The sequence below is a fragment of the Chiloscyllium punctatum genome, chromosome 35 (genome assembly GCF_047496795.1).
Source record: "Chiloscyllium punctatum isolate Juve2018m chromosome 35, sChiPun1.3, whole genome shotgun sequence".
NCBI classification, from domain to species: Eukaryota; Metazoa; Chordata; class Chondrichthyes; order Orectolobiformes; family Hemiscylliidae; genus Chiloscyllium; species Chiloscyllium punctatum.
This window is the reverse complement of record NC_092773.1, coordinates 18126876-18337854: the sequence shown is the minus strand read 5'-3', so window position 1 is coordinate 18337854 and position 210979 is coordinate 18126876. Positions and strand designations below refer to the sequence as shown.

The following is a 210979-nucleotide window of genomic DNA, read 5'->3' as shown; positions in this document are numbered from 1 at the left end:
CTTTCACTGGGCTGTCAGCCTAGATTCTGTGCTGACATTTGTGAAGAGGGACTTGAAATCCAGTACCTTTCAACTTTGAGGCAAGAGTAAGACACACACAACCATAGCTGTTACCTTTTTAAAAGCCTGTGCCAATCATCATTTTGAATGGAATAAGATTCCTTCAAAGTTTATTTTCTCATTCTTTATTATTGTTTATTCAGCTTTTGTTATTTTTAAAACTCTCCCAATCTTCTGGCTTACCATTAATCTCACATTGTACGTTTTGTCATTTAATTTGATGTTATCTTTAGCTTCACTGATGAATCATGGTTGGCTTATCCCCTTCCTAGAATCCCTCTTTCTGACTGGGAAAGATTAGATTAGATTACTTACAGTGTGGAAACAGGCCCTTCGGCCCAACAAGTCCACACCGCCCCGCCGAAGCGTAACCCACCCATACCCCTACATCTATATCTACATCTACCCCTTACCTAACACTACGGGCAATTTAGCATGGCCAATTCACCTGACCTGCACATCTTTGGACTGTGGGAGGAAACCGGAGCACCCGGAGGAAACCCACGCAGACACGGGGAGAATGTGCAAACTCCACACAGTCAGTCGCCTGAGGCGGGAATTGAACCCGGGTCTCTGGCGCTGCGAGGCAGCAGTGCTAACCACTGTGCCACCGTGCCGCCCACAAGATCTTTGTTGTGAGCCATTAACTATTTTCTTAAATATCTGCCTTTGTTCCTCAACCATCTTTGCTGCTAACTTCCTTTCCAAGCTCTATATTCACTAATTTGCAATTGCTCTGATATAAATGGAGCTCAGTTTTTTTTCTGACCCTGTACTTCCTTTCGAACTGAATGGTAAATTCTGCCACATTATGGTCACTATTTTCATGGGGATCATTTACTCAGAAATGCTGAAAATGCCTCATTACATAACACCATATCCAAAATAACCTGATTCCTAGATGGATCCACAACATATTGCTCTGCGAAATTGTCCTGAATAAACTCTGTTAACTCTTCCTCATGGATACATCTGCCAATCTGCCTATCCCAATCTACAGTCACCCATAATTAATACTCTGCTCTTTTTCCATGCTGTCCTTATGTCCTGATTTACTCCCTGTTCTACTGTTATTGCTATTGTTGATGAGCCTGTAGATTACTCACACCTTTCCTTTTTTTTCCTTTTTATTACTTATCTCCACCAATATGGATTCTACATCTTATGATCCAAAATCATTTTTTGCTATCATATGTGCTGTATTCCATCCTGGGTCAACAGTGCTATACCACTACCCTTTCCTTCGTGCCTGTCTTTTCAAAAATTCACATACCCCTGAATATTAAGTTCCCTGTTTTGACTGCCTCATAACCATATCTCTGTAATGTCTACAATATCATAACCTTTTCCATCTGTTTGAGCCACTAATTCATTTATTTTGTTCTGAATGCTATGTGTATTCAAGTAAAGAGCCATTAATTTTGCCTTCTAACAATTTCCTCCCCCTTTGACCTTACTTGCTGCTTTTTTTCCACACTCTGCATTTCCCCTATTCCTGGTAATTAGTTTAAAGCCCTCTCTACAGCCTGAGTTCTTTGATTCATGAAAACACCCGTTCCAGCAGGGTTCAAGTGAAGTCCTTCTTACTGGAGCAGTTGCCTTACTCCAAATAACTCATTCCACTCGAATCAACGGTGGTCCTTACTTTATATGCTGTAAAATAAGATTTATTTTACATGTTTTTTGTAGCATAAAGCTAGGTCTGATTTGTCCTCAAGAATCGTATGCTAGATCCATTCATATTCTCCTTCCCCACTTCCAGCTCTTGCACCACTAACCAACCACGATTCATGACCCATCACTCCCTCAGCCCCCTTCCACCATCTCCCATACATGACACCTATGCTTGTATATTAAGAACCAGACAAAATAACTTTGTTGAGAAATGTAGAAAATGGGAGTGGGCCATTCATTATGATTAAGGCTGATAGTCCAACTTGTTCCCAGTTTTGCTGCATACCCTTCAATCTTTTTCTCCCCGAGAACTACATCGAACTCCGTGGTATAGAATTCTGCAGTCTCACCTCTTTCTGGGTATAGTAATTCTCCTCAATTCAGTCCTAAAATGGCCTCATTTCCTGAGACAACAAATCCTGGCTCTGGGCTCCCCAGTCATTGGAAATACCCTTCCTCTTTTTCCTATCTAGTCTTGTTAGAATTGTACAGGTTTCTGTGAGATTCCCCTCTCATTCTTCAACTTCAGTGAAAATAGTCCTCACCGATTCAGTCTCTTCAGTCCTGCCACTCCAGGAATGAGTCCAATAAATCCTCCCAATTTTCCCACAAACCCAGGAGTAAAAATGGTTGGAGGGAGGCAGAGATGAAATCACGATGGCAGCAATTTAGTTCAAACCCAGATACAATTTCTAAACCCCGAAGTAACATCATTGATACATGGGTCAGGTTTAAAATTGGGACTGTATCTTTCTGGGGTGGTTGTCCTGGAATGGATGCAGTGTCTCCTCAATGAAAGTAGCCACAAGATGGCGACAGAGCGCTGCAATCCCCGATACACTGAGCTTCTGTTTGAAACTTCCACCAGCATTTTCACCAGAGTGCTGACAGGGTGGCATAATAGTGAAGTCATTAAATCATTCTTAATACTTCTTCACTGAACAAGTACCCACATCATAGTGATGAGCACATTCAGTTCAGTTTAGCTTTGACAATGGAGATATAAAAGTGATAGATGAAAAGAGATTGAAATTCTAGAGAGATTCAGAGAATTGGGATCCAAGTTAGATCTTTTTCATACCATGCATAGAACTTAAGCTCAAGATGTCAGAATTACAATGACAACAAAATGAAAATTGAGACTCCTTTTTGCCAGCAACAGGGTTGTGTGTTATTAGAAACACTCAGCACTGCGGGAAGATGGATATAACATCTGTTGAAAATGGCAGACCTGTCACTGTGAACTCTTGCTAGATCATCTGAACATATTGCTAGGTCACTGTGACACCTTGCTCTGTTACCATCAACTATCATGATGCTACTGTGAATTCTTGTTTTGTTGCTCGGAACTTCTGCTATTTTACTGTGCATACTTGTTTTTTGAAATGATAACACTGTCTTTCTCTCTCTGTGATGTTGCTGGACCTGCTGAGTATTTCCAACATTCTCTGTTTTTATCTCTGACGTAAATGCAGGGCAAATTTCCAGGATCAAGATTTCATAAAAACTACATTTGCCATCCACAAAAAGATCAAATGATTGGAAAAGATGGATAAAGAGATAAATAGAGAGGGGGGGGGGGGGAGAGAGAGAGAGAGAGAGACTAAATGTTGCAATGATAGCAAAGTGGGAAGTAAAACAGAATCCAGCGTTTGGTATTATTGTATTTGATATTTACAGTTTGAGCACTAAATGAAGCTGTCTCAATACATTCTCCACAAGATGTCAGTGCTGTCAATATTATGTCACATTGTCATTAAACAGATTTGTGCCATTGAACAAATCTATTAGACCCTGATTGAGAGAAATGACTTTGCTCAATAGACTTTTTTGCATCATTTCCTGTGATGAAAATTTTAATGTATCGCTGAGGTTTATCTCTTACGTTTGCTGTTTATTTAATTATTTCATTCTCACCTTCTCAAGAGCCAATAGGCTCATTAGGATCAGCTTGATATTCATCCCATTTCACCATTTATCAATGTCCCAAACCAATCCAGCTTTCATCTGTTGTGAAGCATTTTCATTGGACAAATTTCCAACTTTTTTCTGTTCTTCCATCTTCAAGTTATTCTGTAGTCCTTGAGTTCATTTTTCATCATCAGGCACCTGCTCCTGTAATTTAATTCTCTCAAATCTTCTGACATTTGGAATTCCACCTCCACCTTCTCAATTGCTTCTTCCATATCATACTTAGACCAAGTTGGTCCCCATTTGTTGACACACTCCTCAGCAGGCAATATGGCCTGAATCTGCATAAATCCAGTAAAGTGAAGCCTACAAAACATTGGGCTCATGGCCATGTTTAAAATGATAACAAACCATCATGACCTGCCTATTATGTTACATCTGTACCTCTGATATCCAAACATCTTCATGGACCTAATTTCCCCTTGATCCCTAGTGCATTTAAAATGGATTTAATTTTTTTTCCTTTTATTGTAAATTTCCTTGCTCCTTCCCATCTTTACTTCACTTCTACAGATCATCTTCACCAACCTCTTTAATCTAAATAATTCATTAATTCATTAAATTGATGTGAAGTCAGCTTCTTAGTTTCTTTGGAATTTTCTTTTTAAAAGCCCTCTTCGATGATCACTTATTTGATCCAGGTTTTGGTTATCTCTCCAAATAAATCTTTCTTTGACTTGGCATCCAATTTCCCCTTATTTTGATTCTTTATACAGAAGGTCACTTAACATTAAAGGAGATATATAAATACAAGTTGTTGCTTCATATGTACTTATGTATATTTATATGAGTGTGTGAGTTGTGTTGTGCATGATTTTACATGGACACAGAGAACATCACAGTGTCTTTGAATCAGCTGCTTCACCTGTTGCTCATAGAAAGTTTACGCTTCTGAAGCTCGAGTCTTCGGTAAAGATCCTTGGTCATCTTCTCCAGCAGAATAAAAGGCTTAGCTTGTTTCCACCTGTTCACAAATCTCCCACCTTGCTGCAACTCACTGACTAGCTCCTGCAGCATTGAGACAAGACTGTCAAAAGGCTCAGTTCCTGCCCACTCAGTCAGCAGAACTGGAGAAAGTTTTTAAACAAAATTTAAGAAAATGAAAATTGTTATTATTACTGAATAAAGAATATTGCATTTCTAATGAGGGATCATGAGCTGAGATATAAACTCTATTTCTCTCCTCACAGATGCTAGCCGACCTGCTGCCTTCTGTCCTTTATTTTCTGTTCTTTTTTCCAATTTCTAGCATTCACTGTGCTGCTTTGGTCAAACACAGACATTTTTGAAGCAAGTGTTGAGATTCTGAAATGCATGCACCGGGATTTACTCAGCCTTCAAAATCTGGGTGCTCGGCTGAAGCCCAGAATATTCAGACTGAAAGGAGACTAGCAAAACATCAACTTGTACAGCCTTCTCTAAAATGTGTGAACTCTAGTTAACTAGGTGGATGCCTTTGTATTCTTTGAACATACTGTTTTAGCAAGTCATCTAACTGTGATGTGTAAGACAATTAAAGGATTTAAGAAGGTATGTAGAGAGAAGCTATTTACTCTGGTATGGCAAATCAAGGACAAGGGAATGCGAAATTCAAATTTAGCCATTCAGAGGTGATGTCAGGAACAATTCTTCACACAAAGGGTCTTGAAACAATTGAGACTGAAGGATATTTTAAAACTTCAAAACAATTTTAATGAAAGGCTTTACAACCAAGGTGAACAGAGTCACTCTCTCTGGCCCAGCCAGCAATGCCCATATCTCCATGAATGAATTTTTAAAAAACGTTATGATACAGATCGGCCATGATTAAGTTGAATGATGGGATATTGAGGGGCTGAGTGGTTTCTCTGGTTCTCATGTTTTTGCATCTACAGGAGTCCAGTGAAAACACAGGACTTCGTTGTAGAATTTTTACTCTAGCGTTCGTGAGGAATTCATGTCAAGAACGTAAGAACCTGCAGGGGGATTATGAGGACATGATGAATCACTGTTCAGCACAAGCACAAAATGGACATGTCACAGCTAAAATGGGATGAGAAGTTCATGGTAAATATTGTTGCTGCAATCATTCAGACCTAGAAACACTGGTCAAACACACTGAAGACTGACATTTTGATCTGTGTCAGCAAGCTGATAGCTACCTCCTGCTTCTAAGACACAGAGTAATTGTTCTCCATTTGCTGTTCATCCTAGTTTCCCACACTCCTGTGTCACTTTCTATTGTGACTATAAGGTAGCTGGTACTGACAGCACGGCCGATTCTGAAGAAGAGTCAAACTGGACTTGAAAAGTTATCTCTGTTTCTCTCTCCACTGAAACTGCCGAGGTTCTCCAGCACTTACTGTTTTTATTTCAGATCTCCAGCGTCTGCAGTAATTTTGCTTTCATCTGAGAATTTACCAGTCAGCCTGACTCCATACATTAATGTTCACCAATTATTACTTATAATAACTCAATCTCAACAGAGCCAGCACAGGCACTGTGGCCTGAATGGCCTCCTTCTGAGCTGTGCCATTCTATGGATGTCCACCCCTGCCTAGTGTTGGAGGGACATGGAGGGACGGTATGCGATCTGTGTCTGAGAATGGATGTTCAAGCCCAATTACAGGGAACCTTTGGTTCTGGGTTTGCATCAATTTGAAATATTGCCAGCAAGAGATTTACGCACTTCACACGAGCCTGGATTAAATTGAAATCTGGAACTCTCACTCTCAAAAGGCTCTGGGGGGTGTGGGGAGGGGTGGGTCAAGTTACATATTCAAGACAGAAATCAACATAATATTTTTCAGCAATGGATACAGAACAAAGGCTGGTAAATCATTTAAGTTTGGCTCATTTAAAATCTGACTGAATAATAGAACAGTCTCAGGGGGATGAATGGCTTCCTTCAACTGGAACAGTTGAAAAACTGCTTTTTTTGCCCTTGACCGCTCTTGCAAACAGTCTGTCTGTGAGTCTTGTCCAGGTGGAAACACATTAATTCTACTTGTACCATATATTCCATTCTTTACATCCTTGAGGCATAAACATTCTGTAAGCACCTCAGTTATATAAAAGGTTTCCATCAATTTGTCAAACAGAATCTGAATAGTTCTATATTTACAATAGAACTGCACAGCTTGTCATAATGGTTACTGGTCCTGCAGAACGTGCTTTGGGTCATTGTGATTTCTTCCAGTCTAATCCCTCCAATTAATTTCAGGAAGAAGTTATGGAGCCAACACAGTTCTCCCAACTCTCCATATGTCCCTCTCTGAAATAATTGTGCACCATTTAATATCCCCTGGGGGGAGTGGATTTTCTTTACAGGACAGTGCTTAAAATATCATTTCAAAGGTGTTGTACCCAGAACTGCTTGTTATATTCCACTTGTGGTCTCAACCATATACTCAAGCATGACTTTAACCCCCTTGTGATCTAGCCCTTTGGATTAAAGATAAGCATTCCTTGAGCCTTTAGTCTGAACCCACAACCATACAAGACATCCATAACATCAGTTCCCAAACCAAGCAGATGAAAAACATATTTAAAAAACCTTGAGGATCTTTGCCCAGCAATGGGGCTTTCTCAAAAGGTTAAACATGATTCTTGAGAGCTCAAATTATTAATGGATGGATGGTTGCCAAATCAATTTGATCATTCTTGAGCCTGTCATTATTGTGGGATGGCAGCCATGCCTCAGGGTACCAGTGACATTCTGGCTCACTCAGAGACAATGGTAACCTTCTTAATGTCATGCATTTACATTTTGTCCCAATAGTGCTGCTATCATGAACTAAACAACATTGAGAGAGGACTTCCAGTGGTGAACTTAATTTAAAGTTTATTTGACATGCAGAAGCATGAACAGAAGGGATGTATAATGAGAAATGAACACAAAATATGCAATATGGACAAAGAAAATAAGGAGATCCTTTCTAAACCTTAAATCCTTTTGCAGCGAGGCCAGTTCTAGCTGAATTACAAATAAAACTATTTTCAGATTTTATCTGATTGCTGAAGAATTGTGACCAGTGATTTATGCAATGGAGTGAGGTCACTTTGTGGAGTTTTGTCAGTTTTGCATCTTTATGACAAGATTTCACAAAGCTAACCTGTAATTTACTGTTGCACCATTCATTCAATGAGAGATCACTTCATCAATTTCCTTAATTAAATCTTAAATGTAGCTTATGTTTGTAAAACATCAATCATTGTGAGCAAAAATGCATCTCAGAATGAGCTGGAAAACAAAAGTTTAAATTAAACAATGTCAAACTATTAATGTTATTCTGCAAATCGAAATTCAATGCTGGGTAATTGCTTATTAAATGGCATGCAAAAATAAACAATGCAATAAAGGTCACAAGGTGATCCAGGAGCCAAACCCTTGTATTCTAGTCAAAGGAATGTGCTCCAGCTGTTTTCTAGATCCAGTATAATGCCACTGCATATTCTATATGCAAGTAGTACGTCAAATTGGCAAGGCTCTTTACTTCAAATATTTTCCCAGTTTTACCTTAGCAACTTCCTCTTCACTCTGTGCTAAGCATTCCATGGGCAAAACCTCTTTGTCAAGATTGCCAATGTTATTAATCCTAGTGACTCGCCGAACAAGGGAAGCAATCTTGCCTGATTCCATTCAAATCTTTATTGTTTTAAAAACACTGAATTAGATCTCTCATAAAATTAACAAGTGCTGGAGAAACTCTTCAGGTCTGACAGAATCCATAGAGACAGAGAGAGAAAGAGAGTTCACATTTCAAATCCAATATGAGTTTTCTTTGGATCTCTGCTCAGACTGCTTTGCTTCACAATGTCAATTCACATGTCATGTTTCTTATCTGAATGAATTAATGTAGTCCATAGTTTAAATGAATCCACTGAAACACCATATTGTACGCTAGCTGTGGCCTAATCACTGGCTTGTTCACAGCGCTCCCTCTAATATTCCAGTGGGATACATGAAACCCAGGCCCTTGCATGGCAGCAATATCTGGAACTGGAAGTCAATGCCACGATTGGCATGCCAATGCCAATCACAGTGTGACATTGGAACATTGCCTGTACAAACATTATCTTTTTATCTTGTAATCTATGGCCCAAGTTATAAAGCTTAACTTATGAATATACTTTGGCTCATATCAAAATGTTTAAGAGGATATTTATTTTCAGCTCTTTCGTTAGAATCCGCTGAATGTGAACGCTCTTTGCTCACAAAGTGCATTACCTCACAGTTCTCCGCACTGAGTTGCGTCTGCTTACTCTATTCATTAACCTGTTTTATATCTTCTTGAAGTCTTTGAGACTCCACCTTATTGTTACCCAACACACTCCATTTACACTCATCGTGTATCAACAGATTGTGGAAAACTATCATTCAATATAAGAAAAAAAAGATGATTTGAAAACTGTACATAGCAAAAATAAGTGGAAGCAGTATAGTGTAGCTGATGTGTCTGCCATTTCAACATTCATCCTTGTTGACATGCATCAGAAAGTGATTTATTTATTTGGATTTTTCAATTTGAATTTTCTTTATGTCATCGACAATACATCCATTAAAATAATATAAAAATCCAGATGATTCAGTCATGGTACATCAGCAATCCAGGTCATAAGTGAAGATAATGCATTGTCAAAGCTGTTGTCATTAAATTATAGAATGATGAGACCAATCAGCTCATTGTCTTTCTTCAAAAGTTATTCAACCAGTCTCACTCTCTTGTCCTTTCCCCTTCAATTCTAATTCTGTACCTAACTTTATTTTGTTTTATTGAATCGTCGTCCACCACCTTTTCAAGAAGGATATTCCAAATCATAATAACTCACGGCATTCAAAATTCTCATCTCACCTCTCCTTTTAATCAAATACATCAATTTGTGTTCTCTGGTGACTGAGCTTCTGGCACTGGAAACAGTTTTTCTTTATTGACTGTATAGAAAACCTTCAGAACTTTGAACCACTTTTTTGAATTCCCCTTTGACCTCTTCTGTTCGGAGGAGAACAATCCTAGTTTCTCTCATCTCTTCATGTCACTCAAGCAAAGATGGAAATGTTTAGCAAGCTCCATAAAGAAGCCAACAGCCTTTTCAATGCTGCGATGAGTTATATATATTTCGAGCAGCATTGTGGAAACTTGCTTCTTTTGGTGACCAGGGTTTGTACCTCACCTGGGAGTTGATGCCAACTTGGAAAACTTCAAGTAGAAAAGTGATCTGCTCCTAATATCAGTATTGCTCACCTTGACAAGCAGAAAACACTACAAACTTAAAGACATGGAGGATTATATTCTTCTATGTATGGAGTCTACAATCAAAAAGTTCACCTTCACTTGAAGTAAGTGGCTCTTAACATTGTTCAGCATGAAGCACCATTTCCACCATTGCACCACACAGCGACTGATCCCAGACTCCTCTCACAAAGACAGTCTCCTAATTCATGATTCAGATTTCTGAATACCATCCCTTCTAATACCCGAAAAACTCCAGGGGATGGCATCTCAATCTCATGAAGGCTACTGAAAATTACTTTTCAAATCTGTGTCGATTTCTAGGCTGAAGAGCACATAATAGCAGGTGTTAAAGCTTTAAGATGAGCTTCCCTGTTGTGAAGGAGTCTGTGGATGAAAGCATTGTTGAGAGTGGAGTAGATAGTTGCTCTCAGGAGGGTGTTCTGCTGACGTTCTTTCACATGGCTAACAGCCCTTGAAACTTGCTGTGGAAAAAACTGCAGTATCATAAGGTTTAGTTCCTGGCACCTGTGTGTTGCCTTGATGAATGACAGCTTCAAAAGATAAGAGAGTTCTGAACTCAGCAGCACTGAACTGGCAGGGAGAAAAACCTGCTGTGAACTTAGTGAAGCTGCCAGGCTACAGAGTGAGCTGCTGCAGAAAAGGGTGATTAAGTCATAAAGTGAGGACTCTGTTAGTAATGCCATTAGCACAAGGGACATCAAATGCCAGCTAGCCAGCTGACCAATAGCTTTTTACCCAGTGAATGATAAGATTGTGGAATACACGACTACATGGTGTGGTTGAAACGAAGAGGGTTGATGGGGATGGAGAAGGGGAAACTACTTTAGCAGCATATGTTGGTGGCGAAATGAAAAGGGTTCAGGAGGTTTATGTGGAGCAGAAGACTGATTGATACTAGTTGGACTGAAAAACCTGTTGTGTGGATTCTTGGAAACTGACACTATGTAATATTTTGCGGTAAACCGTAATTAGATGATGAATGATTAACGTTGAAAATAATGAGTGTGATATTGGGAGGATGATTTAAATTGAATATCTGCTTGCCGTCTCGGGAAACAGGGGGAAATGGACCTTCTTGTTTTGTAGTAAGAGGGAGCTAGGTCATGGTGTCATGATGATAGCCTGAGGCCATCACAGATGTTCCAGGATATGGGTGCGACACTCACTATGCCAGATGGTGAAATCTGAATTCTATAAACCTCTGAAATAAACACCGAATCAAATACTAGCCACATACCAACTGTTGATTGTCATAGAGGTTAACAGTATGGAAAGAGGCCCTTTGGCCCTTCAGAACTGCACTGGTCATCAAGCACCTATCCCATTACTTTCATACATCTTTTCGGTATTTGGCTTGTAGCTTTGGTTGCTATGGCATTTCAAATGATCATCTAAATGCTTTGTAAAGGTTAAAATGGTTCCTGCAGGTACAATTTTTTCAGGTGCTGCATTCGAGATGCCGAACACTCACAAGGTGAAAGAAGTTCTTCCTTAAATCCCCCTTGAGTCATCTAGCCTTTTATCTTAAATCTGTATCATGTGGCTGTTGATTCTACAACTGGGAGCCTTTGCCTCTCAAAATTTTGTCCACTCCATTAAGTGCGCTCCCCACCCCCACCCCCACCCCCCACCCCTGACCCCGCCAGTGTTCTCTGTTCTAGAAAAGCAACCCCAGCCTATCAGGTGTCTCTTCACATCGTAACCATTCCAGTCCACCAGGCACCATCCTGGTGAATCTCTAGTGCAGTCCGGTTGTGTGTTGACCAGAACTGCACACAGTACATCAGTTGGGGCCGAACTAATGTCTTATACAGCTCTATCACAACCTCTCTGCTTTTGAATTAAATGCATCACTAATAAAGTATCTTTCCTAACCACTTTATTCATCTGTCCTGTTGCCTTCAAGGATTGTCAATAAAACGTATCTGGTTCACTAATGTCCTTTAGGGAAGGAAATCTGCCATCCTCAACTGGTCTGGCCTACACAGGGTAGGGAACATCCGACTGGCATGATCACGAGACTGTTAATCCAGAGACCCAGGTAATGGTCTGGGCATTTGGGTTTGAATCCTGCCAAGGCAGATGGTGGAACTTGAATTCAATAAAAATCTGGAATTAAGAATCTAATGACGACCATGAATCTATTGTTGATTGTTAGGAAAAACCCATCTGGCTCACGATGCCCTTTAGGAAAGGAACTGCCATCCTGACCTACAGCAATTTTGGTTGACTCTTAACTGCCCTCTGGGCAATAAATGCTGGCCGAGCCAGTGATACGCTCATCTGGTGAATGATTTTATTTTTAAAAAGTGACTCTCGACCCACAAAAATGTGGTTCACTCTGTAGTGCCCTCTTAACAATTAGGGATTGCAATAAATGCTGGCCTAGCCAGTGATACCCTCCTTCCATGAACAAGTTAAAAGAAAGAATCAGCATCTATGTGAATGAAGCCTTTCACTGGTTGCACACAGACTGGCAGAGTGAGGTGGGGGGGGGGCCTTGGTCTGCATAGAATGAAACAGGGTAAAAGCAGGAAGATGAAACCATTGCTTTGCTGTTTGATGCACGGTCAGGATTTAGCTGTAATTTTTGATGAAGGCTTGCTTGAGTGACGCTTGTACAGCCATGAGCAGCTGATAATAATCTTGAAATCTGAAATAAGATGGAATTGGTTGCAGTGAACAGGTTTTCTTGTTTATTATGAATTAACAATCAACCAGACGGTATTACTTTTTATTTCTTGAACTGGGATTAAAGGTCAACTCTTGGAACAATAATAACAATTCCACTATCACATGAACTCTCTGTTCCTTTTCAGCCCTCAAAATAATGTCAGACTATTGCCCCGAAAGTAAATAGGTTCAAATTGGATTCCTGCAGTCATGTAAATGTCCAATCTCACTTCAACTGCTAAAGTAAACATATTGCATGGATGAGCCATGGATTCTGCAAGTTTTAAAAGAATAAATACAACACTTGTTGCCCCATGTTTGATTCCATACTCGACCACATTGTGATTTGCCTACTGGAGCTTAACCAGATTAAGGCAATCAAATCTCACATCCATCAAGTTCTGTCACGTACGTCAATAAATAATAAAGGATTTAGTCCCTGACAGTATCAGTCACAAACAGCATGAAAGACCAGAATCTAGACTGCCCTGGGCTCTGTTGAATTGGATGACCTCAGCCAGGATGACAGTCTAGTTGGTCAGACAACCCTGGGAAGAATGAGAGAATAAATCAGATTTTACTGTCCTAGCTGTTACATTTTTAGTGCATGGTGTGGTCAGGATTGGGCTCAGCTGTGATACAAATAGCCTCCCAAAACTCACATGTGAAGAACAATTCAGGAGAGGTGATAGCCTGGGGCTATTATTGCTGCACTGTTAATCCAGAGACCCAGCTAATGTTGTGAGGAAATGGGTTCAAATGCTGCCATGGCAGATGATGGAACTTAAATTCAATAAAAATCTGAAATTAATAATCCATTGAATCCATTGCCGATTGTCAGGAAAACCCATCTGGCTCACAATGTCCTTTAGGAATGGAAGCTGCCATCCTTACTTGGTTTGCCCTACATGTGACTCCAGCCTGACAGCAATGTGGTTGAATCTCAACTGTCCACTGAAATGGGCAACACAGCATATGCTGGCCTAGCCAGTGATGCTCTCATCCTGTGAATGACCAAAGAAAATTTCCAAGAATTCAACAAAGTTGATGCAGGGTGATGGATCAAGAATAGGGAGTTGGGATTAGTTTTGGGTTGCAGTAACCAGCTCAGATATGACAGCTGACAAATTTCTGTGATCCACTGGGAAATGACATAGTGAAAATGTAACCAGTATTTATATGCTGTTCTGCCAAGAGAATGAACAGATAATTAACATTTCAATTGGTTACTGCTTCAAGAAACCAAACGTTGCCCACATTGGTTTCCTAACAAAATAAGTGTTGTCATCAGATTTCACTTAGAGAGTGAGCAGAAGTTATTTCAGGCCTGTTTATCAGCATTCACTTTTGCAATTTGCTTCACAGTCATTAAGCTCATCCTGACATCCCTCTACATTATAGGCAAGTAATTTGCTTTCCCCCCAAGAACAATCAATACAGTTTAATTTCTAAAACAAATCCATCTTCATTAAACATCTTAAAACTCAACATTGACTTTTTGAACCCAACACTGGACCCAGAAATCTGAAAGAATGACAGAAGAGCCATTAAATCACCAGAAAATCTTCATCAGCAAAATACAAGCATATTCTTATCTTAAACTTCAACGTACAATTTCAGTTTTTCATTTGTAAAAACAATGATATCTCAACATAACAAGATTCACATTTCCATTCTGATTTTGGAAGAAAATCAAGCATTTTGTTAGTGCATCTCCTTTGCACTACCCTCTAGTGCAAGAATAATTTTAACATATTTTCCAAGCACGTCTATTTTCCCAGAAAAGCCTTGGTCACGTTTAGATCCATCACTGCTGCTCAAAAGGACTGACACATTGCCTAGAAGTGGGCACAGAAGATATTCACAGTGAGCTCCAAAGCTGTAAGTTTGAATCAAACACAATGAAGCCATCTAGCCCCTGCATTTCAAGTTGATCAAGCCTAAAACCAAATTCGAAAAAGGATTGCAGGCATTTCCAAACGTTTATCAGAATGGAGAGGGCCATGAATCCACTAAAATTTGATAACCACACTCTTCTATATCTCATATTCTTCAGTCACTCAACTAGTCAATTGTTGATTCAGTTCCTTCTTAAATTTCATGGCACGCGCCAATTTTAAATTGCTGTAAGATTGATTAAATTTGTCGGAGAGGGGGAGGTGACTGAAAGAGTTCCTCTCTGTGCATATGAAGTCTTTACTTCTTCATCAATCTTTATCTTTTCCATCACTCAAATGAATTCTCTGTGAAAACAATCTCCTGAGTGCTTTCCACTTGCTTTCTTTCTTTAAATGGTATAATCACACACAAGGGAATCCAACCAAGAGTGAGCACCAATGAAAACACCTTGATTTATTTAATTTGCTAAGGTTGGTCGTAAACAAAGAGAAGAAAAATTGATTACAATCCCAGACATCACATTATTATCAACCTTCACCCTTCCTTATTAAAAAGCTACAATCTCATGGATTGAGCATACTGCAACCAAATTATACTCTTTCTCGTACTGGTTAACAATTTCTATCACCCTGGATTATTTTTAGAATCTGTTATTAACAGTAAATTTTGGTAACAATTCTGTTATTCCTGCTCCTACCTCTTCCTAAGACATGTCTCTTATTTCCTCATTCAGCCCATTCTCACTTCTCTCTGTCTTGCTACATTATTCCTCTATCATTTATCTCTCCCATCTTCCATTCTATTAAAGACACACTGCTTTGTGATCCACCTTCTTTGAAGGTGAATTTGGGTGCTCATTAAGAATAAGGAGTGCCAGTTTCAAGCACGCAGATGTCAGAATAAATGACCATTCCCCAATACCATTCATTGGTTGGCTGGCTTGTTGGTTTATAATGTAGAATAATGCCAATATCATTGGTTCGAGTTCTGCACTGGCTGAGATTACCATGAACGCCCTGCCTTCTCAACCTTGTCCCATGTCTGAGACACACTGATCTTCAGCTCAAATACCTCACTGGTCATCTCTCTCTCTAGTGGGGGAGTGATCCTCTGTGAATATGGCGACTTCACTGAACCTACTCCACTGCCCATTAGAATTAAGTTAAAAATCATACAACACCAGATTATAGAACATATAACATTACAGCGCAGTACAGGCCCTTTGGCCCTCGATGTTGCGCCACCCTGTGGAACCAATCTGAAGCCCATTCTCATCCATATGCCTATCCAATGACCGTTTAAATGTGCTTAAAGTTGGCAAGTTGATTACTGTTGCACGCAGTGCGTTTCATTTCCCTAATACTCTCTCAGTAAAGAAACTACCTCTGACATCTAACCTATACCTATCACCCTATATCTAACCTATATTTATCAATTTAAAGCTATGTTTCCTCAGGCTTGCCATTGCCATCCAAGGAAGAAGGCTCTCACTGTCCAACCTATCTAACCATGGCACGTAATTGAGAGAGCTTGTGTATGAGAGAGGGTCTGCATGAGTGTGTGTGTGTGTGTGTGAGAGAGAGAGAGAGAGAGAGAGAGAGAGAGAGTGTATAGTGTAGTGGGGGTCACCTGTAGTCTGACATAAACCCAAAGTCCCGGTTGAGGCCATTCTTATGGATACTGAACTTTGCTATCAGCCTCAGCTTGACCACTTTGTGTTGTTGCATATCCCGAAGTCCACCTTGAAGGATGGTCACCTGAAGTTCTGAGGCCAAATGTCCCTGACTGTTGAAGTGTTCCCTCCCTGTCTGTTTAGCCTGAAGTCAATTCGTATTATGTCCTGGCAGATGGGAAGGGATGGAGGTAGAATTGCTACACCTGGGCTGGATTCAAATTCAACTCTGTGAGGAGAAAGGACAGTGACCTGAAAATTGTACATTGCTCATCTGGGTCCTTTTTGAAAGAACTAACAAACTGAGACTGAAATGATCTGGAGCTGTGTAATGAATAGAGGTATTAAGTGCAATGCTGAATGTCTGCAGGCCACCAACTGAATCAATGTTCAGTTTCCATACAGCTTGTTTCCACCCTCCGGTTTCTCAATGAACACAGCCTCAAATAGTTTAGATGCTGGAAACTTCAAATGTACACAGAACATGCTTGAGATACTCAGCAAGTATGGAGAAAGAAACAGAGTTCACAGTTCAAATCAATGATCTTATATCAATGTTGACTTTTATTAGTCAGAGGCTGCCTAACCTACTGAGTATTTTCAAGATATTTCCCTTTTATTGAAAAGGAAATTTGGCAATTTCTCACCAATCCAGTGTTAATGAATGCTGAAAATTATGACACAAGATAAAGCCGAGCATTGTGATGTGGTACTGTGTTATTTGGTGATGAATCAGTGGAAGACCATGGTGTAAAGTTCAGGATATATCATGGTATTACTGTGGTATAAAATTGCAAGTGAAATGGCAAGGTAGTCAACAGACAATGAAATCTGAGCAATTGTATGCTGTAGCTGCCATTACCAAAGATATTAGACTACCACACACAGGCCACAGTCATATTATCGTTATCTCATGACAAGGCGAAAATAGAGATCTTGCTGCTACTAGAATTCGAGCTGAATCAATTATAGCACTGAAGATATGTTCATTCTCCACTGACATTAAAATGATGGAAGGTAACATTTACAGAAGTTGCATTGTTCTGACTGTAATTTTAAAGTTACTGGTACCAGCCAAGCTGAAACACTGTGCGGCTAATGACTGAGGGTGACCTGGCTTGCAAATATTTAGTTGCTCTGACTTTCCACCTATAGAAAGTAGCACAATGAGAATATAAAACCATTTGTAATATAAAATGTACACTGGCTAATCCAGAATGGAAAACACACAAAGTTACATGGCACTGGGAACTTTGGGTTGCAGCATTTAAATAAATGGATGAAACGAGGAATCTAAAAAAATAGTGGTTGCATTCGCTGATCTCAAATCAAATGTCCCTGCTCCCTGCTCAGCAACTCTTCCAGTGGTTATAGCAAGATCAACAACTGAGATTGCAGGCCTGCAAAGTGCTCGTGCACAAGTACTGTATATATGTATTTCCAGCTGGTGTTACTTCTCCATCAGGTTCAGTTGTGTAATTTACAGATGATCACTTTCCTTTCTTAAAAACAGTCACTTATTTTCCAATGTATGAGGCTGTGTGAGACGCAGAATTGCCCATGGGATTGGGTGGGGGTGGGAGAGCTGAGCGAGTTGCACAGGATTGACAGCATCTTCTCCAAATATAGCAAGTCTGAGCTCGTTTCCAGTTGTAATTTGGTTTTTGCTATCACGGTGACTGAATACTGTTACCAAGAAGTGCACAAATTGTCTCCTGCACCTGGACAACTTTAACAAAAACCATTACTTTTGGAGAATGTCAAAGCTGCTGCATATCTGTTCAGTGTCACTGAACTGGCAGGTGTCAGACTTTGACACTAGTTGACACTTGGGATCTCCTGTCTGTTCACTTCTCCTTGATCTGTGCTGATCAGCTGCATTTCTTGGGCTGAATCCAGTGCATCCGGGAAGTCAGCATTGCTGTCAGCTCTTTGTAATTGTTGGTAGCCACCCTCTCTCGGTAGACACAGACACCATCCAGCGCCTGAAAGATCCAACAGCTCATAAGGAACGACCATTCTGAACCCATCCAGTTCATCCATGTGTTGTGAAAGTATCTTCAGATACATACAGCTCAGCACAATCCCAGCAAACTGCAACAAAGAACAGTTTACTCATTATTATACAGCTTCTGACAGCAAAGATATTTATCAAACATGAATGCTTCACAAAAATTAAACTTAATCTGACCCACATTTTGTACGTTTCTCAGCTGTATTTTTCTCTCTACGAATCATATTTTTTGTTCGCACTGCTTTTCATGCAAAAGCAACAGGACTTTAATCTCTGGTAATTTTGGATTTGTTTTTCATACACAGGCGTGGAGACAAGACTTTACCTAGCATATAATTTGTTGCTTCATTACATCTTGTTTTCGTTCAAAGCTATTCTCTCAATTCAAGAGGCATACCTTTGCAAAATGTTGAAAAAAAAAGGCCTGATATAAATGTTTCTTTCTTCTTCTCAAGCCAAGCAAGAAATTAAATCATCTGTTTTCAGCTTGCAGGCTGTGCTGCTCCCACAAAGCAAGCTGGACAACACAATACATCCACCCACCATTGGCACAACAGTTAGGGGAGGCATCTGCATGAGGAGAAAGCCTAACCTTCTGAGAAGTCATAGTTCAAACATACTCTACTCACTATCCCAGCCCAATAACTGAACAAATTTTAAAGTTTGTAACTACATGTATTTAGAAATAACGTAACACAAGAAAAAGTCCTAATTCATCATCCATCAGACAATAATCCAAATGACATATAGCGAGGAAATAATCATGACTTGGTAATATTGCTGAATCACTTTTATAGATAAAATTTGAAAGGGGGTAAGGTGTAAAGTGTAATATGAGAGAAAGTGAGGTCTGCAGGTGCTGGTGATCAGAGTCGAAAAGTGTGACGCTGGGAAAGCACAGTAGGTTAGGCAGCATCCGAGAAGCAGGAGAGACGATGTTTCAGGCATAAACTCTTCATCAGGGATATCCCAAAACCAATCTTACAAACATTCATGACCTTGTCTTAATAAGTCATCCCTGACGAAAATCAACCTTTCCTGTGACATTTTCCATCTTCGTGTAATTACATCTGAATTCCCTTTCTCTTCTGTTAAAACATTGCAAAACTTTTCAATTCCACTGAGATATATTTATAAGCAATGATGTGGTGATCACACAAATAATTCAGTATGACATTTTTTAATTGAATACCAATGAAAAAGTATCAGCATTGATTTCATTAAATGCATGCAGAGGCTTAGCTTACCAAGGTATATGGAATAGTACAAAGAAAGGAAAATAAAGCATTACTCAAAGCTTTTAACTTTAGTCATCTCATCATGCTCATTACTGATATTTTTAATTGAAACATTGGTAAACAATAGCGAGATAAACCTGGAGGAGTTCTCATGTAGCTACAGGAGATTACATCCTGAGACTTAAGATCTGCACTTGACACAGCTAATTGAAAGTTAAGACAACAATGAATTACAAAGTGGTATGATCTACAGAAATGTAGAAACTTACAAATGCGGGAGACTTTTTGCCCGATTGTGCCTGTTTAATTCCCTGAATGATTCTTAGACATTTTTCCCACATCCCCTTCTGGTTTTTAACTCTGTAAGCTTTTTAACCTCAAGTTGCTGTCTAACTCACGTTTTAAAATAAGTCAGTAGTCAGCTTCTGTTCTGAAATGTCCAACAGCCAGAGAAATCAGGCCTGACAGAAAAGTGGCCAAACTAAACAGCAGTAAGCAGCAATTGGCTACACAGAACAGTGGAAACCAAGGTCAAAGGGGTTACTAAGATTCAAGGTGAACCAGTTACACCAGCCCAAGGTTTTGTATTGGATAAATGTCGATCAGACGTTCTTACATCTTGACTGCCCACATATGTGCACTTGACACCTCCCAGCATGCCAACAGCGAAGAGTGAAGTTGCAACCCCATTGGATGATTTGAATTCAGCTCATGTCCCCATTGGCTGAAAGCCACTGAACATTCTGGAACAGATAAGAACAGACATCTGGATGCCAACCCCTCAGTGAAGACTCAGAAAAGACTCATATGGAAGACGTGCAGCAAAATGTGTGGTGAAAGACCATGTGGCGCTCCAAGGAGACCTGGGGAAATCTGCCTTGACCTCTGTGAGACCCCTTTGTGAAAGAGAGCAAGCCCTGTCTCAAAGAGGAACAAGATTCCAATGGTCCAGCTCATACAAGTCGATTATTGTGGTTAATATCCTTTCCCAGAACGATAGAACTTCGTCGAGAATAAATACTGTGGGAATTTGGGAAGTGCTCACAGAGTGTTCAAGTGAGGAATATTTTGTGAAGGAAATTGAGCTGAACTGCAAACCAAATTCTATGCCCCTGTGTCTGCCTCACTGACAAGACCACTTGGGTAAAGTGTTTTTAATATATAAACTGGTCGAAGTGTCCAAAGCACAGACAACATTATAGATTCTGACAAAGTGGAAAACTGACTTGAGTGAAAATATTTCTTACCTTGCCACTACAAGTCTAGCTTATGTTCCTATATTTTTAAATTCATGACTTCTCATTAATGCCCCACTCGTCAGAGAAGAAAGCTTTTCTCGACTAGATTATCTAAACTACACCTTGGGAACATCCTACCCTTCATTCCAGCCAACCTTCATGACCATAACTATTCATCATTGAAATTCCTCATCCCTGGAAAAATCTTGGTAAATGCCCTCTGCACTCTTTCTGAAGGGTTTTTATCTTTCCGCAGGAGTAATGTCCAGAAATGTCTACAATATTCCAGCTGGTGTTCTACCAGTAAGTTTTGTAAATCTAACATTATCTTTTTGTAATTATGTTCTATTTGTCTCTTTATGAAACTCAGAACCACCTCATCAACCTATGCTACCACTTTCAAGAATTTTCTTAAGATGATAATTTTCTGCATATTTACACTTCAAAATCACTCTATCTGTGATATACTGTCTTTGTCAACCAAAGTCAATCACTTCAAACTTCACTGCATTGAACTCAATTCACCATACTTTTGCATGTTTCATCCAGATTATGTTTTCTTGAAGTCTCCAACAGTCTGCTAATTTGCCAATCTTTATTCTAAATAAAAATTTTGTAATGCTCTTTCACACACCCCTGTCTAAATCATTTGTAAAACGGAAGCGATCAATAGAACCAAGGAGCCAAACTGACCTTTGTCTTTGTTTGTAAGGTACAATTTTGCATCGATGCCACTACTTTCTCTTTAGTTCCTTAGGATTTCACTTTCTGAAAAAGCCTCCTGTGTGACACTTTGTAGAATGCCTCTGAAAATCTACACACACATCCACAGCAATACCTTGGTGAAGTATGTCCATTATCTCATTAAAGAACTCAATCAAACCAGTCTGACATTAACCTTTAACAAATCCTTGCCAGCTCTCAGACATACAGACTGTGAGCCTGCTCTGCCAATCAATACGATCAAGACTGATCTGTTTGTGTTTCGAATTCCATTATCCCAACTACCTCCAATAACAAGGAGCAGGTGTAGGCTGTCTCAAGCTGTTTTGCCATTTATTAAGATCATGAGCTGATTATAACCTCAAAAGCACATTTCTGTCTATCCCTAATAACTGTTCACCTTATTGCTTAACTCGAATATCTCTGCCTCCACTTTAAAATTACTCAGGGACTCTGCTTCACCACCTTTTGAGGAAGAGAGTTCCAAAGACCCACTACCATCTAGAGATCCCTTTTCTCATTTCTGTTTAAAAGGACCACTCTGATTTTTAAACTCTGACCCTGAGTTCCTGATTCTCCCATATCCATCACTTGTCAGGACTCTTCAGGATCTTGTATCTTTCAATCAAGTCACCTTTGACTCTTATAAACTCTGGACAACATAAGCTTAGCCTCTCCAACCTTTGTTCACAAAACAACCCTTCCATTTCAGATAGTAGTAAGATAGACCTTCTCAAAACAACTTCCAATGCATTCCATTTTTTCTTACTTAAAGTGAATAACATTGTACACAGTATTCCAGATGAGGTCTTATCAGTGCACCATATGACTGAAACCTACTTCTGTATTAAAAATGATAACAGTATATTGAACTTCCTATTTATGTGTTGTGCCTGCATGCTAAGCTTTTCTGGTTTACGCACTCGGAAATCCAGATCACATTGCACCTCAGAGTTCTGTAAACACCCATGTCACAAAGCTAGTCCCTTTTTCTTTCTAAAAGCTGTTCCTTGCTCAAGAATACACTGTTCTTGATGTTTTTCAGAGGAGTAATAAATCAGGCCAGGCTCCCATCAGTCTGGGTTGGTACAGAGATTGAAAGGATTTTGAGAGACCTTTTATTTGTATGTAAACAGATGAGACTTCAGGCCAAAGCGATCATGTTTCAGAAGTGACCTGTATAATGAAAGGAGAATGGTCAGCTTTCTAGATCGAGCTGAGCAGTTTTAGTTCAGTCTTGAACTGGTTGGAAGTTCAACAGTGAGCTGTGTGAAAACTCTCTCTCTCTTTTCCTGCCTATTAACTTCAACCTGTAAACATGCGTTCCATTTATACTGGTTTTTAATGGGAGTTTGCTTATTCGGACTGTTGTGTATATTTGGAACACCATAATTAAGTCTAGTTGGATAGGTTGAGTTCTATAGGGGTTCTTTATTCTGTTTTTGTGTTTCATTGTGTAATTTTGTGAATTAATTTTTGTCTGTTGTAAAATCTAGTAGTCAACCTAGCTATCTTACTCCAGGTAATTTTCACTGTACACTTACCAAAACAAATTGCAAAGTTATAGTCTGAGCTGCCTGCTTTAGAATGTTTTGAGTGGTCTGGCCTAGTCCATAACACTCATCATTTTGAATACTTTTAAAAAATTCTTCCTGCCAAATTCAACAATTGCACAATTTCTCATTTTCGGTGGCATTTGCCAGTTTATTGCACACTCAGATAACATATGTATAATATCTTTTTGTAGCAAACATGTGTCCTCTTTACAGCTTATTTTCTTGCCTATCCTCTGCACATTTGGCAATCAGGCCTTCAGTCTCAACATCCAAATCATTTATCTAAATTGTAAACAGTTGCGTTTTCAGCACTGATCACTGTGGCTGTGACTTATTACATCTTGCCAACCTGAAAAAGACTTGTTTATTCCTACACTCTATTTCTTGTGAGCCAGCCAATCCTCTTTCCATTCCAATGTGCTACCCGCTACAACCCAAGGTTTTGTTTTTCACGCAACCCTTTGAGGTGGCGCTTTGTCAAATGCCTTCTGGAAACTTTTGATCCCAACAAACTATGTCCACATTAAAAATATTCAATATCCGCATCTCAACCACCTTCTGAGGCAAAATGTACTAACATCCCACATCCTTCTGAGGGAAAAACCTTCTCTTTATTGCTTTCAAGAAGGCAGCCCCTAATTTTATAACAATGTCTCTTGGTTCAGGACTCATCTACAAGGTGACACATCCACCTTGTCAAGACTGTTCAGGATCTTATCCATTTCAATCAAGTCTCCCTTCATTCTTTTAAACTCCAGTACAAACAAGCTCAGTCTGTCCAACCTTTCCTGATAAAGACAACCTGCTCATTCCAGGTATCAATCAAGTAAACCTCTCCTGAACTGCCTCCAATGCATTTACACGCTTCCTTAAATAAGGAGATCAAAACTGTGCAAAGCCTTTGAGATGTTGTCTCACCAATGCCCTATATAACTGAAACATAACATTCTTATCTTTCTGTTTAATTCCTGTCATAATAAAGCATAACATTCCACCTGTCTTATTTGTCATTTGCTGTGCCTACACACTAAGTCCTTAATTAAGCATGTTTTCCAAATGAAAAATTCATTTGGTCTCTGATAATGATTTTCAACAACTTCCCCACAACCAGTGTTTGGTTGAGGGCCTGTAGTCTCCCTTGTCTTGATGAATGGCATGACATTTACAATCCTCCAGCCAACTCGCACTATGCCTGTAACCAATGGGCGGCACGGTGGCACAGTGGTTAGCACTGCTGCCTCACAGCGCCAGAGACCCGGGTTCAATTCCCGCCTCAGGCAACTGACTGTGTGGAGTTTGCACATTCTCCCCGTGTCTGCGTGGGTTTCCTCCGGGTGCTCCGGTTTCCTCCCACAGTCCAAAGATGTGCAGGTCAGGTGAATTGGCTATGCTAAATTGCCCGTAGTGTTAGGTAAGGGGTAGATGTAGGGGTATGGGTGGGTTGCGCTTCGGCGGGGCAGTGTGGACTTGTGGGCCGAAGGGCCTGTTTCCACACTGTAAGTAATCTAATCAATGCAGATTCAAAGATTGTGATCACTGACTTTGCTATTTCTATCTTTGCTTCTTTCCACCATCTTGACTGCATTCCATCTGAACATGGTGACATCAATTTTCACCATTGCGAATATCTTAACTTCCTGATAGCCTGTCCATCACCTCATGCTTCTTTTGTCTTGTAACCTCCACACCATTATCAATTGCTGGGGACCAGATGCCAACGTAGACCAGCAAGCACAGGGACACTGGGTAATTGGCATTTAGTGGACAGAAATACACATAGAGTCATGGGTTATACAGCATTGAAACAGACTTTATGGCCTAACTCATCTGCTCCAACCAGACATCTTAAATTAATCTAGTCCCATTTGCTAGCACTTGGCATATATCCCTCTCAACCATTTGTAATCATAGAGTCATAGAGATGTACAGCATGGAAACAGACCCTTCGGTCCAACCCGTCCATACCGACCAGATATCACAACCCAATCTAGTCCTACCTGCCAGCGCCCAGCCCATATCCCTCCAAACCTTTCCTATTCATATACCCATCCATATATCTTTCCCCTCTCACCCTAAACCTATGCCCTCTAGTTCTGGACTCCCCAACCCCAGGGAAAAGACTTTGCCTATTTATCCTATCCATGCCACTCATAATTTTGTAAACCTCTATAAGGTCACTCCTCAACCTCCGACGCTCCAGGGAAAACAGCCCCAGCCTGTTCAGCCTCTCCCTGTAGCTCAGATCCTCCAACCCTGGCAACATCCTTGTAAATCTTATGTGAACCCTTTCAAGTTTCACAACATCTTTCCGATAGGAAGGAGACCAGAATTGCACGCAATTTTCCAACAGTGGCCTAATCAATGTCCTGTACAGCCGCAACACAACCTCCCAACTCCTGTTCTCAATACTCTGACCAATAAAGGAAAGCATACCAAACACCTTCTTCACTATCCTATCTACCTGCGACTCCACTTTCAAGGAGCTAAGAACCTGCACTCCAAGGTCCCTTTGTTCAACAACAATCTCTAGGACCTTACCATTAAGTGTATAAGTCCTGCTAAGATTTGCTTTCCCAAAATGCAGCACCTCGCATTTATCTGAATTAAACTCCATCTGCCACTTCTCAGCCCATTGGCTCACCTGGTCCAGATCCTGTTGTAATCTGAGGTAACCCTCTTCACTGTCCAATACACCTCCAATTTTGGTGTCATCTGCAAACTTACTAACTGTACCTCTTAAGCTCGCATCCAAATCATTTATGTAAATGACAAAAAGTAGCGGACCCAGCACCGATCCTTGTGGGCACTCCACTGGTCACAGGCCTCCAGTCTGAAAAATAACCCTCCATCACCACCCTCTGTCTTCTACCTTTGAGCCAGTTCTGTATCCAAATGGCTAGTTCTCCCTGTATTCCATGAGATCTAACCTTGCTAATCAGTCTCACATGGGGAACCTTGTCGAACACCTTACTGAAGTCCATATAGACCATATCTACTGCTCTGCCCTCATCAATCTTCTTTGTTACTTCATCAAAAAATTCAATCAAGTTTGTGAGACAGGATTTCCCATGCACAAAGCCATGTTGACTGTCCCGAATCAGTCCGTGCCTTTCCAAATATATGTACATCCTGTCCCTCAGGATTCCCTCCAACAACTTGTCCACCACTGAGGTCAGGCTCACTGGTCTATAGTTCCCTGGCTTGTCCTTAGCACCCTTCTTAAACAGTGGCACCACATTTGCCAACCTCCAGTCTTCCGGCACTTCACCTCTGACTATCGATGATACAAATATCTCAGCAGGAGGCCCAGCAATCACTTCTCGAGCTTCCCACAGAGTTCTCGGATCAGGTCCTGGGGATTTATCCACCTTTAACCCGTTTCAAGACATCCTGCACTTCCTCCTCTGTAATCTGGACATTTTGCAAGATGTCACCATATCCAGCCAGATGCCTTTTAGATGTTATCATTGTACCAGCCTCCACCACCTCCTGTGGCAGCTTGTTCCGTACACATACCACCCTCTACATGTTTGAATAAAGTGCTTATCGATAAGGCAGTTTTTAATAGCCTCTGTACATCAGAACCAGTGAAGTACTATCACTGTTCTCAGGTAGTTTGGAGGGCTCAATGTCGCAAGCAGGGCTGGATAATGGTAAGAAGTAGGGTTCGCATGAGAAGCTAAAAACCTGGGGGATTATGTTGAAATGTAAGGGACAAGGACAAGCAATATCAGGTTTTCAATATCAATACACTTCCCTCATCTGTTGAGAAACAGAATCATTTACTGACTTATTTTGCAGCAAAATGTGCTTAGAGCCACAGACATTGGCTGGGAACTGGGAGCAACTTGCTGGTCTGCTTTTGTGGACAGCCTGTAACAACAGCTTGACTACAAAACTAAAGGACATAAAGATAATTAAAATGCTTCTGAAGAATTCCTTATAACAACTCAATAATTCAGCAGATTTCATTAACTTCAGATTCCATCCACCCATAAACACATTTCAGATTTATGCGGTTATAGCTCGCACTGCCATTATGTTTGAACCATCATTTTTTAATTAGCTTTACTTTTCTGCCAAAGACCAAATTCATTTTGTCAATTCTAAATATTTAGTGTTCTTTTAACTGCACACAGAGAGTTGAGAGTCTAATTAACACTTCTGTTCTTCTGGGAATTATTGATTTCAGGGCGTACTGATACAATGTCAGCTTAACTTTCACCATGTATATTTGTGGCCATCCATTTATTCACTACCAGTAACCCCCAAACCTGACCAAGTACCTGACAAAAATGCCGAGTCATGAGAGGTGAACCTTGGCAGTGAGTACCAGTCTGTTACTAGCCAGCAGAGGGCATCACAGTTAGGATTGCCAGAAAACAGGTGTTATGGGACAAGAATAGGAAGCAGAACCAAGGAAGGCCACAGCTTCAAAGGTCCAATGCAATGTCTCAATGTAATGACTGAAATCAGGGTTTAGACCCTAGTTTAGGGTTAAAGAATGGACATTACTGGTGTGCACTGCATACCACTACACCTCCAAGCCCATTCTATCCCATTTACAAAGACTGAAATCATACACACGACTAAAGAACTCTGTTCTGATCTGTTGAATTCCTAGATAGCCTAATGAAGACAAATAAGCTATTGTCACAGAAGATATCTTGATGACTTCAACTTAAGTCTTCTTGCTATATGCAACTCAGAATCTAGTTGAAACAGATACAGCAAGGGAGCTTTGTGCGAGGGCAGAAAGGTGTCTGAAAATGACAATGCACTCTAGGAGACTCTGGGCCTCGGGTGTCCTCAGCATAAACTCTGGATTACATGAAATCCCATGGCATCAGTTCACAAATGGGCTAGGAAACTTCCTGCTAATTATCACTGATCATCCTCACCCGACCCCATGCCCACTCACGAATCAGCACTGTTTTATATTGAGTGTTATTTGGAAGAAGGACTGATGGGAATAAGAGAATAGAATGTGTGGGCACTTTATCAAGAGTGGTTCAGCGTCATCATACCGACTGAAGAGCCAAGTCTAGGCTGAGACGGACAGACTCACAAGTTCTATCCGAGTCACATTACCCCAACTTGAAACAATATCATTGTTCCTTCACCGTCACTTGGTCAAAACCCTGGAGTTTCATTCAGGACAGGAGAGTTAACTTCACCATACAGATTGTAGTGGTTCGAAATATGACTCACCATCATATTGTCATGGGCTTTTAAGGATTGAATAGGTAATATTAATGAGCATAGTTAAATAAATAGGAATTAGGGTTAATGTTTGAGGCTTGCTCTGTCTAAATGATTCCACTGTTTCAGACACAGTGATCAAATTCTGAATTTGTGTCTTATGTTTTTAGATTCTCTGACATGAGATCTGGTACACAAATTGATTGAAAAATGACATTACACTAACATATTACTTAAAAACTGAAAATGTGTTGCTGGAAAAGCGCAGCAGGTCAGGCAGCATCCAAGGAGCAGGAGAATCGACGTTTCAGGCATGAGCCCTTCTTCAGGAATGAGGAAAGTGTGTCCAGCAGGCTAAGATAAAAGGTAAGGAGGAGGGACTCGGGGGAGGGGCGTTGGAAATGCAATAGGTGGAAGGAGGTCAAGGTGAGGGTGATAGGCCGGAGTGGGGGTGGGGGCGGAGAGGTCAGGAAGAAGATTGCAGGTTAGGAAAGTGGTGCTGAGTTCGAGGGTTGGGACTGAAACAAGGTGGGGGGAGGGGAAATGAGGAAACTGGAGAAATCCGAGTTCATCCCTTGTGGTTGGAGGGTTCCTAGGCGGAAGATGAGGCGCTCTTCCTCCAGCCGTCGTGTTGCTATGGTCTGGCGATGGAGGAGTCCAAGGACCTGCATGTCCTTGGTGGAGTGGGAGGAGGAGTTGAAGTGTTGAGCCACGGGGTGGTTGGGTTGGTTGGTCCGGGTGTCCCAGATATTCTCTGAAACGTTCCCCAAGTAAGCGGCCTGTCTCCCCAATATAGAGGAGTGCACATCGGGTGCAGCGGATGCAATCAATGATGTGTGTGGAGGTGCAGGTGAATTTGTGGTGGATATGGAAGGATCCCTTGGGGCCTTGGAGGGAAGTAAGGGGGGGAGGCGTGGGCGCAAATTTTGCATTTCTTGCGGTTGCAGGGGAAGGTGCCGGGAATGGAGGTTGGGTTGGTGGGGGTGTGGACCTGACAAGGGAGTCACGGAGGGAGTGGTCTTTTCGGAACGCTGATAGGGGAGGGGAGGGAAATATATCCCTGGTGGTGGGTCCGTTTGGAGGTGGCGGAAATGACGATGGATGATAAGATGTATATGGAGGTTGGTGGGGTGGTAGGTGAGGACTAGTGGGGTTCTGTCCTGGTGGCGATTGAAGGGGCAGGGTTCAAGGGCAGAGGAGCAGGAAGTGGAGGAGATGCAGTGGAGGGCATCGTCGATCACGTCTGGGGGGAAATTGTGGTCTTTGAAGAAGGAGGCCATCTGGGTTGTACGGTATTGGAACTGGTCCTTCTGGGAGCAGATGCAGAGGAGACGAAGGAATTAGGAATATGGGATGGTGTTTTTACAGGGGACAGGGTGGGAGGAGGTGTAGTGTAGGTTGCTGTGGGAGTCGGTCGGTTTATAGTAAATGTCCGTGTTGATTCGGTCGCCTGAGATAGAAATGGAAAGGTCTAGGAAGAGGAGGGAGGAGTCTGAGACGGTCCAGGTAAATTTGAGGTCGGGGTGGAAGGTGTTGGTAAAGTGGATGAACTGTTCAACCTCCTCGTAGGAGCACGAGGCAGCGCTGATACAGTCATCGATGTAGCAGAGGAAAAGGTGGGGGGTGGTGCCAGTGTAGCTGCGGAAGACGAACCCAACCTCCACTCCCGGCATCTTCCCCTGCAACCACAAGAAATGCAAAACTTGCACCGACACCTCCCCCCTTACTTCCCTCCAAGGCCCCAAGGGATCCTTCCATATCTGCCACAAATTCACCTGCACCTCCACACACACCATTTACTGTATCCACTGCACCTGATGTGGCCTCCTCTGTATTGGGGAGACAGGCCACCTACCTGCGGAACGTTTCAGAGAACACCTCTGGGACACCCGGACCAACCAACCCAACCACCTCGTGGCTCAATACTTCAACTCCCCCTCCCACTCCAACAAGGACATGCAGGTCCTTGGACTCCTCCATCGCCAGACCATAGCAACACGACGGTTGGAGAAAGAGAGCCTCATCTTCCGCCTAGGAACCCTCCAACCACAAGGGATGAACTCGGATTTCTCCAGTTTCCTCATTTCCCCTCCCCCCACCTTGTCTCAGTCAAATCCCTCGAACTCAGCACCGCCTTCCTAACCTGCAATCCTCTTCCTGACCTCTCCGCCCCCACCCCACTCCAGCCTATCACCCTCACCTTGACCTCCTTCCACTTATCGCATTTCCAACACCCCTCCCCCAAGTCCCTCCTCCCCACCTTTTATCTTAGCCTGCTGGACACACTTTCCTTATTCCTGAAGAAGGGCTCGTGCCCGAAACGTCGATTCTCCTGCTCCTTGGATGCTGCCTGACCTGCTGCGCTTTTCCAGCAACACATTTTCAGCTCTGATCTCCAGCATCTGCAGTCCTCACTTTCTCCTCGAAGATATTACTTAAAAACTCTTGTTGACATGAGCTACAAACTAAGCAGTGGTTTGGCAATCCAATAATTAAGTTGGAATCACAGAGATTCACAACACTATTTTGGAATCCAAAACAGAAAATGCTGGAAAAAACACAGCAGGTCTGGCAGCATCAGTGGAGAGAAACTGAGTTAATGTTTCGGATCTCGTGACCCTTCTTCAGAACTGATAGTTGCTGAGAAAGGGTTGGTCTATATGCAAAAGGCGGTGCACAGGAAGGGGACAGGAGCCAAGAATAGGAGGTGTTGGAGTCTCGAGAGACAGAGAAAAACAGTTGGGTGGACAAAGTCATTTGGTAAAAGTTAGCCTGGGAGAATGAATGGCTGCTGATGGCTGACAATGGGTTGTTTGTTTGAATAGCCCACGTGATATGGGGGTTGGGATAAAGATGTTGGAGGAGGTGCATCAAGCCCTAAAATTATTGAACACTATATTGAGTCTAGAAGCCTGTTGAGTTTCCAGGTAGAAAATGAGGTGATGTACTTCCAGCTTTCACTGATCTTTGCTGGAACACTGCAGCAAGCCTGATACAGAGATGCCGGCTAGGAAACATGGTGGTGTGTTGAAATGGCAGGTAACCTGAAGCTCAGGGTCATTTCTACAGGCAGAACATTGGGGTTGTGTAAAGGGGCCGCCCAGTCTACATTTCGTTTCCTCAATGTAGAGATGATCACACTGTGACTAGATCGAGTGAGGTGCAGGTAAAGTGCCGTTTCACCGAGAAGGTGTGTCTTGGGCTTTGAGGACGGAGGAAGTAAACTTGCAGATGTGACACCTTCTACAATTCCACGGGAAGGTGTCTTGGGGCTGTGGGGAGATGTTGGGAGTCGAGGATGGACCATGGTGTCCTGGAGGGAATAGTCCCTGCGGAAGGCTGACAAGGGAGAGGAGGGGAATATGTGTCTGGTGGTGGCATCCTGATGGAAGTAACGGAAGTGGCAGCTCAGGATCTTTTACCTGTGGATGCTGGTGGGATGATAGGTGAGGACAGATCGCTGTTGTGGGAGGAAAGAGAGGGGGTGAGGGCTGAAGTGCGGAAGCTGGGTCAGACCCGGTTAAGGGCCCTGTCAACTATAGTGGTGGAAAATCCTCATTTGAGGAAGAAGATGGACATTTTGGAGGTCCCGTGTGTTGAAGCTGGCATCGTTGGAACAGATGCAATGGACTTAAGAGGAACTGGGAGGATGGAATTAAGGAGGTCAGGATCTAGATGTATTATTGCTAGACTATTAATGCAAGAGACCCTCGTATTATTCTAGGATCTTGGGTTCGAATCCTATCATAGCAGATGGTGAAATTCGAATTCAAGAAATATCTGGAAATAGGAGTTTAATGATGATTATGAAACTATTGTTGATTGTCAGGAAACCCATCTGGTTCACTAATGTTCTTTAGGGAAGGAAACTGCTGTCCTTGTCTGGTCTGGCCGACATGTGACTCCTGACCCACAGCAATGGGTCTTAACTGCCTTCTGGGGCAATTAGGGATGGGTAAGAAATGCTGGCCTATCCAGTGACACCCAATTCCCACGAATGAACGTGTATATATATTTAAAAAAATACACTTTACAGGAAGCAGATGTGAGGATGTGTAGTCAAGGTAACCAGTCAGAGACAGGTTCAAGACCAGGTTTGAGAGAGGGTGTTGGTTCAGTGGTAGTGGGGGAGTAGCTAGTATAGAGAGCAGTCAGGGAGTTAGCAGGAGGGGTTAGAATAGAGAGGCATGTGACTAGGTAGGATAGAGTGGAGGAGTCCTGCTTGTGTGCAAGAGTGAAACTGAGTGGCAGCTGAGTACAGGCAGGGCTCCAAGGGGCAAAGGAGCAAGGTTATTCAGTAGCTGGTGGGATCATGACTCAGTTTAGCCCCTTTATAATTGAACACCTAATATTAATTAGGGACTACAAAATCAGTTCTTTACTTGGTGGCTCTTAACTTTACTTCGATTCCAGCCTGCATGGAGTTTGCACATTTTCCCCACGTCTGTCTGCGATTCCTCCCATAATCCAAAAATGTGCAAGTTAGGGTGGATTAGTCATACTAAATTGCCCATTGCTTTCAGGGATGTGTAGGTTAGCTGCATTAGTCAGAGTAATAGGGTAATACATGTAGAGTAATAGGGTAGGGGAATGGGTTTGGGTGGGATACTCTTCAGAGCGTCGGTGTGGACTTGTTGGGCTGAACGGCCTGTTTCCACACTGTAGGAATTCTACGTAATTGTGGGAGTCAGTGAGTTTGTAGCAGATATCAGTGGCCAACTATCCCCAGAAATGAGAACAGAAATGTTGAGGAAAGGGAGGAGTCAGAGATAGACCAGGTGAAAGTGAGTGTAAGGTGGAAAGTCGAAACAAAATTGATAACCTTTTCCAATTCAGGACAAGAAACAGAAGCAGCACAGATGATGTCATCGATGTACTAGCTAAAGAATTGTGAGAGGGTACCCGAGTAGGATTAAAACAAGGAATGTTCCATGTACCCCACAAAGAGACGGGCAGAATGGGGCTGATGCAGGTATCCTTGGCCACAGCTTTGATCTGAAGAAAGTAGAAGGATGAAAGAGAAATTGTTCAAACTGAGGACAAGCTCAGTGAGGTAGAGGAGGGTGGTGGTGGATGGGGACAATTCAGGCCTATTTTTTCCAGGAAGAAGCGGAATGTTACTTTACATTTATGATGGGAATGGACTGAGTGGACAAAGTTAAAAATCACACGACACCAGGTTATAGTCCAATAGGTTTATTTGAAAGGACTAGCTTTCAGAGCATTGCTCCTTCATCAGGTAACTGGTGGGGCAGGATTTGTGTCTTCTGATCCTACCCCACTAGTTACCTGATGGAGCAGTGCTCCAAAAGCTAGCACTTCCAAATAAACCTGCAGCACTATACCCTATGTGATTTTTAACTTTAGGTTTGGCTTTTGGGAAACTGAAGACTTTTTCGCCCAGGCTGATAATGGTTAACAATATTAAAACAAATAGCCTGCATAAGAATTTAATTCACCATATGTGTAAAAATGTGCTAGTTTCCCAACTTGTTTTAAATAATGCTCACAGTTGAAGAAAAATTGCTTCATTGATCAGGTAAGAATCGAAAAATCAAAAGTTTTCTGTTCAGGCTTCAGAAACAACTTCCAGGCACCCAGTCCTACACTGGACTGGCCAATGGGATGGTCAGCATTATCTCATGGTAACATTTTCATCACTGAGTCTAAAGCATAAGAGTTGAAGACCTAGTTCAGGAACCTGGGCACAAAGTGTAGGCTGACGATCCAGGAAAGCACTGAAGGAGTGCTGCATGCGCCATCTGTTGGATGAGGCTGAGTTGCTTTCAGATCTCAGCTCGTGCTGCTGTGCAATCTCTTGGGAACAACAGTAACAACCATCCAGCACCTTTAAAATCACACGCTGTCTCAAGGTAATGCATGGCAACACTGTCAAACAAAATCTGGTATTAATTCACAAAAGGCTGTATGACAGTAGATAGGCTTGGGCTTCATGAGCATTTTCAAGGAGCAGGCGGAAATAGAGATGCTTCTGGAGGGAATTGCAGAAACCTCATTCAATAACGGCACAACGTTACTGCATTCAACCTGGCTGCTAGATTTCTTTACTTGCATCCATGACAACTGAAATAACTTTACAGAGGCTGGTATCCCATCACCAAGTCGCCCTTTATTTCCACCCTCTATGACCAGCGTCCTCAACACTGATCCAGCTCCCTCAGAGTGGGATCTCAGAGTGTCAGAACGCCTGACACGTCTTTTATTATCTGTCAGCCAGGACTCCCTGATGAGACCAGATTAACAGTCCCAATCTGGGAACCCACATTCTATGAGCTCCATCTGGCTGACCTTGTTACAATCACTATAATTGCATTTCAAAAATATATCATTCATTGTAACTTTAGGATATCTGAAAGTGATGAAAGGTGCTTTAGAACTGCAATTCTTCCATTTCTTATGAATCAGATCAGATTGAGTTAATGTAGGCAAAGCCCATGAAATGTATTCCAAGATATGAAGTCGCAGACTGTTTTTATTCCATTTGTTTTAATGGATAAATGACAAGCAAACAGATGGTGATTTAATATCTGCTGACAGGAGAACTGCACAACAATGCTCTCAAAATGATATTCAAATGAGCAGTTGGCTAATTGTTAACTATTTACTGAAACCATACAATCATTACTATGATTGGCCATGATTTGTGATCTGTAACTGTCCCACTTAATTGCATCAGAGAGCTCATTATGCAGTATGACTATCGCCAATTATAACTCCTTTTGTTGTGGGTTTCAGCTCAAAACCAGCATAAGAATCTCATTCAATGGGGCCCATCTGCAGAAATGTTGACCTTTTAGATTAGATTAGATTACTTACAGTGTGGAAACAGGCCCTTCAGCCCAACAAGTCCACACCGACCCGCCGAAGCGCAACCCACCCATACCCCTACATTTACCCCTTACCTAACACTGCAGGCAATTTAGCATGGCCAATTCACCTGCCCTGCACATCTTTGGACTGTGGGAGGAAACCGGAGCACCCGGAGGAAACCCATGCAGACACGGGGAGAATGTGCAAACTCCACACAGTCAGTCGCCTGAGGCGGGAATTGAACCCAGGTCTCTGGCGCTGTGAGGCAGTAGTGCTAACCACTGTGCCACCTGCATTATGTTTTGGGCTACAGGTGGTGAGCCAATACCAGACTCAGTGCCCCCACAGCGACTGGACACTTAACAACTGACAAAACTGAAACTAATATGGTGTGGTTAAGATTTCAATTCTTCCTTCCCACTTGACATCCTTACATTTGCTATCAGTTTCCATCCCCTGCTTCCTCGGCTAAAAGCTGTGACTAAGTCCCTGCACACAGTTTGGCTGGCACCTCTGATATTTCACTGCCATGTGAATGCCAACAGTCTTAGCAAGCGGGGAATTACAGTTTTACCTGATCCTCTTTTTAGCCTGCCTCCAGCCATACAGGTCCTCTGCTTATATATGCGTTTCGTTCATGCAAATTCACTGGAAAGCGATTGACGAATTGGGAACACTGTTACTAAAACACAAACTTTTAAAGCATGTATTGGTTACAACATAATTCTGGCCCCGTTATTTTAAATGGTGCTGCTATTATGTGATCTACTTATAACACGGGATTGCGTGAGAACAGAATTACCACGTTACAGCAGAACCGACAGTACTTCATTCCAATATGGTCAGTCTATAGCTCCTTTGTGATCAGGAAGGCCAGATCCCCACCCTATATCTCTTATTCTCTGAATGCTTCTACCACTGTGCTCTTTGTAGTCAGTGAGTAACAACAATTGTCATGAATCAAAGAATTATTGGATTAAAACACGAGTGAAATGTCCTGCCAACCAACTGGAATGGAAGTCACTGATGGTTACTTTTGCCCTGTTATTTCATGGTCATAATCTTCCTAAAACCTGTTATATTTTTATGGGTATAAATTTGCCAGTTTGTGTAACCTTCAACTGAATCCACAAACCTCAACAAGTAACCTGAGGAACACACCTCCCAAATTAATACCTTCAGCCAAGCCTTCACGTGTCTCTTCATCCCAACTCTACAGTGTGAGGTTCCTGAGTTCATACCTGTACTGTTCCTGAACTGATCAACAACGCGTTGGTGTGCAAATGTATTGCAGTTTCACTTTTGATGTAACCTTTTGGTAAAAGCCTTGAACTGACTGTAAAGAATGCAATGCTTTCCATCTCTATATGGACAAGGTTGAAGATTCAAACTGTCCTATTTCATCAAATGGTGTGCAACAGAGACAACACTCATGTGCAGTCATGAGGCTTATCTCAACCACAGAGGCAACAGGGGAAAATACATGTCTTGGATTACAACAGCATTCACGGTATAAAGTGCTTCTTCGGTTGGAAAAACTTTGAACTATCCCAATACTGTAAAGAATTCTCTAGAAATGCACATTTTTCTCTTTTCAATCTGGACAGGAAGAATCACAGATGATCAGCGTGAGGTTTGGGCAATAAATACTGATCTTGCCAACAATCTCCACATCCCTTGAATGAGCTTTGCATTTTAGAAAAACCATACAATAACTTTCAGACAGGATGTTTATGCTCTGGATATTGGGTAAGGGTGGGGGTTGGGTTGTGATGCCTCATCAGAGGGATAGCCTGCTTACTGTGAGCAAACGTGGGCCAGGTTCTGCGATGGCGCTGACATCATGTCTCTCTGTGGGGAAGGAGAGGTTAACCTAAAAAGACAGAAGTCAGCCTCTGGGAGTGGTGGTGGTGGGTGGGGGAACACAAACAGGCTCAAGCCAACTTGCGGGAGACGTTTTGAACATTTCAGACAGCGACAAACTGAATGTCAATGCCAGATGAGTTTGACATTTAAGAGGAAAGAAAGTGATAGATGAGAAGCAGGATATTTTAAGCGAGCAGTTTGTTACACACAACAGAGTTACTTTCTGGTCTTTGAACAAAAAAAAAATGATGACTTCAGGTTTAATTAACCCTGGAAAAGACAACACAATCTCTTTAAAAATATCTTGTTGGGAATGAGGAAAAATCTTTATCATGTAAAGAGTATATGACCAAGGTAAGATGATTAATGATTAGAGTCACAGAGATGTACAGCACGGAAACATACTCTTCGGTCCAACTCATCCATGTTGACCAGATATCCTAACCTAATCTAGTCCCATTTGCCAGCAGTTGGCCCATATCACTCTAAACCCTTCCTATTCATGTACCCATCCAGATTACTTTTAAATGCTGTAATTGTACCAGCCTCCGCCACTTTCTCTGGCAGCTCATTCCATACATGCACCACCCTCTGTGTAAAAACGTTGCCCCTTAGGTCCCTTTTATATCATTCCCCTCTCACCCTAAACCTATGCTCTCTAGTTCTGGACTCCCCCAGCCCAGGGAAAAGATCTTGTCTATTTATCCTATCCATGAACCTCACAATTTTATAAACATCGATAAGGTCACCCCTCAGCCTCCAACACTCCAGGGAAAACAGCCCCAGTCTATTCAGCCTCCCCCTATAGCTCAAATCCTCCAACCATGGCAACATCCTTGTAAATCCTTTCTGAAGGTTTTCAAGTTTCACAACTTCCTTCTGATAGGAAGGAGACCAGAATTCCACACAATATTCCAAAAGTGCCCTAACCAATGTCCTGTACAACATGACCTCCCCTACTTCCTATAGGAGAAAGTGAGGACTGCAGATGCTGGAGATCAGAACCGAAAATGTGTTGCTGGAAAAGCGCAGCAGAATCCCTGAAGAAGGGCTCATGCCCGAAACGTTGATTCTCCTGCTCCTTGGATGCTCCCTGACCTGCTGCACTTTTCCAGCAACACATTTTTCGGCTCCTACCTCCTTTACTCAATTCTCTGGCCAATAAAGGAAAGCATACCAAACAACTTCTTCGTTATCCTATCTACCTGCGATACTGCTTTCAAAGAACTATGAACCTGCCGTCCAAGGTCTGTCTGTTCAGCAACACTCCCTAGGACCTTACCATTAATTGTATAAGTTCTGCTCTGATTTGCTTTTCCAAAATGCAGAACCTTACATTTATCTAAATTAAATTCCATCTGCCACACCTCAGCCCATTGGCCCATCTGATCAAGGTCCCATTGTACTCTGATGTAACCTTCTTCGCTGTCCACTACACCTCCAATTTTGGTGTCTTCTGCAAACTTACTAACTATGCCTCCTATGTTCACATCCAAATCATTTATATAAATGACAAAAAGCAGTAGACCCAGCACCAATCCTTATGGCACACCATGGTCACAGGCCTCCAGTCTGAAAAGCAACCCTCCACCACCACCACCCTCTGTCTTCAACAATCAAGCCAGTTCTGTATCCAAATGGCTAGTTCTCCTGTGTTTCATGTGATCTAACCTTGCTAACTAGTTTCCAATGAGGAACCTTGTTGAATGCCTTACTGAAGTCCATATAGGTCACATCTACTGCCCAGCCCTCATCAATCCTGAATGTTACTTCTTCAAAAAACTAGCATCTACTTTTATTTCAGAATTAACGATTTTCACAGAAGAACAAAAACCTAACAACTGAACAGTCTGTCTTAGCTTTTTTCACATGAGAGGCCAAGTATACCTTATGGATGCTGTTAACAAGGAGAACCAAAGAATTGCTTTCTAGAAGACTTTTGCAGCTGAAGTTTAGGAACAGAACCAGTCTCAACTTTTTTTTATTTGTTCATGGGATGAGGAAATCACTGGCTCAGTCAGCAATTCTTGCCCACACCATATTTCCCTTGCTTCTGCCCAGCTCTGTAGCCACAGTATTTACATGGTTGGTCCAGTTCAGTTTCCTTTTATTAGTTACTCATGGGACATGGATATTGCTGGCTATTGCTCATCCCCAGTTGTCCTTGCGAAGGTGGTAGTGAGACGCCTTCTTGGACTGCTACAGTCCATGTAATGTACAGTAATCCACAATGTCCCTGGGGAGGTAATTCCAGGACTTTGATTTTGCCACAGCAAAGGAATGGTAATATATTTCCAAGTCAGCATGGTGAGTGGCTCGGAGGGGAACTTGCAGGGGGTGGTGTTTTCATGTATCTCCTGTCCTTGTCCTCCTTGGTGGAAGTGGTCATGGGTTTGGAAGGTGTTGTGAAAGGATCTTTGGTGAATTTCTGCAGTACATCTTGTAGATTGTACATTCTGCTGCTACTGAGCGTCAGTGGTTGAGGGAATGGATGCTTGTGGATGCAGTGCCAATCAAGCGGGCTGTTTTGTCCTGGATGGCACTGAGATTCTTGAATGTTGTTGGAGTTATACCCATCCAGGCAAGTGGGGAGTATTCCATCACACTCCTGGCTTGTGCCTTGTAGATGGTGGACAGCTTTTGGGGAGTAAAGAGGTGAATTAATCGCTGCAGGATTCCTAGCCTCTGGCCCGCTCGTGTAGCCACTGTGTTAATGCAGTGAATCCAGATGAATTTCTGGTCAATGGTAAGCTCCCAGCTGTGGACAATGGGGAATTCAAAGATGGCAGTAGCATTGAACATTAAGGGGTAAAGGATAAATTCTTTCTTGATGAATATGGTCATATTTTGGAACCTTTATGCTCCAAATGTTACTTTCCACTTATCAACCTGATACTAGATATTGTCCTGGGCTTGTTGCATTTGAACCTGGACTGCTTCAGAATGTCAGGAGTTGCGGATGGTGCTGAATGTTTTGCAATCATCGGTGAACATCCCCACTTCTGACCTTATGATGGTGGGAAGGTCATTGATGAAGCAGCTGAAGGTGGTTGAGCCTAGGACCCAACCCGAGGGAACTCCTACGGAGATGGCCTAGAGCTGAGATGATTGACCTCCAACAACCACAGCCATCTACCTTTATGCTAACTCTGCCAGCGCCGAGTTTTCTCCTGATACCCATTGACTCCTGTTTTGTCTGGTCTCCTTGCTGCCACACTGGGACAAATGCCTTGATGTCAATGGCACTCACTCTCAGCTGCCTTCTGGAATTTAGCTCTAGCGCTCTGTGTCTCTCTCTTATGTTGGAATGCAGTATTAGAAAGCCTCCAGACAGCTCAATTGTCTTCTACTCACCTTTCTCTGCAAATCCCCAAAACATCTTCATAGACAATAAACAAACAAATTCTCATTTGAGATTCTCAAGGGAGCATTGGTGTGCAATGACTACAGATGGGAGGTGGAAGGCCTAGAAAAATGGTGCACTGAGAACAACCTAGCTCTCAATGCCAGCAAAACCAAGGAACTCATTATTGACTTTCGGCGGGATGTTACTCATGCCCCCCCCCCTACACATTAACAGTGCAGAGATGGAATGAGTGGAGAGTGTCAAGCTCTTGGGAGTGGTCATCCACAACAAGCTTTCTTGGACTCTTCATGTGGACACACTGGTTACAAAGGCCCAACGTCTCTTCTTCCTCAGGCAGCTAAGGAAATTTGGCATGAAGACAAGTACCCTTGCCAATAGGTGCGCCATCAAAAGCATTCTATCTGAATGTATCACTACCTGATACGGCAACTGTACCATTCAAGATCGAAGATGGTTACAGAGAGTGGTGAAATCGGCCCAGACAATCACAAAGGCCAACCTCCCATCTACAGAATCCATCTACCAGGCCCACTGTCAAGGAAAGGCCACCAGCATTCTTAAGGATCCATCCCACCCTGGCAAAGTTTTTCTACAACCTCTACCATCGGGGAGAAGGTACAGAAGCCTGAACACACGCATCAGCTGGTTTCATAACAGTTTCTACCCGACTGTTGTTAGAATACTGAATGGACTCACAAACTCTTAACATTCGCCTGTACCTGTGTTTTTGTTTTTGCCGCTGTTTACCTATCATTTACTTATCTATGCTACTTAACTCTGTGATCGGCCTGTATTACTCACAAGACAAAGCACTTCACTGTGCCTCAGTACACATGACAATAAATTCAATTCGATTTAGTTCAGAAGTGAAAAGAATTGAAAGGAAGATAACCAGAACTCAACGAATTCTTTGGTCCAGACAAGTGCTATTGTACTGTTCGGTAAATTCCTTTTTCTTTTTGCACCCTTCACACCCACATCTTTTCTGCCTTTGAATATCTGGCTATGAGTGAAAGGATGAAATTTAAGAGGTAGAGTTTACATTATAGCATTATAAATTCATAATTAATATTTCCTAATTGCCTTTGGTTAAAGACAATTTGTTTTTAATAAACAGTTATTTTCTTGTTAATTGCAGAAATCTGGAGAGTGCTGCCTTTTAACCTGAATAATGGACATTGAAGTCTTCCACCCAGCATCAGTGTTACCTCCAAGTGACATTTAACATGAAACTTGACATTAGTTGGGTTTGGGGTCGGGTGGGAGTTCCCTACCTTTGTTTGACCTAATGCCACTAAACTTCATAGGGCCTGGAGTCAATGTTGAGGACTCCAAGGGTGACTCCGTTCCAACTTTACTCCACTGCATCATCACATCTGGTGGGTCAAACTGCTGGCAAGACATGATATCCCAAGGGATAGTGATGGTGGTGTTTTGGACAAGGTCGGTCAGATACAATTCTGTAAAGAGAACTATGTCAGACTCTTGCTTGCCCAGACTGTGGATAGCTCTTTCAATTTTGTACAAACATCCAGATGTTGGGAAGGGGGACTTTATAAGGTCAACACGGTTATGTGATGCCGTTGCCATTTCCACTGCTCAGCTTGATGCTGGGTGGTCCTTTCAGTTTGATTCTGTTGGTGAAGCTTTGCAACGGTGATTAAACAACTGAAAGTGTCTTGCTAAGTATATAAGAGTCAACCACACCGCTGTGGGTCTCAGGTCACATGATGGCAAATTTCCTTCTGCAAAAGCGATGGTGGACCAAATGTGTGCTTACATGGTCGCTGTGAGCTAGCTTTTAAATTCCAATGATTTTTTTATATATTAAATTCAAATATCACTATGATAGGAGTTGAATCCATGTCCCTAAAACATTAGCTTGGGATTCTCCATTTTTGGCCAAGTTCAATGACACTACCCCACTATGTAACTCCTAGTTGGTCAGCCAGGAGCCTGCTATGATCAGATCTTCTGTGGAATGGACAGTGTGGAATATGAATTGCAAAGCAAGTTTCTTTTTTCTTTAAAGGGAAAGGGCTGAGAGTGGGAATAATTAGCTAGCTCTATTAAGGAGACAGCACAGGCTACTGGATGGATGGCTGTGTCATTCTATGAAAAATCCAAAGATGTCTGTCAGAGAGAAAGGGAGAAAAATCTAAAATTGTGATGATGGTCCCTCCACGCCAAAAGGCATTTGAAAACTTGGTGAATTACATCATTTATAGAGTACATTTCTAACTAATGAAATTGAAGGATTTGAATGATTAATTGAAATTCGCAGTGGCAGCTTGGACAATTGATTATTGGTTTTCATTAAACTGTGACAGAATGACATGTCTGCAGAGCATAACTCAGATAACTTCCTGTTCAATGTTCAGATTATATCTAAATGCATGAAATTCTGGAATTGAGCTGCTTCCACATGATCTTTTGATATTCTTCAGTAGTTGATACCAACTTATGTGTTTATGGGGATGTCACTCACAATAAAGTGATAAGTCTGCTCATGTTCCTACCCTTTGTTTTCGATATTGTTAAAACTCCAGTGAATACGGAGGTGTATTAAACCCAGTGATGGGGCACAATCAATTTCTCCAGAACTGCAAAAGTTAAAATAAACCTTGCTTTTATATCCATCATATTTTCAGCCAAACTAGTTAATTAACCAAATCCAATTAATTACCTTAGAAACGTACTCACTTCTAATTGTGTATTTACATTGTGTCTTTGAGGTTGCAAACATCCCTCACAGTTCAGAGGAGCAAACAACCAGCAAAATGAGCAATTATGAACTAAAGTGGGCAACTTAGCTTCTTGAGAAGTGAGTACGTTTCTAAGGTAATTAATTGGATTTGGTTAATTAACTAGTTTGGCTGAAAATATGATGGATATAAAAGCAAGGTTTATTTTAACTTTTGCAGTTCTGGAGAAATTGATTGTGCCCCATCACTGGGTTTAATACACCTCCGTATTCACTGGAGTTTTAACAGTATCGAAAACAAAGGGTAGGAACATGAGCAGACTTATCACTTTATTGTGAGTGACATCCCCATAAACACATAAGTTGGTATCAACTACTGAAGAATATCAAAAGATCATGTGGAAGCAGCTCAATTCCAGAATTTCATGCATTTAGATATAATCTGAACATTGAATAGGAAGTTATCTGAGTTATGCTCTGCAGACATGTCATTCTGTCACAGTTTAATGAAAACCAATAATCAATTGTCCAAGCTGCCACTGCGAATTTCAATTAATCATTCAAATCCTTCAATTTCATTAGTTAGAAATGTACTCTATAAATGATGTAATTCACCAAGTTTTCAAATGCCTTTTGGCGTGGAGGGACCATCATCACAATTTTAGATTTTTCTCCCTTTCTCTCTGACAGACATCTTTGGATTTTTCATAGAATGACACAGCCATCCATCCAGTAGCCTGTGCTGTCTCCTTAATAGAGCTAGCTAATTATTCCCACTCTCAGCCCTTTCCCTTTAAAGAAAAAAGAAACTTGCTTTGCAATTCATATTCCACACTGTCCATTCCACAGAAGATCTGATCATAGCAGGCTCCTGGCTGACCAACTAGGAGTTACATAGTGGGGTAGTGTCATTGAACTTGGCCAAAAATAGAGAATCCCAAGCTAATGTTTTAGGGACACGGATTCAACTCCCATCATAGTGATATTACATCTGGGTTTACACCTTTATCAATTGATAAATAGCAGGCTCAAACAGATATTCTTTTACATGACTATACTTGGCCCAAGGCAAGCACCATTTTGAAGTAGGTATCAGTGAGAAATAGCAGCTGAAGTCTGGAATACAAGTACTACTGTGAGCTGAATAACTATCAGAGTAAATGAGATATTGTTTAAACAGGAAAAACTGTAATAAAACCACTGAAGCCATCAACAATCACACATCATTCTGTTTGATGCACTGCAGTGAATTCTGCAATTCTGTAGACATTTACCCATTCAATGTCAGATGCAGTCCTAAACAGTCCTTCAGCAGCCATTTGTTCTTTTGCTTTTCCTTCAAAGTAATTAATATAATCAGTCTGGCCTGTGGAAGCATAGTAAAATCTCCACACACAATTATATTCCAAAGATATTGGAAATTCTGCCCATTTTGCTGCAGGCTTTTTGTTTTAAACAGTTTTTATAAAAGTGCTGTAAAATATAATAGTGGACTGCAAGGATTCCTTGACAGATTGTTCTGACTGGAAATGACACCAATTGGATCCAAATGTTATCAGATATTAGGTGTCTGTGAAGAATAAAAATTGAAAATGCTCTCCACTTACAAGCTCCATAAATTGCTTTGCAGAAGTGCCACAGGATGAAGTTGACTAAAAGGATGGCATAAACAATTTTAAACTAAAATTTTAAAAAGGTATTCGATGAGTGTTTGAATGGGAAGGATTTGCCGGTCTGTGGGGAAAGAATAAGTGAGTGGAACAAATTGGTTAGCTCTTTCAAACATCTGGCACAGGTACATGCAAGTAACAAACTACTGGAATATTTATTGACCAGGAGTTCCAGATCAGAACCAGCTCAAATCCTTTTTGACCTCAAGGGTCTGAACTCACATTCTAAATATAATAATTGCTGGAATGCCCCAAGTGGATAAGACTAAAAGAAAATGACATTGAATAATCATTGCTAATTCACAAGATAGAGGAAATGAAGCACCATGCATAAAACTGAACTGTTGCTGTAGGTTAATGGAATACACTAATTGTAATACAGTAATTATACATTTGCATATTACTGTGAGGAAAGAAGGCATTTGAGAAATGGCTCAAGACAGCTCATCCTAATTGACAGGTTCCAACAGTCCTGTGCTGACAAAAAGAGACAGTTCTTTTGTTTCAAACTGCTGATGAGTTCCTTAAGCCATTTGAGTCTATGCAATCCCAGGCCTGGCAAACCATTACTCCATTGGTGTGAGGCCCATTTATTTTGCTCAGATATGTAATCCATTTTGATGCAAGCCACTTATATAATCCAACTTGACATCAGCCTTAAATGGACTGGAAGACTCTGTGACTCTCCTTTGGCACATGTCGCTACCAGCACTTTATTGTTGTCGATGGCCCAGTAAACCGAGCAGCCAATTAAGTGGTCAGCTTATGTCATTGTTATTCAGCCTCTAACATCCAGATCAAGTAGAATATTGGGCACTGGGCAGTTTCATTTGAGTTTCCCCTTGTTTGCTGCAGATGACCTACTAAAGGAGAGATGTATTTCTATCTGCTCTACCTCTGTGTATCAGTTCCAAGATTATCATGTAAATGAAGACAAACTTTGACAAAGATGAAATTAATAAAGCGAAAAATCCACTTTAGCTGATGAGCTGCCTCGGGTTTAATGTTGGCAAGCTCCAGTCACATCACTACTCAAGGAATATTGGAAAATCTGTGATGATAACTGAGCTCCCTATATGCAGATAGACATATTGTAACTATTTGTAGGTAGTCTGAGTCACAAAGTTATGGTAAGTCATTGCAAATACGTTCAGTTTTGCTGAGTAAAGTCATAAATCCAGGTACTTCACTTAGATGTAATGGAAATAAGACATTAATACAAAATGGCTAATGGAACTTGTGTCAAACCTGTTCCTACGTCAGATAAGAAAGGTTTATATTGCAAAAGTTCAAAGGCAGGGTCACCGACTGAATGAAAACCAAGAGAAAATAGCACAGGCTTTAAATAGCTTGGACATAGGAAATGTGCCAGAAGACAGAAACATGGCTAATGTTATTCCGCTGTTCAAGAACAGGGAGAGGGATAATTCAAGAAATGACAGGCCAGGCAGATTAACGTCATTGGTGAGGAAGTGATTGGATCAGATAAATTTCCGTTTGGGAAGGAATCAAGGAAAGCCAGCAAGAATTTTGTGAAAGATAAATCTTGCCTAAGTTTTTTGATGAGGCAAAGGATGATTGGGGTTGCATAGGAGATACTGCATATATAGGCTTTGAAACCTATTGGATAAAGTGCCATGCAAGGAGCTTGTCAGGAGGATGAAGTCCATGGAATTAGAAGGGAGTGATACAGCCAAAATTGTCTCATTGACAGGAAGCAAAGCGTCATGTTAGAATAATACTATTCAAGCTGGGAAATAGTTTACCTCCAGAGGCAGATCTACAACCATTTCAGGTGAAAGGGGCAAAGTCACGTGGAACCTGATTTAAATGCAGTGAAGTGCAATGATGATTCACTTTGGCAGAAGAGGCAGAGAAAGACAGCAAGATGACAAGGTGGTTCTTTTTGAGACTGAAGTCAGAACTTTGATAATGTTCTGTCTAAGCTGTTTCTGAACTTTCTGTAAAGCACATGTTCCAATCTTGGAAAAGTTTCAAGCTGTTCAACCAGAAAGAGCTCAACATTCAGTCAGTTAGTAAAATACCAATGCACTTGCTATGCTGCCCCTGAAAGGGCAGTCAGAACTGCAAGGCTGGATGTCATGTACCGTATAAAATAGGTGCATTAGAAATTATACTCTCCGTAGCTTGAGGCAACTCAAAATCATTTTGTTTTAGCTGAAGTAATTACTGGAATGTTTATGTCGGTAAAGTATGTGCAATTTTAGACATTACTTTTGAGAAACATGCATTTGTCTGGCTCTTTTGAACCATAATTCTGCAATAGTGTTAACATTCAGAAGGGGCAGGCCAGAATTATTCCAGTTTATAAATGTTAGAAATTACAAATATAGTTTGGAACTGGCAAGTATATTTTGTAAAATTGTAAAGGCATACTAAAATAGCATATTTAATATCTTACAGCATTCAATAAACAGCTATTTTCAAGCTGCGCATGCATGCCACACATTCAATTACTGCCACTTCCTACTGGGAACTTTTGGGTTTATCACCTCTTAAAAATATTAAGGCCACAAAACCAGCTTTCAAACATGCTGCTTGTTCAGTTACTTAAACAAGAGCAACAATTCAGATTGGATACTGTGCACCCCTAATGCACAGCACATCAGTGGTCTGCTTGACACATCAGATTAATTGATGTTACCGTACAGTAGACTGAGCCTGAGAATAACACATTAGGAGTGTGATGGTCTTTGCTGGAACGGGCAGTGCGGCAATTAACTGCAGGTCAGTTGCAAATTGATGGTATAACTTTCTGATTGTGTGCCTGGTGATTTGATTCCTGCGAAGACAGTTTACTGGCAAATATGCCTGGCCATATCAATGTGTTAGGTTAGGGGTAACGATTTCCAGTGTAATGGAAGCTGCTTTGCATTCATTTACAAGCTCAAACGTCGAGAGGAATTCCCACTAAATTTCCATCTCATCCAAGATGATACATGGAACACAATAATGGAGATCTACTCATAGGTCTCCATTTCCCACCCTCCATTCAGTCATTTCACACTGGCCCAAACTAAATGGACAATCTATCAATAACAATACCTTCAACATTTCCTTCATTTAAATATTATTGCTCAGTGAAACCTTCAAGAGCTAAACAGCATGAGCGAAATCCAGAGGTTCTATGGAAACTTTCTAAGTTAAGAAAATGCAGATACTAGGGCCGAATGAAACACATTTGGAATAAGTTAAACATTCCTAGGTTAAGCATCAATAAATTTGGCACCGGAAAAGCACAAAAGGTTAGGCAGCATCCAAGGAGCAGGAAAGTTGATGTTTTGGCTATAAGATCTTCATCAGGAAGGGCTCCTGCCTGAAACATCGATTATCCTGCTCCTTGGATGCGGCCTGACCTGCTGTGCTTTTCCAGCGCCACATTTTTTGATTCTGATCACCAGCATCTGCAGTCCTCACTTTCTCCATTTCTATACTAAGCCAGCTGAGTTTCTAACCAAATTAGATTTCAGTTGTTTCCCACCACTTAACCCTTTTTAAGTGGCACCAGTTGCAAGGAGCTTTCTCCAGTTTCAAAATCAAAAGTTTACATGTCCAGGAAAGATCGTGTCAGACATATTCTCATTTTCACCAGGACAGACTTCCATTCTGAAACATGTTTCCAAATCAGTCTTCAGGAATGGTTAACTGAGTTGACGTGGTGAGCAACTGGAGGAAGATCTGGGATTGACGTCTCTACAAATGCACAAATTATGGAGACTTGAAGAGAATTTCCCCAGGGTATGGACTCAAGGTTCTACACTAAGGGTGAACAAGTCCAGTTTATTACAAGGCATGTAAGCTTTCTGAGACCAAAGTGAAGGCAGAGCAGAGAAATCAGGACCATTGTAATTTCATTTTCAAACAATCAATCTCCTGACTCAATTGCACATAAAGCACAAAACACTCAATTTTCAAAACATTCTCAAGAAGCTAGGTTGGTAGTCTTCTGAGACCTTGTGGCTAACAGCAGTCAGGTCAAGTCCAGAGGCTTAAATCCCTTGTACTCAATTTAAGAAACAGCTTCAATGAAGAAATTGTTGAACGTGATGAGAAAGAAGAAGAGTTCCACAGCAAAATCAAATCAGAAGCTCAAAAGTAAACTAAACTAGCAAATCACTCCAAATGAAATGCTTTTTTTAAACTCTAGGCAGATGGCACTAACCAACCCACCTCCAAAATTTTAATTCTTGAACCACATCATGACCCCATGCCTAGTGGACAAGAGTTGTTCAGGTATCATTGAGAGGTCGTTATTCCCAGAAAGAAATATTCCTTCTGACTCAGTAACCCTTCGGGAAACAAGAAAGACACTTTGACTGCGTGTTTGATTAGATGCAATAATACATGACAGAACTACCCATCCATTATTATAAATATACAACAAACCTTACAATACAGCATCTTTGATCCAATTAATGGGCATTTAAGCTATCATTTTTGTCAGTTCAAACTTTCAGTACCATAACATCCATGTAATGTACGGATTTTCTTCAATGAGAACTTTCTATCACTTTAGCTTTTACTCAGATTCAACACTGATTCATTCAGTTCACATTGTTTGGTTGTGATTAGAGTTCGAGGGCACATGAAATAAAAAATATCACACAAATTGAACATTCAACCTCAATAAATATTGCATCAAATTTCATCAAGTTAGTTTGCAATTTGTTCTTGTTTAAAAATCAAAAGTTTCACTCACTCACTCATTTCATTCAGCTGTGCACAACAGCAAAATGGTTTTTATTGCTGTTATCATTTTTTATATGTTTTGGGACGTAGCCCCACAGGTTCTATACAGAGGGCGATAAGCACATTTGTTCAGAATGCTGCTTGCAGTACATTGAGGAGCAGTAGATTGGAAAGTGGCTGAAGATGCTGTACTGCATAAGAACAGTTTTGAAATTCCTTTGTGTGCTTCAGCTGGGTACTTTTGAAGACATAGTTCTGACAGTTATAATTAAAGTTTACATTTGGAAATCCATAATCCCACACAAGTTGCAGAAGATCCCATAACATACATATCAAGGAATGCCATGCCCTTTGTAAAACAGCAAAATCTAATCATATGCTTCAAAATGTAGTTTGCTAATAAACCCCAGTTCACTCTTGCCAAATTCCTGAGAGTTGCACCAAAATTTAGAAGCCAACACCACCAGATGCTTGGAGCTGACTGGAACTCTAGTGAAGAAGGGCAGATTCATCAATTCAAATAGATGTAGCAGGATCACATGCTGAAACTCTGATATGACAAATGTAAGATTTACATAGCACAGAAGAGTCATAGAAAGGACATAGAAAGGGAACAAAGAGAAAAAATATGAATAGATTAGTGGCTAATATGAACTAACCTAGAATCTTTTATAAAAAACATACAAAACAAAACAGCAATTGATGCTAGCTCAGTTGCTGATGTTAAATTTGAAACTGAAAGGGATGTGGGGCAAAGATTGGTTTATGTAGTTGCTGATCAGCCCTGGTCTCTTTGAATGGTAGAATGAGTGAAATGGCTCCCCTCTCTGGCTAGCTTCTCCTTTAAATACCTGTCCACAACTGATTCAGATGAATGTGGAAATGTGTTCAAAATTAAGATCATTGCTCGTGAACCTCAATGATGCAGCATTTTGTGCAAATTCACCTACATTCTCACACTTCCAAAAACGCTATTACTGATATTGTAGTCATTCTTTTGTTCTTAAGCCTCAGTGTAGCAAGAGGATCAACAGTATGGCAAGATCAATCAAGAGACTACCTGTGGCAGGAGCAGGGCAGCAAGAATTCCCGCTGTGATGCCAATGTTATCCATGAACCACAGATTGACCGCATCGACACAGCCTCGGGCGTAGATGATGCCATCAACCTCAGAACGCTGTAGGTCAAATCACAAGAAAACCAAATCAGCAGTGTGTACAGTGACTTCTCCTTCACATATACATTTCTGAACCTGACCTAAACCCACCTACTTTGGGGCTTAAAGTTCGATCCTGCACATTTCACAGAAAGGATTCTGCAAGCTTGAAAGTTTCCACACCCACTCACATGATGGGTGTGCTGTAACTGTTGCCTGACTGGAAATAAATTTGAGTATGTCTATGCTTTAAAGTCTGTGAAAACATTGTGGGCTGCTGTCAGCAAGATAAGGCAAGTGCATTTCCTTTGTCGCTGACAGCAAAATCCATTATCCATTTGACTTACTGGTAACCCTGCTGCACTCCGTCATATTCAGCTAATTCACCTTTTGTAAAGGGCACAGGTAATTATGACTGTTGCATAGAGGATGGAAATTCAGTGACTACCTAAAGATCAGTCTGCCACAAAATGAGAACAAAATTTGAAGAAATTTAGACAAAGCTTTTCTATTTGCTGCCACTCAAATCAAAGCAAAAAAAAAGCTGTGTAATAATTTGGCACAGCCACATGCAGCATGCAAACACACCTACATAGATAAGATACAGGCATGCACAAATACACACAGGTACATCCCCATACGGATAAACAGACAGACACAGGCATGCATATACACACACACATTAACAGACACACACACACACACATGCAAACAAACACACATGGTCATAGTCACTGGGGACTCCATAGTTAGGGGGACAGATAGGAGGTTCTGTGGGAAAGAGAGAAACTCATGGTTGGTGTGTTGCCTCCCAGGTGCCAGGTTTTGTGATGTCTCTGATCATGTTTCCGGCATCCTTGAGGGGCAGGGGGAACAGCTCCAAGTCGTAGTCCAATGACATAGGTAGGGAGATGGGGATTTAAAGCAGAAATTCAGGGGGCTAGGTGGAAGCTTAGAGTTAGAACAACAGAGTTGTTATCTCTGGTTTGTTGCCTGTGCCATGTGCTAGCGAAGCAAGGAATAGGGAGAGACAGGAATTGAATATGTGGCTACTGGGATGATGCAGGAGGATGGTTTTGGATTCCTGGATAACTGGGGGTCTTTCTGGGGTAGGGAGGACCTTTACAAACAGGATGGTCTTCACCTGAACCAGAGGGGTACCAATATTCTGGGGGAATATTTGCTAATGCTCTTCGGGTGTATTTAAACTAATTCAGCAGGGGGATGGGAACCAACATTGTAGTTCAAATATATGGGAGGATGAGGGTAATGAAGTCAGAACTAAGATTTCAAGATTGCAAGAAGGCACTGGCAGGCAAGAAGTTGGTTTGAAGTGTGCCTACTTCAATGCCAGGAGCATCCGGAATAAGGTGGGTGAACTTGCAGCATGGGTTGGTACCTGAGATTTCAATGTTGTGGCCATTTCAGAGACATGAGTAGAACAGGGACAGGAATAGTTATTGCAGGTTCTGGGATTTGGATGTTTCAGTAAGAACAGAGAAAATGGTAAAGGATGGAGTGGTGCAGCACTGTTAGTCAAGGACAGTATTACAATTGCTGAAAGGACTTTTGAGGACTTGTCTACTGAGGTAGTATGGGCTGTGATTAGAAAGAGGAAAGGAGAGGTTACCCTGTCAGGAGTTTTCTATAGGCATCCAAATAGTTCCAGAGATGTAGAGGATAGGATAGCAAAGATGATCCTCAATAGGAGCGAGAGTGACAGAGTAACTGTCATGGGGGAACTTTAACTTTCCAAATATTGACTGGGAATACTACAATTCCAGCACACTAGATGGGTCAGTGCAGGAGGGTTTCCTTACACAGCATGTAGACAGGCCAACAAGGGGTGAGGCCACATTAGATTTTGTACTGGGTAATGAACCCTGCCAGTGTTAGATTTGGAGGTAGGTAAGCACTTTGGTGATAGTGACCACAATTTGGTTATGTTTACTTTAGTGATGGAAAGGGATAAGTATATATTGCAGGGAAAGAGTTATAGCTGGGGGAATGGCAATTACAATGCAATCAGGCAAGATTTAGGGTGCATAGGATGGGGAAGGAAACTGCAGGGGATGGACAAAATTGAAATATGGAGCTTCTTCAAGGACCAGCTACTGCGGGTCCTTGATAAGTTTTTATCGGTCGGGCAGGGAAGAAGTTGTCGAGTGCAGGAGCTGTGCTTTACTAAGGAAGTTGAATCTCTCTTCAAGAAGAAGAAGGCTTATGTTAGGATGAGATGTGAAGGCTCAGTTAGAGCGATTGAGAGTTACAGGTTAGCCAGGGAAGTCCTAAAGAGAGAGCTAAGAAGAGCTAGGAGGGGACATGAGAAGTTGTTGGCGGATAGGATCAAGGCTTTCTATAAATATATCAGGAATAAAAGAATGACTAGAGTAAGATTAGGGCCAATCAAACAAAGTAGTGGGAAGTTGTGCTTGGAGTCAGAGGAGATTGGGAAGCATTAAATTAATACTTTTTGTCAGTATTCACACTGGAAAAAGAAAATGTAGTCGAGGAGAATATTGAGATATAGGCTATTAGACTAGATAGGATTGAGGTGCATTGGGGGAGATGTTAGCAATTCCTGGGAAGCCAGGGAAGAGATTGGCGAGCCTTCGGCTTTGATCCTTATGTCGTCATTGTCTACAGGAATTGTGCCAGAAGACTGGAGGACAGCAAATGTTGTTCCCTTGTTCAAAAAGGGGAGTAGAGACAACCCTGGAAATGGTAGACCTGTGAGCCTTATTTTGGTTGTGGGTAAAGTGTTGGAAAGGGTTATAAGAGATAGGATTTACAATCATCTGGAGAGGAACAGGTTGATTAGGGATAGTCAACATGGTTTTGTGAAGGGTAAGTCGCACCTCACAAACCTTAGTGAGTTATTTGAAAAGGTAACCAAACAGGTCGATGAGGGTAACATGGTTGATGTGGTGTATATGGATTTCTGTAAGGCATCTGATAAGGTTCCCCATGGTAGGCTATTGCACAAAATACGGAGGCATGGGATTAAGGGTGATTTAGTGGTTTTGGATCAGAAATTGGCTAGCTGAAAGAAGACAGAGGGTGGTGGTTGATGGGAAATATTCATCCAGGATTTCAGTTACTAGCGGGATACTGCAAGGATTTATTTTGAGTCCACTGTTGTTTGTCACTTTTATAAATGACCTGGATGAGAGCCTAGAAGGATGAGTTAGTAAATTTGCGGATGACATGTAAGTCGGTAGAGTTGTGAATAATGACGAAGGATGTTGTAGGTTACAGAGACATAGATAAGCTGCAGATCTGGGCTGAGAGGTGACAAATGGAGTTTAATGCTGGAAACTGTGAGGTGATTCACTTTGGAAGGATTAACACGATTGCAGAGTACTGGGCTAATGGTAAAATTCTTGGTAGTAGATGATCAGAGTGATCTCGGTGTCCAGGTACATAGATCCTTGAAAGTTGCCACCCAAGTTGATAAGGTTAAGAAGACATACAATGTGTTAGTTTTTATTGGTAGAGGGATTGAGTTTCGGAACCATGAGGTGATGCCGCAGCTGTGCAAAACTCTAGTGCGGCCACATTTGGAGTATTGCATACAGTTCTGGTCACCACATTCTAGGAAGGATTTGGAAAGTTTGGAAAAGATTCAGAGGAGATTTGCTAGGATGCTGCCTGCTTTGGAGGGAAGGTCTTACGAAGAAAGGGTGAGGGATTTGAGGCTGTTTTTGTTAGAGAGAAGAAGGTTAAAAGGTGACTTAATTGAGTTTTTTTAATTTCAAAAATATACTTTATTCATAAAATGATTTGATGGTCTGTACATTTGGTCATGCCATACATATGTCCACATTTACAAACACAGATTCGAATTTATCCTTGTCATATACAGGTCTGTGCATTTTTCAATCTTATACATATATTTGGCTGAGGCATCAGCAGAGCCCAAAAAAAGTCCGCATGGGCCCCCTGTTCTTCTTTAGGCAGGCCGATCTTACACGGTGGTCTTTCCCCACCGCGCCTTGGCGGCAGCTGCCCCAAGCTTCAGCGCGTCCCTCAACACGTAGTCTTGGACTTTGGAATGTGCCAGTCTGCAACACTCGGTCGGGGTCAACTCCTTCAGCTGGAAGATCAACAGGTTTCGGACCGCCCAGAGAGCGTCCTTCACCGAGTTGATGATCCTCCAGGCGCAGTTAATGTTCGTCTCGGTGTGAGTCCCGGGGAACAGGCCGTAGAGCACGGAGTCCCGCGTCACGGCGCTGCTCGGGACGAACCTCGACAAGCACCACTGCATTCCTCTCCAGACTTCCTCTGCATAGGCACATTCCAGAAGGAGGTGTGTGACAGTCTCGTCCCCCCCGCAGCCACTTCGAGGGCAGCGTGCGGTGCGGCACAGAGTCCGGGCGTGCATGAAGGATCTCACAGGCAGAGCCCTTCTCACCACCAGCCAAGCCACGTTTTGGTGCTTGTTGGAAAGTTCTGGCGATGAGGCATTCTGCCAAATGGCTTTGACAGTCTGCTCAGGGAACCGCTCGACAGGATCCGCCCTCTCCTTTTCCCGAAGGGTCTCAAGGACGCTACGTGCTGACCACTTCCTGATGGACTTGTGGTCAAAGGTGTTTTTCCTCATAAATTTCTCCACGAAGGACAGGTGATACGAACGGTCCAACTACTTGGAGCGTTCCGCGGCAGCGAGGCCAAGCCCATCCTTCGCAACACCGGGGACAGGTAGAACCTCAGTACGTAGTGACACTTGGTGTTTGCGTATCGGGGATCCACGCACAGCTTGATGCAGCCACATACAAAGGTGGCCATCAGGGTGAGGGTGGCATTGGGCGTGTTTTTTCCCCCATTGCACCGGTCTTTGTACATTGTGTCTCTTCGGACCCGGTCCATCTTTGATCTCCAAATGAATTGGAAGATGGCCCGGGTGACTGCGGCGGCACAGGTCCTGGGGATAGGCCAGACCTGTGCCACATATAGCAATACTGAGAGTACCTCACACCTGATGTTAATTGAGATATCTAAGATAATCAGAGGTTAAATAGGTTGGAGAGTGAGAGATTTTTTCCTCGGATGGCAATGCATAGCATAAGGGGACATAGCTTTAAATTGAGGGTGATAGATATAGGTCAGAGGTAGGTTCTTTACTCAGAGAGTAGTAGAGGCATTGAATGCACTGCCTGCAATAGTAATAGACTTTAAGGCCAACTTTAAGGGCATTTAAATAGTCATTGGATAGGCATATGGACGAGAATGAAATAGTGCAGGTTCGATGAGATTCAGATTGGTTCCACAGATTGGCGCAACATCGAGGGCCACAGGGACTGTACTGTACTGTAATGTTCTATGTCCTACATGCGCGCACACAGTTAACACACATGCAAATAGATGGACAGTCACACACACACCCACATACAAACAGATAGACATACCCACACTCACAGTTGGATTGACATGCATGCAAACAGACAGATAAAGCCATACACATGACACATACGTAAGAGCCAAATGTAATCTGGAGTTTTCCAACTGTGTAGCCAGTTGAGCTTTGAATCTGTGAAATTTAACACAGGTCCACGTTTCCAAAAACAAGTGATTGGTAATTGCTCTGAGCAGTTAGAGTGATGGTCAAAGCTGACCACCAGGTTTGTGTGGAAACACTGATTGTGTTTGCTTCTTATGAAGGCCAATCCGACTGTTTTCAGCTGCTTGAAGCCGAAACCTATCCATCTCTTTCAGCAGGGACTTCCCATATGAAACTCAGACCACTTCTCATCTCAATTCTAGCAACTAGCAGGCTGCAGGAGCTGGAGATTACTGTGACCTTGTCTCTGAAGCCTCAGTTGTGTGAAACCTCAATTTGAGATCTGTCACTTTGATCCAGGAATCAATTTCACCAATAATGTGGCTTGCAGAAAACATACTGCTCAATCCTTTGGTTTCATTTTCTCTCCCGTTATCTTATTCCCTGCTCAGTCCTGCTACTCTTTATAAAAATAACTCATTTAAATTCTCACTCCCTGGAGCTTGAAGGCTCCTGAAATTGTCTCGCCTAGCCATGGTGCAGAATGTAGCCCTTTGTCTCCTGCTCCCCTTCAGCAACATCTTCAATGGGAATGTTTTAAAATCCATCTGAGAAGACAAAGAGGATCGACTGTGCCTATGGTAAAAGGTACCTCCAAAAGAGGAGCATCCGTACCACTCTGGAGGTCAGGCTCTGATTACCTTTATCAGGTTCTGTTTTGGGGGCTTGACCCTATGATATTCTGTTTCAGTGACAAAAGTGCTATCTATCGAGCCTAACATGATACCTCAGGGTTCATATACTTCTGCTCTCACGTTAACGCATGTAACTAATAAGCAAGACTACAAAACAAATAAAAATTCCTATTGGGCAGCAAATCCAACCAGTTTATGGTGCAGAGACAGAATTTAAGGAACTTGTCGATGAACTTCTTTAGAAAGTCACTATGACTGCGTTTGTGTCCTGTAAAGAATGTGGAATCTGTGCACCAGAGAGCATGCAGCTCTGTTACTTAACAACATATACAGAATATGAATAAACATTTTTTAACAGCAACCTTGAAATCTGGCCTGAGACCTATCATGAAGACTCATAGGACTCATTAGAACCCGAACAAGTAGAATGTGGTAGCTCCGAAAGCAGTCAGATAGCTCCACAACTATCACATGAAATATAAATTAGTTGGCAGCCCCAATATCACATGGGATGTGTGCTCTATGGTGCTGATAGCTGGGAGAAAAGAATCCAGCAGGAATTTTGTGGTTTGAAACTGAATGTTGCCTCTAAACAGGACTCTCCCTCAGTAATATTGTTCCTGCCAAACCTGAGCAACGTAGCGATCAGAAAAACAACACAACCCTGAAGAAATGCAATGGGATCTTCAAAACATAGTTTACTCCTTTTCAAAACAGCTGGAACTTCTAGGGTCTAGGAAACAAATTAATTAAAAGAAACATGACAATGCTGCTCTCATCTCATACAAACTTGAAAAATAACATTTGGAACATCAGTGGACATCAGGCGACAGGCTTTTGCTCTCAAATACAGTTAGACAAGAAATTCTGATGTCAATGTTGTATTCAAAAACAAGAAACCATCAAACTGCAGTCCACTGTGTGCATTCTTTTTCCATTTCATTGGGGCACTTGGTATGTTGGTCTCTGGAGTTCGCATTCGGACATTGCTACAATTCACTCGAATAAGTGAAGTATTTCTAACCCAATTAAGGACTGAGGAGTGATAAAAGGTGCTGTAAAACCAATATACAATGAAACTGCTGCACACCACTGATGGGTTGTACTGTTACAAAGGCTTCACTTTTATTTTTCCTGAGGTCTTCAACTTGAAGAATTCTGGACAATGGAAACTGTGGATACCTGGACTTTATTTTCAAAGGCCAATATAAGGACACATTGGAATTTATTTCCAAAAGATGCTTCTGAAAAATCACATGATTTCAGCAAACTGCTTAAACTGATTTCTGAGAAATTCCCTCCCTGGGTTTCATTGCTACTATGATTGGATATTGTTTTGGACATCAGTTGAGAAAAGTCTGCTGAGGAAAAGACAGCCTGGTTCATCTCTCGATATTTCTCAAACCTGATTGTCCTCGTAAGGAGTTTCTGAAAGACTTCTCAGTTTTCTGAGCAAATTGCATCTGCCAAGACCTCAGAGATAGCAGCACATGTCTGGTAGCCATCTGAACATCCTACACATTCTCTTTTCTCCCTTCAAGAGCCAAAAGTGTTTCTTTTTCTCATATTGAAAGTCTGCAGAAAGAAATCCATTTTTCCCTTTGTCTGTATGTGTGTGTTTTGAATTATTTAAAGATGTAAACATTTTTACTTTGATAATGTAAATAAGTGTGTTAACCAGATTTGCATCTTCATTTGAGTAAGTAATATTATATGAACTTCAGAATTTATCAATAATTTTGCATTTATTTGAGAAGCTGGTTCTTTTTATTAAGTCTACATTCTAAGTCTAAACCAAATTAAGCATATAATAGGTCACGTAGGGAACTGAGGAAAACAATTATATTTCTGTTGTGACCTGTGGAGTAGTGAGACCAGAGTCATAGAGTCATAGAGATGTACAGTGTGGAAACAGACCCTTCGGTTCAACTCGCCCATGCTGACCAGATATCCCAACCTAATCTAGTCCTACTTGCCAGCACCCGGCCCATATTCCTCCAAATCCTTCCTGTTCATATACCCATCCAAATGCCTCTTAAATGTTGCAATCATTCTAGCCTCCACCATTTCCTCTAGCAGCTCATTCCATACACACACCACCCTTTGCGTTAAAAAGCTGCCCCTTGGGTCCCTTTTATATCTTTCCCCTCTCACCCTAAACCTATGCCCTCTAGTTCTGGACTCCCCCACCTCAGGGAAGAGACTTTGCCTATTTATCCTGTCCATGCCCCTCATGATTTTATAAACCTCTAAAAGGTCACCCCACAGCCCCCGACGCTCTAGGGAAAACAACCCTAGCTTATTAACCTTTCCCTACAGCTCAAATCCTCCAACCCTGGCAACATCTTTGTTAACTGTTTTCTAAACTCTTTCAAGTTTCACAACATAGTTCAGAGAGAGATAGAGAGAGAGAGAGAGAGAGAATTCCTCCCAGCTCGGTTTAGCAGCATGAAGTGACAAAATAATCCACAGCTATTAGAGAATAAGACAACACAAAGTGAAGCCATACATCCCATCATATGTGTGAGAACTCTTTGAAATAACTGTTAAATCAGTTCCATTTCTTCTTGCCCTTTCCTCACAGTCTAGCAGGATTTCCAATCCATTTTCAAACAGAGATTTAATTTATTTTTGAAAGTTACTGCTGAATTGTCTTCCATTTCAGACTCTGAATTGTTCTTGATCTGGAATGCACTATTTTTAAAAAAAATCATCTCTTTACCTCCTCAATTGATTCTTTACCAATGACCACAAACCTGAGTGACTCTTCTAACATTGCTGACTGACTCTTCTAACTCTTCTAACTGACTCTCCTCATTGACTGAAAACATGCAGGATTTTTTTTTAAAATCCTCTCCCAGTTTCTCCTTAATTTTTTCTGCTTCAAGGAAACAAACTCCAGTTTCACCAGTCTCTCCACGCAACCAAAGTCTCTTTTGTCATTCCAGGCAAAAACTTCCACTACAGTAAATCTCTTCTGCATTATCTCTGAGCCTTGATGTCTTTCCTAAAATATAGTAGGCAGAACTGAACACATTGTTCTAAATAAACCTAATCAGGGTTACAGAAATGTTTAGCTTCCTTGACTTTTCTATAACTTGGGGACAGATGCAGGCAATATCTATTAGGTGAGTTGTCTGCCTGAGTACTTGCACCATCTTGGCATCTTCACAGTCAGCCATATCAATACTGGGACGTGGCAATATAATCGCTCACACAACATCAAGTGGCTCAGTTCTTTAGATCCTCATGGGAAGACTGCTGAATTGTTAGATCAATGAACTGGTTCCCCAGTGGTGATCTTTAAAATGTACTGATTAAGAATGGTGCATGTTTAATTCTGGGGCTGCCTTGAACCAGATGTATCAGTAAAGAAGCTGACAGGACTTACCCTGCTATTGGTCATCCAATGTCCTCACAGAAGGTGTCTGCGGACTAGATTGCATATGGCTGTATTGCTTCTGTAGCTGAACAGCCCTCTGATTGACAGGGACTATGAAAAAGAGCAACTGCTATCCAGAAGCCCAACCTTGTAAGATTGAGACAGGAGAAAATACTGGCAAGCAAAGTTACTGAGCACAGTAGCTGCCAGAACTTAATTCCCATAAAAAGGACAGAAATTTGAAATACAAATCAATACAAAATTGGTCCATTGGCACCTGGATATCAAAAAGACAAATTTGGATTTAAGGCATTGCTCACCTCTAGATGCAGTGTCTGGTATCCACACTGAGTGTTGATGACATCTCCCTAAACGGAAAGAAGCAGCAGATTATTAATTGGCAGCTATCACTTAATGTCAGACATCAACCATTCATCTCCCTGGAATGAAATGGAAAAATGGAAGAAGACTTTAATCATAATTAATCAATCAGTAGAGAACAACAACAACAGGACTTATGTTTAAAAAGCTTTAACGCAAGAACACATCCCATCAGCTTTATTGCAATATTAGAAAATAAAATATGAAACCAGGCAAGAGAAGGTGTGAGGTCAAGCAACCAAAGGTCTGTTCAGAGGAAGGTGAGTGTTTGTAAGGAGAGAAATAAGGAAGAGAGATGGAGTTGTGGAGGGAGAGTACTCCAGAGCTTAGAGTCTGGGCAGCTGAGGTCACAGTCACCAATGGGGTAACAATTCAAATCAGGAATGTCCCGAAGACAGCAGTAGAGGAATCCAGAGATCTCAGAGGAGTCTCTGGTTGGGGGAGATTCTAAAAATGGGGAAGGAGTGAGGTCACAGAAGGATTTGAGCACAAGGATAGAATTTGTAAAATAGAGGCTTTGCTTAACTTTGAGCTAATGTGGGTCACGAGCATAGCAGTGATGAATGAACAGGACTTGGTGCAAGGAAAAAACATGGGCAGCACAGTTTTCGATGGCCTCACATTATTGCAGATAGAAGGTAGGAGTGCAGTCACAAGTGCACTGGAACAGCTGGGTCTGTAGCTAACAAAGGGGTGGATAAGCCGCACAAACTCTATCAGAAACGTTGTGAGCTTTGGTCATTCCTGGTGGGCCACACTTGAGCTGTGAGCTAAAACTATGCGATTTTAAATTGGAATAAAATCCCTTTCAGCCTTCAATCAAATTCAGTGAATGGCTGTTGATGTGCAAGTATTCAGATCCCCAACAGCACTGGTTGCTTATTGCACTATATTGCTTCCTGCCTGCTGCCTATTCCTTTGTAGGCTTTATCTGCCTTGCCTCATCAGAGGGAGTGGGAGCAGAAGACAACAGGAAGGTGGAATGTCACTTTTACTCGCCAGCTATGGTCAGAAGTGCTCATTCAATGGTTACATTACTCCACAATTGATGAACCAGCCTTGACACGGCTGTAAACTTGCAGTGCAGTGTTCTGAAAGACCTGAATAAATCTAAAAATGTCAAAACATTGAGCAGGCAGTCACTTTAATGTCAGCCAAAGCTGAGAGGTGAACTCTGCGCTCCCTGCAATTGTTACTCAGTCTATCCCTTGGGCTTCCTCCGTCAGAAACTATTTAGCTACATGGGCCTACTACCAGCAATAAATTACAAAAGATTCTTCTGTCTATCAAGCCCTGGTAATAGGTTGCCAAGCAGACTACAAAACATCATGGAATTATCCCATAGATTGGTTCAACAATTTCACTTTTAGAGTCCTTTATTAAAAGGTTGGAGAAATTGGTTTTCCTTAATCCTCTCACCATGTTATTTTGTGAACAGTGGATGTATTTCTTTTGTTCAGATATCAGAAAATAACAGTAAATAATAGAACCCTTTAATGGTCCATGGGATTGAAAAACAACATTTTCCTTCACTTACATTCTTTTACCTTCACTTCTAATCCAAACGAACATGATCAAGTCAGATATTTCACTTCCTTCTGAAACTGTTACTCTGTCCCAACTTCGGCACAGGATAATGTCGTCACTGAGGTTCCTTGCATATATCACCTGATCAAAGTTCTCTACAATCATTCTGCTATTGTTGGCTATTCTATGTCTTCAACTGACTTGGTGCGAAATTCCCTCCATAAATATCCCAACTTTTCTTTCCTCCTTGAAGATGCTGTAAACCAAGTCTCACCGAGGCCAGAGGGGTATTGACTGAGAGTCATGGTGCAGAGAACAGACAGTTAAACAATATCCTCATGACCACAGAATTAGGTCAATTTGCAATGGTTTCAATTTTCCTTTATTGTGGAGCAGATGATTCATTTGATATGTCGTGTGAATGAAGAACAGGCATTCCCTGTCTATTCAACCATCAACAATCAATGTTGCTTTACCAAGCTGATTCTAATATCTTTTCATTTAGATTGGTGCTTATGTTTATGTATTTACATCCCTTTGAGAGAATTACCGCAAAGAAAGGGCATTCAGCACATCCAGTCTGTACTGGTTCCTTTAAAGAGCAATATAATTAGTTCCACTTAACTGACTCTTTCTCACTTCCATGATTTTCTTGTCCCTTTCAAATTTATCCAATTCTTTTTTGAGCTGAGCATTGAATCTGTGTCCACCACCCTTTTAGGGACTATGTTGCAAATCTTAACCACTCATTGCATAGAAAAGTGCTTGATCCGGGTCTTTTTATTTACTATATCTCAACTCTTCATGATTTTAAACACCTCTATGAAATCCCCACTCAACCTTCATGGCTCTGTTGAGAACAAGGTCTGCTTCTTTTACCTGTGTGGGCTATAGGAAGCAAGCATTCCCAAAGGCAATGTGATTACCTGCAACCGAAAACCTTAAACCCACTGGCTGCATTCCTGGCTCCAAGCAGTAGCTCATAAACATCAGCCTAGAGACTTTAGCAGAAGGACTGTGCTGTCACTTCTATGTAATTGGGAAGAAGTGCTACACTGCACTTATGTTGTGTAATTTTTGGTTTGGATATGAAAACAAAGCTTCTCAGTTGGTCTTCAGTAATCACAGGATTACAGCTCTTGGAAGGGCTGCCGAGTTTTTTCCAGGGTTCCTTCGTTAACATGGCTAAGGAAACAACCAATCTGTGCATTATTATAATGTTATTTGTGAGAGCTTGCTGAGTGCAAAGTGGTTGCTGCATTTCCTACATTTGAACATTGGCTGCAGTCCAACTGTACTTCACACAAACAGAAGGTCAATGAAATGGTGTTACCTGCCCCGGCAGCCTCAGATCCACCTATCCCCTCAGTCACCGCTGCAGATGTCAGATTAGCCTTTTTGAGAGTGAACCAATGGGAAGCGACAGGCCCAGATGGAGTCCCTGGTCGTGCACTCAGATCCTGCCTGTACCAGTTGGCGGGAGTATTCGCGAACATCTTTAACCTCTCCTTACTATGATCTGAAGTCCCCACCTCCTACAAGTAACCACCATCATCCCAGTACGAAAGAAAACTCATGCCTGGTGGCACTGATCTCCATAATGATTAAATACTTCGAGAGATTAGTCATGGCGCACATCAGCCCCAGCATCCCAGTCTGCCTTGATCCCTTGCAATTCGCCCACTGTCACAATAGGTCTATGGTAGATGCCATCTCCCTGGTCCAAGACTCATTCCTGGAATATCTGGATAATAAGGATACCTATATTATACTTTTTGACTATAGCTCCGCCTTCAACACTGTAATTTCAGCCAAACTCCGATACCAAGGTCTCTCCTCCACCTACAACTGGATTCTCAACTTCCTGACCCACAGACCATAATCAGTGAGATTAGGTAACAACATCTCTTCCACGATAAACCTCAACACCAGTGTCCCGCAAGACTATGCACTCAGCCACTTACCATACTCTCCGTACACTCAACTCTCTGGCCAAATTTCATCCTAACTCCATTTACAAGTTCGCTGATGACACCACTGTTGCAGGCTAGATCTCCGGCAATAATGAGACAGAGTACAGCAAAGAGATGCATGCTTGGTGGCATGGTGTAAAGATAACAATCTCTCCCTCAACACCAGCAAAACAAAACAGCTAGTCATTGACTTCTAGAAGCAAGGTGGAAGGGATGCTCCGTCTACATGAATGGAGCTGAGGTGGAGATAGTAGAGAGCATTAACTTCCTAGGAATGACAATCACCAACAACTTGTCCTTGTCCATTCATTTTGATATGACAGTCAAGAAAGCACAACAATGCCTCTACTTCCTCAGGAGGCTAAGGAAATTCAGCATGTCTGTTGAGACTTTTACCAATTTTTACAAATGCGCCATAGGAAGCATAATATCTGGATGCATCACGTCTTGTAATGGCAACTATTCTGCTCAGGACCATAAGAAACTACAGAGAGTTGTGAACACAGCCCTGTCCATTACGCAAACCAACCTTCCATCCATTGACTCCATCTATACTTTCCGCTGCCTTTAGGAAGGCAGCCAGCATCATCAAAGACCCCTTCCACCCTGGTTATACGCTCTTCCAACAGGCGGAAGATATACATGCTTAAACACACATAATAACAGATTCAAGAACAGCATATTCCCTGCTGTTATTTGACTTCTGAATGGATCTATCAGATTTTAAATTTAATGTTGACCTCCCTCTCTGTGCACTTTCTCTGTGCTGTAACATTGTATTCCTTGCTCTGTTCTGTTACCCTTATGCACTTTGTGTGGTATGATCTGCCTGTACTGCAAGAAAAACACCTAGGTATGTGTGACAATAATAAATCAAATCAAACCGAATCAAATCATTGGATATAAAATGCTTTGGGATGGAATAGGAATGCATGTTCTAAAAGGCAAGTGCAAAGATGTGCAGGTTAAATAGATTGGCAATGCTAAATTGTCTGTAATGTCCAGGGATGTTCAGGCTAGGTGGATTAGCCATGGGAAATGCAGAGTTATGGGGGTAGAGTAGGGGAGTAGGTTTGGGTAGGATGCTCTTCGGGGGGGGGGGGGGGGGGGGGTTGGTACAGACACAATGGGCTGAGGGGCCTCTTTCTGCATTGTAGGGATTACATGATTCTATTTTCAGAGATACTTCCAAGGAAATTGAATGTCTTGCACAGATCAGTTTGTGTGTCCATCAGGAACTAAGTGCTGCATGTTCAAGAAACACTGAATGTAATTTGTACAGAAGGGACACACTCTCTCAATGCTCAGACACAAACCACACAAACTCATCAGGGCCCTTGTCTGGTGATACGCAGCTGTGTTAAAACAAATCCATCCAGATTCAAAATGTGCTTTGAGACTAATTGGTCTTGTAAGTCTGTTCTTGTTTCAACAGATTGCCAAGCTTTGTGGGCAGCATGGTGGCACAGTGGTTAGCACTGCTGCCTCACAGCGCCAGAGACCCGGGTTCAATTCCCGCCTTAGGCGACTGACTGTGTGGAGTTTGCACGTTCTCCCCGTGTCTGCGTGAGTTTCCTCCAAGTGCTCCGGTTTCCTCTCACAGTCCAAAGATGTGCAGGTCAGGTGAATTGGCCATGCTAAATTGCCCGTAGTGTTAGGTTAGGGGTATGGGTGAGTTGCGCTTCGGCGGGTCGGTGTGGGCCTTGTTGGGCTGAAGGGCCTGTTTCCACACTGTAATGTAATGTAATCTTTGTACAATGGAACATTGCTGTCCACAATGTAAATTCATTGAACTTCTCAGATTGAGCCTAGTTTCTCACATTCACTTGGAGCTATTCCACCGTACTGAACATGACTGCAAACAAAAGGTCTGGACTTCCCTTTCACAATTTTATCCTTTCTTTCTGTTCCCTTGTTGAGAGCCTATTTCCTCACTGCTCATTCTGCAATGAGCCTGGAGCTCACTCATGAGTGATTTAGCATTTATGGTATCACAGCCTAATCAAATGTGGGACAGGGTTGGGCAAGTTGCTGCTAGAAATCAAGTTTAGGCACAAAGTCCAACTACAGAGCAAAAACATGCATGTGTGTTTTTGGTTGGGTGGAATAGTGAATGAAGCAAAATGAAAGTGATGTGAAAGTCAGATGGAGGATATGACCGATCAAAACCGAAGTACTTTTATAAGTAAAACTTTGCATGCTGCAATTAATGAAGTAACATCAGAAAAGCTGGAAGTACAAATGTCAGTCAGCATTGGAACAAAATGGGAAAGGTCTCACTGAGGCCTTGAAGAGAAGGCCCTTGTGCCTTTTACAGTCCTTCACAACACAGTGGAATCACTCAAAAAACAGAATGACAATTTATCACAGCAGCCCCTAGGCCAACACTCCTCAAACTGTCCACACTAGATTAAATGGTCATTCATCCACTGCTAATTGTGAGATTTTACTTTGTACAAACTGGCAAGATTAAATACACTTCAAAAGGGAAGTGACAGACATGATAAGAAGGGAGGAGGAAATTACTTGGCAACAAATTGCTTGCCAGTTAATGTAGAACCTGCCCAGAAGTTTTACCACCTACTTGGATGGTCATAAAAATGACTCAATGGCACTTGATGCTTTCACAGTGAGATATATTCCAACAAGTAGAAGGGGATGGGGGAAGAAATACAGCTATAAAATCAAACAAAAATTGTTGTTCGATCTGAGAGGTATACAGTGTAATTTACTGGAAACAGTCCCAAGAGGCAAAAACACATCAATAAAACTGCTTTGATCAAGGCTACTACAAAGCAATGCAGTTCTATCTAACTTCCTGTGAAAATTGAAACATTGCAATTGCAATTAGACAGGAAAAGCACAAATTTCAGATTGAAATCAGAGTAGGAGTAGACCCATTGGCCCCTTGAGATCATAGCTGATCCATCACGCTCAAGTGCCTGACCTACTGTGCTTTTCCAGTGCCACACCTTGTGACTTTGCCCATTCAATCCCCACCTTCCTGAATTCCCTTACTGTAAAGAGGTAATCTTTCAATTAGAGTGTTATGAAGATATGGGTGTACTGTACCTTTAAGGAAGTTATAAACTAGCAGAACTACCTACAGCACCAAGTATTCTCAACAAGATACAATGTAGCATGTGGCCAGCAGTTAGTATAGCTGGTTGCCTAGAGACAAAAACAAATTTGAAATAGGCCAATCAGTTTAAATTATACCCCCCCCCAAAAAAAATTTCAATCAAGTTTGAATTTAGTATATTGACAATCTTAAAAGCCAATGACCATTCCGATGCTTTGGGGGTATAAGACCGGGGACAATTGAACAGTTGGAGAACTGCCATGTCACCAGCATGTAGAGACTGCCCAAAAAAAGCTTTCTTTTATCGATCTGTGACCTGTGAAGCATAATCCCTAAGAAGAAGATGACACAGGAAAATCCAAATAGAAGATTTAATAGCTGTCTGGTTTTAAAAACTTGAATTTTTGGTAAATTTTAATCAGGGGGTTTTATCAGACTAGTATTATAGAAGGGATGATAAAAGATAAGTTTGAGGAAGGAGTTGTAAATAGCTGTTAGTTAATATTTCTCTGTTATACTTTAAGAAATAAAACTTATAATTTTCACAGATTACTGCACGGGATAAATCTTTTCTGTGTTGCTGGTTTAAACTAAGTAGGGGGCTTTACCCCATGTTGTAACAAGAGTTTTGAATATACTCAACAACTGAGCATCCACAACATCTAAGCTGGAGAATTCCAAAGATTCACAATGCTTTATGTGAAGAAATTGTTCCTGATCTCAGTCCAAAATGACTGTCTACTTGTTCTGATGGCATGCCCCCAAGTTGAGAACCTTTTGATTCTGATATGAAATTTGATTCAGCCCCATTGAGGCGATAACTGGATCAGCTTCTGTTGGAGTTGAATGTGGACTCAGCAACACTAGGAAATTGCATTGTGACAATTAATAACAGTGTCCAGTCAGAACCAAGCCCTGAGTAGTTCGGAACCAGAGATGTGGACAAATCTGAGAGTTTGAGGAGTTCAATTAGTTATGTAAGAAAGATACAAATTAAGAAAACGACTCATTGAGCTACAACATAGCCACAATATTATTATTAGCTAAATCATGATGGCTTTCAAAGGGAGAGTCATGGAACAATTTCAGCTGCAGATGTCACTGGACACAGGGTTCTCAGCTATGCATTGAAAGTAAATCACCAGGATCAGTTTGCTGTAGCTTTGAGACAGATCGAGAAATGGCTTCTTGTTTCCCCCAAAAGGCTGAATATGCATATCCAGGTCCAAAGTCAGTCACAGCAATTCACATTTGAATTGCAGTGAGCAGCCAATGTCAGGCCAATTCTCTTCTGCTTTGAAACAATGGTTACAGAGTTTGGCAGTAATCTGGTGACGCAAATGCAATCAATGTCAAAGCTCAAAGAGGTGCTGGACGATAATCGGCAGTTATCCTCTGCATGTCTGGAGATCAAAGATGAACCGTGTCTGCAGGGACACCATGTATAAAGCTCTGGATAAGGGCGTGAAAGGTTCTGCCTGAAACATTGACTCTTCTGCTCCTCTGTTACTGCTTGGTCTGCTGTGCTTTTTCCAGCTTCACAGTTTATCAATGGTGACCAGTGGAGTGCCAAAAGGATCGGTGCTGAGTCAACTGCTTTTCGTCATTTATATAAATGATTTGGATGTGAACATAGGAGGTATAGTTAGTAAGTTTGCAGATAACACCAAAATTGGTGTAGTGAACAGTGAAGAAGGTTATCTCAGAGTACAACTAGATCTTGATTAGATGGGTCAATGGGCTGAGAAGTGGCAGATGGAGTTTAATTTAGATAAATGTGAGAAGCTCCATTTTGAAAAGGCAAATCTTAGCAGGGCCTACATACTTAATGGTAAGGTCCTAGGAAGTGTTGCTGAACAAAGAGACATCGGAGTGCAGGTTCATAGCTCCTTGAAAGTAGAGTCGCAAATAGATTGGATAGTGAAGAAGGCATTTGGGTATTCTGTCCTTTATTGGTCAGAGAACTAAGTCTGGGAATTGGGAGATCATATTGAGGCTGTACAGCATATTGGTTAGGCCACTTTTGGAATACTGTGTGCAATTCAGGTCTCCCTCCTATAGGAAGGATAATGTGAAACTTGAAAGGGTTCTGAAAAAATTGACAAAGATTTTGTCTGGCTGGAGGATTTGGGCTATAGGAAGAGACCGAATAGACTGGGGCGGCTTTTCCTGGAGGGTTAGAGGCTGATGGATCAGCTTGTAAAAATTTATAAAATCATGAGGGGCACAGATAGGGTGAACAGCCGAGGTCTTTTCCCCAGGGTAGCAGAGTTCAGAACTAGAGGGCATAGGTTCCAGGTGAGAGAGGAAAGATTTAAAAGGGACCTAAGGTGAAACTTTTTCATGCAAAGGATGGTGTGTATATGGAATGAGCTGCCAGAGGAAGTGATGGAGGCTGGTATAATCACAACATTTAAAAGGCATCTGGACGGGAATATGAATAGAAAGGTTTTAGAAGGATATGAGCCAAATGCTGGCAAATGGAACTAGATTAACTTAGGACATCTGGTCGGCATGGATGAATTAGACTGAAAGGTGTACTGTACATCTGTGCTGTTCATCTCAATGACTGCATATGAAAGAAGCAATCATTTTCAGGTCCTGCTGTTGACAAGGAATTTTCTTGCAATGTCATTCCACGTGATTATTACGTTCGACTGTTTCAACTCCATCCAGATTAGAAGTAAAATTTAGTAATATATTTGAATGATGCTGATTGCACTTGGAAAGAACATAAGAAACACAGAAGATGAAAAATGTCCAAGGGACAGAAATAGGGAGCACTGATCTGGTTTGGAAATGAGCCAATATGATTTCAGCTGATGCAGGTTTTCAAAGCAGGATAGAACAATGCATACCCTGCAGTCCATGTCATCAGTGGAAATGCCCCTCACACATACAATTTGCTTGTGACCAGTTGCTCTTTCCAATAAACTTTCTACTTTGCTGTTGTAACTGAGTGAACAATCGTCTGAGAACCTCGCAACTATCAAGGCCTTTGGGAACTCAATGTCCTAAAAAATGTACAATCTCTTCTTTCCATATGAGCACATACAATGGTCTAGCGAGACAGGTAGAATATAAAATACATCGTTAAAACAGCAGCCCAGACACATTCTGCTTAAAACTACCTCAGAATAAGCTAGTGCATCACCAATTCAGCCAGACCTATGTCAGCTCCCATAAGCAGCAACGACCAATAATTCTGTTTTTGAATTGTTTAGTGAGGAATGTGGTAAATCAACAGTATATTTCTTTGGACTCACTCAAATAATAGAACAGCATTTCTTTACACTCCTCTGAGAGGGCAGATTACGGCTCAGCCTAACCACTCTCCAGTCTAGAGTACAAACTGAGGCACTGTCACAATTCAGTGCTGAGGGAGCACCGCAATGTCGGAGCGTCAGTACTGAGGGAGTGCCACACTGTCGGAGCGTCAGTGCTGAGGGAGCACCGCACTGTCAGAGCGTCAGTGCTCAAGGAGCACCGCACTGTCGGAGGATCAGTACTGAGGGAGTGCCGCACTGTCAGAGGTTCAATACTGAAGGAGTGCCACACTGTCGGAGGATCAGTACTGAGGGAGTGCCGCACTGTCGGAGGGTCCGTACCGAGGGAGCGCCACACTGTCGGAGGGTTGATACTGAGGGAGTGCCACACTGTCAGAGGGTCAATACTGTGGGAGTGCCACACTGTTGGAGTTTCCATACTGCGGGAGAGTCGCACTGTTGGGAGTCAGTATTGAGACAGTGCTGCACTGTCGGTGGGTCAGTACTGAGGGAGTGCTGCATTGTCAGAAGGTCAGTACTGAGAGGGTGCTACACTGTTGGTAGGTCAGTATCAAGGGAGTGCCACACTGTTGGAGGGTCAGTACAGAGGGATGTCATACTGTCATGGGGTCAGTACTGAAGGAGTGCTGCACTTTCAGAGGGTCAATGCTGAGGGGGTTCCTTACTGTCAGAGGGTCAGTGCTGATGGATGGCGTACTGTTGTGTAGGTCAGTAATTAGGGTGTGCTGCATTGTCGGAGGGTTCATACCGAGGGAGTGCTGCACTGACAGAGGGTCAGTGCTGAAGGAGTACCGTATTGTCAAAAGGTCAGAACCTACGGGAGTGCTGCACTGTCAGTGGGTCAGTACTGAGGGGATGCCCACTGTCGGAGAGCCAGTACTGAGGAAGCGTCATACTGTGATAGGATCAGTACTAAGGAAGCGCTGCACTGTTGGAGGGTCAGTCCCAAGGGAGCGCCGCAATGTCAAATGATTAGTATTGAGGGAGTGCTGATCTGTCGGAGGGTCTCTACTGAGGGAGTGTAGCACTCTTGGAGGGTCAGTACTGAAAGAGTGCTTCGCTGTCAGAAGGTCTGTACTGAGGGAGTGCCGCACTGTCAATGGGTCGGTACTGAGGGAGTGCCGCACTGTCAGAGGGTCAGTACTGAGGACGTCTCATACTGTCAAAGGGCCTGTACTGAGGGAGTGCTGCACTGCTAGTAGGTCAGTACTCAGGAAATACCCCATTGTGATAGGGACAGTACTGAGGAAGTGCTGCACTGTCGGAGAGTCAGTGCTGCAGTGTCGGAGGGTCAGTACTGAGGGAATGCTGCACTGTCGAAGGGTCTGTACTGATGAAGTGCCGCACAGTCAGAGAGTCAGTACTGAGGGAATGCTGCACTGTCGGAGGGTCAGTACTGATGGATTGTCACACATTCAGAGAGTCAGTACTGAGGAAGTGCCATATCGACGGGGGTTCTGTACTGTGGGAGTGCCACACAGTCGGAGAGTCAGTACTGAGGGAGTGCTGCACTGTCGGAGGGTCAGTACTGAGGGAGGGCCACACTGTTGGAGGATCAGTACTGAGGGAGTGCCACACTGTCGGAAGGTCAGTACTGAGGGAGGGCCGCACTGTTGGAGGATCAGTACTGAGGGAGTGCCACACTGTCGGAGGGTCAGTACTGAGGGAGGGCCGCACTGTCGGAGGATCAGTACTGAGGGAGTGCCACACTGTTGGAGGGTCAATACTGTGGGTGTCCTGCGCTGAAAAGGGTCAGTTGAAGATGTGCCGGACAGGTGGAGAATCAGCACTGAGGGAGAGCTATAGTTTCCTAGCTGAGGGAACATTGCGGTCTTTAAGGGTTTATTCTGAAGGAGTGCTGTCATTGTTGGCAGGAGAGTATAGGGGGAGATGTCATCCTTCCGCATGTAAAATCTACTGAGGCACCATATGTTCTTTCGGATGGATGCAAAAGGTGTGATGACAGTAACGGAGGAGAACTGGATAGCTTTTCCTGGTGTCTTCAGCAATACCTACATCCCTTGAGTAACATCTCTAAAATAAATTACTTGGTCAATATCCCACTATTGTTGATCAGAGCTTACTGTTGAAAATTAGTTGCCACATATTCTGACTTTAAATGATGAAATACTAGGCCAAGAAGAAGTTTGGGCATGTTGAGGTGTGCAGTCACATATTCACGTCTTAACTAATTTTCTTTGAATCAATCAACTCTTGAACGTTTGATGTGTCAAAGCTTTTTATTCCTTTATCTTAGTGAGTTTCCTCTGAAATACTGAGCGCTGATAACCTTAATTTTATACAGAGAATTAGTGAGACTGCAAATGGTGTGCTGTGTACAGTATTGGTCACCTTATTTAAGGATGGTTACAACTGTATCGACAGCAGATCACAGAAGGTCTCGAAACCATGTGCGGCTTCACTTATGAGAAAACATTCAAGTGGCTATGCTCATATCTGCTGCTTTTCAGAGTAAGATGCAGCTTTATTGAAACATAGACAATTCAGACAGAATGAAGAGAAATTTGTTTTCTCAGAAAGACATGAGTCTTTCGGACTGTCTTCCTCAGGACATGGTGGAAGCAGAATCTTTGAATACTCTGAAGTGGATAGGCAAGATGATGAAAGCTTGTCTAGGGTAGAAGGAATATGGAGTCAAAATCACATTCAGATCCGCACTCCTGCAGTTCCCTCTTCTCATGTATCCCTGGTTTGTTGATCTGCGGCAAACTGCTAGAAAGAACCAATACAATCGAACAGAATCCCTGCTTGAACTGTTCTAGGTACAGTGATTTGTATTATGAGTATTGACCAAGCTGCAGGGAAGAAGTTGCCTGGTCTAAAAAAAGAATTGAAATTTTAACAGCAGGAGTTTAAATGAAATTGCAACAATGAAACCAGAGTAAGGGGAGATAATTTTTTTTGTGGTTGAAAGTAGACCTCGAACAGTTATACCAAAAACACTCAAATGAATGGAACTCAATATTTACAAAGACACTGCACGACTAATAGCTCCCCTGTCTCGCAAACGCCTTTGAGCTTGAACAGAACCTCATTAATTCTACATTAATCTCAGCACAAGTACTGCTTCATTTGTTACATCACATCAACTGAAAAAGTATAATTGCTAAATAAAATAGGACGCTGCTGTTTTTTCCCGCAATCAGAAAAACATCAAACAACCTGTATTCATATTTCTGCAACAAAGTTACCTATCTATACTGGTTATTTTCAAATGGAAACATTCAAATAATAAATAAAAAGAGACTAAATGAAACTATATATTCACAGCCACACAGTGAAAAGTCTGGTGGTAGTTAGGAACACCTACAACTGCTCATATAATTTTCTTTTGAAATTATTGGCCGTCACTCTATCCATCTATTCCTTCATCCATATCTCATTACGATAAAGTCATAGAGTTTTTAATGGGACACAAGAGCTATTTGGCCTATCAGGTTTCATGCCGATTTGGCGTGGAGTAATTTAATCCTACCTATTTTTCCTTTCTTCCTCGTAGTCCCACAAGTTTATTTCTCATATCAATGACCCTATAATTATAGCACAAAGAATGCTAGTCTTGTCTTTTAAAAATGGAAACAAAATGGGTCCCAGAATTCATAGTCCTTGTGGATTGAGCTGAAATTGGGGCCAGACTATACCTATCTCAATTAGAAATTGCAAGACATCCATTTGAAATTTACTGAACAAGGGTAAACCGAAAGCCCTCACCAATGGTTCTCCTTTGAGGTGTGGTCACTGCCATTTGGTAAAGAGATCATTCCAAAGTTAAAAATCACACAACACCAGGTTATAGTCCAACAGGTTTAATTCGAAGCACTAGCTTTCGGAGTGCCACTCCTCCATCAGGTGGTTGTGGAGGACACAGAATTTATTGCAGAAGTTTACAGTGTGATGTAACTGAAATTATACATTGAAAAATACCTTGATTGTTTGCTGTATAATTTCAGTTACATCACACTGTAAACTTTTGCTGTAAGTTCTGTGTCTTACAATTGTGTCCTCCACAACCACCTGATAGAGCAGCGATCCGGAAGCTAGTGCTTCCAATTGAACCTGTTGGACTATAACCTGGTGTTGTGTGATTTTTAACTTTGTACACCCCAGTCCAACACCAGCATCTCCAAATCAATCCAAATTGATAGCTTAAACAATTATACAGTAATGACCTCAACTCAAAGACAATGAGTGGGTCTATGCTCCAGACCTGGGCTAAGCCAACACCTAATATCGAATAAAAACAGAAAATGTTGGAAGAAGTCAGCAAGGCTGTGGACAGAGAAATAGAGTTAATATTTCAAGTCCAGCATGAATCTTTTAAACCAGGACTGCAATGCTGTACTGATTTTATCTTTATAGGTATATCTTATTTAGAGGTCCTTTTAATATTTATACACACATTTTTATCTAATAACTGCAACATGCATATACTGAGTAAATTTCAGCAATAGTTGAGTTATAAACTAATATTTGATTTTGTTCAAAGCTAAAGTTGTGCAACTGGTTATTTTCAAATGGAAACATTCAAATAATAAATAAAAAGAGACTAAATGAAACTATATATTCACAGCCACAGTGAAAAGTCTGGTGGTAGTTAGGAACACCTACAACAGCTCATATAATTTTGTTTTGAAATTATTGGCCGTCACTCTATCCACCGAAGTCATGACTGTGAGTTCCAAGTCAGCACAGTTACTTGTATGAAAATTTCTCTTCCTCAGATCCTGCATCTTTATCCAAATTTTAAATCATTGCTTCTTTAATCTTAATAGCTAACAGGAACAGCTTTTCACCATCTGCCATAGTGGGATTCGAAGCCACGTTCACACTACATGAACTTAGGATTCGGGATTACTTGTTCACTGGCATTACCATTGCATTGCCATTTTAAAAACACTTTACCAAATGAGAGGCACTTCTAGATGCAACCTAGTTCTTCTCCAAATATCCAAACAAGTTCAGCAAAATCTTTAAATGGCATGTCCATGCTTCTTAGGTCTTTAAAACTCAGAATATCCCCCACAAAAGAAAATCTGTTCTCTACATCCAACAGGCTTTGTAGTTGTCTTGCAGTTCTTAAGCCAGTTTCATTTTAGAAATGGCAGATGAAGCAGTAATGACACTGAGGGGTCCAAACGTGGCCAAATGATCTATTGTGTTTACCATCAAATGTTCATGACCTACATTCTGGAGGAGGTCATTACGGTTCCTTGCTGTGGCACATCGGAACTGGCGGTCGATGAGTTGGGCATTGTACCCCGTTCTTGTGAGGGCATCCCTGAGTACTTCCAGGTGTCCATCATGTTCCTCCTCAACTGAGCAGATCTGGTGTATGTGTAGGGCTTGTCCATAGGGGATGGCTGTTTTAATATGTTTTGGGTGGAAACTGGAGAAGTGTAGCATTGTGAGGCTGTCTGTGGGTTTGCGGTAGAGTGTGGTGCTGAGGTGTCCATCCTTGATGGTTCATGTCACATTACAGGTGACCACCATTGCACTATGCAACACACAGATACTCCTACACACACACAGGCACTCCTATATATATATATATACACACACACACACACACACACACACACACACACACACACACACACACACACACACACATACAGAGACGCGCACACAGACACCCACTCACACCCTTACAGACACACACACTCCCACACTCACACATGCATCCCCTCACAGACTTAAGACACTCTGCACTCACTACACACACACATACACTTTCTCACTCTCACAACCCCCAACCCAGACAGTCAGTCAGACACACACACACAACCACATGCACACATATATTTTGTGTTGTGAATTTGTACTTGCAGGGTTACATTGTACTTTGCTCAAAAACTGCATGCATTCATGTAAAACTCCATTATCTCACTTTTTAGATTAGAATCAGTCTAAACGTCATGGCATAGACAGAGAACACAGGGGGCTAACACCTTCAACATATTGTCTAGCTATCACCATTGTTAACAGCTAACCCGAGAATGCAACTTTTTAAAAAAAAGTTTAGTGATTTACACATGAAAGATGTGAAACTATCACGGTATTCTAACAGATGAAAGGCTTAAGAGACAATCAATTTTTCAATGCATAATTTCAGTTACATCACACTGTAAATTGTTGCTATAAATTCTGTGTTAGGATTGAGCCCTCCACTACCACCTGATGAAGGAGTGACGCTCCGAAAGCTAGTGTGCTTCCAATTAAACCTGTTGGACTATATCCTGGTGTTGTGTGATTTTTAACTTCCTCAAACAAGGCACCGTGACCGAATTGCTGTTAATCTCCTTGAAGAGCAGGTTTTACTTACTATTATCTCGCGATACTGTGGTTTAGTTAATGGATTCCTTCATACATGTTCTGGCTGTTAAAAAGTCCACTTGAATCACTCATGGTTGACAATGATACTGCCCCTTATTTCCTTTCACAAACACTTTTAGTATCACAACAAAAGCTGTATAGTCCTCTCACATTTTGAAGACAACTTGCATATCCTGAAAAGTCTGCTGTTCCAAAGAAATTCAACACTTCATCCTGAACTGTTCAGAATATCCAACATACAGGAGGAAAAATGAATGAATCCTTGTCCAATACCCACACAAAGCCATATGTTTCAACAATCAATTGGCTTCTTTGTTGAGTTATCTCTGTGCCTTCTTACTGTTGCTTTGCTTCAGGGTTTCTGGTTGGAAATGGAGAAACACTAATTTGACAGTTTCGTCTTGTAACATTACCTTGAGGCTTCTTTTGACAAGCTATTTAGTCATTCAATTATTTAAGTTCTCATCAGTTTGTGTTCCTATATCTTTCACATAAAAACTCAGCATTCAGCCCACTAAAAGGTCAAGTAAAATTAGTCTTTTTGCAATTTTCATGGCGTAATTTACAGTGGACATTAATCAGGGTCACTACAGAAACTTGTAAGGAACAGGCGGAGGTTCAAATCGCCAAGAGTTTAAGAAGGCAAACAAATGTTGCTGGCTGGGTCAGTATTTATTACCTGTCCCAAACTTGTTAAATTTTGTTCAACAGCACCTCTGTGAGCATGCTTTAAAAGGTTCATACAGGGGATATCGACATCGCTAGAAAGGCCAGCATTTACTGCTCACTTCTCATTGTCTTGAGAATGTGATGGTGAGCTGCCTTCTTGAACCACACCATCCATTTGTTGAAGGGGAATCCACAATACCATTAGGACAGGAGTTCCAGGATTTTGACCCAGTGACACTGAAGGAATGGCAATATAGTTCCAAGCAGGATGGTGAGTGGCTTGGAGGGGAATTTGAGGTGTTTCCATGTACCTGCTGCCCTTGTGACATAGTCATAGAGTCATAGAGATGTACAGCATGGAAACAGATCCTTCAGTCCAACTCGTCCATGCTGACCAGATATCCCAATCTAGACCCACCTGGCCCATATCCCTCCAAACCCTTCCTATTCATATACCCATCCAAATGCCTTTTAAATGTTGCAATTATAGTAGCTTCCACCACATCCTCTGGCAGCTCATTCCATACACATACCACCTCTGTGTAAAAACGTTGCCCCTTAGGTCTCTTTTATATCTTTCCCCTCTCACCCTAAACCTATGCCCTCTAGTTCTGGACTCCCCATCCCAGGGAAGAGACTTTGTCTATTTACACTATCCATGCCCTTCATAATTTTATAAACCTCTGTAAGGTCACCCCACAGCCTCCAATGCCCCAGAGAAAACTGCCCAAGCCTATTCAAACTCTCCCTACCCTGGCAAATCCTCCAACCCTGGCAACATCCTTGTAAATCTTTTCTGAACCCTTTCACGTTTCACAACATTTTTCCGATCAGAAGGAGACCAGAACCTTCAAGATGGTTGTGCCATATTTCTAGACGTAGAGGTCACAAGTTTAGAAGGTGCCTTTGAGGAGTTTTGGTGAATTTCTGCGGTGTACCTTTACAACAGTTCACACCTTTGCTATTGAGCATTGGGGACTGTACAAATGAATTGAATTGAATTGAATTGGGTTTATTGTGACATGTACTCACTTGAGTACAGCGTAAAGTTTACAACTTGCCAATTACAGCACCATCTTAGGTTCAAAAGTACCTCAGTATGGAATCTTGGTATAAAGCAGAAAAATAAGTTAAACATGGCAATCCTCCTTAATAAATGCAGGTACAAAGGGAGCAGGGTTAAAGTCAGGAATTGATTCCATGAAATCTCCCTTTCAGATTGCAGGTCATCACAAGTATCTTTCAGGTCCACAATAACCAAACCTCTCTTAAACCTTCTCAACAAATCAATCCTTGGGAAGGAAACCAAAATGCCGAAAAATGTTTGAATTGGAAGAAAAACCAGAAATCATTTCTCCTATGTCCACAACAAGCTATTCATTCTAACATTAAGTTGCTTCTCTGTGGAATTACTTGGAAGTCTCCTTACAGGTCTATTTCATTGTTTCACAGGGGCAAGTGCTGCTTTTTTTTTGCTTGCGTTTCCTGCTGTTCATTGAAAGTTAACATTTTCAATTGTTTGAAAGCTTTCCAGCATGTGGTGCTCCCATTCTGAAAAATGATCAGATGTTATGCAATGTTGGGCATTAGAGAAAGAGCAGATACGCTCAGATTTAGTTGTAACATAGTATGGTGCTGAGGACATTTAGCCTCTGTGGCTTCATTCCTATAGCTGCAGTTACCATGACAGTTGTTTGCAGATGTGATGATGTAAAATAGCAATGCTCATGGGGACAAAAACAGAAGTTCCTGGAAAAGCTCAGCAGGTCTGTCAGCATCTGTGAACACAAATCAAAGTTAATGTTTCAGGTCAAAGTTAAGAATCACACAACATCAGGTTGTAGTCCAACAGGTTTATTTGGAAGTACTAGCTTTTGGAGCACTGCTCCTTTAACAGGTGGTCGTAGTTATTCATGATAAAGGAGCAGTGGTCCAAAAGCTAATACTTCCAAATAAGCCTGTTGGACTATAACCTGGCGTTGTGTGATTTTTAACTTTGTACACCCCAGTCCAACACTGGCATCTCCAAATTGTTTCAGGTCAAGTGACCCTTCCTCAGAACCCTATGAAGGAGTCATTGTGGCTGTGCTTGTCTTTAAATCCAGGTGTTGCCAAGTTCAAAATAGCACAAGTGTGTTGCCATGGAGGTGTGAAGCACAGATTATGAGGAAAGTATTAGAAAATTGTGTGAAATAGAGCTCACAGACAGAAGTCCTTCATAAAATTGCCATGAAATTGACACCAGTTTGAGTTTTGGTAAAATTCAGCCTCATTTTATCTTTCTTCTTCTTCTTTCCCAGCCTCATGATGCCTAAAATCCACTGTTCCTAAGCTGAAACCTTACAAACCTTCTCATTGTGCTTGCCAAGGTCAGGTGCTCCCCTCCCTGCCATACCAATTGACCAGAACCCTTTGTTCCATTTGTGACATCTAAAAGTGTTGGTATAGCTACAAAAGAGACAGAATCCAAGTTGACAGGAATAAGAATTATTGTCACATTACTTTAGCCCTTGCTCAGTCACCTGCATGAACTGAATGGGTCTTTGGAAGTTCTGTCAGATATAACGTCCTGTCACTATCATTAGTGTTTGTGTCTACTATCATTAAAGCAAGCACCAAATTATCCAAAATAATGAAATACATAGAATCATAGAGTCATAGAGATGTACAGCACAGAAACAGACCATTTGGTCCAACTCAGCCATGCCAACCAGATATCCTAAAGTAATCTAGTCCCATTTGCCAGCACTTGGCCCATATCCCTCTAAATCCTTCCTATTCATATACCCTTCCAGATGCCTTTTAAATGTTGTAATTGTGTTCAACCTCCATCACTTCCTCTGGCAGCTTCATACATGCACCACCCACTGTGTAAAAAAAATTGCCCCTTAGGTCCCTTTTTAACCTTTCCCCTCTCACCCTGTACTTACGCCCTCTAGTTCTGGACTCCCACATCCCAGGGAAAAGACCTTGTCTATTGACACATCTGTGCCCCTCAGGATGTTATAGACCTCTATAATGGCACCCCATATCTGGACACCGATTTCCAAATGCTTACAATTTGTTGAAACTCAGGTCAAAGAGTAGCTTGAGAAGTAAAATAGATTTTTTCAGGGAGAAATGCAAAGGATGGCAAAAGCACACAATTAGGAATGTGAAGAGAGGGAAAATACAGGGAATGGTAGGAAATTGTAGAGGAAATTAAAACAAAGAGGGAATGCATTGAACCATGCGGTCAGGCTCCGCTGCTTTTAACCCTCTTCACTGTGGATTGTTCTGTGGTCTTTGGCCAATCGGGTCATGAGTTGGGTTCAATTTATCCAATGAGGTTATGCCAACACCTTCATTGTTTCCAGTCCTGGGAGGTATAAAGTACATATACTCAGGCAGTTAAGATGCCAGCACCCCCGATCGACATTATCCTATACACAATCTTTAGGTTAGTCGCAACTTGAACCTTTGTAATCTCTTTGATCTTAGTTTCCACTGGTCTCTGTAGCCGAAAGCTGCTCGCTGCTGTTTAATTTAGTTTGGCCAATTTTCTGTCAGGTCTGATTTCTCTGCTGTGGGTCAATTTGGAATGTCCAATTTTGGGCCCATGATCACTTGACCATAGCGGCTTGCTTGTTTATGTAATTGCTCAATTCCTGGAGAAGATAACACAATCATCAGGTGAGAATAGTTAAGATTGTTGCCACAAACCACGCTGTCGACCGTAAAGGTCTGCAGAAGCTTAGCACAGAGATAGTCAAGAAAGATACTTTTTAAAGAAAAGGCAGGCAGGTTGATTTGATGGTTTATGAGGCATCTCTTGGGAGGACAAAGCTGCTGCTGATGGTGGGTTTACTCAGGAGGAGACAAGAGAACTAATGGGTTCCAAATGACATCTGTGTGGGTTCTCTTATGTTTCCTTTCAAAATGGGAAAAGATTGTATTGACGATAGGTAATGAGATGGCTTGCAATGAGCCGAAAAGAGCTGATAAGTTTCTAAATCTTAAAGCCTTGACTTCAGGGTGGATACTGAAAGCTAATTGTAGGCAATATGTAAAAAAAAACCACAAAGCCACAAACCCTTACTTTGTGTATTCGATAAAACTTTTTAAATGAGCTTTCAGATTTCAACTAACACATAATCTAACTTCAGCTTCATTACACAAAGGCAGTCATTCATATCTTTCTCATGACGGCATTATAAATCAATGTTTTCACAGCCAACACATAGTTATGACATTACTGATGTTGTTAGAAGCAGGATGACTGCAACAATTTGAAAACCAGCAGCTAGAAATTCAGCAGCATTTCAAATTGAGATATCTGGTCAAATTTGTGTGTTCATGATCAAGTATCCTTCAGTTTGGTGACATTGGCCACTTTATAAATTTCTCACCATTAATTTTTACAAAGGTCTGCACACTCAGAAAACAAGAATAAAAATGCTCAACGCACAAATACACTGGAGCTATAACAGGTATGTGCAGCTTGAAGGTGCAACTTGCTCAGTTGTTCGTCACACATTCAGTGGTCATGTCCAGCCTGTAAATTTCAACTCGAGCCCCTTTTCCCATGTTTCATTTGGGAGGGAGGCAGAAGATGGGAAATTACAGACCTGTTAGCCTGACCTCAGTCATTTGTAGTATTTTGAGTCCAATAAGGATGAGACCACAGAGTCCTTGGAACAGCATGGTAAAATGGGGCTGAGGGAGCATGGTTTCCTCAAGGGGAGGTCATGCCTGACAAACCTGCTAGGATTGGTTGAGGAAGTAGTGAGCAAGGTAAACAAGGGAGAGCCAATGGATCTATTTGGATTTCCAGAAGGCCTTTGACAATGTGCTCCACAGGAGACTGTGAAATAGGAGCCAATAGTGTTAGGGGCTTGGCTGACCAGCAGAAGGCAGAGAGTGGGGATAAATGGGACTTTTTCAAGATGACAACCAGTGACTAGTGGAGATCTGCAGGGGTCAGTGTTGGGACCACAATAATTCATATGATATATTAACAATCTGGATGAAGGAACTAAGGGTATTCTTAATAAGTTTGCAGATGACACAAAAGTAGCTAGAGGGACAGGTATGGTTGAGGAAGGGGGAAGGCTGAGAAGGACTTGGACAGGCTAGGAGAGTGGACAAAGAAGTGAAAGATGGAAATTAATGTGGGCAAGTGGGAGGTTATGCACTTTGGGAGGAAGAAAGGAGGCACAGACTATTTTCTGAATAGGGAAAGGCTTCGAAAATCGAAAGCATAAAGGGATTCGGGAGTCCTAGTTCAGGATTCTCTTAAAGTTAATGTGTGGGTTCGCTTGGGTTCACTTGGCATTTAGGAAGACAAATTTAATGTTAGCATTTATGTCAAGTGGCCTAAAATGCAACAGCAGAGATTTACTTCTATGGCTATATGAGGCTCTGGAAAATGTGGAATATTGCATTTGGAATATTGTGAGCAGTTTTTGGTCTCATATCTCAGGAAAGATGTGCTGGCCTTGGAGGGGATCCAGTAAAGGTTTACAAAAATGATCCCAACGATGAAGGGCTTGTCGTTGAAGACTCTAGTTGATGGAGTTTCGAAGGATGAGGGGGAATCTCATGAAAACTTATAGAATACTGAGTGGCTTGGATAGAGTGGACATAGAGAAGATGTTTCCACTCATAGGACAGACTTGGGCTGAGGGCACAGCCTCACAGTGAAGGGACAACTCTTTCGAACTGAGAAAAAGAGGAATTTCTTCAGTCAGAGAGTGGCTAATCTGTGGAACTCATTGCTGCAGAAAACTGTGAAGTCAAGTCATTGAGTATATTTAAAGTGGAGATAGATAGGTTCTTTATTACTTAAGGGGATATAAGAGAAGACAGGAGAGTGAGGTTGGGAAACAAATCAGCCATGATTGAATGGCAGAGCAGACTCAACGGTTCGAATGGCCTAACTCTGCCCAATATCTTATGGTTCATGACATTTGGCAAAGTGTACTTCCTCTGTCCCATAGTTTAAACATTTAATCTCAGGACGTGGTCCTCAGTGGCATTGCAACAAATTGAAGTCAGCAAAGGTTGACCTGAGAAGCTGCTGATTACTGCCCTCAAACACATTTATGAGTCAGCCAACCCAACACATTCAATGTTATTTCTACTTCTTTCAGCTTTTCATATTTCCATATAATCATTGCTTCACACATTCCTCTTTTCACATCCACACACTCACTAGTTTTGCAATTCGCACCTTCACACACATTTGATACACTATGTCCCAGATATTGCACCATAGCGAGTACATCCATTGAATGTCTGATAAGACAAGCAAAACAGCTTGCTTTACATAAATTATTCATTCCTTTTGATCATTCTGGTGCGTACTCTTTGACTTCAACCAAGAAATGTTGCCAAATACAGTGGAAAATGGCTGCTGTAAATTATTTTCAAAATATTCATTCTTGTTCCTCAATGGTCGGCATGGCAGCTTAGTGGTTCTCACTGCAGTCTCACAGACCTGAGTTTGTTTCCAGCCTTGTGCTTCAGCCTGTCTGGAGTTTGCACATTCTCCCTGTGTCTGTGTGTGACTCCTCCGGGTGCTTCGGTTTCCTCTGATGGTCCAAACATGCGCAGGTTAGGTGGATTGGCCATTGGAAATGCAGGGTTATAGGGTGAGGTTGGGGGATGGTCTGGGTGGGATGCTCTCCAGGGGGGTTGTTGCAGACCCAATAGGCCAAATGGCTTGCTTCCAAACTCTAGGAATTCTATGAATGTTGTCCTTATTGTTTAGCACTGCGTGAATTAAAGGACAGGCAGGACACCAGAAAAAACCCACCTGGTACTGCCTACTTCAGCTGCAGCAGTCACCTACCCAGTTACATCTGCCCCTTCCTGTGAAGAAGACTCTGACCAGTGACTGAAACCTCCCACCCAAAACACCAATTGCAAACACTTTGGTGACAGTAATCTCAACTGTCTCACATTTACCATAGCCTTGGAGAGGGAAAAGAGCAGTTACCAAGGAAAGATATTTAATTGGGGAAAAGGAAATTACGACGCTATCAGGCAGGAGTTGGGAAGGAGAGACTGGGAGCAATTGTTCCACAGAAAGGGCACAGAAAGGGACATGTGGAGACTGTTTAAGGAGCATTTGTTTGCGAGTGATGCACGAATTTGTTCCTCTGAGACAGGTAAGAAGGGGTAAGATTAAGGAACCTTGGAAGACGAGAACAGAGAAGCTTCTCGTCAAAAGGAAGAAGGCAGCTTATGTAAGGTGGAGGAAGCAAGGATCTAGCTTTAGAGGATTACAAGCTTGCTAGAAAGGAGCCCAGAAATGGACTGATGACAGCCAGGTAGGGGCATGAGAAAGGCTTGGCAGGAAGGATTAGGGAGAACCCAAAAGCATTTTACTTATACATGAGGAATAAGAGAATGATCAGGGAGAAGGTAGGGCTGATCAAAGGTTGCGTGGGGAACTTGTGCGTGGAGTCTGAGCTTCCCCTACTCAAAATTGAGTTTTTTGTTGCGGTTTTCACTAAGGAAAGGGACCTTGTTGTGAATGAGAACTTTGAGGAGCTTGTATACAGGCTTGAACAGACCAAGATTGATGAAGTTGATGAGCTAGAAATTTTGGCAAACATTAAGATTGATAAGTCCCCAGAACCAAACCAGATTTATCCTAGGTTGCTCCGGGGAGTGAGAAAGGAGGTTGCTAAGCCCCTGGCAAAGATCTTTGTTTCCTCACTCTCCACAGGAGTCGTACCAGAGGATTGGAAGGAGGTGAATGGTATTCCTCTTTTCAAGAAGGGGAATAGGGAAATCTCTAGCAATTACAGACTAGTCGGTCTTACATCTGTGGTCGGTAAGGTTTTGGAAAGAATTCTGAGGGATAGAATTTATGACTATTTAGAAAAGCATAGCATGATTAAAGACAGTCAGCGTGGCTTTGTGATGGGCAGGTCATGCCTCACAAATCTTATTGAGTTCTTTGAGGAGGTGAGAAGACTGGTTGATGAAGGTTGAGCAATGGATGTGGTGTATATGGACTTCAGAAAGGCATTTGATTAGGTTCCCCCTGGTAGGCCCATTCATAAAGTCAGGAAGTATGGGATACAGGGAGATTTGTCTATCTGGATTCAGAATTGGTTGGCTGAGAGAAGGCAGAGAGTTGTTGTTGTTGGAAAATACTCTGCCTGGAGGTCAGTGTTGAGTGGTGTCCTGCAGGACTCAGTTCTTGGGCCTCTGCTCTTATTAGTTTTTATAAATGACTTAGATGAGGAGAGCTGAGAAGTGGCAGATGGAGTTTAATTCAGATAAATGCGAGGTGCTGCATTTTGGGAAAACAAATCTTAGCAGGACTGATACACTTAATGGTAAGGTCCTAGGGAGTGTTGCTGAACAAAGACACCTTAGGGTGCAGGCTCGTAGCTCCTTGAAAGTGGAGTTGCAGGGAGATAGGATAGTGAAGAAGGCATTTGGTATGCTTTCCTTTATTGGTCAGAGTATTGAGTACAGGAGTTGAGAGGTCATGTTGCGGCTGTACAGGACATTGTTAGGCCACTGTTGAAATATTGCATGCAATTCTGGTCTCCTTCCTATCGGAAAGATGTTGTGAAACTTGAGAGGGTTCAGAAAAGGTCTACAAGGATATTGGCAGGGTTGGAAGATTTGAGCTATAGGGAGAGGCTGAACAGGTTGGGGCTGTTTTCCCTGGAGCATCGGAGGCTGAGGGGGAGACCTTATAGAGGTTTACAAAATTATGAGGTTAAAAATCACACAACACCAGGTTATAGTCCAACAGGTTTAATTGGAAGAACAGGTTTGCTTCCAATTAAACCTGTTGGACTATAACCTGGTGTTGTGTGATTTTTAACTTTGTACACACCAGTTCAACACCGGCATCTCCAAATCATGAAAATTATGAGGAGCATGGATAGGATAAATAGACAAAGTCTTTTCCCTGGGGTCGGGGAATCCAGAACTAGAGGGCATAGGTTTAGGGTGAGAGCGGAAAGATATAAAAGAGACCTAAGGGCAACTTTTTCACTCAGAAGGTGGTACATGTATGGAATGAGCTGTCAGAGGAAGTGGTGGAGGCTGGTACAATTGCAACATTTAAGAGGCATTTGGATGTGTATATGAATAGGAAGGGTTTGGAGGGATATGAGCAGGTAGGACTAGATTGGGTTGGGATATCTGGTCGGCATGGATGGGTTGGACTGAAGGGTCTGTTTCTATGCTGTAAATCTCTATGAATCTGTGAGTGGTGGGTTAGTAAATTTGCAGACGACACAAAGGTTGGAGGTGCCGTTGATAGTATCGAGGGCTATTGCAGGTTGCAGTGTGACATAGACAGGATGCAGAGCTGGGCTGAGAAATGGCAGATGGAGTTCAGCCTGGATAAATGAGAAGTGATGCATTTTGGAAGGTCGAACTCGAATGCTGAATATAGGATTAAAGACAGGATTCTTGGCAGTGTGGAGGAACAGAGGGATCTTGGTATTCAGGTGCATTCATCCCTCAAAGTTGTCACCCAAGTGGATTGGGTTGCTAAGAAAGCATATGGTATTTTGGCTTTCATTAATGGGGGATTGAGTTAAGAGCCACGAGGTTTTGCTACAGCTTTACAAGTCCCTGATGAGACCACACTTGGAATATTATGTCCAGTTCTGGTCACCCTACTATAGGAAAAATACAGAGGCTTTGGAGAGGGTGCAAAGAAGGTTTACCAGGATGCTGCCTGGACTGGAGGGCTTGCCTTATGAAGAGAGGTTGACTAAGCTCGGACTTTTCTCTCTGGAGAGAAGGAGGAAGAGAAATGACCTGATCGAGGTATACAAGGTAATGAGACACATGGATAGAGTTAAAAGCCACAGACTTTTCCCCAGGGCAGGATTGACTGGCACAAGGTGTCATAGTTTTAAGATTTTAGGAGAAAGGTATAGAGAGGACATCAGAGGTAGGTTCTTTATGCAGAGAGTTGTGAATGCATGGATTGCGTTGCCAGTGGTGGTGGTGGAAGCAGAGTCATTAGGGACATTTAAGTGTGTGCTGAACATGCACATGGATAGCAGTGAATTGAGGGTGCATAGGTTAAGTTATTTTATTTTATATTAGGATTAATCCTCGGCACAACATCGTGGGCCAAAGGGCCTATTCTGTGCTATACTTTTCTATGTTCTGTGCTCTATGTTCTAATCAAACATAAAACCCTTTCAACAAATCCCTTCGCTGTTCAAAACAGTAAAAAGCTGGAGAAGTCCTTCAAAGAAAATTGTTTTGAAGAGTGCATGCTCTTCTGAAGCAATTGCCTTTGCTCAGATCTGCTGGCAAAAGATAATCAGAAAAATTCATTGACAATCAGGCTTCAAAATTGTAAGTGGACTGAGAAAACAAATGGCGAATTTCTTTACATAATTCCAACAAGATTTTTCTTGGTCAATAGTGAAGAAAATTAGTTGAAATGCAAAGCAGGTAATTATATTTCTATCTCCCACAGTGAAATTACACCATGGATGCCAGGTCAAAGCCTCATGAAGCCAACACAACCTCATGATGCATGCTGTGTAATGAGATGTCAAACTGTTTCCATGCATATCCCTTCAGAGGACTGCAGATGGTAAATTCAGGTTGAAGGTATTGATTGTACAAAGTGTTCGGCTCTAATGGGTTGTGCAGTGGAGCACATTAAGTACCACCTAATATTGTGATGGATACAGATAATGCTGGATATCAAAGAAGAAAAATCCACTATCTAGGTCGCTCACAGTTTCAGAAACAACTTGTTTCATTACATTGTAACCTGTGCCAATTTGCTAGTGTGCAATGGACTACATCCTGTTGAACGCAAGATCGCATTTGACTACCAAATGAGTTTCCTCTCCCATGCTAAACCTTGCAGGCCTCAAGATCCCAACCGAAAGGGAGGATGGTGGTAGCACATTGACCAGTCTGAGGATCCATCACACAACAGTCTCTGCAGCGCACTGATGCTCAGGGTTTCTTTGATGAAATTCTCAGAACCCTGATTTGGAGGTTAAAGAGAAGAATCCTGAAGGATGCTGATTGAGAATTGCCACACTTCCCAATTTCAATCTATGAACAATCTCTATGAATATAGAAATGAGACTTCATGAACCGTCTATAGGAAAACTTGATCTGGTTAGCTGATACGATTGACTGTCTGAGCTTGCATGGAAATCCTGACACGAGAGAACTGCAACAGGGAGACAGTGAGGTCTGCAGATGCTGGAGATCAGAGTTAAGAGTGTGGTGCTGGAAAAGCACAGCATGTCAGGAGCATCCAAGGAACAGGAAAATCGATGTTTCAGGCCAGAGCCCTTCATCAGGAATGAGGCTGGGAGCCTCGGGGGTGGAGAGATAAGTGGGAGGGGGTGGGGCTGAGGAGAAGGTAGCTGACAGTGCAATAGGTGGATGGAGGCGGGAGTAAAAGTGATAGGTCGGAGAGGAGGGTGAAGCGGATAGGTGGGAAGGAAGATTGATAGGTGGGCCAGGTCATGAGGGCGATGCTGAGCTGGCAGGTTGGAACTGGGGTTAAGGTGGGGGAAGGGGAAATGAGGAAATTGATGAAGTCCATATTGATGCTCTAGGTTTGGAGGGTCCCTAGGCAGAAGATGAGGCATTCTTCCTCCAGGTCTTGGGTGGTGAGGGAGTGGCGATGGAAGAGACCCAGGACCTGCATGGCCTCGGCGGAGTGGGAAGGGGAACTGAAATGTTGGGCCACAGGGCGGTGGGGTTGATTGGTGCGGGTGTCCCAGAGGTGTTCCCTAAAACGATCTGCGAGAAGGCATCCAGTCTCCCCAATGTAGAGGAGACCGCATTGGGAGCAACGGATACAATAAATGACATTGGTGGATGTGCAGGTGAAATTTGATGGATGTGGAAGGCTCCTTTGGGGCCTTGGATGGAGGTGAGGGGGGACGTGTGGGCGCAGGTTTTGCAATTCCTGCTTTGGCAAAGGAAGGTGCTGGGAGGGGAGGGTGGGTTGTTAGGGGGGCATGGACCTGACCAGGTAGTTGCGGAGGGAACAGTCTTTGCAGAAAGCGGATAGGGGTGGGGAGGGAAATATATCCCTAGTGATGGGATGCATTTGTAGGTGGCGGAAATGTTGGCGGGTGACGCGAATTATGTGGAGGTTGGTGGGGTGGAAGGTGAGGACCGGGGGGGTTCTGTCCTTGTTGCGGTTGGAGGTGTGGGGTTCAAGTGCAGAGGTGCGGGACGTGGATGAGATGCATTGGAGGCCATCTTCAACCACGTGGGAGGGGAAATTTTGGTCTTTAAAGAAGGAGGCCATCTGGTGTGTTCCGTGGTGGAATTGGTCCTCCTGAGAGCAGATGCGAAGGAATTGGGAATATGAAATAGCATTTTTGCAGGAGGGAGAGTGGGAGGAGGTGTAATCCAGGTAGCTGTGGGAGTCGGTGGGTTTGTAAAAAATGTCAGTGTCGAGTCGGTCCTCATGGATGGAGATGGAGAGCTCAAGGAAGGGGAGGGAGGTGTCAGAGACAGAGAACTGCGACAGGGAACCTGGTTCCTATTACTGTGTAACAATGAACCAAGTCCCAATTGGAGTTTGCTATCTCCTCAATAAATATAATCTCCTTATGGGACAAATATTGTCGTAACACCTTGCAGTCTTTTTCAGTCCTTTTCTTCAATTTAATCAGGGATTCAACCAAACATTCTGCTCATTCACCATGATACACGACATTGGTTCACAACACAGAAGGTTTTATTGATCTTCATTCTTGTGAATACTCAGTTTCCCAAATTGTAACAAACCCATTGACAGATGGTAAACATTAAATGACCGAGTTCTGAAGAATGATCACTGGACCTGAAACATTAACTCTGATTTCTCTCCACAGATATTGCTAGACCTGCTGAGATTTTCCAGCAATTTTGGTGACTCAATGATAAGCACTGCTGCCTCACAGCGCCAGGTACCTGGTTATAACAGCCTCAGGTGACTGTATGGAGTTTGCACATTCTCCCCGTGTCAGTGTGGATTTCCTCCGGTTGCTCCGGTTTCCTCCCACAGTCCAAAGAGTGCAGGTTAGGGTAGATTGGACATAGTAAATTGCACATACTATACACAGTTGTGCAGGCTAGGTGAGTTAGTCATGGGAAATACAGGGATAGGTAGGGTTATTTAGAAGGGTGGTTTGGACTTGATAGGCTGAATGGTCTGCTCCCATACTGCAGGAATTCTCTGAAATGTTGTTTGGCAACAGGTAAGATTTTGCGAGTTAAGTTGCTTTGGACAGAGCACGTCTTTGTTAAACATTCTAGTCTTAATGAACCATTCAGTGATTTTCACAAACTGTGGAACTCAGTAAAAAATGAAAGACAAGTATTTTTCCTGGTGGCCATTAATGTAGTGGTCTCTAAAGCTCCAACCACACATTCTCTAAGCTGCTGAGGTAGTGAAACGTGATGGATACTCAATTCAATATCCCTTACACTTGCACCCAGGAGACCTGGAATAGAGGGGTCACAAACTACAAGGTTAATTGACACAATCTCTGAAAAACCCCAGTTTAAATTAAAGCTATGTAGCACACAGTACTGAGCAGATGGCTGAATAGGTCATCTAGAACTATGTTGTGTACACTGCATTCCAACTTGGTGTTGGTGTTAGCCCATCAAAATGCACTTTGGCAGCTCAAAGCTGAAGCACTGAATGTAAATAGGAAAGCCAGTCTTAATGTGTAACAGGCTGCATATCGTGGGCATTGTGGATTTCCATCATACCTGATTGCTCACACAGCAAGTATATGGTGCTCCACAGGCCAGTGGTCCTGGTGCATCACAAGAATGGTATTGATTCACAGCCCAGTCCATGTAGTCATCTCCCCCACAGCATGAAAACTGTTGGCAAGAAAAAATGTCAAGTTATTGAACAGCCCTGCAGAGACAGCAGCCACAGAAATGTATTCTTCTTTGAGTTGTTAGTATTGTGTGTGGGTGGATGAAATGAGAAAACATTTGTGTTGAATCAGGTAGAGGGCTTGTCAGCCTTAACGAGGATATCATTTTTCAGAGAAGTATAACTGCACAAACTTCAGGTTGATCAAGGAGCAGAACTTTGAATTTCTTTTCCAGTTTGCTGGTTCACCAAGTTTTGGCATGCAACAGTCCCAGGTGAAACCAGCTCCTTCTATATGATCCCCATCAAACACTCCCAGGACAGGGACAGCACGGGATTAGATACAGAGTAAAGCTCTCTCCACACTGTCCCCCAACAAATACTCTCAAGACAGGGACAGCATAGGGTTAGATACAAAGTAAAAATTCCTCTACACTATTCCCCCATCAAACGCTCTTCAAAATAGGGACAGAACGGGGTTAGATACAGAGTAAAACTCCCTCCACACTGTCCCATCAAATACTCCCATGATAGGGACGATACGGGATTAGATACAGAGAAAAGCTCCCTCCACACTGTCCCCCATCAAACGCCCAGGACAGGAACAGCATGGGATTAGATACAGAGTAAAGTTCTCTCCACACTGGGCCCACCCCATCAAACACTCTCAGGACAGAGATGGCATGGGGTTACATACAAAGTAAAACTCTCTCTACACTGTTCCCCCATCAAACACTCCCAGGACAGGGACGGAATGGGATTAGATACAGAGTATACTGTTTCCCATCTAACACTCCCAGGATAGGGATAGCAGGTGGTTATACATGGAGTAAAACTCTCTCCACGCTGTCCCCCATCAAACACTCTCGGGACAGGGACAGCACAGGGCTAGATACAAAGTAAAACTTCCTCTACACTGTTCCCCCATCAAACGCTCCCAGGCCAGGGACAGCACGGAGTTAGATACAGAGTAAAGCTCCCTCCTCACTGTCCCCCATCAAACACTCTCAGGATAGGGACGGTACAGGATTTGATACAGAGTAAAGCTCTTCTAACTGCTCCCCCATCAAATGCTCCCAGGTCAGGGACGGTATGGGATTAGATACAGAGTAAAGCTCTCTCTATACTGTTTCCAATCAAACACTTCCAGGATAGGGATAGCACGTGTTTATATAAAGTAAAACTCTCTCCACAATGTCCCCCATCAAACACTCTCAAGACAGGGACAGCACGGGATTAGATACAGAATAAAACTCTCTCTACACTGTTTCCCATCAAACACTCCCAGGATAGGGATAGCACGTGGTTATAGACAGAGTAAAACTGCCTCCACACTGTCCCCCATCAAACACTCTAGGTACAGGAAAGGCATAGGGTAAAGCTTCACTCTACAGAGTAAAGCTTCTCTACACTGTCCCCCATCAAACACTCCCAGGACAGGGACAGCACGGGGTTAGATACAGAGTAAAGCTCCCTCCATACTGTCCCCCATCAAACGTTCCCATGACAGGGACAGCATGGTGTTAGATACATAGTAAAGCTCTCTCTACACTATCCCCCTTCAAACACTTCCAGAACAAGGACGCATGGGGTTATATACAGAGTAAAGCTCTCTCTACACTGTCCGCCATTAAATGCTCCCATGACAGGGACAGCACAGGGTTAGATACAGAGTAAAGCTTGCTCTACACTGTCCCCATCAAACGCTCCCATGACAGGGACAGCACAGGGTTAGACACAGAGTAAAGCTCGCTCTACACTGTCCCCCATCAAATGGTCCCATGACAGGGACAGCACTGGGTTAGATACAGAGTAAAGCTCGCTCTACGCTGTCCCCCATCAGACATGCCCAGGCCAGGGACAGCCGGGGTTATGTGCAGAGTAAATCTCCCTCTACATTGTCCCCCATCAAAAGCTCCCATGACAAGGACAGCACGGGGTTAGATACAGAGTGAAGCTCCTTCTGTATTGTTCCCATCAAACACTCCCAGGACAGGGACAGCATGGGGTTAGATACACAGTAAAGCTCCCGCTACACTGTCCCCCATCAACACTCACAGGACAGGGACAGCACAGTGTTAGATACAGAGTAAAACTCCCTCCACTCTGTCTCCTGTCAACCGCTCCCATGACAGGGACAGCACAGGGTAAGATACAGAGTAAAGCTCTCTCTACACTGTCTCTATCAAACACTCCGAGGACAGGGACAGCATGGGTTAGATACAAAGTAAAGCTCCTTCTACACTGTGCCCATTAATCTCTCCCAGAACAGGGACAGCATGGGTATAGATGCTGAGTAAAGCTGCTTCTACACTCCCAGGACAGGGACAGCATGGGGTTAGATCCATGGTAAAGCTCCTTCCCGGCACCTTCCCTTTCCACTGCAGGAGGTGCAAATCCTGCACCCACACCTCCTCCCTCACCTCCATCCAAGGCCCCAAAGGATCCTTCCACATCCGGCAGAGATTTTCTTGCACATCCAAACACCTCAGCTACTGTATCCATTGCTCTCAATATGGTCTCCTCTACATTGGGGAGACAGGATGCCAACTCGCAGAATGTTTCAGGGAACATCTCTGGGACACATGCACCAAACAACCTCTCTGCCCTATGGCCGACCACTCCAACTCACCCTCCCTCTCTGCCAAGTACATGCAAGTCCTAGGCCTTCTCAACCGCCAAATCCATGCCACCCAATACCCGGAGGAAGAATGCCTCATCTTCTGCCTTGGGACACTTCAAACACACGGCATCAACATTGACTTCACCAGTTTCCTAATCTTCTCTCCCCTCAACTCCTTCCAAATCCAACCCTCCAACTTGGCACCACCCTCTTGAACTGTGCTACCTGTCCATCATCCTTCCCACCTATCCACTCCGCCCTCCTCTTCGACTTATCACTATCATCCTCCAACTGCATCTAGCTATCTCCTTCCTGGCCACCTTATCCCAGCCTCATCCCATTCTCCTATTTATCTCTCAGCCCCCTTCCCTTCCCCTCACATTCCTGATGAATGGCTTATGCCCGAAATGTCGACTCTTCTGCTCCTCAGATGCTGCCTGACCAGCTGTGTTTTTCCAGCGCCACACTTTTCGATTCCTTCTACACTGTCCCCATCAAACACTCCCAGGACGGGGACAGCATGGTGTTAGATGCAGAGTAAAGCTTTCTCTACATTGTACAGGACAGGATCAGCATGAGTTTGGATACAGAGTGAAGCTCCTTATGTACTGTCCCCATTAAACACTCCCAGGACAGGGACAGTATGGGGTCAAATAGAGAGTGAAGCTCCTTCTACACTGTCCACCATCAAACATTCCCAGGACATGGACAGCACAGGGTTAGATACAGAGTAAAGTTCCCTCGACCTTGTACCCATCAAACATTCCCAGGACAGGGACAGCATTGGGTTAGATGCAGAGTACCCTCCACACTGTCTCAGCTAACACTCCCAGAACAGCACAGGGTTAGATACAGAGTAACGCTTCCTCAATACTATCCCCCATCAAACACTCCCAGGACAGGGGCAGCATGGTGTTAGATATAGAGCAAAGCTCCTTCTTCACTGACCCCAGCAAAAACTCTCAGGACAGGGACAGCACAGGGTGAGATACAGAGTAAAGCTCCTTCTACACCGTACCCATCAAACACTCCCAGGACAGGGACAGAATGGGGTTAGATACAGAGTAAAGATCCCTCTACACTGTCCCTACAAAAACACTCCCAGGACAAGGACAGCACAGGGTTAGACACAGAGTAAAGCTCTCTCTACACTGTCCCTATCAAACACTCCCAAGACAGGGACAGCACGGGATTAGATACAGAGTAATCCTCCCTCTGCACTGTCCCTATCAAACACTGCTGGGCCTGAGATAGGAAATGATAGATGAAATGATGTGGAAGAGCCATTGATTGTTCTTTCTGCAGCTATTCCTCCAGTTTTACGAATGACTAGCAGGAGAACGCCTTCAGATAACTTCCTAATCGGTTAAAATACACCCATTAAAAGGCAGTGAACTTTTTCTCTATTCTCCACCCCAAAACCTCAAGAATGAAAATGTCAAATCATTAGCATGAGGAATGCACTTGCTGATGGAAAACCAGTAGAATTTGCTATCAGAGGGAGGCTTCAGCTCCCATATGGTTCTAGCTGAGCAGGAAATTCACCCACTCTTGTGACATTGTAGAGATGTCGCAGATGGAGTTACGGATGATAAATTTGACTGCATTATGACACACCTTCTATGGCTGTTAAGCCCAAGAAAGGACTTGAACCGGGAATTTCTGATCCAGAAATTGGGATCTTTACAGAGCCTTCCAACACGCCATGGTTGTGGGTATGTTTGCTAAGCTGGGAAGTTGATTTGCAGACTTGGTTCTTGGTTAATGTGTTTGTTAGTGGAGCCTGGGCTGAGTGCCATACTTCTAGAAATTCTCTGGCTGTCCTATGTTTAACTTGTCCAATGGTCATTGTGTTGTCCCAGTTGAAGTTGTGGTCTGTGTGTATGGCTACGAGTAACAGCTGGCCGTGGTGTTTAGTGGTTAGCTAATATTGGTGTACCAGAACCAGCAACTGGAAGCAGCAGGAACAGAACCAAATAAATTCCAGAAGATACAGCAGTGCTTCACAGGAAGCTCCAAAGCACTCAAGATGTCACCTAGACAGGGGATGAGACATCTGCAAATCAACTTCTCAGCTAACATATTCACAAGCATACAACTGGCATCCGAGCTACAAATCTTTAGACAAACCTTGAGGCTTCCAATGTGTGAGTGTCAAGACACAGTAAGGTTGAGAGTCTGTGATACATCCTTAATTGTATTATTGAACATTGGCAGATCACAGACAGATACCCTGGAGATTGGTGTTAATCACCCCCTGTGATGTTTCTCCAGGTGTCTGTTTCACACTTTCTTCATTCTATGGAAGTCATTTCCACTTTGATTGAAAATGTTACATCAAAAAAACTCCCTTTGTACATCTGCTTCAATGTTCATTTCCTTCTAAGGTTAATCAATAAATCAATGAGAGAGTCCAACCCACCTTAGTTCATAGTGCCCTGTCAGTATGAAGTGAAACTTGCTGTCAAGGATTTGAAATGTACCTTTCACTGACCTCAATCTTTATCTCCTTGCTCCATTCACCTACGTTGCTCAGAAGCAGCAAAACGAAAGCAGTAGAGCCACTGAAACCTTTCCTCTGTTATGCTGAGACCGCAGCCTTGATGTGTGACTGGGCTTTTGAATAAAATAGGAACAAATTGTTCCAGATTCTGAATCGCAGAATGAATAAGAAGTACAATCACTCACTAAATTCTGTGAAAGGAGCTTTAGCGCATCATCATCATAGGAGATGGCCTTGAATCTCACTCAAAGATGGCACAATTGAAAATGAAAGTTTAATCAAAAGGCAGTATACTTTTTCAATGTCTCGCTTTTAATGTAAATGGAATTACAGCTCAAGGTGTTTCTAATATCATTGCTAAAATACACTACTGCTCGGGAAATCTGTTTCTGTTTGTTCCTTGTCTCCTCTCAGAGCATTTTCTCTAGGAAGAATAGTTGGGCAATGTGGAAAACTGTTTCACATCAGAGACATGGGACGAGTTTCTTATTGTGTCTTTTTCTAATCTGTCAACCATGGTTTAAAGCTGGCATTCTTATCTCCTGAGTCCACATTTGTTAATTCAAATGCCAGCTCCAAACTATATTGTTGTGTTGATGTGATGGTGCACCATCAAAGGTTCTGTCTTCTAGCTGAGTTGTTAAACTAACGAATAAAAAAAAAATCTCATTGCTGTGTGTAGGGTCTTGCTATGTGCAAATTGGCTGCCACTTTTCCTCCATTAAAACCATTTGACTAGTGTTGTTGTTGTGTAATGGGGCTACCATGGTGTTCCTATTCCACTGTTCAGATGTCACATTGCTGTTTCCCTAATGGGATTGGCATCAGGTTGTCTGATATGATCCTTCAGACCAGTACTATTATTCTCTTCGAAACTAGAACCAGAAGCCACTGCAGTAGCACACGTAACCTTCTGCAAAGTCTTGGTTTGTACTTTTCTTTTATTCATTCATGGCATGAGGTCATCAAGGGCATTTGAGAGTCAACCACATTGTTTTGGGTCTGGAGTCAAATGTAGGTCAGATTTTTTTCCCGATGGAATTCAAATTCCACCACCTGCAATGGTGGGATTCAAACAAAGCTCCTCAGAGCATTACTGGGATTTCTGGATTAACAAGTTAAAACCAATGACTGCAGATGCTGGAAACCAGGTTCTGGATTAGTGGTGCTGGAAGAGCACAGCAGTTCAGGCAGCATCCAAGGAGCTTTGAAATCGTCGTTTCGGGCAAAAGCCCTTCATCAGGAATAAAGGCAGTGAGCCTGAAGCGTTGAGAGATAAGCTAGAGGAGGGTGGGGGTGGGGAGAAAGTAGCATAGAGTACAATGGGTGAGTGGGGGAGGGGATGAAGGTGATAGGTCAGGGAGGAGAGGGTGGAGTGGATAGGTGGAAAAGGAGATAGGCAGGTTCGACAAGTCCGGACAAGTCATGGGAACAGTGCTGAGCTGGAAGTTTGGAACTCGGGTGAGGTGGGGGAAGGGGAAATGAGGAAACTGTTGAAGTCCACATTGATGCCCTGGGGTTGAAGTGTTCCGAAGCGGAAGATGAGGCGTTCTTCCTCCAGGCGTCTGGTGGTGAGGGAGCGGCGGTGGAGGAGGCCCAGGACCTCCATGTCCTCGGCAGAGTGGGAGGGGGAGTTGAAATGTTGGGCCACGGGGCGGTGTGGTTGATTGGTGCGGGTGTCCTGGAGATGTTCCCTAAAGCGCTCTGCTAGAAGGCGCCCAGTCTCCCCAATGTAGAGAGACTGGCGCACTGACCTCTACACCGCTGAAGCCAAACGCCAACTCGAGGAGCCAGCGGATAAAGGGGGCGCAGTGGTAGTCTGGCGCACTGACCTCTACACCGCTGAAGCCAAACGCCAACTCGAGGGCCACCTCTTCCTACTGCCCCCTTGACCATGACCCCACCCCCCCATCACCAAACCATCATCTCCCAGACCATACAGAACCTCATCACCTCAGGAGATCTCCCACCCACAGCTTCCAACCTCATAGTCCGGGAACCCCGCACTGCCCGGTTCTACCTCCTTCCCAAGATCCACAAGCCTGACCACCCTGGCCGACCCATTGTCTCAGCATGCTCCTGCCCCACTGAACTCATCTCTACCTACCTTGACACTGTCCTATCCCCCCTAGTCCAGGAACTCCCCACATACGTTCGAGACACCACCCACGTCCTCCACCTCCTCCAAGACTTCCGTTTCCCCGGCCCTCAATGCCTCATCTTCACCATGGATATCCAATCCCTCTATACCTCCATCCGCCATGACCAGGGCCTCCAAGCCCTCCATTTTTTCCTCTCCAGACGTCCCCAACAGTACCCTTCCACCGACACTCTCATTCGTTTGGCCGAACTGGTCCTCACCCTTAACAATTTCTCCTTTGAATCCTCCCACTTCCTCCAGACCAAAGGGATAGCCATGGGCACACGTATGGGCCCCAGCTATGCCTGTCTCTTTGTTGGCTACGTAGAGCAGTTGATCTTCCGTAATTACACCGGCACCACTCCCCACCTCTTCCACCGCTACATTGATGACTGCATTGGCGCCACCTCGTGCTCCCGCGAGGAGATTGAGCAATTCACAAACTTCACCAATACATTCCACCCTGACCTTAAATTTACCTGGACCATCTCTGACACCTCCCTCCCCTTCCTGGACCTCTCCATCTCCATTAATGACGACCGACTTGACACTGACATTTTTTACAAACCCACCGACTCCCATAGCTACCTGGATTACACCTCTTCCCACCCTACCTCTTGCAAAAATGCCATCCCGTATTCCCAATTCCTCCGCCTCCGCCGGATCTGCTCCCAGGAGGACCAGTTCCACCAAAGAACACACCAGATGGCCTCCTTCTTTAGAGACCGCAATTTCCCTTCCCACGTGGTTAAAGATGCCCACCAACGCATCTCGTCTACATCCCGCACCTCCGCCCTCAGACCCCACCCCTCCAACCGGAACAAGGACAGAACTCCCCTGGTGCTCACCTTCCACCCTACCAACCTTTGCATAAACCAAATCATCCGCTGACATTTCCGCCACCTCCAAACAGACCCTACCACCAGGGATATATTTCCCTCCCCACCCCTTTCCACCTTCCACAAAGACCGTTCCCTCCGTGACTACCTGGTCAGGTCCACGCCCCCCTACAACCCACCTCCCATCCTGGAACTTTCCCCTGCCACCCCAGGAACTGTAAAACCTGCGCCCACACCTCCTCCCTCATCTCTAGCCAAGGCCCTAAAGGACCCTTCCACATCCATCAAAGTTTTACTTGCACATCCACTAACATCATTTATCGTATCCGTTGCAGTTCTTTGGATTTTTATTGAGTACGTTTGAAGGTTGGTCACTATTGTAACATCGGAAACACAGCAGTCAATTTGCATTTGTCAAGGTACCACAAGCAGGAAAGAGATAAATGGGCTGATGATCTGATTTAGTGATGTTGAGGAGATGTCGGTGTTGGACTGCGGTGGACAAAATTAAAAATCACACAACACCAGGTTATAGTTCAACAGGTTTATTTGGAAGTACCAGCTTTCTGAGGTACCTGAGGAAAGAGCAGCGGTCCGAAAGCTGGCACTTCCAAATAAACCTATTGCACCATGACCTGTGATGGTGTTGTGTGATTTTTGATTGAGTGATGTCAATTGAGGAATCAGTAGTGACCAAAACATAGTAGACAGGTTGCCTTCCTTCAGAATGTTCTCAATGAGTTACATTGCTCAGTGCTTAGCACTGCTGCCTCACAGCGCCAGAGACCCAGGTTCAATTCCCGCCTCTGGCGACTCTCTGTGTGGAGTTTGCACATTCTCCCCGTGTCTGCGTGGGTTTCCTCCGGGTGCTCCGGTTTCCTCCCACAATCCAAAAATGTGCAGGTTAGGTGAAGAGGTAAATGTAGGGGACTGGGTCTGGGTGGGTTGCGCTTCGATGGGTCGGTGTGGACTTGTTGGGCCGAAGGGCCTGTTTCCACACTGTAAGTAATCTAATCTAATCTAATCTACCTTCAATAACATTAACAGCAGAAAGTAATTCATTCTTACAATCAGTGCCATCATCTACTTTTCTTTCCCCTTCTGAAGAACTGCTCCTTTCACACCATTTAGCAGATCACAAAAGGATCAGGAATCACTAACAATGACTGCTACTTATTCCCTGGTAGTTTTTCTGATATTTCCTGCACCCCAGAAAAAAGCAGGATCCTGACACTTTTGCAGATGTGGAGTCAATATTGTTTACATTTGAATTTGCCACCAGTAGCCACCGTACGATATCAATGTGAAAAGGCAATTCAACTTCCAATACAGCTGATGAATAGCCAACAATGAGACTGTAATTGCATTTAACTGTGGAACAGAATCTGCTGAACACCATGTGCTGCTTTATGCATATTCTCCAAATGCTTTGTGGAGTTTGATCATCAAATCCTGATGCAATGCTCTATGGTCGTTCTATTTCAATTTACAGCACAATGTTGCTCATCACTGAACAATTCATTCCATTCCAGACCCTTTAAAAGTACAAGTGTAATAATTGTGACCATCTTTCCTTCTCTATCTAACAGGGCTTTCTAACCTTTAATATTATGTCTTCTTGTTGAGGCAGCATTCAGGAAGATTTTAAGAAGTTTTACTTTATTTCACAGTGTCATCGCTTCTAATCATCTCATCGGCTCTCCTGATATCCCACTGCTCCACGTGCTCCTGGTTAGAAAAACCAAACATAATGCAAGGTTTTCCATTTCAGCACTAGCAGCCAGCACCTTTTCATCCTGTATATCAGTGTTCATGTTTCAGTCCCACAGGCTGGAATGAAAGATTCCTCAGTTCAATGCTCAGATGGAGCCTTTCCATAATCTGGTTCTAAAGAGACATTTCACTTGGACAGTTCTCAATCCGTCATATTTTTATGCATCAAATCAGAGCTGCACAGCTTTTCCAAATGCAGATAGGTTTCCTCCATTCTCAATCTACACCTCCCTCTGAAAGGCATACAGCCCACCCCTCCAAACCCAAGGTTTACTAGGCATTCAGTATTTCAAGGGACTAGGTGAGAACAGCATCCCAAAAGCAATTCTGGCCAAAATTTTCTACTTTGAACAGTGGTGAGGTCTCCAGTCAAAACTCTGTCTATGCATTATGCTGGGGAAGCTCAAAGAGATTGACTCAGATCACCGAACCAGAACAGTAGGAGACTCCAAAGAGAACGCATCACCGCAGAAAGCTGTAGGGGCAAAGTAAATTTAAAGCTGAGGTAGAGGAATTCTTGATCAGTCGGGGAATCAAGGGGTCTGGAGAAGAGACAGGACAGTAAATATGAGAAATGGCAGATCAGCTATGATCCTGTTGAATGACTGAGCAAGCTTTAGGAGCCGAAAGGCCAACTGTTATTCCTATTTCCTGTGGTCTTATGGTTTAAGAAGGTGGTTCAGGCATCAAATGGACATAAGGGGGAAAGGTACAGAATCCTAAGCTAGAATTCCCTCAAGGACTGATGATACAGGGAATAAAATGGAAAATGCAAAAGTGTTTTATGATGTCCTTCAAGTACATTAACCCACCGAGAATTGGTTGCAAAGAGAGAATGCATTGATCTAAACAATGATCAGAATTTGTGTTTGAGAATAAATTATCAACTCACAAACAAAGTGAGAAGATTTTTTAATGCACTAAAATAGCAGAAGAACAGTAAAGGAGTGGACCGTTAAGGGATCAGAAAGAAGTTGCTCTTGAAGAGAGCCTGGATGCAGTAGTGACTCTGCCCTTTACATTCATCTTCACTTAAGAAGAGGATGCTACCAATGTCACAGGAAAGGAAGGAGAAACGTGGAGAAGAGAAAACTAGATGAAGTGATACTGTTAAAAGGTTTGCAATATTCAAAACAGAAAAGCCATTTAGTTCCGATGAAGTTTATCTGAGATTATTCCAGGAACTAAAAGGTGGAGGCTGAAGTAGCTTTGGGGACAAATTTCAAATCCTCCTGAGTTATTACGGTGTGGTGTCTGTGGACAGAAAAACTGCAAACATTTCATTCAGTTCATGAAGGGGTGGTGTTAAACTGAGCAATGATAGGTTGGTCAGCCAAATGTCAGTGGAAGGAAAGCTTTTTGAGGTAAGAATCCTGGAATCGGTATTTGGAAACGTTTAGCTTAATAAATGAAGTCAGCACAGATTTATTAAAGGCAAATTATGTTTGATTAACTGAGTTCCATTATTTCACACAGTAATGGGAAAGGATACATTAGAGGCATGTCATCGATATGTATGTGCAATTACAAAAGGCATTTTATAAAGTATTACATAATAGACCAGTTGGCAAAAATTAATGGCTAACTGGCTGAGAATAACTGTTGTTCTGACTGGAAGGATATAGATTCTCAGGGTTATTATTGGAACCATTGGAACATAAGATTTTGCAGCAGAGTTAGGCCATTTGGCCCACTGAGTCTACTCCACCATTCAATAACGGCTGATATGTTACTCAGACCCAAACCCCTGCTTTATCCCTGTAACCCTTGACCCTCTTGCTAATCAAGAAACTATCTATCTCTGTCTTAAATATACTCAATGACTTTGCCTCCACAGCGTTCTGCAGCAATGAGTTCCACAAATTCACTGGTTGAAGGCAATCCTCCTTATCTCAGTTCTAAAGGGTAGTCCCTTCACTCTGAGGCTGTGCCCCAGATCTGGTCTCTTGGACTACTGGAAGCATCTTCTCCAGGTCCACTCAATTCAGGCCTCTCAGTATTCTGTAAGTTTCAATCAGATCCCCTCTCATCCTTCTAACCTCCAGCAAGTACAGTCCTCAACCACTGCTCATATATGATAAGCCTTTCATTCCCAGAAACATTCTTGTGAATCTCCTCTGGACCCCGTTCAAGGCCAGCACCTTTGTCCTTAGCTATGTGGCTCAAAACTGCTCACAATATTCCAAGTGTCAGCCTTTTGATAACTTGTAATTATTTGGACTTGAGTACTTCGGGCATCATTTCAAAGCTCAAGTCATGGTACAAAATACAGGAAATTTGTAAATTGAAGAGGATGGTCACAAACTCGAGGAGAATATGGTTATTGTGAAGGTAGTTAATAATATTCAATGATCTAAAATGTGGTGATATATTTTGCTGGAAATGTGTGGAGAGATGATGTGAACTCAATGGGACAGTTTGCACATGCAGGAACAGGGAGGCTTACAGATGTACCCCCAGAAGTCGCTGAAGGTGGCAGGACAATCAAGGAGCAATATTTTAATGCAGGAGTGGAGTTCGTAAGCAAGGGTGTGGCGCCATTTAAAGAAAAAAACACTGGCTAAAGCTCAAATCGAACTCATTGTTGAATTCTAGCTTGAGGAGGATGGCAGGCCCTGAGGGAAGGTGCACAAGGGATTCAGGTACAAGGGTCTTCAATTATGTGGAGAAGAGTGGGGAGAAGGGATTATTCTCTTCCAAAGAAAGAAGGCTCACAGATTTTTTTTCAAAAACATAAACACATTCATCAGATGTGGAGAAACTGCAGAAGGGCTTGTAACTGGACAACACAGATTGAAATAAGCTGTCTTAAGAATCAGTCATAGAGTCATAGAGATGTACAGCATGGAAACAGACCCTTCGGTCCATCTTGTCCATGCCGACCAGATATCCCAACGCAATCTAGTCCCACCTGCCAGCACCCGGCCCATATCCCTCCAAACCCTTCCTACTCATATACCCATCCAGTTGCCTTTTAAATGTTGTAATTGCACCAGCTTCCAACACTTTGTCTGACAGCCCATTCCACACACGCACCACCCTCTGCATGAAAAAACTGCCCCTTAGGTATCTTTTACATCTTTCCCCTCTCACCCTAAACCTGTGCTGGTTCTGGATTCCCCCACCCCAGGGAAAAGACCTTGTCTATTTACTCTATCCATGCCCTTCATGATTTTATAAACCTCTATAAGGTCACTCCCCAGCCTCCGACGCTCCAGGGGAAAACAGCCCCAGCCTATTCAACCACTTCCAATAGCTCAAACCCTCCAACCCTGGCAACATCCTTGGAAATCTTTTCTGAACCCATTCAAGCTTTACAACATTCTTCCAATAAGGAGACCAGAATTGCACGCAATATTCCAAAAGTGGCCTAACCAATGTCCTGAACAACCGCAACATGACCTCCCAACTCCTATACTCAATATTCTGACCAATAAAGGAAAGCATACCAAACACCTTCTTCACTATCCTATCTACCTGCGACTCCACTTTCAAGGAGTTATGAACCTGCACTTCAAGGTCTCTTCGTTCAGCAACACTCCCCATTACCTTACCATTAATTGTCGAAGTCCTACTAAGATTTGCTTTCCCAAAATGGAACATCTCACATTTATCTAAATTAAACTCCATCTGACAGTCCTTAGCCCATTGGCCCATCTGGTCAAGATCCTGTTGTAATCCGAGGCAACTTTTCTCGCAGTCCTCTACACTTCCAATTTTGGTGTCATCTGCAAACTTACTAACTATACCTCTTCTGCTCACATCCAAATCATTTATATAAATGATGAAAAGTAGAGGACCCAGCACCCATCCTTATGGCACTCCACTGGTCACAGGCCTCCAGTCTAAAAAACAACCTTCCACCACCACCCTCTGTCTTCTACCTTTGAGCCAGTTCTGTATCCAAATGGCTAGTTCTCCCTGTATTCCATGAGATCTAACCTTGCTAATCAGTCTCCCGTGGGGAACCTTGTAGAACATGGGGTGACATGAGGAAACATTTTGTGAATGCAGAGACTTACAATTCAGAACGTGCTGCCTGAAAAGATTATGTAAGCAAATTTATTAATGACATTTAAAAGGAAACTGGAGAAATACTTGAAGGAAAAAGAATGACAGTGCATTAGGGAAAGAGCAGCAGAGTGAGCTTAATTAGACAGCTCTTTTAAAGAGCTAATAGGGTCATGATGAGCCAAATGGCTTCTTCTACATGATATTAGTTTATGATATAACCAATGAGTGACCTGAATAAAAATCACCCAGTCTGACTTCTCAGCCACAGTGAAACTGCATTTGTTATGTTCCTGCATATGATGGTAAAGTGGCAGAGGAAACATGCTCTGAGCTATACAGGTTCCAACTTCTTCACAAAAAATTAACATAAAATGACTGCAGTCACAGTAACATCCCAGCTTACCTCAGAGGCTCATCTGTATTTTTCATATCTTATCCCCACATGAGCTGGAGGTTTCTGCTCCAAACTGCTATCCAAAAACCTACAGACTGGACCATCTACAATCAGGACAGATACGAGCTTGACATTGATGTCTTTATTAGTCAAATAATCAGCCAACACAGTCTGGGATCAGAATGAATAGAATAGCACATATGTCAGAACCAAATACAACTGGGTAAACAGGGCTGACAGGAGAATCAGAATCAAAAATCATTTGGGATACCGAGAACAGCGTACAACTGAGATTTTAAAATGATTTTCACTTATGTAGCAGTACAGATATTTGATGCTGGAATGTTATGTGTGATTTTATGCAAGCTGCTTTGAGACACAATTTAATTCTCATTTACATTCAACTCATCTGGATTTTGAATGCTCCTTCTGAACGTATCATTTAACAGGATTTAATCTGTGCATGACAGATCCAGAAATGATTTGTTTCAGACACATGAACCTTTGGTATTGGTTTCAAAAGGCATCTGCCCTTCACAAAAATTAAGAATCAAAACTTAACAGCTTTATCTATGTTCAAGCAAGTACAGACATTGCTTTTTGAAAGAGTTGTGTTTCATTTCAAAAGGTATTACAGATTTCCAATGAGTCCGTTGTCGATACATTGAGCACTGACATATTCAAAACTGAATTTTTCATAAAGTTAAAGAAATATTATTGAAAAACATCATCAACTAAACTGCTTTGAAGTAGATCATACAAACACACGGACATGCCTAGGGGTCTCCTGTGTTGACCTAATGTCCAAAAGGAGCTGAAAAAGGAAAGACTTGCATTTATGTGGAGCCTTTTTATAACCATCAGATATCTCAAAGCGTTTTAGAGCCAATTCAGTGTGCTTAAGATGTGAGTTTGCAATACAGAGTGACGCCAAAAGGCTGGGTTCAATTCTCTCACCAGCTGAGGTAATCATGAAGAATACTCCTCCACAACCACTCCCCTGAAGTATGGAGACTCTTAAGCTTAACCATCAACACTGAACACTCAGGAGTTAGATAGTCACTGTACACCTTTTCACCAACATTCTCAAATTTCTTACTTCTAATCATCACATTGTCATCTTTCTGATCAGACACCCTGGTCCACTTCATACTTCCTTTCCAGCATAAGAACTAACAACGTACAATCAATTCACTTTTCATCACAGAAGTCACTGGATCAACCAACAATACAATTGCTTTTGTGGAATTGCCTTCAGTGTCTGTTTACTAAGTGCCTTCCCGAATCTATTGCTCTTCCTAGCTATTTCCTCAGTGGCAGCAGCTGATATTCCTTAATTGAGGAAACTGTCCTTTGAGAGTGACTTCAATGTTGGTTTGGAGTGTAGTGAGGAGAATAGTTGTTAAGGTTGGTGGAGTAATAAGGGGATAAGAGACATTTAGAGACTGAATGCTCCCTGATGACTCTTCTGGCATTTTAACAATGTTCTCATTGTTATATTAAATGAATGACAGTATACATGTGCAAATCGTTGTTGCTGTTGGCAATACACTCCTGACACAGACCATTCAGCACACATCTCAAGGGCTTCCTGTGTTACCCTCACTTTTCTTCACTTTTTACACAAAGATCTCCAAGCAAAAAACAGCAGGAAGCCTCACAGCACCTTTTCATGGCTTGAGACATCTTTCAATTGGGCTATGCAAATTTCACCCCTAAACTATCTCGAGGGCAAGGTCAGATTGACTGATCAGTCAAGAGAGAGGGATTTCACTCGAGGATCTAACTAAATTAGACATGCTTAAAGAAACAGTCAGTCCTTGCAATCTGGATGACGTTTGGGAACCTGCTCATTGCCATGATATGCTAATTTTGTGTTGGTGACGATTCGCCACGGCACATTCGCAGCCGCCGATTAGCCACTGCCAGTTCGCCACCAGCGTTTCTCCACTGGGGTAGTTTGACCTCTGGAGAGTATTCGCCACTGGAAATATATATATGTACTGATTGTTTTCCCTTCCGCCTGTTCTTTCATACTCCTCGGTCCCTTTATTTATACAACTACATAGTACATATGGTCCCATCCCGGCTAATTTTACCTTATTTTACTGTTATCAATCGCCAACGGCAGACAGAATTGACTTTGAAGTTTTTTGGGGCAGCGCTGCTCCCAGACTTTGTTTGAAAATGTGAACCTCACAGAAAGACGTTCCTCCCTATACTTGGACATTGCATTTGCAATTTTTCAAGTTTTCAAAACCTCTGTGCCCGATGCCACACATTTAAGCCATAAATTTCCATCAGGAGTCTTGGACTGGTTAGCAAGTCGCAAAGTTTTAAAACTGAAAATGTCATTCTTTCACATCTGTTGAGTTTCTTGCACATACCTTCTGTCGCACCCTCCCTAAGTGGATGATGAGTTTGGGCCCTGTTTCTTGAACACTTATATTTCACCTTTCTTGCTGTTTTCCCTTACCATTCCCTCCCCAGCACTGTCAATATATTACGAGAGAGAATTAGCAATGCAAAAGTGCTCTGCTTGGTTGGCTGATCATTTGCCTAACACTGTTGGAACATTGTGTGCAATCTGGTCTCCTTCCTATCGGAAAGATGTTGTGAAACTTGAAAGGGTTCAGAAAAGATTTACAAGTATGTTGCCAGGGTTGGAGGATTTGAGTTATAGGGAGAGGCTGAACAGGTTGGGGTTGTTTTCCCTGGAGCGTCGGAGGCTGAGGGGTAACCTTATAGAGGTTTACAAAATTATGAGGGACATGGATAGGGTAAATAGACAAAGTCTTTTCCCTGGGGTCAGGGTGTCCAGAACTAGAGGGCATAGGTTTAGGGTGAGACGGGAAAGATATAAAAGAGACCTAAGGGGCAACTTTTTCACACAGAGAGTGGTATGTGTATGGAATGAGCTGCCAGAGGAAGTGGTGGAGGCTTCTACAATTGCAACATTTAGATGACACCTGAATGGATATATGAATAGGCAGGGTTTGGTGGGGTATGGGCCAGGTGCTGGCAGGTGGGACTAGATTGAGTTGGGATATCTGGTTAGCATGGACAAGTTGGACCGAATGGTCTGTTTCTGTGCTGTACATATCTATGACTCTATGATTCTATATCCCATTGCATGTTACTGAGTCGAAATCACTTTCTACTGAGTTACAAATACATGATTCTGAAACATGAAAACTCATCTGCCATCCAAAAAAAAAATATGTGGGGGCCACATTCAGAGAACTTACAGCATTAAAGCAGGCGAATCAGTCCAATTTGTTCATTCCTGCGTTTAAGGGCCACATGAAAAGTATAGTTATTCAGCATGGAAGGAGGCCATTCAATCCACTGAATCCATTTTGGTTCGTTTGAAGATCTGTTCAATTATGCCCCCTTTTGTGAGCTTTCCTTCGAGCCTTTCAAACCATGTATAAAATCTTCTGCTGAAAATTACTACTGAATCAGAAAATATATTCTAAGCCACAACAAGTTGCCATGTGAAACTAATGTTTCCTCAAGTCACTTCTTTTTTCGCAATCTGTGGTTGTTGACATTTCTATAATTTGAAACAATTTCTTCTTATTTAATTCATCAAAATATTTCACAATTTTGAATACCTCTGACAAATTTCTTTTTTTATTGAAAGAGATTTTAATTTATTTTACGAAGTTATACAATTACACGTGAGAGTGTAACAATCTTATGATAAACAACAATAACAATAAACTAACTGCTACTCTACTTTACCAAACAAATCAAAAATACCAAAAGAAAAGGAACAACCTTCCCTTACAACAATTCAATAAATGATTCGACGTGATAAGTTAGATTAAATTAGGTTGGATTGAGCTAAACTAACTTAACTTACACCACTCAGCACCCACCCCACCGATGCTCCCATCACCAGGAGAATCAGTTAACATACCCGTATTTATTCGTGATTCTACTTCTCAGGGTCCCCAACCTGCCAGATACAGTCTTCGTGGCTACATAAAGGTTCTCATCAGTACGGCTGACAACTCCACGTCGAGATGATTCAAAAAGGGCTGCCATGTCATTTAAAAAAGTTCTGTTTTATGGTGCACCAAATTTGTAAGGACGTCTCGGGGAACATGCTCCATTACTAACCTACACCATCCCGAAAGGCCGGGGTGGGGGGGCTTTCCAAGATCCAGCCCATCAAAATGTTCTTCCTCGTGCAATATGTAAGAATGTTAAACAGTTTCTTACCATGCTTATGAAGAGAAGGCAAATTCGGCAATCCCAGAAGGAGGGATACTGGATCTGCCTTAACCTCAGTCCTCAAGATCTCCTCCAACACATTTGCCATGGCGCCCCAATATCTACAAATCTTATGGCACAACCACTAGCAATGTGTGAGAGTACCAATGTCGGTTTCACAATTAGGGCACTTTGGAGATGCTTCTTTTTAAAATCTTGCTGGCCGCTCCGGGACCAGATTGGCGCTGTGGAGAATCTTTCATTGTATGGCCTGCCTTTTATTATAAATCAAAATCTTTTTCACATTATCCCAGATATCCTCCCATACTTCTGATGAAACTTCTGCTCCCAATTCTTGATTCCAGATTCTGTAAAGCCTTTCAATATCTTCCAAGACAGCCCCCTCTCTGTAAATGATCAAGGGTACTAATCGAGACAGAGCCTGTGGACCGAAGCACTCTCCTCTTCACATTGGACTTATCGGGATGAACTAACAGAATGGTCCTTTTTTGTATAAAGTCCCTGATCTGAAAATAGCACAAAAGGTCCCTACTGGATAACCCATATTTATGACTTAGCTGATCAAACAACATCATGACTTTGCCCTCAAATAGATCTCCTAAACAGGAGACACCCCTACTTAAAGCCAGAAATCATTGATCCCACCCTAAATCCTGGTATTAGATTAGATTAAATTGCTTTAGATTAGATTACTTTACAGTGTGGAAACAGGCCCTTCGGCCCAACAAGTCCACACCGACCCGCCAAAGCGCAACCCACCCATACCCCTAACCTAACACTACGGGCAATTTAGCATGGCCAATTCACCCTGACCTGCACATCTTTGGACTGTGGGAGGAAACCGGAGCACCCGGAGGAAACCCACGCAGACACGGGGAGAATGTGCAAACTCCACACAGTCAGTCACCTGAGTCGGGAATTGAACCTTACTGTGGGGTTGAGGGGGAAGTCTTATGTAAGTTACACTCGCTCTGTTGCATCATTCTCCATGGTTTGACCATGTTAATGATGATCAGAGTTTTACAATACTTTGTGACAGTTCTTATCCTGTCCATAAATAGCAAATTAATAAGGGTACATTTTGCTTGGGACGCCTCGATATTGAGCCATATTGACTTCAGATCCTGACAAGCCCAATCATTCACATAAGACAATAAAGAACTTACTTGATATTTTTTGAAGTCTGGGAGGTCGCCCCCCTCCCCCACTCATTCCATGTGGAAACTGTAGCTTCGCAAACTTATTAAGGCTAATGCCATTTACAAGTTCGCTGATGACACCACCATAGTCGGTTGAATGTCAGATGGCGACGAAACAGACTACTGACAGGAGGTGGAAGACCTGAAAAAATGATGCATTGAGAACAACCTAGCTCTCAATGCCGGCAAAACCAAGGAACTCATTATTGATTTTCAGCAGGATGTTACTCATGTCCCCCCCTACACATTAACAGCACAGAGGTGGAACGAGTGGAGAATGTCAAGATCCTGGGAGTGGTTATCCACAACAAGCTTTCTTGCACTCTTCATGTGGACACACTGGTTACAAAGGCCCAACAATGTCTCTTCCTCCTCAGGCAGTTGAGGAAATTTTGCGCGATGGCGAATACCCTTGCCACTTTTATCGGTGCGCCATCGAGAGCATTCTGTCTGGATGTATCACTACCTGATACGGCAACTGTACTATTCAAGATCGGAGATGGTTACAGAGAGTGGTGAACTCAGCCCAGACACTACGGTAGGCCAACCTCCCATCTATAAAATCCATCTACCAGGCCCGCTGTCAAGGAAAGGCCGCCAGCATTCTCAAAGATCCATCCCACCCTGGCAATGTTTTTTTACAACCTCTACCATTGCAGAGAAGGTACAGAAAGCTGAACACAAGCATCAGCCGGTATCGTAACAAGTTTCTACCCTACTGTTTTTAGAATACTGAACTCACAAACTCCTAACATTCACTTGTACTTGTGTTTTTGTTTTTGCCGCTGTTTGCCTAGCATTTACTTACCTATGCTAGTTAACTCTGTGGTCTGCCTGTATTGCTCACAAGACAAAGCTTTTCACTGTGCCTCAGTATACGTGGCAATAAATTCAATTCAATTCAATTCAATAAGAGGGCACCTGTGGTGCAAAATGAAAGATCCAAGTCACTCATTAAATCTCTGCAGCACTTGCCTAGGTAGCACCAGAGGGAACATTCGAATGGGGCATAGTAGGGAAGGAAGAACATTCATTTTGATCAGAGCTATTCAATCTAACCAGGATATTGGTAGCACCTCCCAACGCTGAAGGTCTTATCTTCTCGAGCAATTGTATGAAATTAGCTTTATACAATTGGTGAAAGGTGGGGGTAATGAAAATACATAAATATAGGAAATCTCCCTGTGACCACCTAAAAGAAAATCAAGTTCCATCTTCAAGGTCAGGTACTCCCACGAGAACCCCCCCCCCCTCCCCCCCACCACCACCAACATGGCCTCCGATTTCATAACATTAATTTTATACCCCAAAAAAGAGCCAAATAAATTAATATTTTGTATTTAACAGGGCACAGACATTGTTGGGTTAGCCAGAAAGAGAAGAACATTGTCTGCATTGAGAGTGATTTTATGCTCTCCTATTCCCATTTCTGGGAAAACTATTTTGGAGTCCTTTAAAACAGTATCCTTCAACAGTTTGATCACTAAAGTAAACAGCAGCAGCAAAAGGGGGCACCCTTGTCAGACAATATGAAAATTCTCTGATTTTATGCCATTCGTGAGAATTGCTGCCATGGGATCGCTATACAACACTTTTGCTAGCACACTTGTACCATATTCAGCACACTTCTGATATTGTTAGAGGAACTGCGACCCTCACTGAAAGCTGTCTGGTCCTCCTTTACAATAGAGGGCAATACCTTCTCCAGCCTCACCGCTAACATTTTAGAAAGAATTTTAAAATCCACATTTCACAGCGAGATGGGTCTGTATGAGGTGCAGTCCTCAGGGTTTTTCCCTCTCTTAAGAATAAGGGAAATATTTGCTTCACTGAGAGAGGTTTGGAGGCAGTCCTGACTATACGAATGGCTATACATACCTAACATGGGCTCGGCCGACATGCTTATAAACTCCTTAGAAAACTTGCTTGGAATTCATCCGGGCCAGGTACTTTGCCACTTTGGAGCAGCCTTGCCGCCTCTTGTATCTCTTGAGCTGTCAGAGGGGCATTTAAAAGGGAGACCTGCTCCAAAGTTATACCTGGAAAACTGAAATTCTCAAAAAAGAAATCCATCCTTGCCAACCCATCCTCACAGCCCTCCAACTGGTACACCTCTGCATAAAATTTCCTAAATGCTGTACTGATCTTTTTGGACTCATGAGTGGGAGTACCCATACCCTCTCTAATGGACACGGCAGATTAAGGAGTGCTCTTCTTCCTGGCCAGATATGCCACGTATCTACCTGGCTTATCACCATGCTCAAATAGTCTTTGCGTCGCGAAGGAGACCTCTCTCTTCTCTGCCTGGGTGAGCACGGATTGCAGAGCAGCCCAGAGAGCTATAATTCACTATAACTTAGTCACAGACAATTTGTTAAAATATGCCGTCTCAGCTGCCTTCAACCAGGCCTCAAGTATATGCTGTTGCTCTCCCCTCTTTCTCTTCTGGGTCACTGAATTTGAGATAATTATAATCCTTGAATAAGTCTTGGCAGTCTCCCAGAGCATCAATGGGTTACTGGTCATACCCGAGTTAATATCCCAGAAGGTCCAAAACTCCCCTGTGAAATACTCAATGAACTTACTGCCTTTCAAGAGAAAACGATCCATGCATCAATGCTGTGTATCTGTCCTGTTACCTAATCTTAACCTCCAAATACACTGCTTCATAGTTCAAAATGGCTATATTCCCAATCCTACAGCTTAGAACCGAATCCAAAAAGGTCGGTGGGGCAAAAACATATCAATCCTTGTGTGGCACTTGTGCGGGTTGGAGAAGAAAGTAAAATCCCTTCTCTTAGGTTGAAGACATCTCCACACATCCACCATCCCCAGCTCCCCACACAGATCCACCAACTGTTTGGATAGCGGGGAGATGCCTGAAAGATCCCTTGGCATCTAGCCATCTTGGGATCCATTCGACGGTTGAAGTTTCCTCCTACAATCGTTGGCACACTCCAAGGGCCATCAGCCTGGAAAGGGCATCAGGTAAAAATTTGAAGGGGTCTGTCAGGGGACAGTAGACATTCAAAATGCCATACTCCTCCCCATGTATTAGGGCTTTGAGGATCACAAATCATGCATGCTTGTCCTTAATTTGATTTATCAACTGGAAAGTTAGACTCCCCTGTATTAGTATAGACACTCCTCTGCTTTTGGAATTAAAAGACAAGAGGAACACCAAGCCAAACCTTCCCTGCAGTACTTCCCAAACCTTCAAATGCTCCTTCTCATCTAAGTGAGTTTCTTGTAGCAGAGCAACATTGAAATCATGTCTCATGAACTTTGATTGCGTTTTTGAAAAAGTAACAAAGAGGATTGATGAGGGTAGAGCATTTGACGTGATGTATATGGACTTCAGTAAGGCGTTCGACAAGATTCCCCCATGAGAGACTGGTTAGCAAGGTTAGGTCTCATGGAATACAGGGAGAACTAGCCATTTGGATACAGAACTGGCTCAAAGGTAGAAGACAGAGGGTGGTAGTGGAGGGTTTCTTTTCAGACTGGAGGGCTGTGACCAGTGGAGTGCCACAAGGATGGGTGCTGGGTCCACAACTTTTCGTATTTATATAAATGATTTGGATATGAACATAGGAGATATAGTTAGTAAGTTTGCAGATTACACCAAAATTGGAAGTGTAGTGGACAGTGGAGAAGGTTACCTCAGATTACAACAGGATCTTGATCAGATAGGCCAATGGGCTAAGGAGTGGCAGATGGAGTTGAATTTAGATAAATGTGAGGTGCTACATTTTGGGAAAGCAAATCTTAGCAGAACTTATACACTTAATGGTAAGGTCCGAGGGAGTGCTGCTGAACAAAGAGACCTTAGAGTGCAGGCTCATAGCTCCTTGAAAGTAGAGTCACAGGGAGACAGGATAGTCAAAAAGGCATTTGCTATGCATTCCATTATTAGTGAGAACATTGAGTATAGGAGTTGGGAGGTCATGTTGCAGCTGTACAGGACGTTGGTTAGGCCACTTTTGGAATATTGCGTGCAATTCTGGTCTCCTTCCCATCGAAAGGATGTTGTGAAACTCAAAAGGGTTCAGAAAAGATTTACAAAGATGTTGCCAGGGTTGGAGGACTTGAGCTTTAGGGAGAGGTTAAATAGGCTGGGGCTATTTTCCCTGGAGCATCGGAGGCTGAGGGGTAACCTCATAGAGGTTTATAAAATCATGAGGGTCTTTAATGAGATAGATAGACAAGCTCTCTTCCCTGGGGTGGGGGAGTCCAGAACTAGAGAGCATAGATTTAGAGTGAGAGGGGAAAGATATAAAAGGGACCTAGGGGGCAACTCTTTCACGTAGAGGATGGTATGTGTATGGAAGGAGCTGCCAGAGGAAGTGGGGGTGGCTGGTACAATTGCATTAACTAAAAGGCATCTGGATGGGTATATGAATAGGAAGGGTTTAGAGGGATATGGGCCAAGTGCTGACAAATGGGACTAGATTAGGTTAGGATATCTGGTCAGCATGGACGGGTTGAACTGAAGGGTCTGTTTCCGTGCTGCACATCTCTATGACCCTCTCCTTTCTGAGACTTGAGAGCACTTTCTTTCTTTTAACTGGTGAGTGGATTCCCTTTATGTTCCAAGTGCACCAGCTAAACAAAGAATGAGCCATAACCATCTAAAGTTGCCCACAAACCCCTGAGAGGAAGAACCCTACCCATAATGTGCTGAGTGAAGGCAAGAAAAGATTCATAAAATTGAAAAAAAAATAACTACAAGCACTACCAAAGCAAAAATTCTGATAACTACTCCTAAAATAAACAAAAGGCAAGTAACTGGAGACATTCCCCCTTGCCCACAGGGGGCACTCACCCTACTCACTAATACCTCCGTGGCTCCTTCCAGCTGAAGCCACGCCCCAAACCCAGGCAAAACAGAAACAAAGAAAACATATATCTTATACACATGGAAATTAAAAGTGAGCATCCTGCTCATCCCACCCATACATCAACCCTGCTTGTTGTCAATAAAAGAAATAAGAATTCCTCTCCCAGATCACAGCCCCAGAAAAGTCCTGAAAAAACAGGATTTTTGATCCCTTGGAGATCAGGGCCTGTTGATCTTTCCCTAACATTCTGAAGCTTCCATAACCATTTGTTTGTCTCTGTAACATTGAAATTGAGGTAGGACAGTGCGGAGGCACTGGTCCAATCTGGGCCTGCACACCACAATCCGGTAAGCCCGCTCAACTCGTGCCCAACCCAATTTGACTCCCAGTCCCAGGAGCTGCGGGTGGCATTGCTCAAGGAAGCGGACCAGCTGATCTCCTTCATCCCGTTCTGGCATTCTGATAATGCGGATATTCTTTCTCCAACCTCGATTTTCAAGGTCATCAATCTATTTGATTAAGTCCTGCACCTGATTCTCCAGGGCCTGAATCCACCCCGCCGAGGATTCCACTGCGGTCTCCCACGCCGCGGTTCGCTGCTCCACCTCCTCCATGTGCTGCCCGAGATGTTGGATCTCCTTGCTCATGCTTTAGTAGATTGGCAGGATCGGTTCGAGTCTGGTCCGGGACTCCTGCAGTGCTGATTCAATCTTCTCCCGGAGTGTGATGAACTCCGAGACCAAACTCTACTGCTCAGGTAAGTTCAAAGGCGCCACCGCGGGAGCTGGCACTGCAGCTGCAGGTGTGACCGTTGTTGCAGAGGAGTGCCCTGCATGTTGCAATCCACATGACCCCTCTCCTTTACTCAACTTTTTGAACGTTATAAGTGATAATTAGAAATTCTGGGGACTTTACAGTGCTGATTTTTACGAAAATGGCGAATAAGCGGAAGGTGAAAGCACCAATTTGCTTGGTTTGTGGTGTGGAGCTCAGCAAGGCAGACCTGTTAGATCGCCACCATCTTTAATCCCCCCAACAAATTTCTTTTTAACTTTCTCTGACTTAACAGAACAATCCAAACGTTCCTGTTTTTCCATCTAATTGCCCTTTCTTCCTTGCATCAAATTATGAAATCTCTTCCATAGGATTGTTCTTTGAGAACAATTGTGTAGCTTATGCCAAAATTAATTGATTTTCCTGGTGTGATCGCATTGTATTGTGTAAAATTCAATGTGTCAATTGACAGACACTGAGAGGCTGTTCCTTCTGACTGGAAATTCAGAAACATGGGGTCATAATGATAGGATAACAGTTTCAAACAAACCAGAAGAACATTAATTAAATAGTAGATTGTGGGCGTTTGGAATTTACTACCTCAGCAAACTTACTCTGGAATTGAGCATATACAAGACAGAGATTCCTAATTCAAAGAATATGGTGAAGAGTGGGGTTATCTTAGCCACAATCTTCTAAAATGGGATCAGAGGCTTCAGGGCCATATGATCTCCACCTGACTACTTATAAATTTCTTAAATTTCTAATAATAAAGCCTTGAGAACACCATCAGCTTCACTTTCTCTTTCTGTCACTCTGCCAATCTTGAATCCATATGGTCACTAGCTCTTTAACTCCAGGGATTAAGTTTTGCTCTTTGTGATATTATGTAAAACTTCAGCAAATGCTTTCTAAGTTCCACAACGTAACTAATTTTCCCACATTAACCCTCTCTGTTACTTCGTCAAAAAACTTAATTAAGTGGGGCAAGCAGCATTTGACTTGAACAGATCTGTGCCAGCTTTCAAACATGGGCACGTACCAGAAAATTAATTGGTGAAGGAGCCACTCTTTACTCAGTTTAATATTGATTTGTAGAATGCAACATTAAAACCTAGGGCCATCAGCCCATCTGATTCTAGCCCCAATACTGACAAAAGCCCCCACTGGTGGGACATGGTCAGGGAGCTTCCAACACACTTACCAGCCGCCCCCATACAGCTCTAACCCCCGTCACCACAGCTCCTTGCCCTCTCCTCCCTGACTCCTCAGCTTCATTCTCTTTCCCTAATGCTGACAGGTTTGTTGGCAAGACAGCGAGCAAAAGTAAAATAAGAAATCAGGAACTTATAGGTAACATATTCAGAATAAACTCTCTGAGGTGCTTGAAACTATTTTGAGAAGCATTCGATGGAAATGAATGTAATGTTTGAATGAACATTCCGATGATGTAGTAATAACTAGCTGTTTTATTTTTAGAGTACTTAGTCAAAAATAAGAAAAGGATGAGAGGTATTGGAGCGTAATCATTGCAATGTCCTGATTTCTTCAGACAGCCAAGGAGTGTTTGATTAACACTGTGCACAGATCACGAAGAATGAGATGGGTATTTAAAGCTCCGGAAGGTATCAGAATTCCACCATCCTAAACTTTAGATGTGAAGGCCTGAGGTCTGTATCAAGCTGTCTAATGTGCTCTGATGTGGAAAACCTCAAAGAACAAAAAAAAGCATGTATATTGTACCACAGCAAATGGTAGAATCTGAATTCAGTAAAAGAAATCTGGAAATAAAAGGCTCATCGTGACCATGAAAATACTGTCAATTGCCATTTAAAAAGAACATCTTGTTCAGAAATCTCCTTTCATGAAGGCAATCTATCGCCCTTATCCAGTCTTGTCTATATTGGACTCTGGACAGACAGCAATAGGGTTGTCACATTGAAATGGTCCGGTATGCCACTTAGTTGTATCAAACTGCTGAAAAATCTCAAAGGAATGAAACCAGACAGTCTACTTGGTATCAGCCTTGGTGTGGAAATGACAATGGCATACTCAGCCCTGTCAACTTGCAAGGTCCTCCTTATAAACACCTCGGGGCTGGTTCCAAAATTGGGAGAGCTATCTCACAGACTGGTAAAGAAACATTGTCATACTCACAGAATCATAGTTGACAGATAATATCCCAGGTACCACCATCACCAGCAGAGGTAGTGGCACAATTATATATATATTCAGGAGAGAGTTGCCCTGACAGTCCTTAGTACTGATACTTGACTCACTAGAAAGTCTCATGGCGTCAGGTCAAACATGGGAAAGGAAACTTTCTGCTAATTACCACATTCCTATTCCAACCTCTTCAGCTGGGGAATGTCCATCACCATTAGTGGATTGGCAGCACCACAACTGACCAGGCTGGTTGAATTCTTAAGAATGTAATTGCTAGACTAGATCTGATTAGATTAACTAGTGTGGAAACAGGCCACTTGGCCCAACAAGTCCACACCAACCCTCCGAACAGCAACGCGCCCAGACCCATTCCCCTACCCTATATTTACCCCTTACTATTACACCTAACACTATGGGCAATTTATCGTGGCAAATTCACCTAACCTGCACATCCTTGGACTGTGGAAGGAAACTGGAGCACGTGGAGGAAGCCCAGGCAGACACGGGGAGAATGTGCAAACTCCATTCAGACAGCTGCCCAAGGCCAGAATCGAACCCAGGTCCCTGGTGCTGTGAGGCAGCAGCACTAACCACGAAGCCACTATGCCGCCCCATCTGCAGCAGGTGGTGAGGGAACAAACAAGAAGGAAGAAAGAGAGTAGCAATGTGTACCATTTATAAGATGCTGTGCAGAAGTTCCTTCCAAACCATAGACCACTGCCATTGAGAAAGGCAGCAGATAACATGGGAATGCCATTGCCTGCAAGTTACACTCCAAACTGCACAGGATTCAGTGTATATCGCTATTCCTTCGGTGTCACTGGGTCAAAATTCTGGAACTCCTTTCCAAATGGCATTGCGGGTCCACCTATAACAAGTGGACTGTTGCGGTTCAAGAAGGCAGCTCACCAGCATAATTTCAAGGGCAACTCGGGGTGGGCAGTAAATGCTAGCCCTTCCAGCAAAGCCCATAACACCTAAATAAATCCTTAAAAATGTGCTCTCAGAGACACTACTGAACAAAATCAATTAACGGATGAGCTAGGTGCTGAAGAATGTCTTAAAGGAGGAGAGAGAGAGATAGAGAGCTTCAGAGAATCAATTCTAGATGTTTGAGCCAAAGCAGTTGGAAGTCATGTCTGCCAATGGTACAGTGAATAAATCAGGGATGCATAAGAATTGACAAATGGAGGAATGCAGAGCAATAGAACACAAATTTGTTGTTACGATTTGACCTTCATTTCACTTTGGACTGGAACGCCTCATCAATTTCTGCCACTCGTTTATAACAGCTACGATATAGAGACAGCATAGTGCCTTTGGCACCAGTGCCTCTCATGTGTATGACCCCCTCACATCGCCTCAGGATCTCCACTACCTGGAGCAGGCAGTCGGCAAGCCCTCTTTGGCAAATTGTCCACTGTGACCATCCCAGGGAGTGCCCGGCCAACTCTGAGACATAACCCTGTAGCTTGGCACAGGGATGGGAGGAAAAGGGCAGTATCCCAATGAAGTGAACCATTTCTCATTGCCTTCCAAACCCAGTGGGGAAAATTCCAGAGTACGCTTGCATCATTTCCTGATTCAAATACAAAAAGATGCTGCTTTCATGTGCACACCGAGCAGTCCACTGACAGGCTATTTCACCTCAGCACAGCACCTGGGGTCAGTCTAATGTTTCCACAGTGTACCATTCAAATGTGTTTACACTCTGTCTGCTATTCCTGTTCTGATCGACCTGCTAGCTGAACAATTAAATGGGCTGCTGTACAGAGAACATCGATTTTCCATCCCCAGTTTTCAGAAATTCTCATTCGAACATGCCATTAGCAGAAGATTTAGTGCCCAATCAAGACTGACTAGAACAGAATTTAAAGGCCAGTTGGATTCCTCCACATTGATGAGTGTCAAAACACAGGCTTATTCATGTAGTAAGGCAACTTGCATTTTCTAGTAAAAGAAAATCCATTTTACCTTTCGGAAAACGTTTTTTTAAAAGTCACGATAATTTTTAGAGTTTGCAGATTGCAGTAAAAGCCAGAGACTACAATTGGCTGTAGATTTTATTTTCATGCAAAGCAAAGTGATGAAAAGGAGAGCTTTGAATGATGCAATTTATAAGAGTGGGATTTTGCCTGTCCATGGTTTAGTATTAAGGAAACCAGACCTTTGCTTGTATTATTGTGAAACAATTCCACTGCATTCACCCAAGTTCAAAGTGACAAGTTGCTATTGCAATGCATAATTTGACCGATCTATAAGAGCTCTCAAGTTTCTTGAGAGCAACTTGTCTTATTTTATGAGTTAGTTGGGACTGAATGACTGACTGGAACATTAGCTGTTTCCTGCCCTGGAGATAAGTGCAAATGAAATAGTTTGTTGCAAGGAGTACACAGTGAAGCAGGTCAAAAATGGCAGATGGATTTAAAGTAACTTCCTGTTGATGTTCCCTTTGGCGTAATCTAACAGGGAAAGTTCATTCTCCATTCATCAGCTGAATTGAACAAGCTTTGATTTTAGTGATTTTAATTAATTTTTTGGAAAGTTTAAAAAGAACTTTGAGTGAGAGATAATTACAGGTTGGCCTGTTTTCTTCCGCTGTGATTGTTCCATCCCATAGTACAACGACTGTGTTTATTGGGCTCCGTGACAACATTCTCCAACCTTCACTTGACAAATAACATGAGTGTGAGATCTTGGCTTGGAGTCCTATAGGGACAGGGGACAGAATCCTGCTCATGTGTTGGATCCTTGTCTTCTGGACCGCATGCCAATCAGGCAGCGAGGAGACCAATGATGGTAATTCCTCCAGGATTCAAGATCCTGGAGACGGAAGTCAGGGGTGGCAAGGTCACTGAATTTGGAAGCCAGTCACTCAATCAGGTTCTTGATTACCTTTGGGTGAGGGAGTCTCCCAGCTGGCAAACTGCCTGTCTGGGTTTACCTATTGGGCATGCCACATGGTGACATGCCAGCTGACAGCTGCATTTATGCCAATGGTGATAGGCTGAAGCCCTTAAAAGCTCTTTCCTGAGCCACGTAAGGGCTCCAGTAGGCAGTGGAGTAGAAAGATCGCCAATGCCATCACATCCCATCCAGAACTTCATTCAGGTAAAGGCAGGAAGCCTCTACAGGTAGTACATAAACCATCACACGACACCACACCGAATGAAATGACCTTGCCACCTCCAAGCTCATTATCACCCGGAGTGCAAGATTCCACCCCTGGAACCAGGCCCCAAAACAACTCTATGGTTTTAAAGAATAGTGGAATATTATTTCTGAGTGGACATTTGCGATGTGCTCAAGATTGTCATTGTTTTGGGTCAGCCAGTTCTTTCCACAGAACAGGTCAAACTCCCAACTCTCATGGATCCCAAGGCAGGCAGTCAGCATTACTAAGAGGAGGAGGCACAAAAAAAGATGGGCAGTCAGAGACAAAGGTAGATACATTGGCATTGATTGGTGAGTATTGTTACTTTAGGCTTTCTCAGCTCCAGTTTAAAGTAAATAGCCTGAAAGTAGCTAGAAAGAACGGATGGACAGCATGGCTGTGTAAAATACATATGCCATGTCATGTGGGGAGTTGTGACTCCTTTGTATGGCCTTGGCATTTAAATGTGCAGGAACTGCCTCTGCCTTGAAAAGCTGGGTTTTGGAAGTTGAGTGGCAGCTGGAGTCACTGTGAAGCTCACACCTGTCAGGCTGACCACTACATTAACTAAAAGCAAAAAAGATTCACTCCCAAATGTGACTGGCCCATGTTACCATCAGCTCAGACCACAACAACCAGCAGAGTCGAAAAGGGCAATCCAGTGGATATAGTGCATTTTCAATGCTTTCAATGAAGTCACTCACTGGTTAATTAAGAAAATGTACTCATACAGGACTGGAGCAATACACCAGCATAGATTGAGGATGAGTTAACAGGCAGAAAGTACAGGGTAGGAATAAACAGGTCAGTCTCATTGGGCACCATAGTGATCAGTGCTTGGGCTCCAGCACAAATTATATCTATGATTTGGAAGTGGGGGCCAATTAGAATATTTCCAAATTTGCAGATGATACAAAATTTGTTTGGAATGCAAGTTGTGATAAGATGGCAAAGAGGATCCAAGGTGAATTAGACAGGCTGAGTGAGTGGGCAGGAACCTGGCAGATAAAATATAAGGTGGGTAATTGCAAGATTGTTCACTTTGATAATAAAAATGAAGGTCTAGAGTGTATTTTACATGGTGAGAGGCTGGAAAGTGCTAATGTCCAAAGGGACCATTGTTTCCTTGATCATGAATCACTGGAAGCTCGCTTGCAGATACTGAAAATAACCAAAAGATACATGGCATGTTCACCTTTATCGCATGAGGAATTGTGTACAGGAGCACCTGTATATAACACGACTGAGACTGCATCTGGAGTATTGTGTGCAGTTCTGGTCCCCTTGACTTAGGAAAGACAGTTTGCCATGAGGGAGGGGAACATAGCTTTGATGAAGTTGATTTCTGGGATAGTGAGACTGTCCTATGAGGAGAGATTGAGTAGACTGTACCTGTACCATCTGGAGTTCAGAAGAATGAGAGGCAATCTCATGGAAATGTACAACAGATTTAAAAGGATAGACAGAGTGATGCAGAATGCATGATTCTCCTGGCTGTGGAGTCTAATACCAGGAAACACTGCTTCCCAGTACAAGGTAAACTATTTAGGACTCAGCCAAGAAGGTGTGTCTTCATTCAAAAGGTCGTGAATCATTCAAATTCGCTGCCCCAGAGAATAGTGGAAGCTCAGTCATTAAATCAGTTCAGGATAGATTCGGAGACATCTAGTTAGTAATGACATGAAGGGATATGGGATATTGTGGGACTATGGCATCAAGGTAGATGATGATCCATGGTCTAGAATGACAGAGCACGCTTGAAGGGCTGAATAACTTCAATGTTCCAAAATCCAACTGCCTTGTTTCTGTGGGCATCTCTCAATATTGCAAACCTAATTTTCAGCCACAATAGAAAAACAAATCTATCTCACTGGCCTTTAATTTGTTACGAGCAATTTTATAAGATTCATCTGCACAGAAAGCTGTTCTCAATATACATTTTCCTTTAACTCATTTCTGTGGCAAGAGAACAAATCACACTTCTGTCTCCACATTTTCCCAGTCATCAAGTCCTTTGGCTGAAGTGCATGAATGATGATTAAATTAGTTGAAAGTCTAAATTTGAAAACTCAAAGAAAAAATATATTGATGGGGATTGCTATTTCTTTGGGTTTCAGTTGCTCATGCTGATTGATGCTGATTGGAGTTGGGCTTTTTCTAATCAGATTGTGAGGATATTTGGGGTAACTTGGTTTCAGGAAAACACGTAACTTCCATGACACAGTCAAGAGAAGGTTGCAGTGTTTTATGAATGGGTTTGATGGACTCTTGGATTAGTGGCACAACTGTTGAGATTGTTTCCCTGTGTTCTACTTAAAAGCAGTTCCAGAATCACAAACAGGTACAAAGCAAAACGTCTCAAAAGCTATCAAATCTGCAGAACAGGTCAGAGATATTTTGTTTCCCATTTTCTCTCATTTATATTTAGAAGCATCTGCCCATATCCTGCTAACTCATTGTTAGAGCACTGCCTTCTTGATGTCCTGCTTTCTTCCTGCAACTCTTTAATTGTGTGCCATCCCCTTCATTGACGCTTCAGCAACTCTCATGGGAAAAGCATCTTACAAATTTGTTTTAAATTTTAAATTGAAGAATCCTCATTCCCAAGTCTCCAAAAAGAGAAGTCAAACTACTTACATAAAAGCAAGATGCTGGAAAAATTCTGTGAAAGGCCATCAACCTGAAGTGTGAGCTTTCACTCCGCAGTTGCTGCTTGACCTGTTCAGTTTTTCCTTTGCAATCACTCTCACAACACTTCACTGTTTTTAAACAACCCAAATTAGATCTCTTCTGAATCTACTGTTGTTGCAGCGGAAATAAATGTGTCAGTTTCTTCCCCAAGTTTCCCACTGACAGATCAACTCCTTGTTGAAAGTTTCCAATTGCACACTTTTGAAAAGGTATTCCATAATAATGGAATCATCCAGCACACTTCTGTAGCCATTACCAGAGGCCGCAACCTGGAGGGGAGAGTTCATGTGCATGCCAACTCTTAGACAGAGGGATTTCTTCCAGAGACACTACCTGGACATGATCTTTACAGAAACTAATGGACCTTCATCATATTTAAAATCATTTTTCTACCTTTATTTCCCTGCTGAATCCAGTTCCTCTATGTGCTACTTTAATAATATTCGCTTCAATAAGTGCACGGGTTTCTGCAGTTAACAAAATCCCAATAAAAATGTTAATTTTAAACTGCATTCATTCCAAAACCTGTGAATAGATTGTTTCTTTAATTTATCACTTCAGTGGAATTACATACCAAAACAAATGTTCAATTCATCAAGACTCACTTTCCAAATAATATGATTATTTTATGGACTGGCTAAAGTATTCAGCAAAAGATGTGTGAATTAAAGCTCCGGAAAGGGAGTTATTAGATGTTACCTGTATTAATTATTCAGGTATAAACCCATGAAACTAAGTTAAAGCTAACAGAAATGTTATTAAAGGATATTTAAAGCTTCAATATTTCCCAAACCTATCACTCATTTTCTTTAAGGCTGCTGCATTTTTACTCTCACTTTAGTCTCCACTGTTAAGATGAGAAAAATAAGTATCTGGTGAAGACAGTACATTTTTGGCTTGAAGGCTCACAATAAGAGTCACTGTTTTGTCCTGATACTGCAAGAAATCAGTTTGAAGCCACCCAAATCATTCCACATCAGACCCCTAAGGAATGCAAAGAACACACTCCTTATTCCATCAATCTGGACCAACTACAAGGCATGGATCTCAAGGATACAGAGCCCCTCTGTCTGGCTCAGTCTGGCTGCACTGACCTGGACAGAATACAGTTATTGGAAGTACATGACAAACAGACTAGTTACAGCCTTTTGAAGCCTCTGGTGTAATCCTGGATGGGATATCCTCCAGTGCTGAAATTCATCTCTAACTCAGAGCATATCCTTTCACCCAGGATAGTGTTGCGTGATTCAGAAAATGCTGTGATCATCATTGTTAGTTTAATACTTGAGCTGGTTCCAAACATGTATTAGCTGTTCACACCTGAATCAATGATTCTGAGTCAGAAACTCTGTGTAGTCATTGAACCAGGTTGACCTCATTGACTACATGGTCGGTGATTGGGGTTATTAACCTGGGCCAATCAGGAAAGGCCCTGGCTGACCAATGTAACCAGGAGATTAGAAGCTCCTCGGTTCAGGGGACTGACTCTGAGATGGCTAGGTCAGTATACTATGCACACGTAAATAAGGGGTGACTTGGAGATGGGATACTGGCCTCTGGGTAGTTATTTCACTCTACTCCAGTGGAGCTCTTACTCAAGGCAATAGCTTGACTGATATCTGGTGTCTGTGCCATATATTCCCAGTCTCCCACTTTTAACTCCAGCTTTGAAAGAAGGAGGCAAAGTGACCAGCTGTTTTCCTTGGCACTGGTGTCAGTCCTTTTGTGATGATGCTGTCACTTTAAAAAGATTATTTTGTCCTTGGGATTTTTTCAAGAGTGGTTATAAAGGCAGAGGCACTGAAATGTCTACTGTCTGCGCGCTCCACTCCATAAAAATATAAATAAAACTTTGAAGAAAGTTTTAGAAATGGCCAACATCTCATGTAGGACATTAATTCACTGAATTCTTTCAAACGAGAGCTGAACTGTTTCTGGTTGGGTTGACCTCACCTTCTATAGAGAAGGACACTATTCAATCATTACAATGGTCAGAGTGATCTTCTGGACTCATTTCATTTGCTGAAAAATGTTCGAGAGAAAACATATTCCACCTCAATGAGCCTTGGTTTACTTCTGGTTTCTTGCTTTATTCAGGAGATCCAATTTTTCCGTTAGGGTGCAGAGTGTGTATGTTGAGGTCCATATGGACATCACAGTTGTGAAGGACCCAGGGGTTCTTTTCCTGTTTGGTCTTGTTCATGTGATTGCGAAGGTTTGTTCCTTAACAGCGTCCTCTCAACAGAACAAAGGAAATGCTTTGAGTGAAGACATCCAACACTGACAAGATTTTCTCTGGTATCTGCGAGGCATATGTTACACAGTATCCCAATGCCCACATCCTGTTGGATTGTGACGGGTGAGTAACTTGGGAGAGAAGTGGACTTGATATTTTCCTCTTCACCAGTTAATTGCTGAGCTTATGAACTCTCTCATCATGGGCAAAACACCTCATGTACATCAAAGTGTTATGGACCAGGCCAAACCCCTTCAAAATATTCCAAGAAGAGTACCTGGACCATAACCTTTTCTTATTTTAAAGACAGATGTGAAGTAGATATTCCAGGTGTGATGATGATGGTTAAACCACTCGGCTTTAAGCAAAACACAGTTTATTTAAACACTACGGTTGAAACACGAACAAAAAGTGAAACAGAATTTAGAGTAACTTAACTATTGGAAAAGTTAACTGAGTCCATACAGCATCTTAACTAAGGAGATGTTCCAATTCCTGTAATATCCCATAAACACACCACTTGGCAAAAACGTAAATTTTAACACAAGTTCTTACAGGCAGGAGAAATTTCAGAGAGGAAAGTCAGTCAAGAATCATCTGCTAAAAATCACACAACACCAGTTTAGTCCAACTGGTTTACTTGGAAGCACTAGCTTTTGCAGCACTGGTGCTTCATCAGGTGGTTGTGGAGCAGGACCATTAGACACACGAGTTTTAGCAAAAGATTACAGTGTCATGCAACTGAAACAATATATTGAACAGTCTTTCATCTTTTAGAATGGGTTGTAAGTTTCAGTTCGTTAATACTTAAATCCCAGAACTTCTTTTAAGTCATATTATCGAGATAACTTAAGGTTTTATAAGAAAAGGTAGCATCTCAGCTCAGACAATACATTGAAGGTGTGAGGCTAGAGTCACCGTATTCCAATCTTGAGTCAGACTGGTTCTATTTCCAAAGTGGAATTTACAAATGATTGACTGCCTGCAGATTGGGCATTTTTTGAGCAAAATAGAATCTGTCAAGCTGGGAATTAGGGTAAAGTAAATTACAGTTACCAGGTGCTGCTACAGCAAAGCTCTTTGAACATGCTACACACCCAGAATCACACAATGGAAGAATGTCTTTGAAGTGGTTTGAATGAAATATGGCTGTTAGAAGAACTTGTACATCCTACCAAGCCTCTTTAATACTGTCACACCTGACAATACCTTATCAGATATTGGCATTAATTCACATTAAGATCACTTTAAAATGCAATTTATCTTATTGCTAAAGTTTTGAGTCCAGTAAACAGTTTGCCAAAGTATCACACCAACTGTGCCTTTCCCTACATCACCTTTCTCCCATCATTATGTACTGGGAGAAGTCTCATATCAACTAATTGGGGATAATTGTGATCAGCAGTGCTGCCTCACAATATCAGGGGCCAGGGTTTGATTCCAGCTTCAGGTGATTATGTATATGCAGATTGCATGTTCTCCCTGTGCCTGAGTGGATTTCCTCCAGATGCTCTGGTTTCCTTCCACAGTCCAAAGATTGGCAACCCAAAATGGAGGATGGGAGAAAATTATGGCTGTAAGAGTTACTCTTTTTAACATATTTTCAAATTTGGAGCTGATTCCCTTTTTTTTGGAGCAGTAATTACTAGCTGTTATGCTATTTGGAACTTTGGATAAAAAAGAAATCAAAACAACGGTACTTTAAAAAAAGGAGGAAGAGAAAGAAAGAATAGGAAGGGTTTAGAGGGAAATGGACCAAATGCTGGCAAATGGGACTAGATTCATTTAGGACGTCTGGTTGGACTGAAGGTTCTGTTTCCATGCTCTACGACTCTTTGACTATATGTGGAGGTTAGGTGGATTGGTTGTGTTGAATTCCCATAGTATCCAGGCATGTGTAGATTAGGTGGATTAGCCGGATTAGCCATGGGAAATGTGGGATTACAGGGATAAGGTGGGAGGGTCAGAGTGGATTCAATGGGCCAAATGGCCTGCTTCCACACTGTAGAGATTCTATTTAATCCACTAACTAAAGATATATGATGAATGTCCTCCTTTAAAAATATTTAGGGCTGTCCACATATTTATAGCAAAAGTGCTCTCAGTACTGTACCCTATCTTGAACTTCTGGCCTTCTGGTCCTGAGGAGGAAGTTGACACCCACTGAACCATGGCTAATGGACCAAAGAGCAACAGAAGACATTATGAGCTGAACTTTAATGAAATCTGCCACATGTCAATTTTGCCAAGTTTCTTGGAGGGTTTCTTCTCTCTGTGTCGCCTCAAGATATTTCCCTCACAATTTTCTGAAACTCCCCACAGAATTCCATGACTGTTGCATCCTCCCTCTTGCCACAGGCAAAAGGATGTGTTCCTGCCATGACATCCCAGAGCATATGGAGCTATAGCCATCTCTGTAGTCCAGCCATTCATCATGACAACCATTGCCCTTCACCATACAAACTGGGGGTGAACAATCCAAAACAAATGCTTCTCAGTCCACATTGAGCCATGTTGTAATTCATTGCAAATGCAAATGGACATTCATAAATCTATTGCTTTTTAAGAACCAAGCCAGATAGGTTATCAGTTCTTCATTTCATCCTATCTTCGAACTCAGTCCAAGAGAGTGCTACTCTTTCCCCAATGCCCAGTCTAGCCCAACATCTTCTCAATGTTCAATGTGGGACCATCATATGTTAGAATGCCTTCCCATGCCTAAATATGTTCATTTGCTTTTCGCAATAATTAAATGAACAGTAAACAAACAAACAGAAAGCTGCATTTGCCTTTGGGAAAAGACAGTGCTTGATTTTCAGCCGACAACACATGTGTAGGCAATGAGGCGATGAACAAAACTGGGTGTCATTTAGGTTGAGGATGCTTGCTGTGTCTGATGTTGCAGTGCTCTCTCATCAGAAGATGACTTTGCTCCTGCTGCATGTCCTCATCTTCCTGCTTGGAAGACTGCTGCCTTTCTCCCAACTTTTCAGAATCCATCACATCTCCACTATGATGACTCTAATTCTGCAGAGCACAGCATGTTAGGATTATGCAGCATGCATTGTTCTCCTTTGGCTTTGAATTTGGTTCAACTGCATGCAGCATAAGCTGGTTGGGGGTGTGAGATTGACATCAATCAACATATCCATGCCATTGGCTGATCAGCGCTGACAATCATGACAAGCTTCCTACCATTGCGTCTGTACCAAAAGACAAGGTAGTATATGGGGACACTGAAGGTGGTCATTGTCCATAGAGTGTACCCTGAGATGTCAGTGACCGTTGTTCAAGATGGAGAACTGAAGAAGCTGCCAATTAGCTGGAGTCACCAAATAATAACTCCACATTGTCATATCTGGAATTGTTGTTGTCTCATTTCTACCTGATAGAAAGGAGAATGGGGAACTGCATGGAAATCAGATAAAGCTAACGAACAATGGCTACCTAATCCATGCAAATGGATGCAAATGCAGCTATTGATAGTCTTTAGTGGGATTTTCATCTCACCATTCAGCATTTGGTTAAAGGATCAAACATTTTGTTCTCAAGGTCTCATTATGGCTGATTTTCCCAGCTTTCTCACTAAGACCCTCATCATTCAGTGGCTGGGAAAATTCCACCCTATGGATTGCAATGACAGCAAAGTTTCTAGTGTTACAACTGTGAAGCTAGTAGCAACTTGGGGGTCTCTATACGTGTAGTTCAATGTAGAAATCTAAATTGTTTGCACTTCCACATGGTTCACTGTTGATGGAACCATCTGGGTAAATGGGACCTTTGCTTTGACATGATTGCTATTGTAGGAAAATCTCTTTGAAAAGTTAGAACATATTATATGAATTGGAGCTGGGTTTTTAGCAGCTTAACAAGTTCACAATTATTAATGAACAATCTCTCCATCCTGGAAAACTAATCATAGATTGTGGAATGCCAAGTTTTTCTACTTTGATTTTTAAAAAAATCCATTTATATGTGAAATAATTTTTAAAAATCAATTATATGATGTTTCCCTTCATCCCATGTGAATACCATCATTTTAATTTTGCTCTCTTTAAACACTCAAAGAATGAGGAACGATTTCTGCTCCTTTCACTTGCCCCTGGGTGTTAAGTGTGGTCTGTTTGATAATATGATTGTTGCAGAGATCTATCCATTTGAGCTGGTGCCAAAATGAAATAACATACAGGATGGCACTATCCAAACCTAGCTTGCCATATCTTTCTAAATAAATGGTTCAATCAGTCAAAGTAAATGAGGTTCGAGGTTCAAGGTAAAAGGTAAGAATGTGTGTGACATTTGACTGTTACATGCCCTCACCGTGACAGATGTAGCTTTATGTTATTAAGAAGGAGTGAATGCCTTATGGCACAATCGACAGTCCTGCACAGAGGAGTCACCAAACAGAGACAGCTCTGAAAGGACAGCATCTTTAGCTAGCGGCCAGGAGTTTTACCCAAGGGTATAGTGGCTTTAGCTCAGGCTTATTTAATCAATCACTCCCTTTTACATGTATTCCTGCCGAAATACAAAATTACACCTTTTGAATTTGCCTGCAAAACACCCTAATATTTCAGATTTACATGTCCGAAAGCATTGTGGTTGTTCTTCCCAACGCTTTTCCCCTATTCGACAGCTGATCCCACTATGTGCTGTATACCTTACATGTTATAGATCAGAGCAAAAAGGAACAGACTGTTTATTCTGAGCACTAAATTGATCACGAGGTCAGCAACACCTTCGGGAGGATTCTGCTGACAAGTGGCTGAAGAGAACGATGGTCTGCTCTTGAAACAAATGCCCAGTATTAATGTCCTTAATATTTAAGCGTTAGGAGCCTGCTACTGATCAACAAATTGAACCCCTCTACTTTACCAGTTTCATGTAATTTGGTTGGTCAATCTCATTCTAAAGGTGCATTTCTTTCCATAGTGTTTGATCCAGTGTTTTAGCTGTGCCCAGGTAGGACATCTGCCCAGTGTCCAAAGCCCAGGTCATCACCTTTGCTTTGATATGAATCTCTGTGCCCATCGCAAGCTGATAAACTGCCAGAGTGAACTTGGTCATGATGTTCCCTGATCATGCCGGGGCGGCACAATGGCTGAACGGCCGCTTTTTGTACTGTAACCTCCTAAGATTCTGCAATTTTGAGTGCAAACAGCAAAAGCCATGAGGATTAATAAAACCCAGGTACATCAACAGCTTAAAAACATCTGTCAGCTCTGCACAGGGGGAAAATCAAACAAAATGTGACAATGTGTAGTAGATGGTGACAAAAGTATATATTCACAAAATATTTGGCCAAAAGGAGGTTTTGATTCCATGTTAAAGGAAGGAAGGTTTCAGAGAGAATGCTAGAACTTAGGGTCCACACAGCCAAAGACACATGGAGCAATGAAAAGAACTCAAGAAGTTATAATGAAATGCAAATATGGTGACATTTCCCCAACCAAGAACTGCTGACATTACCATTTCCCATTCTAATATTTGGACAGCCCCACCAATTGTACTAAGGCCAGTAAGGGCAAAATTGGTAACAACTGTGACCCATGGGCTCATGACCAGAGATCATTTTCACAAAGCTGACGAAATTCAATCAACATTTGGGGAAAAGCGGCCTGATTCTCCACCATTGATGACTAAGCTGGGGCTTTCACTAGATTAGATTCCCTACAGTATGGAAACAGGCCCTTTGGCCCAACAGGTCCAAACTGACCCTCTGAAGAATAACCCACACAGATACATTCCCCTACCCTATATTTACTCCTGAGTAATGTATCTAACACTGTGGGCAATTCATCATGGCCAATTCACCTGACATGCACACCTTTGGATTGAAATTCTTCCATGTAGTTTCACTGAATAACATCACTGCAGCTTCTGTGGAACAGAATACTTGTTTCTGTTACAGCATATAGGAAGTAAGCAATTTTCAGGGTCTTGAATGCAGGACATTTTCAGCTCATATAGAGAATGTATCAAGGTTCAAATTAAGCCATGTTTAATTCAAAGCAACTTGTGCTGATGATTTTACTCACCTTGAACCCAAAACATGAAGTCTTTTTTAAGTCAGAGATGTACAGCATGGAAACAGACCCTTCGGTCCAACCTGTCCATACCGACCAGAATATCCCAACTCAATCTAGCACCACCTACCAGCACCCGGCCCATATTCCTCCAAACCCTTCCTATTCACATACCCATCCAGATGCCTCTTAAATGTTGCAATTGTCAAATTCGTCTATAATGTTTGTTCTTTTGCATAGCATGCTCTGCTGCTCAAATTAGTGTAATTTAATCTGTCCCTAGCATCAGCAAAGTGCCATTTGGAACTATTTATCCATCACTGACACCAGCAGTGAATTTCTCATTGTCAGCATTCTGAGATATTCCTGGGAAAATGGCTGAGTCAGGCACTCAAAGCCATCTTCGTAGAAGAATGACTGCCCTGCCAATTCTTAAACTACTCCATAAACCATTTCACATTCGTTTTCGAGGTGACTTAACAATAATTGATCTCTCTGTTCTGCAACCCTGCTCTAAATTGATGCCGATTTAAACCTCTGGCACACGTAATGTTGATTTATGACAGACCATGACAGTCATTGTCAGCTGATTCACAAAGACCAGTGGAAAACACAATCAATAAGTAAATTTGCCTCAAGCAGTTGCTTGACAGGACAGTTCAAACTCATTGTCAAATACGTGTTCATTGGTAGCTGAAGTTAGTGGGTGACACCATTCCCTAATAATTTGGAAGGTTCAAAGTACAAATCACACTCCAAAACTTGAATGATAAAATGGGGGCTGACACTCCAGTGCAGCACTGAGGATGTGCTTTTGTGTCAGAGGACACACTTTTTGGATGAGATTTGAAACCAATGTCTCTTCTTGCTTCTGAAATGGACTCCAAATTATTGGATGGCAGTATTTCAAAGAAGGGCAGGAGCATAGTTGTTCCTAATGTCCTGGTCAGTACTTACCCTCAATCAACAGTTCTAAAAACCAGATTTACTGGTCAGTATCATTGTTATTTGTGCTGTCTGGCCTGTGCAGCCTCCTGTGCTTCTCACATTTATAATAGTGATCACATTTACTGGAAAAGCACTTTGGAGAAAAAGTTTGTAAAAGACATTCCACAATGCAAGTTTTTCTTAGAGGGGAAGATCAATAAACTAACTCACCACAATACTGGTTGCTGTTTTTTGGGACTGTGTGTGGGTGGACAATATTTTCCATGCCTCCCTCTTTCCTAGAATATAAGTGTATTGTATTTTAAAGAAGAGGCAAGTTTTGCAAAAAGACATTCCATATGGAAGTAATGCAGAGGGCCTGTCTCACTTTAAGCATTTTTCATATTCTGCCCCTCACTCCCCAACTGTTAGATTGATGTAGCAACTGAAATATCTCAGCAATACAAAATTCCCATGAGATCTGAGCTTTTATACATCCATATGAAAATCAAAGACATCAGGTTGTCATATCATACAGAATACAACAATTCTGGAAACACTGGTAAAACTGGTTAGGTAAATAATGACCTCAAACCAAAGGTGGCCACAGTTCACACTTCAATGCTTAGGGAACTTCACCTCAAAGACAAAGGTGATAGAAGCTAAGAGAACCATGCAGACAGCTACTGATTAATCCACAACAGAGACTGACCTTGATCTGGATGCGATCCAGAATGTTTTTGAAATCCAAGTCGTCATAATAGTGTTTAATCCCCTCACGCACATTGGCTTTAAACAACAAAAGTACCTGAGGATGAAAAATATTCAGAAACATTCAGAAGTTGGTTAAAACATAATTAACTTCTTTCTAAGGCTAGCAGGAACGAGCTCAAAAACAATCCTTTTTATCTCTGAGATTTCATGTTTGCAATGTCCTGTCATGATGGAACAGTGTGTGCCAATTTAAAAAATGTAAAAAGTCACTGTACACAAAGGGATTAATCTGATCCCAAATTAACTGGCATGAAAAAAGTTATGCGCAATATGTGAAAGTGAGCATGGACTTGCAAATTGTGTTTGACTGCACTGATTGAGTCGTTTGATGAAGTAACAGAAAGGACTGATGAGGGTTATGTTTTGATGTTGGCTCGATGGATTTTTAAAAGGCATTTAGCAAAGTATCTCTTAGTAGATTTGTTACCAAAATTAATGCCTATAGGATTAAAAGCAGAATTGTAGCATTGAATCAAAATTGGATAAGGGATGGAAAGACAAGAATAGTGGGAAAAGTGCTTTTTACAGACTGCAGAGGAATGCACAGTGACATCCCTCAGGACTCAGCGTTAGAACCACTGCTCTTTTATATAGATAAATATAATGTAATATTCAAAGGTTTGCAGATAACTCAAAACTTTAAAAATGTAACAATTAACAAGGAGAATCATAACATACTTCAGAAGAACACAGAATGATGAAATGGACAGACACAAATTAAATTTAATTCAGAGAAGTGTGGAGTACTGGAATGCAATTCCTTTAGAAGAGCACTGCAATAAAAAGCTAATTTCAAAGGGCATTACAGAAGCAATGTGGATACACATAATTTTAAGAAGTCTGTTAAAAAAAAAACTTATGAGCTCCCTGGCTTTATTAATGAAAGCCCATTGTCAAAATCCAGGAAGTGAAAGTAGCCCTTTATTAAAACACTGGTTAGACTTCAGCTCAGGATTTCTGCTCAATCTTGGCTCTGCACTTGAGCACAGATATCTCAGGGACCATGCAGAAGCAATAACCAGAATGAGCAGCAGTAGTGAGTGCCTTCCTTAATGATGAGACTCCAGACAAACTAGAGTTTGTTGTACAATGTAACGGTACTGAAAGAGTTAATGCTGAATGATGTATGAAGCTCCACCCAGCCTCATGATGTCTTAAGGACTTGGGCGGGTCAAGGCAGAACAGTTCAGAAGTTCAAGAAATTCAGACCTATTACTCAAGCCTCATCATAATCTTAGCATCAATGCCTATCAGACTCATATTGCTACCATGCAATAAACCACATCTTGTTTAAGACCAAAAGCCTCTGCTCAAGTATTTTTTCTCGACTACTTCCAATGAAGTAAGCCCTGCAGACCCAGTCAGAAAAGAGAATCTGCACAACCAAAGGTTAGTAGTGGTCAGCATCACATGCTCATGCAGTGATTTGAAGCAACCTTTGATTGAGATGTTAAAAATCAATCATTTTGATAAACAAAATAAGGTAGAGCTGATTCCAGTGGCAGGACACTGATTTGTGATGAGTGGCAAAAGAACCAATGCTAATATCTATTTAATCATATTATTATGTTTGTTAATTACTTTATTTTAGATAAAAGAAAAGGGGTGGTAACTATTAATTATGTGAACACATAAATAGTGAGCATTTGTGATTCTGGGTGTGGGATGAAAACAGACTGAGTAAGTCACTAATATTTCTCCATGAAAGCAAAGGTATGCGTATCTTTATTTCAATTTCACTAAGTGGCTTTGTATCGATTGACACCAGACACATGATAAAACAATTTTTATGTAGTGTATTGCTGTGATCTACAAAGCTCTGTAAAACAGATTCAATCGTAACTTTCCCAAAAGAATCAGATAAACACGAGCAGGGAATGAACTATTTGTTGGCTACAGGTCAAAAACTGAGTAGAGTGATTGATTAGATAACTCTATGAAAGTTCTGAAACATGCACATTAAAGCAAAGGGCTTCCTTCCATGCAGCTACTGGGAAAATCTCTTGTTCCCAAACAAGAGTATACTCCAACTTTGCCACCCTGCATTCGTTTAGAAGCTGCACTGAGACAATTTGTTCCTCCAAAGTGTTGTGTTATAATCAGAACACAGACAATTCAAAAGTATTGCAGGGCACCCAAAAAATGCCTTCACTGGCGCCTATAGATATTTGGAGAGGGAAAGATTTTGTTTCCAATTGTGTCAATAATTTGTTCTCAGCAGTTTATTTTCCCTCAGAGTTCTTAAATGTATCACAGATATGGGCCCTCCTGAGATGTTAAAAGATTAAACTGGAATATCTCTCTGGACATTAACGTAATATTAAACTGTACTGACTGAACATTCTGGAAGTGGGTGGAGATGACAGTCAGGCAGGAATGCAGATTCCCACCGCATTTAGACAGTCATTTGCTTCTACTCCCCCTACTATTAGCAAATTAAACTATCATTCAATCTCTTCCATTCAAAAGTGCTTTCACAGCCATCCCCTGAAGCTAGGTATATCACACCTACATTGTCTTGGGGAATCACTGAGTCAGGAAATTGTTTGCATAATGATTCCCCAGGATTAGGGCATTTACATTTGTATTACTTCTGAGGATGATCTCATGCTGCCATTGTACCTGGGGTAACATGTGACTGTGGGAGAGTGGCCAGAGTATCTGTAAACATGACCAACTGATCTTCTGAGTGATTCAGAAGTACATTGCCACCAAAGCTGGACAACTGGTTTCAATAGACAGGTTTTAGGAAGCATCTTCAAAGAGGATAAAGATGCTCCAAAGCAGTAAGATTTAGGGAGGGATTTCTACCACTCAATCATTCAGCATCAGCAACCAATTTTCCAAGAAACCAGGTGCATAATGGAGGGCAGGGAAAGTGATTGGCATGCACACCATAATGGAGACAGACTGGGCCACAGCCATATTGGCCTTTAGCATGAATTGTCCCCTCCTGAAACAAACTGCATTGAACCATAAAGAAAGTGGCAAACTTCATATTTATGATGTAGAACTGCCACAGGCAGCACATGAATCACACATTCTACAGCAGCAAGAACATCATAAAGCCACAGTTGTGTTATGGTCACAATTCTAGCATCTTGCTTGCGAAATGCCTTGGGAGTGGGGCTTGGGGGAATCCACAAATGACAGCCTGCAAAAGGAAGCTCACGACAGAGGGGGAGGGGTACATCTCACCAACAACGTGGTCACTTCTACTGCCTAGGCTGCTTCCCTAGCACCATGGATACAAGGAGGCGATCTCTTAAATGCAGCCTCGCATAGTTTGTAGGTGGCGATGGATTGCTTGCTTTATTCAGTAGCTGTATGAACATATGAAGCTGGAACGAAATAGCTGCCTGCACGCAGACTGCAACAGTGTGGTATTCTAATCAGCATTCAGTGCACACTGACTATTCACCCATGTACAGTAATATATTACTGCGCTGCAATACAAAGGGGTGGAAAAGAACTGTTCCCATCTCTGATATTTTACACTGCAAGGTTTATACAATGAGAGCAAAGCAAAAAGCAATTAATGTCAAAGTTGAACTTTTCACTGAAACTAAGCTCCATTGAGTAAGTGATGCCTCAAATGCCGCACCTAGATTTGTAATGAATGAATATCATTGCTTTACCTGGCATCTGGTAAATAGGTCTGCCCCAGGCTGAACTCCATCAGGCTGAAAATCATCAATCAGGCTGTAAATCATTGATCAAGCTTCAGCTTTCTGATAGTTAATTCAACTCAATTACCCAATACTAAGACGTATTTTAAGCGGCTGCTCTGCTATTCTCAAGATCCATTTCATTTTCCATAAAATTCACTTTTGCTAAAAGTGGGACTTGTTGCTTATCTGAGTTGCTGTATCACCTTGAATGTAAAGATGAGTGGTTTACATTCCTGATGCCCGAAATGTCAATTCTCCTGCTCCTTGGATGCTGCCTGACCTGCTATGCTTTTCCAGCGCCACCCTGTTCGACTCACTTTCTCCTGAGTGATTTACATACTTAACGGGCCCCTCTGTACTATTCATTATTTCAATATGTAATTCTTCAGTCTGCTACTTAAGCAAGCCTGTTAAAAACGCAGCATATAAGAACATAAGATCATAAGAAATAGGAGCAGGAGTAGGACATCTGACCCCTTGAGCCTGATCCACCATTCCATAAGATCATGGCTGATCTTTTCGTGGTCTCAGCTCCACTTACCTGACCTCTCACCATAACCCTTGAATTCTTTACTGTTCAAAAATCTCTCTCTCTTTGCCTTGAAAATATTCAACAAGGTAGCCGCAACTGCTTCACTGGGCAGGGAATTGCACAGATTCACAACACTTTGGGTGAAGCAGTTCCTACTCAACTTACTTCTAAATCTTATTTTGATGCTATGTCCCTTAGTTCTAGTTTCACCCTCCAGTGGAAATAACCTTCCTGTTTCTATCTTATCTTTTCCCTTCATAATTTTATACTGTATGTTTCTAAAACGTTGCTTCCTCCCCATTCATCTAAATTCCCATGAGTATGGTCTCAGCCTACTCAATCTCTCCTCATAAGGCAACCCTCTTAACTCCAGAATCAACCTAGTGAACCTTCTCCGCACCGCCTCCAATGCCAATACATCCTTTCTCAAGTAAGGAGACCAAAACAGTACTCCAGGTCTGGCTTCAGCATAACCTCCCTATTTTAAAACTCCATCCCTCTAGCAATGAAGGACAATATTCCATTTGCTTTCTTAATTACCTGTTGCACTTGCAAACCAACATTTTGCAATTCATGCACAGGGACACCCAGTTCCCTCTATTCATGCTGCAACACGAATTCCTCTGCAATTTTTAACTTCAGCCTTTGCCAGCAAGCCCTGGCAATGTGCTGAACTTGCGAAAGAACTTTTAACATGTGCTGCAATTGTAACATTGTTAACGCTAGGAGGATTACTCTTTGGAAATTTCATTATGTGGCCTACTGCTTCAGACACTCACACCAAAGACTATTTTGAAAATGAATTGATGGACTTTTTAATCTGCTTTGGGAGCAAGCATTTGGTTTGATGAAGGATGAAATGTAAAACTGTTTGACCTGACTGCACAAGAATGGGAAGGCTGTTCTATATTTTTTGGTGAAGTTGTACTGAGACTGTGTACTTTAGGAGAGGTAAATGGAGAAGTTAAAGATAAGACCTGAGACAATCTGTCCTAAACACCAGATGCTGTTTTCAACCACAGAAAGAGAGAGACCATGAAGTATAGAGCAGCTTGTTTATATTAGCAAGACTAATATAAAAAGAGTAACACTGCTAAAATAAAAAGGAAAGACACTCCATTAAATGAAAAAAAACACCAAGGGAGCTAACATCTGAAGAATTCCTCCCAGGTCATTGGAAGCCAAAGTATTTGACCATTCTGAACTTGCATTAAAGTTGTAAACATCTTTATCTGCAAACTTTTGTGACTTTATGTCAACAAAATATTCAATTGTTAAAAACATTTAAATCCTTAATGAATCTAACTCTCAATAGTATAAGTGAAATGCTAAAACAAAATAAACAATATACTGAGAAAGCTAAGGCCAAAACAAAGACCCAGGAGTGTCTTCGTCTCTTAGTCACCTTATTATATCCAAACTATTCAAACAAGAAATATTAAAGTCATGAACATTTTCAGTGACCAAAGCCAAATAGGCAGAATACAAGCCAAACCTCTTGGTGCTCTCAACACATCACGTCTGGATACAGCAGCCCTGTTCTGAGCACCAAAAACTGGGAGACAGTCAAATAGTGACAGCAATGTCAGAGGCACAGTAGACAGAAAGACTCATAAATGTGGCATGCTCTGCCTCAGGAAAAGAGCTGTAACAGGTGTCTTATTGTAAGACTGTATCACCAAGACTGTTAAGGATATTGAAAATGTTAATGAGAATGTTTAATTAATTTACACAGCACGCCGGCTCAAACTTGTAAAAACTGACTTTAGCACTGGCATAAGGTTCTTTCCTTCAGACAATAAGTGGATTTGATGTGAAACAAGTTGTCAAGACAAAGACGCCACTCTGAACTCATGAATAAAGTAATTCCACGGTGGGGATTCCAGGAATGAATTCAGGACCACTGAATGGTTCCCTGAATAGTTTGATTAAAGTGGGCCAAATGGCCACCCTCATCCAGAATTATTTCATGTTGTGACCTTAGGAATGATGAGGTTACATATTGGCAAATGACTTCAAAAGAGTCCTGGAATTAGCAGAGCCGAAGAAGTAGTTGAGTAAGGACAGAGGGAGGGAGTAGTGCCTGTGACCAGAAACCAGAATGAAGTGAAGGATATGTTATTATTTTCCAATACCCTATCTCCATAGGCTTGTGTTGTTGTGATTCCAGTCACTCTCGGTTCCTTCAGTTGCAACATATACCGTGAAGTTTATTAACCTCGCACCAATATTATCAAGTGTGCTTCTTTGTACGTGGAGTTCAACAGTAGTCTACCCCAAAGCAAACGAATCTTGGATGCTAAGCAAAGTAACATTACAATGTGGTTATCAAAATAAGGCCTTCTCATGCATGTAACTAAAGGCAATTAGTAGAATCATGTCAATCAAAACCATTGGGGAGACTAGTTCAAGCCAGATGTTGGAAAATAAAATTCAGTTGTTGCATTCTATTTTAATAAAACACTTGGAATAGAATATGGAAGGGAGCATTTATTTTGTCCTCAAATAGACTGTTTCCATATCCTTATCCAACAAAGAAGCTGGTGAAGATGTGGCCATGAGGAGAGCATAAAGATATTTCAAAGGAGAAAGATAAATGCATATACACAGAGATAGGGAATACCAGATGATTCTAATAAATGAAGGAACTTTAAGGAAGTGGAACCATTGTATGTTCTGAATTACTGTTTTTTATTCATTCCCTAGCTATCCTCAAGAAGGGGTTATTAAGCTGCAGTCTTGAACTACTGCAGTCAATGGAATGCAGGGAGCTCCAGGATATTGACCCAGCAACCATGAAGGAACAATACTGTTTTTCCACATAAGGATGGTGTGTGACTTTTAGGGGAACTTTGAGAGGGTGCAACTCCCATTTAACTGCTGCCCTTGTCCTTCTAGCTGGAAGTGGTAGTGGGTTTGGAAGCTGCTGTCTAAGGAGCCTTGATGAAATACATAGTACATCTTGTAAATGGTACACATGGAAAGTGCTGAACATCGGTGGTGGAGGGAGTGGACATTTGTAAATGCAGTGCCAATCAAACAGGGGCTGCTTTGTCCTGGATGATGTCAAGCTTGTTGAGTGTTGTTGGGGCTGCAAAATCCAGGGCAAGTGGGGAGTATTCCATCACATTCCCGACTTGCGTCTTGTAGGCAGACTTGGGAGAGTAAGGAGGGAGTAACTCTTTGCAGGATAGTGATGTTAAATTCAGAATTGTCGGGCGTGGTTTCTCTGGACGATCGAGTATGACAATCTGACAGAATATAAAGGAGCCAAATGATCAGGCACACTGATTCGTAACTGGCTGCGTGGAATCAAGCAGAGCCTACTACACTATTCCCATTTATTCAACAATGACAAACAGGCCCTTCTGTCACAGTTGTGCTTGGCTCAGAATTTTCTTATCAGTTGAAGACTCTTTATCAACCTTTTGCAATCAGGTTGGATGATAATTGCACAGGTCCAGCAGAATGCTACTTTTTGCAAATTGTTTGATTGCTGAAATTAAGTGAACCATGATTATTGTGTCTTTTCATCCCCAGAGGACATGTTATTCAGATTAGATTCCCTACAGTGTGGAACAGGCCCTTCGGCCCAACAAGTCCACACACACAGACCCTCCAAAGAGTAACCCACCCAGACTCATTTCCCTACATTTAGCTCTGACTAATGCACTTAACATCGTGGGCACTTTAGCATGGCCAATCCACCGAACCTGTACATCTTTGGACTGTGGGAGGAAACCGGAGCACCCGGAGGAAACCCACGCAGAACATGAAGATTGTGCAAACTCCACACAGGCAGTCACCCAAGGCTGGAATCGAACCCTGGGTCACTGATGTTGCCTCCAATAATCTCTTCACCCAAATGTAATTTCTGACTTTCACTCAGCCAGTGTTCTTGTCTGACCACAAATCCTCTGGCCGTACTTTTAGCTGGGATCTGATATATTTTAGTTTCACCCTTCCACTTGTGATACCGTTGCAATTCCTGGGCCTGCACGAACATGAGAAACAAGGGACCTGACAGTGTACATTTGCTGATTAGCATTTAGCTGCACATTCTCTGAATGCCACAATCCATCAATGCTCTCTGCTGAATAGCAATGATGTGCATTGCTACAGCATTTGAACAGAGTAAAACATGCCATGGCACTTCACAGGGTAGTCAAAAAGGAGAGAAGTTATCTTACAGACATTGGAACAGGTGATCAAAAGTTTGGTGAAAGAGGTAGATTCAAAGGAGACAGAGAGGTTGAGGGAAGAAATTCCAGAGTTTTGAGCCTGAGCGGCTGAGGGCAACTTCACCAATAATGGAGTGAGAAAAACTGGGGATATGCACCATAAATTCATTTTTGAAAATGACATAGCTTCTTTAAATGGCTCTTAAAGACCAGCTCAGTGGAGGGGATAAGACTTACAAAGATTTGCAATTAAATGTTGACTCATTTAGAGAGTGAGATCTTTGCAAGACAAATTCACACTATTAACACGCAACAAAAAGCTAACCGAGGCTGGCCTTTTCCGTAACCAATGACAACCAACAAACTAATGTTATTTTCTCCTTTTAATTATCATTCCCTTCCCCCCCAGACTCATAGTGGATGCTCAGGATAGTATCAACACACCATTTCAACGTAGCCCAGTCCTTTTACACTTACATGTGCAATGTGCATAAATACCTACACTGACACACACAAATTATCGTGCACCTTCACACACAAATACGTACATGAACAAATACATGCACACACACATGCACCTCCCCACATCCATATCAACACAAATGTGGGAGGGCTGGCTAATTATTCTTCACAGTGTTCAACCTAAGACCTTTGATTCTAGGTTGAAAGCTGGAAATGTCCAAATCTAAATTAGTTTAGGACCAACCCCCAACATTAATATGCTCACAGAAACACTGAGATGTGCAAAGCCCAGCTGATTTTGTCTTTTTATTCATTCAAGGTATGTGAGTGTGAATAGATGGGTAGCATTATCCCTAAATGCCCTTGGGAAGGTGGTAGGTGAACTGAAACACTAAAGTCCATTTGGTGCAGGTACATGCACAATTCCAGAAAGTAGAAAATTCCAGGATTTTGGTCAGGTGCCACTGAAGGGATAGTGATATATTTACAAGTCAGGATGATGAGTGATTTGGAGGGGAACTTGCAAGGGGTGGTGTTCTCATGTATTTTCTGTCCTTGTCCTTCAAGATAGAAGTGGTCGTGGGTTTTGAAAGTGCTATCTCATGAACCTTGGTGTTATTTCTCCAGTGCACCTTTTAGATGGTACACACTGCTGCTGGTGAGTTTCGGTGGTGCAGGAAGTGGATGTTTCTGGATGTGGCACCAATCAAATTTTCCACCACGCTGGGTCAGGAAAATGATTGAAGAAGGTACGATGTGAAAGGAAAAGCAATCAGACCTACCTTATTGCGGCACAAAACGCTAACGATTACGAAAATCAACTGCAGAACCACCACGGTGACAAGCGTCCACTTAAACTGCAGGAAACAAAAAGACAAACAAAAATGAGTTGGGAGCGGTGACAATAATAAGGATTAATATGGGTGAAAAGGATAAGTGAGAATTAGATTCTATGAATTAAGCACACTGAGGATAGAAAATTCCAGATTCATTCAATGACAACTGTTTCTGACAAACCAATCTCCAGAATTCAAGGATTTCTTTTTAAATAGATTTTTTTTGTATTTTTCAAGGCAAGAGCTGTTAAAACCACTATCACATTTATATGACACCTTTAACATAATAAAATGACTGAACATGCGTGAAAAGAAATATAATTAGACCAAACTTTGCATATGCAAGAGATAAAACTGGTAGACTACAAACGTCGTCTTAAACATAGAGTGACATAAGGGAAGATTCAGTGAGAATTTAGGGCTGAGGAGAGTGAGGGTGTCACCACTAACAGAAGATAGGCAACAAGCTTAAGCTGGAATATATGCAGATCAATCACAAAATCTCTACAGTCTGCAAATCAGGCCATTTGGCTCAATGAATCCACAGTGACCCTCCAAAGAGCATTCTCACCCAAACCCATTCTCCCCACCCTATCTCTGTATTTCCCATTTATAATCCACCTAGCCTACACATTCCTGGACACTATGGGGCAATTCAGCATGGCCAATCCACCTAAACTGCACATCTTTGGACTATGGGAGGAAACCCACGCAGACATGGGGAGAACGTGCAAACTCCACACAGACAGTCACCCAAGGGTGAGGCAGCAATGTTAATCATTGAGCCACCGGATCGGTCAGGTTAGATAAAAACTCCCTGCACTCAACCACAAGCAAGTGCTTCATTGCTTAAATGGACTGCTGTGATTCAAGTAGACAGCTTGCCATCTCCTTCTCAAGGAAACCAGAGATAGGTAAGAAATGCTGGCCCAGCCAGAAATGCTCACATCCAATGAAGAAATAAAAAGACACTCCCCCTCCCTGATCCATGGCCTTTGGGGAAATGCAGTCAAACTGTGACATATTGAACTGGGGTCTTGGCCATAAAATCGAGCTGGGGACGTTTCAAAGGCCTATCACAGATGCAGCATGGGATTGAAAAGCCTGGTCCAAGAGGTGAAATGACCAACTCTAAACCCAGTGTCCTCTGTCAATGCAGCATTCTTCAATCATCCCTTTGGTCTGATGGACTATCACAGCAAAACCTGAGAAGGGCTAGAAATGTGAGAAATGCAGGAGACTCATACAATGGATCAGTCAGGCAAGAGATAGAAGGCAGACAGGTCCATCCAGTCCTCACAACACCATGGGTTCCCCAGGCTGATTCTGGCTGCCTCTTGCCGGTGTTCCCAACTTTATTCTGAATTTATCCACACACCTCTTTCTCGCAATATGATTCAATCTTTATTGAAGGGATGCATTCAACATATTTGCCATCAAATTACTGGTGCGCAATTACAGATTTGAGACAAAATGCACTCTCAAGAACTGAAAGCACCACACATAGGATATTTCTCATCCTTTCCATTTGTATCTTATGTTTATGATACTTGATCTGAGAGTTGGATAAGTGAAATACTGTACATCATTCCATCACAAAACAAATCACAATTATTCTCAGCTCTTTGACAGTGTTGTGTTAAATTTAATTGAAAATATATTTCCCTTCTCCTGAAGAACCATTTCATTTATTATGCAAATACTGTAACGAGCTTGTTATCCCTGAGGAGGGTCCAATATTCATCGTGAGTCATTAGGTGTGTAGAGATGATTCACTGTGTCGAAAAATCCTGCTGTAATCAAAGAGGTTTATAGATCATGAACACTGAACTAGTAAAATTAAAACCTGGGGGGGATATATTTCCATATGTAGGAAAGAAAACAAGTACATTATTAAAATGAGAAGCAGGATTTATTTGTTCACTCTTGGTTGAAGAATTTTTCAATCTGATTTCAAGTGAGTTTAATTACAGCAATGTTCATTGCAATGTGGTCTATTTCTCTGAGTAAGTTCAAATGCAATTCACATCAAGTTCTGTTAAGCTCTTATGCCTTTGTTTCCCTCCCTGTAGGGAACCACCTCTCCCATCCATCTCCTGAGTGTGGTGTTCTTGGCTCTGTTCTTGGCTAGATCCAACAGTCTCAGCTTTCTCACCTACATGTCCAAATGACAGACTTTGGCTCCGAAACAAGGATTCCACACAACAGCAATGAACCTAATTTTTTTAGTACGTCCACTGACATGATCAGTGACTTCATTAGAGCACGACTCAACTTTTACACATCTCCAGCTACCTTCCAGCAGGAATCACAGGGCAGAGCTGGGACATTTGATCGATTCTCCCCATTTGTTTCTCAGGGCATCGTAGGCCAGTTAGAGTCCCTATTCTGCCTCCCTGTGATCAGGTAGGGAAGATAGTAGGATCATGGTCAAGTCACTGGAAGAGTAATGTGGAAGTTCTGGTTAATGCTCTGGGGAGATAGCATCAAGGCTAACTGTGGTGAGTTGGAGAGGAATTATATTCTAATTAGGTTCCTGACTTCGATGGGAGCAGGGTTGAGAAACGGACACTTATTGCCTGTGTCCCATTATGGGACAGGTTGGAGAAGTATGCAGACTCTTCAAATGCAGCTGTTCTGGCTGGCACCTCTTGAATGCCTCAATTGTATCTGCCTTCACCATATTTCCAGACCTGAACCGCTCACTGTGTGAAAACGTCTTCTTCTCACCTCTTTTGCAAAGCACTTGAAATCCATGATCTCTCACTTAAAACCTTTTCATGAGCAGAAAGTTTTTCCTGATCTATTCATTCCAGCCCCTTCGTGATTTTGAAAAGTTCTATCAAATCTCCTCTTAGCCTTTTTCTCAGTCCCAATATCTCTAATCCGTCTTCATAACGGAAGTTATTCTTCCCTGGAATCACTCTTGTAAATTACTTCTGCACTTGTGCATAGTGTTATAGAGGCCTACAGCAATGAAAAAAGGCCCTTCGGCCCATTGAGTCTGCACCAATCCAGAACAAGCATTATTCAAATTCCTTTTTCCAGCACCTGGCCCAAGACCTTGTGTGTCTTGGCATCATAACCGCACATCGAAATGCTTCTTCAATGTAATGAGGATTTCTGTCTCTACCACCTTATAGCAGTGAGTTCCAGGTTCAGAGCACCATCTGGGTAAGGAAAAATCTCCAGTCCCTAACCTTAAATCGTGTACTCTGGTCATTGATCCCTCCACCAAAAAGAAATGTTGCTTCCTATCTCTAACCAATGCCCCTGATAACTTTATACTTCCCAGTCATGTCGTCCCACCTCAGTTTGCTCTGCTCCAAGGAAAACAACTCAGTACAATCTCTCTTTAAGACTAAAACTCTCCTAGTAAAACTCCTCTACACTCTGTTCATTGCAATCGCATCCCTCCTGTAATGCACACAATACTCCAGTTGCAGCCTCACCCATGTTTTATACAGTTCCAGCATAACCTCCCTGCTCTTAAACTCTATGCCTCAGCTCATGAAGGCAAGTATCCCATATGTCTTCTGTCCCACTTTATCCCCTTGCCCAGATACCTTAAGGGGCCAGTGGACATGCACACCAAGGTCTCTCTGATCTTCGGTGCTTCCTATGATGTTCACCATGTATATCCTTGCCTTGTTCGTCTTGCCCAAATGCATCAACTCACACTTCTCCAGTTTGAACTCCATTTGCCATTGATCAGCCCATCTGGCCAGTGTATGTCCTCCAGCAATCTAAGGCTACCTTCCTCACTATTTCCCACCCCACTATTTTTTGTAACATCCACAACCCTCCCACATTCAAGTCTAAATTAGTTATGTATACTTCAAGCAACACTGAGCCCTGTGAAACCCCAGTGGACACAGGCTTCCATGCCCAAAACCCCCCTCGGACATTGTGCTCTGCTTCCTGCCACTCAGTCCAATTGTGGATCCAAATTATCTTGGATGCCATAAGCTCTCAGCCTTGCTATCAGTCTCCCATGCAGCACCTTGTCAAAAGCCTTGTTGAAGTCCAAGTGGACTAATTTGGATGCATTTTCCTATCTACACACGGAATTTTTGTTGAAAATTCAATCAAGCTGGTCAGACGTGTCCTCCCTTTATCAAAACCACACTGACTGTTCTTCATTAATCCCTACTTCTCTGAGCATAGATTAATTCTGTCCCTCAGAAATGCTTCCAATAGTTTCCCCACTGCTATCTAATGTGTTCACATCATTACCAGACAGAATTGTGCACAATAGTTGAGCTGAGGTCTAATACATGTCTTACACAAGTTCAACATTGTCTTCTTGCTCAGTGCACCTATTAAAAATATCCAGGATACAGTATACTTTGTGAACAGCTCTCTCCAACTGTCCTGCTACTTTCAATGATTGGTGCACACATACACACAGGTCCCTCTGCTCCTGCACCCCCTTTAGACTTGTACCCTCTGTTTCATATGTTCTTCCATTTCTGACTCAGAACGACAGGGTTTGAGAGTCATGCTCCAGAAATTGAGCATGTCACCCATTTTATATTAAAGCACAGTACTGAGGGAGCACTGCATTGTCAAACACTGTTGGAGGGTCAGCACTGCGGGAGTCTTGTACTGTCAGAGGGACAATCTTGAGGGAGTGCCACTGAAGAATTGCTGCACGATCAGAGGGTCAGTAATGAGGTAGTGCTGCACAGTCAGAGGGCCAGTACTGAGGAACTACTGCACAGTCAGAGGGCCAGTACTGAGGAACTGCTGCACTGTCAGAGGGCCAGTACTGAGGGAGTACCGTATTATCGGAGGGTCAGTGCTGAGGAAGTGCTACACTGTCGGAGGGTCATTACTGAGGGAGTGCCGTACTGTCACAGGGTCAGTGCTGAGGGAATGCCGCACTATTGGAGGGTCAGTGCCCTGGAAGAAGTAGAATGTCAGAGGTTTGTACTGGAACAGTTCATTTTCTTTATTCTGTCATTGAATGTTTGTGTGCCTGGTAAGGCTAGCTCTTGTTGCATGTCCTAATTGCCCTTGCACTGCATGGCTTGCTAGGTTGTTTTAGAGGGCAATCAGAAATAGACCACTCTGTTATTAGCCTGGAGTCACATCTAGGCAGACCAGGTAGGGATGGCTGATTTCCTTTGTTGAAGAACATGGACGTAGCAGATAATATAATGACAGTCAAGGATAGTTGTCATTGTCACCATTACTGAAATGAGCTTTCCATTGCAGATTTTACTGTGGTGGGACACTCACTACATTCGCCAGAGTTTCATCCTGGTGACGTGACCACTCCCTCCTGAGTTCTGCACTGTCTAAGGATCAGTTTTGAGTGAGTGTCTTGTCACCAGAGCACTGTTCAGCATGCACTGCAGCATTTGACAGTCTTTGGTCTGCTATAACTCGCTATCCTAATTAAATTCAGTTCCTGACAGATGCACACTTCTGCACACAAAAACCGAGTAAAACTATTAATGTGATGAAAATAAATACCCAAGGAAGCAAGGGGTCAGAGTCAGTTAGCAGCAGTTGAATGTAAATTAATCCTCACCTATTGTAAAGATGCAGAATGCTGGCTTCAGCACACCCACACATACACATTGTTCAACAATAGAGTCACAAACACTAACTCAAATAGCAAGACCTTGTTCTTTCGGAAAAAAATTATGTATTACTGATGGGGCACAGTTCAAAATATCCTCCAATGAAATTAGCCAGATAGAGTCAGGGTCTCTTTTCAAGTGACCACAATGAGCTTCCAATCTTGCTCAGTCATTTGTTAATTCTACAGATTCTTAACAAAGAGGAGCTGCCTATAGACAGATGGAGCCATGTAAAATATACGTTAGTCTTCAACAATTCTGCACCTTAGAACGTCAGGTTTCCATAAACTGAGTCAGTTTCAAGTTGTCTGGAAAACTTGTTTCCAAAATGCACATAGTCAGATCCCATAAGTAGTAACAATGGGATAAGGAGAAAGAAATAATGTAAAGTTAGAATTTGCTCAGTTCTATTTGGTGTTCTTAAGTCTTGAAGTGCAGCTGCCTGCTCAATAGATTGGAGTGTATTGAAAAGGAAGAGCTTGGAAGGGAAATTAATTTATTTCTTGGAACTGAATAATTCACTGTTTGTTTTGCAGACACCAATCTGTTCTAGGATTTGTTCATGCGGCAAAGCAGGTGCACACGACAGTCCCAATGACAAATCCTGTGTCAGAAAAAAAGTTCAATTCAGATCCAACATATTAAAACTAAAACTAAGCACTAATTAACTGTCTTGGTTCCTTCAGCTACAAAGGATCTGGTACAAAATTAGCATCGAGTCACTTCCCTGCTGTAGTCAACAGGAGAAAATGTATCATATTAAAGATGACAAGCGGGGACTTGAAAAGAAAGCTGTTCATCACTTAAGTTTGAACAACAGCAGGAGAAAGATATATCACTCAACAGAGTTTTCACTCTCGCCCAAATCACAGCCAAGCAAAAGTAGTAAGATTCCACTGCTGACATCAAGTCTCAGTGGAACTGAAGTGTCAGAGATGAAGAGCAAATTATCTGAACATTCATTCGTTGTTTCTGGGAACTTGCGATGTGCAAACTGGCATTTGCCAAAAGGCAACAGTGAGTGGCTTCCAAATTCTATCTTTTGGCTTTGGAGGACTTGGGAATAGCCAAAGGACGACAGGCTACTCCGTCTAAAAGTCACGTTTGATGCTTGTGTACAAACAAGTCACATATGTTTGTTTTTGAAATTAGAACAAAGCCTTTCTTCCCAGTGTTTTAATTCAGCTCGATGGCATATCGCTAACCTGTCGCCAAGCCTGAGTTCTCACTGAATATGGGCATCTTGCCCTGGCATGACAACATTTGTTGACAATTCCCTAGATTCCGTGAGTCAGTGTTGACAGTGAGCCTCCTTTGACCACTGCAGGGTTTCTGCCGACAGCGTGAGCTGAGGAATTCACAGATTTTACCCCAAACACTGTGTTTTTTACAAAGTGCACAAATAGAACATTAATTAAAAAGGCAGCTTTTAAAACAGTTAAGTGATCCACAGTGCAGGCATGTTACTAGACAAAGCTGAACATTGAACCACAGAAAGTTGTAAGACTGTTGATGAGGAGCTTGCTGAAAGAAGTTATTTTTATGAACTGCTTAAAACTTAGGGGAGATGAAGACGTGGAAACGCTCCGAGCTTAGCATTTGAAAACGTGGGAGAGAAATAATAACCTAGGATGCTGAATTCTGAACAACTCTGTTTGGCCTCAGACAGTTTCCCGGCTGAAGAACTGAATGAGTGGCAAAGGAATGGAGCTTATAAAGCAAGTCATGATGTCTGTCTCAAGCTCCAGTCCTTCTCAAAATGAAGGCCTTAACCATGGCCTCGGCAGACAAAAAAAAAATGGCAAATTCACAATCTTAAGTTAATTTCATATTCCATTGTGTAGTATGACTGAGGACCACTTTATCACTACTTTCCCAAAATTCAAATGTGCCAACACTTATGTGAATCTAACAATCTGAGCATGCACGTGTCAACTCTTGATTGCCAATGTCTCCTTGTGGTGTGGACAAGTAAGAAGGGAGTTAAACCTGCACACATTGGGACACATAAGTCTGAACATGATCAAAACTTGAACTACTAAGGATGGACTGAGAAATGCTAGAAGGGAACCTTGAAAAGCTTTAGCGGGTAGGAACAAGGAAAACCCTAAAGCATTCTACACTTATATGAGGAACAAGAGGATGGCCAGAGTGAGGGTAGGGCCGATGAGAGATATTGGAGGGAACTTGTGCTTGGAGTCAGAGGAAATAGGGGAGGCACTTAATGAATACTTTGCTTTAGTATTCACTACTGAGAGGGACCTTGATGTTTCTATGATATGCTGGAACAGGTTGATGCAGGAAGGAGGCTGTGCTAAGAAATTTGAAAGACATAGGAAAGATAAATCCCCTGGGCCAGACGCGATATACCCTAGGTTACTACAGGAAGTAAGGGAAGAGCTTGCTCACCTTTGGTGGTGATCTTTGCATATTCACTGTCCACTGAAGTAGTACCAGATGACTGGAGTATGGAAAATGTTACTCCATTGTTCAAGAAAGGGAATAGGGATAATCCTGGGAATTACAGACCAGTCAGTCTTATGTCAATCGTGAGCAAAGTACTGGAAAGGATTTTGACAGACAGATTTATGGTTTACTTGGAAAACCATAGTTTGATTGGAGATAGTCATCATGGCTTTGTGAGGGGCAGGTCATGCCTCACAAACCTTTTAAATTTTTGAGGATCTGACTAAACACATTTTTTAAGGTAGAGCAATGGATGTGGTGTTCATGGATGTAGCAAGGCGTTTGATAAGGTTCCCCATGGTAGGCTCATTCAGAAAGTAAGGAGGCATGGGATGTCTGGATACAGAATTAACTGCTCCATAGAAGAGGGTGGTGGCAAATGGAAAGTATTCAGCCTGGAGCTCGGTGACCAGTGGTGTTCCGCAAGGATTGGTTCTGGGACCTCTGCACTTTGTGATTTTTATAAATGACTTGGATGAGGAAGTGGAAAGAATGGTTAGTAAATGTGCCCATAACATGAAGGTTGGTGGATTTGTTGATAGTGTGGACATCTGTTGTAGGTTGCAATGGGACATTGACAGGATGCAGAACTGGGCTGAGAAGTGGCAGATGGAAGGTCAAATTTGAATGCAGAATACAGGGTTAAAGCAGGATTCTTGGCAGTGTGGAAGTACAGAGGGATCTTGGGGTCCACATCCGCAGATCCCTCAAAGTTGCCACCCAAGTTCATAGGGTTGTTAAGAAAGCGCATGATGTGTTGGCTTTCATTAGCAGTGAGGTTATGCTGCAGCTCAGTATAGCCCTGGTTAGACCACACTTGGAATATTGTGCTCAGTTCTGGTTGCCTCATTATAGGAAAGATATGGAAGCTTTAGAGAGGCTACAGAGGAGATTTACCAGGATGTTGCCTGAACTGGAGGGCATGTCTTATGAAGAAAGGTTGAGGGAGCTAGGCTTTTCTGATTGGAGTGAAGAAGGTTGAGAGGTGACTTGATAGAGGTGTACCAGATGTTGAGAGGCAGAGATACAGTGGAAAGCCAGGGATGTCTGGCAGAAATGTCTATCATGAGAGGGCATAATTTTAAGGTAATTGGAGGAAGGTTTAGGGGAGATATCAGAGACAGGTTCTTTACACAGAGAGTCGTAGGTGTGAGGTATGCACTGCCAGATACATTAGGGACATTTAAGCGACTCTTGGATAGGCACATAGAGGATAGTGCAATGAAGGGTATATAAGTTAGTTTGATCTTAGAGTAGGATAAAAGGTCCACACAACATCAAAGGCCGAAGGGCCTGTACTGTTCGATATTCTATGTACTGTGGCTCTTTGAGTTTGTTGAGGATTCACAGTTTGTAGTCACAGAAGCATAACTGCACTATGAATGTTGCATGACTAACACCGAATTGGGAATGTGATCTCACACTGGCAAAGAAGGGACGATTAGGGATACTCAGCAAGGTTCTGTGCAAGGGAAATTGTGTCTCAGAAAGTTTATTGAGTTTTTGAGGAAGTGACCGAGAAGATTGATAAGGGCAGAGCAGTAGACATTATTTACTTAGATGTTAGTAAAACCATTGACAAGAACCCACCACGTACGCGGCTGGTACTCATGACTCGGCCAATGTTGTCTATCTCATAATATTCAGGCAAGGATGCCCTGAGGCATGGTACACTGGCGAGACCAAGCAAAGGCTATGGCAACGGCTTAATGGACTCCACACAACAATCAACAGACAGGAGAGATCCCTCCCAGTCAGAGAACACTTCAGCAGTCCTGGATATTTGACCTCAGACCATCGAGTGACTATCGTCCAAGATGGACTTTGGGACAGGCAACAACACAAAGGGGCTGAGCAGAGGTTGATAGCCAAGTTCGGTACCCATGGGGATGGCCTCAACTGGGACCTTGGATATTCATGTCACATAACAGGTGACCACCATTGCACTACACACACACACACACACCTTAAGGACATATACCTCTTTACACTCTACACACACCACCCCCCCCCCCTCCACACACACACACACACACACACACATATATAAGTTTGTGGGGTGAATTTATACTTGCAGAATTACATTTTATTTTGCTCAAAAACTGTGTGAATCCATCTAAGATTCTGTAAATCCCATTTTTAGAAATAGAATCAGTCTGAACATTGTGGCACAGACAGTCTCGCACAGGCTCCTCACACCTTCAATGCATTATCTGAGCCGACACGGCACCTATTATGTTCATTTGAGAATGTAACTTTAAAAAAAGGTTCTGGATTTACATGTGAAAGAAGTGAAACCAACGTGGCCATTCTAAAACGTCAGAGACTTAACAAACAATCCAGGTCATTTTCAATGTACAATTTCAGTTACATCACACTGTAAACTTTTTGTGCTATAAATTCTGTGTATTACGATCTTCTACTCCACAACCACCTGATGAAAGAGCAGTGCCCCGAGAGCTAGTGCTTCCAAATAAACCTTGGTGTTGTGTGATTTTTAACTTTATCCACCCTAATCCAATCCCAACACTTCCAAATTCATGTCTCCCACAAACACACACCATGACTGTCCCTGATCTGGCTGAAATTAGATTAGATTACTTACAGTGTGGAAACAGGCCCTTCGGCCCAACAAGTCCACACCGCCCCGCCGAAGCGTAACCCACCCATACCCCGACATCTACATTTACCCCTTACCTAACACTATGGGCAATTTAGCATGGCCAATTCACCTGGCCTGCACATCTTTGGACTGTGGGAGGAAACCGGAGCACCCGGAGGAAACCCACGCAGACACGGGGAGAACGTGCAAACTCCACACAGTCAGTCGCCTGAGGCGGGAATTGAACCCGGGTCTCAGGCGCTGTGAGGCAACTGTGCCACCGTGCCGCCCACATGGAGGCCTTTTTAGCATCAGCACCCACTGCAGTATCATTATCTCTTCATTGCAAACACCAACGTCCAGCAAGGTCCTCAAAGAAATGCAAGGCAGTTCTACAATGCAGTGACTAATATTTATTCCTGAACCAACATCTCAAACAGGTTATCTGGTCACCCGCACATTTCTGTCTGTGAGAGATTGCTGGGATGAGCTTGGCTGATATGATCCCTACTTTACAAAAGTGATTACAGTTCAAGAGTATTTCACTGGCGACATAAGGTTGCGAACATCACTTGATGAATGCATGTTCCTTTTCTCAGTTATAATAAGTCAAATACTACAGATGGTGGAGGTCGGAAAGAAAATCAGAAACTGGTGGAAATCTCCACAGACCTGGCAGCATCCAGGATACTGTCAGAGCTGTTGAGTTTCTCTTACAGATTCTGTTTTTATTCCTTTTCTATGACTTCAGTTTGATTGTCACCAATAGCAAGCAAGCTAAAACGACTTCCATGCACACAATTAATATTATTTGCTGAAACGAAAGCTAAGTGTGTATTTGCTTTGCTAGAGAGTTCTTAAAGTTAATGTGCTGTTCAAATAAATAACTCCTATTACCAGCTGCTTTGATACTCAGAACAATAGCTCAAACCCTCATTTCACTGCTAAATCCTGAGGCAGTTCCAAAACAAAAGGCAAGATCTACTTTAAGAAAGCTGTTGTACCACTCAGCTTAATGCAAGTAGTGGGCTATTTTATAAGATGTTACTGTGAGTTCTTAAAATTGGGTTCTTAAAATAAAGTGTGCATTTAAAAAAGTGCTTGGTGAGTTTAGATGAGGTCTTGGATGATGTATTGAAGAGGATTGATGAGTGACATGAAATTGATTTGGTGGATGTGGACTTTCAAACTTTAGTCATGCTATAGAATAGCTTGCCAAAAAAGCCCATGAGATTAAAAGCAACAAAAACAGGATGGATACAAAATTTCACAAAAGACAGAAAGCAGAGAGTAGTGGTGAATAGATTGGAGTAAAGTGTATAATCATGTCAAGTGTCAGGGCAATGGCCCTTTTAAAGATAGGTTATTGTGCTGGGATTACAAATACATACACTTACAGATTGTCTTACCCACCTTCTCTTACAGTTGATACCACGCTATGGATTTGCTTATAGAAAGAACAAAGTCAAGGACTGTCAATTGTGGATCAAAACTCCATGCACTCTCGCTGGTTCTGTTCTCCTCCCATGCTTTGTGTCCATGGTTGGATAACCCCTGCATTTCAAAACACAGTGACTAAGAAAAGGGACTCCTCTCTCTCTTTGGTGTAGTATTTCATGTTGCTGCACACACTAATCTATCATGACAGACACCTTCAGCATTTATTTTGGTTTAAATGGTTGCAAACAACTCACTTGCCCAGAGACACAAACTCTGTCAATCAGTGTGAATATGTGTTCTGAAACAAGGGATGATCCTGTCCGTGTATCAACACCAAGGACTGCTGTCCTGCTGAATGACTTGTTCAATTTACTACAGAAATACCCAAATTCAAAGCGTTAACTTATTTATTAGTTTTGTCAATGGCACTTAGCCAGATGATTTCACTAACTTTGTCAGGTGGTCAGAAATAATCAGTTATTAACTCCAAGGAACTGACATGGTGAGTTTGGCTGTCACATCCTGAATATCCACATCCTAAAGGGCTGGAGACAGCTCACAGTACTGACATAGATATTTTAATAAAAATACAAACCTGTCCCTGAAATTTGATGGGCCCTAATCACTAGTGACCCTTTCAATGTTGCACCATTCTCTCTAGTTTGTTGCAATTCATATGTTCACTGGCCAAATACCAAGAGTTACATTGAAACTTTATTCACTTTATCAAAAACACGATAGCTTTCGACTGCTTAGTCGTGAAGAGACACAGAATATTTTGCATGTACAGACTGCCCTCACAATCTTGCAAATCTATCAAAGAAATCTTGAAGCATCATCTCTTTTGGAAAGTATGAAGAGTGATAGACAATCTCAGTGCAGCAAGCTCGCACAGACAGAAATCTGGTAATGACCAGATATTTTCATTTCACGTTGATGTCTGTTGAATGACAGCCAGTACGTTCGGAAAATTCTTATCAGCTTCTTCTACATTGCACAATCAGATCTTCTGCAAAGCCCTGAGAGAGGAGCTCAACATGAATGGAAATAGCCACCAAGACCAATGTGAAATGGATTGCCAACTGACTGTTACACAGGTCAAAATGATCGCCAGAATGTTAGCATTTGAACAGTAGCTTCAGAGGCGAAAGGCCAGAACTCAGCCCGCTATCATCCCTTCATTTCTCTCTTGGACATTGAGCAACTGGTGCCTCAGATACTGAGCCTATTGTTCATTACCAGTTAAGGGCCAAAAATATCCCTTAAGTGGTCAACGTTTTGTTTTATTATTCATTTATAGGATGTGGGCATTGATGGCTGGGCCAGCATTTATTGCTCACCTCTAACTGCCCTTGACAAGGTGCCTTCTTGAACTGCAGTCATCCATTTGTTATAAGTAGACCCACAATGCCATTTGGGAGGGGGTTCCACGATTTTCACCCAGTGACACTAAATCAACAATGATATATTTCCAAGTCAGGGTGATAAGTGACTTGAAGTGAAACTTGCAGGTGTTGATGTATCTGTTGCCCTTGTCCTTATTAACACAGTGGTCATGAATTTGGAATGTGTTGCCCAAGGAACCATGGTGCATTTCTGCAGTGCATCTTGTCGAAGGTACACACTGCTGCTACAGAGCGCCAGCGGTGGAGGCAGTAAATGTTTCTAGATGTGCTGCCAATCAAGAGGGCTTCCTTGTCCTACTTCAAGTTGTTGGAGTTGCACTTATCCAGGCAAGTGGTAAATGCAGCTTTTCAGTGTTGCTTCCAAACTGTCATCTCAACTTAACCAATTTTATCACAAGAAGTTAGGCAAATTACATCAAGTGGCAATGAATTTTAATACAACCTAAGACGTTTAGACTGAACAGGAGCATTTAACATGCAGAAGCATTTCATTCGCACTTAAATTCATTAAAAGCCATACAAAGGAGCCTGCTGATAATCCGATACAACAAGTGACACTTGGACTAAATGCCCCATTTATTTCCATGACAACCACTTTAATTGAAATTATTTTAGCTGTGATCACAATGGCTGCACTAATGCTGTGGTTTTATCTCAAGTTTTTGCTCTTTTCCTTTCCCTTCCTACCTGGATAATAAATGACCTTAACTTTGATGTTGCTATTGTTCCAAGACAGAGTGACAATAACCCATGTTATCAATGCTCAATTGGAACTCGCAGTGAAGTAGTTGAGACCCAACTGCTCATGATTATTCTGCTCTCGTTTTACAGGACACATTCAAAATCTTGTGCGAATTAGCAGAAAGGACACGGTGTCTCAGTGCTGTCAGTAAGTAAGATCGTCCTGGCTTGATAGACAAGAGAATTATCCAACCTTCCCTATTCTGACTGAGAATTGTGGACTCGCAATTGCAGCCCAGTAAATGCTCACACTCTTCTATTTCTGGAATTATTCAATGAATTTATTTCTGGCTTTATCATACCTTCTCAGATAGTAGCCAAGCTTCTGTGACCAAAAATGGTCCAAGTTTGACTCCCAGACTGTGCTGAGTTAGAAAGAGAAAACTTGTGTCTATATTGCATCTTTCAAATACAGTGATCCAAATCGTTTTATGGCCAATGACATTTTGTCCTTCATATCGGAATCAGCTGGAAGGAATTAACCACACTTCCCAATACAACTCGGAGCACTGTGCTTAAGTAAATCTGGGTTGGTGCGATTGTGAAACATTGCTATGGTCCTCAAAGTCCTTTGGCCAGAGGGGAGAACCTGACTTGAGTCTCTTCCCCACATTACTGTACTGGGATCTAAGGTGGAAGAACATGTGTTGCAGACAAGAGGAATATCGTATTCTGAAGAAGGATCACTTGACTTGAAACGTTAACTCTAATTTCTCTCTACAGATGCTGCCAGACCTGCAGAGATTTTCCAGCTATTTCTGTTTTAATTTATAATAGGGATATCATGTTGTCTCACTACTCAGAAAAGGAACAGAGCCAGCGCTCAAAGGTGAAAAGTGTCTCCGATAATGTTAAGGAAGAGGAAAAAGAAAAGATCCATGGAAGGTGAACACAAACCAAGAGTCATCAGTGTTTGGGATGGTTCTGCCGCTGGCTGGGTCTACACACATTATTGGGAAAGCATACAAGTGTTTTGAGCAACAATACCTCTGGACAATTGGACCTTACAAAGTATTGAAGTTCAGTTTGACATCTTGAGATCAATGCAATAAAGCAAATCCACTTCTCTAGATAAATACAGCACGGTGTTGTCATCAGTAACTATCCCAGGAAGGATCATTACAAACAACAGAAGAGAGACTTGCTTTTCTGTTATAACCTTCACAATCTCGCGACATCACAAAATCCTTGACAAAAATACTTTGAATTGTAATCACTGCCATCATGCAGAAAATACAGCAGCAATTGTATTCACAGCAAGGGCCCCCTAGTGAGAATTTGATCATGGTTAGGTTGTTTACAAAGAGATTCACCGAGAAAGAACAATTAGTCAAGACACCAGGAAATATTTGCCTTCAGAAAGGTGCCATGTTATCTTTACTTATCATATTTTGTTCACAGGAAAGATTTGGGATAAAAGAACAACAACAAACAGGTTTAGATGTGCTGTGCCATTGCCCTCTGTTAAGTGTAAGGTGACATCAGGACTTCAGCAACAGCAAAATATTTCTTTCACTACTCGAGAGGTCACCAGAACAAGGTGGGAAGGATAAAATGTGATTTATTCTGTACACAAGGGTATAACGAACCCTCTACTTGCTGGTTCATGCAGTGTTATCCTTTTGGGGTGTGTCTCTTCATTGCCATTTGTTCTGATCAAGGAGCATAAAGGAACTCAACCTTGGGAGTTTTAAAGATTTCAGTACTACTGAGAAAAAACACATTTTGTCAAAGTTTATGATCTTGCACTCATCAGGACAATTTGGAAGAAATAACAAAGTTAAGGGAAAACAACATGTGTGCTCTGTTTGATTGGTTGACTTCGATTGTTAGAGGTGTTGAAATGGAGAAATGCACCAGTTAATGGTCACTGACAATTAACTGTCAAGATTTTGTTTAGATTTTAAAACAGGCGGGTTGACTCTGGTGAAGATATTGCCCGGAAAAGTTAATCAGAGAATGGCTCTCTGGTGTTATGTTGAGTTGAAACAGGTGCAGTGTGTATACGTCTTCTTCCTGCCTACTGTGTATCATATGTGTAGCTTCCAGCACATGTAATTATACCAGAATGTATGTCAGCATGGTGACTGTCAGCATGAATCTTTGTGTACTTTGGATTATTTGGAGTATTGGACAAATGTTGTTCAATCTTGCACAATGTGTTGTGAGTTTTACAATTGCAGGCTGGTTGGTCAACACCTTACTTGATGTAAATTGTTGAAGGGATGTGCATTTGGTATGATCCGTCAGACATTGGGAGGAATAGTCTGAATACCACAGCAGCACACCAGCTTTGAAATTCTTTACCATGGAACAGGTAGCTACAGAGCTAGTTTTAAAATTCTCATCTGTGTTTTCAAAAGCTTTCCTGAACTTGCCCCCTTCCTTACCTTTGTAAACTTCACCAGACCTCCAACCCTCCCTGTTCTCTGCACTCCTCTAACTCTGGACACTTTCAGATCTGATATGAATCACGTCAGCATTGGTGGCTATACCTTCAACAACTCAGGCCCTCAGCTCTGAATCCCTTGTTTCACAGGTCCAGCTCTTTAATTGCTCCCTTAGGATATATCTTAAAATCAATCTCTTTGACCCAAATTTCTCCCTTAATTCATAACTCTACACAAGGCTGAGAGGAAAATTTTGTTTGTTAGTGATTCTGTGGAGTGCCTCAGGCTGTTTTATTGCATTTGAGGTACTACATAAATGCCAGTTGTAGTTTTGTTTTGGAGAGAAGACGATTATAGTGCTCTTCTGGAATAGCAGTATAGAAAAGGCCAGTCTGAATGGTTTATTTCTATTACTTCTCAAAGCCTCCAGGCATTTTTTTCAAGCTGTTTGAATTTTCATGAGGCAGCTTCTTTCAATGAAAGACAAAATACTGTGATTACTGGAAATCTGAAACACACGAGAGAATGCTGGAGAAACTCAGCATATCTTGCAGCATCTGTGGAGAGAGAAACAAAGTCAACGTTTTGAGTGTTGTGTGACTCTTCTTCAGAACTGAAAGGTCTTGGAAAATAAGTTATTCTTTCTACTTAGTAGAGTGTATGGTATAGAGGTCCAGAAGACAAAGGGGTTGTTAGTACTGGAGAAAGACAGGAAGGATGTATAGAGGGTATAAATTAAGCTATGAAAGGGAGAGAATAGGTCCATTTTAGTAAGTGTAATAGAAACAAAATGTAAGCACAGCACATCTGTGGGGGAAGCAGGGAAGGAGGGAATGTAAGAAAAATGGAGAACAGACAAAATGCGGTCCATTTCTGAAGTTGTTGAGTTCAATGTTGAGACCTTGACGTTGCTGCCACATTCCGAATGAAGCACACAAGCTCAAGGAACAACTCCTCATTTTCCACTGAAACATTCAGGGGAGGTAATGGCCCAGTGGTATTAACCTGGAGGCCCTGGCAATGGTCTGGGAACCATGGCAGATGCTGGACTTTGAAGATAATAAAACAAACTGGATTTAAGAGACTAATGATGGCCATGAAACTTTCGTCAAAAGTTGGAAAACCCCATGTGGTCCACTGATGACATTTTAGGGAAGGAAACTTTCATCCTTACCTGGTCAGGCCTATCTGTGACTTCATAACCACAGCAATGTGGTTGACTCTTAAATGCCATCTCAGCAATTAGGGACGGGCAATATATGTTGGCCTGGCCATTGATGCCCACATCCAATGAATAAAAAAGAACTCTATAGCTTTGATATATCACTTGATTGAGGCAGCTTTGGAATTCCCTCTCTTATTGAATTTGATCTCAGCCAGGTTGGCAATATGGGCACAACAAGCAGTCTCAGTTGGCCCTGAGTTGAATCAAGTGAGACTCCTGCTCCCAACACTTGTTTGAGGTCAGCAGAAGCACTATAATCTCATTCCTGAATATTCTGTTGACATTGAAGTTTTCCGATCAGCAATGAAAGCTGGCAGCATGGTGGCTCAGTGGTTAGTACTGCTGCCTCACAGCACCAGGGACCCGGGTTTGATCCCAGCCTCGGGCAACTGTTTGTGTGGAATTTGTATGTTCTCCCCGTGTCTGCTTTGTGTGGAATTTGTATGTTCTCCCCGTGTCTGCATGGGTTTCCTCTGGGCACTCCAGTTTCCTCCTCAATCCAAAGAAGTGCTGTTTGAGTGAATTGGCCAGGCTCAATTACCCATAATGTTCAGAGATGTGTAGGTTGGGTGCATTAGTCCGGCGGAAGTAGGGTAGTTGGGGAGGTGGGTCTGGTTCAGTGTGGTCTTGCTGGACCGAGGGGCCTGTTTCCACATTGTAACAATTCTAATTCTATCACCTGAAGCAGCTAAGAAAGGGTAAATTTGTAGCAAGGACTGGCCACACTGAGACCCATTCCATTTCCATGACAGTTAGGAAGATCAGCTCTTGTGGAACATCACAAATAATTGAGATTGTTCAATGCATCAAAAATAATTAAATACAGACTGGCAGGAAATTAGAATAACTATTTCTGAAAGGTTTTTTAATGCACAAAGGCATAAGGGGTCTTCACCTGTACTTATTTCAATATAATGAATAGTCTGCTTCAACATTCACCCATCCTCTCCAACCACCCTCAAGGGCAGAGAAGCTGGCCTCGTGCCAACATGTAAATGGAAATATAGAAAATACTATCTGCCAGGCTATTGTTGGAGTGTAAAGGGCACACTGGAGGTGGGATGTGGGCCTTGTTCCATCCTGTGAACGTACAATGAAGAGACAAGAGCTGTAATTAACCTTGGCAGACTCATCTGCCGAGTGCATTGCAAACACATAAACATGCCCTTGAATTGCCGAGGTACAAAGATAAAAAAAAATTCTGCAAGAAGCTATTCAAAAGAAAACAGAAAATATTCTCGATGGCAAGCAGTATGTGATTGACAAGGTACTTTCAAATTAAAAGGAGCCCACACAATACCTGACGTGCTGTTTGTACTGCTACCAATGAGATCCTTCCAGGGTGCTGGAGACAGTTAACCCACAATAGGACAACCAAACTCAGTCATCTCTTACGCATTAACCCTCTCAACTACTGCATTTGAAACCTTTTTTACCTCCAGCAACTGGCCAAATGTGACCCCTTTTAAAGTACTGCCCATAAATACCTGTGAAGTGAGTTTTCATTTCTTTTTAGAGTGATAGAGTCATACAGCACGGAAATAGACCCTTTAGTCCAACCAGTCCATGCCAATCATAATCACAAACTAAACTAATCCCACGTGCCTGCGCTTGGCACATATCCCTTCAAACATTTCTCATTCATGCATTTATCCAAATGTCTTTTAAGTGTTGTAACTGTACTTCCAACCATCACTTCCTCCGTAAAAACAATTGTCCCTCATGTCTTTTTTAAGATCTTTCTCCACTCACCTTAAAATATGCTGTCTAGTCTTGAAGTTCCCCTTCATAGGAAACTGACACCTGCCATTCACCTTATCTGTACCTGTCATGATTGTGTAAGCCTCTATAAGGTCACACCTCAGCCTCCTACGCTCCAGTGAAAGAAATCCCAGCCTATCCATATAACTCAAACCCTCCATTCCCAACAACATCCTGGTACCTCTCTTCTGAACCCTCTCTCCAGTTTAATAATATCCATCCTATAACAAGGTGACCAGAACTGGACAGGAGTCCAGAAGAGGCCTCACCAAATTCTGTACAATCTCAATATAACATTCCAAGTCCTACAGTCAAAGGTCTGAACAATGAAGATTATTAATTGACTGATCACTTTGAAAGTGACTTGTGACATTACTGTACTGAACCTTTCACAATACCAGTGGATGTTTACAGACTCCTTCAATATCTATTTTAGTCCTCTCCAGGAGTTTGAAACCCACTTTGCAGTAAAATACTTCAACTCTTCAACCTTGAATTTTGATTGTGCAACATCAAGAAGGGCGATTCCTCCTCTAGTCAGGGTGAAGATCTTGAACTGCTTCTCATCTCTTTCTCCCAGATCCTAACCACTGCCTTCGAAACTCCCTTTCACTACTTGCTCCCTCTCCCCAATCACTCCCTTGTAACTCCTTCCTCAATCCTGGGCTGGAATCTTCCTTTTGACAGACTAGGTTAGGAGGCTAGGCAAGAACATTCTCGCTTAGGGGCAAGTTGGGTTTCTTGTAGCAAACATAAGCAGCTCAGCTCAGTAAGCACGTAGGCACAGGTAAATCTCTTCGCTTGGTGTCGGCTCAGCCACTGGTTCACACAGTCCAAGGTGAGGGCCCCATCTATAAAGGATCCTGCAATTGATTGCCTGTGAGCCAGGAGACTCTGTCAGCACCATTCTCCAGAACCTGGAAGAAAGAGGCTGCTGCCAACAATGTCTCAGACCTGCTCATGGTTTACCTGTGGCATGGCCTCATGGTTCAGCAGTACTTCACTGCAGACTCTCCTCCAGGCCATTTGGGAAAGACATTAGGTGTTCTTTCCTCGAGAGGGCAGCAGGAGGTATGGACAGAGGAGGTAGCACAGGTCAGAGGCACTGACACCCAATGAGGAACCTGGCTCTCGTGCCCCAACAAGCTTTTTACCATCTCCATCACGACTATACTCAATAAACACCAATATCCAAGGAATGGAAAACCTAGAGGGGCCTTGATGTTTCTGAGGACAGCATGAAGCAGACTGATATGCTTGAACAAGAAGGAAGATGTGCTGAAAATGTTTAAAGACATAGGGATAGATAAATCCCCTGGGCCAGACACGATATACCTTAACTTACTATAAGAAGTGAGGGAAGAGATTGTTGCACCTTTGACGATGATCTTTGTGTCTCCACTGGGTAAAAACAATGACTGCAGATGCTGAAAACCAAATACTGGATTAGTGGTGCTGGAAGAGCACAGCAGTTCAGGCAGCATCCAACGAGCAGCGAAATCGACGTTTCGGGCAAAAGCCCTTCATCAGGAATGATGAAGGGCTTTTGCCCGAAACGTCGATTTCGCTGCTCGTTGGATGCTGCCTGAACTGCTGTGCTCTTCCAGCACCACTAATCCAGTATTTGTGTCTCCACTGTCCACTGATGTAGTGCCAGATGACAGGAGGGTGGTAAATGCTATTCACTTGTTCAAGAAAGGGAATAGGAATAATCATGGGAATTACAGACCAGTCAGTCTTACGTCTGTGTTGGTAAGAATTGAAGAGAATTGTGAGAAGCAGGATTTATGATTACTTGGAAAACCATAGTTTGATTAGAGAAAGTCAGCATAGCTTTGTGAGGGGCAGGTCATGCCTCACAAATCTTATTGAATTCTTTGAGGATGTGACAAAAAACATTGATGAAGGTATAGCAATGGATGTGGTGGAAATATATTTTAGCAAAGCATTTGATAAGGTTCTCCATGGTAGGCTCATTGAGAAAGTAAAGAGGCATGGCTGTCTGGATACAGAATTGGCAGGCCTGTAGAAGACAGAGAGTGGTAGTAGATAGAAAATATTCAGCCTGGAGCTTGGTGACCAGTGGTGTTTTGCAAGGATTGGTTCTGGGACCTCTGCACTTTGTGACTTTTATAAATGACTTGGATGAGGAAGTGGATGGGCGGGTTAGTAAGCTTGCTGGTGATACAAAGGCTGGTGGATTTGTGGATAGTGTGGAGGGCTGTTGTAGGTTGCAACAGGACATTGATGCAGAACTGGGCTGAGAAGTGGCAAATGGAGTTCAACCTGGAAGTCATTCATTTTGGAAGGTCAATTTTGAATGCAGAATACAGGGTTAAAGGCAGAACTCTTGGCAGCGTGGAGGAACAGAGGGATCTTGGGGTCCATGTTAATAGATCACTCAAAGTTGCCACCCAAGTTGATAGGACTGTTAAGAAGGCATGTGGTTTGTTGTGTTTCGTTAGCTGGGGGATTGAGTTTAAGAGCATAAGGTTATGTTGCACCTCTATAGAGCCCTGGTTAGACCACTCTTGGAGTATTGTGATCAGTTCTGGTCGCCGCATTATAGGAAGGATGTGGAAGCTTTAGAGGGGGTGCAGGGGAGATTTAGCAGGATACTTGGTACGGAGGACATGTCTTATGAAGAAAGGTTGGGGGATCTAGGGCTTTTCTCATTGGAGCGAACAAGGATGAGAGATGATTTGACAGAGGTGTACAAGATGATGAAAGGGATAGATGGAGTGGATAGCCAGAGACTTTTCCCCAGGGCAGAAATGGCTATCACAAGGGGACTTAATTTTAAAGTAACTGGAGGAAGGTTTTGGGGAGATATCAGAGGCAGATTCTTTACACAGAGAGTCGTGGGTGCGAGGACAGCACTGCCAGATACATTAGGGACGTTTAAGTGACCTTTGGATAGGCACATGGAAGTTAGTACAATGAAGGGTATGCAGGTTAGTTTGATCTTAGAGTAGGCTAAAAGGTCGGCCCAGCACTGAGGGCTGAAGGGCCTGTACTGAGCTGTACTGTTTTATGTTCTAAAATGCATGCTAAACAGCTCTGAGTTTCTCTGGGGTTTGTCTGTAAGCCCGCTGAGGACATTACTCTTTATTTCCTGGAGACTACAGGGCGATCTTGGTGCCTTCTTCCCCTTGTACCTTTCCCAGTCACACTGCATCCCTTGGCCAAGCTCCTTACCATGGTTGGACAACCCGCATGCACCATGGCCCCCTGGACTCCTCACATCCCATCGAAGCAATGATATGGCCTTAGCAAACACACCATCCAGAGGCCAAAGCAGCAAATACTCACCAGAGTGAGCAACAGCATAATGAACCCACTTGCCACCTATTCTACAGTGATGTTTCTGAGGCCTCTATCTGCCACTTGTTGATAATGTGATTGGGACGGTGAATGCATTTCTGCCAAGCTGTCTTTTTCACGAGCATTTCCATGCAGAATGCCTATCAGGAAAACCGACTCACATTTCCAGTGCAAAGAGTTCAAATAAAAAAAAAATTTCATCCCTTTATTGGAATAATGAATTTGCCTACCACTGCGATAGAGAGCTTCCAACCACCTTTCTCCCCAATACTCTTTCTCCCTTGTCGATCCCTCACTCCTTACCTCTCTAGCTTCTCCACACTCCTGGTCATATCATTGGCTCAATCCTCATATTCCACTCTCGCCTGCAGGAACCACCTGACAGCCACTGGAAGGAAATGTAAAAGTTCCAGGCTTTCTGGCAAGCTTTCCCGGAGAAAGCCAGCAAAACGTTGGTACCTTCTTCTCTTTACCTTTCTGACTCATGTCCTCAAAAAGCATTTAGGTTACGAACAAACAGCTCACCACTTTAAGCAGCAGTCGGTTGTCTCGCAGAGCTCCAATCATGCCAGCAAAGGAGACGGTGAACATGCCCAGACCCAGCAGTAACAGGATGATGGCTGGGGCAATAAAGAAGCCATCCATTGTCTTGTTCCGCTGTCTTTCCACTTCTGCGTAAATACCGATACATAAGATGAGTAGTCCCAGCAGCTGCAAACACATCAAACATCACGGCAATGGTTACTGGAGAAAAAAAACTAAAATTAATTCAAACTGGCTTCATCGGAGGAATTTGGCAGCAGAGACATGCAAATACTGGAGGTGTTGCTCTTGATAACTTGCAGGATTGCACCATACTGGGCCTTTCACTACTGGCAGTGCAAAAGATGCTGAAAGGACAAGGGAACTTCCCCAGCTTTCAGCACACTGACAAGCCCCTCACATCCAACACTCTGGGCTGACCCATGTCTTACTCACTCGATATAATTCTCAGGTGAAGTCAGGTGGAGATTGGTACAAAGTAGAAAACCAAAGAACCTAAGGCTCGATTACGTCTCTGGCCCTCATGATAGTAGGTACATGAGGACTGGCAAGTAGAACATAGAAAGTCTTAAAGCAACAACATCAATTCTGGGGATCAAGAGTAGAACATGGAACAATACAGTGCAGAACAGGCCCTTCAGCCCTCGATGTTGCACCTACCTGTGAACTAATCTAAGCCCATACCCCTACACTATCCCATCATCATCCATGTGCTTATCCAAGGATTGTTTAAATCTCACTAATGTGGCTGAGCTAACTACATTGGCTGGCAGCGCATTCCACGCCCTTACCATTCTCTGACTAAAGAACCTGCCTCTGGCATCTGTCTTAAATCTATCACTCCTCAATTTGTAGCTATGCCCCCCAAACTTCTTTTGTTGCCAAATTAGATACTTGCCTTGATTGTAAACTGAAATTATCCAGGACATGCAGCCCTAATTTAGGTGAAGACAGATGGGCTGGTTCCAACATCTCATCCAAAAAGTAGCACTTCTCAATCCCTAAGAATCACCTCTAACTTCGTCTATGTGGTTGAATGTGATGCTGAGTCCTCCAGTTACCTGCTCTACAGCTACAATTTCTCCTTATTTATTTTGTCAATGGTTCATGGTTTTGTTTATGGTTTTGAATGCCTCTGTTAAAATCCTCTTCACCTTCTCTGTTCAGAATCAAACCTTTCTAACATAGAAAGTAAGCATGTTGCCACTTGCACCAACAGTATAGGTGTTTCCTCACTGGCTTGAAATGTTAACTCTATATTCCTTTGTCCCTAGATGGTGAGAGATCTATTGATTTTTTAAGGCATTCTCTCTTTCTTTGTGTCCAATTTTCAGTCCTCAGCCTTTATCTTGAAGCTACATGTGATACAGGAGGCCTTGAGGAAATGGAATTTTCAAACAACATTGAAAACCCCTGCTTGAGAAGCGCAGAAATAAAGGATAGGAGAAGTATTCTTTCAGTCTTCATCTATTCAATTCGAGGAAAGTGATTTATAACGCACAATTTCAAGGCTGCGAGGAGGCATTGGAATCTAACCTGCTCTGACATTCAGAAATATTTCCCCTTTAACATCACACAGCATCAAAATCAAGAAAAGCATTGAGTCAACAGGTGGTCAATAATGCAGTAAATCTCACAGCCCATTACATAGAACTACACAGGAAGTACAACACAGAACCAGATCATTCTCACCAACTGGCACATAGCTCCACACCAAAGTCTTGTCACTCCACTCCATCTTCAGCAGCATCATCTTCTTTTCCTTTCTCCTCACAAATTTCACCAGATTCCTGTTAAATCAATTTGTGTCATTCCCTCTACTACTCCACAGTGTAGCGAATTGCACATTCTAACCCCTCTCTGGGTATGAATGTTTCTCCCTGAATTCCCTATTGGTCTCGTCCACCTGTGGAACCGTTTTTCACTTGTTCACCTAAATTTATTAAGCTTTCTCAGGTCTTGCCTAAACTCTTGCTTCTCTGCAGGGAAAAAGAAACTCTTTTCCTGAAAGACATAACCCCTCATTTCTGATATCATCCTTCAAATCTCTTTTGCACCTTTCCAACACTTCTAAGGTCTTCTAGTGATGCTTATAGTAGTTTAAACAGTGATGTTATCCCAAGCACACTGAGATCAGCTCCCTGGAATTCATACTACTTATTACAACTACTCACTGGTTCAACCTTGAACCCAGCTCCTCACAGTTCAGAACACCTGACTGGACTAGAGACTCAACTCTTCAAACAGAACTATCTGTTGAAGCTTCTGAATAAAAGGGCAGTTCAGTGATAAAAAATGCTGCAACTTCATCACACTGACAGAAAGTGGTGATAAACAGGCAAACACCACGGGGCTGGCCCTGCATTTCCAAACACAAAGGATTTACTTTCAAGCTGAACACCGTGGTGGGTGACAATGGGATTGAGTGATGTGTTTGGCTGCTGTTTGCCGCTAAAAGAGAGTCAGTTCAGATGGAGCGTGAAATCAGTGTTGCTCCTGACTCTGTTGTTTTCCTAACTGGAAGATTAAGTAAGCAGAAATCCATCCTGGTGCTGGAAGTGTCAGAAGTGAAGTCTGACAGGACAGGTGAAAAGCTAAGTGGTTATGGAATGTTGGTTTTACAGGTAAAAGACTGAAGATTACCTAAAAGATTAAACTCTGTGAAAAAAATAAAAAATATCTGGATGTTCGACGAAGAATTCCTGTAAAACATGCAACATGGTTCGACTCACTACACTATCTCCAGACAGCTCAGTTGAGGACAATCAGTCACCATTACAGAACACCTCTTGCAAATGCTTCACAATGCATAAATTGTCTGAGACGATGCTTCACATTTCATTTAACAAGAGCCATTAGAGTTTTTTGGCATCAGATTCATTTTGTTCAAATTTTACTCGGCAATCCTAACGCTCATTAAGAGTCATTTGTGTGGAGTGAAGAAGAAATGGGCCTGATTAGTTCTGAACTCATCTCTAAACTTACAGATCTCGAAACTAAGATATAAAAGCTATTCTGTTACAAGCAAATCAGAACTAACAAACGCCAATCTGCAGAGAGGATTCTCTGGGCAAGTCTCATTTACACTGCTTTCAAGCTGGGTAATTGCAGACCACACTGTGACCTTTCTCTGTTTTGCTCTATATGTTTCCAATTATTGCTATCATTTTTCCATTTAATTGTGTTTTTCTCATTTTCTCCCATCTGCTGGAGGTGTGAAGTCTTGCTGGGCACTGGTTCTATTCTTTCTTGACAGTCTCCATACCTCACCCTGACTGAATTTTGATAGCAAGATTAAAGTTAAAAATCACACAACACCAGGTTATAGTCTGACAGGTTTATCTGGAAGCACTGTCTTTCAGAGCGCTGTTCCTTCGTCAGATGGACAACCACCTGGTGAAGGAACAGCGCTCCAAAAGCTTGTGCTTCCAAATAAACCTTTTGGACTATAACCTGATGTTGTGTGATTTTTAACTTGGTCCACCCCAGTCCAACACCAGCATCTCAAAATCATTGATGTCAAGAGTTTTTCTTTAAACTGCAAGCAAATACATTCCCATCTTGCTCCTTTACCTACTCTGGATCTTTGCAGGAGACTCAGAACAGAAACATGGACTGTCCTTTTCCCTTTCTAAGATCAATAATTTAATTTGTTTATCCATTCTTCTTGTGGTTAGTAACTCTTAGTGCAGCACGATGGCTCAGTGGTTAGCACTGCTGCCTCTCAGCACCAGGGACCTGGGCTCGCTACCAGCCTGGGCACTGTCTGTGTGGAGATGCACATTCTCCCCATGTCTGCATGGATTTCATCTGGGTGCTCTGGTTTCCTCCCACAGTCCAAAGATGCTAAATTGTCCACAGTGTCCAAGGATATATATGTTAGGTGAATTGGCCATGAGGGAGGTGGGTATGGGTGGGATGCTCTTCAGAGGGTCAGTGTGGACTTGATGGGCTGAATGGCCTGTTTCCACACTGTCAGGATTCTATGAGGAAGTAGAGGGTTTTTTTTGTTTAGCTTACACCTTTTGAACACCGGTATTAAACAGCTGGTTAGTAGAGTCGCAACTTTTCCTTTCAAAGAGTTTTAGTTCAGTTTACGAATTCAACATTTCTAACCCACTGCTTGCTTGTGCCCCATGATATTAACACAGCCAGTCCTCAGCCCTTCATTAATGTATAACCATGACTTGATGGGAGTCTGCATTGCTCTTGCCAGGCATGCAACTTGATCAATTGGAAAACACTGGTGATTTCGTGACGGCGAATGACAGAAAAACAAACCATGACCTGTTCCTGAATTCATTTGGTCTCAGGCATCCTAGCCAGACCCTGCTAGATGATAACAAGTAAACTGTCCTGTGAAATCATTGAAAGGAACCTTTCTTCTTGGGACTTCTAGGTTCTGGCAAGATTTCTTGATATTAGCTGGAGGTGAAGGAAAAGTGGAAAGACTACAAGGAAGCAAGCAATATATGCTTCAGGCAAAAATAAAGTCAAATCAGATTCTGCTATAAAGAAAATGCCTCAAGCAAGAGTGGTAAGAAGCTACGTGAGTGGACCAATGCTGAACCATAAACTGGTGAGAGCGGAGACACATTCATCTATAGAATTCCAAATATGCTGTTGGGAACACTTTCTGCAATCAATTAAAAAATACTTTTCCCAGAGAATGTACAAGCATAATGGATTTTTCACAGCAAACCTCCACTTTGAAGGAAAGCAGAAACCAGATAGATAAGGAAAGCTCCTCAAGGAGAAATTGATATTGAGAAACAATCAAATGTATAAACACATCTTGTTAGCACTGTGAAGAAGCAATGAAGATTGAAATTGTATTTCCCCAGGCGCTCTGCAGACTGTAATTATTTCTGCTATAAAGAAGGGAAGAGGCTGAACTGCTGTCAGGACACCTCAGCAGAGCTTTCTACTCACTGTGGTCTGTGAGATGAAAGGGAATCCTTTTCACAAAGTGATAAACTTATGCTCCAAATATGATATCAAAGTGACAGGTGATACACACCCCTGCCAGTTCAAATAAAAATAGAGAACTTCAGAACCAGTCCCCAGTGTCCAACATAAAATACTTCTCATTCTGTTCCAATCCTCCATGGTCTGTTGCTTATCTTTTATTCCTGTCCAGTTCTGTAAACTTTCACAATCTGTGTTCTCGACCAATTCCAGCCTCTTGACCATCCCTGACCTCTTTGATTAGGCACAAAACAGATATGGTTAGCTTGAAGGGTGTCCCCAAATTTAGTGGTTTGTTAACATCTTCATGATTATTGTTTCGGTCAGAGCCTAAGATATTGCCGCAGTGAGGTTTCCAACACAGTTTCCAGTGGAATTCCAGGAGCAGAGTAAGAACAAATCGAAATGAATCTCTGATATGGAGATAGTGGGGACTGTCGATGCTGAAAGTCAGAGTCAATAAAACATGAAGCTGGAAAGGTCCAGCAGGTCAGGCAGCATCGGAGGAGCAGAAAAATTGACATTTTGAGTTGGGACCCTTCAGAATTTCTTTTTGCTGTCTTTGCTGTGAAATTCCCAATCCAGAAAGTCAAATTCCTGTTATATTTTGCATATTGTTGCTCACTGGTCTTTCACACTCTAGACAAAATAAGCGTTCATGGTTGAGACCAGTTGTCAGGTACAGCTATGTGCCCATTACCACAACAGGTCAATATACAGTCTGATATGGCAGGATATACTGGATTGCAGATTTTTTGTCGCAAACCAAGGAACAATGAGGAAGGCATAGAGAGGCTAGGCTCACCCAGCAGACGGAATTTAACACACACAAACATGTGCAATTGTACAGTTTGGTTAGAAAATTGAGAAAAATAATATAAATATTTTAAAAGCTAGGGTCAATTGATTCTTGATAACCAAGTAATTGGGCATAGGCAAGAATGTGGAGTCATCAGATCAACCCAGACCTTCTTGACTGGCCTACCTGTGATCCTAACCCATAGTGTGTATGAACTGAATAGTAGAATTGTAAAAGGGGCCTTGTAAAAGAGAGACCTATATATTTGTATATGGTACATGAAGTCTGACTGAAAAGGAATATCATTTATCGTGGAACACTGAAACAGAACTTGTGCTGTTTCTGGGCTAGTCCCAGCCTGGGACAGACATTCCTAGCAGACGCATCCCTGGGTTTTCAGTGAGCTCCACATTGAGATTATTTAGTGATTCCTCATAAACCTTGTATGGGTTATCTTAGTACGCAAGTCTTTGATGAGGCTGTAAAGGGATCTTGCTGGTTTTGTTCTGGTAAAAAGGACAGAACATTTAAGTTGAATACTTCAAAAGTACTGGCTAGGTCTTCTGAACATGTTGCATTATTTGATTATAGGCGGGATATTTTATAAAGATATCAAGAGCTCAGAGAGGGCTGAGGAAAGATTCACTAGAATAGTACGAAGGATGAGGAACTTGAGTTACTTGGACAGTAGGAGAAGCTGACAATGTTCTCCTGAGAGCAGAGAAATGTAAGAGGAAACATAGCTGAGTTATTCAACGTTGTGAACAATGAAGATAGCTAATTAAAGAGAAACTTTAGGCATAGTGCCAGTAAGCACAGAATCTAGTTTTACAAAGAAACCAGGGACAGCATGAGGATTTTTTTGCAGTGACATGATCTGAAATGCACTGGCTGAAAGAGAGATGTGGAGTGATTCAAAAGAATGTGAATATTCCACATGTACAAACACACATATATATAAACCTGACAGAGTTAACATTAGCAGGACAACAGGGAAAGAACACAGGTAATTGGACAAGTTGAGTTGTTCCACTAAAGAGCTATGGAAGAAAGGACTGAATGACTTCATTCCGTATGATACATAATTTCTGATCAGTCTGTTCAGAGTTGTTATTGCACATCTCTGGAGCAAATGATTCTTGAACCCAGGTCTCCTGGCTCAGAGGATACCACCACTGCACTACAGGACCTCTCCTTCTTGTCCAGTATCACACAATTTTTTTTTAATCACTTGGTTAGGGGATGTGGCATCAACGGTGATGTTAGAACTTAATCTCCATCCCAAGCGCCCTAGAGAAGGTCATGGTGAACTACCTCGTGAATCACTGCAGCCTTGGATTGTCAGAACATGCACAGTTCTGTTTGGAAAGTAGTTTCAGGATTTTGACCCAGTGGCAATAATGAAATGATTGGACTGTGGACTGTGTGAGGAAACCGAAGCACCCAAAGGAAACCCACACAGACACAGGGAGAATGTGCAAACTCCACATGTTTGAATGAGAATGCAAAAGGCATGGTTAGTAAGTTTGTGGATGACACTAAAATTGGTGGCATTGTAGATTGAGGTAGAAAGTTTATAAACCTTATAGGGGTTTCTAAAACCATGAATGGTATAGATAGGGTTAATGGTAAGTCTTTTCTGTTGGATGGAGAATTTCAAGCCGAGGGGGCATATTTTTCAAGTGAGAGAAGAGCAACTTTAAAAAAAATGAGGTTTTTTTTTCACACCGAGAATAGTTCATTTCCTGAGGAAGTAATGGATGCAGGCACAGTTACAACATTTAAAAGAGACTTAGGTAAGTACATGAATAGGAAAGGTTTGGAGAGATATGGGCCAGGAGCAAGCAGGGGAACTAGTTTAGTTTGGAATTATGTTCAGAATGGACTGGTTGGACCGATGTTTCCACGCTGTATGGCTCTATGACTCTAAACAATCTTTGATAATTCTATTGTGAATCTAAACATTGATCTATTGATCTGTGATGGCACAACGTTCCTTTTCAAACCTTTTCTGAACACTAAAACATACAGTGCTACTCATAAGTTCATAACATTTATAGCACCATTTGGATGGGAACAGCTGACCTTGTTAGGTGGGTTTCACCTTGCTCCCATACTGTGTACAGACTGTCCAGAGCATCCACCCATTGTGGTTTTACATTGTGCCTCTCCAATCACTTTCAGATTCTACTCTGTTTACAATGGCTTGAACAGAATTAGGGATCACAAGGGCTAACTGACAGAACATTGGCTGAAAGCAACAAAGCATCTGGTTGAAAAGAAACATCAACGGTACCATAGCAACACATCCTGCAACCACTGACAAAACAAACCACCTTGTTTCATTATTCACATTGAACACACTGAAAGCTCAAGCTGCTGTCAATAAGCACCATTTTACATTTGCCCCCAAAGTATATCCTGAAATGACTGTTAATTCCTTGAAAATTAGAGCCCATTGTCAAATAGACAAGACATGACCTGAAAACACCATGTGTCTTCATCGCTGCACTGAGATTTCAATGTAGATCCAGACCACGGCCTCAGTTCAATGTCTCATCTGCAAGCTAACACATCTCCAAACGAGAGTGAAATTTTAAGATATGAATATACAAAAGACAAAATATTTTCACAGATTCACCACCATGTGGAAGCAGGCCTTTCAGCCCGTCAAGTCCACACCAACCCTCTGAAGAGCATCCCACCGAGATTCACCTCCCCTATCTTACTTCTGTAACCCTGCTTTCTGCAAGGCTAACCCACCTAAGATGTGCATCCCTGGACAGTGTGGGCAATTTAGCATGGCCAATCCATCTAACCTGCACATCTATAGACTGTGGGAAGAAACCAAAGTACTGAACGGAAACCTATGCAAACACAGGGAGAACGTGCAAACTCCACACAGACAGTCACCCAAGGGTGGAATTGAACCTGGGTCCTGTAATGCAGTAGTGCCAACCACTGAGCCACTGTGCCCCTCTCACCATGCCCACTGTTTTGACTCAGAAACAAGAACATTACCTAAGGCTCAAAGATAAATGATTAACTTGAACATTTGGTGTCACATTGGTGACATCCACTGCTCCCTTTCCAAGGCTCAATTCTACTTATAACAACAGTTAAGTGACAGCATGACCTCACAGACTGCGTAGGGACCTGGAGGTGATTCCCTCTCAACTTGATCTGTAAATATAACACAAGATGCTCTTATGTGCAATGATGCCTTCTGCAGTTGAAGTGAGGCTTGGTGGAGAAGGCTTTAGTGCTCATGTAGCAATTGCAATACCCTCTTATTTCTCTGCAAAATGACTGATGGTTTCATCAGAATTAGGCGCAATGTCAAAGCTTCATGCTAAGTCATTCCATGACCCTCCTTACCAGAAGGTTCCATGCCCTACTGTATAGAGCAGCATGTCAATCCATCAATGTGTGAAGGATGACTATGCACATTGCAAACAACCTACTCTGGTCTTTGTGATTTCATATTGGTGCACAGAGAATATGACTGACAGGTTCAGCCAAAATGCAGTAGACATGCAGAGAAATGGAAGAGGACCAGGTTCACCAACAAGCCCAGGTACAGCAGCAAGCTGCAGTGGATGGTGAACATCCTGCACATGAAGAGGCTTTTGGATGCAGCAGGACCAAACAGATATCCAGGTTCCATTATGCAATGAAATGCAGGAAACACTGCCTTTTGATCGATCAGAACAATCCCAGAGCAATTGTAAACTAGGATACAAATCCACAGCTAGAAGCAAAAGGAGTATTATCATGAGAGGAATAAAGAGAACAAATAGAAAATAAAACTTTCACACAAAGTGTTGAGGCAGCATGGGATTTAAGCCACAAATTTGTACTTGATAAAGTCGCACAAAGCAGCAAAGAAATAAATTATGCAAAATCAAGTAGAAGTCAAAAACAAACCTTGGCCTGAACAACAGTGGAGTTTCTCTGCTCTTGGTCAAAAATTGTGTTAGAAGATCATTCGAGGCATCAAGAGGCAGTCTGCCAACTAAACTTCAGTTTAACAAGTCATTCTAAAAAGCCAGCATCTTGTACACTACAGCATTCCCTCAGTAGTGCACTGAAGTGTGAGGTGGCATTACATGCTCAAATCTCTGGAATGGGTATTGAACCCTCAAAATGCAGGAAAGATATTATTTTGATGCAACAGAGCCACGATGAACTGTGACCTGGGATGCAACTATGGCCCTTGATTGAAAATCATGTGCTAACTCCAACTACTTCCACACACAGCACTCCCATTAAACTAAAGACGAACAATAACCTTTTTTAATCAAATGAATGCTGCAGAAAAATCTCTGCGTGGATAGAGAAATTAAGAAGTACAAAACTGGAAGACACTCAGGGGAGCCAGAGTTTCATTAATCTTAGTCCCCATGATCCAGTACATGGCAGCTGGAGATATTTCTGCAATCAAGGAGAAACTGTAGAAATAATAAAGAAATTTTTCTTTAATTTTCTGACAGAACGAATCAACTCGGCAAGGTCCCACAGCTGCAATTTCTCATTCTTTTATCAATTAACTATGGTCTCACTGTGCCCTTATCCCTTTTCTCACACAACTCTGACAATAACAAGGCACTTATTCCCTCACACAGACTATAAGACTCTCTGTATCAACAGCCACTATGAAAACACTGAGATCTATTTGAACCTTATTAATTTCCCTGAAGCAGAAGAGAATGAATTCTCTTTCTTCCCCAAAGTACTCCTCTTTCTAAAAAAAATGGTTTGAAGCAGTTCACTTGGTACTGATTGAATCCATGCCCTTTAATTCCACTATTTGACCAGCACCTGTCAGTCATACAAATGAAAACAAGGACTAAGGGAAAATGAGAGCACATCATAGCTCATCCCTCCAGCAGTGCAACTCCCCCACTGGGAGAGTATGAATGTTTCTTCTACAATTTGATTTGTAGACTATTAATTGTAATCAGGTTTTTTTTATCATCTCAAAGAATGTGTTTTGATTTCCTTGATTCACCAATTCATAACGAGTAATTGTTGCAATATTCCTGACTTTGATGCACACTTCTTAACTGGAGTTGAGGTGAAGGCCTGAACGCCCTGATATCTGCCTTGCTTTTTAAAAGAAGCCGCTCAATAATGGTGTTAGCTTCGGGAAACCAGTGTGTGAAGACTTGCTGCTGACTGACTCCATGATTCTGAAAGCTTTAGGTCATAACCTGTTCAGCAGAACCTGCTGCTGTTTTCTGTTCTTGAGCTTGAACTGAATGAAGTAGATGCAATTCATTTGCCTTTCAGCCATAGTGCATCAAGGGGCTTGTAATTTTCTGGAACCCCTCAGGCTGCAAGTTTGACCATCAATGTATATAGTAAATAGCCAAATACTGCAAATTGTATTGAGGCAACTCACAGTGTAACATGCTCTATGGAGAATAGTTGAATATGATTGCACTTCCAATATGAAATATTTTGCAATGTAATTTTACAGATTTCATAAATAAAAGATAGTTTGGGGGGGGGAATTATTAGAATGATTCAACTGTGGAGCTAGCTTTCTGATGATTCGCAACAAATACAGTGAACAATGCAAAATATATCAACGTGCCCATGTGTGTGATTTAAAACCATCAGAATAAAAAATGACATTTCAAAAAGAGTTCATAGCCAATTACAGGAATAAGCATTTTTTAAGGTGCTGCATAGTGTGTAAAATATCACATTACAATTTAATATTTTACCTGAAGGAATGGGAGAGTTAAGAGAAAATTGCCATGACACATTGTGAATTAAAAATGTGCATTCATTATGACTGAAAAATGAGTGTTAATACATAAATGAGTTCTGGATAAATATGTTTTTGCAAATTGTTAATTTGTGATTGAATCCACTCCAGCTGTTTTTTTATTTTATTCATTCATGTGGACCAGCATTTATTGCCCATCCCTTACTAAAGCAGAGAAGGTGGTGATAAGCTGCCTTTGTGGACTGCTGCAGAATTTTGGGGAGGGACAGTTGTTGGGCAGGGAGATCCAGGATTTTGACTCAGTGACAGTGAAGAAACGGTGATCAAGTTTGAAGTCATGTCTTCAAGGCATGAGGAGGGGTGTGTAAATCTTGCAGTTGGTGATGTCACAGCTACCCTGGTCCTTCTAGATAAGAACATGAGAACGAGGAGCAAGAGTAGGACATCTGGTCCATGAAGCCTGCTCTGTCATTTAATAAGATCATGGTTGATCTTTTCATGGACTCAGCTCCACTTACCATAACACTTTCATTCCTTTACTGTTCAAACATCTGTATATCTTTGCCCTAAAAACATGCAACAAGGAAGCTTCAAATGGGCAGGGAATTCCACAGATTCACAACTCGTTGGGTGAACAAGTTCCTCCTCAGCTCAGTCCTAAATCTGCTCCCCCTTATTTTGAGGCTTTGCCCCCCAGTTCTTGTTTCACCCACCAATGGAAACACCCTCCCTGCTTTTACATTATCTATTCCCTTCATAATTTTATGTTTAGTGGTTGTGAGTTGGGTAGGTGCTATATAAAGAGATTTGGTGAATCTTGCAAAGTGTACATCATAGCACTCTGCTTCAGCAGTGGAAAGAGTTAATCCATGTTTAAAATTGGTCAAACAAACAAATAACTAGCAGTGGGACCATACCCAGAAAGAGTGACAGTGGATTCAATATCAGAGTCCCAGAAGGAATGGTGTCACCAGAATGGAGTTGCAGCTTGATGGCAATACCATTCCTGTCATCTCTACTGCTACTAATTATGGGACAACAGTTCTGTTTATCGACATAAGAATAGCAGTGAATATCATGCAGACTCTATCATCTGAATGTTCTACAGCAAACAGAGTGAGCAGAATGCTTTTAATAGACTTTGATCTTATTTTCCATTTCAGTTGCATTCAGTTTGACTATCAGTGCACATTAAAATGTGCACTACAAAATGTATTGGTGTGAGTCTTAAAACTTTTGGCTTTTGCATAAAGAGCTGAAACTTTGAAATATTTGCTCTTCTTAATATTGAAGTTCCCAAATTAGGTCAATCCAATGTCAATAAACATCTGCAGTATGGAAAATGGCTGTCAGAAAGGAGGACAAATATTGGCTTTATATAAATAAAAAATAAGACTTTGCTTTTATCTTTTACAGATATTAAATTTGCCCCTTAGCACCTTACAACCGATAAAGCAGTCTTGAAGAGTAGTCACTGTTGCAATGTAGTAAAATGCAGTTAATGCAATAAATGCATTTGAATTGTACACAGCAAGCTTGCACAAACAACAATGCAATCATAACCAGTTAACAGCTTATTGTTGATTTTTGATTGAGTTGGTTGAGGAATGAATATTGTCGAGATGTTTGGGAGAACTCCCTTACCCTTCTTTGTACGGTGCTAGAGAGCCTTTTCCATCCAGCTCAAAAGGCAGAGAGAACCCAATTTTATGTTTCTGCTAAAATAAAGAACTTCCAGCAATGCAGCCCTGCCTCTTTACTGAGGACTCAGTGTAAACATTAGCTCTCTCATTCACCTAATGGCTGACAGCCTAGAACTGGCAGTTATGATGGAGTGGGCTTTGAACTCACAAGCTTCTCAATGAAAGGAGACAGTATTATTACTTATTTATGGCTGGTAGTTCAACACATGATCTTTGCTTACATTGTTTATTTCCTAACTGACACAGTCTCGATTTTGTAGTTCACCCTAAGAGTTGGTAAGAACAAGAGGCAGTTAAATATGATAGGGTCTGCAAGCAAATGCAACAGTGAAGTCTGGACATCATCGATTTGGGTGCAAGATTAATAATGTAGTCTCCTGAGTTCATTCTGTGATCCTCTGCCCAATTCACTCACAAAATCCCAAGCTCAATCTTTAATGAAGACAGTTTCTAGTAAATGAGCATCCAACGACAGAATTGCCAGTTTTGAGCAACTGCTGTATGAGAAGGAGTAATCTTCCTTTGCATCTCACCTGCATTGTGGTTCATCTGTCCCTTATTAACATTAACCGACTCATAGCACAGCAAATCACTCCATTAGCCACTGAGATCACTCATTTCAGTGAGACAAAGAAATGGCCAATATATAAAATCACCATTAAAATTAATCGCCCACTATAGCACATGAATAAGACGCTGTCATTGTACAGCCATTCAACAGATGTTCTATGCCTTTGAAAACTAATTGTCTTTACTGAGCTTGAAGTTTCAAATTTAATGCTCTTGTTTTGAAAATGGAACTAATTCCCATGACAGTCATAGTTTTCCAGCCATGCTTTCCCTCAGGCACATTCAGGATATGGTCTAATAGAAATAAATATCCCTCAGGTTTGTCAGGCCAGTAAAGTAAAATCATCTGTTCCAGCAGCAACACAAAGATAAGTGGAAAGAAGAAAGAGTGTATGTGTGTGTGTGAGAGAGAGAGAGAGAGAGAGAGAGAGAAAGAAGATGCAATGTCTGCAAATAACATGAGCCATGCAGCTTTTTAAAAATTTCATTGATTTGATGTGGGCATCACTGTCTGGGCCAGCATTTATTGTCCATCACTGATTGCCCTTGAGAAGTGACGGTGAGCTGCATCCTTGAATCGCTACAATGCATTTTTGCAGGTACATCCATAATGCTGTTAGGGAGGGAGTTCCAGGAAATTGACCCAGCGACACGAAAGGAATGGTGATATATTTCCAAGTCAGGATGGTGGATGCCTAGGAGGATAATTTACAGGCACTGGTATTCCCATGAATCATGTTTTGATCACTTCGACCAGTTTATGCCTTAAAAACACTTTATCTAAGTGCTCAGTGAGGCAGACAAAGAGACACAGATTTGGTTTGTAATTCAATCTGATTTTATTAACAAAATATTCCTTCTGAAAACACACTTCAGCATTTCCCAAATTCCCAAAATATTTACTCTCCATCTAGCTCTATCTATCTGAGAAAGGATATTACCTGCAACAATCCACATGTTTGAGCTGGGCCATTAGAATCTCCTTCCTCTTCACTGGCCCTCTTCCACAAAGATGGGTATTGCAGGAGTCAGGGTGGATCTTATCCTGGGTCTTCTTGGATCGTTGCATGGTTTTCAGCCACAGACCTTGCTGCAAGTCTTCCCTGAGAATCTTTGCTGAGTCTTCACTAAGACAGCATCGTCACTGACGGGGTGACATCCAGGTGTGTGTTCTTATCTCTTCCAGAACAATCTGTAGCCTTGGCCCATCAAGTCATGAGCTAGATTCAAATCATCCAATGGGGTTATGCCGAGGCCCTTCACTGTTTCCAAGCCAGGGAGGTGTAAAGTGCACATACTCAGAAAGTCAAGATGCCTGATCGACACTTCTCCAATATACAGCCCCACGGCTGGCTGTATCTGGTTTTCCTTGAACTTTTGTAATCTCTTTGATCTTTGTTTCCACTGTTTTCTGTAGCCAATAGCTGCTGACTGCTGTTTAATTTAATTTGGTCCATTTTCTGTCATGCTTAATTTCTCCGGCTATGGGTCAATTTAGAATATCCAATTTTGGGCCTGTGGTCACTTGACCACAATCCGCTACCCTTTTCCTTGGAGTGGGAGTGGTCATGGGTGTGGAAGGACAAAAAAAAGTAAATTTCTGCCGTGTAAACTTGTGAATGGTACATATTGCTGCTACTGAATGTTGGTGATGATGGGAATGAATGTTTGTGGATGTGGTGCCAATCAAATGAGATACTTTGTCGTTGATGGCGTCAAGCTTCTTGAATGTGGTTGGAGCTGCACCCATCCATCAGACTCCTGACCTGCGCCTTGTAGATGGTGGACAGGCTTTGGGGAATGATGAGGTGAGTTACTCACAGCAGGATTCTTAGCCTCTGACCTACTCTTGTAATCTCAGTATTTACGTGGTTGGTCCAGTTCAGTTTCTTGTCAATGGTAACCCCAGGATGTTGATCATAGGGGATTTAGTGATTTAATGTCATTAAATGTCAAGGGATGATGATTATATTCTCTCTTGGTCATCATGGCACTTGTGTGGCACAAACGTCAACTTGCCACTTGCCAGCCCAAACTTGGATATTGTGGGAATGACAGTCTTGTTTATTTGGGCTTGGACTGCTGCAGGATCAATAGAGATGTGAATTCCGCTTGGCATTGTAATGGTAAACAAGCGAATAGTATTCTGCAAGAAGGTAATTACGTGCTGTGACTTTGACCAATTCCTGAGTGTAAACATAACCCTCTCGAGGAAATCCATAACCTAGACTGAATTAACTGGTCTCAGCCAAGGCAAGCTGTAAGGGTGTTCCACAATCAAAAAGGGTGTTCCACAATTAATTCTGATGGCCCTGTATTAAAGTTGCTTTTAATTAGATTAATTAGAATTCCAGATATTAATCAGTCATTAGACCGATCGACATCAGACAAGTGTCAGATTTGTGCACACTTATTCGCATTCATGCTGTGGGATCTGACTTCCATAACCATGAAGCACTTCAAGAGGCAGGTCATGGCCCCTATCAACCCTAGTCTCCCAGCCTGTCTCGGTTTTCTACAATTTGCACATCAAAATAACAGGTCTGCAGAGTATGCTATTTCCCTGCCCTGCATTCAAGTTCGAACATCTGGACAACAGGGACACCTAAGGACTCCTGCTCATCGACTATAGCTCTGCCTTCAACACAATTATGCCCCCCAGACTGCTCTCAAAACTCCCAAGACCAAGGTTTCAGCTTCACCTCTGTAACGGAATCCTCAGCTTTCTGACCCAGAGACAGCAATCAGTGAAGATAGACAACTGCACCTCCTCCATGATAACACTCAACACTGGAGCCCCCCCAAGGATCATTTTCATTCCTCAACTGTACTCCCTGTACACCCACTGGGTCGCCAAATTCTGAATAAACACCACCTACAAGTGTGCTGGTGATACCAACGTGGTCAGACGGACATCAAACAACCATGAGTCAGAATACAGAAAGGAGATAAAGAGCTTGGTGTTATGGTGCAGTGAGAACAACCTCTCTTTCAACATCGGCAGAACTAAAGAATTGATCATTGGCTTCAAAAGGAAGGAGGAGAACATGCCCCCCCCCCCCCCCCCCCCCCGCCCACCTACACCAATGGAGCAGAGGTGGAGAGGGTGGAGAGCATCAGGTTCCTTGGAGTGACGATAACCAACAACCTGTCCCGGACTTGCCACGTGGATGAGACGGTCAAGAAGGCACAACAACACCTCTTCTTCCTCCAGAGTCCACAGAAATTTGGCATGGTCCATAAGGACCCTCAGCAACCTTTACAACTGTATAATAAAGAAAGCATACTGTCTGGGTGCATTACAATCTGGTATGGCAACTGCTCTGTTCAGGACCGTAAGAAACTACAGAAGGTTGTGTGCACAGCCCAGGTCATCATGTAAGTCCAACGTGCATCCATGGACTCCATTTACATGTCCCATTGCTGCGGAAAGGCTGCCCAAAGACCCATTGCACCCCAGTAACGCTCTCCTACAATGTCTTCCATCAGGCAGAAGATGCTGAAGCTAAAACACATGCACCAATATGTTCAAGAACAGCTTCTTTCTGGCTGTTATTAGACTAATGAATGGACTCTCTAATTTCAAATAATGTTGATCTTGCTAATGTTGATCTTGCCTACCACATGTCCTGTGTGACGTAACGTCTATGCCTCTAAGTACTTTTTCCACCCTGTGATCTATATGTCCTTGCCTATTATAATCTCCTATATGGCTCATAAACAAAGCTCTTCACTATACCTAGGTACACATTACAATAAATTAATCAATTCAAATCAAATCACCCAACCCAAAAGAATTCTTATAACAATCGGTACTTAATTTTCAAATATCAAAGCTTTCATTGACAGCTGAAAACTGTCAAGAAATCCTTCTTCGTTGCCATGAGCTCTCCTTAGTTAATGTGAGTCCATAATCTGAATTTGGTGACTGAACACTGTGGGATTATTGTATTGGAATGTGCTTGTAATGAATGTTACAAGGTCTGCCTGCTAGCCCATTGAGAATCTCAGTTCCCTGACTGGAGCTGTTAAACTGGTCCAATCAGGGAGCCCTGGTTGATATATAGATAGGAAAGTAATAAAGAGTTAAGGACTTTTCACGTTTAAATAAAGAGTGACTTGGTGACAGGATATCTGCCACTGTGGAGTTATTTCATTGTTCTCTCCTGCTTCCAACATGGCCTGATTTTTCAGAGCAGCTGGTATGAAGGCTGCCTGAGATCTGGTCAAGTAGTCTTGCCCTTTATGACTTCTGGGATGAGAGGTCTGTCAGCCTCGTTGGAACCAGACTCCAGCTGGTCACCATCCAGGTAAGGCCAGCAGCATTGAGGTACTTACAATGATGAGGTCATTGGACACTGTAACATCACCCTCAGCTTATGCAAAAAATGGTGCGGGGCTCACTGATTCTTCATAAATATTATGTTTGTGAGTGCTTTTAAGGAATGACTCATTGCTATCAATGGCTGACAGACATGCAGGCTAAGGTGCATTCTTTTTCATGCACAGGATGTGGACATCGTTGGCTAGGCCAGCATTTATTGGCCATTTCTAATAATCTTGTGGAAGGTGGTAGTGAAGTGCCTTCTTGAACCATTGCAGTCTTTGCAAGGATCACAAAGATAGCTGCACCAGGTTTCAATTGTCTTTTTCTGACTGTTCAAAATTGCAATTGCATCTGTAGCATGTGCTTTAGTATCTAACAGAGCTCTGAGAGGGCACGGCATACTCATCTGGCAGGCTCCAACAGCAAAGCTTTTGTCTGACCTTTTTATAAGGTATCATTAAGTTCTACTGCTCCTGCCTGCAGCTCAGAAGTTGAAACTGCGGGAAGAAAGGTGGAAGCAACCTTTCTGCTCTGTTTACTAAACACTGTGTCTGTGTATTCCCAACCTGACCATCATGCCCATTCAGTGTGATTTGGTGTGGGAAGAGGTCCAAAGCTGTTGAATTCATCCCTCTCAGTTGTTCTCAGACAGTATACTCTTTGATAATAAACTTAAACACAAACAAATGGAAAGAAAGGTAAAACACAAACACATAGAAGAACTGCAAGATCAGGCTTATTTTTCTCAGTTCTTACATAGGATGTGGATGTTGCTGGTCAGGACAGCATCTATTGCCCATCTGTAATTTGAACAATGGCTTGCAGGCCCTGTCAAAGGGCAACCACATTGTTGTAGGTCTGGAGTCACATGTAGACTAGATCAGGTAAGGATGATAGATTTCCATCCCAGAAGGATGTTAGTGGATCAGATCAGATTTTATAACAGTTACCACTACTGAGACTACCCTATATTGCACATTTATTAGTTATTGAAAATCCACTAGCTACCCGGCCAAGAATTGAGCCCGTATTCACAGAATATCGGCCTGGGCCATCAGTCTCCCTTTACCATCATGTCCCCAAAAGCCATGCAGGACATGATTAAATGGTGCCTATTTTCCAATGCAGGTTTTGTGCAAATATTGAACTGCTTGACAGTTTATACGAGAGCTGCATGCAGATGGTGTTAACTGTGCTGCCAAGTGCCTGTACGCCTCAGGTTTGTGTGATGCTAGCACCACTGAGAGCCAGTTTGCAGCTCTTAAAGTGAAGCAGGTGCTGGAACATGTTGCAGTGCGTGTAGAGAAAGAATACTGAATATTTGATAGCATGACAAGTCAGAGAGAGAGAGATCCAAAGTCCTCTGTTATTTCTCTGGACATCTCAACTAGAGGAGGTTGTGAACAGGAGGTCAGCAGCAAGCCATAGACTCCTCAGTCAAACTGTGCAAAGGCAGTGGGAGGAGATGTTTGTTATAATGAATGCTAAAATTGGAGTCCCAGGGTTGCTGTGCTATAAGGACTTTCAGTGACTTTACATGACTTTAATGTTATGGGAAGGATATTATTAAGCACGTTGGATCAGTGGTTAGCACTGCTGCCTCACAGCGCCAGGATCCCAGTTTTGATTCCAGCCTTGGGTGACTGTCTGTTGGAGTTTGCATATTCTCCCCGTACCTGCATGGGTTTCCTCCGGGTACTCTAGTTTCAAAGATGTGCAGGTCAAGTGAATTGGCCATGCTAAATTGTCCATAGCTGTTAGGTGCATTAGTCAGAGGGGGTTGGATTACTCTTCAGAGGGTCGGTGTGGACTTGTTGGGCCAAAGGGCCTGTTTCTGCACTGCAGGGAATCTAATCTAAAAGCTGAAGATGGTTCAGAAAAGATTTACCAGGATGTTGCTGAGAAGAAAGGGTTTGAATTATAAGAAGAGGCTGGATAGGCTGGGACATATTTCACTGGTAGGTGTTTATAAAATCATGAGGGGTATAGATAAGGTGTATGGCAGGTGTCTTTTCCCTAAGGTGGGGGATTTCAAGACTAGGCAACATACTTTTAAGGTGAGAGGAGAAAGATTTTAAAAAGACATGAGGGGCAATTTTCTTACACAGAGAGTGGATCATGTGTGGAATGAACACTGTCTAAAAGGCAGGGAATTGCTTCCAGAACGTATTGTCTTCCAACAGTCCATCTTGCTCTCTGACACCTCATACAGTCATTCAAAGGGGATGTAAATTACTGCAATCGTTTTTATTGTTCGTGCAGAATCAGGTCAAAGTCCTTCGGTATTTGCCTTATGGACTTCAGCAACTTTAAACAACTCTAGAAACCACAGAACTTCCAGCAGTTCACATTGAAGGCCAACAGAAATCCACCAGCAACTAACTGAAAATAATTAATGGTTCTTTGAGCAAGAAATGATGGAGGAATCCTTCCTGCTATCAAGTACATGTTTACCTGTTTTAGCAGACACACACTAAAGCTTGGGGCAGCTGCCACTAAGGTGCAGAGGGGAAAGACCACAGTCTGAGGTCTCTCTGCTGAAGTTAAATGGGGATCTGTTCAGTTACTGGACCCTTCCAGTACCTCAAATGAACATAAATATAATCCTGTACAGGTAAGAGGTGCCTTTGGCTTGTTTGTTGGATGGAGTCAAATTCCAACTTTTGTTCGTGTTCTTCATATATTACTATGTGGACCAAACTACTTTAGTGACCTTGTGCATACTTTTTTTAATGAATAAAGAATATTTTTGAAAGGAAAAAAACCAGTATGAGCAGGCATGTTTCATTACTCGATGAAAGCATTCGCATCAAATCAGTGTTCCTGGGCTGCCTGCATATGCACTCACAGTCTCACCAGCAGTGTGCCAAGTCCAAAGTGGCATCCATTGCACCACAAAACCTGACACCACAAAGCCACATTTCATGGCTGTGAACTTTCTCTGACATACTGATTTTCATATCTCCACAGACTCACTCATGAGCAGAAACATTCACAGACCCACTGTCACACAAATACATACTCACAGGCACACCCTCATGCATTTCAGGTGAACACACACCAGTGCACACGTATACTCACACTCACACACAACTAAATGCAGATAAATATACATGCACACAATTCCATTCAGAGTACTCCTTCAGTTCCGTAAGCAGCTGGCACGAATGGACAAGCAGAGCTATCCATCTTCCCAGCTTATTCCTGACAGCTTCACAGAAAGAGTCTGCCACCTGGTTCATCCTGTTCTATTTACTGTTCTCTCTTTAAACAGCAAGCAGTGCTGCGGGAATAATTACATTTCTAATTACATCTTTAGGCTTTCTCTCTGGAGACTAGCGAGCATTTATACAGAGAAGAATGCAGGTGAGAACGGTTTCAGAAAGTTAATGTGTAAGATAGATCAATCACAGTTAACAGTTACAACACTAATTTCTCAGTCACAATACATAAACCCAAGACTGAATCTTATGTGTTTTTGGCCAGTGTGAATTGCATTGAGCTTTCTGGAGGGATTCTTGCCTCCAGAAAGGTCTAATGAGGAGCTTTCTCACCATATCATCCCAAATTTGCCCCATTAATGACCTACCTCACCTGGTTGTGTGACAATGCTGACTGGCACAGCAAGGCATGGAAAAGCAAGGCATGAGTGCTGCAAGCACGCAGGTAACTGCAAAGTGAGTAAGCACAGTGAGAGCAAGTGGTGCCCCTGAGATACATAACCTGGTCCAATCCATGAGCTTGTCCATGCAGCCTTTCGATGCCAGTTCCTGGTGTGTCCTGCAATGTAAGTTTGTGCTTTCAGAGCAGTCTGCAATCAATCAAAGGCATGCCGTGCTGTCTGTCAAGGATTTGGTAAATGTTCGTGAATTTGGATGGGGTGCAGCTGATGTCTGTGGTTTGTGCTCCTAGATGCTGTTTGTCCCTCCCCACTTATACTGGCAACTGGTGAGAAATTCAGCCTGACACGCAGCATAAAATATGAGGTGAGCTGTCCCTGATGTTGAGATAGGCTTCTTGGATTCTCGTCTGATTGTACTACAAATTTTGAAATAATCCACATCTGCAGACCTGTAGAAGCTTCTGTCCTCAAACATAAAACCTGCTGACATCTACAGAGGACTGCATTGTTACACTGTCATTTGGAAGAGATATTAAACCAAAGCCTTTCTGCCCTCTCAGGTGGATGCATAAGGTCTGATTGCTATTCAAGGAGTAGAGAATTTCTCCCCAGTGTTTTGGCCAACATTTATGGGTGAAATTATCTGTGGATTATTACATTGCTGTTCATTGAAGTTCACTGTGTGCAAAATGGCTTCTGCGCAAGTGCAAGTCTTTCTTGATTTTTCTAATTAGAGGTTGATAAAATCTATAGCTCAAAGGAAGACTAATTGGCCCATCAAATTAATTCCAGCCATTTGGTTGAAATTTATCGCACTCCTCTCCCTTTTGCCCATAGTTATCTTTATTATTTTCCTTCCTATATCCTTCAAATTGTATTATTGAATCTGCTTTCAACCCCTTTCAGTGCACTCCAAATTTCTGCTTAAAAACATATTTCCTCATGTTAGTTTTTGGAAATCACCTTCAAACTATGCCCTCAGGACTTAGTAAACTTTTTTGCTTCAGAAAATCTCTATTCCATCAGAACAATCCACAATTCTGAGCTCCTCAATTAAAGTTTCTATTAAACTTCTCTGCTCTTAGGATAACAACACCAATATCTCCAATCTCTTCAAATGACCAAAAATGTGTGACCCTCATACTGTTCTTGTAAATCACTATCTTCTTATTTGCCTTGAGACTTTGGTTAAAATATGATAGTCAAAATTGAACACAATACCTAGTTTGATGCCTAGTTGGTTGTTGATAAGATTTAAAATAACGTCCTTTCTTTTGTACTCTATTTCTGTTTACATATTCTGGAAACCTGAATATGTGTTTTTGAATCTGCCATTTCAACTTGTCCTACAAACCTCAAGGATTAATGTACACATGCTCTTTAGTCTCTCTATTCTTGCACCCTTTTAAATATTACACCATCTAGTTCGTATTTTCTCTGCTCATTTTTCAAACAAAGTCAATAATTTCACACTCCTTTGTATCAAATTTAATTTTCCTTACTTGGTCACAGGGTGAGGACATCGCTGGGTAGGACATTTATTGCCCATCCCTAATTGCTCAGTTGGCAGTTAAGAGTCAACCACATTGCCAAGGATCTGGAGTCACGTGTCGTCCAGACCAGATAAAGGTGGCAGTTTCCTTCCCTAAAGGGCATTAGTGTACCAGATGGATTTTTCCACCAGTCCACAACGGTTTCCTGGTTACCATCAGAGTACTAATTTCAGATAGTTATTGGATCAATTTTTAATTGAAAAAAATTGCATCATTCAAAATTTGAATTCCAAAATTCAAAATCCATCATCTGCACTGACAGTGTTCAAATCCAGACCCCCATAATGTTACTGGGGTATCTGGATTAATCGTCTAGCAATTAATACCACTAGGCCATCACCTTCCCTGTGTCATGTATCTGGTAGTATGAGCTTCTTTAAGTATATAAAAAAAGAGAGACCAAAATGAACATAGACCCCTTAGAGAAGGAGGCTGCAAAATAATAATGGGGAACCAAGAAGTGGCAGAAGTGTTAAATAAATACTTTTTGGTAGTGAATATTGTGGTGTGGACTGAGGAAATGAATAAAATAACAATCACAGGAGGAAAAGTACTTTGATAACTACTAGGTATAAAGGCCTACTGGTACACTGTACCACATGGGTCTCAGGAGAAAGTGAGGACTGCAGATGCTGGAGATCGAAAAGTGCGGCACTGGAAAAGCACAACAGGTCAGGCAGCATCTGAGGAGCAGGAGAATCAACATTTCAGGCATGATTCCTGATGAAGAATGTGGAAGGAAGTAGTGAAGGCCTGATAGGAATCTTTCAAGAATCCTTCAAGTCAGAGACTGTAAACTGTCAATGAAACACCTTAATTCAAAAACAGACAGAGGCAAAAGAAAATGTTAACTACAGGCCAGTCAGTTTAACATTTATTGTTGGGAAAATTTTATATCCTATTATAGAGGGTGATAGCAGAACATAGAACAGTGGGGAGAGAGGGGGACAGTGAATGATTTCAGATTCAGGACAGTGGGGAGAGATGGGTACATAGAACATAGAACAGGTCCTTCGGCCCTCAATGTTGCATTGACATGTGAAAACAATCTGTAGCCCATCTAACCTACACTATTCCATTATCATCCATATGTTTATCCAATGACCATTTAAATGCTCATAAAGTTGGCAAGTCTACTCCTGTTGCAGACAGTGTTCTGCGCCCATACCACTCTGAGTAAAGAAACTACCTTTGACATCTGTCTTACATCTATCACCCCTCAACTTAAGGCTATGTCCCCTTGTGCTAGCCAGCACCATCCAAGGAAAAAGGCTCTCACTGTCCACCCTATCTCATCCTCTGATTATCTTGTATGTCTCTATTAAGTCACCTCTCAACCTTCTCTCTAACGACTATGAGATTCATTTTAGATTCAGGACAGTGGGAGAGAGGGGAACAGTGGGATTAATTTCATTGATTACCAATGGACTAAGAGTTAAGAAGACCAACTGGTCTTAATTTATTCTAAGGACATGTTTCCTTTTAACACTTGAAAAAAAAACGCTCAATTTTGAAAATAAATCAGAGTGCAATATAAAGTGAGAAATACTGGTCACACTCAGATTGGTGGAGTTTTTCAGTGTGCTCCCGCATTTTATCTCATTCTCTAAGTCATAAACTTTACGATTAATATTTAGCAAAAGTTGAGTTTATTGTACAGGATGTGGTAGCAGATCACAGGACAATAGGGAGGGTGCAAGAGAGTGGGATTAATTTCGGATTCTTAAAATATAAAACAGCTTTGTAAAAAATATTTGTTTTGATTTTTAAAAATCACTGCTTAACCTGCCAAGTTTGCCACTTTTCTGAAAAGGGCCGAAAAGAATTGAACTTTAAGAGCTCAAATCATTGTCTGCAGAAAGTAATCAATCCCATTTGAGAACGCCAGAAACTTCCCATTTAATGGAAAATTAAAATAGACAAACCAAATCAGAGCAGTAAAAGTCGAGGTTTGGACTAGAATAAAACAACCGTCCTCCTTACAAAAAGGATCTAATTTTTATTTTGGATTCGAAGCTGCTGATCTGTTGAAAGATGCAACCAAGTCAGCCTTCGTGACTCAGGCACGTTTTCCTTTAAAACGCTGTTGGTTTCTCACTTACCCAGAAAAATGTCGCGAAGATCCCCAGGGTCACTTTCAGCAGCAGGTACCTGGCATCGATCCCCCCGCAGAGTGGCCGGGAGCCTCCACACATCCTGCCCGTCCGGGTCCGGATCCGGATTCCTTCCCTGAAACCTCAACAAAAAGAGGACAGTACTTCAACCAAAGCAACTTCCGCCTCCAGAGCGAAAGTGAAAACTGCTACTGAAGAGTGCACTGGTGGCCCGGCGAGCCCTTCCATGACTGTGAGTCCACTCAGTCTCAGTGTATTCCATGGATGTGTTTTCTTTTACTCGACTTTTTACGTAAAAGATTTTGTAATGACCGGAGCGGATCACACAACCCTTCTTCAAGGGCTTGTGTTGTCCAATCTCCCGGGGTACAGCCTCCCTCTCACAATCATTAAGCCACAACAATCCTCTCCAACTGTCGCCATCCCCCCCACCTCAGAGCCCCGGCCTTTGGCTAGTGTCCCTACCTCTAGGCCAGAAAGCTTGCAGTCCAGTCCCTTCAGTGCTGCAGGTGTGTCACCACACTGAAAACAAACATCATTTGGGCGGAATACCAACCAGGGGAGTGCCAAAGTTCACAACGGTAGGGAGGGGAAGGGGAGGAAATTACTGAGGGATTTGAAAACCGGGAATGTTGAGAACTTGTTCGCGGGTCTGGAAACCAATGAAGGTCGGTGAGTGGGACTTGGGGCCAGTTAGATGACAGGCAGCACAATGCCAGGCAGGGTCAAATCCAGGACTGGGGCAAGAAAGGCAGAATTGAAGGATTCAGCTGAAGCAACAGCAGAAGTAGGCAATGGTAAAATCAGGACATTGTTCATGACACATGGGGAATTGTATAAGAAACCCAGTCCAGGCTCAAATATGAATGCTGACAGTGGATTTATGTTTTATTCAAGCAGACTGCTGGATGTCCTGGGCGAGTATGTATATAGGGCCATTAACAAGACCAGGTTTCACTTAGTTCTAAAGAGCAAGCCATGGAAGACCTCAAATGGAAGTGGTCCTGATGTACCAGTAAGACTGCAGAATAGTCTTATGCTAAACATGGTCCTAAGCTTTCACCTGCAGGCCAATTCTGTACCTTAGTTTTACAATTGAATGCAGAATGTAAACTCAAGTCAACTTTTCCATGTCAGACTAAGATTGCATCTTTCACACTCCAGGACAGTCCAAAACACCTTGAAGTCAACTCTGTCACCTTCTTTTCTGTGGTCTGAGATCATTACAGCCTTAAAAAGTCAACAAGGCCCCTGCTTAATGTTCCTCTTCTGCACTGAATGTGGAGTGCCAACCCAGACTTGTGTTCAAGACTACACCTGTTCAAGAAGGCAGCTCATCACTACCTTAGTCTGGCTCGTAAGTCTGTAAATTACATGAAAATTGGTGGAGTTGTGGATAGTGAGGAAGGCTATCAAAGGATGCAGCACAATATCGATCAGTTGGAAAGTTGGGCAGGGAAATGGCTAATGGAGTTTGCTCCGGACAAGTATTGGGTAATGCATTTTTCGAGGTGGATAGAATGGAGAATTGGAGTCACATTCCCAGAGGGGAAGTGTGAAATACATGTGGAAATAGGTTGAAGGTGAAAGGGGGGAAGTTTAAAGGAAATGTGTGGGGAAAGATTTTTATACAGAGGATAGTAGGTGCCTGGAGCCACACTGCCAGAGAAAATGGTAGAACTGGATATGACAGATAAGTTTAAGAGAGATTTAGACACATATTGGAACAGGCAGAGATTAGAGGGCAGGCAAGTGCAGGCAGATGGGATTATCAGAATAGCATCATGGTTGGTGCAGATGTGATGGGCCAAAGGGCCTACTCCCGTGTTATACTGTTCTATAATCTCAACAGTAACTGGGGATATGCAGTAAATGTCAGTAAGGCAGCGAAGCCCACCTTCCACAAGTGATCCTGGGATGTCGCTTGACTTTGTGTGATGTTTTGTGTGGTCATTATGTGAGAAATGATTGCACAGAAGCACACCCTTTTGTTGCTCTCATGTGACCCAGCTGTTGTTCCAGTGTGACTGAAAGCAAAGGTGGTTGTATCTTAACCAAAGCAAAATATTGCTTATGCTAGAAATCTGAAATGGAAATGGGAAGCATTAGAAATCCCCAACAGGTCAGGCAGTACCAGTGGGGGAAATCAGACTGAATGTTTCTGGTCAATAGCCTTCATCAGAAGATTGTGATTTGTTGGATTAGGTGAACACAGTCCTGGCTATGAAATAAAATCATTTACATAACACTGCCACCATATGATAATATGCTGTTTAAACCTTCCCTTGCAGCAAAGAATTTGCATTTGTACAGAAGCATAACCCTTCTTCCAGACCATCCAAAGCTCTTCACAATCAATGAGCTCATCTTCATTGCTGCTCTTGAGAGTTAAAAGGCCATTTTGTGCAGTGTCTGATGCTGAAACTGCAATGAGATAAACTTCCATTTCATATGAATTGGTCTCTAGGATGCTCAAGTTATTTGATACCATAAGACCAGAAGATGTATGAGAAGAAGTAGGCTATTTGTGTCATCGAGTCGGTGCTACCACTCAGTGAGTCTGTCACAGATCTATTTATCCTCAAATCCTCTCTCCTACCTTTTTCCCATAACCCTTGACTTCCTTACTAATTAAAAGTCTATCTATCTCAGCCTTGAATATAATTATTGATCCAGCTCCACAACCATTTGCGGTAAAGAATTCCACAGATTCATTACTCTCTGTCTTAAGGAGAGTCAATATCGGATTTGATGTAAATAGCTTGAATGGATGTGAATGAGAGATTTACCGCTGCACAGAAACAGCTCCATGAATCACAGAAGTTGTGTAGCATTAGCAAGGTGGACCCACTGACAAAGACATAGCACCTGAAGAGTGGCGACTCTGAAATTGATGCGTCCGGTCAATGCGGAGGAGGGGTCGTTGGTCAGGCAGCTCAGGACTCTTGGTGGAGGCAGCAGAATGAAGGTGCATTTTATTTCAGCTTTAACATTTTATTCTCAAAATATTCAAAATGGCGCCAGATTGTGGCAACAGTTGAAGCTTTTCGCTGTGTTTTACTATCTTGTTCATTGTCGTGAACAATTGACAAGAAACCGTTCATTCACGTCATTCATTCATTTTAGCTGTTTTTTCAGGGAAAAGTACAAATCTATCGTATACTGTCTAGGTAGGTGAAAGGTGAACATTCCATGTAATCCAAGCAATTCCCGGGAGAAAGACAAAGGCCATTCACAAGAGAAATTATCAAGAGCTATCATCGGTGTCCTCTAGTGGCTGGTGTTAGTAACTGGCAGCATGTTGCTTTACTACTGTATTGGAGTACTCGCCTACAAATAAAAAAGCATACCATACTGATAATGTTGATTTTAAAAAAAACTAACCTGTTCTTTCCAAGATTGCAAAAGACTTCCTTCTGCCTTCTTTTACTGCAGTAACCCAGATATGTTGAAAACCTAAGGTTGGCATTATTTAATTCTTATTTCTTGGCCAACCCTCTCTCCCTGACTCATCTAGTTTAAAGAGCCTTGGACCTCACCATTGAAACAAAGAAGAAAAACACAAAGAAGTAGCCATCTTGCCATCTTCAAAATGGAAGTCACTGAGAGAAGGTGGCATGAAAATTACAGACACTTTGGCCACAATTTTTCAAACTCTCCTTGGAAATGGGAGCGGTGCCAAGGACTGGAGAATTACAAATGTGTCTCAACAGTGGAAGAAGGATAAAGCTGATAGCTGCAGACCAGTTGACTTAATGTCACTGATGGGGAAATTTACGGGCGCAATAATCAGGTTTTATATTAATTAGTTTTTGGAAAATCATAAACATTTAAATAAAAGCAAGCATGCATTTGTTCAACTCTTGAATGAGTTCTTTGTTGAAGTAACATTGGATGAAGGTAATGTTTATGGGCTTTCAAAAGGCATATGACAAAGTGCTACATAAAGTAGAAAAACTGAAGCCCAAATAATTAAATGGACCATAGCAGTGTGATAAGGAAGTGAGGTCAGGGACAGAAAGCAGGGATTTGTGGTGAACAGATGTTCACCAGACTGGAAGAAAGTGTACAGTATGGTCCCTTGCTCTTAAGACAACTGCCCTTTCAATTACAAATTTTTGACCTGCACTTGGAAATACAGGAGAAACCTGCAAAGTTTGAAGAGGACACATAACTCAGAATTGTCATAAACAATAATGAGAAAACTGACGGATTCAAGAGGACATAGACAAGTGAAATGGGCAGACAAGTGGCAGATGAAGTTGAACACAGACAAGTTTGAAGTACTTAAGGTGAAATAGTAAGAAGGTGCGACCTAAACAGATTTATACAATGTGAAGGAATGGGCAAAAACAGAAGCATCTGGGATGTATATGCATAAATCTTGGAAGGTGGCAAGATCTGGGGTTTATTAAGTGTTGCTTTGAGTTCAAGAGCAAGGAAATTTTGTGAGAGCTTTACAAAACACCAGTTCAGCCTCAGCTGGAGTATTGTGTAGAATTCTGGGCTTTAAGGAGGATGCTAGGCCTTTGAAAATCTTGAAGGCTCAGGGACAGCATCACTGCCTTTGGGCCCTTGTTTGTCTGCTGCTGGCAAGTCTCAAGGGCAGCACTGAGGAGGGTGAGTGAGGACAGGGACGGGAGGTGGGATATCAATGAGCTTGGAGGTGGTAGCAGAGGTGACAGCTCACATTCCAGCAGTTCACCAAATTGCTGCACTTCCTTAGGCTTAGAAAAGGTGAAAGAGCTTGTGCATAGCCAAATGTATTCACTCTTCTTTGTATTGAACCTTTACATCTTCAGCTTCATGAGAATGACAATTCAAATAGCCTTTCTTCTTCATGCAATGTTCAACATTTAACAGACCTCACCTAAAACTGATTACACCTAAATGACATCATCCACATGAAATAAAACCCATTGCACGGTATAATACTCACTTGGTAAAGCTAGCTGGAGTCATATAAGACTGGAAAGAGGAGATCCATTCAGGTGCCAGTTATAACCCTTCATTACAATGTCACTAATACAGTTCATTCACAACCAAAACTCTGACTGAAGCAATCCCAGAGCACTCTCAATATTTTACAGTCGTGACAGCCCATGGCTGCTCTTTTGATCCTTATATTTAGAATTTTAAATACATGCTGTAAATCTAACAGTGTTGCTCATCTTTCAATGAATGAGCTATTCCTGGAAACTGACATTAGCTTTAATAGCTAGCTTGTGAGACACAGTGTCTCATCCTAACTCTGACATCGAGGGATAGAGAACATGGGAGCAACTTCAGCTGTTTCAAGAGTAACAATCTGACGTCATTATGAATGCAGTGAGCCGATCTGCTTTCTGACTAATACATACTTTTTCAAGCACAACTTTGCCAAAGGCCTCTCAGAATGTGCAAGCAAACTATATTTTCCCAGTTAGCAGTGCTCTGGCCGTAATTAAGTCAGTTTGTCCCCCTTTAATCCATGTTAAGTCCACTACTACCTACTCCTGAACACGGGTTCCTTTTCTTTATAACCTTGTACCCATTAAAGATATGAAATTCACTTACTTGTTAGATCAGCATTGTCTTCTATTTATCTAAAAAATCAACTTGGCAGAATTTTGAAATATCTCCTCAATTCATTGATAATGTGTTACTACATTAAATTTGCAGCAAAATACTGTGCCTTTTCACATAGTGAATTAATTCCAGGCTCTCCATAGGAGTGCCAATTGATTCCAACTGATAGAAAATCATAGAACAAGACATTTTCCAGGTAATTAAAAGCTAGGGAAGGTTTTAGTGAGGTTCTTTGAAGGGAAGAGATGGAGTGGGGAGAAGTTTTGACACAGAATTAGGGCTCGGGATAGTTGCTACAGCTTGGAAAGCTGAATACAAAGCTGCCCAATCATTGGGGAAAGGAATTGGCAAATGTGCAAGAGGCCAGGTTTAATGACAAATCAATTCCCCAGAGAGTTGTCGGGCTGGCTGAGCTTTACAAATAGCGAGAGGAAAGACATAGAAGGATTTGAATGCAAAGATATGAATTTTAAAACAGAAACATTGATTGATCAGAATCCGTGAAGATCAATGTGCAGCAAAGTCATGGTTGAATGGGCCTTGGAACGACTCTGGATAGGCAAAGCAGAGTTTTGAATGAACTTTGGTATATAAAGCCTGACAAGGTGACCACCCACCACACTTTGCATCCAAAGAATTAAAAACCTCCATTTCTGTCACTTTCAGTGGCATACCATGACCAGACATATATTTCCTTCCCCTCTCTTTTGTCCACCTTCCACAGTGACTGTTCCTTCCGGGACAACTTGGTCCACTCCTCTTCCACTCCCAACATCTCCCCATAGCCCCCTAGCACCTTCCCCTGCAACCACAGATGATGTAACACCTGCCTGTTTCCTCCCTCCCTCCTCAGTTTCCAAAAATCCAAACGCACCTTCCAGATGAAGCAGTGCTTTAGCTGCACCTCACCAATCTAGGTTCCTGTATTCACTGTTCACAATGTGGTCTCTGGTACATAGAATCAGAGAGATGTACAGCACAGGAACAGACCCTTCGGTCCAACTCGTCCATGCCAACCAGATATCCTAACCCAATCTAGTCCTACCTGCCAGCACCCAGCCCACATCCCTCCAAACCCTTCCTCTTCATAGATCCATCCACATGCCTTTTAACTGTTGCAATTGTACTTGCCTCCACCATTTCCTCTGGCAGCTCACTCCATACACAAACCACTTTCTGCATGAAAACGTTGCTCCTTAGATCTCTTTTATATCTTTCCTCTCTCACCCTAAACCTATGCCCTCTAGTTCTAGATTGTCCCACCCCAGGGAAAAGACTTTGTCTATTTATCCTATCCATGCCCCTTAAGATTTTATAAATATCTGTAAGTCACCCCTCAGCCTCCAACACTCCAGGGAAAACAGCCGCAGCCTGTTTAATATCTCCATATAGCTCAAATCCTCCAACCATGGCAACATCCTTGTAAAACTTTTCTGAACCCTTTCAAGTTTCACAACATCTTTCCAATAGGAAGGAGACCAGAATTGCATGCAACATTCCAAAAGTGGCCTAACCAATGCCTTGTATAGCCTCAACGTGACCTCCCAACTCCTGTACTCAGTACTCTGACCAATAAAGGAAAGCATACCAAATGCCTTCTTCACTATCCTATCTACCTGCGAATCCACTTTCAAGGAGCTATGAACCTGCACTCCAAGGTCTCTTTGTTCAGCAACACTCCCTGGGACCTTACCATTAAACATATAAGTCCTGCTAAGATTTGCTTTCCCTGAAAAGATGAAACACAGAACGGGTGACCACTTGACAGAATATCTAACTTTTGTCCAGAAAAATGTTCCTGAGATCCTAGTCGCCTGGCACTTCAACACACCACACTAACATTTTGGTCTTGGGCCTGGTGCAGTGATCACATGAGCCTCATGACAAGCTGGAAGAACAGCATCTTCTTTTCTGCTTGGGGTCCCTGCATCCTTAAGGATAGAACATCAAGTTCAATAACTTTCGAGCCTGATTCCATTCTTCCATGTTTTTTACCCACCACTACACCCTGCTCCTGTCGTTATGTGATTTGCTTTCAGCACAGCCTCACCATTCTTGCTCACTCTCAGTCCAATTGTCCTATCACATGGGTTGTCTTCAGCACAACCAACCCTTTCTCTCCTACACCCAGCTTTCATTATCTCTTATTCATCTTCTTTCCTGTCTTGGTTGAATATGACTAATCCCTTTGTCTTCCTACCCCTTTCTTATGTCTCTCACTCTAGCCTCCATCTCTACCCTGCTATCTGCTCATCTCCCCCGTCTGTGCCCCCCTCCCCAACCTCATCTTCATCCTAAGTATCATTTTTCCAAGTTCCCATCAGTTCTGTTGAAGAGTCATTGGACTCAAAGTGTTAACTTGGCTTTCTCTCCACAGATGCTGCTGGATTTTGCTAACAATTTCTGTTTTTATTAATGTTTCGAGTCCAGTGTGCATCTTCTTCTGAGTTTCCTCTACTTTTGCCTTCACTGCTAAAGCAGAACATGAGTCTCCTGAGCACTTTGCATTTGTCTTTCAAGAGAGATTTCTAATTTGATGACATCAGTTTCTTGTCCCTGGTTTAAGATGTTGTAAAATACTGTCACTCCTACACTAAGTTATTACCTTCTTCATATCATCAGCAAATTAATCACATGCCTTTTAAATTAAACCTGGGCGTTTTAGAAGTAATTGTGTCCATTTGATTTAAACAGAATGCATTATAGAAATGGCTCATTAACAGAAAATAAATTATTATTCTTGTTACACAGTTACTTCCGATGATGTACAACATCCTGTACCATGACTGTCAGTTCATTATTATAATTTTATATAGCAGTCCAATTCATGGCATTATCATAGACTTTGTGTTCCTTTGGCCCATTCCTTAACGATAGATTTACAATCCAGCTTGCATCAATTGAATGATTGATATTCAGAAATCACTTCCATAATCCCAGAAAGGAATTGTGGATGTGCATTGCCAATCCCTAAATACATTGCCAAGAAAATCACCCAGCCAGATGTCAGTGTTTTCTGAGGTACCGAGATTCAACATCCTTCAGTTTGCCCAAGTTTCTCAATTATATTCTGGTCAGTGATTACATCACCCATGCCACATCTTGCTCTTCAGACTGACCCCTTAATGATAACCATGACCTGGAAGGAGAGACAATTAAAAGGAAACAGGGCCATTCTCCAGCAGCTCTCTCTCTCTCTCTCTCTCTCTCTCTCTCTCTCAATCGATCACAACTGCTTTCAGGAACATTCGATGTTTTGCCAAAACAATATTTTAGGTCTATCCCAATGTCATATCTCTAGACCTGGATCTCGATCCTTCAGCGGGGCTGAACTTGTCCTTGACTGACGCAAGAATTGCATTACATTGGTATTAGGGACCCTTCAGTCTCTAGGATGCAGCATCAAGTTCAATTACTTCCGTTCTTCCTTGTTTTTTTACCTACCGCCACATCCTGGAACTTAAGTATTCCACAAAGGGGTCAATTAAATAGTGGGACAGACTAGAGGGGCTGAGTGGTCCTCTGTTTCTATGAAAGTGAATTTCCCAATCAGCATTCAATCCACATGATATTCAGGCCAGAAAGGAAGGCTGCACAGAGGTATTGAAGAGGAATTTTACAGACTATTTTATTTCACTTCTTGCCTGTAGATCTTTCATCTCTTCAGGACGATTGGAGAGGAAGGAGTATTTTGAGTCAATCCTTAGCCCATTATGAATGTTAGACAAGGGATGGTGATCTTTTCCTCCCCTGTATTTTCTAATGAGTTCCTCAGTCAACCAGACTGTAACTATTTCAGGTACACTCCTGTCCCAACCCCGAATGTTATAGAATGGAGTGGGGTGAATCCCTAGCCATACTGAAGTAACATCTCCTTTCTGGACTGCTGGAGACCTGCATCATTTGTTTCATTAATTTTCCCAAGGTCCCCACACCCACCCTTACCCTGTCTCAAGTTAAAATCCCAAAGGAAATCTGCTTTTCTGCAGCTTGCACTTGGCTGCATTGTCTGTCTGTAAGGAGTGCAAATTCATGAGGTGTGAATGAGATTGTGATAATGAAATCCATGTTCCTGTGAGCACAGCACAGCAACATCGCTGCTATTGATTCATATTGCAGTGTGTTCACATTTGCAAATTGTTATGTATTTATGTTGTAAAAGGGGCCAGCTCATGAGAAGCAAGTGGTGATGGAATGCTGCATCTTCGATATTTGCCATGCCAAGTGTTGTGAGTGCTTCAGTGGTCCTTCAGATTCAAAACTCAGTGACTCAATCATTCTCAATGATTTTTATTTCAAATCGTGTTGACTGCTGATGCTTTCATTTGTCAAGCCTGAAATAAGTCATACAATGTGCCTGATTATTGCAAAACCACAAACTAGGCAACAGAATGTGTTAAATGGGACATATTGGCTTCCTGCTTCTGTGTAACTCTGGCACTGGCTGGAGTCTACCAAACCACTGGCACACACCCAATTGGATATGCAGCAAGTGACTGAAACTCAGCAGGTAACTTGACAGTGATAAAGTAGCACGGTATCTACAGACTTGTTCATCCTATCAGGCTTTCCAGACCTTTAAAGAATAAGGGAGAGACTTGTTCCTTCCCGGTACAAAGTTCAGGAAGACAAGAATGACAATGAAACTCCCTGCAGTTACATACACAGAAATTTCTTCAGTTAGAATGGGTTAGGAATGAGGTTTGGGACCATTATGTTTGGTTTGGCTTAGTACTGAGTCAAGCTTTGAAGCCATTTCCAGTCTTTCTTCTGTCAGCACATCTTGAGACTGCATTTTGCAGCATCCCTGAAAGACAACAAGACACACTGACGTAGTGCCTTATATAACCTTTAAAACCGTGTAGATCATGGCAAGCACGATGGGACAGCACAATAGACAAAGCACCTCCCCACCTTCTGTATGTTTGAAGATCACCTCAAGAGATCCTTACTTCATGAAATTGGCACCCTCTGAAGCACTGCACCACTTTCTTTTATATATCTTCCAAAACACTTGATATTATCTATTACTTATACCAAACATGTGATTTTTTTTTCTATTCCTAGCCTGCCAAGCATTTGGGTTTCCTTGTCTAAATGTACTCTCTTTTTTCACTCCTTCCCATCCTCACTGATTCTTGGAACTCCCATTTGTGAAGCCCCACCTGCTCATTGTTATTCCTTCAGAAACTTGACTCAATGTTTTGGCGGGACAGTTCATATTTTACAAGCGCCTATTAGGTAAACTTAGTACAGTGAAAGTACCATGCAAGTGTTTTTAACATACTGAATGACTCCTAATGTTAGCTCTGAAGATGCAGATTGACATGAGACAGCACTGGCTGACAGTAAAGTACAGGCAATGAGTTGTGAGAAGAGCTGCTGTGGCATATTGCTGGGACTTGTGCTATATTTTACTCTGTGGCTCTCACAGCAATGAAATGCTATCTATTATGTACCAGCTACTGAATGGAGGGATGCATGCTTGTGAAGAATTAGGAGAGGACAAGTAGCAAGGACATCTATGTGAGTGGAAGCCGAGCAGGCGGAAATTGCTTTTTGCAGATGGAAATCGAGTTTTGATGGAATTCCAATTCCACATAATGAGATAAAGCTTCTATCTGGAGGTGTAAATGTTTCTGCTATTTATTTTTTTCTCCTCGCTGACAAGAGCACAAATCATCAGCAATTCAATCCAGGGCTCTATTTTATGCAGCAATCTATGAACTGTCCAATCAGCTCTTTCAATGTTATGTCGACCATTCTTTGCTAAATTTTCTTCTATTTTAGCAATCTCTTGAAACCTGCTATGTGACCTGTTGGCAAATTTGAACAGACTTGATTCAACATTTTTCTTAAAAAATAAATATTCTTTCACCTTAGCAATTTTCCTTATCTTTGATGGCATGAACTCCTGGCTGTGGTTAAAGGGAGGTTTGGAAAGTCAGCCAGTGAGGTGGGATTTTATTTGTTTGTCTTGTTTTTAATTCAAAAGATCCTGGCTTTTATTTAATCAATTTCCATCTCTCTCTCTCTCTCTGTCTTGATTTCTGAGAGACTGAAGCTTGGACACAGACAGAGGGAGGCACACAGGCTCTGGGAGTCATCCTTTACTGACATTGTTTACTGACACTTCATGACAGTGAGTCCCAGGTGCTATCCAATATGCATAGTTTTCACACCCATGGTCCATTGACATGATGAGTTCCCAGGCGCGATCAGGAGTAGGCTTGTAGCTTTCCACCTGCCCTGACCTCGAGATGCAAAGCCTAATAGCCATGTCCTTACTAATTTCTTTTCATTAGTCCTCCAATATATTATGTTTCTGTGATTAGCCCATGGACCAAACCCTCCAACTCTCCCCTATGCTCTTCCACCAATCACTGATCGATTCCCAGCTGAAAGGTGAAAGAGATAACAAGACCAAGCATCCACTGGCAGTACCTTCTGAACAGAACAAGCTGAGGGTGACCTTATGTTGTCCTTTCCTCAGAGTTAAGAAGTCCTATTCAAGACGGTGGGGTCCTACTATTACACTGTTTCTTCACTTTACTAGTAATGTTTGCTGCTCATTTACGGCTCCCTGGTCACACATTCAGCAGTAATTTACATGGTTTTGGGTTCAATTCCTGTTCCACAGATCTGAGTATATGATCCAGGCCAATACTCCTAATACAGTACTGAGGGAGTCGAGCACTATTGGAGGTGTTATCCTTTCAGACATTAAACTTAAATGAGGTCCCACTATTTTGAAGACTTGCAAGGGAAGCTCTGTCTGTTGTCCTGACCAATACATATCAGCAGCACAAACTCAGGTTATCAAGTTTTTATCACATTGTTGTTTTGGAGTTGGCTGTGCACAAATTAGCTGCTATTTTATGACAACATGTACTCAACTGGTTCTGGGGCATCCTGAAGTCATTAATAGCATAATGGCAAGGCAAGGTCTTTCTTTCCCACATACTCAGACAATTAAAGGTTCTCTAAGAAGCATTGCAGTCCCTAATGCAAACGTGTGCATGACCTGCAAAGTACAGGAGTATGCCCTCAGGCAAGCTATACAAGACAACATCTTCTAGCGAGAGAAACATCATGCAATATTGAAATATTCTGATTGCCAAATAGTTGGGGGGCTGCTCGTTATCCTGGAATGTTATCACAGACACTTTGGCATTGAGCTGGTGATGTTGGGGAATGTCATCAGATAACTACACATATCTTCTTGAGAAGCTCTGGTGAAAATCCTTTAGAAGCCTCGAGCAGGCTTGATTTTGGGTTACTTGGTCAAAGGACTGAACTGTTACATCTTGGAATTAAAGTTCACATCTTTGTTCTCATTCAGCCTCAGACAGGCCATGGAATTCATTGGTAAGGCCAGCATTTAATGTCCATTCCAAGTTGCCCTGGAGATGACAGCAGTAAGTCATTTGCAGTGATTTGATACAAATGGGGTTTTCACTGGACCGTTTCAAATGCCAGGGAAGAGTCAGTCACCACGTTGGGATTGGATATATTGTCCCTTTTCTTTATGATATTTGAATTCCAAATTTGTATTTAAATTGAATTGAAAACTCTCAGACTTTTAGGATTTGAACTTGAGTTTTTTTGGATGAGGAGTTCAGGAACATAATCACCACATTCCCATATTGAGAGAAGATTAGGATTCTTGGGAGAAGACACTGAAGTTGTGGTGAGAAGGCAAAGTAAGCTTGTTCATTAAAAAATCTTGTATGGAGCATGATTCAGAAAGGGTTTGATTTTCTGAAGAAGAGAAAAATTAAAAATTAATATACAGCGAGCAAGGAAAATGAAACCATTTATCTTTTGCCTGTGATGTCATAGATAACGATGGACTGCAGATTGCAATAGAGATTCTAAGTAAACCAGGCTTGGAACCAACACTCTGGATACTTAACCGTCACATTACGGTTTGCAAAATTACTCAAAGGTAACAAATATAATGTGAATCTGCAGAGGGCTGCCTGGTCAGATTTTGCCATGAGTTGCAATAGGATTCCTGCCTTAGATTGCTGTCAGCATTTTCCTAATCCCGCTTTATTCGAACCTCACGTTCTGAGAACATGACTTATGTGCAAGAACACAAAGCATGTCTCACAAGAACATTTTATAATGGCATACCACCCACACTCATTTCACTTGGATTGGGGATCTCATTATCTTAAATAACAACCAATCTGTCTCATTTGAATGATTGAGTTCCATCTCATGAAGTATGAATGAATTTAGCAAGCACAGCTTTTTCTACACTTATGAATATTTATGTTCCCCGACCAAAGCATTTTATCTGTTTTTTTTATTATCTCAATTTTGTACAACTGGGTTGCAGTTACACTTATTCATTCATTAATGCTTGTGTCAAGTTCCATCTTTCATGTGTGAGGTTTGTTATGCTGTTAACTCTGGATTTCTTAAAGTTGAGATTAACTGTATTCACAAACAGAAACACAACTGTAAGTACTGATAAGGAGCAGGTTAACGTTTCTATCATTAAAACACCTGAAAGCTCCTTTACAGCCTGTGAAGTCCTTTTGAAGTCTGTCAGTGCTGTTATCTAGGAAACACAGCAGTTCATTTGGGTCCAACAAGCTCCCACAAACAGGCAGATGAGAATGACCAGTCTGTTTTTGTGATGTTCATAATTATCGATCAGGACAATGGAGTTAACTCCATTGCTCTTTTTTGAAATAGTGCCATGGAATTGATTACATGGAATTAGAGTCATAGAGATGTACAGCACGGAAACAGACCCTTCGGTCCAACCCGTCCATGCCGACCAGACATCCCAACCCAATCTAGTCCCACCTGCCAGAACCCGGCCTATATCCCTCCAAACCCTTCCTATTCATATACCCATCCAAATACGTCTTAAATGTTGCAATTGTACTAGCCTCCACCACATCCTCTGGCAGCTCATTCCATACACATACCACCCTCTGCATGAAAATTTGCCCCTTAGGTCTCTTTTATATCTTCCCCCCCCCTCACCCTAAACTTATGCCATTTAGTTTTGGACTCCCCCACCCCAGGGAAAAGACTTTGTCTATTTATCCTATCCATGCCCCTCATAATTTTGTAAACCTCTATAAGGTCATCCCTCAGCCTCCGACGCTTCAGGGAAAACAGCCCCAAGCCTGTTCAGCCTCTCCCTGTAGCTCAAATCCTCCAACCCTAGCAACATCCTTGTAAATCTTTTCTAAACCCTTTCAAGTTTCACAACATCTTTCCGATAGGAAAGAGACCAGAATTGCAAGCAATATTTCAACACTGGCCTAACCAATGTCCTGTACAGCCACAACATGACCTCCCAACTCCTGTACTCAATACTCTGACCAATAAAGGAAAGCATACCAAATGCCTTCTTCACTATCCCATCTACCTGCGACTCCTCTTTCAAGGAGCTATGAACCTGCACTCCAAGGTCTCTTTGTTCAGCAACACTCCCTAGGACCTTACCATTAAGTGTATAAGTCCTGATAAGATTTGCTTTCCCAAAATTGAGACAGTTCCATGGATTAATGTGTCATTCATTCTGACAGTGTGGCATTTCCTTTGTTAGGGCACAGGTGATTCAGCCTTGGATTTCTGCTCAACTCTCTGGAAATGCCTGCAGCTCTCCACGCTAATTTGTACACTTGTATTGTTGTCAAGCATCATTAACACATGGAATTGACAGCTAACTCAAGTCTATTAGGCTTGTCTTGCATTCACAATCCTGGAGAAACATGGTTAAATGTTTTAACTATTATCATGTTTATAATGTCAGGTTATTCACTTTGGTAAGTGGAAGGGGTGTGCCGAGTTTCTCTACAATGTTGGGAGGTTTGAAAGTGTAAATGTATAAAGGGACCTTGGTATCCTTATTGATAAGTCATTGAATGCTGACATGCAAATGCAGCAAGCTATGAGGAAGACAAATGGAACGTTACTCTTTATTGCAAGAGGATTGAGTACAGCAGAAGTGAAGTCTTACTTCAATTCTATTGCAACTTGATTAGACCGCCCTTGGAATACTGCATGCAGTTTTCATCTCCTTCTCTCAGGAAGGATATCATTGCCATAGCGGGAGTGCAACAAAGATTCACAAGACTTGATCCCAAAATGGTGGCACTACGCAATGAAGAGAGGCTGGGAAAACTTGAGTTTTGAAGAATGAGAGGTGACCTTATAGAAATCGACAAAATTCTGAAAAGAATGAGCTCAGTGGTTAGTGCTGCTGCCTCACAGCGCCAGGCACCCAGGTTCAATTCTAGCCTCAGGTGACTGTCTGTGTGGAGTTTGGACAATCTTCCCATGTCTGTGTGGGTTTCCTCTGGGTTCTCTGGTTTCATCCCACAATCCTAAGATGTGCAAGTTAGGTGAATTGGCCATGCTAAATTGCCCATAGTGTTCAGGGATGTGTTAGATGCATTAGTTAGAGGTAAATGTAGAGTAGTAGGGGAATGGGTCTAGGTGGTTTACTCTTCAGAGGGTCGGTGTGGACTTGTAGGGCCAATTGGCTTGTTTCCACATTGTAGGGATTCTATGATTCTATGAATAGACAGGGGTAGGTGCAGACGTCTCGAATCCAGGATAGTCCCGGCTGTGACAAGTATTCCCTCTGCTGTTGAGTGCAGGTAATGCCAGAGAGGGAAGGTGCATTGATAATGAGGTAACCTGTTTGAGAATTGCCTAAGGTAATTCACGATAGGTGACAGACAAAAACCCTCTATGCAACTGCCCGAAATGGGTACTTAGCCGATTCTTGGTAAAATTCAGACCCTGCATTTATACTTCCTTCAGAAGCAAACAAAAGGTCTTGCAGTAGAGGTGCAATTGTCTTTTTCGTTACCACTAATGGATATGAGTTTCTCATGAACTGTATTTCTGCATTTGTTCATCGTTGTTAAAGCAGCCCTACATTTAGATCTGATCATATTCTTTCTCACTTCTCATTATGTTTCTCCACAGCTCAACCGTGATAAAGCTGTGAATCATATTTGATTAAATCCATTGATAGTGTGGGATTCTGGCTGTCAGAATGTAAGATAAAATATGAAATTATGGATTTACTTTAAACCTTGCAAAATTGGTTCTGTTCTGTTGCAGCCAAGCACGAGGTGATTGTCAATCAATGGTAAGTTTTCATGGCTTCGGTTATGACAAGGATCCACATAAAATATGGTAGGAGACAGATTAAAACAGGAAAGAAGCCCATCAGTATTTTTTTTCTGATTTCATGAGTTTTATTAAAACATTGGATGATTGCTTTTTATGTCCATCCATGATCACAACAATTTATGCTTCAGACACTGGCAATTGAGAAAAGAAATCACAGTTGCTTCTGCATAGGCAATAGACAGTGTTGTATTTTGTATTCTTCTTCTGAAGGATCTTAAATGCTGGAAGAATGGAGGTGGACAGGGGCCAATTGTTCACATGAATTCTTTCTCTTGGAAATTTAGCCAAAAATCAATGGAGCGATTTCTTTTCTCTGCCAACAATAACTTGCAATAACAGATCTGAAGCTATGTTGCTATCTCTGGGATTTCAATACTATCCAGACAGTTTCATTGGCAAAGTCTGTTCCTTGTAAAATCATCAATAAGGAAAGGATTAATGGTACCAATGCTAAAAGGATTAATGTCTCTGCAGGATCACAAGGCGCATTTGCTGCTTTTGGAAGAAGATCCCCTAAACTAGCCGTGTGCTTTTTGACCTGAAGATTACCCTGTCACGGTGATCATTAACTTGAAGTTTAGAGTTACACACAGTGATTCATTTGTTTTAGATATGTTTTGTGCAAATCAGTGCACGCCCACTGGATATAAAACAAAAAAAGTTTTTTTTACTGTAGCTTTCCAACAGAAAGTGATATAGTATGCCAGAGAATATTGAAATTAAACAGCTAAAAGACACTTTTTGTTGCTCCTCCAACTGAGAAACTGATACAGAGGAAATGAAGCAAGAAGAAAAATGAATGAAAGTAGAAAAGAGCAAGCTCACATCATTCCACACTATTCTTACAATATGTTGCATTGCTGCTTGTGTTCCATACAGGCAAATGCTAATATTAAACACCATAATCCACCGATATATTTTTCTATATTTCCTTTGGTTATCAAAAATCATTGTGTCATCTGGTCCAATGCATCTTATATCTGACAAATGTAGTAGATTACGAGGACTTGTTGCACAGACTGAGGCGTGAACTTGTTGAGGTATTTATGATGATCAAAGGATTGAATAGTCCAGACAGTGAAAATATTTATTTTAAAGGGGGAGTCCAGAACAAGGGCGCATAATATAAGAACCAACACACTGCCATTCACGGTGATACCAGGAATCTTTTCTTCACTGTAAGGCCGGTAGAAACCT

The 210979-nt window shown here is 42.1% G+C and overlaps 1 protein-coding gene across 3 annotated transcripts; it reads right to left on the bottom strand.

Annotated features, from left to right (window-relative positions):
* Window positions 1–12355: 12355 nt before the first annotated feature.
* Window positions 12356–193605, bottom strand: LOC140459719 (tetraspanin-15). Of its 3 annotated transcripts, XM_072554159.1 has the most exons (9): window positions 193502–193605; window positions 193025–193158; window positions 167626–167811; window positions 144101–144175; window positions 134411–134506; window positions 91042–91158; window positions 60358–60405; window positions 50365–50481; window positions 12357–18279 (listed from the first exon to the last, which is right to left on the bottom strand). In XM_072554159.1, exons 2-9 carry the CDS (start codon window positions 193115–193117, stop codon window positions 18004–18006), a joined length of 1008 nt encoding a protein of 335 aa, XP_072410260.1. In that variant the 5' UTR covers window positions 193118–193158; window positions 193502–193605; the 3' UTR covers window positions 12357–18003. The 3 variants fall into 3 exon arrangements, with proteins under 3 accessions (XP_072410261.1, XP_072410260.1, XP_072410259.1); XM_072554160.1 differs by lacking the exon at window positions 193502–193605 and having other exon boundaries at window positions 12356–18279; window positions 167626–167844; window positions 193025–193100; XM_072554158.1 differs by lacking the exon at window positions 193502–193605 and having other exon boundaries at window positions 193025–193432.
* Window positions 193606–210979: the final 17374 nt, after the last annotated feature.

What these genes read in the sequence shown, in the direction of transcription:
- LOC140459719 (XM_072554159.1), bottom strand. Translation starts at nt 193,117, where the DNA reads ATGTGTGGAGGCTCCCGGCCACTCTGCGGGGGGATCGATGCCAGGTAC. An exon ending in GCGTTTTGTGCCGCAATAAG is followed by an intron (nt 134,507 to 144,100) that starts GTAGGTCTGATT and finishes TTTCATCCTCAG; the next exon opens with GTACTTTTGTTGTTTAAAGC. An exon ending in TGGATCGCATCCAGATCAAG is followed by an intron (nt 91,159 to 134,410) that starts GTCAGTCTCTGT and finishes TCTTGCCAACAG; the next exon opens with TTTTCATGCTGTGGGGGAGA.